General features: G+C 41.9%; 2 protein-coding genes and 2 long non-coding RNA genes across 8 annotated transcripts in view; 3 read left to right on the forward strand and 1 right to left on the reverse strand.

Moving 5' to 3' along the window:
• The first annotated feature begins 402 nt into the window (after window positions 1-402).
• LOC139808858 (uncharacterized) lies at window positions 403-146869 on the forward strand. The gene is made up of 3 exons (XR_011730963.1): window positions 403-674; window positions 1400-1443; window positions 146237-146869. It is a non-coding gene; the product is annotated as an uncharacterized lncRNA (long non-coding RNA).
• A 2441-nt stretch (window positions 146870-149310) lies between these two features.
• Window positions 149311-286487, forward strand: Eip93f (Ecdysone-induced protein 93F). Of its 4 annotated transcripts, none has more exons than XM_071769366.1 (10): window positions 149311-149583; window positions 218043-219218; window positions 239894-240681; window positions 241208-241519; window positions 242248-242487; window positions 242957-243036; window positions 250598-251033; window positions 256882-257116; window positions 257889-258765; window positions 258997-286487. In XM_071769366.1, exons 2-10 carry the CDS (start codon window positions 219125-219127, stop codon window positions 260288-260290), a joined length of 4356 nt encoding a protein of 1451 aa, XP_071625467.1. In that variant the 5' UTR covers window positions 149311-149583; window positions 218043-219124; the 3' UTR covers window positions 260291-286487. The 4 variants fall into 4 exon arrangements, with proteins under 4 accessions (XP_071625467.1, XP_071625468.1, XP_071625466.1 ...); XM_071769367.1 differs by lacking the exon at window positions 149311-149583 and adding an exon at window positions 177071-178265 and having other exon boundaries at window positions 239877-240681; XM_071769365.1 differs by lacking the exon at window positions 149311-149583 and adding an exon at window positions 177072-178265.
• LOC139807918 (uncharacterized) lies at window positions 160181-176924 on the reverse strand. The gene is made up of 3 exons (XR_011730732.1): window positions 166347-176924; window positions 164050-165705; window positions 160181-163253 (listed from the first exon to the last, which is right to left on the reverse strand). It is a non-coding gene; the product is annotated as an uncharacterized lncRNA (long non-coding RNA).
• The window catches only part of LOC139807908 (uncharacterized), a 29679-nt gene continuing 1490 nt past the window's right edge, over window positions 260170-288358 (forward strand). Inside the window, exons 1-4 of one of the 2 annotated variants that reach the window (XM_071769410.1) lie at window positions 260170-260296; window positions 287537-287640; window positions 287737-287903; window positions 288182-288358. The exon at window positions 288182-288358 is cut by the window's right edge and continues 121 nt beyond it. In XM_071769410.1, coding sequence (XP_071625511.1) covers window positions 287537-287640; window positions 287737-287903; window positions 288182-288358 — 448 coding nt within the window. In that variant the 5' untranslated portion in view covers window positions 260170-260296. Of the gene's footprint in view, window positions 260297-260628; window positions 261601-287536; window positions 287641-287736; window positions 287904-288181 lie in introns of those variants that run through there. The other variant, XM_071769409.1, reaches the window with a different exon arrangement.

Consider the following 288358-nt stretch of genomic DNA (forward strand, 5'->3'; position numbering starts at 1 on the left):
AGCCTCGCATTGCCACATTTATCAACCGCGCAGTATCAACTTGGCGCTCATACATTGGCGATTTCTTAAAACACGTACGACGTGACGCTTATTCGATCGAAATAAAGTTACTCGAGCAGTCGGCAAAGCGAGGATCATATTCGGGTATTGCGCTTTAAACATGTGCATTTTCAGTCTTAATTAGCATATTTATTTGCGTGTTCATGTAGTACTAATGTAATAATCTCTTTAAAACGCTTGTTATAGGAAGATCCGGAATATACATATCTCAGTCGGAAGTGCGGAAGTGCGTATAAAGTGCAGTCTGTGCAGCTAAGGGTAGTAGCGTCGTTGTGACGCGGCGCGTCGCGGGGCGCGGCGGCTATAACGCCTGAAGTTGGCCGCGCAATTTTCGGATTTCCTTCCTAACCGTTTCAGCGTTGCGGCCGTTGTGCCAATTCGGTGCGTCGCGAGTCTTGAGCGGATCGTAACGTTTCTCGCGCTGTTTGTTCGCCGTACTAAAGTGCGCGTCGCGTACAGGTAATATCGGGAGTGCCGTGTAAAGTATCGCGCGATCGTGATCAATCGTCTTTACCGCGAGTGAGTGTCGGGGAAGCGCCAGCGAGGCAGCGGCGAAAGAGCTGAGAGAAGGACGAGGCCTGGGTGGCGTCGGGCAACGACGAAGCAATCGTGGGGTAAGTAAATTATTTATTACTTATAAATTATCTTTTTCTTGTAAAACTGATTATCTATTCCCGTCTATTTATTAATCCGTTGAGTCCTGAGGAAGTCCTTACGCGCTTTTCTATTTAAAATCCTTGTAACTTGGATTTTAATCAAAATTTTTAGACTGCAATAGATATTTAGAGGTAAAAAGAATTGCTTTTTTCGAAAATCTAGTCGGTAATGAGATGAGATATCCGAAAAAAAGATATAAAAGTTGAAAAAATTAATGACTTGCATTTTTACTGGCAAATATTCAACTATACCTAATAAATAATCTCGTCAATTTTTTTGAGTAGGATAAATCCAAATAATTATTATTTGAGTGATCTATTTAAAAAGATAGATGAAGTCATTTATTAGCCGAATATCAGTAAAAAAATGCAAGGGTCATTAATTTTTTTTACTCTACTTTCAACTTTTATATCTTTCTTTTCAGATATCTCTTCCCAACGCCGACTAGATTTTCGGAAAGGGTAACTCTTTTTACTCATAAATGTGTTAATATAATTCAAAAAATATATTTCATAATTTCCACGTTAATTCAAGATCACATATTCATTTATATATCATTCTTAATCAGCTTATTTCGATCATTTTTAAACTTTTAAAATCATGAAATTTTGATTTTTGTATAAAAGACAATTTAAGTTCGTTCAATTTAAATCTAATTGGCGATGTTATATTTTTATCGCAGATCCAGATTCGAGATGCAGCTGGTTCTGGATAGACGGAGCATCGGTGAGTAGAATTTAGGGTACGGGTAATGGTTTTTTTTTAGAGATCTGAAATCAGTGCGATTCATTTCGCGGGTAGATTTTTGCATGCAGGTATGATTGTTTGCATACGAAGCGCCGAGCGGAAAAGAAATATAAGTCATATTTTTCTCGCTTTAAAAAAAATATTTACCAAAATAAATCGCTTAAAATAGGAATACTTTGTTATAACATGTATTTCCGACCTGATGTATAAATTATATAAATTATAATTTTACAATACAAAATATACAATCGTGATTTAATTTTATATCTGTTATCGGCGCTTCAATTTTCAGCAGGGATGTTTTTTGTAATTAGCGTTGAAATCGACGCTTGAATATGATTTCAAAACTGTCATATCTTATAGATCGCGATTATTTTACGCTCTTTGATACGGCAATTTTTTGTTTTTTATTTTTTTTGTTCGTTTTCTGCAATTTTTAGTCATTTATATAATAATATTCGTACCACGTAAAAACAAACTGAGTTAAGTTCGCGGAAGATAGAAAACTTTATAAAATTATAATTATTCTGGCCGCATTATATTTTGCAATTCGGCCTTTAAAAAATGTTCTATTTTTTATTTACTTTGCGAGTATTTCGCTTCTAATAGGAATATAAATCTTATTTAACGATATTATTAAAAATTTTTAAAATGTTTAAATTTGTATTTTTTATACACGTTTCAATCAATTTCTGTTAAATAATATTCGTAAAAAGATTGTGCTTTGCGACACATTGCGAGGCGGAGCGATCTTCACAGGAATATTGCAGGCAGAGGCATTGCGAAGCGAAGTAATCTTCTAATCTTCGCAAAAATATTGCAAAACAACGTTTTTATATTAAACGGATTCGTAAGTTTCGTTTCGCTATAACAAAGTGCGCGCGTCGCATGTTAATATTGCCGCGCAAGATCGTGATTAATCGTATTTCAAACTTAATTCGTAAATACTTTGTGATAGATTATCGTTAAAAAATTTTTGTAAATTTCGTGTCTTGTCATAAATATTTCTTGAATAAATTTGCAAATAAAATCGTAGATTTTTCGTCGCGAGTGCATTGTACATGAAATGAAGTGATGTAAAGTGAAGTATGGACATATAGAACTCCTTAACCAAATACTTGTTAGAGTTATTAATTAAATTCGTGAATTATTAAATTTGTTAAAATTGCAATTTTGTGAATTTTCGTGTGTCGCGAATTTCGCGTATTAAGTGAAACGAAATGAAGTGCAATCGATATGGGACGACGCAGAAAGACTCCTGCATCATTTCCGAATAGTATTGCAAATACATATAATTGCAGCGGAAGATGCATCGATGGACGTCGAGGGACGTCGCGAAATGGCGAGTTTCAATCAATTTTCCAATTAATCTGTTTTTTAGCTGTACTTATTTTTGCGCTTTGTTACAGTTATGTAATCAAATGTTATTATTAGGAAATTAATATTAGTTAATATTTCACGCAGTAAAATAATTTAATTATTTTATTTTCATAATAATTAAAATATAATATCGTATATAAAATTTATATATTAATGTGTAGGTTTATATATATGAAATAAACTCTACAATTTTCTACAAAAATATTAAAATTATATTTGTGTTATAATAACTAGCTAATATAAATTTATATGTAAACAGATGAAACTTTTAGTACAGCTAAAAAACAAATCAATCGTATTACATGTATAGTAATTGTAATGTTCGCAATACAATCGCACTGATTTCCAACGACAAAAAGACAATTATGCACTGTTAGGTTGATATTTCATATGCTGTACGCGACAAATTTTTTAAGCATGTTAATTGGTTACAAAATAGAGAAGTTCTCGAATTTCTAGAAATCTTCTATCTTGTAGCCAATCAATACGTTTAAAAAATTTGTCGCACAACAAATGAAATATTACCGTTAGACTTGTATCTTGCATGTTACAAATTTCTATTTCTTATTCAACTAAAAACATAGATATTCATGGAATTTCACGAGTCTTTCGTAAAAGGGTTAAAGTTCCAAGCACTTGGCAAATGATCGATAATGGCGAACAAATAGGCATAACGCGCTATACGTATATAGGCGAATGGCGGAGATGCGAAAACAAATCGATGGCGTGATAGAAAATATACGAATGCTGTTGTCGGTTATTATGTAGATTCATTGCACGATTATGTGCGTGCGTCTATACGTGTACGCGGAGTAACGGCATCCCGTAATTTGACAGGTTTTCTATAAAATTACGAGAGACGTAAAAAAGTTCCACGCAATCCGTCACAGAAATGCAAGTCATGCGTTTCTATTCGTTCGGGCTCGTTGGCTTAGTGGTCTCTCATGGACCATCCAGACTTTTGATAGTGGTTCTTTGAATGACAATGGGCAGAAGAGAGAGAAACGAAGTAGGATTTGTGCATTGTCGGGGACCGAGTTGCGATAAAATTCGCATCGCGCGACGCACATTGTGCTTACTCTCTCGGTCGTGGATCGGTTTCCGATGTTGATAGATGCTTTTTCCGGCTACGGTTTAGATTAATCAAAACAACAGTGCTTTCAATGTCGAAATAATCGGCCCGAGCGGTAGATATTAATTTCGCAGGGAATAATGGGCTATAAACCGCGCCGCCGAATTATTGAATTTTCAAAGTACTCATGTACTACGTTCAGTGACAAATAATTAATCAGGATTTATAAACCGGCCACGCGGAAATTACGCATCGTTCGATTCGGCACAACGATGCCGGTTCGCCAGCGTTCATTAAATCATCGTCGATCGATCAATCGGCGAATTACGTGCGTTACAATAATACGCCGACGACATCTCGTCGCTGTCATATCATGACCATTCGCGGCAAATTGAATTATAATTTATAATAAACGACAAAGTCTCCTACGAAGCGCGACGTAGACTAGTAGTTTCCATTTAGGAACAAAGTTTCTAGGATCTAATGTAATGAATGATCATGCAGTTACCTAATACTCCATATATACAGTCTCATAGATACTTCGCAATTAATGTCACAGATCTGTCTTTAAAATCTATAATTAAAATTCCATACTTTTTATCTTTCATTTACGAGTTCTCTCAATAAATAAAATTGCTTGCTATGGCAAATTATAAATTATTTATAATAATATAATATAATCATATTTCCTTGATTACCTATTATATATCGGGAAAAAAAAATGTCGCGAGACATTTCTATCCAGATTGAGCGTACAGAAGCTAATAATGGGAGAACGAGATTGCCGCCTGTCGCAAAGAAATTCTGCGAATCTCTTTGCGGCCCCATCATTATTCTATTCTCAGTTTGGAATCGTCCCCGCTCGAGGGAGGTTCTTCTTTCACGGCGGGCTCTCTTGCAGGCGCAGCCTGCTGTGAAATTGAAAAATTTTCGCGCGTTCTGCGTGGCTTCTGCAGACGAGTCACCCGGCGTGTGTGTGCGTGCGTGTGCGTGTGCGCAGACTGCCGGGTTACCGGTTAGGCTTTGAGACCCACCAAACAGACCGGAAAATATGCAGGCTGCATAATTCAGCATAGGCGCGCGTATACGTGTGCGCGCGTGTGCCTGTGCCTGTGCTTGTGCACCGTGCACATATGTGCGCGCACGAGACGTTCACGGTTATCAGCCCCCGCGAAGTGATACCTCCACGTTCGTCTCTTCCTTCCGTTTCGCCGTATGCGTTCGAGACGCGCCGCGCACTTCTTTTGTCACCGTCATCGCGTGGACATTGCCAAATTATAAGTTTTCCATGCGGCGAACGGACGCGGGACATCGAGGTCGACTGCCTTCTTGCTGGCTGTATAATAATCGTATCGATCGGGATCGGGATCGGGATCGGGATCGTACGACGTACGTCGAGGTCGAAATAGCAGCTGCGCCGCGCCGTCTTTTAGCCGCGGTGTACTCGATTAACTCTTCGCGATGCACACGCGATGTATCCGGCGCATCGCAACACAGCGAAACTTTATTGCGTTCTCTCACTGGAAGAATTGGCAAATTAATACAATTGATAGGAATTTGTTCGGCGAATTTTTTTTCGTAATTTCCCGTTTGTTCGTGATTTTCGAAATTTTCAACGTGCGAGCGCTATTTTTGCCTCTTTCACACATGCAAAAAAGTATCATTGCTATTATGAAATGTTTAAAATGTTTTTCATATTGCATATAACATTTTAACGTAATTCGATTATAGTTTGATAATGGAAATGTTTGACCTACATTAATTATAGCTACGCGCGTTATAATTTTGAATGAAAACTTTTGTGAAGATTGAAATAAAGTATATATTGAGAAAAATTTACTTACACAATGCTTTTTACGAGATACTTTTGCAATCAGGTAACCTATATAATACCGACTACTGAGTGAAACTGAACGCCGAAGGCCGTCGTTTCTCCGCATGAAACTATTATAGTATCTTAAATTTAGCGACATTTGTATATCATATTACATATATGTTATACTCTCGTCTATTTTTCTCTCACAAAAGTAAATTTTAGACTCGTGATAGGAGATTCCATGGACCATATTTAAATTTCTCTTCGCAAATTTTAAACTGAAATTTCTTTAACAAAATTGGGAGGATTATTGGCCATTGCTTTTTTATTTTTAATACTTAATTATTTTTTTATAATAAAACCTTATTTAGAAACTTTATAAAACTGATATTAAATTAAACTGAATCGAATTTTTAAATTATTTGTATATAATTTAAATTTGCGTCAAATTTTAAAACAATGTAATTAATAAATCCGTGCAATTTTTACTAAAACGAAATCTATGATTTATACACGTGCGTCATTGTGAAGAATCATTCTTATGCAATATATGTATATAAGTTGTGAGCGCGTGACAGTTAATAAAAATTTAACGTAAAAGCGTGACGCAGATATCGAACATCGTCGTTGAGGAGGGTCAGAGTCCTTGTGTGCACTTCGGGTACGATATTTTCAGGCCGGACAGTAAGCATATAAATGTTTGGTGTTGCTGGTTGTTGATTCGAGACAAGCGATTGCGGGTCACTCACCGAATATGAGTGAGCGTCGATCGTCGATCCTCGAGAGCGAGTATCGAGATTGGTCAACTTATTTTGTTCCGATAGCATCTCGATCATCGCTATGTGATCAATACAAAAACGAACAAGCAGTAGCAAGCATCAGACGATTTATTTAACGAATTATCAGAAATGAGCTATGCTTAATTAATTTTGCTCTTACGTATAATAAATTTTGCCTTCTGTTTTGGAATTCGGTTTTTCAAGTTGCAAATTTTTTATTTAAATCCAAGGATTTTGTTAATTAATTGCGTTTTCATTGCTTTGTCTACAGAAGGGGTTCCGCTTCAAGTACATTTAGTTTTTATGAGTCTTTTTAATAAATTTGATTATTTTTCTCGGCTACGTTGATTATGATAGAAATTTGTTTGATCCTAACAGTATAATCATCTTATAGTTTAAAGAAGTTATAATTAGGTACTAGAAGATACATCATAGTTATGAGCATCGAATATTAATAGATAAAAATGTGATTAATCTTTGTAAAATTGCTCACATCTAAGATACTTAAGAAAACTCTTTATATACAACTATACAGTAATTACGTCCATAATTAATTATAGTAATTATTCACATGTCTCATTACGTTAGCGTCTCGAAGTCTGAAGAACTCGTTTCAACATGCAACGAGTTGCGCGGAGTTATTCTGGTTACAGTTCGTTTCGGTCGTTTCAATTCCGACACAGGATATACGTGCGAAACGGAGGAATGGAAAAAAAAAACACAACGAGATTCAACCGCGTGTAAACCACTCATCGTCGACCATACTTAACGATAAAAGTGTACCGCGTCAATGACCTTGTATACATACGTACGGGTTAAAAGCCAAGCTTACACTGCGAATAAAACGTGTCGAAAAGCGTCGGATTTCGGAAATTGGTCCATCGCTGGACGCGACACCAGCAATACCGATTATTTGTCGATATCAAATGGTTTATCAACCTTCCATATGCATTTCGTGTATTAAAACTCAGTGTGTGTGCTTTGATAGTAAAAATTTTATGAGAAATGACAGGATAGTTTAATAGATTTTTTAAATAGCACCAAGACAATTTGTAAGTTGTAGATGTGATAAATTTTGATAGAGATGCAATTCTGATAAAATCGTGAGATACCTACTCACTTTATTTTACAAAATAATTTAGAACTAATTGTAAAAATCAAATAAGAAATTTTAAAACGTTTTCTCGTTAAGTGTGAAAAGATAATAAATTCGTATTGATGTATACAGATTAAAGTTTTACGTATGTGTAATAAAACTTTCTCTCTCTCTCTCTCCCCCTTCTCTCTATCTCTTTCCTTTTCTTTCAAAAACGCGCATCGCGAGTGCGAGCATTACGCAAAATAACGTTAACGATAATTATCGGTAGCGCGAGCGTGATACCGTAACGCGTTACTGTATCGCGTCGTAAAAATGTTGCGATAGCATCGGCGTGAAATAGCCGCGTATTATCCGGCGATCCCACGCACGAACGCACTGCGTCTCGATTCTCGATTACTCGCAAGCTCCTCCGCACGCGATGATTCTCCTCGAAATTGCAAACTGAAACATTCACGGCTATTCATCAGCAAACAGCGACGGATTTACCGATAAAGACACTATTCTCACTGGCGTTGGTTAACGTTAACGGTGGTTTAATTGATTCCCGGAGAATCACTTAAGTCTCAATTAACTTTAACTAATGCTTATGGCAATAGACAGTAATCTCTAGGCGATGCTTTTCAGATTTCGACTGTTTCAAATTTGTAGCATAAATTTATAATCATCAGTTTCCTGAAAGCTTGCAGTTATTTTAGTAAATAATTGGTATTAGTAATTTAGTAAATTTTGGGACCCTCACACACAGTAAAAAAGAACCTCGCCTAAAATGGATCATTAACATACAATATCGTGGCCTAAAACGCCTTAATAAAAGCGAGATTCTTTATAATTAAAATCTTCAGCTAATTAGATACTGACATACATGACTATTGTTTCTAAGCTGCTTTGAGAGAAGAAAATTTTTTTTTTATATTATGTTATTAAAGATATTTGAATAAATAAATTCTCCACTAAAATTTCCAGATATATTTTCCCACGAACCGTCGGTTTTTCGCAATTAGTCGTGATAACAGTGATCTCGATTTCATCTCGCTGCGAATTAGTAAGCGCAGATCTCCATATCGCATGAAACTTGCGAGGATTTAAATAAATATTAACCTCAAGTACATTTAAAATATTTCTCATGTCCGTCGGTTTAATGAAAAGCTTACGCGCGATTCTTCCGTCAATTCTGTTCGACATTTTTTCACGGCAAAGCGATAAAGTCAACGCGCAGTATGGTAAATACATATGGAAGAAAAGCAAATACCAACTGTTACGCGGCGTCTAGGTTTTGCATTAAGCCAAATTATGTCAATATTAACTTACAAGAAGTTGTGCCAACATCAGTTGAATCGGGCTATCTTTGTATGTCAATATATCGAAATGTAGACTTATATTTACGTTACATCATTCTATAATTAAAAGTATCGATGTGCAAAATATCCAAATTTCAATAGAAAAACGATATCTGTATTACATATTTTTTCCCGTATTATTAATATGTTTCAATTTGAACCTATTGAACGTAATGTATTTAAATTTTTTCACATTTTACATTTTATTAAAATAATTTTGTATCTGTATTATTATAAAATATGAAACTCGTGAAAAATAAATAAAAAGACATAAATTTAAAATTTTTTAAGTACGCTCTTTTATCGGTTTGGCAAATAAAATGATAGAAAACATGAAAAATAATATTTTATAATAGAATTTGATGTAATATTGTTAGCCTGTTTATGTAAATACTTTTCATTTAGCATATTCTATATTATAATTTTTCCTTTTTTATGTTTTTTTAAATGATAAAAACATACTAATATACATTTTTTGCAATTTGATAATTCTTTATTCTTGCAATTATCACATTGAGCCGAATACAATTAAGATCAATTTTCGTGGTATTGCGTTTAATTAGGAACATATAAGATACTTTATACAAAAAATTTATCGTTGAGCATGTATGTATATTGAGTATATACTTGATTGTCTCATTTAATACTTTGTATTTTACATTTAATATTTGAGTTTCTCTCGCGCATACTTTGACAGATTTTCAATGAGAGTTAACAAAATTCATTTTAATTGATTTAAACAGAAATTGCATAAACCAAATATGCACGCTGTAAAATTTTAGTCATTTGAAATTTAATACTTTCTCGCGAGTCAATTTCCGTCGTGCACAAGGAGGCCTGGCACTCGGTGCCACCACTGCCGGGACTGTACCGTATATTACGCGTCAGACAATTATTATGCCAGAAGTGGCCACGCAACCTCGTACCTCGTAAGGAAGGTTCGGGCCGGATGCGGTACGGCGAAAGTTTCGTCCGTGAACAAAATTGCGCGCGTGGCGCGTCGGGCCGCCCCTGTGAGAAGGCCTAACGGACGATTTTGGGGTAGGTCGCGTTGGGCCGAACGTCCATACCGGCCTCTCTCGAAGGGGGAACCGCAATGATGTCGAGTGAGCGAGAGAAAGAGAGAGAAATGCGAGAATTTGCGGCGAAAGTTTTGTCGAAGCATGCGGCTATGGGTGTGCGTGCGGGATGATGATGTTATGCGAGTCGTTTCGCATGCCGCACTCCCCGTTTTGCTCCCGAGTTAATATCGCTAAATCAGTTGGTTATTGTTCTAGTACCTCGCAGAAAAAAATGATTACTTTCTAGCTGCGATTTCATTTCGGCATGAAATTTTGTCGTTGTGAGTTTATTTTTGATTTTGGCGTGGCTGTTGGCGAGGCATTAAAATAATTTGCATATGTATTTTTAGTGTGTTGTGCATTAATAAGATATTTGAATAAATATAAAAAGTAATAAAAATGTAAAAAAGATAAATGAGAGAAAAGAGAATAGAATCGAGATGTATATACAAGAGAATATAGTACAGTGCTCGAAAAATTGAATGTAAGTTTACAAACTATTACAGCAAACACACACTTAATTTCAATTGTTATTAAAGCTTCACGTATGACCACATTTTTGTTGATTACAAAAAGTTATCGTTAAATTTATCAGAAATTAAATGCTTCTGACAGTTGATACTCTTCTTATAAAATATCTCGTGTAAAGTTCGAAATACAAACCATAAGGAAACAATCAAACAACAGCAAATACTGTTATGCACACTCTTTTATTGTCGTTTATTCGCTAAATATTTTTCCTATTCCAATACTTAGTGAATTATTTTAAATGTGCCGCGTGTACATTGTAGTGTAACACGGACATGTGGGTATTTGGTCGCGCTTGTGACTGGCCATTGAAACGTTGCATAAAAAATTGACGAGTGAGGTCCGGCGCGGTCGATTGCAATGAGAAGAGAATAATCAAACCGAACAACGCGCGGTGCGAAGCCTCGTTCGCTCGCAGCCTAAAATAGGACGCATTGCAACAGCCTTTTTTCCGCCGCGGATCGATAATCCGCCGTGCAACAGCTTAACCTTCCACGCCGCGAGTGACACAACGAACGAGAAGAGAATTTCTTAGTATGAAACTAGGAATTAACTTATAGCGCGTATAGTTAGTCGCTACCTTACTTATGCTGTTTCGTAGTTACCTCGAAATCGATTATCGTACGTATGCGACATTGTATCGCCGACAAAGAAAATGCGAATTGATAGTTGAGGATTAAATGTTAAAAGATACACGAAAGTTTAAAATGAAAAACAATGTTTCAATTAGTATTTGATTTAATCAATAGAGATTATAGATTAATCACTTCTCCAATATATGTACTGATATTTTCCTCTTAGAATAAAAATTTCATATATAAAATTAACTAATTCAATAAATTAAGATTAAATAGAAATTTAATGTAGTCAGCGCGATTTAAGCAGCGTCCATCGACACGTCAATTACATTCTAGATGACTAAACGCGAGATAATGTTCGAGCGATCAAAGTGAGAGACGCCTAATTTGCATAGCGGCTTTGCGGCAGGATCGTCGAAGGACTCGTCGTACTTTTTTGGCACACGTCGCGCAACATTATATAAGTCAGCCGGAAAATTCAGCGGACGCTAGCTCTTCGAGTTTCAATGTATTTTCCTTTCCCTCATTTACTTGGGTAACGTTTCTACCGCGAATCCGTCTTCTTTCGCTCCTCCTGCTCCTACGCCTTCTCCTTTCCGCCGTTGGTTGAGATATTTCCAACGCGTAATGTAATCCGCTTTACCTCGGCTGTGTGCCGCGCGGTTGACATATTTTTTCCTCCCTTCGTCGTCTAAAGTACGTATGCTGCCATACAATGTTCTAAGGAGTCTTTCCCGCTTTTTCTTTCCGCCCGGTAATACCGTGCCGGCGAATGTAACGCAATATTTTCATTGCGCTCTTTGCTCGCGGCTACGGAAATGAATATCGTCTCTTTGCCGATATTAAAGTCAAATCAGCGGGAAAACGTCGGGCTAATATTACCATTCCCAACGAGTCGTTTGATGCGGGGAAAAAAGGCCGTTCTGGCGGTGCGATGAGCTTTACCTTCTCCGGATGTTCCCGCGGACGCGCTGATTCGTCGTCCTAGCTCTCGTTCTATCTCGCGCGCTGTGATATCGGAGAGAAATTAGAACGGTTTTGTACGAATAACGAACATTACCGTATCTCACATTGGAGCCTCGATCGGACATTTCTTTATAATTTTGTTACCAAAGAATTGAATATTATTAAAGCATCTGCAATATGGTTTAGAGTAACTTATCTCTGATCTAGAATAACGTTTCTCTGTGTCTGTGGCCCGTTTATCATTCGGCTTCAACGCGGTATGTGTATCGCTCAATTCCGTCCGTACAAGAGCGGCTTTACGCGCAACGGAAAGGCGAAACTCTTCGGCGATTCTCCTCTTCTCGGTGCGCCAGAGCCTCGCCGCGCGTAATTGTGTACCTTGCGCTCTTCGATCAACGTCCGGTAACGAGTTGACATACCGCGCAAAAACGCGGATCGATAGCGTGTGCATTGCGGCCGTGTGTCCATCCGTTACGATCGCGTGTATACGTGCGTGTATGTAAGTACGTGTGAACGTGAGCACGCGCGCGCGCGCGTCTCTGCTACGCGTATACGTGTGGTGCAGTCGCAGACGGGCACCACCCGCTGCAGGCGGTCGCTAACGCGGGTACATGAGTGCGAGCACGCGACTGAATTTCGCGGAGCGATAAGCTTTCGGCGAAGAGGACATTTTAGCCGATGGCAAGCGGGCGAGTTCCTGGAACGGACTCTCAGAAATTAATTTCGCTTTTAGGCTTCCCAATACACCGCTATATGCGATTTCCGTCGTGGAGAATAGAATCTTGATATCTCGCAATCTAAAGTAAAAGTATAGAGACTTCTTTCCCAAGAAAGAAAAATATGGTTTTCGCTCTCCGACAACACCTTCTTGACATATCACGAATTTCACATCTACGAGTAAAAACGCATTCAAGAAATTAGTCGAATAAAATCTATTTTATCTCCACGCTTTATTCTTCTATCCAAAAATTTTGCAAGAAAAAACAACTTTTTCTTGTTTAAAGAAAGAACACCCTTAAACATGGCTTCCTATTTTAGTGTTATAACCCGACATAATGGGGCATCATCGTCGACGCGCCGGAAACGCTGTTGTGCCGCGTGTTTACATCGGAACTAATTCGCATTATACGGAAATCTGTCGTCGAACCTTATGATACTATTTTTTATCTTGCCAGCACTTTGCATCACGCCGCCGGCCGTTGTTTACGTAATAAACATTCTTCTTCGTGATAAAGAGCGCGCTTAGGCGGGCGGAAGAGGTTTCTTTCAGGGCGTTTCTTCGGAGAACACGAGGTTTCGAGGTGGGAAGGTACTTTGTCTTTGCACCATCGCGCGTGCAGTGTTGGATGCTATGGCGTGAAGATCTTTTTTTTTATAAATCGCTTTTATAGCCTGCTATCAGGTCGCTGTATAAATAATATCCATTTATCCCCCGCAACGCTAATATTTACAGCGAGTTTATTTACACCTTTTTTCGCTTAAGCACCTATAATGCTACTAATACCCAGATAGAGTATAACCTACTAATTATCCAATATTTTTTAATAATACTTGTCGCATTAATTAAACATATGTATTATCAATGAGACGACTCGTCCAATTAAATTTGTTACATCCTTGGAGTTGTTATATCCTTGAATATAATTTTTATAGACTATATACAATTTCTACTCGTATTACACATAACAAATTTAACTTGGTGCGTCAAATCATTTTATAGGATTGCAATCTTCGGTGCCAGCGAGAGAGTCTCGTATGAAAAAACAAATAATGTGGTTAATAAAACGTAAACGTAAGCAAGGGGAGCAAGGTTGTATCAAATACTTTCTTCCTCGTATGACCAAAAGATGATGCATAATTTGTGCTCACGTAACTTTTGTTTCTTTCTCTAATTATCTTATAGTCACGCTCACCGAGATGGGGAAAAGCAGAAACTTTTCCAAGAAAGAAAAAGACAGTTTTTGCTCCCCGACAGCACCTTCTCTCGACATATCACGAATTTCACGTCTATGAACAAACGCGTTCAACAAAATCGTCGAATGAAATCTATTTCAATTAGAAAACAAATCTACATATTTCGGGAAGTATTGCATGTGCCCTCATATTCGACACTCGCTACTAAATTCTTAAATTATTCTTCGTTATTATCAATGTGATATGAAAAAAGTTAACGGAGATTTTCAGTTGCATAATTGATACAGCTTAAGTCTATGTCATGCTATTTGCATAAGAACAACTTTAATTAATGCGGTGTCTATGTTCCACAAATTTAAAATGTTACAGAATCTATAAGCATCTAAAATATCTACCTTAAAAGTGTTAAAACATTACCTGAAACTACTTTTGATATTAAAATAAACGGATTACTACGCGTCTGAGATTTTGTTTAATTTTGTTTAGGGTTTAAAATACGTGCGGAGAATCTTCGAATATCTAGTTAATCTCGAAGTAATTTTCGAACAGAAGCTGCCGAGCTATAATAAAGCAAGGCAATTGTTATCGTTACGTTGGAATTAGATAATCGGAGACAATACTTTTACAAAATTCGTTCAAATTGCATGTCTTAGAGGGGTATTTGAAAAATTTCGATTGTTTACGAGATAGAAGCAAAGCGGATGTCGCGTTACTGGGTCGCTTACGCGTAGCACGCGCGCTATCGATTTGGTTTCCTTGCAGCAGGATGACAACCTAGGGTAACCTAGCACGTTAATCGTGTGTATGTATATGTACGTATAGAGGCAGGTTCGCAGGCTAGGTTACGGTGAATCGGCATGCAGGATTAGTCACGAGCAAGCTTGCCTCTGGGTAATGACAGCTGCTACCAGTATGCGCTATTCTAGTCATCAACCGCAACTATCAACGCCTTCAACCACCACCGTCGGGTAACAGTTGTTGTCGAGACCTAACTTCGTGGATAATGAATCCGCTGAACAATGTCGAAAATTTGTTTCTAATGTCGTTTGTTCGTGTCTGAAAGATATAGAGATACCGGCCTAATTTTTACATGCACCTCGCGTGTGATCGTTCATATTTTATATATAATATACATTTTTTTTTACATATTTTGGTCTGTAGAAAAAAATATAAATTAATATAAAAAACGGCACATTACAATAAGTAACATTATTACAATAAGTAACTAATTTGATTTTACTTTATTTATACTTAAATGTCCTCAATTTTTATCTAAAAGTTTTCTCACTGCTGCCAAAATGGTTCTTTGTTTCATTTTCTCAACGCACTTTGCCAGAGAGTAGTCTAATTTTCAACTAGTCTCTAACTGATCACATGTTCGACGTTGCTTGCGTTAACTTCAGGACCTAGAGCACTTACGGCAGTTGTGCCAATGGCGCGAAGGAACTCTTTAAATCTTTCCTTTTTCCCTCGCTTGCACCTCGATTATTCACTCGATGGCACGGCTCTTCGGTTTTGAAGCTGTAATTTAGCGCAGTTTCGACATCGTGTAATGGAGGAGAGATTCACCTACCGCACTTGGCGAGCAAGCGTCCACTGAGAGGACGATAGATGCGCCACCAAATTGAGCTTAGCAAGTTGCTAAAGAGCCAAATCGAGAGAAGAAAGCTAATATCGCGTCACGCCGCAAGCTCGAAAACTAATAGGGAAAGATAGCTACTAGTTGCAACCAAAGTAAATTATGTGCGTGCGTGCGATTAACGAGACTTCCTGGCATAACTAGATAAGTCCATTTTCCTCTTCTATATATTTCTTCTTATATATATATAAATTTCGCTTAAATTATAAAATTAGAACTAACTTCTTCAGAATATTGCGCACAAAGTACATTGGTATAATTTTATGTTAAATTTTACTATGCTGCCGCACCAACTGCGGACCATCAAGACGCCCAAGTTTAAATGCTATAGTCTTATAGTAAAATTGAATTACTATGTCCATAGCATTTAGTGATACGATCATAGCATTATTATAGCATTGAATGCTATGATCGTAGCATTAAATGCTATGGACATAGTAATTTTACTATAAGACTATAGCATTTAAACTTGGGCGTCTTGATGGTCCGCAGTTGGTGCGGCAGCATAGTAAAATTTAACATAAAATTTTTTCCGTGTATGCTTGTATTAACATGTATTTATTACGTAGTATTGCATTTTGTGAAAAATGCAACATTTATGACCGTTGCAATCTATTCTAAGTTCGAACAGTCTTATTAATCTGTAAATTCAAGACGGTTTATCACCCTTTTTGTGTGATGTGAGTTTCAATATTTAAATGTCATACAATGCTCGAAAAGGAGCTGACACATATTAAAACCAAGAGATTTTAGGACGTCATACAAATTGCAATTCCGTTTCTTCTGACTACAAATCGTATTATGCAGAACGAAAATATTATTGCATACAGATTTGTTATTCGTTAACTTCATTCTCACTTAATTTACTTGCTTCGAATATAGTCGTTATTTTATGTTACATTTCGATGATTGATGCACTCTTGGAACTTTGAGAGCAATTTTATGATTTATTTGTGAAAAACAAGCTTGAACACTGATATAAATTAATTCCGCTTTTTCCATTGTTATTAGGAAATAGATTAATATTTCTATCTTTTTAATTTCATATTTCGATTAACCACAGAGATGCAAATTTCTACATGAAGGATAGCCTTCATTGGAAACTGGAACGGTTTGCGATGCCCGCATATTTTATCTAAATGACCTCGCGGAAAACGTACTTACGACTTACGAAAAGATACTCGTAAGGCGAAATTGCATTTGACATATAATCAATAATTCACTGTTCTTGTAGTGAAATATCTTATTTTAAGCAGAAACTACTAGTCAACGGTTGCAGAAAGAAATTTCGTATATAAAGAGAGCGATAATATTCTTATTTGTTGTACGTTACATTCCAAAATCCCGTTGTATTAACATGGATTAACATCGCCGTTTATCTCACGGCGCTCATATATGTTTAATCGCTCGGACTTTTCTAGAATAGTTCTCTAGAACGTAATCCTCACAAAACGGCTTTGCTTTTGCGTGGTCAGCGAGAAAGCGATCGCATAACCAAATGTAAATTCTAGGCACGTATAATCCCCAAATCTGCGAAATCCCCGAAGGTACAATACCCTTCCGTGCTGCTCCAGGAATAGAGCTGGCTATTATAAAAATGTATATCGCGTTTTTACCTATTTAAGTATTATTTGCGCGATATCTATACCATGACAGATTTTTTAAAAATAATTGATACATATTTATAAAAATATTGTCGAATCTTATATCGGCATTAAAACCGAACAACCATCACCGTACACATTTGAGTTACAGAAATAAAACAGTTTTACTAGAAACAAAAGTTAAAATAGTGTTTAAGCGATGTTTGAAAGATTAGATCGTCTTTTACACGCCATGTGATTTCTCAAGAAATTTATATAACTTTCTAGTATCGACATATCAATGGCCAAATCCTTTATCGCGAAGCGTCGCGCTGGTTGGCAAAATTTCAAGTGACGTTGAGAAAGAGAGAGATATCGAAAGCACGTTTGGACGGTACGCAGCTTATCTCGGCGTTATTCGCGTTATCCCCCGGCTCTCCGGCGAATTACTCGAACCCAATCGGGCGTACGATCGGCGGTGCGCGACACAGGATGGCGAGAAGGGCGCGACGTAGGAGGAAGGGACACGGGGACGAAGAGAGGATGCCTTGTCGTTCCTCTCGCTCCTCGAGAGACACTCCGAACAAGAGAGGGCGCCAGATGGGTGATCCTCTGAGGATGGTCCGGCTCCTGTAGAGATGACTGAGCCGCATAGTCATTTCGGCTTAGCAAACCCATGGATTCGAGCGCAACACAGAAATACTGTGAATACTCACATACACATTGATATATTATATATATATCTATATATATAGACATTTTTCTAACTGATAGTGGATATACACATTTGTGGTTAAGTGGGAAATACAATCTAATTTAGGAATAAAAAAATAAGAATAAAGACAAGACTCACATACATATTTGATATAAATGGAACAGGATAGCGAAAACTAAAGCTTTTATTTATGCTCTTTAATTACAAAAGAAAATAGGACGGTAAAAGCTGGAATAGGTTGGAAATAGATCGGAGACAGGATAGTCACGGCGAGGTAGACGGAGATGAATTTGACGAAGAGCGGCTAGAGTGGTATGAGAGAGATAGACGATAGACAGAAGGGCTAGTTGGCCCAAAAAGTCGTGCAAGAGTTAGAGAACTCTTCGGAACGAACCAAGGACCAACTGGCGGTTTTCTTATCCCTTCTTAAACCGCTCGTTAGAGTTATCTCTCTCTCTCTCTCTCTCTCTCTCTCTTTCTGTCTTTCCTTTTCTCTCCCTTCTTCGTATATTCCCTCTGCCTTAGCCCTTTTGCTCTACCTACCTACCTACCTACCTATCCTCCTTCCTTCGTTTCTTCTCGTCGGAGAAACGGAGCAACATAGTTGGATTCGAGAAGGAAGAAAGAGGGAGGGCGGTGGCAGCGGAGAGACGGCACTGACCTAAAGCAACACGGTCGGTAGTAGGATCCCAAAGCGGAGGAGAGGAGCAGAGAAAGAATGCTGGGGCTGAAAAGAGAACATCCGAGTGGCCAGCGCGACGCACGGAACGGCAGGGAAAATTAATGGCGACGTGCGCTCGACATTTTTGCGGGCGAACATTGAGAGTTTTCATCTTCCGCGCGCCGGAAGAGATCGTCTTCGGGGACGGGATTGTCGCGCGTAGAGCCAACCCCGCATAAAATTTTCGCTTGTTAAGTGGGGACATTTGTTTTACCTATAGCGGAGCTGAGTGAAACATGGCCGCGATAATTCCCGGTTAGATATCACCGATATTCCGACATTTCTATTAGCAAAGGGTTGACCCGAGATCTGTTAATGCGATTTGTAAATGAACAGGAAAGATTAATTAACGGCTTATACAAAGAGAAATTAATTAATATTAATTTACGCTTTGTACAAAGAGAAATATTACATGATCGAAATAATACGTAATTTAATACGAAATAAGGTAATTTTCCTTTCTTCTGAGATATTTACACGTTTATTAGAGCTGTTGCAAGTATAGTGTAATAACACATTTAACTCTTTTTTTCATAAGAACTGACGTACACACCACTTTACCGTCCAACTCTTTATATAACCCATAAGTGGAAATAAGTCGCAGAAGATCGATGTCGATCATAACGTCGCGCGGTAACGCAACGATCGTCCTGAGAGCTCGGCAGTTCTCGATTCGTTACCGTGATATTTACGACGAGGCGTTCCTTCTTTACTTTGCTCTTCTGTCCGGCGCGATCGCGTATATTACCGTGATAAGACTCTACGAGAGAGCCATACCGTTGGGATTCCAATTTCATCGACCAGATCGTGAACCTGTTTCTGTGAGACCTTAATATCCGCTCCTGGTTGCTTCCACTCGCAAGCGATCAGGAGGCCTTCGATCTTCCTACCCTCGTGACACTTCATCCTCTCCGTCGGCGTCGTTCTGATATCGTTCCTCGCTGTCATCCCTTTTCGTCTGAAACGAGATAGAAGTAGATCGGGAAACGCTTCTGCTCTTGCTTTCACGGAATATGCATTACAAACGTGCAATTGTTCGTAATTGCGGCAAATTATTACCGGAAAAGACAGTAGGGAGGAATTCCCAATAAAAAAAGTTATCTTTTTATGATGGAAAAAAGTTTAATTAACACGAGAATATATTTGATTTTCAATTTTCCACGTTTATACAAAGATTTATCAAAAATACATCGGATAAATGCAATCTTGGTTTAAGTCCGGTAAAATCAAATACTTTTACGAAAACTCGTGCTTGTTTTAAACATATTATCGACCTACTTGCTCATTTAGCCAGATGCATAAATGAATGATACTCTGATTTTATGAAATTTAATATTGGTCCTACAACAATTTTTATCGCAAAAGTTTCTGCTTGATTAAAGTTTGATTAAATTACTGGATACTGAACAGGAAAATGGGAACAAAATTAATTTATGAACGTTACAGCGCTAAAATCAATTCTCTTTTATTTTTCTCTCCGCTTATTTTTCTCTCGATGCTTATACAATATGAATATCACTACAATTTATTCTTTTCGATTACTCCAATTACTCTAAAGGAACTTTGAGTAAAAACGCATAATATCTATCGATATATATGCTTTAAAATGTATATGCTACATATCTTTCGAAATTCTGACAAATATGTCCATGAAATATGTACATTGACAGAGAAAAGTTACATATGTATAGTTGTCTGTGAAAAACATATTTAGCACGTATAAAATAATAAAAAATATATGTAACAAATTTTAAGAATACTTTATCAAAATTTAACTGAAAATTATTTTTCAGTAGAGATGTAAAAAAATTTGTCTGTCTGCATATGTAATTTTTCGAAAAGAAACAAGGATATTTAACGAAAAAACAACATTTCGTATTTGTCAATATCAGTAATTTGACGGTCTGGCAGTTCTGGCATTAATCTAATATAATAACTCGATAAATATATATATGCTCGTGTCGACGATTTATATATATTTTATATTAGTATATTGCTACATTTTTGTGTATGTACATATTTGTTGTGTAGCTCGGCGCCAACTGTAGTTGACTGAAAACGAGTCAATTTGAATCAATTAGCGAATGCATGTGTAAAACATAGTGACGATGCGTTACTGATAAAATCGCGCGCGAAAAGCGCATGGCATAGGTGCAAAAAGTCTATCGGGTGCGTTCCGACGAGCGTGTCTATATACGCACACCATTTCGCATGTTGTGCCCATTATTCGTATATTTCACGGTAAATTTTTCCATCTCGCTGTCCACGTGGCGTACATTTTTCACCATTTTTTGGTAATTCAATACGTCGCACATACATAATACAGTTAGCGGCGCGAAAGAGCTGACGATAATTGATTACGTCGCAGAAACAACGTTTGACCGCGCTGTAATAATTTTTATCGTTGTTATATACTTTTTATCGACCGAAATGGCACACACGGTTTGCGACAGCGGAATTATTTGGCACCTTTAAAAAAAAATCTCTCGTAAAAATACACCGCGGAAATGTATCGCGACTTGTTTTGCAGCGGATATTTATTCGCCAATGTACCCCGCGGGAGAAGATGCACTCTTCATTACACCCGTCCCGCTAAACTGCGCAATTTCGAAATATCCCTTCGGGAATCCTTAATCTCTCAAGTTACATAAAACGAACTCCATTCAGTCTAATTAACATTAAAACGCGATACGACGTAATCGGAGAGAGTTTCGAATTTCATTAGAATTCGGTGAAGAATTTTACGAATTCTATTGGCTACTCTTGTGATTTGTCATTAAATCTTACTTGCAAATATATCTTGTCAGAATTTCGATTGTATGTGATTCGAAATATTCAAGACTTGTTTTAAGACTTTAAGTGCTAAACAAGATATTAATCAATGTCTTATAATTAAATTTTATAAAGAAATGTAATAGACCCTTATATATCAAAAACTTTAAAACTTTAAACAGAATCACAGAGAACTGTATCTGGTAATTATATCAAAATTCTGAAAACGGGACGCTCCAATTTCACAGCGACTTTAATGCATATCCTTGACATAGAGATAACTATCGCGGAAAAGATGCCACAAATAACAGCTGATATTTGGAGAATCTTTTATTTAAAAACAAACCTATTATTTTTAAGGGAAAGAGGAATGAAAAAGTGCAAAGGAAGATGAGCGAGACGTCATCGCTAAGATGTTTCGGCACGCTAAACTGCCATACCTGCACGAAAACTTTCTACGCAAAAGCCAATGCAGAGATGGCATCGCCGGTGCAAATAGAATTTCAAGAGTCGCGCATTAAACGCTTTATATCGCCGGTGCGCAACTTTTTACGATCTTACGACTCGTCTCTATGGTGACATCGCGAGGACCTTTTGTACGACCGGGTGGATGCTCTCGGTCCGACGAAACTTCTGCACGAGATAAACAGCGAAGCTTCGGTCGCTTCATTTATTTATTCAGCATAGTTTTCAGTAGAGAGCGAAGGTGTGGCAAGCAAAGACAAACTTTCTTTATCATTCATTTCGAATATTATATTTCTAGGATGATGTTAACAACTTCTTTGAAAATTTTAGTTTCAATTAATAACATGAACACTAATTACGGAACAAAAATGATATTTTTATTTAATAAGAAATCGAGTCGTCAAACAATATTTTAAGTAACTCTCCAAGTGTATTATTCAAATTATTTACTTTAATTAATTTACTTTAAGACAAAACCTATTTTTTAAATAAATCGTTTGAAGGTGCATCTATTTTAGATTTGGCAAACTAGATGAGCAATTACAAGTGTCTAAGTCGGCAATAATTTAAATTAGCATGTGCGTGCACAATTGCATTTCTCACATTCGTAAATGCGTGCAATTCACGAAACGAACTCGTAGCGGGGTGCCGCTCGCTGATTTTCTCTAACGAGACGCATCGAATCTGTGCGACCCGATTCGTGGGTAAAAATGAGCGCGCGTGTCTGTCGGGTGTTAGATTCATAGATCACTTTGTCTCCGATTAAGGCCTCGGTCAACGAGCTCACGGTTCCCAAGCTACGCACAAATGATCCTACTTCGTGACCTACTTCGCGAGATCGTCGCTTAAAGTGTAAAAGCCGGAGACGCCGCATCGCGATTTCCTGGACTATAAACGAGACTGTCAATGACCGTCTAAAAATATCACCGGCGACGTCGGTAATTGCCGCACCGAGTGTTACGGAGCGACGCGTAAGCGTGGAAATGTGCACGCAGTGCGTCAGGTGGCCGCGTCGCGTCGTTTTGATTGTGAGCGAGCCGTTAAGTTACTTTCGGACAAGCGTAAGACTCTCCTTCGGTGACAGTGAGATCGATGTTGAAAGCAGCATAAGCGTTTTTTTTAGAAAACGGTGTCTGTTATCTATTCCATAAGTAACTTCAGTAATTATAGAATATAAAAAATATAAATATAAAAATGTATACAATTATGTATCTAAGACATTTTTTGAAATTGAAATAATTTTCTGTTTTGACAGTCTATCTATAATGTCTGTAACGAGTTCAACAGATATGATTTTTTATTGTACAAAAAATATCCGAGAAAAAGATATATTCATAAAATCGAAAATATTTAATGAAACAATCCTCCTTCATTCTACTTTTCATGTTTCAGCTTGGTATTCAAAGAATAGTTCAAAGAATAGTTTTTCTCTCTGAATGGTCCATATGATATATACCCATATACGATATTCATAATCATTTTTTCAAGAAACGCTATGTTTTGAACTTGGAATCAGTCTTCCTCAAAATTATCGTTTTAGGACAAACTTCTGAATTCCGTATTTCTAATGCATAACGTACTAAACGATAATATTCGATGATAAGGGAATAGCTAATAGCTTAAAGACGGAGACGCGCATCTGCCGTGAATAGCTAATCGTCGCCGATCAATATATCCTACGCGCACATACGCAATATAATTGCACGTAATTAACACCCATTACTAACCACTCAATGCGCGGCCACGCGCGTTTATGGCTTCTCAGGAGGAGCTTAGCTCTCGAAATTAGCTCGCAATCGAAGAAACAATCGAGACGGGATCGCGCGAGTGACAATCCGATATATTAGGCGTGCGTAGTATAATTCTGTTCGTAAGTCTCAACTTGATGGCACATTCCCCGTGGAGAAACGTCGAAGGAGGCTGGAGGCAACGTAACGACGATAAAAGAGGAAGAAGGAATAGGACGGGGAAGAAGGGGAATAAGAATAATAAGAATGGAAGGAACGAACGGACGAACGAGAAGAATCGCGGTGCGTGTATGAACGGCGAACTACTTTTTGCCGGACTTCTCTCTTGGCCTGTCGGCCCATCCTTCGTGTATTCCGTGCGCCTCCTTCGACTCCTCGTCCCTTCGGTAGCCGCCGCTCTTCCTCCTCGTCTTCCCCGGTCTCCCCTAAACGTGCTCGCCCAGCTTTGGCCTCGGCTCTTTTATTTCTCTAGATTTCAAAGCGCTCAAACAGGTTTCAAAATCCCGCCTACGGAAAAATTGGAGTGCCTCCTCTCCCCTTTTGCTCCTACCCTGACTTCCCTTCTCATCTTCCTCCTTTTCCTTCTTCTTCTTCTTCTTCTTTTTCTTCTTTCGTCAGGCATACCGTTGAACGCTGTAAGTCCTTGCATCGACCAACTTTTCATTGCGATTCATCATTTGTTCTCACTACACCTTTGCTTCTTTTGCAAACATTCAGAATTACTTTTGATACGTGAGGTATCAAAAGTAATACTGAACGTTTGATATCAAAGGGTAGACGAGAAATAGTATTATTTTGTTCCTGTGAATTTGTTAGAATTTTGCGAAAAACTGAAAAACTTCTTTTTCGAATATTTAAACAACATCAGTCATGCAGAAGACATTACTTTCTTCATTTCTCTCTTTCATTTCTCCTTAATGTTGCATAACTCATTACGTCTGTAACAACTCTATCGATGTTTACTGTTGTCCATGTTTATTTTATACGTACCAACTTGTTTTAAAAGGACCTAGTTTACGATGTGATAAGCATTTCTTTTAACTTTCTCGTCTTACATTTTTCTTTACAACATAAATATTTTTCTTTATACTTAATAAATATGTTTCCCTTTGCCCTCTGTCTCTTCTTCAGCTTTGTGAACTCTGAAAACTTATAGTGATTCCGGCGTGCAATCCGTCCGTCTTGGAAGCCCAGTTCTTCCGCATTGTATTCCAAGTATTACATTGGCATTGCCGAAGCGTGAGGTTGCAATATGTTCGATGAGCCGAGGAGGTCTTATACTGTTTGCCTGGCGTCAGAATAGATTTCGATTAGACGGTGTACCCGTGGATGACGCCATACGTGTGTGCCGTACGAAACTTTTTCTTGCCGTTTCTAAACCGCTTGCGGTCGCCGAGACGATAAATCAAAAGCGTTCTCACAAAAGCCACTTTTTGTTGAAGGTTGTTTCCAACGTATCTTGTAACTCATCTTTTCGTGTCATTATTGCGCCCCATATGCAGTTCGAATGGCACATTCCTCGCGACGAAATCATAAATTCTCGCCCTATTAATCATTACACATTCCAAACTTGATAATAATGGAACGCGATACATCAATCTCTGTATTATTTACTGCGCGTTTTAATGCATTTTATACAGTGACTAGTGTACTATGTGACATGTGAATTATTCAATTGTATTCAACATGAATTTCTACGTTCTATTAAATATCTTCTGAGAGTTTCATTCGTCAGAATTTTAGAAATTATTATAAAAAATCGTTAGCAATCGTGGAATTAATTTATAATAATTTGTATCGCTCTGAGTAATTATTGAGTAGGATATTTAGTAATGACACGCGGTTGAACCGCACGAGGTAAAAGAAAAAATAATATTTGACGCGCTCTCGCCTTGGATAAGCAGTATGGCATCAAAACGAAACGCGCGCACACGGGTGCGATTTTTTCATGTGGTAAAAGCTGCCTTCAAGCAGCGTATCTCTCACGGCGAGCGCGAATTCGGTTATTTTGTTCGCTACTCTTTCATTTAGCTCCCTTTTTCGTCCGTTTTTTAGACCATCGCGTAAAGTAATTAGCCGCACATGGTTGGTCGTATATAATCTGCGCGCGCGCATCCGCCATCGAGAAATCTCGTGTTGTTCCGCAAACTCTGAGAAACACGTGTGTGCATACGTGTGTCTGTTTTCATGAAAAGATATGCGAGTGTGCGAATACACAAAATGCGATAATGGATGATCGATGAATGAAGAAGTACGAGAAGTAAAAGGGAAAAAGAGTGGTTATTAGTATATTGAGATGGATATTCCGGAATATACAAAAACTACGCGCGTATTCAAAACTACAAACAAAATTTAATAATATTGATGGTACACAATTGCGGATTAAAGTTCAATATCATATATTCACATATTATATACCGATACTATGGCAATATCCATTTTGTTAGATTTAATCTTATCAATATTATATCAGTGATCAATATAAATATCTTGAAACAAAAGATTTTTCACTAGTTTTACATTTTATGTGAAATATAATTTATATTAATAAACAATGCGCACACACATTTGACTTTACGTCTAGAAATTGTGTGCGTATGATATAATAACGGCTAAGAATGTTTCGTTTTGTGATATATTAGCGAATAAAGCATTGCACATGAGATCTGGGGGTAATATACGACTGTATATATCCGCCTATCCGAAACGACTTAATACTACCGGCAAAGACTCTCCGTTTCCTTTCCGTTTCATCCGAAAGAAAATCGCTACAAAAAAACGTACAGTGCCGGTAGCTGATATTTCATTAAGAAACAAACGTTCGAAAAAAATATTCACATCTTTCTATCAAACGTATAATAATATGAGATAAGAGCGGAAAAAATCCATGGCAGGAAGAAGGTGGCCGCAGCGAGAAAGCTTAAGGAGAGGAAGAAACAACATCAATTTAAGCCACATGCATCGCTCTGGCTTCGTATTTAGGTGGATAATCGGCTTATACCGTGGCGGCCTGCCGGGCAGCCCACTTGCAGCGAATGCATCTGTACAGACTTGCGTGCACGCTATGCCGCACCGCTGCCTCTGCCACTGGCAGCGCGCATGCACGCTGACTGTCATTAGCGAGGAGTGTTAATGCCGAAGGTTCGCGCGTTAATGACGAGGTGATGTCCCCGGTACAAGACTCTAAAAACGAAAAACATTCCGCGGAAACGCTGCATTTCTTGGCTCCTTCATGCGTCACTTTTTACCTAGCAAATTGCACGTCTTAAGTTTACGGGTTGCGTACGAAGAGAATTGTCGGCGGTTTATGAGGTTTGAACCGGCGAAGAGAATAATATAAATCGGTAATAACGAGCCGTCGGTTTTAAGATAATGCGTAATTATGTACCTATATACTTTGACATAACGTCAAGTTTAGAGTATTTCTCTTTACCGTTATTAGAGAAAAATATTGTAATGACATAACCTGGAATTTATTACTTGTTGTCCACGTTAGATACTTTTAGGCATTTTATTATTTTTACATAGAAAAAAAAAATGATTTACCTTGCTGTTTTGTTTGCTATTTGTCAATCAACTTTGTATCGATACTACATCTGTGTGAATTTTCGGGAACGCAAGATTGAAACGTGTCAACGTAATAATGAAGAGGTGCATCGCTATACATAAGGTATCCTCGCATTCGCATTAATTAAATTCGTTATCGTTAAAATCATTATCGCCGTAACTATTATTAGTACCGTTACTGTTACCGCTACTAGGACTACCACTATTACGCGGATAATTAAGCGGCTTATGATTACGCGGTAATAGCAACGATAAATAGGTCACATGCACCGACCCGCTTGTATATCTATTAAATTATTTTATACCTGTGATTCTGAATTATTATATCCGTTTATGATCGCTATGTTGTGAAAATGAGCTTGTGCATATACGTATATGCGTACGTGTATATGCACGTGTGTCATATAACTTTTTTCAAGTTGACTACAATTATAGAGGATCATAGGAAGGATGTTAAAATGTGACTGTGTGCTTTCAACGCGTATTTTTTACAATTAATGAAATTAGCTTTGTTTGAGAAGGGACGGCAGAGCAGCAAAATGTAAAAAATATTTTCATGTACGGCACATTTCGTGATAATAACCGTTTCAAACATAAAGAAGGTCCTCAAAAATATTAAGCTTGTTGCTGGAAAAATTCCTCGTTTCTACGATAAATAAACTAAATCCCGTTGATCTAATTATCAGTGTAATTAAACGCAATCTTTTTTCGTAAAATGTTTGTATAGATTTCTATTCTCTTTTCATTTATATTCTTAATATCTAGTGCTGATGATAATTCTAAAACACTCGGTACTTATATGCAGTATATGCACATACGTATAAAACAATATACGTATTATTTACTCGTAAGCATGACATACGGAATAAAAGGAAGAAAGCTCGGAGAAGGCAAACGCGCGGCGGATTCTATTTTTTTTATGTAACACACAGTAGAAAGAGACAAAGAGACTAACACGCGAAACCGTGTAGCTGTGTTTCGCAGCTGCATTTGCATTCCTTCGTTTCTTCGTGGATTCCGCGTGCTACTCTTCGTGATATTCTCGGGTAAAGGCGGATGCCGGCGACGTCGATGTTCAGCCACTGTTCCGCGTAAGTAAAACTGGTTGGCCCACCGGGTGTCGTAAGCTGTCCCAGGTATTACGGTCCCCGATTTACATATGTGTGGAAACACGGTGAAATTTCGCGAAGCGCGAATTACGAATCACCGTGGATTATTCGGAGGAGAAACGACCCTCGGTGGATGAAACTGAGTACAAGCGCAATTAACTCTCTACACTCCAATTTTACTTGAGCATACATTTCAAATTGCTCTTTAGTCGTGAACATTTTATAGAAATTTCGATAATAAAAATGTCAAATATATATTTCGCCGATGTTAAAAGATATTAAGTATTCTAAAATCTAGATTAAAATAATTTGATAGATGCCCTATCTTTCCGTGTAAAAATAAAAATGATTGAATGTCGAATTCATAATTGCGGTTTGTAGAAATATATGTATAAATGCAATTTTAATCCACTCATTTGATAAGTTTTCCATTATAACATCAATTAACTCATAAACACTTATATAAAATGCCACATAGCCACAATGCCACGGAAAACTATACAAGTTACAGCATTCTCTTCTAATTGTAGATTCATGACTTATCGTCACCGGCGAAACTTAATGACGTTATCAAAGTCGAAAAAGATGAACTTGCGATTTAAAAATGTTTATAAGCATTTTGCGAAAATTTAATACAAATTATCTTGAGCAAAAATTCCAAGACGAGATATCATGTTACGTTTAAAAATAACGATTAGTTATTGGGGGGAAAAACGGAAAACATGTGGGAGAGGGGAGGTATCGAGAACGATTCTTAAATGCAAAATATTCGTGTGCATTTTTATGCACCTCGCCGAGGCGTTGAGCGTCGTAAGCCTTTGAGCACACTTTTGACTTGCAGATGGCGAGCGAAATTTAGAATGGTAAAGTGACCGTTTTATGCGGGGCTTACTTATATCCACACAAATATTTGATGGTACGCGAGCAGGCGAATTATGGTAATATCGAAATATCGTGAATAATTTTACGAAAGAGCAAACGGTGTGTGACCAATCTTGACTACGTTTAGAAAGCGTCTAGACAGTCTTGTATGTGTGTGCGTCAGAATGCGTTGTATGTTATATTAACTCTGCAGATGAACGCGCTGGAATCTAACGGGATTCAGTCTTTTGACACGTTGTTACTTCTCTTTTCTCCCCTTTTGATTTAAATTGAAGTCTGTCTATACATACGGAGCAAAATTTTTACTAGTATAGAATTACTTTGTCATTTGATTTTCTTCATTGTATGTATATATACAATATTTTAATTGAAATTGAATAAAAAACATTTTAGAATGTCTGAGAAAAATAAATATACCGTACATTGGTTCTCACGAAATAACATTGTCAAATTACACATGACACACTTAGGATTTATGAAATTTTAGTCTCATTCAGTTCCAGATCTAATTAGATATACGTTTTATAATAAATATCGTCGTTTATATAAGAAATTTATCTCTCGGTGCATCGCGTCAGAATAAATCTATTATAGCTCCCCGGATCGTAGGCGCAATGGTGTTTTAACGTGACACGCCGTGAAATTATTTTGCGTACGCGATACGTGATAATCGCCGATCGGCGGCCGATCGCTCCAATTAACGCGAGAATATTTGCGCTAAAATTACGGCTGCCTTCCCCCCCCGTCGCCGGGACGAAACCTCGCCCAACCGATGGGTAATCGATACAAAAGTCCACAAGGGTTGGGCCGCCTTAGTGGCCCCGGCATTACGCACACACAAACAGCTGCAGCCGGCCGGCAGGAGAGTGCAAATTGCACCACGGGTACTCATGAAATTGACTCGCGAGCTCTTCGGGATTGATGAGAAAGGATCGAAACGGAGCGAGAAGAAATCTTCGATCTTCGAATACCCTATTTGTTATTCCACGTGCAAGGGCTCGAATCCTTTCCTCAGTTCTCTCAGACGATAGTTATATTCCTTCATATCTATATCACGCAAAGGTCAGAAGTGAAACTCCTACTTCATTACTCGCGCGCGTACTGCTGCTTACAAAATCATTTAATTGCAACGTACAAAGTGTTATAAATTATATCGTTACACGTGCATGCTACAATGTAAACGAATAGTCACTAATTATAGTTAGTTTTGTGTTACTGAATCCCGTTTTTTAAAGGATTATCGATCCGCGTAGAATTAGATCAAAGTGAAACGTATCAGTGGTAAATCATTGTGAATTACATAATACATCCGACGTCGCGTCGCGCTTGTTGTCGAGTTATGCGACATGATCAGTCGCGATTCGCTGCCTTTTCGCGTTCACAAAGGAGAGGATTTGACAACCGGTTTAGAGGGGTTAATACCCTTCTCTACCCGGCAGCAGCGAGCGTTTCCGCTCGGGAATTCTCTCGAGGCGGCAATTGGGTGTCCGAGCGATAATACGAACGTCCCCTCAGTGACGTAGTGAGTGCCCGCGAGTGCCCTACGTTGGGCGACGCGCGCGTGCCCGCGCTTTCGGCGCGAGTATATACCGAGTGTCTCTCGTCCCGTACCCCACATATACGCTTGGCGGACAATATACGCGATATTTGGAACGACAATTCCGTATTGGCGCGTGGAGAATTGCGGCGTCGCTCGGGAGCACCGCTAATAGGGATATATAATTAACGCATTGTGCGGGCAGTTACGGTAACGCCGGCATTCAGGGGACGACCAAGAGCAGTCCGGAAAGCGGTATAATGCAATATAAGGGTCATAGGATTCATAAAAGTAAACGTTGCACCGTTAAAAAGTCAACTTTACATTTTGTTAATTAGTGCGATATGATAAGCGTCGCAAAAATTAATGGATAACTATACATGCGATAGAAAGATATACGACAGTTCCTGGAAGATGTTAGCAACTTTTGAAACTAAAACGCTTTAATGCATCCTTGACATTGTGAAAGAAAGTGATTATCTTCTTTTCTTGACAGTAATTGTTTTATACTATATTTCTTTTTATAATACAGTCATTAATGAGAAGGGAAAAACATATAATTGTTTAGAGTCGGTGTCGACCTATACAAAAAGTCTATATATGGAGGGGCAAAAACCATAGTGGCGTAAATCAAACTTTTTAAGTAATCCTATAACATGTCATTCGCATCTCGTATGATATGGCTTATATTTATATGTAGGATTAGCGTGAGATGTAGTAATAATGTAATATTCGTTTCTCTTGTGTAATAGATATGAGTTTAGGAGTACGAGTGGGACATTTACAGAGCGATATCGCCGGGCACTCGTTATACTCGCGCGGTCGCGAGGGGCTGTCCATTCCAGGGAATGGAAGAGTGGCGAAATAAAGGCGTCCTTTAATGGGCAATACTAATCAATGAAATACGAAGCCACGGGGGCGCACGGTGGATATGCGTGCGGAGGCCAGGCACGAACGCGCCGTACAAACAAAAAGGGTCCGCGTGCGCGTATCTCTCTCGCTCTCGCTTTTCATCTCTCGTCCGCCTTCTACTTTCTCCCTTCCTCCGTCGTTCGACAACCCCGCGGCCCTCCCTCACCGTTCGCACTCTCGTTCCCTCCTTCTTTTTCTCGCTCGTTTTTTCCTTTCGCATGTATATGTACACGCGTCCACATACGCACGTACACGCAATATGCGCGGCGCCGTCGTCGTCGTCGTCGTCGTCGTCTTCTTCCTCTGCTCCTCTCGGACGCACGCACAAAAGCAAGGGAAAGGAGAGAGGGCACGGTATTTTTCAGGATGGGATATTTAACGCATTGGCCAGGTCAGTAACCCCGGGCGAGCCGGGGCCCCGCGATTGGCCGGCCTCGCCACGAATTCCCGGCCCCTTATTGGCCGAGCCGGGCCCTAGACCTACACCAATGCCCTCCGTATTGCCACACACGCACCGGTCCTACGTGCTCGCGGACGCTGCCACCGTCGAGCCGAGCCGAGCCGAGCCGCGGCACGCAATGCTGTCCGTGCGTGTGCCATGCGTGAGCACGTGTGCGTGCTCCGTAGGGCACGCGATACGTCATAGCGTGGTGCGGCGGGCCGAAGTTGCAGCGCGGTGTAACGAAGAACCGTCGTCGTCGAGAGGGGCGCGCTAAATGCAAGCTCTCGATGAACCGGCGAGCCGCGCACTCTTACCAGCCGGGAACCCAGCCGGAGATTGCTGTAATTGAACAGCCTGGGTGCGATAAGAAGATAAGTCCAAAATCGTTGGAAGTAAGCTTCTTTCTTACATGTAGAGAAAAAGAAAGAAATACGTGACTGGAGAATCGATATGAGTGTAATATTTAATGACAATTCTTTTCATTACTATATGTGCAAATAGTGTCCCCCTTTTCTCCTTGCCAAAAGTTACTTTAATCTTGAAGTCCTCAATTCTTTAAGACGTTTAAAGCAAATGTGTCTTCCAATCCTAGTATTGATTTCCAATTTCTTAGTATTACATGAATCGCTTATTTTGCAAATTATATATACAATTTTGAAACGTAATATAAACAGTTTATCGATAGTGTGTATTAGTAACATCTTCAATGATGGAACACTTTTGGCACGAATATATACTGAACATTTATAGTTAAAGGATACTGAAATAATTCTAAAACAACTAAGATTATGTATAAAAAAATCGCACTAGATTTGCTAGCACTAGACATGCTAATCGAACGTGAGCTGTTTCCGCGTTCTCACGCTACGAAATGGATTTTTCTATCTATTTCGATCGCGAAAATAGTCACGGTAAAAGAATTTCATTGATGTCGCAGCTAATGAAGGAAAAATAGGTCATAGATAGAACATATATATGCACGTGTTTACATGCAACGTTATGTATCGATCGTAAATGTCAAAAAAATATTTTTATAATTTATTAGCAAAATCCAATTGTCGAATGGTAACGAACAGTTTTCAACAAGTCGGAGAAATATTAAAGTATATTAGTCTCCGCTTTTTGTACTGTGAATTAAAAAATTTACAAACTTTGCTTGCACAAGCCATAGTATTACACATTATCGCGGATAATGCGATCGCGCGCGGTACTTTCCAGTCGCGCGGCGGATTTTTGTTTACTCTACCAATAAATCTCATATTCGCGATATGAAACCAAAACCGACGGCGCACATACGCATTTTCATTTACATGCCGTGTGTATCATTATATAAGCGATCGCAAGCGCGTACGAATTAAAACATAATAAGATAACAGATTTAATTAAAAATGTTTGCGAGCGGCAAAAACCCATTCGATAACTTCGATAATTCGATACCGGCCGATTTTTCGACGATTCATCTCGCAACGTGGCCGCCCGATTAAAAGTTAACCCGGCGTATTTCCATCGCTGTTAATGTCGAACTCGCATTGGATAATATTCCAATAAACGCGTCGTTACTGATAACTGTTGCTGCACGACCGATAATTGGATGATGTTGCGCTTGCACGATCCGCGCTTCTCCACTTATTGCCGATATAGAAAAAAAAGGTTCCAGTTAATTTTCTTCCTGTCAAAGTTATTAATATTTGCAAAAATCATTAGTAATACCAACATCTATTATGAATTTATCAAAAATGAAATGATAAAAAGACAGAGAGAGAGAGAGAGAGAGAGAGAGAGAGAGAGAAATATTTTGCTATTTAAAAAGCATTTCTTCGTACATAAACCACACATATAATTTATGTTTAGTTACATATATATATATATATATATATATATATATGTGTTATTTTTTTTTGCATAATCACTTAAGGTTTAACGAGGTTCATTAAAGAATATCTGACATTTAATGAAGCTAAATAAAAAAATTTATTTTACTCAATTTCAGAAATTTTTTAAAGAATTTCAAAGTCGATTACAGGATCAAGAGCCATTCACATTGCAATTTGTACAGGCACAATAATTTTTTCTTCTTTCTGTGAAAATAACGCAGTATTTGCAACAGTCAGTTGTGTAGATCGGTATTAACACATAAGAGAAAAATCATGTCAACGACTTTCTATTCGCGGTGACATATTTCGCTCTTTCGGCGATTTTCTCGATGTTAGAAACATAAAGGTTAAGGGAACGTGGCGTATGGTTAAGAGCCGTTAAACGTCTCGACATAACCGAGCGGAGTGTCTGTGTGTGCAGCAATAAGGCGTAAAGATAGAAACTTATACGAGAGAGAAAGAGGGAAAGAGGAAAAGAGAAAAAGAGAAAGAGAGAAAGAGAAAGAGAGAGAAAGAGATAACTGCGTTCGGATGTAGGCTACCAGAGTCACGACTCTCTTCCTCTTCCTCGCTCACTACAGTTTCGCCTTCTTCTTCATCTGCCTCTTCTTGTTCTCCCTCCCTGCGACCATCGCCTCCTCGGAGGTCAAATGCTGGTCGAAGGCGATCTGGTCGATGTAAGGCGCTTAAACATAACTTGTAAACGTTTATATCCGACTTAATCAGAGACGGAATCGTGCATACCGGGTGACCAGCGGGCGACGATATGTTTATATACGATATCGCGTGCCTCGTAACGGACCGCGGAGAAAATAGCCGACTTGGTAGTTGCACATCTTACGGCCACAAATCCACAAGGAAATAATAGCGTGAGAGATACTTGATATTAATTAGAATATTACGTGCACGTGATTTTTACACTTCACTTTGCATTTGCGATTACGTACATTTGAATAAAACGCGAAACATTAAAATGAATTTAAAATAAATAGCTGGCTGTTGGTTATTTAACAAGCGATTAATTAAATCGCTTTACTATACTCCATTTGCCATCGAATGATTATTTTAAAAGGTCAATAATAACCATAACGCGATAATTCTTTGGCGAATGAATATATTCATCGTAATCGTGTAATCTCGTAATATGACGTATAATGTGTTTCAGGATTGCGTGAGTATCCGAAATCTCCGGTACTCGATAACCGGATCGAGATGGGTTTTATCGATTTCGGTTTGCTCCGGAAACCCGCGCGTCTCTAGTACTATAGATATATCTCGGAAATTCGCGATATTCGATGGTCTGATTACGACTCAGATCTTAGATCATTAGAAATTTCTAGTCACACACATTTCCTCATATGCACGTGGCATAGTCAAGCATTTAATTAAAAGTGATTTTAACAAATCTGGAATAAGTTTCGCTTATTGAAAAATTCTTGTGAAATATTAGACTCAGATTTAATTCTTAATATTTAGTACTTTAGCAATTACATTTTAATTAAAATCTTATCTTTTTTCTGTATACATTTGTTTAAAAATATTATTTATTCATTTATTCGTTCTCTCAATTTATTTAATTCACACAATTTGAAGAGTGTAATAATTATAATTGCCATCAAATTTTCCGTAAAAGAAGCTAATTTCTTCGAAGAATCTGTAGTCGTGAGAAAGCGCGTTGATATTCGATATATCCTCACATGCATATATATGTATACAGCGAAATCTTAACTTTCGTTCCCTCTTTTTATTGCTTCGCCATAAGCTATCTGCAAGACTTTATGCACACAGTCCTTGCGCTCCGTGTAATCCCTCGCAAGATCATTGCCCCCCCGTTATCTTCGGGCAACGAGCAAACGGGCAAGTTTAACAACAAATTGCGGCGGATTTTGACGACGGCTGAACGCTCGCTTGCCGCGAAACGAGCATCGTCGGATACTGGTTCTTTCTTCGGGCCTATGGAATTTGATTTCGAAATCCTCCTTCCTTCTCTTCCATTTCTTCTTACTTATAACACAGTTAATATCTATCCTTTAATCTTTACATGTTTGCATTTTATTAAATTTTTTTTAATAAGCAGACGTTTGTTTGTTTTATATTGACATTTGCATAAGGAATTGTGTGCCAACGCGAAACAGTTGTCGTTTAAAGAACTTTACTTTTTAATTATTATACATTTTTATATTTTGACGTTTATTTATTTATTCTTAAAAGATTCTTTATAGTTTCTTTCTTGATCTATTCTATTTAATCGGCGATCGTTGACTCTCAGCCCAATATCAGTGAACTCGCTCGCTCAGCACACAAGGCGACGGTCACGCGCGCGCGCACACACAGCCGTGAAACTTTAAGTAGGCCATCACACGCTTGACATTACGCCTCGCTTTCGCGAACATGCGGACGTATACGAAAACGGGTTATGACGCGTTTTCCATCGGCCGTGATAACTCATATCGACGAGGTTTGGACAATCCGCTGTCTCGACAATCGAGAGTAAAAGGCGCTCGTCGTCGTCGTGTACGAGGCTTGCATGTCATAATGGCGCAGCTAGCAAACTACAAGGCTAAGGTACCGCCTTCAACCGGTAATAGATTAGCCGGTAGGTACGTTACGCAGAGAGAGCGGTATAGCGATTGTTGCACTTGGACTTGCACTATGAAGTTCGTGTTCGGTAGTGGGATCGACGGGGATGAGGAGAGGAGGGAGAGATCGAGAGAGAGGTAGAAGAAGAGAGAGGCAAGGGGATAGATAGCGATTGCGGTAATAGAAGGAAAGAGAAAGAGAAAGAGAAGGAATAATAGCTATCAAGCTAGTCGCGAAACGAAATGATTAAGGCCTGTGTGGAAATTGGTCGGATTTGAAAATTGTACAGAACGTGAAATTAGAGGCGAGCAATTGAGGTTTTTGCATTTTTCTGACTTGCGAATAAGATAATAGTAGTGTTGATCACGTAAACATTGTGAAACGTATAACAGCGAAAATTTTCTCCGAAATAAATGACTCTTCGGGTGGGAAACAGCGATATAAATAAAGTTAAAAATTTGACAGGAAAGATAAATAATTATTTTTCTCGACTTTTAAAATTTCTTCTTTTATAAAATTATTCTCTTTGTAAACTGTTGCACGTACACGTCTTGAGAATCGCTCAGAGCGAGTGCTCAAACAGCGGTTATAAAAATTTCTCACGCGATTAGTCGATAATATTCCTCTTTATATTGATAGCGATTATTTCTTACGTTAACACTTAGCGCGAACGTAGCGTGATAGCAGCCGTTTCTATTACAGATAAACGCTATCCCGTAATGCCTAACTACGAATGTTACGATCGTAACAGTTTCTTCGTAGCAGTTTCAATAATAATATATTGAAAAGTGTGATTCATGACGCTTAATGGTAATTGCTCGAATGAAGTATGCATTTAAGCGCTCGAAGACCTTTTTTCGCTTGCCTTCTCGATGGCGTTTAAACACGGCCTTTTGAAGTCTTAAAAGTTCTTCGCTGGCAACATCCGTTCACACATTTCGTCCACTTCTTCTCGTTTATTTCCTTTCTGCGAGTGAAAAACTACTCTAGCCGAAATTCGGTATATTTGACTACACCGTTTTAAACACTGCCGACCTTAATTGGATCCGCGCGGATTTGCATGAATTTTCTCTCTTTTTGTCGTTAATTTTAGAGTTGAAATTTCAAAATTTATATTAACTTGGTAATTATTCGTATATAGCGCTTAAGCAGATTTTTTTGGGTTTCTGCGACTGCAATTATAGACATTGTAATTAGATCGTAAAATTATTCTGCTATTATGTTTATTTCTATTTCTTGTTTTGATTATTTGGGCTACCTTTACGTATACATATGCTTAATGAATGTTATTATGAAGATATGCGGAAGTTGATATTTTAATCTTGTATACGATTTTTAAGATGTATATGATTTTTTGAGATTTATGACGTTTATATTTTTTCTATATTATTAAATAGCATTAATTTATTTGTTAACTAACTCGTGTTTATTTAATCATGTCCTGTTTTAATATATCTTCTTACAACTTTTATAGTCTGTTATTAACGTAAGATTTCTTAAATTAAATTAAAATTTAATTTGTAAAGTACTGGGATTCTCACTTATTATTTACATGAGAACATTGTCTTGAAAATATTTTTGATTTTACTTTGTTTTCTTGTATTTTATCAATATAAAATTGCGTGGAAAACTGTGATACCGCGATTTTAAAACACTGATGTGTGTGTGAACAAGCACAAGATAACGAAACTTTCTATCTCACCTATAAAACTTGCTTGAAGTTGCCAAATTTTTCTAAGGTTCCGGGTAGAACGAAAACCTCAAGATAAGCTCTTCTGTGGTAACTTGGAACGTTCAACTGCGGATTGCCGCAAGTTGTGGAGTGAAGATAAGTGATGTGAAAAAGAGGGTGTGTGAAATCGCATCTTCTTTTGACGGAGAAGAAAAACGGCTGAAAGTCTAGAACGCGAGAGATCAAGAGAGATCATACAGCGACCCGCTGCACAGATGTGCTTTCGACAGTCAATAAGATAGTTTATACACGATTTTATATGTATTGTAAACAGATTGGCATATTTTGTGCATAATAACATTAATAATGATAATGTTGCACAAATATTTATTATACATATGTATAAATTGATAAAATATCTTAAATTTATCCAAGATTATAATTTTTATGACGTATTTTCTACAAAAAAATTACTTCACGTAAAAATACTCTGTAAAAATAAAAGAAAACAGAAGGGTAAAATTCAGATTATTTGAACATCAGTCTATATTGATAAAATATTGAATTGTATTAAATTGTATCATTCGGGCAAAAACTGTTGCATTTATGTTCGTATTATCATATTAACATATCATATTATCAATGCGACAGCTGTTTTAGAGTAATGTGTCGATGATTACGCCGGTATTAATCAGCAACACAAGTTAACGCATTTTTATAGATATATATAATTGTCAGAAAATATACGCAGAAGAAACATTAAAATAAGCTAATTTTCGTAATGCTATTGACGGATGAAGTACATTGTATACTGACGAAGAGTGATTTATCGGAAGAAAGAAATCTCGCGTCGCCGGAAAAGCTGGCTTTGTCGGTGACATCGCGTTACATGGCAACGCTTTTAATAAGCTCAATTCCTCTAATCGTTTAAGCGTAATTCCGGCTACTTAGTCGCATCAGCAAACGATAGAGTATAAGTGCAAGTGCTTTTTACGCTTAAGGTCAAATCTGCCCACGCGCATTATCTTTATAGTATAATAGCGTTAAGAATGAATACGTGCATGAAAGTAGCCTAAATAATCCAAATAAAAAGTGAAAACGGATATAAGCGGAATAATTTTTTAATAACCTAATTACAGCGTTTATAATTGTTATCACATTATCGTAACGTATGCAGAAATAAGGAAGAGAATCTACTTAAGCGTTTTGGTCTCTAATTAACAATGTTAAGTGTTATTGAGAAACCGCCTGTTCTGCTTTTCAATACGTCTACTCGGAAGACGCAACCGTATCCAAATCATCGCGATGATGGACGGAAGGTTAATCGCGGCGATGTTTCCACAGCATGTGACCAGCGGAGGCGTCGACCGGTAGCTTTTAATTCCCTTGAGGGTTGTAGTCGAGCACCTCATAACTTTTGTAATTAAATTTAGCGCTTTGCTCGAAATGCGCGCGCGGCGAAATGGTCGTCGTCGTTCTCATGTATTCTTCCGCTTTGGCTCAGTCTCTCGCTCTCTCATTCTTTCTCCTCGCGTCTATCTTCCGCCTTCCGCATTTTTTTTTCTTCCGTCGTGCGGAGAGATCCTGTGGTACGTAAGGTCGGCTCGACTCTCTGTTCGCGCGACCATTATGACGGAAAATCGTTGTTGACAGACTCGAGTGCACGTGGAGTACATTGAGCATGCGGCGCGTTGTTGAGAACCTAGAAGAAGCTCGTTAGAGACAATATATGAGTTAAGTCTGTCTCCATCGAATTTACGATTAAACTTTTAGGACTTGTTATGAATATGCACTCTTACTCTTTTCTTTTTATTTTATAAAAAAAATTAACAAATTATTTTCTCACAAAATATTAAAAATAATAGTGAAAATTGTTTTTGATATATTAAAGATTGTTAAAACCTGTTACAGAGCTCATGGAATATCGTTAACGGGAACCTCTTTATAAAATTCTCTTATATTTTTTAATCTGTTAAGTTTATAATATTTAACTGTAGAATTAAATATTAATAATGTTTTTATATCTAATATACGTAAGAGAAAACAAAGAGAAAAGAAGAGTTATTAGGTAGTGTGATTTCATGAATGCTCAGTTAGAGACGTGTTGAGACAAATTTCAAATATTAATTTTTGGACTGATTTCATAAAACAGTTGTAAAATATTTTTTACACGTTATTTTCTCACACATTACATTTTCTAAAGCAGTATTACACCTGATAATTTCATAATTTTCATGTTATATAAACGAGATAAAAATGTGATGTTTATCTGTTCATATATTGTCACATTTATCGAACAGCAAATTTTTCGCGGCATTAATGTGTCGCACGTATTACGATCGATAGCTCAATTATCGATAAGAATCAGCGCTGGAATTCTTCTCATCTAAATCTCGCAATCGCGATCCAACTTACAGTCGCCGCTGGCCGTTCCCATGACTCGCCGATTCGAAAACAATCAGTAGGACGAGGAGCGAAGGAAAGCTCGTACAAAGATCGAATAGAAGGTGGACGGTAAAGGAAGAAGTGCGGGAGGAGAGCGGAATAATAAGAACGAACGAAGAAACCGAGAGCGAGAGAGACATTCAATGCGCGCCCGGTCTGGTTTTACTACGCGAAACCTGAAGCCCCTGCCGCCGTCTCTCTCGGAATTGAAAGGCATGGGCATGCCGGTCGACTACGATAACTTGGCATAACTCGATTTTTTGCGATCGGATGCAGTGCGTGTTCGTGACTCTAAACAAATATCTCAAAACGTATCCCGATATCGGCGCTCATTCCGCCAAGATCATTAAGCGGAAATCAACGTCGGCCGATTTAACTCTTCCACGAATTTGATAGAATTCTTGAATCACTTATTTGTAAATGTTTCTATATTTAAAATCACGGTTTGATAAATTTTAATTGACACTATCATTAAGTTCAAGTTAGTTAAGAGTCTATGAGAGAAAGTGCGATAAATTACAACGCATTATAATTAAGACAAGAATACATATGTGTGTAAATAGTATATAGGTATACAAGACCTCGATTTTCTCTAGGGAATAAAATATTATATATTTCATATTATATAAAATAGGAACTGTGTAGAAGACTTTGAGATACTGTAATTTTTTATCTATTAATATTTCTCAAGTACAAATTGGAAATTTTACACGAGTTTGAATTTCGTATCGCATCCGTATGCAGAGTGTAGCCCGCAACGATACGTAATTATGTGTGGAACGGTATTACCATATCTGTATCATGCGCCTAATTACATTCCTACATGTGAATCAACCGAACGACGTGATCAGCTATGCGCTCTCCGGATCTGCTACGGGCTTCGCGACTCGTAAACGCCGGTCGCGTTCGTTCCGTCCTCTCGTTGTCGTTTGTCGAGACGCGCACGCACCCGCGACGCCCGACGGCATACGGAATCGATCCTGAGAATCGAACTTCCGGCGGTAACTTCTTCCGGTACAACGCATTATTCGAGGGTAATCAGACGTCTAAGAAATACTAGGATATCATTTGGTCGTGCCTTATGAAATTATCCTATATAAAAAATTTTGTAAAAAAAAATCTACAGTGTTTTTTCTTTGCCGAATTATCGTAACTTTCATGCACAATCAACTTACTCTTATTTTATAAAACTGAAATATACGAGTTATGTGCGCGAGGAGGACCGTGTAAAAATAAAAGAAACAGAGAAGGGAGACATTATTAAAATCAAGGACACGCGAGTTTTGTAGAATCTCATATATTATCATCTAATTTGTTTTACAAATTGTATTAATTATTTATTTCTTTATTAACATATACGCTATCCTAACGTTTTTACATATGCAACAATATGTTTCTCTTTTTGAATGCGATTATATGCATCTATATATGCGAGCTGTTCCTATCGTGATGTATACGGTACGAAACACGTGAGTGACACGGGAAGAGAACGGGTTTAATGACGACAAACGGATGGAATATGTAATCTTCGAACGCAATCATCGAGTAGTTGTCGTGCGAGCGCTCTTCGCTTCGCCTTCTCTTTATCTTTGTCCCTTCTTCTGCCGAGCGTATGCTTCCTCGAGTACCCTTTATCGCGGCTAATTTTCTTCCCCATTCTGTTCCCGCTCCTTCGCCGAAATAACAGCCGAGGGTATCAATGGCTGCTAATTTATCGTCACCGTTCGCTTGATGGCGACATCCGGCTTCACACCGCATGTCGACCAGCCAAAGTTGTCCGCGTACGCGTTTCATGCGGTTAAAAAAATTCTCTACTATAAAACTATTATTATTATTACTTTTGTGTGGAGAAATTTGTCGAGACAAATACCAAATTTATTTTAAACGTACTTTACTGGACGAACAAGATTTAATAAAATCTTACATTAATAAATGTTTTGTACAATAGTAATTTAAAAGTATTACTCTTTTTCTCTTTTTTTATGCATCAGTTATTATAACAAGTACTGAAAAGAAGAGTATAGTGAAGGTTAGCATTTTGTAATTAGATATATGTAGAGTATTATATAGTAGTTCTTGCAATTTCATAAATTTTTAAAATTAAAATAACTTCACTTTACGAAATATTATGTCTAAATTTATTACACTCTTTGTAGATTATTCTATTCGTGTAATGTCACTGGCAGGCTTTTCCTTTCACGAAAGTAAACTTTTGTTTTCTTCTACACTTCATTAACGGTCATTCAATTACTATTTATCTTCGAACAACTTATATTTAAGATTCAGTTCTCTACCTGAATGTTTCAAAATTTATATCGATACAATTCGTCGTTCCGAATGCTGTCGCGGTAACGTATATATGAGACGTAGCGAAAGGAAGAAAAGCGGGGTGAGTCGAGAATCGCGTCATCTAGTCCAGTCCGAGAGATTGGAGACGAGATGGAAGAAAGTGGAACAGAGAGAAAAGAGAAAGAGGTGAAACGGAAGGTAAAGGAAGAGAATGAAAGAGTTGAAGGAACGAGAAGGAAAGGATGGAGGATAGAAGAACTTCGTGAGTCCGAAGCGAGGAAGAACGGTGGATCGCGGTCGAGGAGGGCCGAGATGGGGGAGGGGGGAAAGGGAATCTCCCCGCGTCTTTGGTCCGTGCCTTTCTTCATCCTTCGTGCCCAAGCTTCGGCTGTTTTCATGGCCGTCATTTAGTAGGTTCGTTCACCCCTGGGCGCAGAGTCGTGCGCGAGTGAAAAAGGGAGAGAGAAAGAAAGAGAAAGAGAGTGATTCTGAGGAGAGCGAGGGAAAGAGGACGAAGCACGCGGAGGAAGAGGAGGAAGGTTAGTAGAAACGTGGTAGAGAGAAGGAAGAAGAGGAGGAGAGAGAGAGTGAGAGAGTGGAGAAGTAGAAGGAGGAGGAAGAGTGCGGACGGTGAAGAGGGGCTAGACGGAACGTACGGCTCACCGTGCAACCGACGACTGAGGCGACGAGTGCGGGCGAGGGGATTCCGGAGATCCCTGTGCCTGTGCGTGAGTGGGATGCCGGAGGGGGCCTCCGAGAACGAAGGGTCGGGAAGGTGGATGAGGAGTGAGAGAAAGGTGGTGGTGTGTGCCGATGGTGGCTGGCTGGTGATGGTGGTGGTGGAAGCGAACGAACAAGCAGGCGGGCAAGCCGGCTGGATGACGCGAGAGAGGGCCGAGGGGGGAGAGTTAGGTGGTGGAAAGGGGCCGGGAAGGAGGGTCGGGAAGGGACTAAGGGAAAAAGAGTTCAGGCAGGTCTGGGATCGGACGAGGGTGAATGCGTGACGGTGTGTATCGTAGGCACTCTCTTCAGCACTGGGGAAGACTGCCTTCTACCTGCCCGGCTTTGCCTTACCTTTGCCTTCCTTGTAAACCTGCCAGCCGGCCGGACGGCCGGCCGCATGTAGGTACACTCTTCATTGCCCTCCCCCCTCCTTTCCCCTTCTTTTCCTCCCTTTCTTGCACGTACGTATCATGCGGGAAGAGTGAGGAGGGGAGAGAGAGAAAGAAGGCGAGAAAGAGGGAGAGAGAAAGAGAAAGGGAACGAGTATGAGTGAGGTGAGTGAGTGAGAACGTCGGTTTAGTTTGCCTGACTGCTGCCTGTACGAGGCTGAGTATCTAACGTAGGGCGCTGCGCGAGGCCTAAATTTAGGCGTCCGCCGGAAGTACGCGTACTGGAGAAGGTTCCGTGCACCGGGCTCGATCGCGCGGCGAGATAAGGTGCGCACGAGGAGAATATCGGGGCGAGCTATAGGAACGACGAGGGTCATTGGCGACACATACGGCGATGATGTTATTCGGCGCAGCCGCGCTCAATTACGCTTGACAGGCGTTTCGTGATCGGCGCGATCTCATGATCTCTCGTTCGTAATTCAAGAGAATTTTTTTGTCAACTTTCTGTGGATAATTGCGATAAATATATCTGTCGGTTTTAATCACTTTTCTCTGTATAAATTATGCTGGTCGAATCTCTAAGGGCATTTATTTTTTGTTAAACTGAAATTAAAGGTCGATGAACTATATATTTTTTCGTAAAACTCTTCATTTCTTTTATTTGTCACATTTTGGATCATTGTTATTTTTGTCCATTTTTAACAATACTGTATTTAACAGAGTTAGTTATTTTACGAGACATGGCATGTGAAAAATTAGCATTTGTTATGAAAACATTTGGTCGTAAATTGTAAAGGTTTCAATCAATGAAATCGATATCATCAGTATAGAATATTTCAGTTTCGAAGACTGTACACAGCTTGGATCCTTTTTGCTACGGTCGTCGGCGCGGAGCCGTTTGCGGTTGACGGATTTAATACGCATCATAAATTTTCAGGACTGTTTCGGAGCTCGCGGGTTGTTATTAGCGCAGAAACTTCTTCCTTCGCAGGTGTTAAATCCATCGTAGCCACAAACTTCTGTCGGGATTTGTTCACAAGCCCGAATTCGCATCCACCAATCGCCGGTTTGTTTTGTTAATGAAAACCAAGTTACGAAGAACTTCGAACTTGGCGTGCAAATGTGACAAAGAGATCTTCTTGGAAGTTTGCGTCTCATTGAATATAGATACAATGAACTATCCTTGATAATTATACCCCTATTCCCTTTAAGAGAAAATATAAAAAATACTACTATTAGAAATTCCATCTTATCTTATACTCGTTATATTTTATGTCTTATCTTATTACTTGTTACATATTACGTAAGCAATATAAAAACATTTTGTTACTGTTTAAGTATTCTAAATAGTATGGATAAATAGTATAGATAATTATAGATGCGAGATAAAAATATTGGGTCAAATGTGATTAAAGAGTTAGTCGTGAAATTTCCCAATTAGATCTCTGAAAAAGATTTTCGAGTCGCGCACCGGATAAATTCACGTGATTTAATTAACCGCGAAACTTCTAAAGCCGTCGGAAAATGCTTCTCGGGTTCTTTTAAACATTCCATAAAAACTATTTTAATTCCACGGAACCCCTTCTCGCCTGGGAGGACCGTTGCCCGTTGCGAAATATTACGCGACTCGCGTATAACGAGGCGAACGCTCGCTCGCGCGTTTGCCTTTTGCTTGCGCGCATCCACGGGCGGAAAGACGGTAACAAAAGTTTCCCCTTTTAAGAGCGGAGCGCGTAATAAGATATTTAATATCCCCCGGGTATAATTTGCCATAAAACAACGTACGCCTTATCTCTCTCGTTGCTATTTTTATTCGCGACTGGGCCCGACGATTCGTGTAACTATAAAAACGCCGTGCTTTCTCCATGGCGAGGAGACGTCGACGATGGTGCGTTCGCAGGGCGCGCGAATACGTACGTGCGATGCAACGGTGTTACGAGGAAGATCCGGGGGTACACGGAGGACGCGAGACAGGACCGTGTCTGTCTCGAAGCAGAATTTACTACTGTTACGGCTACAAGCGCGCTCCTTGTTACGGGGAACTTTTGTAAGAGCCCGTGGAAGATGCGGTGTCGCGTTTCGAGAGTTACATCGATGCGAAACGGCGATGAGACGCGACGCCGAAAGGCGGCGCGGCGACGCGGCGGCCCCTCGCTCGCTTTATTAGTTTCTCGTCGCTCGTTGTTCTCCATAGAAGTCGGGGATTTATATATACGAACTAATAAAACTTAATGCTTAACCGCAAAAGTTTTCGAAATATATTTAACTTCTATAATACCGATCGTTCTCAATGTAAAGGATCTCGCATATAGGTACCTGCTCACAGGTTATAATAACACCGATGTTTCATAGTTATTTATTGTATACGGGGCTTTATTGGAAAATTAGATTTTAGGTCCCGAAGTGCCATTTCTGATTTCATTCGCTCGTTCGTTCGATTCGGCCGCTACATGGAAGTGTATACGGGTAACACACAAAGTTTTCACAGTATTACACCATCGTTTCGTTAGTTTGGAACATCCGATAATAATGTTGCCCTAATTCGTGTTCGCTGTCAAACAGCGGCGGTTACAGGACCAGTTGCAACAAGGTGGGTTAGCACTCTAACCCTGGTTAACTAAATTTACCTTCTCTGCTATACATAATATAGGTACAGCCACAATCCAGAAAGGGACAACGAATTGCTAACCCAGAGTTGGTTAACCCCGCCTGTCGGTGTGTTCTGACCATAGACATACCTACCACATGCGTTTACAAGGGTTTATACGTTACCATGGTTCTATATATTAACATACATCAGACAACACGTACACAAAACAAATAATTTTGATCTACGAATCAATTTTAAGCTTCCGCGAGACAAGTTATGTTGAGTTCAAAATTTGCATATTTCCGGATAAGTATTTTTTTTAATTTTAATTATGCTTTTATATATTTTTACATATAAAGATAAGACAATTTTTTTGTAAAATTTACGTGTGATTGTGATGTTTGCGGTTTTATGCCAACTGATTGGAAGGAAGGAATCTATCAGTAAACATTTAAATTAATTACAACACAGAGTCTCATTTAAAAATCATTCCGTCATCGTTAGATCTAATTAGTTTCATTGGCATAATTAAAATTTAAGATGCGCGTCGCAAATTTGGTCTTACAGTATTCTGATACGGCAAATCTCATACTAGTCGCATTATTGTATAATAGTTCCGATTTAATTTCCTGCCACCGCGAAACGAGCGGCTTCTTCCCCTCTTCTTGGCGCGCATATCGTTACATTGCAATGCGAATGCAGTCGCGTGTTGCAGCATGCCTTTGTTCGTTCAACAGTAGATTAGAGGGCAGTGTAACTCGGCAATAAACTTAGATGCGGCGCTATTATTATTATGATTATTATTACGAGTAACATTGTGTGGACAATGTCAGATTACGCTATAAATGACTAGAACTACAATAAAGTCAAACTTTTTATAAGTCGTTCAACAAACTATAATGCAACACTAATAAATTGCATCAAATCAATTTTGGGCAATGTTAAAATTATTATAGTCAGAATGTAAGAAATGTTATTTTATACTTTTTATACTTTTTAAACTAATGCACTGTCAAACTAATCATCACTTTGTGATATAACAAATAGTGAATAGTCACCTCAAGTTAATATTTAAACTATAATTTTTTGGTAACGTAATAGTTCTTTTATTAAGCTTATTCTGATCAATAATCATTGAAAGAAATAATAACTTTTTGCTTGCAATTGTATAATTTGTTTTTGCAAGCTCTCTAATGCATTCAGTATGTCTAATGGTGATGAGTTTTATTAAAAAATATGAATTAGACTAAAAGAATAACATGTACGAGATTTATCAATATAAGCTGCTTAAATTACTATATTACTTAAATTATTTTTCTTCTACTTGGACAAATCCTTATTAAGAAAATCCTCATTAATTCATTCTCAGAATGGTAGATGGTAGATGAGTACAACAAATCTTCGCATGAAAAAAATTTTATATATAATTTCGTAACGTAGACACGTAACGTATCGCGTTGAAAGTATTAATGAGGAACGACGCTGATTATCTCTCATCTTAATTGACACGAGATCTCAGCGTCCGCCACCGTGTCCGTACACAGTCCGAGATTCGCACGTACGGGATCTACATTCGTGTGCATTCGTTCTCGGTGTGCGTGACACGTGGCGCATACTAGTCGCATGTTGTCGCCGTTACTGCGAGCTTTCTACCGCTTAAACGAAATACTTGCGGTTTAATGTACATGTAATCCGAGTACGCGGCACAATTGCCATTTTATGCAGCGTATGTCGAAGTGAAAGTAAGAAATTCGTACGTGAAGTACTTTATGTGTATATGAAAAACAATGTTTCGATACACCGCATATTTTCAATTTTTTCTATAAATGATAATCCAGTTTACTCTCGTGAAAACATTTTATTTAAAAAATATTGAAAATGTCGTTTTATTCGCGATATTAATGTTCTTTTAAAATAACTGACCCAATTCTAAAAATCATGTTTAATTTTTTTCTTATGGTAAATTATAATTTATACTATAAGTCATAATATGTTAATAATAATAAAGTATTTAAGAATAATTACATGCTACAATTAATTGTTGATTGATATTTCTGAACACATGACGAAAAATCGTTGAACAACGATATTTTTCCGTCTTTCTGGCACTCATAAGAGTATTAAAAGAGTATTAAAAATAATGTCTATGTTACTAGCGCGATAAATTACAGATTATCTGTCAAAGAAGCTTATTGTGTTACAAAATATAAGTTTCCGAGGAAAGCTCTTCACATGCCCAGTGCATTGGTGTTTTCTTCAGGACGCTTTTATGTCGCTAAAGACGGCGCCATAAGTGATGTAAAACTGCTCGTGCAGGAATTCAATTTTACGTTCAACTTTAAGAAACGGGCTCGAGCGTCGTCGCTTGAGAAACATCTCGTAAAACGTTAATGTCATTGCCAATTATGCGTAGCGGTTGAATCGCTGGGCTCGATATTAAAAAATAATTATAGTCGTATCCGTGAAACTGTTAGTGCCCGAACACCAGACATTAGTATCGATTATCGATTTATGACAAACGGACGCGATTTGCGTGTTGCATCGCCCAGCACAAAGCGCATCGCCGATAAATGCGTGTGTGACTATGCATCCTATATAAGGGGCAACACGGAAACATCACGACGCGACATGCATCGAGTATAAAATCGAATACTGTTTTTGCATGGCAGAGCTAGACACCAAAATGCATTTCTTTGGATGCGCAAACGTGCTGTACATATCTCGAAGGGAGTCAAAGCATACACCTATCTAAATATTTAAATGCCGGTGAATTTTTCGATTATTAATATTCGATATTTCGCAAATTGAGATAATTAATTAGATTAACTGAAAAATTTGCATTATATCTGTTGCGTATAAAGTATTTTTACTCTAGTTTCGAATTTATATATTTTATACTTACAGAGACAAAAGTAAAACTAAAATTTCTGTCTTTAATTTATTACGATCTAATGGAGGTAATCAACGATCTCTTTTATTTGAGGGTAAAAATTGAAAATTTGATCTGGATTATGATAGGAATGTGGGTTCTTCGATAGGGCTACATTGGCTTGAACTTGAATTCTTAAAACGATGATAAAGCGTTTACAAGTCACTCGGAGATGAAGAGCAAAATCGTGCAACGTTGTTAGTAGCAGTGGTTGAACGTGAGGAGAGTCGAGAAAAAGGGAAGGTGACGATAGGATCGGAGATTCGTAAAACGGCGTATTCGAGCACCGGAACGCCATAATGCCCGGCGAACGCATAATCTTAAAAACGAGGGAGAAGATACGAGGGTTGGAAGAAGGGAATTGGGTGAAGGAGGAGGAGAAGGGCGAAGAAACCGAAGGAGCTACCTCGCGTTTACTCGGTCGGTTTGCAACGCCTCGCGAGAAGTACCAAGGGAAAATCACCCTCTTCTCTTCCTCCGCCTCCTCCGCCTCCTCCACCCCCTTCTTTCCCTCTCTGTTTCGCGGGGTGTTCGAGGGACAGAGGGTGCGCCGCCGGCCGGCCGGCCGGCCGGTTTGGGCGAGGGAAGGTGAATGCGCCTCGGCGCACCGTTTCGCGATGCGAAGCGGAGCAATGCCGCCGCCGTCGTCGCCACCGCTACCATCGACGACGACATTTGGAACAGATAATGGCGCGAATACGCCGCGGGGGTGAACGAACCGCGGGTCGTACTGGGTTCAGTTGGGTCGGCTTGGGTTGGGTTGGTATCACATCAGCTATCGATCTTATAACGCCGTGCGGCCCCCGTTGTCTCCTCGTTTCAGTCCCGCTCTCCCTCTCTATCTCTCTTCTCGTTCTCACTCTACCGCTCTTGCCCTCACCCTCCGGCAACCCTCGTGTCCCTCCCGTGTCCGTCGTCACCCTCGCATTCTTTCTCTTTCTCCCTCGCATACTGTCCTCTCTTGCACGCGTGCCCGCTCCGCGTGTCACCTCTCGCTCTTCTTCTCCCGCCGCTTCCTCCACCTGTGTCTCTGCCGCCTCTTCGCGCGCTTCCTGTCTCCATTTCGCTCTTACTTTCTCGCCCCCGCGTCTTCTTCTCCCGCGATATTCTCCCGCGCTGCCTCCCTTTCTTCCCCCCCCCCTCCCCTCGTTACATCGCCACGGACGCCACGCTGCACTGCACCCTGGAAAACGTTTCCTTTTTCTCTTCTTGCAGCCGCGCGCCGATCCACCGCTCGCCCTTCCTATTTATCAAGCGCGACGCATACGTTACGCGTTGCGTTACGGCCGCGTGCTTGTGGATGTTAATTTTCCGGAGAATTATTTCGCCAAGGGAGGAAAACTTGAAGCATCGCGCGGTTCCTACGACGCACCCTCATAGGATAGCGAAGATTACGATGAAAAAGAGGACGAGCCATGAGATTGCTGCGAAGGGTCCGTGACCCACATACACGAGATATTGTCACGCTCGCGGTCTTGAATTTTCCTTGCTCTTCCCGTGAGGCTCGTGCCTGCACGCTTCAGTATCGTTGAAGCCTTGCGCTTTTATTATAAACGAATTCATATAAAATTTACTCACTTGTTGGGATTATGAGATAGACAAGTTGCTTCCTAAGTTAATTAAAGTCACTTTTAGAAGGACATGCGTAAAACATAGAGTGTCAATTTATATGAGAGATCTCTTGAAACAATTTCATCGATATATTAATTATTGTCTGTTTTTTCTTTTTAGTCACTAGAAATCTATAAATTACATTATTATTCGTTATTTGATTAAACAAATATATGTGTGGATACACCAACTAATAAGCCTCCTTGTTAAATTTTCTGAAAACTCATTAACCACACTCTAGGAAATTGTATCGATTATATCAATATGTATACATATATACATATTTTGGCTGCACAACAATGTCCGGAAGATCGATACGAAAAGGCGTAATGTTAGCGAGGCTAACTTGTAACGGTAAATAATAAATTACCGGTAGCAAATTGTCATTAAATATTAATTATTGGAAATATGTTATTACAATTTAGGATGCAGAATCTATATATCGAATGATTACAAACTCATTGGGTAATTAACTACCTACCTAATTTTGCTCGTAAACGAAATATCATTTTATCTTGAAATATTTGTTTTTCGAAATTGTCTCAGCCATTCGTCTCGCTAATCTCTCGAACTATATCGAATGTCGGAAAATTCGTCGCTTTTTAAGAAGCTACGCTTACGGCTCCGTTCGTTTGAGTGGGTCATCTGAAATCGAAATCGAGATTCGAGAGGACTTCCATTTCACGCTCGACGCATTTCTTTCTCGTGATCCTTGCGCCGCCGTTGCGATACGCAGCTATCGTCAATCGGCTGAGATATCGCCAATCGTTATCTGCGACTGTGACAAAGGTCTCTCGAGCTCGAGTTATTTCTGGAAGAGACGGACGATTCTCGAGATCGAAATATCGGGATGATATATGTCGCCCATTCTCGCTCGCAAAGAGCTATACATTTTGTGCTTCTCATCGCTACGTTTTCCGGTTATCTTTGCAGATACAAAGAATTCTGGATCGCGAATCAAATATAAGTCGCGAAGATGCAGTCTTCTTGCGGTTGATACCGTACGATTAGGTAATTAATACTATATTAATGTTTTATATGTATAGAGAGAGATGGTGCTCTGAACAAAAATTTCATCTTGAGAGAGATTACCACAAGTTTATCAAGAATTGTTGAAATTGTTGATCGCGTTCGTGGCTAACACGTAGATTCTCCTCTCCACGAGCTTTGCACTTCACGTGTATTCTGGTATTCTGAGCGCCACTTGAAAATTAATTTGCGTCGCACACGAAAGTCCAAGCGGCACCCTCGCAATTTCATGGCGTGCTCCGAAGCGTGGACCAGAACTTAAATGTGGACGTTAGAATTTTTAAATATGATTAATACACACCGTATTTAATGTGCGCAGTCGTATACTACTGCAACTAGCACCGCACTAATGTAAAAGTAATGCGTTTTTGGCAAACTATGTTTTTCTTATTAAAGAAGAAAGTTAAGAGAAAGATGGACAAAGTGAAAAATTTTCTAGTAAAGAGACATTTTAAATCTTTAACATATTTTTAAGAAAGACAAAAAAACGAGGAGGCTTTTACATTATTATTATGAATCTTCTTGCTCAATACTTAAATATCTAATTTATATTCATTCTAAACGCATTAATTGATATATTAGTGATATTTAATCAGCAAAAGATTAAATTAATTACATTTTATCAGGTTATATTTCAATTCATTTGTAAAAATCAATGAGCGAACAAAAGAATTAAAATCAAAATTTCGAACAAAATTATATAAAATAATCAAATTCTTTTAAAGCTTATCTTTATGATCAGAACGAACCGTAATGTCCACGGACGTACATAAATGTGTTAAACGGCGAATAACTTATACGTCGGTGTATTATTTGTTGCGAAAACGATATAGTCGATAAAAGCATATTCTTTATACGGTCATGAAAACCGAGGTCAGTTTTACCATCAGTCTGCAGCGAATTCGCGATGTTCGTTCTCAAAGGGTTAATTGGTTCGTTTCCTCCGTCAAAAGGTTCGCGCTCGTTCAAAATCGCTGACCTGGTTCGTGGTCGTCCGTAGAACAAAACCGGTCGACAAACGTACGACAAAACGCGCGCGGCATTGAGCGACACGCTCGAAACTAAACTAAACGTTTTGCTCGACACTCGGCCATCTCTCTTTCACTCCCTTTCTCTCTCTCTCTTTCTCGCCCCGATCTCTTAATCCGGCCGTGAGAGTCGATGGCGGTCGGAGGCCGGAAGTCAGTTTCTCGGTAGAGACAGCGGCAGCCTCCGCTCTTCTGTTATAGCAGCGGAGAGCGGTTGCCGCGCAGTGTGCATGTGCACGAGGCCTGAGAGAAGCTGGAGACGTGCCGATCAGACCTGTCAGGTTATTGTCTCGGGTTTTAATGGAACATCACGACGCGAGTCGCCATCGCCGCCACCGCTACCGCGCGAAATACCGCGGTGCTGAACTGAACAGAATTAAATGTCGGTGAGCGTTTTGCATTGAGGTTCCTCTCGTCGTCATCGTCGTCGTCGTCGTCGTCGTCGAGGCCGATGCATAATGGAGGTAGGCCGTCGTGGGTGTAGGTGGTACACTTCAATTCCGGGCGAATGAGGGAAATAAACGATGAGGAGGAGGGGGAGGAGGAGATGGAGGATGGGGGAAGCTGCCGAGCCTGAGCGAGTGGTGATTGAGGGTGGAGGGGGAAGGATGCTGACGGAAACGGTGTCGGTGGTGTGAAAAGTGTCGAGGGCGAGCGAGCGCGGTCCAGGAGACCGGTTGGTGAGGGGGATGAGAAACGGCGATGAATAATTGAGAAGTGAGCAATTTAGGCGAGTCGGTGGAGCCGCCGGTTGCCGACACCTCGTGTTCCGGTATGACACACACACTCTCTCTCTCTCTCTCTCTCTCCCTCTCTCTCTCTTTCAACAAAGAGAAAGGGTCAATTTCGCCGCCGAAAACATGCGGAATTTCCAGCGTCCAGAGTCGAGACACGGCATGCGAATAATTAAAAGTCGTTACACCGGTAATTGCATTAAGATGAGCCCGCACTTAATTAACTCACCGACAGTGGCGGCTCGTTTTCTGCGACGTGTCGGCGTGTCGAGAGACATGCGGCCTTGTTGCAGTGTCAATGCCGCGCCTCGGGACACTCCAACAAACCGTAGTAAGACGGTTCTTTAGAAACTTGGTAAATGACGTAAGAGAGAATGAAGTGTCGAAAGTGGATATTTCGAGAGAATAGGTGCTTTTCTAGATAGTATATATCTGGTTTTATACCGAGGTGAGATATTTAAATGGGAATAGGGCGAATAGAAAAAAATTCCAGGGCGTGGGGAATAAATGACATTTATGTGTTTGTTTTTCTGTTATAAATGTATCAACAGGGAGTAAATCAATCGTATAAACACAACATACAATTTTTATTTTAGTTTTTTTTTTGCCATTTACAAACTTCGTGGCCTGTGTTTAACGCGTCGATGCAGTTTTAATCCGGCGGAAAGCTGGCCCGTTTTTTACGCATCCGGTTCATTGGCAGTATCGAAATCCGCGCGCTACACGTGCGGGATTAATTTGCCATTTCCGATATGTATATACATTTCCATTTTGGCAGCGATGGGGTTTCATCGATCGTCGGACGCGTAACGCAAAATAAACGCTTGTCAATCAATGGTCGAGGAGAGAGAGAGAGAGAGAGAGAGAGAGAGAGAGAGAGAAAGAGCTAGAGAGCGGAAAGATGAGCTACCGGGTGGGTGTGGGAGGCACACTGTGCGATGTAACGGTGAGAGTGAAAGAGAGAGAAAAGAGAGATGCACCGAGAGGAAGAGTGAGACTGGAATTGCCAGAGAGAACAACCGCGGACACGTGCCACGTACGATTCAACTCTCGTGGATTGCGCACGCCGTGGCGCGGAACGTTTTGATAAAACGCAGTTCTCGCTGCGGGAACGGAGGTCTCATGGTCTCATTAATATCTCTGTACGCATCGGGAGATTCGTAATAAGATTTGTATTTATGGCTGTTTGGAAGACTAATAGCTATTAATTATTTGCCACCGTCTAAGATAGGAGGCTCGAACAGAGAAATTTCATCTCAAGCGAAAGGTGTGGCTTGAAAAGATGTACGCTGTCAAAAGTGTGATAAAATATAGCTGTAATTAATTTAATAAGGTATATATGTATAGACAGATCCGGTATTGTTCTAATATCTTGCATCATTATGTGAAATTCTATGTATTAAAGAATTTATTGATAAATTGCAGAGAAGAGTACTAAAAGTATGTAAAGTTGACACCCCAAAATGTAAATTTTTACAAAATTGTGAACAATTAAATGCCATATCAATTTTGTAAAAATTTGCATTTTGGGATGCTACTTTCACAAACCAGAGTATTAAATCCTATTAACAATTCATAGCAATTAAATTTTCTTTCTCATTGCAGCTAGCACTGGTCAACTTACTTTAGAGAAATAAAAAGTAAAGACTACACATTTATGTAGCTATATTTTTCAAATCTTGTAATTCTCAAGCTTTTTAATATTTTATCTGTAAAGAATACGATATATAGAATAGATAAATCTATTTCGTTTCTCTCTTGTATGTGTTCTGGAAATATTTTTCGACTTTGTATCATTTATCGAAAAAAGAGCTTGTTTTTAAGTCATCTCTAACTGTACAATTAGATGAAAAACGTTGTTATCATATTATAATCGTTCATCCTCGTTAAGAACATTCCTCGAGATGGTCGAAAGCATCCCCCAAACCGATTCACGTCAGCTCATCGCGGTGCAAGGCAAGCCCATCCAGGCAGCCAGCAGCGCGGTGATTCGAATTTACCCACGCCCTGCTTATCGCGCGGAGTTCATCTAACCACTCGCTCATTGCCTATAAAAAGACTGCAAAAAGCCGCGGAAAAAAAGCAACGAGCCCTCCCTATGTGCGCGTGCGTGCGAGCGCACCGCAAAAAGGAGGTGGTGCGCGCAGCGATCGGCGACGTGAGAGCGAGAGAGCGAGAGAAAAAAAAGAGGCGGCCCGCGGTTCATACTGTGTTCACACATGTGTATAAGTGTGTATGCGCACGCGCGCGCGCGCGTGTATGTTTACGTATCGTAATGTGTGCATGTGTCGAGGCCTGCCACGAGAGGGATATTTTTTCGAGAAGCCACTCGACGAGAGAGAGACGCATCTCGATCGTGGAAGCGTGCTGCCCGGCCACCGGAAGTTGTCGCGCGCTGCCCATCCCGCGAGAGAACGAGAGAGAGAGAGAGAGAGAGAGGGGGATAGAGTGTGAGGAAGGGGGAAAGAGTTAAAGAGTGGAAGCGAAGGGCCGGAGCGGAGGTAGGCGGCCGGTGAGAGAGAGGATGCTGGACGCGGGGGTGCGGCAGAGGGAGAACGAGAAGGGCAGCAGCGGGTGCTCTCTCGGGCGCTTTTAAATATAGTTGCGCACACCGAGCTACCGGACCGGCGTGTACACACGCGGCCGCGCGTATGTGGCGCGCGTTATGCACGCCCGTGTGTGCGCTCGCGCGCGCGGGCGCACGCAAACAGCGTGTTATCAAAGGATTGGAAGCCAGGCGAAGCGCCTCTGCATGAAATTTTGCGTGCATTATAAATGCGCGCGGAGCCCTCGCAGGCGGAAAGGAGAGGAATGTGCAGCGTGCTTTGAAAAGAGAGAGACGGAAAGAGAGAGAGAGGATGAGAGAAAGAGAAAGAGGTGACGAAGGGACGACGGAACGACGGGGGGAGAGAAAAAGAGAGGGACGACGTTGAAGGGAGGAGAGACAGATAGAGCCCCGACTAACCCGGGTTAGGTTGGGCATGGTACGTTGGTTGGTCGGCGGCTCTAACCTACCGTAACGCTATAAAAATAACGGCTCACTCCGTCCTCGTCGCGCAAGTCCGCGTGCACGCCACTCGCATCCTTCTCTGTCGACCGGTGCATCGCTCTGCGTCCTCGTGTACGCGCGATTGTCACACCGACGACGTTTCTTTCGCGCGTCCACAGAGAAGGGTGAGGAGCGCTATGGGCGAGAAAAAGATAAGACGGAGCAAGAGGATGTAGGATGGACGCGCGAAGAAGGAAGAGTCGAGAGATCCGCGGAGAAAGGGTGGTACGTGTGCGTGCGGAGCATGTGTTACGTGAGAGGCCCGTTTACGCTGCGCGAAAATTGCACCGTGCCAACCTTCCTCCATGGGCTACTCGAGGAACCGTCATCATCGCGATGGGCAACGCAGGTATATGCGCTCGAAACATTCCGCACGCTGCACTTGGGGAGTTCCTGAAAATTTCTCTTACAGAATTCTTAAATTCTTTAATCTTTTTGCGTCATAATCCGATATAGACGGCGAAAGAATTTCTGAATTATTTCGACATATTAAATTATTATTCTGTATTAGTAACTTATTACAGAATAATACTAATTAAATTTTTAATTTTATAGTAAGTAGTGAGAATATTAACACTAATTATTTCATATTTAATTAATAATAAACGACAGAGTAAAACGTGCCTGTAACTTCTATGTCACACCGCGGTCGGTTTAAATTTCCTGCATTTTTCATGAATTTATTCTTTCGTTTCTTTACTTTAGATCAGAGGTGTCTACAGTCTCGAAAGCGTGATGTGACACGTCTTATAAATATTTTAACGTAGGCGTATATCAATGTCGTCCGCCTTCGTGACAGGTAAAGGATAAACCTATATTGCCCTTTTGTGCGAGTCCATTTTCAGATGACTGAATTTCTTTTGCGCATACAACATATTTTAAATTAAATTTCATCGATAGAATGAGAATTATTTGAAAACTTACAGCTTACTTAAATCTTAATGATTTTCACATCGATTAGTTGTTGTAAATTCACGTTATAAATGTATAATGATGATTATAATGGGAAACAACAGGGTCGCGAAATTTAATTGGGAAAAAAAAAAACACGTTTTGGTATAGGAAATTGTTAAAACTAATATATGAGCGCGTTGTAACGTTTAATATAAATTGCGTTTCCTCATGCTTGTTAATTGGTATTTCACATTAATGGCAATGTAATTGTTTAGAACTTTTAGCGTGCTCGATTAATTTCAAGCTTATTATTGCTCGGAATTATTTAAGGTGGAATATGGTTACCGTGACGATTGACGATTACACGATTTCGATGACTTGGTTGGGTATCATTGTGACGAATAATTATTGTCTGACGATCGATATCGCCGGTCTGCCGAGTATCAGGTGCAAATGCATCATTTGGCAAGTAATTAGTTTTTAATTCAATTACGGGCGCCAATTGATACACAATTTTGATTTTCGTTCGTCTGGGGGCGCCAAGTTTTCACGGGCAATCATTTTTGGATGATACCAATCATCGTGGGACCGCTGTATACGTGCCGCGTATATGCGTGTACAAATATACGCGAGAGCCGAGAACGGACGCATAACAAATGTAAATCGAATTATGGAGAATTCCGCTTGTATGGTTTTGATATTTGATCGTTATTTACAAATATGCTCAATACTTAACGAAGCTCATTACCGATGACGATAAAACGTTATGCGAACATTATCGTGTAAGTAAGCATTTTCACGTTAATTACGGAGCTTGAGCGTAAATAAATAAACAAGGATACATCGTTCGTTTTCAGTCACTGCTCGTTAAATGGCAAAACTTCACTTGTTTTAATAATAATGTAAGAATTTACAATACCATCGTTTATAAGGATTACGGATAGTGATAATAGTTATAGCTAGATTTCATATTTACAACTAATAAATAATCGATTATATAAATAAAGAAACGGTATCCATCTGCTTCACTCTTAATGGTGGCGAAAACTTGTATGCGTCACTGTGAAACCAGTTGATTAAGAGATGTAGCATAATTTTATTTAGCGTTTCCCTGAAATTGTACGGCGCGTCGCAAGATTCCGTCTTGAGTACAGGATCAACGATGCACCGGTCGGTCCACCTGTCTCGCAGGAAGAAGGGTGAGCGTGCTTATTGGCAGGGCGAAGCTTTCTCGAACCGGTTGGCACCTGTTCCACGCGCACTGCATCCACTCGGCTACGCTCTTTCGTTCATAATGGAGAAAAACAAGACGAGTCGAGAGCGAGTGCACAATGTATGGATGGCCATTTAAAAAAAAGTGTCGTTAATTTTATCCCTCTAACATAAGTATTATATGTGTCAACATAAGTATCGTTAAAAAGTAAAGATATTAAAAGGTAGTGATGAGCATCGTTAGCGTTTAAAATAATAGAACGAATATAGTGCTCATTTTAGCTTATAAATTAATTCTAAACTTTCTTCAAGTTAATTTCGGACGTATCAGAAGCATTTCCGTTCTTTCGATAAATCATGACGGAAAACGTGATAAAGGAAAACACCCGGTGTAGCTTCATAGTGCCAAGTATATGCGATATTCCGTAAAGGTCGATCTTTGGTAGCGAAAGAGACGCTAAGAGCGCGCGATCGCGTCGTATGCACGAGCGTTAGGACGGCGCGCGCTGGACGTTTATTAATATTTATACGTAAATAGAGATATCGAATCTCCCGAGCGGGGATTGAGATATCAGGCGAGCGAGAGCGCGGCACGCTGCGGCACGCGGCGAGCGCCCGTGCGATCGACGATCGCGATCCAGCATCGGCTCTCTCCGAGCGAGGCCGTTGCCACGATCGGAAGATAAAACGGTATCAGGTGCAAAAGACTAATCGGAGTTTGCTCTCGTTTGCCGCTTATGAGAAGCGCGCGCATAATTCATCGCGGTGAAGGACCCCGAGAACACAGCGCGGGTGAGTTATTAATGTCGCCCGATATCGTTATACGCGTTGTGATTAACGTTTGACGATGTTAAATATTCCATCTCCGTGCTCTCGTAGATCCAAATCTTGTCAAAACAAATGGATTCGCGTCTGATCGTTGCCATTTTTCCCACTCGATGTCTTAACGCGACTCGTGAAATTATCGTCAAGAAGAGAACAATCATTTCTTGCTTTACGGTCTGTTATTTTCAGAAATTGCGGCGGCAGCGGCGGCGATACCGGCTGGCGTTTTTGTCCGATAGCGTCCAGTACTCAGTAAAATGTAACCGCATCACTTAAAACTGAACTTTATCCGTGCACGCGTAATATCTTGCAAGATTATAGGTATTGGCAACGTCCTTAGAGAGTTAAACCACAAGCTTTTTCATAAGCTTTTATTTTTCGTACTAAGACTTCGCATGTGCAATAACAGAGAAAGAGGCACCTAATACCTACAACATTCTTTTCTCGATTCGAAGAGGAAATCCGGATCGTTCATAAAATGTCGGTGACCAGCACTTGACTCTCTTGATACATTGGGTATACATAAGAAATAAAATTTATATTTGATATAACTTTGTACTGAGAATCGAGATTTAAATAAAGCCTGGACATCTGTTCCATTGCAATAGCGATATTACAATAAACATTGGAATCTATATGAGAATTTCTATTTGCAAAAAAATTCACAAGACGTACCACAAAATCTCAGAGTTATTTCAAATAAAATAGGGCAGAGCTTGCGAGATTGTAATCAAATATCCATTAACATTTTTTAATTTCTACACGATTGATTAACTGTCGATGATCAGTCTCGACAATTCAATCGAAATGTTTTATCAGACTAACATTTCGTTTTAACTTTAATTACTTGCATTCTTCTTTTGTTTTACATGCTGAGGAGGTATCTTGGTGTCCTTACGCGATTACAATACCCGGAAGAAAAGATCCCAACATCCTTCGTTACTCGATATGTCTCGGCACGTGCCCACTTGTCGCAAATAAACATGGCAGCCACTTCTCGAATCCCGGTGATTTGGAGCATACCGAAAAGCGCAAGCGTTTCCGTTAAGCATGGTATTTTTAATCCGCGGTCCAGCGGAATCTATTTTTTTCTTGTCGATGAATCTTATCGTCCACCCTCATTCATCGCTGAAGCGGACGATTTTCCGCCCTTAACTTCGAAATGCGCGTCATCTTCCGTCCCGTTCCTCGCCCCTCTCTATTTCTGTTAAAACGTGCACGTGCAACCTGCCAGGCCGTCAGAACTGGCAGACCTGGTCACAGTCAGGTCGTCGCACGCAGGGGGCACGTACACGCCCCCTATACGTCGCCTGGATCGGGGGTGGCTGTCGGCCTAAAGGGTAGATATACGCACCGCGAGTTACGTTGGGGTAGGCCTACCGGCTCGGCCTGCGTGGGCGTGGGTGACTCCACCCCGCTGGAGGCTCATCCTTCTGGGGGGATAAAAAAAATAGAGACAGAGGGAGACCCGCTGTAGTCGAAGGGCAGCGGGGAAAGGTGAGAAGGGGGGAGGTCACGCCGTGAGGGCCAGAGAAGTAAACCTAGTCGCGCGCTTGTAATGGTTTACGGCACCCTAGCGCACAACAACCCTCCTCTCTTGTCCTTTCATCCGGCTTCCGGATTTTCCTTCGGAACAAATCGTCCACAACCCTCGTTGCTTGGTCATCCACCTGGGTGCCCGTTCGAAACTCGAAAACATGCAGTCGATCTCATTGCTCTTAATGATCTTCACAGTATTGCTGTGGCACTGCTGATCCGTCATATAGGGAACTAGCAACACGCGACATCGTGTCACTATTAAAAATATAGCGTTCAAAAAAGTAGATTTTCAATTTTTACCCGTTATGGACAAAAAATATCAACAGTATCGCTTTAAACAATTTGCGTAAATAGGGGAGAGCGTTGTGGTATAAAATTATAACTCCTTCTTTATTTTTTCGTTAATTTCAAAAACCTTTGTAAAGGTTACCTATATCTTGCACACAGAAAAAGGTGATAAGCAAAAAATAGCCTATCAAGTGCACGTAACTAATAGGTTGTTGAAGCTATTTACAATCCACCCTATATGAGTGCCTTTCGATACACCTAAGAAAATATTTCGCTCGTGTTAATATAATGGATAAGGTCTATTAATTTTTGAGTAATATATCACATTTTTTAAGGTGAGAAGGGGGGGAGGTCACGTTATAATACATATTAATATCAATTAATTTTTTCACTACTTATATTCTTAATTATTATTGGAGCTTTCTCTCTACCAAGCTCATAATTTTATGAATCTATCTTAAAAAAAGAGGATTTTTCCAGATTTCACTATAAAGATATTTCTAAATACACCAAGATACCAAAATTTTATTCTATACAAGCTTTTTATATAATTATGCATATAATTAATACATATAATTAAATATATATATATATATATATATATATATATATATAAAATCGCGAATTTTTTATCAAAATCTTTGATAAATTTATTGATGCTCTTTGCAATATACACACATATATTAATTTATTATTTCAACATGCACATTGCATTTCGTATGTGTCCTTGAGTTTCGGTAGGTTTGCTCTTGGCGTTCTTAGGACGCGCAACCGACCAACAGTTCTTATTTTACTCACGCCCCTGAATAATCACGCCGCCATGGAGAAAGAGAAGAGTCAAGCGAATTCGTGATGGCGTAGGCCGGGCCCTCCTTGGCCTTGGCGGTACCCTTGGATTTCGGTCGGTGTCCTTGGCACTGATGGCGGCCACTTGGGCCGGTTACCACTTTATTTCCCTCCACCTCCTCTATTGCGGCACATTCTCCTCTTCTTCTTTCAATCTGCTCCCTTCCCTTCGTCTCCTCCTTCGCAGAGCGTTCTGCCTCTCGCTTTTTCTTTCTCCCTTCTCTCCCTTTCTCTTTCTTTCTGTTTTATTTATTTATTCTTTTGGGCCGGCGGCCGCTCTTTGTCCCTTGGCGCGCCGGCCGGTTGGCTGCCCGCTCGTCATTGGACGTTGCCCCTTCGAATACTTCTGCTCTCGAAACAGCAACGTTCGACGACGTCCTGGCCGTCCTGCCCAAGCGAGTATATAGTGACCTACCACGGCTACCACGGCTAGCAGGAGAGAGAAAGAAAGAGAGAGTATACCTACCTGGCAGGTAGGTAGGTAGATATACACCTCACTTCGGCGGGCCCGCAAACTTCGGGTACAGTCCCTGCCAGCATGGACGGTATTTCTCATGGCGGTATTGGTTCCTCGCGACATTTGCCGATCCGTCTTCCATTTTAGTCTCGATCCTGGTTAGGACTAATATATTTTTAAAAATATACGGAATATCTTTTTAACCTGGTCTCAAAGCATTCAGACTTCTTATTGAAAATTCGATTGCACGTTATTTATTGCAAGTTTTCGATTTTTAACGTTAGTTGATTTTTAATTGACTAAATCAACTTTTGTCTTTCAATTTTAAAATTAGTGAATGATATTAGATAATTTTTGAATATCTTCCTATGATACCAAAAGACGTTTAAAAGATATTCAAGGTATATCTGGAAGAGAAATGTTAATCTTTCAGATGATCTCTTAAGTGTATCTTCTAGAGATATATTTTTCTTTTTTATTAATTCGGAATGTAGTTTCAAGATATCGATACTAGCAGTAACGAAGTATCATAGGCATTTCAGTGGCCGATAAAGCTTAGGAGACGGGACAAGCAGATAGATCAAGCAAAAGGAACGGAGAAAAGAAGAAGAAAACCGCACTCAACAGCCGCAGCAACAGAGGCAGTGAGCGGCAGCAGGCGGCAGCTGCACTCGCAGAGCCAATAACCTTGTTTCGAATCATCTTACTCACGTAACGTCGTTGCTATAGTGAGTCCAACTATATCCGCTCCTTCTTAGATCTGACGCCCGCTGGTGTGCACCGCTCGCGGACTTCATAGATGGTACACGTCACACATACATATGCGTATGCGTATGCGTATAAAGGGTGTTCCCTTACGATGAATTCTTCGATAAGTTTATACTCAAACTTTCACGATGGAAAATTTAATGGAGGGGATAATTGAGGAGTTTTTTCCTGAACACTTCGTATGTTAAAAATTTCGCCATTCATTTAATTACGTCGTTCCATTTAAAAGACACAAAGCTTCCTCTATGAGGAAGCAAAAATTTTTTATATTGCTTTTATATATATATGGAGGGGTAAAAGTCATAGTGGTGTAAGTCAAATTTTTTTTTTAATACTGACTCGTGTGCATAGATGCAATTTATATATTGTATGGATTGCATCTATGCATACGAGTCAATATTTTAAAAAATTTGACTTACACCCTACACTTATACACTACACTATTGCTTTTACCCCTCCATATATTTTTTTAGATATATAGTTTGAATATAATTTATAAAACACATGTCAGCGCTTTAAGACTTTTACGTCAGAAAATGTTTAAGGAATAATACAATGTTATAGACAAATTAAAGATTGCGTTCCGCTCAATTCTCAATTAAAGAAAGATCCAATTCCATTCGAGAATCTATCAGCAGAGAGAAGACCGATGGCGAGACGGGACACCCCGTATATACGCTCGCGTCACGGAATCCACGTAACGCGATACTAATGCTATCTCCGCAAATCCGCGGTCGCGACGTTGACGCGCCGAAATATATGTGATATACAAGTATATGTATATGTGTGTATGCGCGGACGCACGCTCGTGCTGGATGTAGTAGTTGCCGAAGCCGCCGGTCGGTGTGTGTTAATTTCACCGCCGGTTTGCCGGTAGCCACGGTAACGATTACTTACCACGTGTGCACGTATACACATACGGGCCTGTATGCATCGGATACGCGAATAGTGCGTGCGCGTCGATCGATCGGGCCTCCTCTCGATTTGTATAACGCGCAACATATGCGACTCCACCGATGATGCACCTCGCGCGATAGTGCCCCGATATGCGGCATTAACGCGGGCTTGGCCGAATTTGTTTTACGAGAGGAGTTGCAGCGGGTGCAACTTAATCCTTTGCGGTCCAGCGACGTGATAGACAGGACATGCGGTTTACATATGCGAACATTCCATAGATATTTTCCCACATATTTGGCACGTGTAATTGATTGCGTACACGATTTACGAACTAGAAGTACGAATGTAGGAAAAAATATGTATCTTGCATTTAATTTTCCTATTTGCTATATATATGTTAAACAAATAACGAGTGAGCTTCGCAGAAAATTTATGAAAATTATGAAAATTTATTCCAGCAAATTGAGATATCGTCTACTGTTCTATCATCAGCATTTGAGCGCTGATGTTCTGATTAGCGAGATATAATTTAGATATACAATAGGAGATAGGGAAGAACAAGGAATTAATTGGACAGTCGTATGAAATAAGGAGCAATCCACCTTTGTGATCCGCGAATGCCGTCTTCGCCGAACGAGATAATGAATACTCGCATCTCCCTTTTTTCAATTTGCCGAGGGTTATGTACTTGCAAATATTAACGAGCGGCGCAACAATCGGCGGATCCATCGGTGAATTTAACGACACACGTATACACGTATTCGCATGTATATCTTTTCATACGCGTTCCAACCGGGCGCTCTTAATTCGAACTCACGCTTCGGCTATTCCGCGTAATGGCGAGCACGTATTTTCGCACAACAACGGAAATTCGCGATAAACGTGCCGGTTTTTCTGAGAAGCCGGCCCACGGCCATTGTCAAGAATGTCTGCGTGCAGCGTCGGTCAAAATGTTATTAAGGCGCTGCAGATAACAGTCCAGGCGCGGATACGAGCCCGTGGAAGTAACAACCAAAACACACGCGAAATCCCTCGCGCATGACGGGACATCGCTCGGGCTCGCGCTTGTCGGTGTCGAAGTTGCGCTGGATGGAGAGGCGGAATGACTGAATTCAAGGTGAGGCATTCATTATTCCGGCGCATGCCGTACGGTACGGTGCGAACACAATTCAGATATTTATTTCTGGATGTTATTCATTTATTTGAAAGAGGGATCCGTCTGTCGCGGCGAGATTTTCAATTGACAGGCATAAGTGGAGCGATACGAAACAAATTGGTATTTTGTTGGATTTTAGTTGGTTGAAGTTGTTATCGGGGAAACATTCTACATTTCCGCGCAATTTCGAAATAATTTTCAACAGATTTTGATTAACGCCATTTGATTCTACATTGTGGAGGTATCACATAATTATTTCTAACTTAAAAAACTTGAATACTTTATTAATTTCGATCTACTCCGGAATGAGTATTAATTTTCCCATCTTTTGTTGATGAGAAACAATTGTGTATGATAATTATTTCACTGCTTTATATGTATATATGTATATTAATATATACACATATATCATCACTAGAGTTATGTGATCTCCATTTAAGTTATTTCACTTGACTTTATTTCTCGCATGCATAACACTTTATGGCTTGGAAATACAAGGAAAGAAATTATGTAGCAGGTATTCGAAGTTTACAAAGAGAAAGACAGGACATTAGCCTTTATCGTGAGACATTTATCTCTGACGTACATATTACAACATTGTAAATAGTTTTTGTTTGAAGATAATAGCGTTAGATTACTAAAATTCGTTTTAAAAAAGACTTGTCTAATCTATCTTTTTACTAATCCTCTAATCGTAAATAAACTATCAAATCGGTCAATGTGATTTTGTGATAATATAGCGTACATTTTCGCAATAGTGTACGTCTGAGAACCGAAACTCCTCTCATCGCCGCCATTCACTCGAACTCCGATTCTCCCACGACGACGACGACACGAAATAGCGGCTTGAAAAAGGGGAACGTCATGCAGGAATACTTTTCCTCGTGCCGTTTTCTAAGAAGGTTATTTTTAAACCTACGAACGTTTCGCTATTCCCTCGACGTGCCTCGCGGGCCCTTCATCCTTCAGCGTGGCCCGCGTGGACCCTCGTGAATCGCGGAACACGTGATGGGGGAGGGAAGGGAGACGCAGGGAAAAGAGAGAATCAGGGTGTTCAAGCTGAGCGGTCGCTCGGTTAGGAAGGTTAGGGGAGCAGGAGAAAGAAGAAGAAGAAGAAGAAGGAAGGGCAGGAGGATCGCGACGTGGAAGCATATGGAGGAAACGAGGGAGACGGGGGGGCCAAGGGAAACGGGAGGGGCAACGCAAAACCGCGTTGCCGCAGGTTCGGGTTCGGCAAGTCGGCTTTCGTTGGCAATCGCGCTCGTTCGGCGCGTGAAGGTCGGGATCAATGGCCGTAGGACCCTCCTGGGATACGGGAGGGGCGATGAGGATGGCGGGCGCGGGAAGGGCCCATCGCGCTCCGTCGCCGGGGCCCCGACATGGTGGGGCGATCCGCCGCCGTCGGAGTCTCAAGTTGGGTACCAAAAGAGGAGAAATTGAGTTGGCGCACCGGTGCCCCCCGCGCCACGCTTTTCCCCTTTCTCTCTCTCTCCTTCTCTTTCTCTTCTTCTCGTCTTCTGCATTTCTTGCCGAAGGAAGAACGAAGAATTCTTTCGACGCGCGAGCGAAGAGGACGGAGAGCGACTCGAGAGAGTTCGTTCCTCTGGAAGGTTCCTCGTCTCGTTCGCGTTTATCGTTTCGTTGGAGAAAACTCTAGGAGCGCGGCAAATATTTATGGAATGAGTATCTTGATATTTTATGTGTAATTCGATATGCGAAAATCTAATAGTATCTGCTTTATATATATATCCTCTTGTCTAAATTTATTAGTTTTTAATCTAAAATATTTTCTTGTGCTTTGGCTATGTGGTTCTTGTGATTTGTGATTGAAATCTTTTTAACTCTACTCGACATTATAATTTCTACGAATTCTGGAAATTTATCTGCGATTATATCGCGATTAAAATCGCTCAATGTTTGTATTTCAAAAACTAGTACCATCTCAAAGCATTGACTCGAGAACTAGCACTCAGTATTGAACAGAATATTATTTAACGTTTAAGTGCTCTGATTTTACTGATTACTTTCCGTATTATTATACTGTCTTCGAATATTTTATTCAGTGATATCGATACATATATTTCCCTCTTCTCGGTTCCTTTCCCTTTCGTTTATTACGGTCCTGTAGGATAAACGGCGGTTTCCTCTATTGGACGCCAACGCGTATTGACTATCTTTTTCCTTTCATCTTCACCTCCTACTCGCGCCTTCCTGGTACCAAGAAGCAGACGGCGGACCACCGGAAGAGGGGCCACCGTGAGAAAACTGAAGGAAAGGGAATCGGCTGATCGGTCGCCGTCCGCCGTTGTTGATTCTGCGCTCAAGAGGAAATATCACTGATAACGGTTTCGATTTTGGACGACGGAACGAAACGAGATGTCACAAGAAGAGGCAGGCGAACGACGGTTACAGACGATCATGATCGACAGCTCGGTCCGATTGAATGACCGATTAATCGAAAGAATGTGGAATGTGGGACACGAGATAACTAACATGTCATTGGATTAAGAATTTACTCTCTCCCTCCTCTTTTTTCTCTCTTTTTTCTTCTATGTATTATTTAATTGTATTGGATAGTGATTCTATTTCACGTCGACTACTTATTGCATAAACAAAGATTAGAAATGTTCTTATTTTTTTTACAATAAAAATTCATAACATATAAACATATACTAAATAATAATAAATCTATAAATTATAATAAATAATAATAAATTTATACAATAATAACAATAACATTATAAATTTATAACATATAATTAATGTTACAATTAACGTTATTAATTTTATAATAATATTCTTAATTATTAGTCTAATTATTAGTCAAGATTAATTTAAAGAGATATGACTAATTAACTATGGCATTACGAAATATAATTAAAATATACTTTTTAGGATTTTAATTTTAGTATATAATATCTATTAAAGAACTTGTGTGAAAGAGACGCGAATTATCCGGCGCATTTCATAACTCTCATCGCGATTTCAATGCTAGAATTCTAGGAAAACCAGGAAAGAAGCTGCAAGTCGAAGTCAAAAAGAAAAGACATAACGAACGGATATGTCGGGAGCCATAATAAATAATGGTGGCCATCCCAAAATGCCTCAGGCCGTTATGCCTCCTTCTCTTCCTTCTCCTCCTCTTCATCCTCTCCCTCCTTCGTCGCTGCTCAAAGAACTAGGCACTCCTCTTTCTACCTGGCTCCCACTCTGCCCGACCTCTATCCACTATTCCACTATGACTACCTGAGACCTTCTGCATCCTATACCGTCCTAGTAACGTTTCTATTTCTACCTCCATTACTGTCATTCTCCTTCTTATGTCGAGCGCGTCTATATCTCACAACTGGTCGCGTTTTACAGCATCTCGCTTCTTAGGCTGTATATAGATATAGATATAGAACATATACACATTGTAGCTATCGCATTGTCGTCTATGATATTTCGTTTCTTACGTAAGTGAGAATTCGACTCGAGATTCTCGAGACTCCGAATGTCGAATAGTAATGGCTTCTGGGATCACTGACATTGACCAATGCGTTTTTGCTAGACTCGTTTTAGAATTCGGGAGGAGGAGCCAGGCTCAATGATGGCGTTTAGGAAGAAGGCGTAGTTATGGCGATAGTGGTCGAAATCAGAGATAGACGAAGTAGTAATAGATACATATATATTACATTTTTTGCAAATTCTAGAATTTGCAAATTAATAGTATAAATTATGAAAAATTTAACTGTGTATACGATATATCAAAAATTTGAGAATCATGACGCACATTCAAAAGAATGTTGCGCGAGCTGTTCGCAAAAACAAATTTCGCCAATTAGGCCGCGTAATCGATCTAATACTGCTATTTTCCGGTCCACTTTCGTCCACGTATGGCTTGCACTGATCCACTCACCGACTTGGGCAAGCATTCCCGGTCGGCCCGGTTCTCGTACCCATGAGACGGGCACGCACGAAGCAAGACTCCTCTCGGTTCAGGGCCGAGCGAATTTGGGGACGAGTTGCGCGCGAGAGAGAACGAGTGTGCGTGTGGGTCTGATCGGCGCGGGAGCTGCAGGGTGGAGGGAGGGACAGAGGAGACCGCGGAGAGGATGGAAACGGCAAGAGAGCCCGCGAGCGTAGGTCGTGGTCTCGGCGGATTCGGTGGCGGCGCGAAGGACGGAGGGGCGGCTCTTTGCCGACCTACCCTAAATTCCAGCCGGTCCCCCCCGTATCGCCCCGCTACCGCTTCCTGTTTCGCCGCGCGGGTCCCCCCGCTCGCCGGGTTCCCTTGCCGTTGACGTGGCGGGTCTGCCTGCCGTCAGCTGCGGTAGGCCTGCTTCTCTCCTTCTGCAGCGAGAGAGCTCGTTTATTCCATGGAGCACGGAGCACGCATTGTATACGGGTCCTTGCCTTCTCCTGCTCCTCCTGCTCTTTCGTACGCGAAATCGGCGTCCTACTCACTCCCTTCTCTTTCACTTGGTCTTTTTCTCCCTCGATCCTCCCCCCCCTCTCTCTCTCTCTCCGTCTTTTCTGTATGCGGGAACAACTACTATCTAGGAGTCATTCTTCGTTCGTATACGTGTGAATCAAAAGATCTCAGCTCTTCCGAACGTCAGCTTTTCGATCATATATTGAACAGTCTGTCATACTTCCGTAATATGTTTTAACTATTGTATCTACTTTTCGACGTATGAGGTATCCAAGAACTATTGATTTTAATCTTAATGACATATTCTTTTCTTTGATGACAATTTCTTGTGGCAAAAATTTCGAAAATTACTTATTACAAGAGTTTTTGCAATACAGTAAACGTGTCTGAATTAGATATATATCGTCTAAATTCACATTATCGGTCGAAAGAAGAAATACGCATGCATATCGTTCACCATAACGCTATTCAGACAACATCCGACGTTATCTGATTTTTGAGAGAATAAGGTTCACATGATTACCGTTGACGTTATGATTACTGTAACGAAATCTAATGTGAATTTAGACGGTGACCGTATCTATACAATTCAGATACGTTTACCGTATCTGAAAGACGGTATTGTAAAAGCTCCCTATTATAACTTTTGATAAATACTGTAATTGAAAAAATTGGACTTTTATATACGTAATTAAAAGTTCTGTTTTTTTAAATCAAAATTTTCTCCACTCATTATCATTCTCGGCGGTTACGTACCCGTACGTGCGTGTGTGTGTGTGCGCGCGCGAACGTGCGTATGTGCGTTCACTCATCGTTTCAGAGCAGCAAGACGTGTCGGATGGGCGATTTCGCGTGCCGAGAATGCGAGCAGTTTTAACCCATTTTTGCGCGGCTCATGGAGCCGCCGCGCCGGGAGCGGTTTTTATTCGAAACGATGGACAGCAAATAATTGCGCGAAATAATTGCTCGGATTACAATAATGGGTTACTCCGAACGACAGCGCGTGATGATAGCTTTCGAACCGCTACATGGCGAGCATATGCCTTCTGAGCTGTTTCGTTTGAGAATACTCATTATTTCGAGCGATGTTATCAAATGGGGAATAACGCGTCGCGGAAGTATATTCGTATTTTTCGTGATATCATCAAATAGCGAATAATGAGTCACGATTTGGCAGAGTACGCTGAATTAAAGGAGATGAGGCTACTGGTAGATAAATTTAAAAAAAATGCAGAGGTGATTTCGAGCCTTGGGCTGATGAAAAATAATGTTTCTCCGGGAAGAAAAATATTCTTTCTCCTCCGCACTTTTAGATCAGGGTTAATAACTCGTTTGCCCGCCCCCTCCACCCCCGTTACGAGAAGATTAACTTCGCTGCAAAGGCGATACTTCAAAATATACTTTATAGTCGACAGTAAACTTTGTGGCATCTTCCGCGGGCGTTCGCGCACCAACGCAAAAGTAACAGGTTCGTTAATTATATTCCATGAATTCCCCTTCGGGTCGTATCTCGTTCCTCGTTCGCCCCGAACGTCTCCGAACTCTCCGAGTGAGCGTTTTCGTCGTGGGTGAGTTATAAAAAGTTATATATAAAAATTCGCATGTGCAGCATGTCGTTTCAATGATCGATGCCATTTCAATAACTACATTTCCTTTATCGGACTTTACGCGCGCAACAGTTTTTGCAACCGGTCGCGTATCCCCGCGTACGCGCGTCCACAAGCCATTACAATCGAGCGACTGGGGCGAGAAGCTCCCGGTCGAAAAATCCATTTCTCCGTATTACGCGCGGACGTGTGCAGTTGGCAGTGCCGCGGCGGAAAATCACGAAAAAAGGGGCGAATTGATCGCCACAACCGGCACGTCCATTACGCTTTATTATACGGTCGAGCCCTCCTCTCTGTGCGATCTTCCTCGTGGTTTCCTGTCGATTGGGGATCCTTTCCCGTCTTTCTCTCTCGATGAATGTACAAGTGGACGAAGGACTGCGAGCCGCGTGTGCAGGTAGAGGAAGAGAGCGACGGAAGGTAGACAGAGATGAGGAGACAAAGCGAGATGGAGAAGGAAGAAAGAGGACGTAACGAGAGAGGCAGATGCATAGAGAGACGCGGAAGAGAGAAAGGCTTGAAATGGTAATCACGGAAAAAGGCAACGAATTATTTCCATCGACCCTACGGTCGAATGCACGCAGGCACGTACGTACGCACGCACGCACGCACGCACGCGGAATGCGCTCTCGCGTACGCGTAGCATGTGCCTGTGTGCGCGTTACGTTTCATCGCGGCACCCCTAACGGGTGGCTTACGGCCGTCAAAGGGATGCGCGTGTAGCTATGTGCATAATACCGTGCATCAACGTATGCACGTCGGCCCGTAGATGCGTCGAAGAGCGCGTTGGCTGCGGGAGCGTGAAACCTCGTGCGCGCGCCCGCGCGCTCATGTGTGTGCAATGTGCATATGTGTGCACGCGTCACCTTCGACGTGGCGTGAACGACGGCGGCGGTACAACGACCCGCGTCGCGGGTCGAAATTGCGAGATTGTTGCCGACGATCACCTCGATCCACCTTGGCATTTACATGCGAACGCGTCAAAATTGGCGATGTCAACGAGGACGGGCAATGGTGTATGGAGAAGATCACCCCGATATAGGAGAAAAATCGCGAGAACTGAATTACAGAATTTGTCTTTGTTCCTGTATTATATGTTTTAATCAGATTTTATCATTTTACATCAAATCGTGCAGATTTTAAATAATTTCGTCGTAGTTATGAAAGCAAAGTGAATTAACTTACACAAGTTTTTTTTTATCTATGCGAGGTCGTAGAAATTTAAAATTGAATAAATTTGGAAATTTCAGATGTTTTAAATTTCGAAATTTCTTGTTGGAACTGTTCTACCGTTTAGATAGTCAACGCTCGCTTTCATGTTCATCTAACAAATGGCCAATTTAAATGACAAATAAAAATTTCTGTCACATACCACATTTTATCTGCAATGTAACAAAAGTGTGTTCACTTAGATTATATTTTTATGTCTATCGCTGTTCTTCTAAAATCGTCTAAGAGATTTGACTTTTAAGGTAATCAAGATACTAAGCGAAAAGTTTTATCAATCGTCACTGTTATTTAAGATTCGTCGACCCAATTTCTTCTCGCGTATTTAATCGGATAATCTTTCAGCCGTTAATTCCCCTTTTTTATCTAGACATCCACGAGTTCATCGTCACAATTCTGAGAGCGAAATTTCTGGGTAGATCGTCGGGCGGGAATTATCGCCGTTGTATTGGAGTTACATCTGCCGCGTTAACAAAATGTTTAACACCGGGGCGCAATATAATTCTCGTTGAGATACCGTTAATATTATTCAACGATTATGGAAATTTTAAGGTTTATGTACGTATGTGTATCTGCGATATCCACTCGCGGCGATATATAACCGCGAACTCCTGTACGTGCTGTTTAGAAGTCATTTTGATAACGACGTAATGAAATTAATAATTTAAACCGCGACACCGATTACTATTAAACAAATGTTTCGATGATATAAATTATAATGTGGACTTTGAAGCTTTTGCACACATATTATCGCGAATATAGTGCATGACGGTCGGAATCAATGAATAATTACGTTCTACGTAAAAGCTATGTAATAATCGTTTTAGTTTTTATAGTTTGTAGAATTGACAATCTCTACAGAATTTTATATTACGTAGATAAAAAGCTTTCAACATTTAATACTAAATAACTCAGTGATTATTTATTATTAATCAAGTTCATTAACCGACCAGTTCATTAACTGAAAGGTAAGAAATATTTAATAAAAATTAAATAAATAAGTTAATAAACTGACAATTAAATTACAGCATTGAAAAAAGACTCTTTGTAATTTATATGAAATATGGATTTCTGCCAAGTGAGTTTCTATTCTTTAGCATATTTCTTGATAATACTTAGCACTATAAATAACTTTTCAAATATCAGTAAACTAAATGAACTGACAATCAATGGAGGCTATTGAAAATATGAAATACATCTACTACGGTATGAATCGAATTTTCCATTCTGCGGTATCTCGAGCTTTCGATAGCATCTTAAATGCGAACAAGCTGGCTCCAGCTAACAGCTAATTTCGAACAGCCTCTGTTTGCGCTCTCGTTTATTCATTCATACCGGTACCACGGACCGGGGACTGCACGGATTGCCCCTTTTCGTGCCGCTTTTTCACTCTCGTTCCGTTCCCCCCGCCGTAATTTCCACGGCTTCTCCCCTTTTTCGAAGGGCTCCCTAGGTCTACTCTTCGTGATCGCAAATAAGGGCGCATACACAACAGGCCACTTGACAGCTCCCACATCTGCGTATAAGTGACAAGAAGCAGTCAATACGAACGAATAGGTCGATAAATTAGAAATTTCGAATTGTTCGTTAGAGTGGTTAAATGCTCGACTGCTGCCGACTCGACGTGAAAAGTTTCTTCAATTAAAATCAGTAAAGAGAGAAGAATTTAATTACTATTTACACAACTAAAGATTGATACTATGGTACGATGGTTGCAAACTGAGATATCCGTAGGAGAAAGCGTATTAAATTCTGAAACTCTATCAACGAATTCACCGATCAAATTTAACACGTTGACTGCCATGGTGGTCATCTGTGACTGGCACCTACCTTCTCAATGATGGCCATGACGATGACTGGCGCTACCAAATTTTTTAAAACATTGTAAAAAATAAATATCATCTAATACAGAATTTTAGATGACACAGATAACTAGATAAAGTAAAAGTACGCCATGATATTAACATAATATTCATGAAGATACAGTTATTTAGTCATATTACTCAATATTTTATTATTTTACGATCATGATAATAAAAATTCTCCTGTGGCCCTCAGGATAAAATGTACTTAATTTGCGTGGCAGTTAACGTGTTGAAGATAAACAGATAAATACGATGTTAAATTTATTCTCTTTAAATATACGCTTGGGTACGCGCTTGTTTTATTGTAAATACGAAAAGTATGAGAAGAAGTACAACTCAAAGGCACAGAATTGTTTTGCTTCCTAATATCATGTCCAATATCTCTTTCAACACTCTATACACGATATAAAACCAACATTACGTAAAATTCACGCATCCCAGGCGCAGGTAACGACCTGTCCTTAATCGTAACATGCGGCCCATAATAGGACACGCGGATCCGCCCCAGTTCGCGGATCCCGCGACGCGGGGGATGACGTCTTCGTCGTTATCGCGGTAGTAGTCGCGGTATCCTTAAGTATCCGTAACCCCGATAATCGAGTCGTAACTGGCTGACGGACAAGCCCGATAGCGAATCGCGCGGAGCAATGCGGCGCCGCGCCGAGCCGCGCGTCATGCATCTCGTACTTGCGGGCTCGTAAAGTCACGATCGTTGCGCAACGTGGTTACGAGCGCTAGCGCGTACAAGTGCAGGCGCGCGTTAAGCGTGCGTGCACATTCCGCACGCAGTGGCGGGGGCGGCACTCGGCCGCGGATTCAGTTATAATCTCGGAGGACTCGCGGAGGAGTCGCCGAATAAAACTCGAGGCCGCGTCGTCGCCGCGGTGTAACGGTGCCTTCCTCTCTCGGTCTGCCAACGTCGCTGGTATATACTGCGCGATCTCCCGCCACGCGCGCGTACACGGGAGTTACATTAGCCTCGGGCCCGGGATAGCGATACCGTATACCGTGTATAACGCCGTGGCGCGGCGAAGCCGCTCCGAGAGAGAGAGAGAGAGAGAGAGAGAGAGAGAGAGAGAGAGAGAGAGAGAGAGAGAGAGAGAGCAGCGCGGCGCGGCGCGTTCGAGGTCCAGCTTTACTTTCCGGATGCCGCGACGCGGTATCGGAGCGCATGTCGAAGGTCTTCCAGCTAATGCGGTAATCGGCTTACTGTTTACTCGGGCTATCCGCCGCCGATCGGTCGAAGTGCACTGCTCATCGGGGGATTTCACGGACGTTTCCGATCTCCGTTCCGAGGAACCTCATTCTGAATATCCTTTTTCTTTATTCTCTCGTTAGGCTAGTACATCATAACCGATTGTAAATTGAAAACGCAGCTGCAGCGTTTCACGTGCTCGTTAAAAGTATTAAAAATATAATGACATAACGACTCTGTAATTGAAGTGTTTATGCGAAATAATATAAGGCTGCAATGTACGCGGTTACCGCGGGTAACCAAAGATCTTTAACTCGAGAAGAGTCTAAATGCCGAGGCTATTGACATTTTCAAGCCATTGACATTTAAAGTTCCTATTAAAAACTCTGGCAAAAAGACCCTTCAAGAAAATCTTATTCGATTCTACTGCGGGATTCTTAGTGATCGCGCAGCAAGAAGTGTGCTGCCAAGAAAAAGTTGGCTCCAAATTTTCGTGAAAGAGAGAGAATTTGCAGTATTTTTCAAAGTCATTCAATCGCGGTGCTCTTGAAATACATATTGCGTTACTTTGTCCGCCTACATTACTCGGCACGAGACGTCGCAAACAAGCGCAAGCGTACAGAAAAACGCGTTGTCGAACGTGGTTTCTCTCGACGTCCGGAATTTTTGCCTCAGTTCGTCACTACCAACGAGTACTCGCGCGTATCATCCGTCAGAGCGCTTGTGCGGAACGAGACAATTCGCATGGAAGCGACTTCGCGACGGACACGGTCGAGCATTATGAGGAATGCGACGTCTTACCGATGTGCTGCAGACAGACGGAACACGATCGAAATCTTGGCGTATCATCGACAGCCCGTCGCAATGATACTCAGCTCGATTTTCTAGTGCTCCTCTTTGTGTGTGGTCTCAAATTTTTACTCCGTCCTGGTGCAATCAATCGCGAACCAATGATCAGCCGATCAATATCAATGATATCGATACCGTTCGGAACGTATGATTCGATATGGATATACTTTTAGATGTTTTTAGAATATTATTTTTAAATATAATACACATTTTTATTGGTTTTGGGTAAATCTGTATACGATCCCGATCGCGAATCAATATGATATCTCAAATATCAGTCATGAATCAATATTTTATTATGTTTACACTAATTATAGTTTATTACTACTATTGTTAATAATGTAAAAATTATTATTTTAAATTTCTTACGCTACACAGCAAAAAAAAGTGTCAAATCAAAACTCATATGCTCAAATTAACTATTCTTTCATATATACGCAATAATCTATAATCTTTTTATAAGAATTTCAACTTTTTTTTTCTTGGTTGAACATATAAAATGACTTCATTCAAGCAAATTCTTCGATTAACGCGATATAATCTCATTTCAAGATTTCCAAGTTAAAACTAAAAAATATTTTCAAAAAATATTCTTTTTCCCGTGTAGTTATCATTTTTTAATGTCAACAATGCATAATTAATAATCTGCAAATAAGCTGCAGCGTGTCGTGCACAATCTGTTACATCTATTTGCTAACAGCAACAGTTAAATGCGTGAAACAACGTAATTTATAGTCGCGACTGTACCGCACGACTTACTATTATATTCATTCATCCATAGCGCTCGCGGTCCATCGCAATAATGCTTCTTTGGAATGCCTATTTTACTTGATGATCACGCGCAGCAAGCGCCGAAACGTCAAATTATCTATCATAGTTGCATGCGATTATTCAATTAATCGCATTACCATTTAGCTGAATTATGGTATGCGTCGATGAATCCGCAATCATTTACAAATTTACCTGCGAATTACCGTCGAAATGCAATTAATTGTTAGAATATCGCGATAAAATTAAATGAACATTTGCTTTTTGTCTCAGACAAAAGGTTTTATAGCGAGATTACCAACTTATCGCTTTTCTATCTCAAAACAGTGGTTTTTTTTAAACAAATATCTGTATATTAGAAAAAAATGAAGAAATTCACAGAAGAATGGCGAATACCTCGATCACGATACATATAACGCACGTATTTTGTGGTCGACACTATGAAATTTTCTCTTGAAAAGAGATGAAAACATAAGAGCTCTCTCTTAGAAAAAGTTACAAAGGCACCGATCTTTATTTCAAGCCAGATGAAAACGTGTAGCGCCAGATGAAAGTCTTTGATTTTGTGTATTATTTACGTATATTCTACAGTTTGAGAAGCCTATATCCTATGTAGCTTATGAAATGTAGGTATACAATATTATCTTGGAGGCCAAGAGCCATGTTTGGCGTTAAATACAGGGGGGGAATACATAATTACATTTTACGTGCAAAAGTGTTTCGCTAAATACGGGGCCAACCGCTCTCCTCCGTCCGGCGGATTTTTGAACGGCCGAGACGCGCGCATGATCGTCGGTACGTAAGGGTCGACGTACGATTAATAAGAATCTCGATTCGCGCTCGTATACATGTATACGCGTACATTTGTACGTACGCTCCGATCCAGCTCTCGGTTCGAGCGCGATCGTGGGCACACCGAGGGCTTAATAATAAGACGCGCGTATACACACGGGCAACGATCGGCGGCGGCGTCGAGGGGCACCGCGAGGGAGGGGAAGGCCCTGCGGAGCCCATAAAGCAAGTCCCCGACTTATAGTCCCTCTCTTCCTCTCATCCTGCCCGTTCTCCTCGCCACGCCATGCCGATGCCATGCCGCGGCATTCCCGCGGGCCGAAAACGCGAGGCCAGTACCAGGGATCCAGTCCGAGAGGCAGCATCGTCCCTCCCTCCCGCGACCCCCGCCCGTTCCCTCTTCATCCTGCCGTCATTTCGTCGAGCCGTTCGCCAGGTTTGTGCCAGACCAGGCTCGGCTCGTGGCCGTGTACCACCGCCCGTTCGTCTGTCCGTCCCCTCGCCCGACCGGCGTGGCGGCCGGTGCATTGCACCACGGCGCGGCGGCGTCGGTGCAGTGTGGTAGGGCACGAAAAAGTTTTGCGGGGTTTCAGGTATCTCTCGATAGTCGAGAATAAATGTGAGATTATACCCGCGGACCGTGCCCGAGCTGTGGCACAATGTGGAAATGCATCTACTAATGGCGAGGCTCGCCTCGGGGCGGGAATTAATAAACGCGATGACGATCGCGTTCGGAATGGTGCTGCTGCGTAAGAATTGTCATTAATATTTATACGATGGAAACGGTCGTTTGGGAAAGGGGAAAATTCTCTCTGAGCCAGTTGGATAACTAATGAACGGCGATTTATGAGCCGTGTCACTGATAATTGGCAAACGTAACATTTTTCAAATTGTTTGTGGCAATATTGGATTAAATGCTGGCGCGATTTAAAAAGCTTGGTATCAAGATCAGTCTTACATCAGTAATTTCAAGTTATAGTTAATTAATAAGGAATTAATACGATTATTATTCAATTATTTATTATTCATATACATTTAAATTGTTCTTATGTACTTGCATTTTAATATAAATTTTAGATTATGTAACACAAAATAACACGTACGAGGAATACGCAATTAACAAAGATAATGTTCGTTTAATTAAGCGATATTTGAAAATATTGAGACGAAAAAGTCAAGTACGAAAAAATATAGTTAATTTTTCTTAATAAGATAATTATGCGCGATTCGGGTACATAACGATACGCAAAAGGCCTTCGAAAACTGACCTACGCCAACAAAGCGGCCATCAGGCAGAGATTTCGGCCATCAGCGAGACCAGCACCTGCGTTCTCCATCGTCGAAGCTTACGCGCGCGGACTGTAGGCACGGCGAATTCTTCCGCGACTTTTGGCAGGCAGTGTACGGTGAGAGGAAAGGGGTCCGAGGGGGCAGACGGGTGCGGAGGGATGAGGGGAACGACGGTGTGCACCGCTGCCGGTCGTTGGGTGAGGTCAGTGTCGACCGTTCGCGAGTTGGACCGGGCCTCCGGTCCCCTCGTTGGGCCGGTGCCGACACGCCTGTGCACATACACACAGGCAGACACAGGCGCGTACGCGAGCGCGCAGCTGCATCGTGCATCCGTGCCCACAAACACATCTCCGCGAATGCACTTTATGCGAGCGCGCGCGCGCGCAACCGGGCCCGTGTAATGTGTATGTGTGTGTAGTATGCGCGCACTCGCGCGTGCCCTGCGTGAGTGTGCGTGCGCGAGCGACACGCTCCCGGTTTCGCAGTGTGTTCGCCAGGAGAGGTGCATCGCCCTCCGTCGCTGCGTCAAGGCCAGCGAAAATACTCGCTCGCTCGGTTTGTTCGCTCGCCTCGTTCCCTCTTTCTCTCGCCACCGCGCCGCGCTCTTCGGGGCCCCTCTCTTCTCGCCCGTCGAGCCCCTTCGCCACGGCTCGCGTTCCCTTTTCTCCATTTCAGTCACTCCGCCGAAAGGTCCCCTCCCTCGTGCCTCCGTACCCCCGTTCCTCCCGCGGGCGATCCTGCACTTCGACTGGCTTCGTCGTCGCTACCGCGAGAGAGAAGACTTCGGTGAAGAACGAATGTAGAGAGTCTCTAACGAGAGTCGTGATGTAACTAAATCTATGTTAAATTGTGCTTGATGCTACATTTCAGCATAAAAAGTCAGAAAATAGGATATTCTTCAATTTTTGTTTTTTCGTGTATTATTGATATAAAATGATGTATGTATCATTATTTAGACATATATATTATTTTATTCTAAAGATATAGCGCAAGAAATATGAAATGTACAAATGTCAATGAATATATTTATCGGTTTTACATTCTATATATATTTTCGTTCCATATCTTTTTTCCGATTTCTCTTGAATAATCTCGTCGAAAAATTTTCCATAACAAAATTTCTTCTTTGCAGAATTGCTACAAATATGCCAGAACGGATTTTTGTGAGAAATATGACGAGAACAAGCAGAATTGGGCAAATTATTGACTCTTATTCGAGACTCTCTACTCTCTAAATTTCTCGGAGTGAAAATTCGGCCGATAGAGTGAGATTTCACTCTTTTGGAGTGAGATCTCACTCCAAAAAGAGTGAAATCTCACTCTATCGGCCGAATTTTCACTCTGAGAATTTAGAGAGTAAAAAAAAAAAAAAAAAACGCGACAACATTGGTTTTAAGGACGTTGGCGAACATATTCGTTCATATACGAAATGTAAGTGAAACGAGCATCGTCGATAGTTCGGCACGTTGCTTCGTTTGTTGCGACGCACGACGAAGATGGAATTAATTCGAAGCCCCCGAGCGCGGATTTTCGCGAACTGCATGAAGTACGAAGCTTTGTAGCGTCACGGCAGCGGTACGCATCGGCTCTCGGAGAAGTAGCGTGATAAACGGGAAAACGAGAGATTTTATTTGTGTAATGGTCTCCGCGGTTATATTGGACGCCACGAAAAAAAAATTAGGACCTTTCAGCGTATTTCCACGTAGATGCAATTTCGTGTGAAACATTTTTATATACATATACGTAAAAAATATAATCGCTTATAACTACAGGTATGTAATAAATTTATTATTCGCCTGATAGTTCGTGCTCGCGTTCGTTATCTGCTTTCTGCCGCTACAGGCTACCTACTTCGAGCAAAATTAAATTCGTATCATTTTCACGGAATGCGCGCGTGAAGCTGCTTTCCCGCGCGATGCAGCAAAATTAATACGAAAATCGTGTACCTGTTCCATCTCCGCGCGGGCGTGACGCGGCGTGTACATTAGCCGTATCATTGTTGCACGTGCCTGCTGATCAAACACGCGTTTTCGGAGTTGATATGATTAAAAGAATTTATAGTAGCGATTGTGAACGCGCGATTGGTTATTCAGTAGTCGCGATGTCGAAGCAAATGTTCGGCAGACGCAAAAACACGTGCGCGGACGTTGACGTCACGCGTTGAACACCTTCTATTTGTCCTTTTGATAAGAGCGAATGACAGAAACGGGAGCAACGACACACGCGAGTTTCAGGTGTTGTCGTTACTTGCAATATCCTCCCACCGTCTGAGAGGACAATGTCTCATTTAAATTACGACCCATAAATTCCTTTCGCCTAATTCTTAATTATATTTCTTCAGTTTAAGAGTAACTTAAATGTCAAAATGAGAGAGAGAGAGAGAGAGAGAGAGAGAGAGAGGAAAATCAAACGAATATGCGTATCGTGTGGAAGATCTTTATTTTTCATTTTCTTGATGCAACATGAAAAGAAGAATGTGTTGTTTTTCACAACTTACAAATTCGATCGCTCGTCGTTACAAATTGCACGTAGCGCATTAAAAATAATTAGCGATAAGACCACATATGGACATCGAGGTGCACTCGAGCCGCTCTTTTGCGTTTCCTTCGCACTCGCGAAAAAGAAATGCCGTATAAGCACGCGCTCCTCCCGGAAAAGTGTGATTTCGCGATGCACGATGTAACGAGAAGCACATAAATATTGCATGGTCGCGCTGGAAAAGCCTCCAGTGCATCGGATTCAGGGCTTAATACATATTTCATAGACGACGCGCAACAAGTATATTCACCGCGCGAGCGCAAACGTATCAAATGATTATACACGGTCGCCGTTGTTCACGGCTCGCGAAGCCGCGCACGGCCTCTTCTGCGCGAAAATACAAGGCCCAGGACGTAACGAAGTTACAGGACTAAGGTACAAAAAACGCGAGGTAGCTGTGGCAATTTCGCAGGGATGGATTTTTACATTTATGCAGGTCCGGCATATTCATTTCATATTCTGACGCGCGCACGAATACGAGCGTAAAAAAATACCGACGAACTAAATAAACACGCACCTCAAATGCTTTCGAGATAAAAAAACAATAAAAAAGATCGCTTTACAGCGATCAGTTTCGGGAATTTTCAACATTCTCGTGTATTCCGATCTCTCCCAGCTGATCAATCGTGAAATTTATCATCGCGTCGGAAATGAATGAAACGATCACGAGATTCGCTGTAAAACTCAGCGGTTCTGGTGGCTGACGTGCTCGTTACGCCAGAGCTATCGTCCATCTAACGCAGCTACCGTGGAACAGGTGCTCCCCAGAATAGCTCGAATTATTGTGGAACATCAGGGATAACGAGTTGAAGCGATATCGTAGCCCTGCCGCACCGGTTAATAAGTGCGAAGTGTTTATGAGCGATAAGCCCCGCAAACTTAAAAGCTCGCTCGGCTGCGCGTTAGATATCGTAAAATATTAACTCCCAACAAATTAATTAGTCATGCGTGAGGTATTGATGAACAACAAACTAATTAATTTTGAGCGCCCTGTATGAGGACGAATTAACTTGTGAATTTTCCGTTACTTCGATCTTTTAACAATGCTCGTTGTATCGTAACGATGAGTATTTGGAGCGTGAGACGAGCGTGATTCCTTTTTCGCGATCGCCGATCGAAAAATTGGTAAGAGGAATAAGGTAATGATTTTGCAGAAAGGTAGCAATTTCGGTTTACATACTCACGAAAGGAGAGTAACTTGTCTTGAGAAAATTCTATTGTATAAAGTGCCGTGCAGTTTGTGTAGGTGAATAGAGTAATATGCAAAAATGAAATTTCTATATTTAGAATTTAATTACAATATAATACGATTGTAAGATTGTATCGCTAACCTAAACTTTGATTATATTTTCCTTTTCTAAAATATTAAATATAACAGTCGGGATTATCAAGAAATTTTCGCATAAGGAAAATAGAGATATTGCAGATACGAGATGTTTTAACGGTATCATTTTGATTGATGGAATTAGCGTCATTAAAGGCCAGTTGTTCCAATCTGTTGGCAAAGTAACTAATAGTTAAATCATAGGTGTGTTTTTGTTTTTCTTTTAAATTAAACACAGATAGACATATGATTTGACTATTATTTAGTTTACCAACAGGTTGGAACAACTTGACCCTAAATTCTGTCTCTTATAAGACGTTTAACATTGAATACTAAAAAGTTGTTAACTTAGTTATCTTTCTTCAAGGTTTTCTTCAAAAGATGGCAAGAGAAGATCGATATAACATTCATCACGAGCCTGTTAAAATTGAAGCAAAAAATTCCAAGGCTTCGTGAATGCATACAATATGCGTGACTTAAATAATTTCCAGCGTTGCGTAGTCGATCCCGTCCGCTGGTGCGGGGAGCGAAATCGACCGAAGCCCACGTTCGCGAAATTAAATAAACAGCGATGTTTATTGCGCTTTTACGAGACGGGCGAGACAAAAAGGATCCTCGGAGCGTAGGTTCGCGCTCGTGTTCGCACCGCGCTGTGCCGCTGGAATGGCGTTATGCAACGGCGGGTTTTTAGTGGGCCGTATAGTTGCGCCATTCGCATAGTCGTTCGCTTATAGTCGCCTCCGATCGCGCCACGCGCCGCCCGAGCCGGCAAGCGTAGGTCTAAACGTTTACATCGCGTCGCGTCGCAGCGCCGGATTCCACGTTGCCGGTCCGCGTACAGGCGGTCGCCGCTATTGCGGCCGGACATCCGGAATTGGTTCGGATTATTACCAGAACTCTAGGTCTACTATTGCGCGGTGCCTGTTGCAATTTTCTCGAGAGAACGCTCGTAAATGACTGGTTGCATTTCCTATTTAGGTATCGTTATGGGCGTTTATAGAGAACATCCCACGTGTTGGTCCATTTTGAATTGATCACCTTTTTCTTCTTTGCGTTACACGAAGACTCAATCAAATACTTTCGAAAGATCAGAAGATTCGAATGTCGCCACTGTTACAATAATAATATAGGATATCTCTTTTAGTTATTTCATTAAATCCTCTGTCGAATGTATATACATATGAACATAAAACTAGAAATTTTTAAATGCAAATTATTTTATACACTAAAAAATTTGGGTACTTCTTTGTCTGATTGAACCAATTTTCCCACGTTTAATTAAACTCGGAATCAAATCGATATTAAATCGGGAACCTAATTATATTATTACAAAAATCGCAATACAAATGCGCAATATTATCGCAATTGGGTATCAATAAAAGGATCGCATGCCGGATAGCGCATACATCAGGCGTACCAGGCGTACCTACGACGGATGCGACGCGCACCGCGCGCCAAATTTAAGGCGTCGGCCTTGAGGAATGAGTTACCGCGGCCCACGGACGACAAAGTCCTCTCTTTGTCCTAAGTGCACGGTGCGATGCGATGGAACAGAGGGAACATTCTCGGTGCGGCCTCACGGTCGCAGCTGGTGCCAATTTGCCTGACCTTGTGCCGAGTTGGCGAGCAGCAACTTTTGACACGCGGGCAACGGAGCAGCGCGCCGCTACTCTCGGCGAGGAGCGCACCACATATATACACACGCTGATGATAACCACGGGAAAACGGAATGTCAACGAACCCGCGTGCTCCGAAATAGCGCGCGCGAGGACGTAAACGGCGAAACGGGGCGTAATACGCGATGCAAACCTAAAATTACGGAGTCGTCGTGCGTGGCGATGGTGGTGGTGGCGGCGGCGGCGAATGTTTGCGCGATTCACGAGCGACATTGTTGCGCGAGAACGGTTTGAAAACGGAGATCGATCGATCTGATGGCACCTTGTGATTTACGCGCCACTGCAGAGTACATCGGTTATTCGATAACTCGCGACACGGCGAAATTGGTCGTCGTCATCGAGAAATCGGGAATCCGTCTCGTACGATATCCCTTCACGATACACGTGGGTGGATGGCGGTCCGAGGAATGCCGGCCGTAACTAGCGCAGTAGGTAGGCAGCGATAAATAAATAATTCCAATCGAACTTGTGATCCGGCGATAGGTGTGTACCTGACCAGCACAACTGCCCACGTATATCCATATATTCTCACTGCACAGGTATTCCGCGTACAGTGACGCGTAGGCTGGTTCCAAAAGACACAATTCGCTTCTCTAAAGTGTTGCTGATTGTTAGATAATGCTGAAATTTTCATACTTAATATTTTTTAACACAATTTTGAATCTTTTATAGTTGTATGTATGGAAAACATACATATGGATGTATATTTCTCATGAAAATTGTGACGTTTCATTTTCGAGACGACGCGGCGAAGAGCATTGTTGCGATCTCTGAAGCGTATAACGCGCGACGGATTCATTTTCTAAACGACGCGTCTTCATTAAAGGTGTGCGAAATTATCTCACGTCATTCGCGGTGAACTGTTAATGTGAAACGCTTTTTCAATTGCGTAAAACTTGGTAGAGAAATACCGAAGTACTTTGCATAGGTATCTATAAACAAGTTTTAAGCCGAAAGCTCGATGTTGTTTCTTTCAATCAGAATATCTTTTCATCTATAACGATAAGCAGGGATAACTATCCATATGTTCTCGCAATTTCCGAGGTCACTCGCGCAATATTGTAGCGAAGGCATGAATTATTAAGAGAACTCGGACGATCTTATCTGGCCGTACACGTAAACGTGCTCGAGTCGCGTGAATCGCGCGAAAATGCGCACTTTAGTTTCTATCGAGGTGACATGGGCTGTCGAGTCTGACGAAAACGTGTTCATATTTCCTTCTTTTTTTCACGTTATTACAATTCGGCAATTCTTTTGGTTGTTGAAGAAATGTTAAGCGCACCGGTACATACACGACAAGGCTTCGCATTTCGTTATCTAATTACTAGACTGAAAATACAAAATCTCGCATTGAAATAAACTGAATGCTGAACAAGAAATCAATAAGAAATTTTAATTTATGTTTTAATTATTAAAATATTTCTATTTTATGGGAACTTAAAATTTAACCGATACATTTGTATATGTGAAAAAGGAAACTCACAAATGGATGAGAAATATTCCTATGTAATAATGTCGCTATATAATAACTGTAGCTGTAAAACGAGATCGTGGAGAATTATTCGAAGATAATCTCCCCGATAGCGCTGATAATAACCATCAATCATGGTCTGTTAGACACGAAATGTATCATTCCGTTCGCCCGATAAATGCGTATTCAAACAGGTCTATCGCACATTCGCCGTTGCGGCACTTGATGCGGCGCGCGATTTCACGACACGACACTCTCAAGAGTTAAGGATAAAAGTCGTAAACGCGCGTATTGCCGCATAGATAATTTCACGTAGATGTAGAGAAGGTGAAACTACATTCGCCTAATGCCGTTGCGCCTCGTATTGTCCGCGCCGCGACGCCCACCCGGGTCCGCTTATAAATCCCCGCAACGGGCGCGTGCTTAATCCGCGTCCGTGCGTGCGTATGCGTCCGTATATGCGACACGTTCTCGCGACAATGCGCCTCGCCGCGAATGCGCGGATTTATCGGCGATGCTGAGACAATGCGCGCCGAGATAGGGCAGCTCTATTAGGATCGCACCGAATTCCCGTGAAAGGCACTTAGCTTTCGGCATTGTTGCCGGGTTAACGATTCACGCCGCGGCGATATCAGCTTATACACGACTAAGCGGAAGAATGAATACCGATCGAGAGCGCCCGCAATTTTAACGAGGAACTAACGATAAATATCCGCACATAAAGATAGGAGATAGTGGACGTCGTACAGAAATGTAGCAATAGAGAAGAATCTTCACAGCATTAATTAACTCTTAACTAGCCGCGTATATTAAATGTACGTAAGTCCTCGCGTGACACTCGAGGTATTAAACTGATATCTTTCATTACATTAGGACGATCCTTTAGGAGCTTAATACATAATTTAGGCATTTTTAATTGTATCACGGAAAAAAAAGTGAAGTTGCTTTAATTAAACGTCAACGTCACGGGCTGCCACAAGCATAAATAGTTAATTTAATTGGATATTATTGGACCAAATATTTAAATTATTAAAACAATTATCTGATGTTTTTTGTTCATTAATATTGATGTTGCATCAATAAATTTTATCTCGATAACATTGATGCTGTTAACACAAAAAATGATGCTGTTGATACAACATTATTTTTTTCCGTGTAGGTACAATTATCCTCTTTTTGTATTCGATCTCGAAAAAAAACATATCTTTTCAGATTAGATTGCTTTCCCAAGGGTATTGCGTCAAGTGCAATATTAGTAGTTTAGATATAAGTACTTCAAGTGACCGGACATGAGTCAGCAATACATTAAAACACGGTCGAGAAGGCACACGGGCTAATAATCTGGCTGACGTATATCGAGCAATAGTTGCTGCCGGCGTATCGTGCGGGCGTCGGTTTCGCAAACGCATGTATCACGTTGCCCGATAATTCTTGGGTGGCGGCGAAGAATCTCCCAGGGCCCACGGGAAGGGATGAGGGGATCACGGCGCTGTGGGCAAAGAACGAAAGGAAAAAGAAGACACCGGAGAGACCGTAAGAGACGAAAACGTACGGCGAAGGATCTCGATTCACAGCGGAGTTCGAGGTCGGGCCCTGTTTACCTACCTACCTACCTACCCTGCCGAATGCTCCGCCGGCTTTTGGGTCCGCCCACGACCTTCGCGGCGGGCTGAGTTAAGGACGGTCTCGATTTCGTTTTATTAACATTTAGCTCCGACAAACATTCGGTAAGGAGGGATCGACCTCCCCCGAGGTCGAGCTGGCGGGACAGCACAGGTCCGAATACTCCGAAAGACCACGACGCGCGCTTCCATCGAGAATCTGGGAGGATTGAGATGCTCCTCACGATTAAACGTAAAGAGCGATTTGCAAGATTGGCGATTCTTTCACTTCCACTAACACGCTAAATTAATGAAATAAAGAACGATTCTATCTTAATTTTTATATTTTATACATCGTGACTTTTGACCGCGTTTGTCTTATGATTAAAATAATCATAAGGCAAACTTCAGAGCTCTGTTAAGCTCTCTTAATTCTCTAACATTAAAAACATTTGAAATATTGATGACAAGAAAAATTATTCATAGATAAGGTGTCAGAAATTGCATCCGATAATAAATTCCGTAAAACGAGTTTCTTTGAAGATATTGCATCATTATCAGGCACTGATTAAATAATGACGTAAACGTATTTTTACATCTTGTCAGATGTTATATAAGTAGGTTACTTCGAACTATTAAATCGCACCAAGTAGCAACATGTTTAATTTTCCGCTAATATATAATTGGTAAATTCTAGCCGTATCTGAAAATTCATACCTATTGTGAATATAATAGGACATATTATTTTATTGTATTATTTCTTGAAATTATAATTAATTTTTTGAACTTAAACAGCTTTAAATGTACTATTAATTGGCCAAAATCTTTATCATCTGATACGATGATAATAACAACTAACAAATCTGATATGATAATAATAACGACTAACAAACCATTTATCTATTTGATGTCCTATTTGATCTTTATACTCGACATTTTATTTTACAATTTATTTAAATGGATGTCATAAAACTTATAGAAAAACACTTTGCCATATTTATAGCTTACAATTTTAAAACAGAGTCTTGGGACTTTTCGAGCCACAATGCATCAGGCCTCAGGGATCGATGCTTCTCTCCATAGCTATTTGAGTATGCTAACGAGAAAGCTACGCCGGTAATAATAGTAATATTCATTACTTGGCGTCGGTGTGGAGGAGCGAGGAGTACGGAGGACATGAAAACCGGGGCGCGGTTGTAACATCTGCTTTAAACGCGTAACTCGCCACGCGATTATCAGTAATGTTGATGCGACCGGTGCCGTAATGGCACGCGGTTTGTGCTTTCGTGGAAACGGTTAGTCCTGCAAGTTTAATACGGCATCGTCGAACGTCGGTTTTCAATATTTCTCTTCTCGAGTCACAACAAAATATATAAAACAAAGTAGATAAAATATACATATCTGGTTTACTGTAAACGATGTCATCATACACAATGCAAACATTATTAATTTTGATAAGCGCTTTAATTAAAAATTAATACTATCTTTATTTAAGAATGGTAGTGTTGCTATTTACATATATGAGAGAGAAAAAATAATTACGTTACTTTATAGATGTATACATATATATAGATGAAAATATTCCTTGAAAATAGAGAGAATAAAAGAATAATAATAACTTTAATACTGTTATATAGAAATGAACACAAATGAAAACTAATGACTTATTGGTATTACCAAAATTAGTGATTTACTAATGTTCTTACTCTATATTTCATGTTCCTCTTATTCTATGTAATTTGCCATTATGCCTCACATTACACGTTTCATTCTGCCTCGATTATGATGAGGAGTATATGATAAGCATCGAGAACGGAAAGCGGCTTCGCGTATCGATTGCACACGTTGTATTCTGGCCTTATCTCGGAGTGCGAAATTAAAGTCAAGGCCCGGCGCCGGCGTTTTCGTTTCCATGCACCGAAAAATGGGTCGCCGGCATAATGTATGCGCTGACTGAAATTTTCAGACCGCGCGACATCGCGGAGCGGGTCATGGAGCTATTCACGGAATTGTTCGCCATTGAATAAGCGCTACTCCCCTAAATATTCATTACGACAGTTTACGTTAAAATTAGCTCGGCGTGAAATTAATTCAGTTTCATTCTCCCGAAGTGATTTATACAGACTGTCGGCAAGGCGAAATTTGGAATCGTCTGCAATTGTCTTGTCACTTGTTAACAAACACGTTAAATATATATATATATATATATATATATATATATATATATATATAACGGGCTATTAAATTACAATATTTAGAATGTTTAAAATGTTTAATATTTAGAATGTTTAATATATATAACAATATACAATATATGCAATAAAAACTGACGTTCACGCAATCTATTTGGTTGATTGTTTACGTAAGTTACTCGCGACGGAATTGAATTCTGTCGTGCAGGACGACGTTTAATCTCGAAAGAAGTCGCGAATTTCATGATCGACATCACTCTCCACGACGCGGAGGAAAGTTCCGAAGCGAATTGATGGATCGAGGTAAAAAGCGCTTTATGCTCAACATCGACCGGCTCCGCGGGACTCATTTCGAGCTCGTTCGTGACACTTTTCTAGCTGTTGTGAAGTCCGCGAGCGAGCTTATTCGCGAATTAACCGCGAATCGATAAAGTGAAACGTGTCTGGCGTCCACTGTTACGCCCGCGCCCGTATCGTCGTTCGTATTTTTCGTCATAGCGCGGGTTGTTTTTCGCCGCGTGCTCGCCTCCGCGCATTTATGAGCATCTCATGTGTACCATGGAAAAACATGATGACGCCTATATTGTCGGCATTTCGGATTGGTGTAACGCGAAGCAACGTGCGTCTGGCAAAACATCGAATATGTGTTTCTTCGTTTGAATTTATTTCGCGTTGTGAATTATTCAGGACAACAAGCTGTAATCCTGATGTTGACTTCCGAATATTTTTTTCAAAATATTTTACGTCAATATTTTGCGAGCCTCGTAATCCTTGAACTTCATAAAACGTGTATGCGTTACCTATTTTACCATTAATCTGTAAAATCAAGCATTTATAATATAATTAAGCGTCATGATTATATCCTTTGGAAAGCACATTTTGAAGTTCGGAAAGAAAAAAAAAACGTACTTGTTATACGAACAAGCTGCCGTGGTTTATTGGATGACACCGCGCGATAACGTGAAAGTATTTTATTCGCGCCGGTGACGCCAGTATAGCGGCGACATGCGGGCTGTACACTTTTTTTTCCTCTTTCGTCGACATGGTAATAACGAAATTAGTTTCTGGCAATATATTATCGAAAATCCGGTAATGCGTTTCGAAAGCGAGCGAGGTTCGACGAAAATGCTTTTTCAATTATTTTCGCGTGGCGTGGAGTGCGTTCCACGTCATCGGTGAAATAAAATTTTGTCATCTAACTGGGTAGTGTGTCATCGGTCGAGGCTCGAATCACCGAGCGGTCATTGCACTGTCGGTGGCTCTGTCAATGAAGCGGTCCGAGTGTGCTCTAATTTCGATCAATTAATAAGAGACCGTGGCTGCCCGCCCAGGAAGAAGGGACTACGTTCCTTCTTCTAAGATTGAGTGAAATATGCGACGTGCAAAGATCGTTCAAGAAAATGGATGTTTAATATTAAAAGATAATTCATTATTAGAGAAAAATCGCGAGTTTAAAAAAATGTCTTCCATTGTTAATCCAATACAGAATATTAAATTAGTCATATTATATTATATTCGTATTAGTTTTTAAATTATATAATTGCATAATGTTTTAATTAGTCTACATTACTATATCATCTCATTTATTTTTCACGTGCAAAGTTTTCTAAAATTTAATGTAGTCTACAAAATATAACATTAATTAATTAGTATGAATATAATATCAAGCCGGTAATATATCTATATCACGTTTTATTAAATTTTTAAATGTCAATTTTTGGCACGTGCCGTATAATTTGTATAACGACTGCAGCATTCACACAATTTGTCGCTTATTGAGCCGTACAATTTATTTGACCTACAAACACGATACGATGCGGATAAAAGTTCACGCGGACGACTGGAATCCACAGCCAGATATTCCCAATGTGATTTACGCCAAAGTCAATATATACGAATGTGTCGCGGTGCTGCATTTAAATTCCATTATCTTAATGATATCGTGCAACTTTATTTTAAGATCTAAAAGAAACAATAATATAGAGAATATAACAACAGTCAATAATGTTCACTCAAAATAATCATATTAATTTTTGTTGCGGGTGTTAAATAGTTATTTAACAATAATGATATTGCTGATTCGAGTTTATATTTAAAGAATATATACTGAATCTAGAATAACTTATAAAGAATCATTATTAGAATCATTATTAGAATCATTATTTCACTAATAAATTTAAAAAAGGCATATTTTTCTTGTTAAAGATCCGTCAATCGATCTCGAAAAGATTTGCAGTTTTTATTAATGCCGAACGGAAGTAAAGAGAGAGCTTAAGGCAGAAGAAGGACCGCCGAATTTTTATCCGCGTCGCGTCGTGTTTGTACGAAACGTCGATAACTCTCGCTATCGATCGTCCCACCGGATGTAGTCTTATAAGCCTTTTAGATTACGTGGTTCCCCTCGTTGCGTTGCACCGAATGCACCAGCCTTCCTCCCCTGTTCCCCATTCCCCCCCACCCACCCTATTTTGCCCTAACGATTTATCAACCTCATCTCTCTCTCTCTCTTTGCCTCTCGTCTGCCTCCCCCTCCCTGGCTCTACCCCGCGTGGGTTTTAACGCCGTTTTGCAATTTCAACCTCATTTTTGCGCATCGCTATCGCCCCAAGCAAACAGCGATAATACGAGCCGACCTTATCAGACCGCGGTGCTTATCGGCGTGTGCATATTTTTTCAGGCCATTCAGTCATTTTCGCAAGAACCCGCGCGTTGCATCGCGCCTTTGTACGATCACGCGCAAAAGTGTGAGAACTGTCGCAACGCCATTTCGACGCGATGATCCGCATCTTTATTTTTTCTGTCTTTCTCCCCCCCCCCCCTCTCTCTCTCTCTCTCTCTCGTAATGAGTTCAATGATTTTTTCCGGTGTCATTCCGCGTTACGTGTTGCTTGTAAATTCATTCAAGGTCGAATTCAACCACATCGACCGATAAGAAGATGCCTTGAAACTCTCGCTTTTTTCAAATCAAATATAAGTTTTTCGATTGTTTTCAATATCGAGTGGTTTTTCTTTTCGGACGGTAGAAGTTAAAAGCACTTTTAGATATTTTTGTGACGATGTTAATTGGAAGCTAATTAGAAAAAATACAAATAATATACCGTACATTTATAAGCCACATTGATCAAAACTGCAAGAACATTCGTAAAGTTAAACTGGGATTATTACTATTACTGTAGTGCGAACACGACGTTCGCCAACAGGTGGTCCCCCATAATATGCACAAATCGATTTTACTGAAACGTGACATAACAAATTTATACGATCCTGTTTGCGTCGAGGCTGATTAGTCGATGAATTCAAATTTTGCATTAGTAATTATGTGCTTCGTCTTAATCATGCTAATGTAGCCGGTAAATGACACACAAATATTTGCAAATGCATACAAATATAAATATTTGTATTTACAAGATTGCAAACACGACAAATACGTATAATTTCGGCTATTAATATCATCATCGGAAAATTGTTGCGTTTATCTTATTGGATTTCAATTATTTCGTTTGACGTACCTCGCGGGAGACGGAATCGGTGAATCACCCGTAGGGATTTTCACATCGGATAAAGAAGTCTTACACGCGATTTTAACTGGCAATTTCGGGAACCAAAAAGCATGACATTCCGCGCGCCTGCGTTTGGCACAAAGAGATCATATATGCTCGTTGGTGGCGATGGCGGGCAAAGGCAACATGTTGCACACATAGCGGTAGTATCGTTTTCACTTTGAGCGTGGTCCGCTGAAAACCGTCGAATTATACGCGACCGTTTCTCCCAGCGACTTGGCGACGAGCTTGGCGATTAGATTTCTACTAGAAAATGTTACATTATGCCAATTTGTCGCGCTTCCTTTCTTAACGAGAATTTTTTTTCTCGCAGGCGCCGAGAGATTTTCTCGGTTACGCGCGCGCACGACCGTCTTTAGCATCCACCGGCGTTTCTTCCATTTTAATGGTACTTATAAAACGTAGCGTGTAGAAAGAAAGAAAGAGAGAGAGATAAAGATGGAGACGCATTTCTCAGCCTGCCGCCACCGACTTATTGCACCGGCAGCAACCTGTTCCGGTAATGCTAGTCGTTTGTACTTCGTATAAAGACGCAAACGAGCATTTACGAGTGAAAGTAACTTACGAATCTCCGTGCTTTTGAGGCTTCCTACACCGCTAACCTGAAATTTCGTGCGCTCGCGAAATCGTTCACCTGCTTACCGGCCTCGCTCGCGGATCTCCTCCTTTCCCCTTAAATTTCCTGTAATGATACGCGCAGTTTGCGTCGCAAGCCGTTAAAAGTTACGCACCGCTTCGTTATACGCGCACTTCTCGCGCGCTCTCTGCTTTTTCTATTTCTCATTGCACGGTCAGCGCGGTGATAATTCGAGCTTCTCCTTTCTCCCTTTCTCGCGTATTAACATTAAGACGAGATTATTGTCGGGTTCGAACGTAACGCGCTGATGAGCGCGAAAGCGCTCAGGACGATTATGAAAAATGCGTATTGCCTTTGTATACGTCGTAGTTAACAGTTACATCGACAGTTACGCGATGTTATCTACGCTCTGACACATAATTCAATCAATTCGTTCTTGCGTAGGAGCTATAATCCGGCGAGTGAGCAATATAACATACGTAAACGAGTGTAAAAAAATCAGCAGGTTTTATTGTATCTTATGTGTGTATTGAGAATATCCAATTTTTTCCTAGCAAAGGTTCAGAGTATCTGTGAAGTCTTTCAGCTTACTTGAGTTCATCATCGATTATCACAGATAGGTTCTAATTAACGAATGGTTTAACTCTCCTGAGATGTAAAAGGTCTAAAACTTGCGGATTAATTCTTTTGTAGGCATTATATAATAAAATTGTTTTTTTTTTGTTATATTTACATTTATGTTTATATAATATTTTTATATTTTAATTATTTTTAATGTAGAACGTACAGGGGTTAAATTTCAGATTTTTTAGGAAATAAAATTTCCGCTTTTACTTATCTGTATATTACCTAAATTATTTAATATATTGTAATACGTATTACAGCATAAAGGTTTTATTTAAGTTTAGAGACAAATGCACTCTCGAAAGATTGATATCAATTTGACAAACCTTTAGCTGCATTATCAGTTTTCTTTATTAAGACAGATAAGCTCTTTATCTGTTGTAAGAATTGATATCGTTAAATCCACGTGTTATCAATGCAATCTCGTGTCGCTGTTGCGTTTGCGAATAAGAAAATTCGCGAAGCGAAGGACAAGTTAATATTACGATTGACGCACGTATACAAAATCATATCATACATCACGCATCACCTTGGAAACTGTTTTCGATTGAGCAACCGTTGATTCGATCTTACTTTTTCACACATATGAACAATAAATTGTAATGCTAATTAAAAATAAAGTCATCACTTATATTCACAATTCCCAGGGAAATACACGCGTCGTCCGTGAAGAATGAGGTAGCAGCTGAAGTTGTTAATCGAGCATCCCTCGCGGCCGCGTCTCTCCATCGCGATACACATATTTTTTTCTCGCGGTTTGTTTCACCCGTCATCGTCGTTCTTCTCCTCCGTCGGAGCAAATCGCTACGTCCCTGCGGACACCGCTGATCTCATGAAAACTTAGGTTTTACGTAATAAGATGGACGCGCCAGTTTCCGTGTGCCTTTCACGCGGCAAGGCCGCAGAAGCACGCCGAGTCGCCGTGGGATCGTAAGGGCGCGTTTACGCGCGCCCGATTCCGCGTGTAAGTGCCCCTACGTGGCCGCTAGACGTAGAGCGTGTATACCTACGTGTGTGTGCGTGTACATGCGTATGCACGTACACACAGACGTGGCCGATGCAAAATGCCGCACGTAGGTAGATGTCTCAGTGTCTCCCAACTCAACTTCGATCGAGCCTGGTGTTTCTGGCAACAGCGTAAATACGAAATTTTCAGACGTTGATAGAAGCTATACGCGGGACATGAGAATGTAGAGTTGCAGCGTGAGTAAAAACAATGTACGACTCCGAGATCGATAGAATAAATCAGAATTGCGCAAATCGCGACGCGGCGCGGGGATAATGATACCGGCGATCGTGACGATCGTATTATATATCTGGTAATAATCGTTGCCGCGCTGATCCCGCAAGAATAATAACTCGTTCCGTAAGAATGGCGGACACAGGCGCGCGCGATGCAATAACAACACTGCAAGCTCGATACCGTTACGCGAAAGTGATTCTTCGCCGCTATTGCCATCGATTACGTCGCAGAAGTGTTACAGATCGCGAATCAGTATTCACGTTGCGTGTGTATAACGCTAAATGCCATTGTCCGATTCCTATCTCGTATTGACATTGTATGTATTTAGCGATGCTAATACAAATATAGCGCTAATAAACTATAATGCTAGGAACTATAATGCTAATGGTAGGAACGAGTCTTCGAAGCAATTACATGATCGATGATCGACGAGAGAATGCAAATAAAATTTTGGAGTACAATAAATCAATAAATCAAAATACAGCAAGATCTAATTGCATCATTTTGCTTGGCTATCTATACAAATCTGTGATCATGAAACAGTTAAAGTTAAACAGTTGGACGATCGCCGAAAATTCTAGCGCGTTGCCGCGAAAAGAAAACGAGGAAAAAAAGTGTTGGGAAACTCTGGCCGCAACGATCCCGATCTGTGTTGGTTCCACGAGCAGAGACCATGAACCGATCGTGGGAGCCTGCACAGCTGAACGTTAGACATATACCGAAGCTAAGAAATGCCTAAGAGCACCGGCTCGTTTCTTCTATCTTTCTCTCTCTCTCTCCTTCTCTCTTTCTCTCCCCTTCCCCCTTCTTTGCTTCATCCTCTTTTTCTCTCTCACTATCTTTTACTCTGTTTTTCGTTTATTCCGTCTCCGTCTGACTTTACAGTTTTACTCGTTCCTGTCCTTAGACTTCTCCCGTCGACATCGACAGTCGCGTTTTCAGATCAAAACCTCTTACTTTCATACCGATGCACCCTATTTGCTCGTGTCTGGAACCTGGCGAACCGCGATTACGCAGATCGGATTGTACGGCTATACGATGGAAGCGGTTTCGGTGCACGTGCTCGGAAATCCGACCGGGGAATCGAAATATTGCCGTCTTTCGCTGTTCAAACTGTGTTGCATATCTCTTAACGATACTGACGCGCTACACTTTTGCAAGAGGTTATAGATTATTGGTTGATTAACATTATTATAAGGGTTCATATATAAATACTTTGAGTTTTGATCGATAGGCTGGTGTTCAAGGATGAAAATAAACTTTGGAAAATTAAAATTTATTAAAAATTCGAATTATTATAAATAAAAAACTAAAGCAAGTACCTGTACGTCTGTTGGAACACTATTTTTATAGCTTGTCCCCCCGTTCCATAATCGATGTCCCCTTTTTGGAACGATCAAATATTTCTCGTTAAGTACTCATTAAGTTTCAACTATTTTTATACATTTAATGGTTTTGAATATCCCGAAATAGCTTAACTTGTAGCTCTTGGTTCATAGAACAGTTTTTTATAAAATAAACTACTGTTCCATACAGGGTACATGAAATTGGTTATAGTCGTACCTAACCTCTAAGGCATGTACCGTTTTATGAAACGCAGCGACGCTCTATCTGTATAAGTAAATATTTTTTGTTAATACTAATTATTACAAAACAATATTGTTGCACATTTTTTTAAAGCAATAATACTTGTAAATATTGATAAAATTTTTATATTCATCAAAGCTCATCATAATTATTTTTTATTTTAATTTATTTAATACTGTTCCATGTGAGGGACACGATTACCCAGGTGTTCCATAAAGGGGACTTTTACCTTATGTCTTGATTCGATCTGCAGCATTGCATCGATATCTTTTTGGATTTTGTTGTCCGGCAAAAATTACGGGATTATTAGGAAAGACCATGTAGGATGCGCTATCAATGCGAGAAACTTTAAACATCTAATCAATTCTTGGAAATTATAATTATTTATTACAATACATTATTACCACAGAGAGAGAGAGAGAGAGAGAGAGAGAAAGAAAGAGAAGGAGAATAAAGAGATAGAGATATACGGCGTCTTTCTGCTGTCTTCGAAAGATTATAGAGATTTCCCAATGAATTTTAATTTCCTGGTTAGCTAAGACTAATTTTGTTTATAAGATATGCTATGACATTTGCCGCACACATATGTGATTCACGATATTTAATAATTTTATACGGCCGTGACATCCTCTCTCCAATTATATTATCGCCTTGCACGAATACATGGGAAAATCTTTAATATCGCGTGCGTGATTCTTTATCCTTTAGTGCCACGATGTCATTCTACCGAGACGAATGTCCTCTCTCTTTCTCTCTCTTCTTGTATACGATGATTTACCACCGTAGATAAATATTTATATATAAGTTCCCTATAAATTACCGTCTTGCGGCATTTACACATTATATACATACTCGTATTTCTCTGAATTTATGTCTAATATAAGTTCGACACACTCGTGAAAATGATACTGACCTAGCGAGCCGGAATCATGAAAATACTCCAGAGTGCAAAGGTCCAACAGCTTTCGCTTTCGTGGAAGGACGTATGCGTATCATGGTATTACATTAAAGTCGTAAATGTAAGGCAGAAATTTATTGCAGTCGTCGTTGCGTTGCTAATGGCGCGGTGCAAGGTATAAACGATTTCGCGATCGAGACTTTGTCCCGTCGATCTTTCGTATCATTAATTTACAACACGCTGCGCTTAATGCGCGCGAGTTGTAGAAATCACGCGACGTCTCTCAAACTTACCACACGCGGACACATGCAGGAGATATAAAGCGCATATCGCGCGCACTCGCGCGCGCGCCCGCGACAGTGAGATTTATTCATAGCGGAAAGGTTAATCGCGAGCGCGCAGGATCGTGCGTTGGGTTGACCCCTGACACCGTGTTTCGTCGCAGTAGTTCTTACAGCGTTATAAATGACTCGAAAGTTTTCGATTAACGTTACAACAGAACTATACTGTCACGCCGCGCCGGCCACACGCTTGGCGTAGCGTCAAGTTGGAGTGGTGTAAAATGGAAGATTGCGGTGTCAACTACGACGTTGTGCTATCAGCTATTCCGAGAAATCATATAAATAAAGAGAAAAATGATGTTGCTAAAAGCAACAAGGGATCGATTTCCCGCGGTACGCGCGCGGAGATTCGTAATAGCTTCTAACGCGATTTACGCGGTTTAAACCGCCGATCAAGGCGAAGCGAATAAACGTTAGGAACGGTGGATGCAGATTCCCCGGGCATTCTCAGGCTACCTTGAAGGATCTCTATGCCGAGGAAACGGTCCCTTGACTTTTCGTCGAGTCGCTGATTCCTTCGTGAACGAACGATCGAACGAACGCCTCTTACTTTCGTGCCGATCGTACGGCACGGCGATATCCATTCACGTTTCCATTCACCGGCTGTCAGGAGTTACGATGTTAACTCTTTCATCGACGATTACGTTATTAACACTTGCCAGCGAGGCTTGCATCGCGGCGTTCAAGTGCAATAAGAACTTTGCTACGTTTGCCGCTGTTTTCTTTCGAAATATTTTTCGTTGAGTTTCAGAAAAAGACTGTACAAAGAGTACCAGTTGAAAAGAACTCTTATCTGGAGATGTCAATGGAAAATTTGCGGTAAATGAATGCAATGAATTGTAGATCCTCCTAAAATATTGTGATATTTTATAAAAGTTTTAAAACAAATTACAATTTACGTAAAAAGTAGGAAATTAGAAGACGATTAGAAAATGTTCCTTGATTATAAATATGCATAATAGTCTATCGTTTATTCATTACAGAGTCTTTTATAAACTGTTATCTTCTTAATCTCATATTCCGATCCGCACATTGTCACCTGTTTCAATTTACTCCAGTGGCCAGAAAGCGATCACTCTTCTTCCCAATCACGTTTTCGAGAACGTCAATTTTTAGATCTAATTCGATTCGTCCCTCAGAGCTCTGTTCGCCATTACTATTCGCAATTATCTACTCTTCAAACGTGCCATTGTTCACCGGTCGCCATTGAGCTTCGGTATCCCACGAGATGGGCAGAGATAGGCATAGATGGGCAGGAGCCACAGGCCAGGCGTCGTCGTCCCGCCCGCGTTTCGGATTATCCCGACAGAGACCTTTCTCTCTCGAGCGCGAGCAGCGCGGACACGACGAGCCGCGCCGCGCCGATCGAACGCCAGCCTTCAGCAGTGATTTTTACGATCGATCGCGAGGAATGCCGGCCGTAAATCGAACGTCGCGCGTACTCTACGAGCCTCCGATCAAACGATAGGCCGCGTGACGTGGACGAAGCCTTCCGCGGAAAATCTGCACATTGCGCCGGAAAAAAGCGGAACGATGGTATAACAGCGGGCTACCCGGTTGCACCCACCAATCCGTTTGCGAATCGCTTAATGAACTATTGGCAAGACGAAATGTCGGACGCGCGTGTTAACGAAAATATCGTTATTCGATTTTGTGGACTTCGCGCCGCATCCGCGATAAGTCGTTCACGCAAAATAGTCATAGAAATGATAAAAAAAAATTCGTTAAATTATTTATTAAATCGGAAAAAGATATTTCTGTTATTGTGTAAATAGCAAAAATTAGTGAGAATATCCCGGCTAGTACGCGACTATTTATACGACATAATAACAGTTTCACAAGATACACTTTTATTCTTTTATATTTTTAAAATCACGCTTTTTATGGTTTTTATATAGCGTGTTTAAGTATATAATAAAGATAAGGATATATATGTTTCAGTATGACATAGATTTTATATTTTTTAATTTTAAGGTCAACGAAACGCGTGTAAACTCGACTGACCGATTCCGTATTACGCGTACAAATCACTTAATAAACTGTCGGTAGCGACGGTAGCGTGCGGATAGTAATGATACCGGTCGGGGAGCGGATCATGTGTACTCGAGTATCATAACGTCAACGGAATTTACGCATGTAACCGTTTTGTGGTGTGTGCGAACGTTACCTATTCCGCACCTGCGCCGCGTGTCCGATGCGATGGATCGATCGCCAGGACAGAGGGAACCGATATTTCCTACGATATTACGATCGAGATATGCCTCGGTGGCGCGCGTTAATGGATTGACGACGGGCTAATTCAGTCATGTCTCCGTGTGATTAGTCCGATTTTGCCGAAACCGATTCACCCGCGCTGCGCTGTGCGCTGTGATGCATGGACGCCCAAACTGGACATACATATTCGTCGCTTTATGATCTGAGATAACGATCTTTCGAAATCCTATGTGGGATAGCAGGTATTAAGTTATTAGTATTTACTAGGAATGAAATAGGTATCCAGGAGTATCTACGGATCAAACTGTAAGTACTCCTATGTATAAATGTTGGCGGGATTAAATTCGGACCAAGTATATTTGAAACTCATGCTAACACATCGAGAAATAATATTATTGCGTTCCTCTATCTCTCGTTCGGATCGTAACAAATCTCTGCGGCTAGTACATCCTCGAATAAATATCATTCTCGCATAAACAACATCATTCCTCTCTATAAAATCGTTGCGCAAGCGATGATGTCTTGGATGTCATCGGTATTTTTCGTTATCTAAATGCCGTGAATGGAAAATCATATTTCACGTGCACGCAGAATAGGGAAACGTCGGCATCAAGGCGAGAGACGTGCGTGCCATCGATGCCATCTGACGTTCCATATTGTGCTCTTCGCTCGTGCGAAGCTCGCGGATCGGCGCCGCAGTGGAGCGCCAGGGTCCACCACGTCGACGTATACATATAATTTCGTTATGTTTTTTCTGTTTCCATCACGAAACCGCTGATCGGCGCCGACATAAGGGAAACTCGCACGTGGGAAACGGATGCGACCTCGGCACTTTCGACCGGCCGGACAATGCCGGTTACGAAAGGCCGCAAACGTAATTCGCATTGTCGACGGCGCGGCGAACGAAAATTCACGATCGCGTGCGTGCCGATACTCGCGCGTCCATCACCCTGGGTGTCGCTCGAGTTCGCGAGCGTCGTCAACCTGCGGCTGAAAGTATTCGGGCCGACGCGCGAGCGAAATCCGAATAAATTACGCAATAGAGAAAGATAAGCGGAATAAGCGTTATTGATCGCGCGAATAGCCAGTTCTTACGAGCAAATCTAGCAAAGGAAAGCGTTCCCATTACTTAACATTTAATTCATAACGACACATTTATCGCAGCGAGTGGCCATAAATATCTTTCTGTATAATCACGTTCCGAATATATAAACATGATATACGGCGCCGTATACCACGCTCTGCTAAAAACTGAAGGAACGGTCGCTGCTACGCGAAAACTGCACGCAGATAGCCGCCTTCGTCGCCTCGCGATTTTCTTGCTCGTCGCTCGTTGATAACGCGCTTCGCACGCGACAACGGAGGTCACCGGCCTCCGCGCGAGGTGGTGCACTCGTTATTTACCGGCCAGAAATCTCCCTATTTCGTTGTCCCGTCTGCGAGAGAACAATGGGAGAAAACTTGAATTTATCATCGATGTGACTGCTACAATGAGTTGCGTATTTGTCGGATAAAACAATTCAACATGGACGTGTCCTTGTTTCGAACATAGCCTTGTAAGAAAATGTAATAAAATATGGGATATATGAATTAGATATAATTAAGAAATAAATGTAAAAAGAGAGGGAAAGGAGAAGGCAGTGGAGAGAGAGAAGGGAAGAGAGATTAAATATATGAAAAATCCGTATTTATGTAATAAATTATATCTTCACTGTTATTTAATTGTGATTTAAAAAATACGATAATGTATAGTAGCGATGACTAGTGATAACATAGTGATTACTAAACGTGTACTGAATATAATATTAATGTATGGAGACTCAAGTTACCATTTTAATCATCATTAGTATTATTACTATTACTTATGACTTATAAAACAAAGAATGTTTCGATTATTCCCGGTATCAATCCCTCGAACGCATATATACCAAAGCAGCATAAACATAATTGTAAATTAAGCTTTAATATTTATTAGTGTCGTAGAGTACGCGATCAAGTTGTACGTAATAAAGTTAATGGAAAATACTTATCGGGAAAGATCCGATTTTTTGATTAAGAAAGCGTTTTCATTTCTTGGATAGAGAATAGAGGAATAGAAGATGCGAATAGGAATTTATCTCTAGCAACGAAACGGTATCGCCATCGGGCATTTTGCACGTCCTGTATCGAATACAAGGGAACCCTTGTACCAGGCGAACGATGGAGAAACATGGATGGGAGAGGAAAGCGAGTAAGAGGAGAGGAACTATCATAAACGGTGCGTTGTACTATAATAGTAACCCGCCATTGAGGAAGTTAGGTTTTGGCTAGAAATTTATAAGAGGCTGCTTCTGTTCATCACGCGCGCGCGTTCGAAGTTATTACCTAATTTTACTTCTATGATATGAGATACACAAAGGCAGAAAATTCACATTTTCCATTTTCACGGTATGCGCGCTAAAGTCAAAGAAATATCTCTCTCATGCAAACAGATAAAAGAAAATTTTAAAACTAAATTAAAATTAAAATTACAATTTTTAAATTATGATAATTTTTATTTATTTTTATTTATATGTTTTTATTTTATAAAATTGAAGTTAAATCATTTTGCCAGGCGTTTTTTCCTAAAAATAATGCACTATATATTTAAAATACAGATTGAGATTATGTTTCCTAATTCAATGTCGAAGAAACAATTGGAGAATGCGAGTTTTGCTTTACACTCGGAATTTTCTCTCTCTATCGATAGACGAGGTCGAGAAAAATGTGACTTGCTCGCATCCGAAACACGATAATACGTTTGCACGCTAATTAATGTCCGAGATAAGAGAAAATTGCGGCGGAATTGGTTACATCGTTGCCCGATTTCACATGTTTTTCCACGTCAGCGATACTTCTAAACGATACAGATTATTTTCTTTTTTCTCGTTTATATAACTCGCGGTTATATAAACATTATAAACGTACAATTATTGATTACTTAATAATTATTGAATTATATTAAATAACTAATTAATAACATTATTTAAAAATAAAAATTCTGATTTTCTAATATTTTCTTACTAAAATTAATTATTTTGACGTATTTTTATGTCTGTTTTGTAAAATGCTAATTATTTTTATTGTTATAAATCGCATCGACAATTCTATTTTTATACATTACCTCACTTAAGTTTTGTTCAAATCAAAAGATAGTATAGTTTATTTTTATAATAATTATCTAGAGTATTAGAAGCGAGATGTCATGCAATATCGGTATAGAATTTCGTATCTATGGAGAATTATGACCAATCGACAATGCCTGTCATCGTCACTATCGCTCCCATCGTGCTAGATTATGAGTAGCTTAGTGTGCGTTTTGAATTTTTAAACGGTGCTTTTTGCAGCGATAATGACAGTTGGTACGCAAGACGAACGTCACCTTCCACAAAAATAAGCTGCACGCGCAGCGCGGCAGCTCGAGCCTTCTCAATGATAAAACGGCCCTCGCAAACAAACTCGTTCAAGGCCTGTGTTCGAGTGTGCTTCAAATATTTTTCGCGGCACGCGTAACCCTGAGAATCACGTACGTTGGATGACCGACTACGTAGAAGAGCGTCTGAGCCGATAAAAACGGCGGTCTCGAACGAGTTTGACGATCACTATACCGGCGAATGCGCGATTCTTATACGCTCACGTTGTCGGACAAGTTTTGCTGAGCATGAAATCGGTTTTCTTTATGCGAAACGGAGTGATAAGAGTTTAAAAGTAACACGCGAAGATTAAATTTCACTCTTCGATGATGTAAAACTTACATTCTTAATATCTTCAGCGTAACGCTGCTTTGAATTCGATTTAAAAGGTTTCGCAAAAATTTCGTTTCTCCGAACAAATAAAAGTATAAATTTTTTTTAACTAGATGAATGCAATATCGCCGACTCGTCGAGAATATTGTAAATGGTCGATTATTTTTCAAAGTACGTCGGCATGTACGTGATATACCGGCGACTCGGTATCTAGAAGTCTCGCCCGTGTCGTTTTGTCGAGCTGAAAACAGGTTTCTGCCGCGCTGTATCTGGACTGATCGGCGATCCGGAGTGCCGGCGAGCAAATTACTTCAATTATTATTAACGAAATTACTCGATCGCTCTTACAGAGGCGAGACTCGCGCGCGAAACAGTTCGACGGCTAAAAAGAATATCCGTCAGTAATAATGAACGGCGAACGGCGGACGTTCGATTCGCATCGACGATTTACATGTTCCCGTTTTTTTTTTCCCGCGTATATGTACGCGAATACGTATTTATAGCGGGGAATTTTCGCAAATGTGCATCGCATTAGATATTTTTAGATAGCGTAATTATTGCGATAAGGCTTATCTCTCGCGCACGAATGCTACCCTCCCGCGTCGCCCAATAGCGCGGCCAGATAAAACTTGTTTTCAACAAATTAATCTTTTTCTTTCACGCTGCTTGCGGCGCGAGAAAAATTCCTATCTTGACTCTCTGCGTCTTCTTTGTCGATTTCAGAGCTTTCGATAGTATCGTAGTTGCGTTGCGACTTCGTCAATCAATTTTGCTTTCAGTCACGCTTAAAACGAATTCGAGAACGCGGTTTGGCTGAAAATTAAAGACATGTACTATATAAATGTCAAACACGAGTCCTTTATATTGTAAGAAATAGAAACTTAATTCAAGTAAATCACGATAAGCCACAATAGGAATTCTACACCGAGTAATTATGCACAAAAAGACGTAATTAGCATGGTTATTTATTTAAAAATCTTAGTTTTTAAAGTTTTAACGTAGAAAAAAATGTATGAAGAATAAGCAGAATAGGTGCAACAGTGAATAATCTGTTAAGAAATATTGTTAGCTAAATTTTATGATCATCTTAAGACTATTAAATGAACATTCGCTATACTTTTTAAATATTTATGATAATTGTTACTTTCAGTATGATTATTATATTATATTAGCTCGCGTTTATATAATTTTTTACTTTTGACACCGTGCAACGAATGCAACGAAATATGATAGGGGAGACGATCGAATAAATCTACATTTAACGCAGATCTCCTCGTTGCTCGTTGGTGGGTTTCTCGGCAATTCCTAGGGAAGCTTATTGTCGTATATCGCATTAAACCAAGTGCGTGTTGAATTTATTACAGATGTTTATTAAAATTATACCGTACTGCATCACTCTCATTAAGAGTAAACAATCAATGCGAACCCCAAGCGTTGTAAAAGGAGAGGTAGTAACTCTGGGATTCTTCGTTACGTGAAAAGCTCTTAGAATATATTAAGAAGTTTTCCTAAGTCATTGCTCCCTCTCGGCGTTATCTTTACTATTTCTTTACTGGAAATAGTCATGATACGCAAATGCCTAGACGCGATGTACTTCTTTATGCAAAAATGCCTTTAGAATATCCATGCGATAAACGTTAGAGCGCGTTTATTGTATTACGTCTAATGGCGCACAAACTTGCAAGCGGCTACGATCCGCCCTCGTAACCGAGCGTGCCTGTCTTATTTGTTTCCCGGAAGAAATAAAACGGGGAGGGAAAGGCTATCACGCCCGATGAAGACTTATTTCCCAGAACCATTCGGCAACAGAAGGTCGCAAATTGCACGTCGACTGGCAATCCGCGAGCGTTGCTCTTCCGCTCCTTCGACGATCCCCTTCGACGTCGCGATCCCTCCGATGCGGAAGTTTCGCCGCGCATTATTCGAAAGAATTATCGCGATAATTCTTTCTCACAAAACCGCCGCGGATGACCCCGCAACGCATTTTAGATTAGCATTTCGCTTCGGGGACGCGCGAGAGGCGAACCGTTTCCACAATCGCTCATACGCACCCGCCGTGCGTTTCCGGCGTAATCTCGCGCCCGTTTCCATAAATTACTTCGATTACAATATAATCCTCGTCGGGGGAGGGAGGGAAGGGAGCATTAACGGAATCGCACTGGTAGCGGTAAATGAGAAATCGCGCACGCGGAATTACACACGCACGCGGAAAATCGCATAAACGCCCGGGTAACGTCCCGTTCGCGATTAATGTGGCGCGCAGTTCAAGACTTTCTCATTGCGGGGTGCTTTTATTAGCGGCTCTCCCTTGATCCCGGACCCGTTCTCTTGGTCGAAGTGCATGCGCATGCATCGCCGATGGTAAAACGTTGTCTGCGATCTAAGTCAACAGGGGCGGATGATGACTTATCTTGACTTGAAGTCGATAATTTTTAGGAATCTGTGGTTCAGAGCACAGATAAGTAAAAACAGTTTATTTTTCGTCAATATACAATATCTCCAATTCTAAAAATTAAACATTCTTTAATACAATTATTCTACAATTAGAGAGTGTAAATTTTACAACCTTTAAAAGTTCTCAATAAAAATATAACATGTATGATATAACATTACTGAATGGAACATATATCCTTTTCTACATATATGTTCTTTGCAATACATAATTTAAAATAATTATAGATAGATCTACTTATAAATAATTATTTTAATGAAGTCCTTGAAAAACAGCTTTGAGCTCTATCAATTTCTATATAAATCCGTTCCTGTGAGCGAAACGAGCGAGCGGGCAAACGGTCGAGGGGCGACGGCGATTTTTCGCCCGCTCGGTGCCCTCTCACTTCGATCCAGCTGCTGTGCCCCCTTTCCTTGCTCTCTCTCGTTCTACGATGAACGTAATTTTTTTCCTAGAACCTTGATTCGTACGAAGGCGCGACCTTAATTACCGCACGCCCCGCTGAGAGGAACACGGCCGTCTCGCGATGGCTCTATTCCCCTTGTGCTTAACACGTGGAAAATTCCGCGCGTGTGAGAAAGAAAATAAGGTATAGCTGTGCGTAAACGTCGTAAATATCGCGAGGAAAGCGCTCTCGATCGCAGTTCGCTTAGCATGTTTAGCATTATTTTTCCTATTTTGCTCGAAGAATTTATGCTGATATATTTCGCTACAGGCTTTTCTCGAACAAAACAGCGCATGCAGAATGTAAGTCATTTCGAAAGAAAACAATACGGCAACTATAGTTCTTCGATCTTGATAGGAAAGCTTGAAACAATGGTACAATAATACTTAAGTAGATACAATGTTTCTTGAGCGGAATATAATCTCCCCACTTAAAAAAAAAGGGATAATTAAAGGATCCCACGTTTATAATTATTTTTAATTGACTGGCGAATGCTAATTCAAAGATTTAAAATTTACGTAAGTGATAAACTTGAAAATTGTTTGCTGACTTCAAAATCTAGACCCATAGTACATATTAGAGTACTGTGGCGGGCCTGCTGCGCGTTCTCGAGCGAAGTGTGCCGAGGGATGACAAGGATCCTCGATAATATTTCGTCCACTACGGCTGGCAAACACCATGGAATGCCGGAGGATTAGGAAGAGTGAAAAGGGAGCTTGCGCCATTATTAAATCGCGAAAGATGATCTCGGTATCGTTGAAAACAAAGAGTTTCTGGATCCGAGGAGAAAAAGGGGTGCGGAGGGAACTAGCGAGAGAAGGAAAAAATAGAGAGGAACGAGAGAGAGGGTGGCCTCCTGACTGTCATGACAACGGAAGCGTGCCCATAGCGGAGTGTCTTCAGAGCGGCTAGTTCAATTTATCGGCGTTGTCCTTCTCCCTTTCTCTCTGTCTCTCTGTCTCGTTTATGTTTTCTCTCTATCCTGCCGACACATTTCCATCCTCCTTTCCGTCGCGCCGCGGTGGTTTCAGAGAAGCGATGGGGGAGGGGTACCCAGGAGGGTTCTGTCCATCCTTTGTATCGTCGAGCAATTACGACCTACCCCACGAATACGAGCCATATGTGAATATACGCGCTTCCCCTCCGCTACCTTCCCTTCCCCTATTCGACCTGTTCTATCGTTTGGCCTTCTCTTTCTCCCTCCCTCCCTCTCTCTCTCTCTCTCTCTCTCTCTCTCTTCCCTATCTCTTCGTTTCTTTCTTTCCCCGTTACCGCGGCGCGGACGTCATTTCGTGCTCCGTGGGGTTGCAAATGCATCCGCGATGACGGCCGCGTACTCCCAGAATGACTGATGAACTGCAACAGCGTTCCTTCTGCCTTATAGGCGTGTACAGGACGTTTCAATTACGCGGCGAGCGACGGGGTCTCTCTTATATATCAGTTTTCTCTCTTTCTTTCTCTCGCGTTCGCGATCTCTCGTCTTCTTTTCCGACATTCAAATATCTCCATTTCCTTCTCACTTCTTTCCTTGACTGCACTTGCGGCCAAGTACGGGACGGAGGAGAGGCGTGCATTCGATGACACGTGTAAAGGAAAGCGGAATGAGAGTGGGGAGCGGCGGAAGGAAGAAATAGAAAGAGAGAGAAAGAGAGAGAAAGAGGGAGAGAGAGAGAGGGAGAGGAAAAGGGAGAAAGAGAGGAATTTATTATTATGTCCCAGGGCGCGCGCGATGCCCCCTCAGAACAATATGCTGTAGCCGCGAGAAATGAAAAAGTAGACGCGAGCGCGGTTGGGTAATTGGATAAAACTCATCGTGCATGCGAGCGCGGCGCGACGCGGCGCGCCACAACGGAAAAGCCCTCGAATCCGGAAGAAACGTCGTCGTCGTCGCGTTTTTCGCAGCGCGGCTGGGTTATTTCGCCGGGGCTAATTCTATATATTTTTTTTCGCGGACGAGTGCATTCTGCGTGATCAAGGGACGCAATTATGCGTCCGAATGTAAAGCAAAGTTATTAAGAGCCTCGGATTCGTGATGCATTCATTTCGACGTTCCGCGTTCATTTCGACGGTTTTAAGCGAATAGCAAAATATTCGCGATGTTTATCAGAGCCGCTCGTCGCCGTCGAATTTCATTCGTCGCCGATGAGGAAGAATCGGTGGTCGATGGAAAGCGGCATTGTAGTAGCTATTGAACATTGATGGGAACTACCACACAGACTATCGTTGAAATGGCACTGTAACAAGTACAAAGCTACTCCGATTTAGTTTATACAGTGTCAAATAATTCTCTGTTTCCACGGATTACTTACATTAATTAAATGCTTTATGATGGAGATTTAGTCGGGTTCGGGAAACACTAGCTAAACGTAGAGCACGTGCATGCTCGAATAACCATTTGAATGTGATGTATTCTCGTACTTCGATAACGAATCGGAATGTTGTTTTTGGACACGAACATTCGTAGCTCGCCAAAAACGTATTTTCAATCTAGTGGACATTGCGACGATCGAAATGAACATTTGAAACGTCATAGAAGCGTTGTCGATCGGATTAAAAATGTTCGTGAAATTGGACCGACTTGATTTGGAATTTGGGGCACGCGCGCTACAGTCGACCCAACAATCTGCCAGAGCGGGCGCGTTCACTAACAGAAAATCTGGGCAAACTGTCAAACGATACTGATCTCCGACGAGCTATGTCCGTAATGCGATCAAACAAAACAATTTTATCCGCTTTCATTTCTTTTAATTGATTTAATTAAACTCAAGTTACCAATTGTATATTAGTTTATGCGCTTAAGGCCCAGTTTCACCAACGTCGATTAACTGCAACCTTCGATTAAACTCACTCTTCGTCTCTTTTTAAGGAGGACAATTAGAAAAAGACGAAGTTTAATCAAAGGTTACAGTTAATCAACGTTGGTAAAGCTGGGCCTAAGAAATTCTTTAAGAATATGAATTATCATTTAAAACTATTAATTAGATTGATGGATAGATCGTCATCATAGCGATGTTTAGCGGGACAAATTTTAAAAATTCCTTTTTAATCTAGTATAGTAGTTTTAAAAAATGGCTACGAAGAAAGATATCGACAAAAATATTTTGAATAGCAATAGCTAAAAACTCAAAAATTATCAAAAAGTAAAATGTTTGTCAGAATTCTGAAGTAATTAACAATTAGATATTAATAATATATGACCTGTTCGATCTTAACTATTCATTATAAAATAATTGAATGTGACAATTCTTTTGGTTAAATTACCGACAATTCAGTTATAAAATTATCGCATTACTTAGCTTTAAACAATTTTAAAAACATTAACATACTCTAAGCTTGATAAAGTCATTTATATTAATTAAAAAACGAATATTTTTCAACAAAACGCTGATTCGAGCGTCTTGCAATCGCCATCATGAAACTTAGGCATATTCGTTGAAATTCATCACCCTACACTGACGGCCGTTGCACCTGCCGTCATTAAGCGTGCATGCGCATGGGGAAAAAAGAATTATTATTACATCGGTTTAGAGGCGGCGGTGAGCATTAATATACTATGGCGCAGGGGAAGCACGTCGGCCCGACGCAACGCATTCATGTTCCTCGACTCGGTTTGCAATACCCAATAGCCAATGGTAATGCGATAAATAACGCGGCGCGCGCGCAAATGTAAGTCTCAACGGCACATTTTGGTCATTCCCCCTTTTCTCGAGTACGGCATAATGCGCAAAATGAAATAGAAAACTGGCAAAGTTTATATTTCCTTTGACGCGTACTACGCGGCCTATTGGGAAAATTAAGCGAGCGAACGTGCGTGTTTCTTCATGATACATTTACGACTGTTTTTCTTGGCAGTTAAGAATATAAATAGTACAGAACAAACATGTTGTTATATATCATTGCAAATTATATACCGCAAAGAGACTAACGCCATCACTTATTTCAGAAGATATAGTACCTTGTTTATGTATATTATGACGGGACATGAGTTTATATATTCGTATCATTTACAATACGAACGCGACTGTAATACCGTCAAGTTACATGTATTGTGCATTTTTCTGCACAATGTTTTTTATTAGCAAAAAGATGTTAATTCGTTACCATCCACACTTCGTGTGCTTCGTGTCAACCAACCCGTTCTCGTAGAGCAACTCGTGGATGCCACGTAGTAGCCAGGACATAGGTATGTGCGTGATCCAGGTCCGCACGCATGCATCCTCGCTGCCATTGTGCCGGCGGCAGATTATCGGCGATCGGGACAAGGCAGAAATCTATCAAATTCTCGGCGCGACATCGGAAAACGATGCGAAAACCAGTTTGGTCGGTACGAATGACCGGGTTGGTTCGAGCGAACCTGAACCACCGGCGGGACTGGCCGCAGGAAAGAGGGGAAAGGAATGAAGGGGGGATCCAGATAGGCAGAAGGTACTGACCTACCGCCAGGTTGATGCGCGTGTGCACTCGAATACGTCGGTGCACGATTTATGGCGGCGCACGCACGAGCGTGTAAATTCCGGTTTTTATTTCGTTTTAATTACGCGCTTGCCGGTGCCGTTTCTTAAATTCTATCGAAGAATCATTACCGTATTTTTAACCGTAGTGTATGTAGAAAATTTTAGAAAAAAACACGGCAATTTTTGAAACCTTTTTACTAATTTATTTTCACTAAACTAGGAGAAAAACTTGTTGACTCGTCAAAAATAGTACTTTTCACAACGATTTAACACATTCGAAAGCTCGATTTGATTATTGTAAGCGAAGAAAACCAATTAGAGATTTATTAATTAATTTACTTTTAAAAACGCCGTTTATAATCAACTTTGAGACAATAAGCAATGTTTAGATATCGTTTATCAAGCCGTAATAAAACAACGAATGTTATTCTTCAGTATCCATAAATATCAATGTCAAAATATAAAAACAATATCCAAAGAGGATATCAACACTTCTTCAGCATCTGAGTGCTAAGTGCATCGAGATGACCATTCCTAATTTCCAGTTTCTTGCGAGCTGAAATTCCGTTAAGCGCGGCCAACCATCAGTGGACTTTGTTTCAGCGCGGTCGGTCGGTTCAGGACGATTGCGCGCGTACGCGCGTCGAAACGGGTTTGAGATCATTGAGAACCCGGCGGCCTGGGCCGGTCGTCGGCCGACAAAAAGTAGGAGCTCACGCACGGCTGTTCGTCGACCGTGATGAGAAGAGGAGAGCGCTCGCCGATGGTAATAAAGGGGGAGGGAGGAGGACGGGGACGAGACCGGGGCCCAGAGAACCGGGGGGACCGTGTGCCGCGAGAGGCAGAATAATCCGGGGCCTGGCGTGTCTCTCACTCTCGTATACGGTCGTTGGTACGTGGAAAGTTTCGTCGGCATCGGCCATTCTGTGTCGAATACGACACGGCCGTTCTATCCTGCGGGTCGTGAGATGTCCCCGCGTTCCGACTTTTCGTCGAGCGACACGGATCTCTCGCGAGAGTCGGAGCTGCGAGTTTCGATCGAACGACGACGTTGGTTTAGCGTCAGCCCCTCTCTATATAGCCCCTTTTATCGCGGTCGACTGCATCATCAGCGCGAATTAATCGTTTTCACGAGGTCTTGCTGTAGCTTTTTCTGGAATACCTTGCGCAATATAGCCAGATGTACGACGAGGCTCTCGAAAGTCACATATTTTTGCCGAGGTTAGAAATTAATTCGAAAGGAAATGACGGTCGTGCGCGGTAACAACAGACCCTGAGTACTAAATGAGAATTAAAGAGAATTCTCCTTTCTAAGAATTCTCCGTTTGATTTCAGGGATACGCATATGGATACGCATCGAGATATTTCGTATAATCTTACTTTAGCAGGTGTCTTCTTATAATTCATTGCTTTCGCATAATTCTAATGATTTATCTGATTGTTTCGATATTTAACATCAAACATCTCGAAATCGTAGGAAGAAAGCCCGATAAAATTATGAAAGAGAGAGAAGAAGAGAACGATTGATAGATCGGTACGCCGGTACGACGACATCCGTTCACGACGGCATTTATAAACCGTTCATCGCGTGCATCGTTGCACCACGGTGAGTGGAGGGACGAGAGGAAGCCAGAACCCAGAGACGATGGAACGGCGGGGACAGAGGGGGGGAGGCGCCCGATCAGCGGAGATGCATGCGAAAAAAGGCGAAATTACGTAAACATCTTGCAAACGGCGATTACCACACACTTGGACTAGCAGCTCGGCGTTCACCTCTATTCGTGCCGTCTGAAAGAGGCTGCTGCTGCTGCAGCTGCAGCTGCATCACGGCCTCCGCGCGCGTAATCGCTAAGGTGACCACGCGTCCCTCTTTTTAACGCGATAGTCCCACTTTTAGACAATAAATCCGACACCGTACTCAAGAATTTTCGCGACGACTTCGCGATAAGTCCGCATCTCATTCTTTCAGTCGGGAAATTTAACGGGAAATTTAAATGCGAGGTCAAATCGTTAAGAATTAACGAGAAAGAAGTAAATTGTAAGCGCTGTTGTGAATATAAAATTTTTTCACTGGCGATTCTAATCTTATCGATTGTATTTATATGTATATACATATATTTGTGACAATGTGACTTTTTTCGCAATTATCGTATTTACTCTTTTGTTTTCGAATGATGGGGAAATCACGAAGATGATAAACGCGCGAGCGCAACCGCTGAAATTGGACCGATTGTTGCGAAAGCACCGCGTGGCTACAGCGAGGTCGTCGCATCGCGTCGTCGCGACGCTTAGCATGCGATAAATATTAATGTGAGCCTCGCTCGCACGCGCAAATATTTGCGATCAACGAGCGCATTAGGACAATGATAATTATTGGTCTACTCGATCGCGCGACGAGCCCGAGAGATTCCGGGCTGCCTCGCGTTACTTCGAATTCTTCTAGCGATCGATCGTGATCGTGGTTGCATTAACCTTCGCCATCTCCCGCGATCCATCGAACACGATGAAAGGAAATGTTCGTTTCAAGTAGATTCATCGCGAGCGGCGTGATTGTTCAGTGAAAGTGTTCCACTAAAGAACATTGTAATCGCGAAGATTTGTGCCAAGGCCCTTTTATTATTAATAGATACATAAGCCATCAATTTTGTTGATTATAAAAATATACGCGATTGAATTACGCGAATTAATTAATATAATTGTACAATATATTAAAAAATCATGTAGAAGTACAAACACCTTACAAACTGAGAACATAGATATCATTCTAGAGAGAGGGTAAATTAACAGAATATTAGTTAAATATACGACTAAAATTAGAATAAATAAATGAAATGATAGAATTTCCAGAGAGAAAGAGGGAGAGAGAGAGAATATATGAAATTTATATATATATAGTATATATATTTCATGTACGACAGCACACTTTGACGAACGCGAATCGTTAATTATGTCTAATTATAGATTCATAATGAGGTGTTCGAGAGGGATGAGACCCCCTTTTCCCTCCTTCCCTTCGGTGTTATTGAAAGTAGCCATTTTATACCGCCTACGCCATCCAAAAGCATTAATATATTCCCACGATGAGCGGCAGAGCCGCTTAGAAAGGGGATCCTTGTTGGCGTACCACGATTGGCCACCTAAATCCACGGCCATGTTTAGCCGCCCGGGCCCCTCCTGTTTAGAAGGGTATGACGTCAGCTGCAACGCGAAGGCCAAGCGTCGTGAAGCGCCGTAAGAGAGATAGAGAAATCCACTTACACGCGAATCACTTTTTTAGGAATTTTAAAAACGATATAGTCTCATGAGTAATATCGGTATAATTTTATATATATTATACATACGCGTGTTTAAAAAATTATTAATATACATTACATGTATATTAAAAATACATATAGAGTAGGGAGGGACTTTTTTGAGTTATGGGGCTTTTCGTGTTGTCATATAATTAATTTAAAAATAAAAACTGTGAATAGTTCTGTTGTATGATAATTAGCAGGTGTTTAAACAAGCATATAAGAAGTATATAAAAATTGTTTCTAAGATTTTTAGATATCTTGAAAATTCTTATCGGATTTTTTTTTAACTGACTCAAATAGCCCGTCCTTACTCTATAATATATTTTTCATAATATTAAAAATATTATAATGTATACAGTTAATCACTTTGGACAATTTGAGAGGATTATCTAGAATTGTTTGTATATTACAATAAGTCCGTAAGTAATTCACATAAATTGCGAATTATTAAAATTTGCATTACGAGAATGGAATCTGCACAACTGAATAACGATCGGAAAATGCAAGAGCGTATTTAATTTTATTTCTACCATATAAATCAATAATATAAATTATATTATTTAACTTTAATTTAAATTATACCCTTCCGGATACGCAATTATTTTATGGGGAATTATAATGGAAATATAAATCGTAAGATTAATTTGTTCATATATAAAAAAAGAGACGCTTCTGAATGGGAACATCCGAAGTTGGTAAGCTGCATAATGCAAGAAAATTCTGTTTTTTTCATCCATTTTTCTTCTACTTACATTTCTTGTATTCTAGGCGCGGCGCGTCACCATTTTTTCGGCGATGCCGAAAGAGGAACCACGTGCCGTCAACACAACGCGATTGGTCGTCTAAATCTACGGCCAATGCTCGGCCGTTTAGGCCCCCCTCCTGTTTAGAAGGGACTCACGCTATAAAGCATCATAAGATGGTAGAGCATGGTAGAGCATTAGATGACTCGCGTCCGCGCGCTTGAGAATTAGTACTTGATACGAATCGCAAATAAATAAAAATTACAACAATGGGAGCTTGTGTATAAATTATAGAAGTAACAATAAAATTCCCAAGTATACAAAATATAAGTTTTTTCATACAACGTGAAGTAAATCGTTCCAGTATAACGAGGTATAAGAATAGCGGTATGATTTTACCATATTGCGCTATTATTCGTGCTTGAAAATTTTATTGAAATTGCTAGATCGATCCCGAGCTCTCCCCTATGCATTCCGTAATGTATTCTGCGACGTTCCTTTATCGTCGCGCCCGCAGCAAATTTGCTTCGTGAACGGCAATTTCGGCGGATGTAATGACGATGTAGCGTCGTTCCTCGCTCGAGCGAAACTCTAGCGCAACGTAGCGAGCAACCCTGAATTAATTTTGTTCCGCGAGCTTCTTTTTGCCGGCTGTCTCGGGAGTGGCAGTATTCTACGAGCGCACCTTAAGGTCGTGTCATGCGTTGTTGGTCGAAGTCGAATTCCGATCTCACGTATCTACGCTCGCGAGAGGCTTATCTATATTCACGCTATCTCGCCTATCGGATCTAGGCGATTAAATAGCGCTTAATTACACGGTTAAACGTACCGGTTGGCTATCTCATTATATCAGAATCAGAGCAAGGTATTTTGGCGCTCCTGCCGCGATATTGAATTTCGTATCAAGTAAGCGAGTGCTCTGAAAATTATTTCGAAAATGTCGAGAACAAAACCGTAAGTTATTAATCGCTGTTATTTTAATCCATTTTAATTAATCGCTATTAATCAATGTTACTAATATCTTCAACAGGGTAATAATTTATTTTCGAGAAATAAAAAAAAACACAAATTCTGGTTGCCATTATATAAATTGTGTCCGTACCTATTTTAAAAAAATTTTTATTTAATTACAGTTAACGTATGTCAGTATTGCGAAATGTTTTGTTATAAAAAAAAGTCTGTGAAGAGGATATTATATTTATTTAAGATCTCGTTGAAATAGATATTGATAAATACATATCCAGTTTACACTGGAAATATTCTTTCAGTCAACCGGTAATCGCTCATCTAATCGTATCGAGATATAATCGAAAGTATCTTTACTGCAATTTTTTTATAATCATTTTTTACAACTGTAAAAAAGCTCAAGTAGAATACACGTAAGGAGAATTGCAAACATCTTCAAATAAAATTCTTTTACGTTCTATAAGGCTAGCTATGATGCAAGAAACGAACAGATAGATAGCTTATTCGAGGAATTGTAGAATTTTTATGTGAGAGTGTGAAAGAGAGAGAGAGAGAGAGAGAGAGAGAGAGAGAGAAAGAAAGAGAGAAAGAGAGAAGAGATAACATCAAATCAATATCGTCGTGAAAAATATTTGTTCATGAAAAAGATTCTAAAAAAGACAAACCTAGTCTTTCCGATTCTGAATGTGCCTTGTCTATTTTCGCAATATTAACGCAACAATTGCGTTACCTGCGTTACCTGCGCCGATGTAAATTACGATCGGCAATAATGAACGGTGGGCAGATTTCACACACATTGCGGTGTAGCACACGCGAGCGATTATCCTAAGTGGTGACACGCCGGTGGGTAAGAAATTGTGTAGCTTACTTTCAAACGTGGTCGGGTGGCTTCAAGGTTCTTAAAACCATTGGTAATGCATTCCAATCGGCTGCTCGAAAGATAGAGAGAGGTTCAGAGAGACGGATTTAGAATTAGAATCTACAAGGACAGGCGCACGCGGATACTCGGCCGTCGCGCGGCTGCATGGATCCAGCGAAACGACGTAAGACGAAGAAATTCCTCTCGGCAAGAGTGGCAAGTATGCCTCTATTGCATTTACGGCCGATCAACAGCTTCTCTCTCTCTTTTTCTCGCATATAAAGAGACAAGCGAATACTCGCTTTGTAGCGTTCACCTTACCATTACGGGCACGCATCGCGACCGTACGATTCCGCTATTTTAATTGCATCCTTTTCATATATCTCCATGCGTTTGCTCCGCTTTATCCGCGTTTCACACGCGGCTTTCATCGATCGGCGCGCTTAATTATTTGCACCTTGAAATTATTCGATATCCCGATATCGAGAGGCAGACAAGTTTTCTTCGATATACAAGCAGAACTTGTCCTGATTAACGATGATGATAATGAATACTTTTACGCGTTATAGTAGCAATGAGATCAGATAGCTAAGTAAGTTAGCACACCGCTAAAAATATCACTTAGCAGGCTAAAAAAATCTCTTACAGAGCTTATTACGTTCACTCTCGATTAATCGCTTTTGTCGTTGTATGACCGATATAACCGATATTTTTTTAAATAATCTTATTTTGAGGAATCTTCGATCGTAAACAGATTGAAGAATATCATTCTTGAGTCATTAATCAACGATTTTTCTCTTCGATTGAGAAGTGAATTGATTTCATCAGGTTTAATCACGGAAATATTTAACATCAACTTTTATAAAAGTTCGAGAGAAACAATAACGGTTCATTAAATTTTCATTACATTTTCAGAAAATTTTGGTTCCAGATTCTATCGGGGAATCTGTCCTCAACGGGTGACGCGTTGGACACAGCCCGCCGTAGTGTTTAGCAGCACACAGAGCGTTGTTCTTCGCACAATGCTGACGATCCGCGTTCAGAAACGCAGTTACTAAATGAAGTGACTCGTCTCGGCAGGTGCGAGCACACGATGCATACACAGAGAAAGAGAGAGAAAGAGAGAGAGAGAGAGAGAGAGAGAGAGAGAGAGAGAGCCACTCTCCGCGCAACATTGCAACGGCGACGCGGCTCACATTTATTCGCCGTTTATTCGCGACGCGCGATCGTATTCTAAGCCCGCGTTAAACGAGCTCGCATAATCCGCGGTGGGAAAGGGACAGTAATAATTGCGACTCATTGTCCGCGAGAAGTATTGTTTAAAACGACGTAATAAGAGAGACCTTTGTCGCCGTTATTTATTACGACGCTATAACGGCGCCACGGTGATAGCCGCAAAGTAGAATCGCCGTATAAGATAAGGGCGAATAATCCCACGGACAAACTTTCCCCCGCGTCGCGTTTCGCGTTTTCCTCGTGCCGGTGGTTGCATACAAGATTTATGTAACTGTCCGTCTCATTCATTCTTTGCCGTATAGAAGTTCATGTTATCCGTTATGTAAATGTGTAAACTCTGTATATTTCTTCCATTATCTAACGGGATAAATAACGATTAACTCGTTAAATTGTAATCAATTTTCTACGAGTTATGTTATGAATATGGATTAAATATCAATTATTAGGCGAGGAAGAAATTCAAAGCTAATTTCTACATTAATGAAGCCTATTGTGATGAAATAATAACACACTTTGAATTTTCAAAAACTTACATTTTTATATGCAAGAGAGAAGAGAGTTTATCTGATAGATTATATATCTACGGAAATTCCATAGGTAAACGTGACTCGAGCGGATCTACGCGGTTTAATCGGGAAGCAACTTTGATAGTCGCGTAGCATCGTGTTGGTTACCCGCGATAGAGGTCCCGGCTCCAACAACGTTGATATTTTCAGCCGTCGCCGATTGGTCGTTCCCCGACCGAACGATCGGCGATCGCGATTGGGCACGGCCGCAGGTAGCAAAACTGCAGGACGCGAGAGGAGCCGCAACGGGAAGCGCGGCGGCTACCGAGCAAGAGCGACTTCTAAACCGGTCGTCGTAAAAAGCCGACCTGGCCTTCGGGGCGGCCATTTTAGAACGTTCTAACATTTGACGGTCGCGCAGGCCTCGGCGGACCGCCTAATAAGCGACCGTTGATCTATTATTCATCACGGGTGTAGGAGCGATACCCTGAGCGACATGGAAATCGTACTCGGCGCGTACGTGTCAACTACGAATCGCGCACACCGAGCACACAAAGTACTTGGCTCTTAGCTTCTTCGAGAAACTATTGACGCTCTGAGCGAGATTTATTACGCCAATAAATTTTCCAATTAAAAACGTCGTTTTGAATTGGAGGTCCACTACCTTCTCACTATAAACTTTTTTGTTTAGTTTGGGTTTGATAAGACGACTAATGTAGCTTTAATAGCGGACGGTAGACTCGAAGATTTTGCGTGAGATTAAGGTCGTAACCTGTTTTGCGATATCACATGTGATTTAACATAAATGAAGTATAAAGATATACCAAAGGTGTACCGGTGGAGCAATCAATACAACGGCAGTTTGGGCGCGCCTCTTCCGGGTCGCGCGATCCGTTCACCGTAGGACCACACGTAGACGCGGCTGACAGTCCGAGTATTCGGAGGTGGAGGTCGGCATTCAGGTGTACTTACTGCGGGCTTAATGACTTCGGCGAATAGCCTCGCCTGCTACGTTGCCTCGGCTAAATGAAGGGAACGGCTCTTAGCAGCGCAGACGGCATACAGTTTCCCTATAATGTTGCTTAGTTGAGGTGGAACACCCCGCGTATATAGTTAAACCCACTATTATCTCATCTTAAAGTAGTCGGCATTCTTAACCCTTAGCCTAAGTTGTCCGTGACATTATTTATTTATTTTTTTCTTTATTTATTCTCGTTGCTGTAAAATATTATTTATGAGCATTTTATTAATTTCAAGAGACATCGCTCTTCGATCGATAAAATTACAATATCATCCTCATTTCCGTGTAAAAAAGATACAAAGATAACAGTCGTATTAATGAAAGTGTTATTGTATTACCTGCATTATAAAAATTAACGTATAAAGACCACAAACTGCAACATGCAAAATTTGTTACAAGTTAACGCTTTTATATGACAGCTTTGTATTTTTGGTTTGGCTGCCACAACATTTTTGATCGTTAATGTTCGCATCAAGATTCCGCAAAAATCTTGACGCTCAAGCGATGGACGAGTTACGAAATCTAAGCGGGCGCATAAAGACGCGATTGTTACTGATTCGTAAGCGAACAGCGTCATTCTCCCTAATGAGTAATGAACGTACACAAGCGATCATTTCGTCGTTCGTGCGATTTACACTAGCTGTTATGTATAATAATGCGCGTCGAAACCGGTTCCGTTTTCGATTACGTGTATCGCGAAGATACCGTAAAAACGATTTAAATTGTCTGCAACTGCATATTAACAAACAAGAGACGCAAAAAATAAATAAGAAAAACAATTTAAGCTTTTATCTTTCATCTAGTCTTTCGAAGATTATAATACCTAAATTAAAAATGTGAGAACAATTTTATTTTTAAATTAAGATTCAATTATTTATTAAATTATTAATTTACTTTTAGAATATCGAGGTTTTAGATTTAAAACAATTTTCACTTTTATGAAATAAAATTAGTTAGAATTGCTTTGCTTATTTAGCTCGAAATATATTTCAAATATATATAATATATACGTATAAATTAAGTAATTAAAAATATTTTTGGACTGTAAAATTTAAATTTATCGAAATCAATTTCCTTTGCCAAATAAAACCATTGAAACTGTTAGCTACGGTACAATTTTCTAATTTATATCATTTTTTGTCTCTCGTAAAAATAGATTCATTATAAGTATATCCTTATCTCGATATCTTCTCGCGTCGCTGATCAAGACCAGGCTAAAGAGGAGATGCAGACAGTGGGGAATTCAAGGCGGTCGATCTTGAAAAACTATCGGCGGGTGGAGACCAGGCTTAGGGCCCGGTTTTTATCAGGGCTACCGGTCGCCGCGACTGCACTTTTCGCGGAATCGCGATAAACAGCGCCGCTTGAAATATCTGATTTAATTGCGCCGGGATCGCGAGGGAGACAAAGATCGGCAGCGTGCACACTCACGCCGATCGCACTTAATTGCCTCGGCTGTATTCTTCTGCCGCAAACGGATCCTCTCTTCGCAGCAGCCTCGCTATACTCTGCGACGACGACGGGAGCCATGAAAACTGCAAACGCATTCGCGACTGGTGCGAGAGACACGTCTGTAAACGGTGCGTTGCTCCCTCGTGCCGGTTGCGTAAATACTTGCGCTCCTTTTGTGCTCTGGGATTCAATGCCCCGTCGCGCGCGAATACATATTTACATATTTTACAATGCGCGGCGCGAGGAACACGTAACACGCGCGTGAAAATGTCCGAAATAAAAATGACGTTCACGATTTGCGAGAGAGAAGCGCGGAGTATCTCGCAGTTTCTAAAATAAAACATCTCAAAAAATAATATTTTCTCGCCTTGAGCGATACGCTATAAATTGCCGATTGCGGATACATTAATTGTTAATTAAACAATAAGGATTATTTTCAATACCCTTGTGATATTTTTATTACGTTCTTAGAGCACGTTAGTCAGATCAATGCAATGACTCGTATTATTAATTGCTTGAGAATCGTTTTGTGTTAACGATGTCGGGAAGGAAATCTTCGCAATGTTTCGACGGAACGAACGGGGTTCGATGCTGTTCGTCGAGACCGCGACTAATAAAAAATTATTCGACGACCCGTCGAATTCACAAGAGTATCGGGCGAAGGAGAGAGGAAAAGAAAGCGATTTCACCCGCCACGCCGTCGTCGTATCTCTTTCCCGGCGTAAAACAATCTCGATGAAGAGGGAAACGTCGGTCGGCGCGGCCGCGAATCGTGCTGCATCTCTCGCTACAAGGATCCATAATAAACGGACGTGATCTCCCACTTCGCGGATCCTCTGGGGAGTGGAATCCGCGCAGGACGTCGTTGTCGGCGAAGCGAGCAAGCCCGTTAAAATTTCACGACTAACTCGCGCCCGACGTCGGTCGTAAAAAAAAATTGAATCCATCGATCCGGGCACCGCTCTTTCCTCGCCGCCGTCATGTTTTATCCGTTACGACTTACGTTTGTTCGGCACTTCGTCGAAGAACGGTAGCGTCGCTGAATGCGCTCGGTGTCGCCCTCGCGCCTCGATAGGTCCTCACGAGAGGCGCCGCTCCAGGAAACGATGAATTTAATAAAAAGCATCGCGGGTTTTTACGCGATGCGAGCGCGAAACGCTGCTGTAACGTTGACGCAATCCTTTTGAACTCGATAAATTTTCATGTAGTATACGCGACAACGGGGTCGCAATGAAATTAGCATCGCAAGAACTCGTGACGCGAGGAAGCGTTACTAAAAAACCAGCAACAGAAGATGTCGCGCATTAGAGCTTATTAAAGATAACCATTCGATTGAAAAATTCATTGTCAAATTAATTCCTCTAACTGGAATCTTTAATTTTCTCCAATGTGTGCTATGTGCGATATACTTTCTAACGTGAATTAACGATTAATTTTCAAATAGAAATAAAATGCAAAATATTATTTACAATGCACGAAAAGTGAGATATATTTGATATTTATTTGCATCATCGTAATATTATTGCTATCGGAAAAATTTTATATTTTGCTTCAATATCTACATCTTTTGACAACATTAACGTATTTAAAAAGAGCAATAATTTATTTCCAGAAAAACATTTTCATTTTTGTAAAGAATACATTATTGTAGCGTTTCGTTCCCGACAGGATGTACTTTACACAAAAAGTATACTTGGCGCGAGATGCTAATGCATTTCTTGATCAAGGAAATGAGAATCAAGAAAGAAGGGAAGCGAGCGATTCTTTATTTCGTCTGTGCAAAAAAGAATTAAACACTAATGCGAAGTGGTATATTTCGCTCTTATACATTTATATACACAACCCTTATGAGTATTAGACGAAACGATATTTTTGTTAAGTCGAATAACGAAAAAAAAATCAATATAGAATTATAATCTCATAACGTTCGAGATAGCTATATATAATACCGAAGAATAGTATTTTGCATCGGATTCCTTTGTACTTCACGTCCATTCAAGAACCGAATCTCGCACACGTGAATTTATGCAACTCCGACCAGTTTCTACCTTTCCGTGCGCGACAGGAAGCGCGATGGTGGACCGAGACAAAGAGCCAGAGGTTCACCGATATACACGCGAGAATCGCGCTGCGCAGAGCTGAAACTACAAACACCGCCATGCCGTCACCGGTGGTCGGCCAGGTACACCAGAGTTCGAGTCAGTCAGTCACAGTATTTGGGACAAGGTCAGAAGGTTCTGCGCTCCCCGGTTCGCCGAGACACTGGAGAGCCCGTTGCACTTTCACTTCGCCCGTTCTGCCGTGTGCATTCGCAAATTGTAACTCCGACACCGCACCGACGAACGGTGGTGCGGCGCTCTTCTCCATCAGGAGGCGAGACACATAACGCGTATTCTATAGAATCGCGATTTCGCGTATGTAAATTCGCGGCATCGCGATATGGCTATGCAATTTCGAGTCTCGTGATATGCTGCGAGCAAATTTCGGAATTGGAGAGCCCGCGGTCATTTTGCTACGTTCCGACGCGTTGCAAATTCGCATCGTGTATGCATTAGATTCCTTTTATTTCGGACGAAGCGCTAACATAATTAGCATGATCCGAACATTCTGATAATTAACTAATTAGCAATTAGTGCTACTCCGATGTAGCGATCGTATAAAAAAGATCTAGACAGTGGATAAAGAGGTATAACATGTATCATAAATTAAAACATTGTGAAAAAATTGCATCTAAAGTTTCTATTTCGTTTTACACAATATATCTCGTAGAATTTATGAATTTTGACGCGTATACAAAATGCGAGATATACAAAAAGGGAAGAATCAGAAGCGATGTCCTCTGATCTAAATCTCTTATACACAGAAAAAAAAGAAGTATCAAATCAACACTGATATACTTGTATATACGTAAGAATATTTGACACTTTGTTTGTGTACAATGCTCTAAACCATTTTTACCGGGCTTACAAATAAAACGATCATGAGCTTGCACGTAATTTGTAAACCACGTCATTTTAAATGTTATTTGGAAATGATAACCATTTAACGTAAACAGAGTACGTATTCGCATGCAAATCGCATACGATATACCTTAAAAGTCGGACAATGCTGCTCAAGCGAGACATTAGCGAATATTTTCGGAACGCGAAAATGTATTATTATTACGCAAATGTATAGCTATTATTACGTTACGCTTATTTCATAATGCGTATTCTCTCATTCTGTTATAAAAAGTAAAATAATGCCAATTTTTTATTACATTAAATAAAAATAATTATTCTAAATTTCTTTTATAAAATTTATGAAAATAATGGCTTACATCAAACTGATTTAAAAAAAAAAAATTTTCGAAGAAAATATTTTTTATGATTTAAAAATATAATATATAATTAATAATTTTGAAGAAAATAATTAATCAATTGTTTAAATTTTCGTTTTATTTTATACATATTATTAATAATAACTGTTACCTGCAAATTAGTTAATCTCATTTTATAACAAAAATTTAAACGACTGATGTTTTATTCAAACAAAATTATATTTTTAAATCACGATTTTTTCAAAAATTTTTATTTAAAATAAGGTTTTTAGACGTATAAAAGATATATTATAATTATTATCGTAGTAAGATTTAAATAACACAATATCTCTATTATATTTTTTTATAGAAAAGAATTGATCAATACAAGTAACATTAACGAGATCACAGAGCGAGGCACAAGATGTTCGATAATCCATTCGTTCATTTTTATTCATCAAAGCTAATTATCAAAATAATACAAAACGTAAAAAAGAAAAATATATTCGATATTAATTTACAATACGTTAAATATTTTCGTGGATACGGTATAATCGGCGCTTGTTTTACATAATACGCATAATACGTTATTGTAAATACGCACGGCCGTGGGCCGCCTTGTTGTCATTCGCGCGGCAGGACTTGGACGCTCTGCGTATCATCGTGCCATTATCTCTCGAAACGCGATCGCAACAAGTAGAGAACGCCATCATTCTCTATGAGTTAGCGATTACCAGATACGAGTAATGACTCGTAAACGTATCGAGGCTAGTTGTCGAAGTTGGACATTTCACGCGATCTATTCACTCGAGATCGAAGCGATCTTGCAATTAATTTTATGTTTTCGGACATTCCGTTGGGTTTTAATTAGCTCTCTATTCCACTTCATTAATCGCTTTGTATTTCACGCGGTATCAGGATGAAAATGCTAAAGCCGCTCTTGAATTTTTCGATCGTTAACAGAACGTACAAAAAGGATCGATTCCGAGTGACATTACTGTGTAATAAAGCGCGCGTCGTATGCGATATTATCGAGAATACCACGCGCGATCGTAATTAGCTTAGTTTTCACAAATGAGTATTGTGTAAGTGTCGGAAAGAAACGAATGGAGCAACCGGAAAAATCGAATAAGTCCGGGGAGACATCGGAGCAATCATGGGGTAAGTAATTTATTATTTTATTTATTATTTATTCGTTATTAATTATATTCACTTTGTATTTACGAAAAATCGGGACGGATGGTCTGATGTATGTAACTGTTCCTCGATCCAGAGTGTACAATGCACATAGCTCATAAAATAAAGCTTATTATTACCGATGCGTCGTTGGTCGGTTTGATAATTTATTGATACACTTTAGCGTTTAATTATGCAATAATATAGCAGTTGCAAGATTACACTTGAAATGTATAGAAAATTGAAACCTTTATAGCCATAAATGAAAGAAACAAAGAATATTTCATAAGTAGAAAAGCATTTGGTTAAAAGTGCAATAATAGAGTAATTTTTACTAGATAGAAATTGTCTTGAAATCTGATAAAAGCATTATTTTTTCTTATACTTTTCGCCAAATTCTTTGTTTTTAAGATAAGATTTTCAGGAAAAGCAAGCATATAACTATGTACATCGTATTGATGTTTGTGATATATATTTTATATAAATTTTATGATTAATATACATTGCGATAAAGTTAAAAAGAATCGCCGAATATTGGGAATAAAATTCACGAACTCTCTACCCGCGTTCTCCACGATGGCGGACGATGTCTTTACGTCGACTATAGCGATCCGATCGATGCTCCAAATGACTGGTTTCGCGATGAATCTTTTACGATCGTTCGTCATTGTCCCTTGACAAAGTGTGTATGACATGAACGAGAGCATTTGCTTCGGGTGCTTTTACGAGTTATCGCGCTCTTCTCGGACACAACAATTAAAACTTCTACGCGCATTAAGCTATTATCATTTGCGTGTAAGCACTGTCTTAAACCCATGGAAAATATGATATTAGCGATGCAATTAGAAATTTTCGTTCTTTATCTTGTAATTCACATAACTACTGCTTTTAATTTTTACTAACATTATGTGAAAAAAAAGATCTTATGCTTATTTAATAATTTAATATAGATATGTTATATAGATTTTCTACAGAGCGTATTTCAATCAAAATAAGTTGAGAATGTTGAGATGTAAAAAACAGAGAAAGATTTAGAACAAAATTTTGTAGATAGAAAGTTTATAGAAGAATCGCATTTTATTATATCGCATGTTGATATTGAAATAATTTTTGAGAAAATTTTTTTTATATTATGTACTATACAGTTATTAAATTATTCACAAAGATAGCATTATCCATAGTTTTTGAAATCAATGGTTAGGCGAGATAAAACTTTTTACGTAAAAAGTTGAGCTTAAGTAAAATATCTATCTACTGATAGCTTGAAGTTTACCTGTGTAAGGTACATATATTCCTCATGTATGAATAATACTATGTTTACAATAAAGAATATAATAAATCTCTATCTTTAAATCTCTATCAAAGAGATTAAAAAGATTATTGCGCGTTAGATGAATTATTTTGCGCAACAGAGAGGAAGAGCGAGACTCGTTCGCTCGCTACGAAAACGCGAATCGGAAGTGAATAGCAGAAAGATATTTTTGTATGTGGCGTCGTCAAATTACCCCATCGCTTTCGCAATATATCGGGATCCGCGCGGCACTCGCGTCCGTGCTCCATACGCGACGTAACGACGCATTACTACGCCTATCGTTTTCATTTCTCACAATCAGCGATTTTACGCGAATCACGTCAGTCGCGCGGAAGAATAAAATCGCGAATCGCAAACGTGCCGCCTGTCATTAATTGCAACATTGAGAACGGGTTCCGTGGCGAATAATGTATGCGCGTCGTAACGAGGCGGACGTTTATTCGACGAGGCGATGCACGAAGGTGAACATTACGAGAATTATTAAGGAACGCACGTTATACGTCTGCCCGGAGAAACCGAGTGCTCGGAGCATCGTGCAATTCTCCTTCAAATTCATTTTGAAAAAGTCTTGTATTCGCCAGTCCAGTATATAGCGCGGATAGTCAGAAATACGTATTTCAATCAGCTCTGCTTAAATATTTCTAAACTATTTTTATATACTTGCCATCTTTCCTTTATTTAAAAAATTTTAGGTAGTAACTTACTCTCGACTAACAATGTCGAGATCGCGAGACCGATATATCTTCCTTTCCTTTCGTTCCAATTGTTGTTGAATATTATGTATGAGTGTTAATGCGCTAAAGAGAACGCGCGCGAAGACGGGCGCAAAAATGTGGGACGCACGGGACGACGGGGGCTCGCGGGGGTGGACAGAAGACGCTCAGTTACTGTCCGCGACTGCGGCTGGCACAATGGCCATTGAAAACAGAAAATAAGCGCCATTGTTCGGCGCTTTTCAGAATCGATATTTGCGAGTACAACATCGACGCGCGCGTCGTGGGTACGCGGCGCGGCGTGATTTGAAGCGCAGATTAAAAATAAAGGGGACACACGTCGATGCGCGGGCCTCCGCTCGATCTAACTGCGCGCACGTGAACATATCGACGCTGTTTCATGACAAAGATAAACCATGTGACGGTGCACTACGACGACAGGGAACAAAGGCAACGAGCGCACTGTACTGCTTTTGTCCTTTTTTTTTCGCCGGTAATTGGTAGCGTTCTGTCTTCATGTTCGGCGAGCGACCCACAAAAGTATCGCTGATAACGATTGTTAAATATGCGAATGCGAGAACAACGGCGAGCAATTGAGCGGTTAGGTTCATGTATTGTTTCTTTTTAAACGCATCATACTCGGAAATATTCATACGGTGGTATTTTTTATTTTGTTAAATATCTGAATTTGGACGTGGATTAGCGTGTTAATTTAACCTTCTCCCCGTCGTGTTTTATATCGGGCTTTTTATTATAAAAGCAAAGTTGAAATTTGACTATGAAATATCTCCTCTTTCTGCTAAAGGCAATAATCGTCTGATCAGTATTGGCGTTTTCCATTTTCCCGATAAATGGCTAGGAATTTATTTTCGTAGAAAATTACGTTTTTAATCTTGTCTCTCGAATGTCGGACATAAATCGATATCAGATCATAATTTCGTTCGTTCTTGGCTGTTACGTTATGAAAATCGTAAATTTTGAAAGGCATTTGGTAGTTCCTTATTTATGTTTTCTAAAACGATATGTCCCGACAAACGGTAACGGTATCAAGTTAGTGCCTGCGGCATGAAAGACGATTAGAACGATGCATCTTTCACGGTAATATGTCACGCGTTCCGTCTTTGTCCGAGGAGCATATTTATGTGTGTTGTCAGGTTACCTTTGTGCGAGGCCGATGCTGGTGGTACAGTTCGAGAAGTAGCCAGCCCGTGTATTTTCCGATGTAAAGCCAGCCACGTGGACGAGAAACAATCGTCGCTGTCAATCGTCCTGCTACGTTTAGCCGACGACAGCATACGCATTCGACGTTCATTATGTCATATAGAAGCGCATTTTCCACTTTGATTGATCCCAAGGTCGATCGATGGCATAGTTTGCTAATAAATGTAATTTGATTTGACGAGTACTTCTGAAAATTCGGCGGAAAATTCCAGTTGTGCGGCAATAGATTAAGGTATATTAACTCCCTCTGCAAATTAATGTTAATATCTTTATTTAAAATATTATACTTTAGGAGAATAGATAAATATAGTAAACTCCAAGACAGTTTTGTAGTAACGTGAAATATATCATTAAATATATTGTTTCTAATAATCACATGTTTTATAAAAATACAAGAAGTAATCTTTGTTTTGTTGTTAGCTCACGAATAACATGAAAAAGTTGAGCTTTTCGTGTACGAACCGATTAAAAAGTGCATTAATTACGACCTAGTTAATATTCTCGAATTTTTTTCTCGTGTGCTCCGTGATTTGAATTTAAGTAAGTGACACAGTCATAAATTCATGCCGATGAATCACCGAATCAGCGCCTTTGAGTCGTCTTATCGGAGGAGAACTGGATTTAATACGGAAGGGTTACTGAATTAGATGCAGCGGCAGCCGCGCACGCGAACGATGCATTATTATTGCCGTGGACACTATTATGTAGGCTGATGGTGGAATTCGAAAGAAATGAATCGCATGTACGCAGCGCGCGATGGCGCGCCGACAATCATGCGAACGATCTCGGAACGATAGCGCCCCAAGTATCGTTTTTAATTGTACGATGCCATTTTCAGCGCGACGTGCGATTCCCGCATCGCCGCGGGACGGGAATGAAACCGGCAAGCACGCGAAACATCGCTCTGTGTCACTGTCGCTCATCAGGGCAGAAAAACGTGCAGTTTGCAGATACGCGTGTATAGTTTAAGGCGCACTCGCGCGCGGGTGCTTGAACGTTTGTCGTAAGTCGACAGTGATGAATGTCGGATTTTGGATATCTTGGAAAATTCTTGACGAATGCTCGAGATGAACTTTAACGAAATTCATTTTAATTTGTCACTCTCTGTGTGTTGAAATTCTCCACACAAATAGAGAGAAAGAATACTTTAAATAAAATAATTCTTATATATATATAATTCGAAGATACAATATATACTACAACATATTTTTCGTACGATTCACGTTTAAGTAATTCATATAAATTATGCGTGATTAAATGTTATAAAATTGTAAGTCATATACACTTTGCATTAGATATTTATTTATGGATAAATTTTGTGTTGAAAGTATAAATTTACGATTGAGAGAAAAAAAAATCTAAATGCTACGAACCATGAGAATCTGGTTAGTTTAACGCTCATTGGGTTATTTATTGATAGAAACATAAAAACGTAAACATGTAAATCGCATAATTATGAAATAGGTTAATAAGTAGCAGTCGCCACTGCTCCGTTTAACAGTAGTTATGCTTATTGGACAATTACCGACTATTCCAACTTGCTGACTGATATATATTTATGTGATTTAATGTTTCTGCAAAAAATTCACAATGTAACTGAATTCCCATCGTATTTCGATATGATTGATTCTATCGCGATGTAGATGTAAAATACTCGCCGATTACAGCAGGAAATTCATGATAACGAATTATTAGAAAAATGCATTGATTTTTATTTCATTTTCTGTATCTTTGGATTATTTGATTCTGTAACATTAGTGGATATATATGTATATGTATAGAAACAAGAAGATAAGCGAGAAAAATAGTTTAGATAGTTATATATATTATACTTTGGAGACTTAATGACTTTCGGTTCGAATAGTAGGATATTTTGCAACATAAATGTTAATTGTTCCTCTCGAGCCGATTATAATTTTACTACCTTCGATTTCGCTCGGAATCACCGTCGCGCCGCTGGAAGCGCAACGTTGCAGAGCCGTACGTTCACTTAAGCACGCTCATTTATATTACCGTCGCGCGAACGCATTGCCCCCTCGTATAATTTCCGATTCGTTACGCCGAGTTCTACGTTCTATACAAAAAGGCGGACGATATCGTTTCGCGATATCGATCGATCGTTCTGGAAATCGTTGCGCGGTATACTCCCTCTGGTCGCACTCTCCGTCGACGGATCGCCGTCTCACGACGACGCGGACGGCGGCTGCTGCACCGCTTGATACCGGAAGCGGCGATGATCGCGTTATTAATTAACGCGTAGTCTCATCACGGGTTACACGGCCGGCTACAGAGACGTTGTATACCGCGCCCTGTGGTATACTCGGCAATTCCTGTACAAGTTGCGCGGTACACGCACAGAGCTACGTGTTCGTCGGCTCTATCCCCCGATATTTATGGCTCGTCGTCGGTATGATAATTGCCTGTATATATCGCAAACGAATTTTTGCGACTATATTATAATTTATCATCCGTTTTAATTAATTTCCTGAGATATTATCCGCTCGGTAGCGCGTGAGTAATCCTCGCGCGATGCATCAAACAGGTATCATCCGCGTTATCGTTTGTTACCGGCAAATGGGGAAATCGGGAGATAATAAACAGAGTTTAGCCGACACGTCGCATAAATACGTTATGCAAGTAATGCACGCGACATCCCGCAGATTTAAACGCGCCGATCGCGTCCTTCGGGCATTCGCTTCCTCGCGCGAGCGGTTCTCTTCTCTCTTAAATTAGAGCAGCTGGCGGAGGCGAGAATCGCGACAAGTCCAACATGGAGCCTCGATCTCGCGGCAGCGGCGCGCCGCCTACGGGATTAATTTATTCACGGCGGGGCATTAAAGCCACGGACGAAAAACCCGTTCGGGCCCGTTCCGTCCACCGGCCACGACGTGCCTTCCATCGTGACGCGAGGAGCAGTATCCCTGAATTTCCGTGACGGATCGTTTCCTTGGAGCATCGTGAACGATTCGACCGGCTTGATCGATCGGCGCGAGCGCCGTCCTTGAAGTGGTCGTCCTGTCTCTCTCTCTTTCTCTCTTTTTTTCTCTTTCTCTCGTGTGCGTGCGCGAGAGAGTGCTCTGAACGGTACGAGCGGCGAACGAGCGAGAGGCCGGTAGGCTCGTCTGCTTGGAAGGGACGGGCGAGCCATGACAACGAGACTTAGAAGTTTCTTTGTCGCGCGTTAGAATCATGCGCCTGTATGTGTGGCGGCATTCGGCAGCGCATATGCCGCGGCCTAGGCAAGATGGCGCATTCTCTCCTCTCTGTCCCCCCCGTGAAAGAGAGTGGGGCTGGGTACAGGGTTTACGGGAAGGGGGCCCGCGGGCTGGGCTGGACCGCGGGGGCCACGGGGGAACGATTTCAGGCCGTTGGAGGCCGCCCGGTTCCCCAAGTCGCATTAGAGAACGCTCGAGGATTATTACTTGCGCCAGCGGCGGCCGCGTGATCCTCCGGTATCCGCATAATAAATTTGCGCGTCTCGCAGGACGATTTCTAATGCGTTGTCCCTCCCTTTCTTCCCTCCTCCCCTCCTCCTCACCCCCCCCGTATCGGCATTCGCAGATTTATCGCGCCGCTCGACATTTTTGCGATGTCGATCGAGTATCGAGGTGACCGCGAAATGTGTGTTCAGTCTCTCGATATGGAGACTGAAATGGAACTGGAAGTATCGTTCCTGGATTCTTGCTCAAGAACAATCGCTTGTGATCGTTCGAAATTATAGCGCTTTTTCTCACGAAAACAATTCGTATTGCGATATCGATTATCGTTTGACGTAAAACATTTTGTAAATAAAAAATAGAAAAATCTCCATCAAATTGTTCTGAGATGTTGATTTTTTTACAGGACATCGTTTTGAATGACCTTTCGTCTTTTTTTAATAAACTCGGTTCGTACATATCTATAAATAATAATTCGAATTTTGCTTCTAAAACGCAATTTTTGCTAAAAAAAATCAATTCTGCACTTGTTGAAAAAATGTTTTAATTAAAACGTAAAAATGTTTGCATTTTAATATAATCTATATACGTAACATTTTATAATTGGATTTACTTTAAACGATCTACTTAACATTCATATTTCTTATAAACGTATGAATAAATACAGATTTTTTTGCAAAATCTGCATGTAATTTTAAGATGATTAAAAACCTTTTTTATTCTTAATCTGAGAAAATGATTACAAATGTGTGCATTACCAGCCTCTAACAGCAGACGTTTAAAGTTCATAGGTTCTTGCAACTAATTATAAAATAGCTCCCTTCTAACAGCGTAGTCCGGCCAACACGTTAAACACGTTATACCTCGAAGGTCGATTACTAGGAATCACTTGAAGAAATTTAACGGATCGGATCAGGCAAATGTATCGAGCTGCAATGTATCTAATTCAATGACGGTAGGCTTCCTCTCTACAAGGATACAGTATTATTTCCGCATTAAATGCGTCTTTTTTACCGTGATTGATTTTTAATTCAAAGCCGAAATTTACATATTTCCGCCGCAAATCTCGTCACCTATAAGTTCACGATCTTTTAAAAGTGCAACGTATTAATTAACACAAATTTGCAAGAACAACGTTTTTCCAGCTAACCAAGCTGTTGCAGTCTCGGTATCTAGTTTAGTTATTGCGATTTTTCCCAACGAAACAGGTTACGTAAAAAGATTTCGAAGTGCGTCACGAGAGTATTCTTAAAATTATGAATTATGCAATCAGAATTGCGTTCGCGATTGAAACATTGTGCATTGAAAAAATCTTGAACGCGAAAATATATGTACATGAGATGGATTAATGCTTTGTGGAAAATCCCGCAATAACAAATACTTGATAACATGATTACCCTACCGATACTGTTAGCTTTGGCTAGACATGCTAATGAGAAGTGTGATTTACGTTGAAGATATTGAAGATAATTTAGCTACTTCCACGATGTGCATTTTGTTCGCGATCTAAAATTTGATATTAAAAATAATATGTAACTAATCGTCGCACTCTCTCTTTGGGGGAGCTCGATCGATTAATTATACATGTATAAGTTTTGAAATATTTAGCACTCTAAAATATTTAATGACGTTTATTAAAACTTAGCATGAAATTAATAATAAGTAGGTACTATAAATTAATAAGTAATGAAATAAATAAAATAAATTGCTAATCATAATACATTATTTAAAATCCCACCGGATGACTCACGATTTTTCGATTACGAAGAGCTCTTAGGAGACGGTTTCGCGGCCACGGAATGCCAATCGGCAAATCTGTTCCGATCTGTTCGATGAAATGGAGACTAGGTCGAGTGGCGAGTCATGATGTTACGAAGCGTCTCGAGAAATTGGACGCGCGGCCCCTCGAAGGGCATTTCGCAATGCGATTGCCGGGAAGATTGGCACGGGATATTAGAAGCCGATGGAAAACCAGTCACTCAAAGGTTATTTTCTACGATTTTATCGCAACCGGCGGGCGCCTACTTTCAAGTTGCGAGAGCAAAGAAAAATGTAGTGTTAGCCTCTCCGATCCCCGAGCTACGTAGCCGCGCTTAAGCCGTTACGGCGTTATATCGCGAGGATGCACGACTGTGTTACGTTATAATTATATTATACAGTATCAATAAGACCGCCCGTGGTTAATTGATCGCGACGCGCTTTACGACCGAAGTGATTTGTCAAGTTAAAATCGTCATTAAGACGATCATAAAATGATAGTGACAAATTTATTCGCGGTGCGCTGTTACGCCGTGAATCTTCGTATGAAAGTCAACGTTCCCGCGATGGGAAAGCTGATGATTGGGACGACGATAAGGCGATCAAAATAAATCGTAGATAGGTGCTATTACTCAACGGCAAAGATAAACACCAGTATAACAGACTAAATCATTCATCGTTTGAATATTACAGCTGCTCGCGATAGGTAGATATACGAACATTCCGGCGTGATCGTATCGCTCCGTTAACGATCAGTAAAAAAGGTAAGAAGTACACTCGCGTAACGCGTAACCGTACGAGATTGATCCGCGACACTTGATCCCCCGCGATCGGTGTTCTAGAAAACCGACTTCGGTGTACATTTTGAGCCCCCCCCCCCTCCTCTCGTTGCGCTCGGCGACGCCGATAATGCGTCTCAATGATCGCACGCGTATGCGTGTGCACGTCAAGAGTGGTTTGTGCCACTGACAGGTTGGTCTGTTTCTAGGACAGCCAGTTTTTCACGTGATTTTCGCACCGTGCTTAACGTGCGCCGCGCCGCGGCCCGGTCTAACCTTCTTTCTTGCACGATCGGCGATTGCGATCGTCGGTATGCAGCATGATCGATCACGAGACGAGGACGATAAAGACGATCGGGCGATTTTTTCCCCCTCGCGCTCGAGCGTTTTCATCGGCGCACGGCGTAGCGCGGCGCGACTTTTGCCCGTCCGTCTTAGCGAGTGTCCTCGGTTACCCTTCGAATCTCCGCCGTTTGCGTAATTCAAGGTTTTTGCCAGAATGACGAAATCGCGGAAATATGCGCGCTGTTATATGCATCCGGCCGCGCTCTCCGCCAGCCTCAAGAGATATATGCTCCAATTTAATCAAGCGGATTCGATCGATGCGAATCTATGCATGATGCTAAATTCTTCAGGAAAGATTGGGAATTGATTTTAAAATAATATGCGTCTATGGTGTATTTGTACAGAGTCTGAGAAGCGGTATTCATTAAATCTGCACGATTACAACAATATATTGCTATAAACGGCAGTAATCCATGTTCAATATTTAGATTGTATTTTTTTTATTCGAGTAGCTGCGTTGTAAAATATAATACATGCCAACAAAACTATTGGTTATTATTAATTTATCTAAACTGAGAAAATCAAGTAATGGTTCAGACTACCTCAGACATTTTATTTGTAAACTGGACTTGAGATGTTCTAAACGGTGATCTAAATTATTATTCGATACGAGATCTATAAATGAGCTAATATTGAACGGTAGTGATTACTTTTTATGGCGCATTTATTTAAATTACATATAAACTGGTAGTTATATGCTTTGAATTACTTCAGGCCTTCATATCTCAGATTATTCCAATCTTAGATGTTCTAAACTATTACTTGCACTTTATTCTCAGCCTCCAGTTAATTTTATATTTGTGTCGCATTAGAATATTACGTTTTTCACAATAATTTTCCTTGTAGAGATGCAACATTAAGATAAAGTTTATTCTGTTTATTCACACCTTTTAATTTTTGTTAGATTTTGATTCAATTTTTGTTTCTCGGGCGATTCTCCAGACAATGCGAGTACTAAAGAGAATGTGATCAAAGTACGATTAAAATTATACATGCGCTTGAGATGGCAGCGCGCGCCGATTGCTATTACGGACAACAAAAACAAGTCTTTTTTTCATGAGTTTTTTACGAGTAAAAAGGAATGGCGTGTGCTAGACTCTGTAAAGTATTCTTTAAGTGGAATTTTTTACGTTTTAAAATTAACATAATGATAATCTTCTGAATATGCTCGTTTTAAAAAGCCGCATTTTATTTATATGCTACTCTCGACGACACATTCGCTTCGAAATAATCGTATTCATTGATTACCGCTGCGCGAGATGTATGTAGTTCAAAAAATTGATTTCTTGCAACATTTAATGGTCTCGGATCGATTACCAATATCGACCATTAAAATGCACATGCATGATGCATGATAAATTACATTACGGAGTATTCATTCCTAGGAGTTCAAAAGCACGCTGTTCAAATGTACAGCTGTTTAATGCTTCTAGTTTAATTGTTTTAAGTTAATATATTTGTATTGAAAATTTTTTGAGTAATTTTTTTTGTTCTGTAACATGACACACTATACGACTGGCAAAATTATAAATGCAATTCACAATACATTCCATTTGATGCGCGCGCTGATGTAAAATAAATTAAACTTTGTGCATTTTTAATATTATTTATAAACGTTAATCTGAAAAATGTATACGCGATGTTTCTAAAAGGCATTCTGCGATCTGTTTTCCCATGTGTTGCATAAAATTCCTTTGACGTTAATAAAAATAACGAGGCGTACCGTAAAATTCGCGAGCAAGGATAAGCGTATCGGCTTACGAGCGCAAAGATTATTCCAATTAGAGCCTCGTAAACTCGAGCGAGCGACAGATGACCGATAACTGCACGATACTTCTCGCCTTATCAGCGTCGCGCAAGGCGGGGGAGACGACTTTGTAGCACCGATGCAGTTTCGGCGCGCTCCGCCGCACCGCGTCGCGCGCCGTGCCGATCGACGCATAGTCGATCGCGTGTATACGCGTCGACACGTGCATACGCGCCGCTCGCTTATGTGCGCGTGTATGCACACGCGCGTGCACACGGGCACCAGGAGCACGGGTATTTGGCACAAGGCCGACATTAGCATCTCTACCGGTATACCCCCTACCATTCCGCCGCGCCGCGTCGTCGTCACGGCACAACTCTATCCGCAGAAACCTGTATTCCGGTTATCTCACTCTCGCGGGAACCGAGAGAGAGACTGCCGGCGTCCGTCGCCATCGTGAGAAGGCGAAGGACCTCCTACTACCGCCCGAGGAGCATAGAAACCGTTTGGAAATAGGCACGGCCACGGCGATTTGACGTCTCTTTTTTTCTCCTCTTTTTTCTCTCCTCTTTTTTTCTCTCCGTTCTCACCGGATAATTCATTTCCTTCATTTTGCGGTAGGTTGCAACCTGGGCAACTCACAGGCCAGTCGTTTGGCCAACAGACGTCTGCTCTCGAATCCTTAAAATGCTCCGCGCTTCAATCGGACCTTTGCCGAAGGATTCGTACGTCCGTTCGATCAACGGGAATTCGTATGCGTGTGGCAAGTTTCCCCAAAAACCGAAATAATTCCGTCGCGTCCAGTTTTCGTTGTTATCGACACCGAAAAACATACATATCTTCCCTCGAACGAAGGAATCAGAAAAGCCGACAATTGTTCTCTCGAGTAAACATCTCAAAACGATACTCTTTTCTGATAAGAAGAAAAGCTTTTTATCTTGATGTATTAATCGCTCGATAATTAAAAAGTTATCAAGCACCGCGGTTATATTGCGCTGTCAAATTATGTTCACGCGCAACATACTCACTCCGTATTATTTCTTCGAAGCTACGATAAGATATTTCTTAAAAAATTGTTGACATTCTTCGTCATTAACTCTCATACGATGAAAGCCGGCCAATCGGGGAAGTGCATCTGATAAAAAACATTTGCAATTTCATCTCACGACATTTCTTACTAGGACACACACGCACACATACGCGCGTACAAGTAATCAAGAACATACTTGTAGCTAAATTGTCATGTACAATTTTTCCTCTAAAATTAGTTGAAACCACAAATTCGCCGACTTCGCTTGGTTTCGCGTAATTGAAAAATCTCTAACAATCTCGCGTTTTCGAAGAATTCGCTTTTGAAACGCAGAAAAGTTATGCCATTGTGGCGAGAAATTTCGAAATATTTCTATATTGGGGTTTTACGCTTCAAAAAATTATAAAAAATCTTTATCGCGGAACCGGGCACATAGATCTCGGGATGTGTGTACCATTCCCATATGCGGTGCAACACGGCGGGGGAAAAAAAAAGAAAAAAAAAGGATTAATTATGCAATTATCCGCATGACACTGTAAAGTAGGTCTATACCAACGAGTTTCGCCATCGGAGCGCGCTAATACGCGCGCGATGGAATTTCGAAACGACTGTTTCACAGTGTGAGAATGCTTCCAGTCTAGGCTGCGCGATCGGCGAGCAGTCGATAGATCGAGAAATTTAAGTATCCGCTGTTTATAGCGGATCGTTCGCTGGCTTGGTATTGGACTATCACCGAATCGCGGAAATGCGACCACCACGTGCTGGCGATCAGCAACAGTTGCGTGTAGTTGAAGTAGTTGACGTTTCGCTCGAGGATTTCCAGGTCGTCGCGGAATCGATACTTCGGCGCGATCGGATCGAGATTTCTCTCTATCTCTTTTTCTCTCTTTTCCTCTGTCTCTATCTGTCGCCATCTCTATCTTTTCCTCTCTCTCTCTCCCGCTCGTACCTCGTCCGTACATCGAGGATTCCGCACGTCCGATAAGTAATGAGGCATCGAATGACACCTTAACCTGGATGACCGGTATATACGCGCTGAAAGGATATAAGCGCGCGGTGACTCGCTCGCCGGATTAGCTGGTAGATGCGAATTGGTGAGATTCTAGTTCGCGTTTCACCCTCGGTGAAATAGCGACGACCGGATGTCTAATGAGCAAAGCTCAGTTGCCTCTTCTCTTCCCTTCCTTTTTTTCTTTCTCTCTCTCTTTCTGTCTTTCTTAAGCAAGTTGTTCTCAAAGAAGTTGATTTAAAGTACAATTCGTATATGTTAAGAAACGGAAAAAACTGTCAAGTACGGCATACACTTGTAGTATAAAAGTATAACATAGGATAGTATAATATTTATATAATAGGTGTAAATATATAGAGAAAGAAAGAGAAAGTGATATTTAAAAATAAGATAAAATATTTAATAAATCTGTAATCTTTTATTATGTTTTATTATTCATTATATGATATAATAACTTGTTATATTTGGCAATATTTATTTGTGTACGAAAGATTGATAGAACGTGCAAAGTTAGTTTGTTTCGAATCTGGTTATGTTGGTCTCTAATTCTTGCGAGAGAAATATCTGCATTAATAGGATCGCTTTATGTAACTGCAGGTTGCTGGATTTTTGGTTGATAGTAAAAGAATATCGTATTTTTCGCGATTTAAATAAAATTATCTCCCTCTCATGTAACGCGCAATTTTCACTTTATATCCAAAAATGGGGTATATAACGTAATTTAGAATAATAATTGAATTTTCATATAATGCTAGCACAGAATAATCCGATGAGTGTAAAATGGAATAAAAATCTCGATAAATCAATATGTCTAAAGCTATATCCCGCGCTTTGCGAGGTAGATAAAAAAAACCATATTGTGAGAATTATTTTATTTTGAAATCGAGGCGTTAAACATCGCGGAATTTGATCGCGCGTAAAAATGTTACCGATAATAAGAAGCAAACAATGCGACCATAATAATGTATGGTATTACGCAATATATTTATTTACGTCGTTAAATATGTTTTTCATTAAAATTCGAGGGAATGGGTGATTTTTAGCCAATTAGAGCCGCGCAAAATGTCCCATGTTTCGCGTGTAAAACATATTATATTCCATAAATTTTAATATCATATAATATCAATGAATATTGTCTGGCCGTAAATTTTAACGGGCAACTCATACAACGCTCCGCGTTTCTCGTTACGCTCTCGGAGTGAATTGATTGTAATTATTACGCGAGGCAGCGAATGCAAAACATCGCTTTGTTTCGTATCCTCTACCTACTTACTTTCCTGACTCCCACTATTCATATTTTCCTCTATTATATTAGGCAACGCCCGAGATCGGATTTGGTTTATTAGTATTACTGCTAAACAATGCAAAGTTTACCAAATAAAGTTCACAGGTATTTACCAGAAAGCTCTACATAATGCCGGAGTTTTCAAGCGTGCTGTTATTTTACATTATTTTACATATAGTATTATACCCTTGCTCGTTAAAACGAGCTCTTTAAGAATAGTAGACATAAATTATTATTATGTCGAATGTTGGGAATTTTTAGTTTCGGCGACAGAAAGAATTTGTTAAATTATTAAAATATCTGTTGAGCTATAAATATCGGTATCATCAATTTTTTAAATTAAAAACAAACTCTTTTTTAACATCGATTATAAGTAATTGGATAAAAATATGTGAATTTTTTGTGATACATTTTTTAACACAGGATGTACAAGGCAGGAGTCGCATTACTAATATGAACGAGATTGCGGCTGTTAAAAATATATACGAAATATTAAAAGATAAATATGGGATATATAACGAGAGAAAAAAATATACGTGAGAATACAAAGAATATTCCGCGTTGAGGACTACGTTCATATTAATAATAAAACGTGCGATATCTCACCGATCGGGCGCGGCAAGGTAAATCTGGAAAATTTTTAACAACCGCGCAAGCGACTGCGAGAAACGCGCGACACGTAACGAAACGGATACGTCGCTGCGAAACGAGCATAATATCGGTCTCCGTTATCGTCGGATGCACTTTGGGCTCGCAATTCGGTGCCCCCCTCCGTGCTCGCTACAAAGAGTTCGTTTACCCCGTTTATACGTGCGCGCGAGGCCGGCCGCTATCGGTCGATTCAAGCACGACATTCGACGAATGTCGAGAAACGAGAGCGACGAGATAAGCTGAATTTAAGGCGCGATCCGGAACCCCCTCGAATAAACACAACTGCGTTCAGGCGTTTGTCGCAAATGTATGCACGCAGCGGTCTTACGCCGTCAGTAAAGGAAGAAAAAGTACGTTGATGATGAATACACAGAGAAAAAGAATATTCTTCATTTGAAAATATATCTTTCAACGTGGAAAATCTTGAAATGAGATTATATTGCGTTAAACGAAGAACACTTGCTTGAATGAGTCATTTATATAGTTCAAGCAAGAAAAAAATTTTGAAATAAAAAGTTGAAATTCTTGTAAGAAGATTATAGTGATCTTGCTTATATACGAAACAATCTATAATTTTCTTATAAGAATTTCAACTTTTTATTTCAACTTTTTTTTCTTAGTGGAACTGTATAAATTACTTCATTCAAGCAAGTTTTGTTTGTTTAACGCAATATAATCTCATTTCAAGATTTCCACGTTGAAACTAAAGATATTTTGAAATCAAGAATATTCTTTTCTTTCTGTGTTTCCGCTTTTTGCGTTAATTATCAATTAGGTATTAAATATTCTCGTAGATGCAAAGAGTACTTTTAATCCTTGCACATACATAATTTTCTCCAGAATAATTCGATATAGTATAAGAAAATCCAGTAAAGATCTATTTTTAAAGACAGGATTTCTATTAGAAAATATGCGCACATGTAATATGAACATAGTTGGTGTATTTTGTTCGCATGCAATTGTGTATAATGTATATAATTTCGGAAGAGCGGATGTTTCACCCGCACTTGCGTCACACGTATGGCAATTAACTCCAAGAAGAAGAATATATGATTCATGCCGAAAATGTTATCGCGATTTTACGATCGCGCGTCGAACGGGCACCGTGTCGGCGCGATAATCCTCGATCATTGCAACGGATTTCGTAACGTCTGTCTATCGCAATCCGTCGGCTTTCGGGCATCGCGATATTTTTCTCGAGTCGCTTCCAGTTTTCGTATTGGTATCTTGCGTCACGACTCGTACGTTATCACCGCGAATATTCGCCATTGAATATGTACCGGAAAGGGTTCCGCTTAAAGATCTATTTTCGGTATGGGACTGACGCAATATAGATGAGACTGAAACGCTCGCGATCGTGAAATGACAAAGTAGAGGAGGAAGAGACTAATGCGTGGGATGCAGCTGACGCGGAGCTTCACGTTGAAACCAGTTCCTCGTTTTCAGCTATTTATGCACTTAGCGCGGAGAAGGAGGTACGCCGAGATAAGTGCAGGTACACACCGCAATCGGATCCCTCGGCAATGAATTATTGCCAGTAATATTAATTTGAGAAACGAACACAGATCTCTCTTTGAAGCGCTAAAAATATGTATGTATTTAGATAATGGGGAAAACGCCATAAACGCCGCAGCGTTACGTTAATTGCTTTTTCTTTACCGTTACATTCTCGTATAATCGTCGCTCCATCATTTAGGGGTCGTAGTTCGTTCCTGAAATCTTGAAGTGCTATTTTCGAGATCCGCTCTTAATGTTGCTTCCTCCGTTGATCACCCTTTCGCGTGACGGCGAGCAACGGCAACATTCTTGAACTTTCTTTTTGTGCCTTGCTAAATAACGAGCTCGTGTGACATAATAGTAAACTATGCTCATATAACGTACTCGTGGAATATGAGCGAAACACACAAGTTCCTAAAATGTAAATCCAGTCAGGAATAGGTAAATTGCAAATAAGTTTCACGCTCGATGTAAAGAGATGCAAACAGATTCAAACTGGATGTTTGACGTTTGACGTAAGCCTGTTGATCAGAATCATTTTAATATCAATATGCACTTTTCTTACCGCGGCTAATATTAAATTCAAATCTCAGCGCTCAACTCGAACTCTCGAGGACCAAAAAATATGTACTTGGTGATAATGCGCGCTGCGTGAGTTTCGCAATCAATTTTCTAATAATAGGCGAACGAATTAATATTCTATTCAGCTACTCCTTCCTTCGTCAACACACGTGACAGGTTAACGCTGCAAAATTGGACGGAAGTCGCGATTTTTGATCGAAAAGCAGCTGCGATTAAAAATTTTAATTCTATGATGAATTCAAAAAACAACTGTCGTATAATTTATCCATTTTAAAATGCATATAACCTAATGTCTATTTTATATCGTTGCATAAAAGGTGTCAGCAAATTCCTTAATCACGTAATCGTGAAATGACACGCCACGCGTGTTCGTTCGTTTCGATCGCGAGACGCAAAAAGATGCGAATGGTGGTAGATTATAAGCGATCGCAGATTTTCCTTCGGCTCGTTTTTCAGGCCGCCTGTGCCCCTCAAAGATTATAATATAGGGTTTGCGATGATCACACGCGCGGCGGACTTAACTCAGCTCCCGTCTCTCCGCGGCGTTTCCGTCGATGGGGACTGCGAAAGAGCATTATTTCATCACGCCGATTTTATCGCACGAACGAGCGGCGGCGGAATTCAGGATCTGCACCTGGCAGCCCTGGCAGCCCTGGCAGCGGCGGCCGGATCGACGATCGACGTCGTCGACGGCGCGCGTTCCGAGTGACATTATCATCGCCACCGAAATAGCGCGCTGATAAGGTCGTCTCCCGGACGCGCGGCCAACGACGCCGCGTCTGCTCCCAATAGAATTCCATTAATCTGGCTTACGACGATCAGTATGCGACGGCGTCGCGCCGCGCCGTATCGATAATTTAACCCAAGGATGGATAGCGCGTTCTCCTTGTTTAATGAGCGGTGCGGCGAGGGGGGCACAAGGGGGAGGGACAGAGGGCGGAGGACAACGGCGGAGGAGCGGGCATCTTTTTGCGCGCCGCACGTCGTTGTTATATAGCCGCTGAGGCAAACGCCGCTTGTATTATTTGCGAAAAGTATTAGAGCAAAAAAGAGCGCTTTTAATCGCCGCGGACTCGCATACGCTGCGCGAGCGCGAGCGCGCGCGCACACCTTCTTTTTAGACACACATATGCGCTGCACGCGTTAAAACACTTGTGTATATATAATAGCGCGCGATGCTACACGGTGCCTCAGAAAATGCACGCGACTCGGGTGCGAGTTCAGTTAAAGCCGTACGGGACATCTCAATTATTTTGCAATTAAGCGAAATGTAAATTTCATGTCCCGAATAAATTATTGTAATTTTCGACGCATCCCTGGGAGAGAAGTTCCCGTTTATTCTTGCAGGCGTTGATGTTAAATATTTTATTATCTATCATCGAATTTTGATAAATAATTCGCAATTGTATAACTGACCTCATCATCTTGCTCTGTGTCAGGAATTCCCGAATTAATTTCATGAATGTGCGATGAAGCAACGCGCAATTTTATCGAAACGTAGTTCCCGTCTTTTTCGTCACTGATGATTTTCGCGTGTAGCGATTAAATTGCTGGTGCGTTCGTTAATTGACGAGGAGGGAGGGGGGAGGAGAAGAAGCAGGGAAAACACGAAGACGCCGTCGTTCATCGTTGCAATCGCAATCCATCGACTATAGCACATCGGGCGCAGATAATTAAGTTTACCGGGAAAGGCATAGTCATCGATGTGCGCAATCGTTCTTGCAACGACGACGCGACAACGGTAGCGTCTCGGTAAACTGCCAAAAGAAGAGGAAACGTGAAGCGAGGATGTGAGGAGTACGACGATCCCCTTGCGCTATTTGAATTTTCCGAAAAGAAAGGAACGTCAATAAGAGAGAAGAGAAACACCGTTTCCCGAATAAATAATTTATGCAAAGAGTATAGAGCAATTTGTTAATATTTAGATGCGTGTATCAAAACCTTTACTTTCTGTTTTCCATGTTTATTTTAAGAAAACTCTATGTATTTGTTTATGTTATTTAAGAATATTAAGATTTTCTTCCGCGAAAAAGATCCGTTGGCGCCAACGAAATTCCGATGCGTGTTTAATTTCGCGGGAAGAAAAATGTTGCGTCGAATGAAGTAATGGCGCGACTACGCAAAAAAGACACACAAACTGCGTCTCAAACGACGATTTTCTTACCGGGAATAAACAGCGCGCGGATAAAGAGCATGAAGACATTAGCGAGGCTAATTCGTGGCGATAATTATATACTAGTTTCGTAGCAGGTTTTGCGATGTTGAAATTGCAACGCGTCTCGCGTCGCCGCCACGTCGTTCGTGATCGATATTGTGACGCAGACATGTCTTTCGCATCGTGCGAGATCACGAGATTTCGTGCTGCCATTTAATTATGCCGCTTGTTACTGGGAGACGCGCGTTACTGCGCGCATCGCGCGGTTCCGCGAAATCGATGTCACGACGAATGAAATCGACGATGAGAAACTTAAGTTAGGAAATGTTACATGAACGGGGCTAACGATGATTTATGATTGATTAGAAATTCGAATAATTAATGATAAAATTCACGACTCTATGATCTTTCTACTTCGTACTTTGTGAGCTAAGAAAAGAACACTCAATCGTAAAAAAAATTTTTCATTGCTAATCGCGTGGATGCTTGAATTGACTTTAAGAATGATTGAAAAATATATTTCGCAGAATAAAGATATGTCTAATTATCTAGCGGATGTGATAAAGAATATTTGATTGTTTAATTAAGTGATAAAAAACCGTCCTAAAAAGAATAAATGACAGTTTGAGTTATAAAACAATTATATAATGTTACGATGAAAAATAACTGTAAGATTGTAAAATACAGCATTATTAATATTTTTACCCTATCTTTTATATTTTAAAACGCGTCTTAAATTTATTTTATTTTACTTTTTGGAATTTGCTCGGTGCATCTGATGTTTTCTTCGCATATAAGTTATAACGCGAATTAAAATCAAAGAATCAAATATAAAAATATTTTTCTTGTATTATATTTTTATCTTTGATTTTAATTCGCGTTATACTTATTTAAAAACTACAATGATAGAGGTGTTCAGACAAGGTCTTAATAAGTGTCCCGGCATTGGTACATTTACTTACATGTGCATCTATCATGTTTCGGGTCGCATTAGTTTCCGCAAATACAGTGCGATACTTACCACGAAATCGCGCTATCGAAGACATACCGAGTGCAGAAGTGGTCTAGGAGTTATCCACCGCGTGGTACCGTGGTAGCATCGTTCCGACCCTCGAAATAAGTACATCGGAAAGTCAAGTGCGACCGGTCGACCGAGCAAGCCGGCGCGGCGCGCGGCGTTCGCGGACGAGCGGCCGGCATACTCGAGCGCGCTCGGCGGAGCGTGGCGCGCATAATTTGGACCACCCTATAGCGGAGGAGTGAGGTAGGTTAGTGAATCGACGGGTGTTATCTGGATGCACGGAACGTGCAGACGGCCAGTACGGAACAACATGTCGTCCGAGTCAGCGAAACAGAGACACTTTAAGCAAAGTTGGCGAATCGGTTTCGCGAACGGCACTTAAAGTGCACTTTCCACACGGTATATACGCGCGCGCGCGCGCTCACGCACACGGGGACCGCGGTGCTCTCCGGTGCTCCGGTGTGCAGTGCCGGCTGCCGGCGTGCCGTCGTCGATGCGCGGTTAGCTTAAGGACGCAAGTAAGCGTCCATTTTCGTGGAAAGTAAGACGCGTCGTTATCGTAAAGCGAACGTTTTCCCCACCGAAAGTGTGCGCGCCGTTTACGTGTGTATGTGTGCGTCGGTGACGCGTATGCAGATCGCGGCAATAGCAATAGCGGGCGACGCGAACGGCGCGACGTAAACGCTAATAATAATCGACGCAACTCGAGATCGTTGTTTCTACGAGGATTACCGGCGCCGAGAGGAGAGCAGAGAGAGAGAGAGAGAGGTGCGGTTTCCGCGGATCCCGCGGACCCATCCGGTGCGCATTGCGGAGTCGCGCCGAGGACCGAGGATACTGCGAACGGTGAGAATTATCGTGCGATTGTCATTTTTCTCCCCGGTAATTGCCGCTTATCGTAATCTCGAACGATACCGCGCGGCGTGATTTCCGTCGCGCGGTGCAGTGTGCAGTCTGTTGCATGTTGCATCGCGGCCGGTGCTAGGGTGCGCTCTCACTCTCTTTCTCTTTCACCGTCTCGCTCTCCGTCTCTCCCGTGTTGATATCGTGTTTCGCGATACCAACAGGCCGGAGGATTCGGTTCACGAGTGATTAGTGCAATTAGGCAACGTCGTGTTCGCCGAGTGTTGCACCGCGCCGCGCCGCGACGAATCGCGCGCACCAAGTATCACTCGCCAGTCTCTCCCGAACGCGAGCCTGATAAAAAGCGTATCTCCAACACACGCGCGCGAATCGGCCGACACGCGTTTATGCCGCGTTCTGTGAATTGGAACAACGGGAAGGAGTCGGCGGTGTTCGGCGCCGATAGCTTCCGCAAATTCGAACGATCCGACTCCTCGAAACCGCATACGAACTGCTCGCGCGATTTACGTTAACGGGAGTTCTGTGTTGGCAAGAAGAGACATTAATCTTCAAGAGTTTTGAAATCGCATGGAAGAAGGATCGGAAAAGCTCGTCCTTGACGACTGCCTGAAGGTGCAGAGAGGTGATAGTTTGCGGGGACCGATCGCGTAAGGAGCTACGATATATCTCTTCCTTCGACGAGCGAGGCTGGCAGCTGCGCGTGTGTAAATTCACACGTTGCAGGACGTAGAAGGAGGTATAACGAGGTACGTACTTTGTGGCAAATTGTATACTATTAAAGCGAGAGATTTTCGGTTCGCCAGCCAGTGTAACGGGCCTACGATTTTCTTAGCAGCGGGATACTGATAATTTTAGCGAAGCTGTCGCTTCGCGCCGACTGCTCGAACCACATATTTTCGTTTAGCAAGTTTTCAGGACGGATAAAGTGAGAATTTTTTTTTTGAAGGGATTAGAATCCTTATTGCGAATTTGAACGACGTTGATTCGTACGTCGGATGGTCGGTCGTGTTTGCGCAAAGTGAATTGGCAATTTATGTGGTGGTAAATGTGCAACTTCCTCCCCGCCGCATCGATGAATACGTTAACGTTTTTTTGCGCATGCCTCGCACTTCGGTTGCGATTAATAATAATGTTATACAGGATCGGGTTCTCTTCGTTCGCGCCGTTATTTTTTATCGCATTAACGTAAACGCAACGAAAGAAAAATAAAATAGCGATATATTTATATAAATGAAATATGATTAGTGTTACGTAAGAAGCCGCAATTACGTAATTGACATGCAAATGAAATACTTATTAGGTGAGATATAAAATGTAAAGTTAGATCCGGATCCATTTTTGCTTTATGACCTTCGGTAACACGAGCAAACATGTTTTTCCGTCGTCGGTGGCTGGACGTACTTAATGCAAAAAAGAACCTGCTATATCAGTCTCCTGCAATTTTTACAACGACTGTGCTAAATTAAACACGGTACAATATCTAAGATTGTATAGCCTAAGATAAAAATTTCGTGATCGCTCTTCCGTAAGCGTTTATCGGGCGTAATAAAAAACGGATAGTCTCGCTAAAAGAGCCGTATAAATAACTAACGTTTTACGTAAAAAAAGAATATTCAAAAAGATTGCCTAAAAATAGGCCAAAGTCCATATTTCGAACACAAAAAATTATCGCAATTAGACACGCGCGAGAAATATATCCTAAAAGCATTGTTCTTTAACAATCAATTTTTAATTTTTACAATCGATGGAAAGCTGCATAATTTTCGTAATATCGCCGTGTGACGAAGAACCAATTTTCGTACGCCGGTTTTCGGGTAAACTCTTCAATTAAGCGGATGGACCAGACGATCCTTAAAGGGGATCAGCTCGTTCGTTGTTTTCGCAGATAGCGACCTTTCGACTTGGACGAGTATACGCCATTGTTGACGGAAAGTCGTCGTCAAAGGGAGTCGCTTTGATTCGATGTTCAGCGACACTCAATGGAGCACCGTCGCGTCGCGTCGCCCCGATGCTGCTGCTGTCGCCGTCGCGCGCGCGCGCGCATACGCGCTGATAAAGCCAAATGATAACGAGATGCAGCCTGGCGCGCTGCGTTACCTCACCGCCGCGTACCCAAGTGCAATGCTACAAACTATCACTTTTCTCGCGCAATAAGACCACGCGGCATGGATACGTGCCGTAACAATTGTGAAACCTATTGTGGAGCGCGGTGTATGAAACCGCAGTCATTACAACGCCTACGCGCTTAAGCGCGCGGATACGTTACACGGTGAGGGGGGTCCTTACGGAGAGCGACCGCGCCGCGATTCACTGTTAGGCTGTAGTATATGTTGTTGGAAATTATGTTACGGGGCGTTATTCGATGTTGACTGCTAAACACGCGAGTTTATCTATCTGCTGCATGATTTAAATTTTTACGGAGGGTATCTTGACTCGCTCCGATCTTTGCTTTACCGGTTATAATATATTTTTAACTGAAACGTATACGTACGTTTTGATTGTAGAACATTATATAAGATTACTCTTGAAACACGAAGCAAAACTGACGATAAGATCGATCTGCCTTTAGTCTTCGGACAATTTATAGTAGGTCTGTAAAAATCTTGAATTCGTCCATGTTGATTTTAACACGGATGCGTGTTGAAGCAAGTGGTGACGATTAATTTGTCGAAGAGCATCAAAAGCAAAGATATCTTACAATTAGCTCGAGATGTTCAATTCCTGTTTAAATACCCGACGCGCGTAAACAATGGAGATCAACGGCCCTGGTGGAACCGTCCGCCTGTTTCTTAATGAAGTGCCTGGCTCTTTCATCATCCCTGCTGCGGTTGTAGATAATGCACGACGAACGGAACGCAAATACACAACTCGACTCGCGAGCGATCGAGACGACGAGCGTCCTTGTATAGAGATTCCACCGAGGAGGTTTTGCCGAGAGAATCGCGAGCTCTCTGATAAGATTAATACATCTTCTCTGATGATGTGCCGCGGGCCGGGGAAAACCGTAATACCTGCAGATTTCGAAAAGTTCTTTTAGCAAACGTTATCATATTATGTGATGCGAGTTCAAGCGCTGAATGCTTTAATTGACGTTCGAAACAGTGGTTGCTTCGTTATTCTGTCATTTCAGTTCCGGAACACATTTACGAGAAATCAGGAGTATTTTCAGTATTTTGGGATAGATCGGTTATTTGACTATTTCTTATTGACAATTGGTTATAGTTTTGTCTCGTCTCATTAAGAAGGAATTCTTTATATCGGATGTTGCAATTTAGGTAGCAACATATTTTGGAACATCTTTCTTTTTTTTCTCACTCTATACAACAATAAATAAAATTGGATAAATTAATTTGATTTTGCGCATTGATATCGGGCTCTCTTTCTTCGCGATTATCATACGCGTCGCGTCACGGGTTATTGACTGACATACTCGCGCGAATGTCGCGAGTGGAGTGAGTCAGACCGTCCGTATCTGGTTTCAGATTGTTTAGAGCGTCGCAATCGATGTCGGGATAGAACGTGGATCGATCGTGGAGCCGATATTTAAAAAAGGCGTAATCGACTCATTGTTACCGCTCGCGCGCTAACTGTGTGTGCGGGCAACACAATTCCGCTAATTGCGCTTTATCGATACCGATATATACACCGCGCGCTTTGACAGTTCATTCGTGCGGCGCGATCCGAAAGACGAATTCGAGCTGCGGCTCGACCGCATCGCGGTCGAATTTTAACTCCCGCGAGTTCATTTAGAACGAGCGTTTAACTTGCGTTTCGTGGTATCACGCTAGTTACGATAGTTCGACGCGCATTGGGAATTCGAGTTCAACAGCGGTTGATTTCTCGCTTTATGATACGTGAATCGAAATCTCCGAATAACGATTAACATGTGCCACGCGAACTCGTCAAGATAACAGTGCACGATTAATCATGTCTCTAGAAAAAGAAATTATTCGTTATCCACGGTATTCATTTGAAATGACATTGAATTAGATATCTGGATATCAAGGCTATCATATAATATTGTCTCAGGATATATTGTTTTTTAATATTTTATATTTACAAATAAAATATATTTTTTTCTTTTTTTCTCTCTCTCTCTCTATTTTTTTATCTAATAAAATTATTAACGCTAATAATTAACATTGCGATAAAGCCAGAAAATTCTGCACATAAAATAAATAGTCCAAAATTCATTTTGGCATTTTGAGCTGCTTTTATTCATCGAGTTATTCTTTCCCTACTTGATATGTATGCTCGCGATGCTCGTGAACTCGGTACAAACGAACAGCTTGACAAACCTTTCGCTTATACACAGCGTGCATACGCACGCTGGCACGCATTCGGATAGGTCGTGGTTGTCGGTAGGACAGCGGACGCTTTGTTTCAGGAGTGCTCTAACCATAATCGTCGTATCGGACCACTTTTCTGTGTCGTGCGTTCCATACAGATTTGCTTGTAATAGACGATAAACCCACGCAATCAAAATTTTTCTAGGAACTATAGGCAACGTTCTACGGACTATAATAGACAAAGTTTTCTTTATCATTAAAGATTAAAGCTTCTTTTGCGATGATTATTATACTAAATAACTTCAAGCTACTTTACACGTTCATTATCTTCTAAAAGATATTATAAGAAAAAAAATTTTTCTTTTTTTTTCTATTTTTATGGTCCAATATATTCTTTTGTATTCTGTTCGAATGGTGTGTGGATTTAGTGATGAATTGAATAAAATCTGGATTGTCGAATAATAAATGTAGTAGGCGTAGGTAGTAAAAGCGCTTAAAACGAAAAAAATATTAAGTCAATTAGGATACGTGGCTTTTAGACATAAAGTGTTTGCTCAGACGCGGTAAAGAAAACCGCAAGTGTGTAATGTCATTAGAAACGTGTGGATGGACATAATGTTGGATGTCTCGAGTATTAATTGCCAAAGAAATATAAATATTGTGTCCCATTAATTTCTACTTTTTTAAATACAGAATTTATTAACTCTTGTTAACATTTAATTCCATATTAAATACTTAATTATCTCGTCCATACAATACAACGGGGAATATCTTATTTTTTTTTAATCTAAAATTTATATAAAGAGACACTGTTTAACTCCATAAGTGCACATGTAACTTTCTTTTCATAGACAAAGAGGAAAATATGGGAAGTTTCTACGCGGATATTGCAAAGATAAAAATAGAAGTAGACAAAATTACATGCAATCAAATATTTATTCTCGTAACACATACATATATATTTTAGGGTCGCGTTTCGTGAATCAGCCTGTAGCGATGCATACGTAGCCATTGAAACTTGCGAACAGCGACGAAAAAGAAAGGAAATTCGTGAGAGCGAGGGAAAAGTATAGCAGACGTGAAAGATAGAGAGAAAGGCGAGGAGAACGAGGCACGGCCGTATTTTCGGGTGACCGTGGCCCTGCCCTCGGTTTCGAGGCATCGTTTATGTGCCACTCGGTGCATTCTACCACTATTGCTGTGTGTGTGTGTGTGTGTGTGTGTGTGTGTGTGCACACGATGCATTCAGCGCATTTATATTTGGCCGGAGGGCGAAGCGGGTTCGACATTGGTGTTAGCGCATGCATTCGTCCGTACGTGTGCGCGCGCGCGTGTTTATACGCACACACACACCCACACACACACACACGCATATGCGTATGCATTTGTGTATGCGCACAGAGGGTCAGTGGTTCCGGCGGTTTTATTATTCGGCACTGCGCGCCGAGTTAACCCAGGTCAGTGTGTGGTAAAAAAGCCATACGTTCGGCGAGACTGCCACACGAGCGTCCGCGCGACGAAGCGGGAAGAAACGCGAAGAGAAAGGAGGGAAGAGAGCGAGAGGAATGGCGTGCGGGAAGGAAGGAGGAAAGAGGGCGACGCAAATGTGCACGGTGTGTTACACGCACGCATGCATGCACGCACGCACGCACGCATGCACGCACGCACACACGTTGGAAGTGCATTCGCGATGCGGACGACCGTCGAACGCGCTGTGTCCGTTGCCAAACCAGGCTGCGCCTGCTCGTCGCGGTTCGCTCGCTCGCTCTCGAACGCGAGCGAGTTTTGCGCGCGATGTGAATTTTCAATATTCTTTCCGCTCTTTTCGTGACGACGAAGAATAGGCTGTAAATGCGGACTATACCGTGCGAGAAATCGATTAATTTTATCCGCTTACAATAAAAAGAGTTTCATCATGAAGCGTGACGTAGGGAGAGAGAGAGAGAGAAAGAGAGAAAATAAAAATATATTTCGAGTTTTATTTCATTACGTAGAATGCGAATACACACGTTTTAAGATGAAATAAAAAAGATAACGTATATGTTGTATTCTCTGACACAAGTCAATAGATAGCAACCAATATCATTCACGTATATCCATGAATGCAATTTTGTCGGAGTCCTCTATTAATAGAGAAGATGCAGATAGTCACAATGCCTCTATATCTATACGTACGCGACGTTGAGGCAGAAATGGACCTTAAATGTATATCGTGATATCGCTAGAATTATCGTGTGATAAATAACTTGTGAGATAATGCCTTAATCCGAGATCTGACGAATCCATTTGGCTAATTAGAGTGCAACGAAATCCTTTATCCGTCGTATTTCATTTTTCATTATTATTACTATACTGTTCTCTTTTATATTTGCGTGCTTCCATATTTAGGATCTTTTCTCTCTCGCGCCCCGCGCTCGCGCGCGCGAGCGTGTATGCGTTCGTCGAAAGAGCCGCGCGAGACTGGTGGCATTGTTAGTACTCAAAATTAGAGCAACTGATATCTGTCCTGGAAACACTGAAGCCTGTGTGCCAGCACGTCGCTTCATACAAAAAAGCCACGGACATAAACTCGATAGTTGAAAATGCCGAACGAATATTCCGGTAAGCGACAAGCGTTGTATTTTCGCTCCTCGACGATAAATGTATATAGTGAATAACATAATTAAAAGCGCATACCTCGGAGATATATTTTTGCTGCTTATCTGACTATATGCGATAATAATTCCTTTTTTTCTAATTTCATGCAAATAGAGCTTGTTACGACGCAATACACTTATCATCGTAGAAATTTTTTAAATCGTCTACTACGTTTGTCGATCTCGTTCGACTAATTATATTTGCGCGCGCATAGAACGAAAAAAACGTACAGCTTGGCACTGATAACGATTCACGAATATCGGATACGTAAGAAATGCGCATACGATTAAAATAATATCAAAAGTGCAGAGTCCAAAGTAACTCGTCTAATGAAAGATGATAAAATCGTATCAAAATTTCGTAAATTGCTTATAGCTTAATTCTAAAACTGATTTTTAGTTTAATTCAAGCAGTTATAAAAGCTTGTGAGGTAATGCCTTAATCCGAGATCAAAAGTTGCTTGTGTGTTGAATAAACTTCCATTTCTCAATATAAATTTGAAAAAAAACGCGCTTAGATAATACGTCTCTTTTTACCAAAATTCTTCATGTAATGTATTGTAACAGTGCTCATCGTTTATGTGTTTTATTCTGGTGTGTAATGGCTATACGTAACGTAATTAGAATTAAGCCGCGACGCGGCGAGACGTGCACACAGGTGTGCGATGTTCTCGTCGGTTCCCATCAAATTACTGTCCGGTGTCCTTGAGACAAAGGCGGGTGCGTGAATTTTAGAGCGGCTCGACCGCGAGCCGCGCGGTGAAATCACCATTGCAAAAATCGATTTCGTATCCGTAAATACTACTGCGTCGCGTGATGCACCGTTCGGGTGACGGGGAGTGACAAAGAGGGCCCGTCGAAGGCGCGTCGGAAGGAAGGAGGAAAGTAAAATATAGGGAGGGATACGGGGGCAAGAGCTACCTACGAAGAGATAGGAGGGTGAAGCGGGCAGAGGTGGCTCGGTGGTAGAGTTTCACCAGTTAGCCGGGTTTAAAACAGCTGCCGAATTTCCCTCTCGGTCGAGAGAGTGAGAGTGACCCATCGAGAGCGAGTGTGTTCCACATCGCGTTTCGCCGTTCCTCCTCCTCCTCCTCCACTCCCCCTCTCTCTCTCTCTCTCTCTCTCTCTCTCTCCCCTTCGTCCCTCCCCGGACACAAGTCAGCGCAGCCGGTAGCACATGCACGTGCACGTGCACATGCACAAGCAGCGTTGCAGACTGCCGGGCCATTTGCGCGCATCCATGCGCGCCTCCTACGTGTACGTCTATATAGATATCAGCGGGTCAACACGGAGAGAGCACCCATACCCGCGCACCCTCGCGCGCACACATGCACATGCGCGCGCGTATACCGCAAACACGTACACATTCGATATATATATGCGCTATACGTGACCGAACACGCGACTGTGCAAATCTGTGAGCACTCGTACAAACCTCCTAACGCAACACACACATGCAACGCATCGATCAGCACGTGGCGAGTTTCGAGGATGAAGCGTACGTACGGAGTGCACGCGTGTGTGCCCGTGTGTCAATTGCACGTTGCACGCGTGTGCGCGGGCGTTAGTGCAGCGAGAACGCCGAGAACGACTCTCCGCCACGCGTACGTGTCTGATGCACACGGAGGATTCGGGATATCGTGCGCACCCGTACGGTAACCGGGACGCTGCCGCGTCCCGCCAAGTTCCGAGTTTTCCCCTCGTGCTTTACTCCACCGAAAGCTTTTCCCTCGGTGTACATATACCTCGAATCGCTTTAGAAAGCCGTGCGCCTGCTCTCCCCGGTCGTCGCGTCGCATCGGCACGTTGCTCGAAACGTGAGGACGTTTTCACAGGCGCATGGGAAGAGCGGGAAAAAGGATGCTCGGGGACTTTAAAGTCGGATGCCGTACCGCTTTTCTCTCGTTCCCCGCGCTCGAGCCGTTCTAATATCGGTAATCAGTGCCGTCGAGTGAACCGGATGAAGGTAAGCTCGCGTTAAAGAGCTTTACATTTCTTTGCGAATGCGCCACTGCGAGCAAATCTGTGGCGAACGAGACGATGTGTAATTGACCACTCTCTAAAATAGGCTGAATTTACTTGGCGAGAATGGCGAGTTGCAGCAGCGTAATAGGCACCGATGTGACGCATCATCGTCGCGTTAAATTTATAAGACTCGAAATATTATACTTAGGGATGCTTATACGCGTCCTTATAGATATCTATAAAAAAAATTATTTTCTCTTTTTACGTTACACGGGGAAAAAACACTTGAATTTTCGCACAATGGATTAATTTCTGAGCTCGAGCTCCTCGATTTCAATTCGAAGAATACGTATGGGCCGAATGAGCTTTGCATAATCGACTGTTATTGAAGCTATTGAAGACGGTTCACGGCCGTCAGTTCGCGATTGAATTGGAGCCGAAAGACGCGGGGCCGTTTTATGATCGAGATCCCTTTTTGCAGGCCCCCAAGGCTAACGCGTCTGCGAAAGTTAAGATCGAATTTATTTGGTGGAAGGCCGGTCGCGTCTCTCTCGATACGGGCGATACCTTAGGATGATCCGCGTATTTATATGACGCCGTGTGCGAAACTTACCTTCCCACGCCGGGATATTACGTTTGTTACCCTGGGCGGTTACACGACCGCGTGCGGTTACATTATCTACGACATTGCCGGAAACCGTCGACATTTTTGTCTACGTGGGCGTAGCCCACGCCACGCCCAGGCGATGTAACAATGTACTCGATTTCCGAAAAAAAGGCAAAACGAAGTGCACCAGCTGTAGTTTCGACGAATCGAGGTTAGTAGTCTGCCTGTAACTGCCATTTGGCGCTATTGGATTATAACAACAATGCTGGGTCTTCTATTCGCGTGCGAAACATGTGGGTGCCGGTAACGCGGTCGCATTTGATCGATATTACCGAGTTGTCAGCTTGCACGTATATTATGACGCTTTTCTGTGCGTCATTTCAGCATGTCATTCTCTTGTGCGTTTTAATGTTCTTTACCCTTCTACGCTACGCATTTTTCAGTTCGTTCCGCTGAACGGATTTTTGTATCTATAATTAAAAGCAAGCTTGTGCTTATTGATAAACATAGTAATGCGTCGTTGTTAAATACTGTTACATATATAGTAATAGTATTTTTTAATATTTTTCTCCTCTTCTTAAGTTAAATGCGATAGATAACTGTTTTCGAGATTTGGTATGCAGAACGATAATTCTCTATGCGTGAACTATATGTTACTTAGCGCACGAAGAAATATCAGACGCTCTCCCGTGTGATTTTTTCGTTATAATCGATTAATTTGAAATACTTGCGTGGCGTGAGAAATCAAACCGTCGCTATTATCAACTTGTACATATTTCCATAAATCCATATTCACATTTCTATAAACTACGTGCCGCGGGTTAAACAGATCTATTAATTGCGCGGTTTTACGAGTGTCGTGAAACACGCGTTTTCCGCGTCAAGTATGCGAGCCGCGCAATAATTAATTCTCCTAACCGTACAATAATTACGATATTAAACATGGCGCTTTAACCCTCCGCGATCCTACGGGGCGCCAAGGAATATTAGGTCAAATTTGCCGATCGATATTTCGAAGAACGACGAGTGGAGTGTGTTGCTCCACGGGGGGTCTGCCGAATCGCGAGTTACTCCCAGTTTCTGGGAGTGGTGCAACAAGTAGTAACGGTGTTTATATCGCCGCCGTTGGCTACGGCGGTGCGGTGTCTGGGTGCATACACGTGCACGCGCCGCATGTATGTGAGCGAGTATATAGGTCAGCGGCAGCCGCAGCAGCCGGGTTATAAAGCGGCCACCCCCGAAATTTTCCAAGCTGGATGAAACGGGAGGGCGACCCGTCGACTATCCCGCACACTATTCCGCACAGTCGAAATACACACGGTGGTCGTGTACGAGCGAAACTCATACCGGATACATAACCGGGGCGCGATATACGTACATACACCCTGTATGTGCACTCGCTTCCGCGTGCCGATGCATACATACGTACGTATATGTACATACGTATGTGTACGTACAGTCGATCGTCCAATGTCGCGGCAACAGTTTTGCGAAGGTAGGATAGGGGGCGGACGAAAAAAAAGGTAATATGACGGTTTTTTTTGTGTACGTCCACGGTCAGCCAGCTTGTAATTGACCAACCGCAAAAGTTCGTTAACGTCGATGAGAGAAAGAACCGCGCCAAAATATCCGTTTCGGTCGCCGCAGTCAACAGATGACGATATGTATTTATCGGGTATCGCGTTTACGTAAGTTAGGCTCGCATACATTGTGGGAGGACGGTAGGGTACGATAACGATTAACCCTTTCAGAGGGCTGCTCTTTTATAAACTCTTTTTATGCGACAGAAATTTTAAATATAAAATCTATTTTAAACGTATTTTGATGTAAAGAAATAGTGCAGGAATTGAAAACACATAATATTTTTTGATATTAGGATGACTGATTTAGCATTTATTAAAATAAAAATTGGGTAGATGCTCATTGGCTAGTAATTTTTTGATAGAAATATACATATCGTGTTATTTTTCAGCTTATTTTTTAGCTTAAATATATTAAATATTATTTTATTGATAAAAGTTTGTCCGTAATATAGGAAAAAATTGACTGCTGAAAACGTATGTTTTCATGGAATTTTTTCCATTAAGCGATATCTCATTATCGTTTCGCGCGACTCCGCATTTTGTTAATCTGAAATAAAAACGACATTTGCGCACACGCCGTTTTTGCAATGTTGACGGATATAACTTTACGATAACCGATTCCGAATAAATCGCGTGTAAAATTTTATTTCTATGCGTTACTTTTCTGCACATCATTGCATAATTTTTGCGCATCATTGATTTGCATTACATCGAGTTTATTTGCTCGCAAAAACGCTCGTGAGCATCAGGTGCTACCAGTTTCCACTTGATCGCGCAAGGCTATCCCGATGAACAATTAAATAGCTGTTCTTTCTAGTCTGGGACGATATTTGCGAAATTGATTGCCAAAATGGCGATTGCGTTTACAGCGGGATTACCCAGAGGTAATGGTTAAATTTGCAAGGACGCGTGAAATAATTTCTCAATAAGCGATCAAAGAGACGTGAAACAAAGTTTACATTGTACCGAATTTTCGCTACGCTGAACGCGTTATATGCAGCTTTCGTCTGGTGATGATTTTCGGAAAATTGGCCGTTAATAACCATAAAATCCAGTTAGCCGAATCTTTTCGTGCGTGCGAGCACGACAATTGAGCGGTGCGACGCGTTAAATATCTATTAACTTCCGGTTTAGTCATGAATTCATAATACGCGTTCGGCTCTCAAACGATTATGTTCCGCTGAGTTAGATTTATCGTGTGTATTTTATTAATATTTCTGTTGAACGTGCACCGGCTACGCGCGTGTTTTTAGACAATTTTATACGCATCGTACCACTTTTTTCTTTTTTAGTGCGCGCGCGCAATTTGCGTATTTCATATACCCACCGCCGTAGACACGTATGCTCTTTTAAAGAGAAAAATGCATTATGTATTAAAACAATATCACGCCGCACGCACAATTTTTTCCACGTATTACGCTGGCTCGTACTTTGATCCGCGATCCTTTTTCAAACTCGTCATGCGAAAATTTAACCCTTAATTGGTGTGGTAGGGTATACGACTGGTGTAACAGGGTCATACGATTGCTGCAGTAGGGTCATACGACTTTATCAGCTCCGTCATGCGATTATTATTTTAGTCGTTTGCGATATTTCGCGAAGTTTTAAATGACAAAGACGACACGAAAGGACTATAAATATCAATCTGTGAAATTGTTTTTTCGTTGAAACGCCTCTATATGTGTCAACAAACTATAATATTATCGATGCAGTATTTAATGGCACTTTATTAGCACTAAATTATCATAATGCATTTTACAATCTAATCAACATGATTTTTGAAAATTATTTCACCAATTATGGTATATATTTCGTCCGTCGTAATTTACGCAGCCGTAATGAATACTTTCGAGAATCTGCAAAATTTTATCGCGACGTCAAGTCTTGAACGTCTTGGTGTAGAAAGGACCACGCTCGCACCAAAATCATTCTTGCAGTCGAGCGACGCACAAGTGGCGAAATGCACCGATAAAAGCGCGTAAGTCAACGGGGCTGGAGCGTCGATATGGAGCGAATCGCTGTGTCGGTCGATCCGAAGGAAGCAGCGAAATTATTTCGAGTCGCGGTCGTTCACTTTGTTTGCGCTCGTGCCAAGCAGCCGGCGCGCGCTCTGATGCCGACTGTACCTACGCCAGCGGTATGTAGATGACGGCGTACATATGTGCACATAGGTCGGTCCGCGCAACAAGTAGGTATCGCCAAAATATGACCGTGCGCGACCGGCACATAGAGAACGAGAGAAAGAAGGAAAGATAGAGAGGAAAAGAGAGGAAAGGAGAAAGGAAGAGAAAGAGAGAGAAAGCGAAAACGGGGCAAGATGCACGCCGCGGCATGCTTGCGCCCGAAAGCGCGCGCCGCGCGTAACACCGGAGGAATCCGCCGCGACTCCTCAAGGTTGCCGTCGCGGAAAAGCCGGAGCGCGCGCGCTTCACGCCCTCGCGACGCGACGCGCCTCCGACGAAAATAGATCCCGTCGACCGGAGCGGAGATTGCCGACAGAGTGGAAAATTGGCTTAATTCCGCGACGTGTAAACGAGCGCTTAAGTGTGTCGAGAAAGTTTTATGGGTTATCGCGGCGCGGAAACATTGGCGTCGCGCCAGCCGACCCTGCCGGGCCCTGATCTCCGCGGTCGCTGGATTATTAATTGTTTGACGATCCGTTAAGTCGTACTTCCATGAGTTATTAACGGTACGCTTGACGGGAGGGGGGGTGTCTGACGGAGCAGCGAAAATTCGCGGCTGTGAATGGGATCGTCTGTATACCATGTACGTCTTTCACGTTCTTCATTAGAGTACATCTCTTTCATGAAATAATTCGAGTAACTTAATAACTGTATGGGTGAGGTATACATGGTGGTATACACATGCGATTCGGAAAAGTTCCGAGTTCTCCGCATTTAAAATTCGCACGACGTTTGGCTTGAACAATTGCACAAGAGACTATTATTATTCGCAATTACTTTTCTTATTATAAGCAATTCTTTTTTTTTTATACTAAACACATTGCTGGACGCGCGCAAAGAAAGCTATGCCGTCTGTTAGAATCGGCAATTCTCTATTTTACTGCAAGAACGTTCCCTTCCGGTTTTGTTTGATGTGTTTCATCGTGCTGCTCTTCGTGCCCGCCCTTTTGGACGCTACGAACTCGGGACTGACATTCCTTGCAAATCGCTGCTCGGTTTCGACGGTTCCCGTGCGCCGCCCGCGGTCCCACGATCCCTGGGACGATTTGAATGCGGGATGCGAGTACGGTCGATCCCAATGCGAGTTCCGCGATGCAGGCGGCGTACGAACTAGTAGAATCGTTCCTGGATCGCCTCGATCTTCAACGCTCCCCTAAGTGCAAGTAACTGCATTGAACTACGGTCTTTTATTTATTTGTTTTCGATCATTTTTTCGTGGCTTTTTATTCTGCTTTAACACCTCCGGATATAATTTGGAATGCGTTTTACGTTATAATATCAACAATGAAAGAGAAATAATATTATTTTAGATTCAATAAAACAAAGAAATGTTTATTATGTAGATCTCAGAGTACATTCAATATTATAAAATTTAAAATTTTTATGTGTTTAACATTACATGTAAATATATTTCTTGAGATAAATGCAACAATTTATGATTTACATTAAAATCACAGAAAGTAGCAAATTTTATTATTTCATTATAACTAACATTGTATGGAAAGTATGCTGAAACAATCAAAAGTGTATAGATATTTTTATAAACATTGCTTTCGATGCACGAAAATACGGAAATAATCCGATCGAGAATAACGACGGCCTGACGTATTTGTTCTTAATTAACAACTGGAATGTGACGCAACCTGCGGCAAAAGTATTGCACTTCTAATGAAGCCGCCGTCGGATAGATTAATATCACGGGGGGAAAAACTATTTTTGGCTCAAGGGCGATCGCGCGAATCGTGTGACGAGTGTCCCGTTCGTTGATTGCGACTCGATACTCGGCGGAGAAAGGTGGCGGCGAGCTACTGCTGCCGCTGCCGTTGCTACCGCTGCGACTCGTAGGGACGAGTACTTACGTAATGCCAATTACGATGCCTACGATACTTACGAGTAAACATCGCTTCGTTACGGTGCGTTTATGCACGCGTTATTCTGTGTCAGCATACCTTGCACTTACTGTTAGCGCAACAACGACGGCGTGAAGACACCCTTTTGCCGTCCCGCCGGCTGTCCCAGATAGAACGAGTGAACGTATCCGCGCGGTACCACACGCGGCGCGGCGTGTCGACGGTCGTTTGTATACTTGACGTCAGAATAAAATAATAATATTCGTGCACGCGAGACACATGTGCCGCCGTGTCGCGCCGATGCCCCGTCGACTTTATTTTACGGGCGATCCCGCGTAGATCCCGATCGGCACGGATCTCGATCTCGCGCGCGAGCTAATGACATAACGTCGTGATCGATAACAATTTTAACGTCTTCCTGGAAATATTTACCGGCTTTTTTTTCCTATCGATGAATTGCGGTTTTTTTTTACACGATTGTCCCGCCATATTTCTCACGTTTGCGTCGCGTCCGCGAAAGTCCGCGTGTGTGCATATACACATGTACACAAGTGCGCGAACGGATTCACCTAGGGAATTTTCCGAGGCGCGCGGAAGCGGTGTACGCTTAATTACCGAAATATCGCGCTACATTTCGTAATTTGTTATTATCGAACGACAAGCTAGACGATTAATAAAACAAAGTACACTAATTAATAATAATTTGATTTGCGTAATGAGCGCACCAGCGCATTTGCATTTATTGACAAAGTCAATAATGATTTATCGATTCGCAACCGGCAAATAATTGTGGGGCAAATTAAATTGGAATTAGCGTAAAAGCGGCGCCCTTTCTCATTTTAATTAATTACCTTCGCGACAACGTGACGCGCGCGCGCGCGTGTGCATTGCCGGCGGCACGAGATGCCCTTTCGTAATCAAGGAGGTGCTATTTCTCTTAGTATAAATAATGTATCCACACGACGTAACGAGACGACAGGCGTTTAATAATTATTTAACCCCGTGATTGAATAACGTCAAATAAACGGTGAATTCGCCATGCCATGGTATAACGTTTCTTAAAATATAAACCGGTTTCGCGCGAAGAATTTAATCTTTATCCGCGGTGCGCGTGGTGAACCGCAGATGCGGTTTATCGATGCTGTCGGATTTTTTAGCGTAACACTTACATAAACATTTTTTATGCTCCAAAATTAAATATTGAAATTAATAAGATCAGAATCCGCATAAATAGGTAACACGTTTAAAATACTTTTTATCTTTATATAAACAATTCTAATAGATTTCTAATAAATTTTCTGGATAATAAATATTCTCGTTAGATATTCGTGAATTTAATATACGATTGTTTCATTTAATTCGTCGGGAATAGTATCTTTTGATCTTTTGATCTTTTGCATCCTCTGCATACCTTATCGCAAACGCACATGCACCCGCGCTGTGAAGAAGCGCGTCGCTCCAGCGTTAACGATCGCCAGAAAAGTATTCTTCCAGTCGGTTGTGCATGTGCGCGCTCGAGAACATCTCGGCGTCATCATCGCTCCCGTCGCCGTCGCCATCGTTGTCGTTGTCGTTGCCGCTGTCGTCGTCGTCGTCGTCGTCGTCGTCGTCGTCGTCGTCGGATGACTTAACCAACGTGACGTGTGACGTCGGGCGTGCAGCGCGAGCGACGCGATAAGCGGAGATACGGTCAAGGCCTCCTCGGATGCCGGCCTATCCGTTCCCTTTCCGACATGCTGCTGCATGTACACGCGACTGTGTGCGCGTGAGACAGAGAAAGAGATAGATAGATGAAGAGAGAGAGAGAGAGAGAGAGAGAGAGAGAGAGAGAGAGAGAAAGAGAAAGAGAGAGGGGGGGGAGAAGAGATTTTTTCTCTCGAAGTTTGCTCGAATAAAATAATGGACGAAATGTGGCGGAATAAATACAATGAGATTAGAAGAAAGTATTAATGTCGTCTTGAAACTTATTATACATCTCTTGTATATATATGAATCATGATGCATATTCGCGTGTATGATACTTTTAAAAATGATTTAAAAATGATTACTCTTTTCCTAATTAAATCTCAAAATATTATTTTCAATTTTTATCATATTTTAAAGCTATAAAAATAACATTCTCCGCTTTGAAAACTCTACGCGTACATAAATTTGAATCACCTGGATATTGTTGTCTTAAGATTTCTGTTATATTATTAGGACATTAGTATGTGTAGACTCCTAGCTCAATATTTAAAAAGATTGCAGAGACTTTTGCAAAATAAGAGTAAAAGATAATTGCACGATAAAACTAATAATCCGTACATTTTGTGTTATTAAATTTAACAAATAATAAGGGAAATGTATTAACTTATATTTTGTGAAAAAGAAGTTAATACGTGGAAGGCAAAACTCACGAAATACGCCGTAATTTAGATGTCGGAATAAGACAAGCGAGGCGGACCGAGCGTCCATTTTACGTCGCAGTGCAAATTCGGCGAAGACCTTCGGCGGTGCCGTGGCGCGATTGGTCCAACTGACCCACTGGCACTGACCTTGGGCCCACCCGACATGCAGAACCGACCGGCTGCCCGACTGCAGGCAGGGTCACATGTCCCTCGTACAGATTCGACAGCCGGTCGGTCTCGGGCCCGGCCCGAATATCCTCGAGGAAGCGAGCGAGACGGGAGATACGAACTGCGACGTAACCGCAGTCGAGTCTCATGGCCGAGCATGCATCGCCGACTCTTTGTAATGCCGGAGCGGAGCGTGAGTTCGTCCCGTGAAAAAAGTAGGGTAATTCGTTGTCGTGCGCGCGCGAGAAAAAGAGAGGAAGAGATTAATGCCGCATCGCGCATGAGGGAAGAGAGAGAGATTTCGTTTGGTATTATTAATTTTTTTACAGATAACGCCCGCTGTAATAATATAACAAATCACGAACAGTCGGGTTAGCGCGCTGTTACGTTTCTTCACCGAGAATTTATATTCGCTTTCGCGGACTGTTAATTTTTTACGTTATACACCACATATTTGAAGTACGCTAAATTTATTTTTCGGCCACATTCGTTATGCATGCGCGTTGAAAATCTTTTGTCCGACTCTTCATTCGCTTTCATTTTACCGTTATATAAAAAAATAAAATAAATAGCTTTCGAAATATTCGTCGAAATAATATAAGAACTGTAATACATATAAAAACAGTTTGGAGTAAAAACGTTGATCTTTCACGCGCGTAAGAAGTACTTTATTCTCTTTAAATTTATGCACGGTTTGGGTATATAAATCAGATTATTTCTTGCCTCTGTTGTTTCAACAGGAAATTGTTAAATGAGAGAGAGAGAGAGAGAGAGAGATCGCTCGATTTAACAGATTTTATTTTTTGGAATTTTATCGCGTTACCGCTTTTCTTCTTCCGCGATAAGACATTCTGTTTTTACTTTCGACTTGCGACGAGCAGCATAATCATTTCCTATTGAAGCCTATGTCTACGAGCGCCGCCATCGCATACGATCGTTCTCCTTTCTCCTTTTTTTACTCGCGCCAAATAAATAATTCATGCTTCTTTTCGCGCAATAACGTTTACCTCGTGGCCTTGTCGCGCTCCTTGATCCCGCGGTGACGAGACAACGCTGCCGCGATCTCTTACCGGTTATTGTTCGAGGGCGCGAAATTCGCTACGAAGGTACACCGAGGGTCGAGAGAATCGTCAACGAAAAGAAAAAAAAAGTAATGGTGGAGAAAGAAGGACGAGGTGTCCAATTTCGGATTTCGGACGGGCGAGGCCATGGCGGCCGATTACGTTTTATCCTCGCGCGCTTATGCGCCGCTTTATGTTTGCGAATAAAAGAGAAACGTTCTACTTTTTATTCATTGCAACATGAATCTGATTTAAATAATCTCCGTACTCTTAATCCTTAACAAAAGACACACATACACGCGTAACAAGTAAATCTCCTGTACAAATGCAAAGAAACCTGCGGTGTTTAGTCAATAAATTTATTATTCATATACATACGTGATATTTACAAATAGAAGAGTGTAATAATTGGTAACGGAAGACGTAAGGATAATTTTTAAAGATTCGAGACTTTCGCCGAAAGAGTTGCACGGAATTGCGAGCCCTTTTGGCTCGGCGCAGCCGAACAAAGAAGACCCAATTCCGTTCCCGAGGCAGAAATAATGGCGCAACAAAGGAAAAAGAGCGGCACGTCGTTGCGTTGACGCGCCGCAGCTGTCCGAAGAAACGCCGAATCCGGCCGTCGGTGAATCGGCGCCGAAAAGCGCGACGAAGGAGGGCCCGTGCCCCGTGCCGCGCCGCGCCGGTTCGTTTTCTCGTCTCGGCGCTCCGCTCGGACCGGACGCGTCGCGCACGAAGGCTAAAACGCTTACAAAGATTTCGTATGCGTGACTCCGCCTCCTACTCCTATCCGATCCATTCTAAACAAATGAATCATGCTCCAAAATGGCCGACTGAATTTAGACGTCACGTGGCCATCGGCGCACGCAAACCAACGCGTGCACGGGACCGGCGTTACACACGCTCGCGCGGCCACACGCACGTCGCCGGGCCGGGCCGGGCCGGGCCACGCGGAGCAAAGAGCACAGGCTGCACGTTGTACCGAAGAATTTCGCTCGCACGAAACGACGGCGACTGCAGCTGCAGTCGCTAGTTGGAAGCGTCAACTTCCTTCTGCAAAGGAAATGCAATTACATTTTATATATTTTTTTTTACTTTGATTAAACAATTTTCGTGTGTGGAGACGTAATGCATGGGACTACGCAGTGAGAATCATTTATTTCCGACCGATTAAGTATTCTTTCGAAAAGCTTTCAATCCACTTTACTGATCGTTCGGTCAACCAACTTCCGTCGCTATATAGAAATAAACGGATACTCAGGGAGATATCTCCGGAACGAAGTAATGACCGTAATAGTCAATATTGCATAAATCGCGCGCTTTTTGTATAATATATTTAATAAATATTTTTGAATGATTGCGTGAGAATTATTTAACAAGTTGCAGGAATTAATGAAAAATATAGGAAGTAAAAAAATCGCGATGTGATAAGTTTAAGTCACGCAAGCATCAACGCTGATAACGGAATTATTTGTTCTAATCACTGTGAGATAGATGTATTACATAATATTCTCGCGTTAATGAAGCAACGCGCTGCGCGTCCAAATTATTCATTCGCTACGTAATTACTCGTGAAATTGTTCAACTGCGGGCTAATAAGACGAAAGGGACAGGGAGCAACGTGTGCTCGCGTTCGAATTCGAAATGGCAGAAGATCCACGCCGGCGCAGCCTATCGTCTAATCGCATTCTTGTTGCATTATGCACGCGGGAGGCGCGAGAAACGAGGCAGACGCGCGAGGCACGTTCGTCGTGATTCCTTCTCTCCTCGAACACAGTCGAACGGTGCAATGTAACTACGCCGGCAGCGATTCTCTGCGTCGCGTCGTCGGCCACGGCGATCAGCGAGTGAATTGACGAGACGCGACGGTAGGCGGATATTTTTCGGTACGTGGCACAGGCATTGGCTCACAAAGAGAAAGGCTTTAGAGCGGGTTGACTGGCTGCACATAACGGCTAAGCGCTGCTTAGAAGGCCGGCGGAAAATTTAATGTCAAGTATACATGGAATCGGATTTACGGCATAATACGGCGACGTCGATCGACTCTCCCTCTCTACTCCCAAGCCTCTCGCGTCTCGTCTCTCCCACTCTGATGGTCTCTCTTGTCTTGTGCACTCACGCTTACAACACGTGCAACGCGCGCACATGCTTCGCGAGAAATAAAACAGTTGCTTTGAAATTTAATGAAAAAGAAGAAGCTTTTAGGAACAAGCGGACGTCTTCGCGATTAACTAATTTTTTATCGCGTTACGGAATACCCTGGAATAGGAGTCTCCATTGCAGTCTACGGCTCCCGTGACGTTTTATCCAAAATTTAGACGTTATAATATAAAAGAATTTTTAAATTAAAATATTTTGTTTTTATATAATTTTCAAAAATAAAACTTATCCGGTCCCTTGGTTATTATAAAAATTTCAATGTGACCCTCTTGATAAAAAAAATTGGGAACCCTAGAATATTTGTTGGCTATCTTTTAGGATATTTCAGATTCGTAATCGATTTTTCTTTAAGTGTTGAGGAAGAACTTTAACTGTTGCAATTTTTGAAGTTTTAGCATGAATGATTAGATAACGATTTGAACTATTAAGTGGGAAAAAAAACGTTTGAGGAAAGTGATATTTATATTTTCATTGCATACGTTTAACCAGTCTTTAAATCTTATTTAATTAATTAATTTAATTTTGTTATTTTACTAGCAATTCTCTCAATTTATTTATTTTGTTATCTATTCGGAATTTTATTTGTTCAAACATTTGAATCTTCAACATTGAATAACTTTGCAATTATTGCCTACGTGGAATTGAACTATAGTGACCATCTTAGACACTTCTTAAAACTAAAAAAGAAATGCTCGATAACAATAAAAATAATAATGTTACGTAAATCAATGATGCTCTATATTATACGCTCGCTGGCTCGAATCATAGCGCGAGCTTGAAAACTGCGCGATGAATTACGCGAAACCAGAATTCTAGACTAATATGGCCATTTGATTAATCCGGTTTTTATCGCGCTTTATCTACATGTGGAATCAACCGCGAGATTGCGGGCGAAAAACGCGGCGCGATTATCTGAAAATTCCCCGAAGCGTTACACGCCGCGCGGCAAGCCTCGTACGCGTACGCGCGGTACATGCGAAAAAGTAGAATATTATTGGAGAGCAGAGCTCTCGATTCGTCATAGATGACCGTGAGTGATAGGCGGGCTTGCGCGCACGGAACTTGCCATACTTCTCCACGGACGAAACTCTCTTTCGCGCTACACGCGCTCCATTAACTCGCGAAAATATCGTACACATTTTTACGTGGGATATCGACGAATCTTCCGTAATGGACAATTTGGAGTCGACGTGTCGGGTTTCCATCCTTCTCCTCGGGGGCAAATAATATATTTTTCTAGGAGCTTCGAGATAATTATCGAATCCGTCATTATATAGGGAAGTCACGCGCCGATATTCTCGTTGGACATATCGAGCAAATTAATTATTTATTGTTAAAGGAATATTATTTATTCGTAAAAAAATAGCACTGCTCGTGAAAATACCGTAGACAAGAAGGGAAAATAATTCGGATTATTTTTTATTCGTACTGATCCTAAAACAAAGGATTTAATGATAAAATTTTGCACGATTATTTTATCACATCCGAAAAATCGTCTCAGCACATTCATTTGTCGAAATCTCGCTTCGCTTCCGAAATGGCGGAGTATGGCGATGGCCGATTTCACGAGCGTTGCGTAACGACAAAAGAGGCGTCGTTGCCTAGGCGCCCTATCTAATCTCGCACTTTCGGCTGCCATCTTGAGACCCGAGCAACACGCAGTGTCCACGGATTATCTAACGAATTTTCTAAACCGCCGGTCTGCCTCAAGGTTCTTCTCGGCTTCCTCCTCTCCCACAACCGCCTCTCTTTCTCTCTCTTTCTCTCCTTCGACTGTCCCTCTCGTTTTGCGCGCGGGAGACGAGCGGGAGTCTTGCGCAAAGTTTGAAACCGTATGCGAAAAAAGATAGCCCGCGCGCACCGATAAGATAGGCCGATTAATAATAGGACGTCGCTGCGCTGCGCGGTTTATCTCGACATGCGAGATGCAGACTTTAAGGACGGACGTTTGCCGACGTGTGTAATAGCGATCGTGTAAAAACGCCACGTCGGACAAATGCTGAAAAATCGATGGTACGATTTAAAAAAAATCGTCCGTTGTAGAAAGTAAAAGGGAAATATAATTTTCGATTATAAGCGACAATTTCGCGCGACGATATATGTGACGGTATATGGGGTCCTAAATTACATTGTTGAATATCGCTATTATTATTTAACCCCTTTACTGCCAACGATACTGCCTCACGTCATACCATCACGGAAATGTTTGTAATACCATTATGCTCTTAGACTTTCTAAGATTATATGAAATTTATCTGATATGTGACGTGTATTTTTCCATAAATGCACCTTAATCGGGGTTAATCGCGAGCTGCGACGAGTAGGTATAACGGCATCGATATTGCATGCGGCTACGTATCCGAGCATTCGATAGCGTCACGACGGAATCATATATTGCCCGACTGATCGTTCCGTTTCGCCATCTGGGTTCATGACTCTCACGTGACAATAACGTCGTTGTCGTGACTGCGATTTAGCCAGAAAGTACGATCGTCGAACGTGCCTCGGACGTCTTTCTAGTGCGCGACGCGACGCGACGCGAGGTGAGCGAGCTTACGAGGAGCCAGGCTCGAGTCGTCTCACCCTCCGCCTCCCTATAACGGGTCGATGGCGCCCGTCCTCTATAAATTAAATTCGATGCATCGAATCTTCCTCTCCGACTCGAGAGCGCCTCCGTTGATGCGATTCGCTCCTCGTTCCTCGTGATTTTTCGCCGCGACGAAATAGCCGTCCCCAACGGAGCGTCGGACGATGCTTAAATTTTGCAATGCGGCGACGAGCTGCATATTAGATTGTCTCTTATTCAAAGTGTCACGGCCGCGATGCGCCGCACTTAAGGAGCGAGACCCAGAGCGGAGCGGAGCGACTGGTCCCCGCGCGTGAGTGGTTCCAGCAAAACAAATTGGAGAGAGAATTTATGCATTGCGTTATAAGAGAGAATTTTTCTCGAAGTAAGCTGACTGGCGTGCTGGTAATGCATATACGTAGATCGTCAAGTATACTTATCAGTTAAATAGTAATGAAAGGAAAAGCGTGCATACAGAATATTCATCGAGACAGTTTGCAGTTGATTTTTTAGACGACACGCGATTGAAATGGATACAGTTTTGTATGTAAAAACTTTTTATTGATTCGTCGCGGATGCTTTAAAAAATCGGACAAACTGTTACGACGAACATTCTGATGTATACATAAGAATCAATAAACGCTAACGATATTTGAGATGCTTTTTAGAAATGTTATTGTAGCTTCAAAATTGCTCGGTTAACAAATTTCAAAAATAATAAGATTTTATCCTACGTACTTGTAATGCTTATGAAGTTAATATTTCATGCAAGGAAACAGTCAATCTTGTTTCACATTTCCTCGCTGAAATATTGAATGAGGAGACGTATTTATACTTTTCCAATGTGTACCTAATAGGTCAGAGTTTAAAATTATGCAAACTCTGAAAAATTTTTCTTCGATTTTAGCAGATCACCGGTTACTAAGATTTTATATTAATGGAATATGAAATACAATATACTTCTTTAAAACTTTGACTAACGGTTTAAAAGTAGTTTTTATTCCTTCGTATAATTCAAATCTTTTTGCATAACTCTGTCCAGTTAAAAGACCAGTGTTTTTAAAGATTTAACGTTTTTAAATTATGTCTGGAGAGTATTCGCTGCAATGGTTTACAATTCTGCAATGCGTTATCAATACGCGTAGTGGCTCTCTCGATCCTTCTGTCTTCATCGCGAATGTCGCGCGAATCTGCATTTTTCATGAAGCCACTTGGTAGATCGCGAATTCTAAGAGTCACGAGCGCGACGCGGAAAACATCGTAGGCGACATACAAATTGCGGAGCCAGCCGGTGTTGCCGTCCGTGACTGGACGGCATAATTCGTAGACAGTACGTGTTACCGATCAAGATAATTTTGATTGGAGCGACGCCGTCGCACGCGGGGCGAGTTTCTTTCCGTTTTTGCGTCGCGATTGGCCGTCTTTCACGAGTGCCGCCGTATATCGCGCGTGTGTTACGCGATGATCCTCAAAAAGTGAATCCGCGAGCGCGATGACGAGGCCGCGCGCATGCCACGCGCGTGAATAACATCGGCGCGATCGTTACGCAATGCCGGTCGCGACATTTCGCGAGGGTCGAGAATTCGCGGAGTTCTGCGAAGCGTCGCCAAGTTTTTTGCAGGATGCTAATTAGGAGCCTCGCTTAATTGCTTCGCAGTTTTAATTGCAAGAAAAATACAAGTTTCTTGGGTTTGCGATACGTCAGATTTAACAATCGGGCATAACAAAATTCGTTTCTTTGGTTTCTTATTACGAACGCACATGTTATAAATTTCTTTCGAACAACAGAAACATATGTGACAGTCAGAAATTGGATTAACAATTGAAATTGAGTACATTCTTGTTTCGTTCTCGTGACGAATATAAAGCGGAACGGTACGCAAGACGTTTCGTAGGATTAGCATTAAAGCCCAAGAGTTTGCGAATTCAGCTGAAATGGAAATGACTTAGAAATGAGTTTTCGTCAGCGAGAATTTGATCCGCTGACATAACCTGCCGCAACTTAAAAAATTTTAAGGTCTCGCTAAGTAAGTCTAGAATTAAGATACTTCGAAAATAAACTGTCAACAAAAAAAAATAGGACACTACTGTTTATCCGCAGTTAAAAAATTTAATTTATGGAAAGTAATCTACTTTTTATTTTAATATTAAAAGAAAATGTCAATGTTTAAATTTGTCATGGAATAAGCTATACAAAAATTTTACGTCTTATATCATTCTCTATTTTGTGCGATAAAAAATGAGTAAACTTATTATATTTTCTACTAATATCTTTTAATGCATAAACATAATTTATATCTCAGTAATTATCAATTGCTCAGAAAGATTTTCGGTTTAATCAAAAGCGCAAACTTTAAGAGTCAATTTCTCAAAAGCTATATTTTCGATTATGATTTTTTTACGTCGCGAAATTTGAAAAATGTAAGGCGGTAAAGTATTTCTCTCGCAGGAGATACTTCTATTCAAGATGAGTTCTCGAAGGCACAAGCGCGCGTCAGAAGAGTTGGCAAGCGCTCGCGGCGGAGGACAATCAATAGAGGCTCGCATGTAAGAATGCATTAAACCGATCTACGAGCGTAAGACAAAGCCGGCCATGTGACTGGAACAGGTTCCAGAGAGCCGAATGCGCGCGTGTGCGCGCGTCCGTGTCTCCGAGCTCTACGAAATGAGCCGAGAGCGCGTTCGCTCTAAAGATAGAAGTTGATGTTGGTGTCTTCGGCTAACGCAACATGTAGCCTTTAAATCAGAGTGCGAGCGCGAAACAAAGACGAATAGCGCTGCGAAACGAGCGCGAGAGAACTCGCAAGACCGTTTGATAAGCGCCACATCACGCGAATGCCGCTATTATCGCGCAACGCCGCGATCCGCGTCCGCCGCGGGAATGCCGAAGTTCCTGAAACGTACTGGTTCACATTTCGGCGGACTTGCAAATTGAGTTTCGTATCGGTCAGATTATAATTAGCTGAAAACGCTTTCGCTTTATTTCTGTGTGCAACGACGTCTCAAGAATATCTCTGAACTGACAAGTTATGAACGATAGAATGATGCACGCACCACGCTACACACACATACACACACACACGGAGCGATATTGAGAGAAAAAAAATTGCCAGACGCGTCTGCTGGTTCATGCAAACCGTTTATAGATTAATAGTAAAGCAACGATACTTTTCATCGAAGTAACGTGAGTAAAGCGCCTAAGCGTTACGAAGGAGGCATCCCCCAATTTAGCTTAATAATGCAATGGGACTTCTGGATTCGCAACGGCGCTCAAATCTCAACGAGTCTCGCCGAGAAGGCACGCGCGAACCGCTCTCGCGATTAACTATGATAAGTCACACGTCAGAAGCGGACTGTGCTTGCGTTACTCCCGGGGTACTTTACGATGTATACGAGCCAAGTTGCCGCCGCTCTCGCCGTTAAGGCGTCGCCTCGTATCTCGAATATCAATGTTAATCGTAATGGGCGATTTAACCTCGTCAGTATGCGCGTTCCATTTTCCTAGTCCGACACGCGTTGCCGTGGTACACGGACTCCGTGGCGGACGTATGAATGACGCGGGGAGGGAAAAATGATTGTGTTTGCGCCAAGAAAGTGGCACCGTTCCGAGCTCGCGACCGCCGCGGAGCTGAAAAGCCGAGGAGACTGAAAGTACTGACGATCAAAATTACTATTTTGTCGTGTTTAAAAAGTTTTTTCTCTATAAGAATACATACGGTTATTCTTGCTTTTCGTTTCGTCGACAGGGCACATAAAAATGAGGAAATAAAAATCGCGTTTAAAGCAAGACCATAATTAGATCATATTTTTTTTAATGCAACTGTCAGATTTCTTATATTTCTTGGTCGATTAATAAGAATTAAAAATTAAAAAATATCTACTCCAAAATTGCCAATAGATGCTCACCTTACCGTATTTGATTATCCTTATTTTTTACATCTTGCGAGAGAGAGAGAGAGAGAGAGAGAGGCGCTCTAGAAAAGCCGAAAAATGAGAGCTGGTTAGTGGCCTTTATCTTCCCTCGGTCTTTCCGAAACATCGAATCCGCGAAGGAAGTCGCAACTTTTGCGGTGCTCTGTACCCGGTGTACACTGTCGCAGGTACAGAGGAGGAGGGAACGGGATAGAGCGGAGAGAAGGCAGAAAGAGACAGAATCAGGCGCACACGTAAAATGTGCAATTGGACCAACGGCGATGCTCGCGACGACGCGACGGCGACGTTGATGACGTTGGGAACGATATATACACAACGCGGCTTGGACTTTCGTGGCTCTCGGCGTCCGCGTGCACACGTGCGCACACACACGTATATACACGCACGAGCGTATGCACTTTGGAGAACGGTGATACATCGGAGCACTTGTGTGCGCCGGTGTCGCGTCGTGCTGCTTCATCGTCGTCGTCGTCGTCGTCGGCGTCGTTCAACGTCGTCGACGACGTCCGGATGATAGTGATGGTAACCGGTCGCGATGGTGTGACGGGCGAGCTTGGAGGAAGGCCATGGTGTTGGTTAGCGTGGCGATGGCCGCTGGTAGTGGTGCGCCTAGTTGCATCGTCAACAGTAGTAGTAGTAGAGTAGTAGATAGTAGTGGTGCCGACGACGACGACGACGACGATGACGAGACGGTGGTGGTAGCTGGTAGCGGTGGTGGCGATGGTGGTGGCGCGGTGGTGATGGTGGTGGTAGTGCCGGGTGGTGGTGGTGGATACCGAAGATGATGGTGGGGTGGTCGGATGGCGGCGCTCCCAGCGCGCAAGCCGTGCCGTCCGACGCGGATGCAGTTACGGGAGCGCAGCGCGACCCAACGCAACTCGACTTAACGTCGCATATCCGGAGCCGGATCAAACGTCGAGGCCTGGGCAAGTGGAGTGCGTGTGCGTGTGTCCGTCGTCTCGTCTCCCTCTCGCCCGTGTTTAACGCGCGAGTACCGGGAGCAGGGGGAGAGTGACGCGAGGGGTGGACTGAGAGAGTGCAGGGAGTGAAGGAAAGAGGGAGAGACGCGGTGCGGAAGGAAGGAAAGAAGGAAAGAAATCCGGAAGGAGAAACGGAGGCTCTTGGTCCGCCTTGGTAGATAGAGCGAGAGAGACAGAGAGAGAGAGACGGAGAATGATCGTGAAGGGTTGAGAGGGCCGCGAAGTGAAAAAAAAAGAGAAAGAGAGAGAGATATCCCATCCCGCCGATCGAGACGCGAGTCGTTGTCGCCGCTGCCGCCGCCGTCGTTGTTGTTATTGTTGTTGTTGTTGTTGTGCACGCGCGCCGGATTCGATTCGGATCGCCGATCGTAATGAAATAGTCGTCGATCGCGAGTTCGTCGTCGATCTTCATCGGCCGCCTCGTCGATCGCTACCGGCCCCGTTCGCGATAAGGTGGACGAGGTTGAAAAGCCACGAGCGACGAGAGATCGACCGGGTGGAATCGGCGAGCGAGAGGAAAGATTCGCCGCTGTTGTCTCGTTGTTTTAATCGTGGTGGTATATCCGCGATAACGACGTTATCGCGTCACGATCGCGAGGGGTTCGAGACAGAGGGAGGAGAACGCCGGTGATCCGCGAGAACCGTGTAGACACGTCGCAGCGAAACGGAACTGGAGCAACAGGCTCCTTCCAGAGAGCGGGTGAGAGAAAGAGAGAGAGAGGGGTTTGCGAGGAGGGGGTAGACGGGGGTGCATCGGTGCATCCGTCGATCGGTGCGCCCGCGCGCCCGCGTGTCATCAGCCCGTACGACGTGGCTCTCGTTTCGCGGTCGCCTGTGCTCCGTTTTCGCGAGTGTCATATCCGGAGAAGGAGTCGGCACGGAGTTAGGAAGACCTCGGAACTAGGATTCTTGCTAGGACGGAGGAAGGATGTCGTCGGTGAAGCGCGCCGATCGCGGAGACCGGCTGCTCGACGTGTCGGCGAGCCGCCGCGAGAAGCTCTGAAGAAGCGGTACACGCGTGAAGAGAAAGAAGACGAAGAAGATTCTTCCTACCGCGAGAGTGAGTAGTCGTCGTTTCATTCGCGAATCGGAGGAGGAAAAGCGAGCGAGAGGAGAGAAAGAGAGAGAAAGAGGGAGAAAGAGAGAGGAGAAATGAAAACGAGAAAACGCGCTCCGAAATACGACGATTTCCTACGAGCACGCGGCAATTAGAGATACGCGAAACCGGAGTGACGGAGTACCGGTGGAAGAACGATAGAGCGATGTGCATGTGCATGTGCATGTATGTAGATCGTGTGCGAGTGAGAAGGAGTGTCCTCCGATGCGCGCGCGCGAGCGCGCGAGTGCGCGAGTGCGCCTTCGCGTTCGCGCGTGTGCGTCAAAGGAGAATGTGCACGTGTCATCGTGTGTGCCTCTAGGTGCGCGAGGAAAGGAAACGATAGAGAAAGAGAGAGAAAGAGACAGAGAGGGAGAGAGATAGGAGATGAGACGACGAGAGGAGAGAAGAGTTATAAAAGAGGGGCCGATCGACGGTCCTCCCGCGCGAGGCCGTACTACCGTCGGTTCTCTTAGACACCAAAATGGCCGAAAAGATAGTATACGCTCGCAAGCGCGAGCGTATCCTCGTTTCAAGCGCATTTGAGTCGCGCGGACGACGATGATCGTGAAACAGACGTATCGTCGTCAGATAGGGAGAGATTCAGACTCGGCACGGCAATTGCTCTGAGACGCCTCTACCGTCATTTTTGTTATCGCTGTTTTGTCTACGATCATCTACCCTGCGACTTCTTTTTCTCTCTCTCTCTCTCTCTCTTTCTCTCTCCATCTCGCTCGCTCTCTTTCTTTCTCTCCCTAGCGACGAATTGACCCCGTTACGACCGCCACAGGCGAGTTATTTCGCACGCCGTTTCTGTCTCTCGATGTCACTCGAGTTTTCTCATTGCCGATGTGGGGGCGATGTCGGCCGATGCGTTTCTGAGAAATTAGCCGGTTGAAGTGCTCAAAACGCTTATTTTCCTGAATGTACTCTTTTAGCCCTTACTGATTCGAGATAATTACGAAGGCTGAACTATTTTTCTACTTCTATTTTAATCTTATCTGAACAATTCAGTAGCGCAATAAGCGGTTTCCGTTTTAGCTGTGAAATTTAACCTGTTGATAAAACTTTCTGTATATCTTCACTCAATTATCATCTATTTATAGAACAAGTCAAATAATTTACTTTTTGCAGTTGCTTGTCAGGGTTGCGTGATCAAATAAAGGAAGCTTGAAATTCAGTGAAAGAAAGCTAATTAAAAAGGGAAAGAGAGAAGAGAAATGTATAAGGATTTACAAGACAACTTAGAAAGATATATAAATTCCGAAAAATTATGAGAATGACTCGTGAAAAGATCGGAACGAAAGTAAAATAAGCAGATTCAAATCAGAATGCAAGGCAATAAAACGAGTGGACTGTCCGTGTGACATAACTGAAAACTGCCCTGTTTGTTTATATTGTGTTATATAAATTTTATATTTTACAAACTTGTAATCAACTTGTTATCGATATACAAAGAAATCTTCCTATATTTCTTGATTTTCTCTGTTTTTCAAATATTAATTATGACAGTTATGACAATTATGACAATTATTATGTTCTCATAGTAATCGCGATAAATCGTTGTGTGAAGCAGTGGTTAAACGAGTGACGTAGAAGTGAGCCGCGTTATCATCAAGAGAGAAGCGTAAAATAATTTTTCTTTTCGTCGGAATAATTACCGCTACATCTTTCTCGCGTACTACACACATACGTACTAATTTCTCGACAATTACATATAAACATGACAGCTAAAATTTCCGCCGGTACACACTGTCTGCGTAATATCGAATCATAATTTCGCCTCGATAGAAAAGCATCGTTGTAATTATTAATCCGCGAGTTGTTTCACGCGAGCGAATTTGATCCAGATCGATTCCAATCGCGCCATTGTGTCGGATAACGTTTACCAAGGTTCTTTTGTGCTGGTGAGTTGAAAAACACACGTTGCTCTGGTGGCGGGGCGCCGTTCTCCCTTAAAATCAATGCGAATCTGTAATGATTTACGCTTTGAGGAATGGAAACATCAAACATTTCTGATTTTATTTGTCATTCGCTTCAGATAGGCATACGATTACTCAAAGTGCAGCGAGATCGAAGACAATTCAATGCGAGAAATAAATCGTTGACGAACATTTAGACAAAATAATAATTGAAGCTAGCGAGCATAACGCATTATTCTTTAAAAATTTCATCAAAAATTGTCAAGTGATATTAACAAGTGTATTAGTATATGCCAAATTAGTCCAAAAAGGTTTGCACGAAAAATGTTTGCGCATGAAATTTTCCCCGATTCAAAAATTGTCGTATTTGTAGTGCGATATGGTATTATTCATGTCTAATAGACGATATTATTGTGGAAGAAAGATGCGTGACAAATTCGACGGATAGCTGATCCGCGATCGAGTAAAAATTGTACGGCTTAAACGGGCGTCGAAGGATGCGAGCGAAGCCTATATGCAACGCGTCGCGTCGCGCGCGTCTGTCAGTTTTATCGAGCGAAGCCGGTCGTCACGTGTTCCGCACGGAAACCTGTCGCTCCGACAAGTCGGAGAGACCGGAACCTTGTTGTCTCCGACGTTGTTACCGACGTGCATGGACGACGGCATGGACGTCCGAAAGCTGAAAACGCCCGAGATTCGAATGCGCGTACAGCCGAGGCGCAAATCGAAATTCTTTCGTCCCATGTCGGATCCCGGCTCCGGCGCGCGACGTCGTTCCGTTCGAAAATTCTGCCAATAAATTTCGACCACTACTTTTTGATATTTCCTGACATATCCAAACGCGGTCGGTTGGGATGATCCGCGAAATTCCAGGGACGATGTTACGTGCAAATATTTCCTCTTCGTCAAACGATTTTAATTCTCTTCCGATTTAGGTTTGACATTTTTCGTCCTCAATCTTTTCGTAGCTCTTCTTAAATGTCAATCTATGATCATCTGGATTCTCAAGTGCAATAATCATTTACATTTATTATATATTTTGTTTGCGATTTAAGAGCTGGCTCTCTTGAATAACGTCAAACGACTTTAAATTTGCACGTTGGGAGAGCCGGTGTGTGCAATTTTCGTCCGCCTTGCAATACGAAAGCGGCAAAGGACGCTCACAGGCCTGCCGGAAGGGCGGGAACGCAGCCGGCGTGCGGCGCGGCGGCGGATACTCCTCAGAATGCAATTTTCTTCCGATAACAGAGGCGCGATCTATCGAGTAAACAGATTCCTGGATGTTTACGTTCTACGAACCAATTACACTATGCCCAGTCGAGCGATGCTTAGCGCTTGGTTCGCGGGGTAATTAGAACGTGCATGTCGCAAAAAGAACGCACAGGCTGTGTGCGAGGCTAATTCGATGGAAATGCGTGTAAACTGGCGTAAACTAGCCTCGCCTGACGCTCCTTTTTGTTTTCTCGATCGAACCCAATATTTTTCAAGCGAAAACCTCGCCGCGCCGGCGAGATCTCGTTCCCGATTCCTGATCGCCGGCACCGCCGCGTTTCCGGTTTATACCCCGGCGAAAGCGCGACACATATCAGAATCGCGCGAGTTGCACAATTGTTGTATTACACGAGGTTATATATTGTTATTATATAATATCCTTTGTTATACAATTATGAAATAATTGTAATAACTGTCTATACATGTGTCGTGAGAGATCACCTCGCTATTTCCGTCCGTTCCGCGATATAATTTTAGGAAAGAAAAAATAGTCGATTATTACATGCACAAAAATTATAGATCATTTAGATCTTATGAATAGGCTGTTTGGTGTCGCGAGCAAAAGTCCGTTAAAACAACATAATTGCATCACTTGAGCGACACAACGGCGAACTGCAATGTGTCGGAAAAAGAAGATGTAAGCGTAAGACAGAAACTTTATTAACGACGCAGTAGACGGTGCAGTAGAGACACGTGCATCATGATTTATCGACAAAGAGATGCAAAACAATTGCTCCTCACGTCATGTCGATTTTTAAAACGAGCGAGCCACTCGTTCGAGTGGCTGCCTCCCAAAGTCCGGCGCAAAGTTTAGGCGGCATCTCGTCACCGCGATTTCTTTGTCATTATCCTCGGGAAGTTCGACTCATCGAAGTGACTCACAGCCATGCGCGCACGCGTGCGAACGTGGCCTCGCGAATTTTCTCGGCCGTAGCGATAAATCGCGTATCGTTGCCTCGGAAGTGCCCCGGCCGAGCGTTTAACGGCGCGTTAAGCACGGACGTTTATTGACGTAATAATTTAGCGAAATTAATCTATGCGCGCGGCGAAAGATCGGTCGTATATCGGCTTAAATTGCGACAACACGCTCCGGATCCGTGCGATATCGGCAAACAGCCGCGGTGGACATCGCCATTTTCGTACGTGGCCGCGCGTGCTTCCATCAGTCCGAGGAATTATCACGAATGCGGTGGTGCCCGCTGCCTCGTCCTCTCCCTTTTTGTATAAGCCGCACGGGAATTATCGCTGTTTCCCTTATCTGTGAATTTTGTCATTGTAATTAATTGAAAATTGATACTTCCGGAAAATTTAATTCAGTGCCATTCTCTACGACTTTTTAATCGCATGCCGTTCGATATTTTGCTCAGTTTTGTAATTAGTTGCGTTACTTGAAGCCGAACTCGGACTTTAACAAGATGTTATAAAATATTTCGTAAGTAAACATGAATTTTTAAGAAGAAATTAATTTTAAACCTGTTCCTCTCGCCTTTTTTTCTATTTTGTATACAGAAAATAGCGTTTCGTCTTAGAATATACAATGTAGAAAGCTACTATCATTAGTTATCTTGGGAAGGGGGGAGGGGGCTTTGTTCTCACGAAAATCACGCGTGATCCCGCTGCTATTAGAAAATTTTCAAGACTATCGCGGTAGGCGTCGCCCGCGCCTCTCAGGATACTTTATAACGCGCAGATAGCGATCAAGGCGGTATTAAAACGTAATCAGCCCGACCTAGCGCAATTCTCGCGCGATTATCTCAACGCGCGATCGGGAAAAAGCGCGATTACCTTCGACGTTTTCGAATCGCCTCGGCTCTCCGTTCGGTTACCACATCTATTCTCGCGGTCGCCGCGGTCTGAAATTGATCGCGCCTCTCTTTCTCCCTCGCCGCGAAATGTCAAGGCGAGGACTCGCGCGGCTCGAGCGCGTGCGCGCGCGCGAGCGCGAGCCGTGCCCGATTTCCCGAAATCAAGCGGCGATTTTCGCGCCGCGTCGTCGTCACGTAATGTCGAGTTGTGACGTGAAACAATTCACATCGTCCTGCTCGTTAAATTATCGTCATCTATCTCTGCCCTTCTCTGCTCTCGACTTTGAACCCTCTCTCGCGGCGATCATCCGTCGCGTAACGCTTGACAGGCTAATATTATGCAAGAATTTGAAAGCCTGCTTTAAAAGTATTTAAGTGATAACATGTACGTGCACAATGTGTATTATGGATTTATAGTATTATTTCACATTTCTCTCATAAGAGATACATATACTTACCTGTATTTGCTTATATTCGTCTATTTAGTTTGATAAAAGCGATTTTTTTAATGCACTCGAGGGAATTTATTTAATATTTTATTTTCAAAATAAAGGTAGAAAGATATAGTAATATTAGTAATATATTCTGATTTTGTATTTTTTGTCTTAAAATCTTTTTTTTTTTAAATAACAGCACGATTTTCAATCTGCACGCGTGTCTACCTAATTTTAATTTATATGTTATAGTGCAATATTTCTAATATTTAGTCCTAAAATATGCATAATATTTACATTTCTCTTTTTTCCGACGCGATGACACTTTTAATCGGACATGGACCGGAAATGCAGTTTATAAAGTCCGGGCACGTTTTATCGACAGGCGTTTTCAATCGCGAATCGGTTCAAATGCAAACTATCGGTAAACTCTGTTTCCGGTAGTTTTCGAAAATTTCGTGCACGCCGAAAGCATTTTTACAAATCGCTTTCGATGCGGGGCGCGCCAACTAGGAAGGGAGTTGGGCCCCCTTTTTCGATTGCGACGAATTATATGCGCTGTTATCCAGATATTTTTGTATATCACGATCGAAATGCAGTCGCGAGAGAGCGCAATTACGCCCGAAGGTGAATAATAATCGTCGCGTGCGAAAATCGCCGACAGTACAAAGGATCGAAAATGACATCGTGTTGCGCGATGATGACACAGCGAAACGATCCCCGGCGATTATTATACCTGTCGAGTAGCAGCGGATTTATACGGGGCGCTTATTTTGAAAATGACGTAGGTCAGGTATCAGCAAAATGGCCGAGCAGCAGCAAGACGGCGGATACAAATCGGCGTCCGGTGTACCTGTTTCAGCATGATTTTCGAGCACCGTTTTATGTCGCGCGCGCAAGCGACGATTATTCATATGATCCGTTGTCATCTTGGCGCGGCCATACTCATATGTTAATGAGCGATGCGAAATTCTCGACGTGCGTTACCACTGGCCGATGCGGCGTGCCGCGCGTCCGTGCGCAGCATCCTTAAATCTCTGGGCGAGCAAAAGCTTGCGGCGCAATTGAAAACCTTGCCCTGACCGCGTTGTAGCTCTATAAATAGTAGACACCGAATGCGATTCGCAAATGCTAAACTGCGAAACTATACCCTATAAGGCGAATTTAAAACAAGTCATTTTTTTTACATAGGAAAATATTCTTCTTTTCTAATACATTAAAAACTTGCAATATATATAATTGATCTTTTAACATCTCTTTTTCTCTCTTTGTCTGTTTGAGAACTTTTTTACTTTAGGGTTTTATTCGATTTAATGATGGATAAGCTGGGCTATGATTTTGGAAACAGTGATATTGAATTACTTAATTCGCGCCAAGAGGCGATATGTTGGCACGTGTCACACTCGGTGCACGTGTTCACAGTTAGATCATTCAGAAATCCCTAAAGTCATCGAGATTAATTTTGAGACTCACACTTTTTCGTAGCAAAGATCGTCTATCGCGGCTTTCCGCTTTAGAAAGCTGAAATTTGCCGTATTCAGTAGGTTAAAATAGAAAATTCGGTGTGACCTCGATTTAAAACTTCGCGTGCAACAGCGACGTACTGGAGTACTTAGACATTAACCAAGTCCGAGAAAAGTGTTCTTTTTTCTTATTATGTGTATTAGAATAAAAAAGAATTTAAAATACTAAAAATTGTCCGACTAAAGGGTCTCTTCATTATCTCTCTGTACGATTTTGTCGTCTACGATATTGCAATTTGTGTAATAGTTTTCTACACATACAAATATTGAATTACGAAGAGAAAATTAAATCAATTCAAATTAGCATTTATGAGGAGATGAGTAAATCTCATGGCCGGCAAGCCCCGCGGATTGATTTGAACGCCCGTGCGCGAGCAGCAGCGGTGCGAAAAAGCCAACAGAATTTCCCGACCGCGCGTTAATGAACTTTATGAGCGATACATTTTGCCGATTTTGAAAAAGTGATGGAAAAGCTGGGCGTCGGTAATCGAAACGAAAAACCGGGGGAATGGCTCGTTCTCATGAAATGAAAAAAAATGGCCGCTAGCCCGCGGTCGTAATGGACCTCGATGAAGTTTGCTATGACGCGGGCACATGCGGGCGCAGTTATCGCGAAAACGGCACGCGATGCCGGTGAAAAAAAGATCATCGAAAATGAAGTTACGGGATATGTGGTGAATTACCACGAAAGAGAGACGGAAAAGTCAATTTGTTGCGTTGTTTCGTCGCCGTTATTAAACGTTACGTTACAAACTTTTCGAATAGCTTGGCACTAATGTGACCGTGGAATTATACTTTTCAAGTCGTTTGCTTCTTTGCAGCTTTTGTTTCTTTCAACTATCCGCCGCGCTTAGTCTTTGACCACGCTTCACCGCGAAGAACGTAAGCTGTTTACGTCAATTTCTCTCGCAGTAAGATTACGTAATCTTTTTTGCTCGAAAAGTTCAGGTTTTCCTGGTTTTGCGTTCTTCGTGCAGCGAAATATTTTATTCCGTATGTAATTATGACACAGCGTGATAACGCTGAATAGTTCTATATGCGATCATTTAGCGTCTCGAATACTAATATATTTTAACGTGTGATGTGATAAACGCATCATTATCAAAAGCAATGTCGACGCGATATCGAAAGCGAGAGTTTTTATTGCGTTTGTCCGCGTTGCAGAAGGAAAAAAAAACAACCGACAGAGAGAAGTCCCGAGAATAATTGCTGTCGTTAACAGGCAGCACACAGCAGCAGGCGCTAAACACCGTAATACGAAATAATAACAGACTTTTAAAAAGACATTTAGAACGTCGTTAAGTTCCGGCGTCGATAGAGTAACGGCATTAGGTAAGCGACCGTTGCGCGCATTAATTCGCGAGTGTTGCGGCGTGTAATCGATATCGTCGCGTTTTTGAAATAATAATAATCGAGTCGTTACCGGCGCGCGTAATGGAGCTTTTTCGTATTAATGTTTCGCGACAACAGAACCCCGGGCCCGGGCCGGGCCGGGTGAGGAGCGGGTCGCCCTTTTCGGATTATTTGCGCGCCGCCGTGAAATTTCATGGAATAATACGCGGCGCGGCCGCGAAAATGCACGTGAAAAATTAACACGGTCAATTTGCCGCGGGCGGGCGTCCGATAGCAGCGGTGGCGGCGAATTCTGTTACGCTTCGTCACATAAATTCGGCCGCGGTACTATAGTCAATATTTAATTCCAGCAATGAAATGCCGAGATGCACTGTGCGCAAAAAAAAAGCGTTTCCGCGTCGCGTCGCGGCCGGGCAAACGTGACGCGTAACCGCCGTTAATGCCGCGCGCAGCCCCAGCATTGCATCGGTGGGATTATATCCATAGTTTTCCGTAATGCAACGAGCCGGTGCGCGGCACTTAAACGCCGATTCTAAAACGCGACGCGATAAAAATGGAGCGTGCGCGCGCGCGTGGTGGAGCAAACGCGCGGTGTGTGCATAGATTTTTCGCACTTTGCGACAAACAACGTGCGACAAAACGGCGTACGGTTGCCTGGCGCGGTGGAAAAGAGAAAAACCACGAGGGTACGTCTGTTACCGTTTAAGCTCGAACCTTTAGTTTCTAAGCCCGGCGAGCAACAGGTTGCGCCATTGTGGCGACTTGAAAACTCCGCTTACGCGGATACTTTCAAAATCCTTCTCTTTTCGCGCGCGCGCGCGCACGAGCATATTCTTTCTCTCGTCTCTCTCTTCCTGCGCGTTCTGTGTGTACAATTATTCTTTATTGTTCCGCTCTGCAGCGCCGCCGTTGCCGTCGTCGTCGCAGCTTTGAAACTTTCCGTTGCACTTGAGACGCCGGCCGAAGAATTTCTATTGCGTAAAGGCTTCTCAATCGGAATGAACGCTTGGCGTAACTCTCGCGCCCATCTTTCTCCGGAGAACGTAATCTAGACCTTTAACAATCGCGTTCCCGCTCATGCGAGCGGAATCTCGTCGCCGGGAGCGCGAGTTTTCTTTGCCGCGGTCGCGAAAGATTTTACGAGCTTTATTTTCGAATGATCTTGTATTTTTCTTCGACGCGTACTTTTAAAACGTACATAAGACTTTTTTCCGAATTTTAATTCTGTTTATGTAGGAACAGCTGTAGCTGCGGTAGAGCTGCGTGTTATTTGCGTCTTACAATTAGATCTATAAATCATGCGGTTATCATCCAAGTGTTATGCAAAACAGTAGTCTTAAAATTTTATTGTATTGTATGAAACAATTTATAGCATAGGTATTGTGTGTAAATATGCTATAAATTATGTTTTTCTACTTGCCTGTCATGATATCTACTACTCTCTCGTTTGAAAAACTCACACCATTATTAAAAAAAAACCGAGACGCGACAGAAAGCTGATTCAAGATCACGTATATATTTTATCGGTTGCAAAGTATAGGGAAAATGCGAGAAATTCCCGCAAATAGAAAAGAAATAAAGTTTCCCTTCTAGTTGATAGCATACAGCGATATATAGCAAATGGCAAAGTGGAAGTGAAATGGGGGATAGAAATGATTCGCGTGAAACTGTTCCGGGAGTAGCCTGTTTAGGAAAGAAATAAGAAATAATCGAGCGTGAAAAATAAATTGCTAGAAGGGCGTTGTAGAATTTATTTAGAAAGGAAGAGAATTTGCGGACGGAAACGTGAGTAAATCAACGAGAGGAGCATCGCGCGTGCGCTCAGCGTCGCGTCCGTGAGACGCGCGGCGTCTGTCGCGGCTTTCGCGCACGTGGACGCAACGCGGTTTACAAACGCGGTGATATTCGAAATAACAAAGGCAATAAAGACGGCCGCGGCGAGGAAGGACCGCGTGTGAACCATAGGCGAGGCGAGGAAAGAGAGGAGAGCCTTGTCCTCGAGCGGGCATGCCGGTAACGCGCGATGTTAGCAAAATGGCCGTCGAATTTAGACTTACGTAACAATTCCTCGCGTGCGTTCCGCGTCCCGAACACGAGCCGGTTTCTTTCTTTTTTTTTCACCCAGCTGTCGAATGTCATGGAGGGGCTTCCGCACGGAACGTGTATAAAGAGACGCGTATGATGAACGCTTCTAGAGGCTCTCACTGATTGTCCAGTATGGACGCCGTAAACGCTTAAAAGTTTCGTTAGAACTTCACGCGAGAACGAAATCCTTTTACCGGGGTTTCGGACTAAACACTGCGTTTTTGCCAAAATTTTTCACGATTTTGTTTCTTTCGTTAATTGTTTGCAAATGGATAAAAACGAAAGAGGATCATTGTCCGGTTGAATGCATGGAGGTTAAAACATGCGTAATGTATACGCATAATATTGTTATACATAATATATTGGATGGTTAAATATATGTATTATATGTCACATTTTATTTAAAACAATTCTCGTCTTTCGTGCATAGTATTTGCGGAAAAAAATTCAATAATATGTATATAATATGCATAGAAAGGTGTATAAGGACGTACGTAATTGTTAGGGCTAAAAATATTTGAAAGATGAAAGCTTACAATTGTCTCTCGCGAATTACGTCATGCATACCTTCATTAAAAAAAGATTATTGCTAATTTTGCGCCGGTCACGTTCAAATTTCGTTTTGTAATGGCTCACTGATAAAGCAATCATTTTCATTGTTAATGCAATCGCACCGTCAAACGTGAAGCGATACTGTGTTATCGCGTTAATTATTATTCTCACAAAGTATTTTCATTTTGTCGATATAATTATTGGCCCTGAAATGTTTTTAACCAAACCATCAACAGCAAATAAAAACCAATGCTCCGATAGGCTTTGTCTGTGTTTTAAAAAAATGCGGGCTTTACATTTCGTAAATTATGTTAACAACATTACATATTGCCTAATTTTTATTTTTATGTTTTTCAGATTTCTGATATAATAATCTGGTGATAATCTGATTAAAAAATATAATTTCGATTATATTTTATAAATACTTTATCTTGACAAAATAATGCACGCAAGTCGAGTTTTAAAACTCATTAAAAGAGACGCGATACAATACTACTATATGTTCAAATTCATGTTGAAAAATCGGATCTATATCGCTTTTGAGACAAGTAGCTCGTGCAAGTTGCATGTAATAGATGTCATTTCAAACGAGACGGCACTTTGCCTTTCACTTGAATTTACTATGTTTGAAAATTTGATTTGTACCGCCCTCAAAATAAGCATCTCCCGTGTAAGTTGCACAACGGATGTTACTTACATTGACAGTTTCCTGTCGTGAAAGCTGGCGGTTCGCAAAGTATAACGATTGTTTAAATGACTTGTAGGAAACCTCAAATCAACGTCCATCTAAGTCAACCGTGATACAATATCAATGCCTCTTAAGAGATCTAAAGAGATCCAATCTCGGCCGACATTGTTCGGCCAAGTCAGTTACCGTCTTAATTAATTACGTTAAAGTATTGACGACTTATACTTGAGTGAGTTAAGAATTCTCCGAAATCTTTCAATCGATACTGAGGAGAAACGATTATCCGTATAACGTTTTTGTTCTTATTTTGGTCTCTTCGCTCTTCCTTGTTTTCACGAGCTAGCTTGTCTAGCGTTATTTCGTATGTGTTATCGCACCGTGATATCGATCCATCGCTTGCGTCAAGACGATCGATTAAATACCGGACCGGTGAAATATCATACGTCTACGGGTAACGCTCGATAAGTCCGATGGTTATTTGACATCTTCTGTTACGGGATCATCGTGTAATTTTATTCGCGAAATACGAGGGCAAGCTGTGGAGTCGCATACTGTACATGAGTGATACATCGTACAATTAGGCGATACGGAATAGCGGTCAGGTCGATATTGATAGCAAATTGACCGATAGATTTAGACTTACGTAACTAAACACATGCCTATACGTCGTGTCCTCGATTGAAAGTCTTCTTGGGAATATTTTCAACCTCTTCCATACATATGACGATAGATATAGCTTAGTGAGTATTTAATAAGGACAAGAAGGAAATTAGAGGTATCCCACTTTTATTAAGTTCTCGAGTAGATATAAATTCTGTTTAGCAGTTTCATCTTTTTAGACTTATGAATCACAAATACTTTTAAACATTTGATACGAATAATAATCACTATTATTATTTAATATAATCTCTTTTTTTTGCAAAAGACAGTCGGAATAACAGTATGCAAACGTGGTTAACAAGTTAATCAAATATCTCTTTTAATACTGGACAGCGCATAATGCTCGACGTAATCGTAATATACAATAATCGGGCGTAGAAAGAAACAGAATGTAATGAGCCCGTAGAGTAATATAAGAACCGCTATCGAACGGATGTCGATCTTGATCTCGGCGCGAAGGTGAAGAGGGACAGAAGCGCGGTCATTATACCGGACTGAATAAAGATTCGCCATGCCTAGTACCGAGATACGTTACTCGAGCCGCGCGGTCGAGGTCGACGGAGATCCAAAGAAAGCCCGTGTAATAATCGCCCGCGGCAAAAAAGCGCAACGTTTCCAAGGGAGGATATTATGTCTAATGACGGGGGAAAAAAGACGATGCGACCGGTAGGAATAGAAGATAGGCGCGCCATTAGATGCGGCAGGACACGCATCTTACGACTGCATTTCTCTCTCTCTCTTTTTCTCTCTCTCTCTCTCTCTCTCTCTCTCTCCCCCTCGCCCTCTCTCTCTCCCTTTCTCCCTCCCTCCCCCCTTTTTCTTTCTTGTTTTCGTTTTCTTCGCCGCTTTCATTCGCGTGGCCGACGAACGCGGCCGGAAAAGGAAGGAGGTGCAAAAATCGCGACTCGCGCACCTTGCGCGCATTCCGCGGAGGAGCGGCGCTCGATCGGATCAACGACAACGACGCGGCCGGCGCTTCGCGAGAAATGGACCGCTGTTAAAAAGCGCGACCGGCCGGTTTACGTGACAGAATTCAATGCATCTCGTTACTCCCGCTCGTGTGCATGTATATACGTCGCCCTTTCACCGCGAAACCTATACCGGGTTGACCAAGTCCGACGTATCCGCGCAGTAATCCGAACCATCGATGGAATTTACATTCGGCCTATCGAGTGAATTACGAAGCGGGCGTAACGACACAATTGCATTACGATTATTGCACGATATTGACATTAAATTCACGTTAGTGTCGATCGCCATTTCTGCGGATGCGAACGATTAGACGTGATGTTTTTGAGAAGTATCGTTCCTAAGAAGTATTTCTTAGGAACTATATTTTCTCTTAAAAAAAATGTCTTTTAATATGTATACAAATTTTTTTTATTTAGTTTTATTCTTTTATCTATGTAATATTGACGATCTAATATTTATGTCGTGTATCTATGCGCATATAAGTTTATATTCCTATAAATCATAAATTTTATAGTGAATCCAGAATCGATAATACGGTAATATATGTATGATTAACGTTTACTGAAATGCTTCTACGAGATGTCATAATCAAACGCTTTTCGGAAACTTTCTAAAATTTACTTGTGCGCGTTATGCGTGTCACTTTGTAGACTTATTAAACGCACTTTTAGGCTCTACTTTAAACGAAACCCGCAAACAAGCGAGATTTCCCCGCGGGCGACCGTGAAGAAAAAAGGTCGAAGCGGAATCGATCTGCGGTGACATCGTAGATCGTTCTCGGAGCCGCTCTCTAGAACAGCTAATGGACCAAGACTCTATTAATATTGATAATGGCGAAAATCAGGCCAATAAGCGCTCGTGGTATACTACTCGCTCGAGGCTATAGCATCCGCGTTTGCCTGACATTACGATGTAGATTTAGTAGTTCGCGCGATTGACCGATGACTTCTCAGATTTCTTGTATCGCGCTGGCAAAAGTCCGATACGCTGTAAAGTCGCTGTAAAGTCTCGTATTTTTATGACTTTGGATATAAAATAAACATATTAAATTAGCTTAGAAACGCAATTTTGGTCTAAACATAGGTATAAAACTGTTCTAAAAATTTTTATTATCGTCATTGTTTATTAATTAATACGTTCTGAAACATGTCGTGGAGCAATGACTATAAGTACATGTAAAATATAGTCAATTTTCGAGAAATGTGATTTTTTTTAGTATGTAACTACCTACGTTTTGGGCTTTTTCCTGCATGTCACTGGTGTCTGCATAAATACATTCTACATGCATATATACCTTCTACACATATTTTACTTTGCGTAACCAGATTAGATATAGACCTTCTACGGAATTGTCGAAGCGGCTAGTTTGCACATTATTTAAAACATTTGTCGTCAAACTGAATATTTATGTCGATCTTATGTATTAAAACAAACTGTGAACGGTTTTATGGAGACGAGATAGAGAATTTAAATATGCTTATGATATTCAGAAATTGCCCCATGAAAAATAAAATCTTTATTATGCACATTTTTATTAAAAAAAAAAAAAGAAAAGAAAAAGAAAGTGAGAGAAGTGAAAGAAGAAATTCTTCTTATAAAGATATCGAAAGATTTCGTCATCCGTTCGAAAATCTGCGTTTAATCCTTGAACACACTATGTAGAGGAAAAATTTGTCATGATTGGTCAATTAAAATTTTATGATTGTGCTAATATGTCTGCAATGTGTTCTATAAAAAAATTTAATATATAGGTCGGAAATTAGTATCGGTGAAAATCAGCCGTAAAATTGAAAGAAATTAGCAGTGAAACGATCAGGAGCGCCGATAAAAAAATACACAGTGCGAATTTCAACATATATATTTTTCGCGTATGCCGGCTGCGCCGGACAATTTTCTGCATATTTCTCTCTCCCCATGACCGCTATATGTTTCTTGCCACACACTATTTGCTGCTGGCTGTCATTAAGATCTTATCACATCGGTGATGTAAGCGCCAGCCTGAAAAGCGACACTGTGGGGACTCGGTATTCCACCAATTTCGCTATTTCTTGCCCATTTGATTCGCTTTCATTGCCGCGCGATCGTACGGGCGAGCCGCGCGCGGGAATCCGACATTGTTGCGACACGCGTATATCCACGCGCGACCTCCGTCGCCGGCACGTTTTGCGTAGAATTAGTTTCGCAACTGCCTGTAATGCCTTCGTAATTCGTCGGTTATACACGACTAGCGGATAGCGCCAAATTGCCTTTGAAAATTTGACTTGCTTATCTCCCGTGGCCGCGCGGCGGTAATTGACTTCTCCCCTCCATATGCGAAAAAAATTGGCCAATTTTATCCATTCTTTCAAGTCTTCTTCGATTGCAAAAATTTTTTGTTTGCAATACAAAAACTCGTATTGTATTGCAATTAAATGCTTTATTATTATTTTTATTTCATCTGTTATTTCTTAGGATTTCTTTCATCGTTATAATTTTTCGACAAAAGGACGCGTGTTAACATTTTCGCTTAAAAATCCGAGACACGCAGAGCTATTTTGAAATCGTTGAAAGAATAAGTTTTTCTTACCAAGTCTTTCCGAGCGTGGACTAGAAAAAGAAAGAGACGATGTATTTTTGAAATTAATCTCTTCGTGTGGAGCTTCGCCCTCGAATGCTCGACGCTTCCTCGAGATTCCTACAAAATCTTCGCATTGTCGCGGCATCCGTTACTTTTACTGCGTATCGCAAGCCCGTCGCTCTAAACTTCGGACGTGTTCTTGTGCCGGTCTAAGGTCGGCAATAAGCGTTTATGTAAAGCAGGCTGTATTTCGCGGTCGTCGTCGAGATGGAAACGAAGAAAAGGCTAAAGCGGTCTCTAAATTGGTCCTGACGGAAACTATGGTCATTTACTCAATGGTGTTTCATGCGCGCGCGTATAGTCTACACGTACAGCGCGGCGGTATTGCTGGACATGTTAAAAATCACGCTGGAACTGAACAATCGTCACGATAGATGTCACAGAACAAAATTTACACGACGAGAAAAACTGACGTCAAACAGCGTGCAATCTTCAGTTATCACCCTTGCTGAAGTAGTAAAGTTACTGTTATTGGTACTCTCAAATTAGATACGATAAAATCGAAAAATTTTTGAAACGTTCAAAATGCGGAAAATGCAGAATCGCGTAAAGTGTAATTAAAGTGACTTCTAAATACTTTCTGGATGTAGAGAATTCGCGGTTGCGATATAGATGTTATTTAATAGCGGCTAACCGTTGCGGGCACAGTAGCCACAACGCAAATTTGACTATTGTACAGACTGGAGTGTACAGACTGGAGTATTGCGAATAACACGAATGCTTTAATTACTGTTGGTACGTCGAACTCTTAGAATTAAATCATACTCTATCGGTATATATAACAATTCAATAGTAAAATTTCATAAAAACAAAGTGGTATAGGTAGCAATAAAAAAGTAAAAGTAAAGATAAAAATCATAAAAACAAAGCGTTACATTTAACATAAATTAAAGAATGGATGATATCATTATTAGTGATTTCGTAATAAAAGAGAAAAATTTACAAAACGTTGAAAAAGAAAAGTTTACAATGATTTCGGTATGAAAAGAATTTTTTCGTTGCGCTTTTCAACAAGATATAAAATAATTTATTATTTGCACAATTGTTGATCTTAAATCAAAGCAGTGCTTCGCCGATTCATTCGAGCTTGCGCTATTATTTTCACAAATCATTCTCTTTTTCACAAGTATATTCCGCGCCTCCACGTGACGCGTTATGAAAATATCGGAAAATAACGATTTGAAAGCCGTTTCATTAAATCCGGATTCATTTTACATTCCCTGATTTTGTAATTCGGAAATATATCCATATCATTATTCCAAACGCAGTGTTTTACTCTTTGTGCGGACATATAACGACCGTGATCACTCAATCATTAACCTTACTGAGGTCATGGTAAACTATTCTTTAGAAACTAGCAAAAAATGTCGGTATTCTCTCTGTTTTCTTTTTCTGCGAATGTTTAAATGAGAATATTTCCCATATCTTTATCTCAATACATCATAGTATGACAGGACACGACAGATATATTGCACACCACGTTACAAGAATGACAATTAAAATATTAATATAGTCTTAAGATACGTTTTTCCGTTAGGAGAAGCATATAGATAAAATAAAATAAATCGAACGAGAAGGTAAATACATGAAATGAAAGAGATTCGGGACTCTTTTCATCGGCCTTCGGTAAGACGGCTAAGTTTGGAAATTGCGGAAGCGAGTACATTTGGAAACGCGAGGAGCCCGCGAAGGCGAGCGATTTCCTAGGTAAAGGCATTGTCTATCGACCGCCAACTCGACCATAAGCGACTTGACGAACTTCGTCGTGACTAATTCCAAATGCAGCCGTCGCATATCCAATCTCGTTCCACACGACGCGACGCGACGCGAAACCGCGTCGCTCTTGTATTTTCCATCATTCCATCTCGCGATTCTCGAGACGTTTCGCACACCAAGACGCGGCGTTGTGCCCCGGCGTCGTGTCGTGTGTCGCCGTCACATCGTGACGTAAGTGGCCGCGTGTGTGCGCGTGTGACACGCGGTGCAACGGCGAGGACCCGGCATGGCGCGGCGCGCGGCGTACACGCCGCTCCTCGTGTGCGCGCTCGCGCGCGCGTGACCGTGCGTACGCGAAGGAAAACGGTCGGCGAGGGAAAGAGAGGAATGGAGAGGAACGCGGGAAAGGAGAAGAGGACCGCATGTTTTCGCGTCGAGCAGTACTTGCACGCAAGTGCATTTCGACGGACAGACGGACGGAGGAGTCGCGCCGACAGGAGCGTCCCCATTCTAGTTCGGCTATCTACATCGCTAAGTTTACGTAACCGCACGAAACCTGTCAGCCGACATTTCGGTGCTAACCAATGGCGAATCGGCACGACTGTCCTCCTCTCTCTCTCTCTCTCTCTCTCTCTCTCTCTCTCTCTCTCCCTTCCTCCCCCCTCCCCCTCTCTCTCTGTCCCTCGACGACGGTCTTATCACGGTCTTTCCCCCTGCGTCGGATTAGGTAAACGCGACCAGAAGCCACAGGGCGGACTGGCTGCCTTCCTCAAGCAGCCTCGCGAAAATCGACGTCCCTCGCGATCGATCGTCGCCGGACGCGCCACTGAACCAGATGCGAGCGCGCGATCGATCACGATTCGGGGAATTGTACGCGGGAAACGTCAACGATGCCACTCGCCTCGATAGATCGCGCTATTTTCACGCAAAACTAATGATACCTGGTGGCGTCCGACGTTTTTCATTAATTTTTCGCGCTATAACTAGTTCGCCCCGAAACGCATTTCAGATATTAAATTTCTTTCGCATAGGACGATGCTAGATCCATTTTCAGTATTAAGCGGTCTCATCAATTCTTGAAGGAACGTTCCAGTTGGAGCGTATTAAATGGAAATTACATATACTTTAAAGGAACTTCGTACGGCTACACATAATTTTCCGAATACTAGGCTGCACGTCAGAAATATACTGAAACTTGCTTACCGTTTTTTTTTTTACTGTGAAAGCACACACGCACACATTCTCTTTATACTTTATATAAAGCTACTGATTATCTTATGTATATGCGGTATTCAATGTATAGAATATACGCAGGCAGAACCAACGGAATTTAATGATCGAATTCTGCAGTCGCGGTATGAATTTGATTCATGCGGCTTATGTAACCAAAATATTTGTACCAGCAGTGTGATCTAATTAATTCTGGATTCTGTAATTTACGTCTTTTTCTAAATTAAATATTAACATTCTATTAACTGGCAAGAGCAAGAGCGCTAATAATTTAAATTGGCCTTGTTTATGTAGCGCGACGAATCTTTGTGTACAAGCGAATGATTAATTAATCCACAATCAATTTATAATGACATCAATTTATAATCCAAATTAGATTCCAAATTAAAGCAATATTCTAAATATCTAAAAGAAAACTTTAGATTTTCGAGATCGCGTCGAGATTAGATAAACGGAGTTTAGAACGTGTTTGTTTAAAGTGCATGTACTAAGCTTTTGGGAGCGAATTTTCTGCAACGTCAAAAGCTTTCTCCGTAGCCAAAAGTAGAGTCTGCTACGCGTATTCTTCGTAGATTTCTCTTCGCCACTGACTTTTCTTCTTATCCGTCTTTTAGCTCTTATTCTTTTTCATCATTTTTTTCTCATCTTACGGCCAATTTTTATTTATTTTTATATGCTGGATGGTTCTATTTTTGATGTCAATACATAAATTTGTATAGTATATAACCTGATGACAACTCGGCCATATTCGAAGAAGTGTCACTAATTAGTTTGGTCCGTTTAAAACTGAGAATTTAGAATTATTGTAAAAAAGACGATAGATTTGCTAAACAAATTCTCGATCGTGGATTGATTTCGTCACTTCCTGATACAATGTTTATAAAACCGATGGATGATTTTGCGGAGTTATTATATTTCGTTAAGAGTGTTGGTCTCGCGACGCGACGCGACGCAAAATTCAACGATAAGCGTCTTATCGTCGCGTTGTTCAACGAAAATGGCTTCTGTTTTTTGGAGTTTTTGGATTTCTTACTCCTCTCGTAAAGAGGTATGTTTTGGAAACGCGCTAATATATAAATAAGTGCAAACATTTGATCAGAATATTTTTATTAAAATTTTTTGGAGGGCAATTAAGCCTGCAATAATAAAAACGTGCATTATTTTCTCATCAAATGCTTCACTTTATCAATAACTGAGTCACAGTAGTGACTCATTGGCATTATTTAAAGCGCAGCATTTTCCATTAATTAAAAACGAGAGGATTTGGCTGCGCTTTATTCGTACGATTCGATGTTGTTTTTTTTTCGCCGCCAGCCACACGAATTTTCGCGTTGCTTCCGGGCCACTTTGCAAATTTGGTGTTTCATCCATGAAACTGTTTGCCTCCTTCCCTCTCCGTCCTGGCCGTCGATGTGCATATATACCGTGGCTGCGAGTCGGAGTCAACAAGTTGTTCAGGCGGACCACCCCTTCCCCCAACTAAATTTCACTTCCTATAATTATTAGACGTCATGTATCGCGCTGCTGCCGACCAATTTATACCGGAGCTGACGCGATGCATCGGAACCTCTCGCCGCGCCGGCCGGAGTGTTGATTTTCGTGGCGCGTTTCAATTTTGCATTCCTGCCTTTCCACGTGATTCCGCCTATCCGGTGAATCGCGTGTATACTATTCGTTCGCCTAGCGCGCCGCGCGGTTCTATTGTTTCGTGTTCGAATTTTCGTACACGCAGTATATATCGCGGGCCGCGCTCGTTACGCGCTCCGACTCAAAGTTTTCCCCGTAATTTACGCGGCCAACGTAAATCTCGCCAATATTCGACAACTCCTTTTTTTTACGGTGATTGGAGAATGGACGATTGAGATCTTAACTGCCGATTGAAATCTCATTCTCTGGCGTATTTCGTTATTACTGTTGAAATAAAAAATCTGTACTAGGGAGGAAAACAATGAACCGTCGACGTTCGACTGAGCTGATCGAATTTTTCAGCGTCTCTTTTTGAATTTTTAAGTGATTGCAAATTATCGTCTTGAATTACAAACGCACACTTTTCTGAGATATACGGTTAATTTAAAATAAAGCTTCATTAAATTAACTACACGAGGATTATAGACGAACAATTCCTATTTCCCAGTTTCGCTGGAAGCTATAAAAAGATTTGTAGCTCGGTTGTTACGGAAGCACGTTTTTCGAATGTGTGTAAGAAATCGCAGAGCGCGGAACGTACCGTCGATACGTTTCTTTATACACCTATACGCGCGGCCAGGTCAACGCCCTTTCACCTCCCGACGAGGCGGCGGAGGAAATATTAATTTCAAGATTTTTTGTCGAGCTTTTCCTCGCTTCACCCTGGGCTCCCTTCTTCCTTCCTCTCGCCGGCCCCTCTCCACATCCCAATACCGACAAAAGCGGAAGCGAGGAAGAGCTCGCGGCCGGCCGGCCGGGGCATTAATTTGCAAAGTCGTAAACAAGACGGCGCGCTGTCGATACTTTTAATAAAATGCCAGCAATTAAATTGTGCGGGGACCGGTAATGGTCGGACGGCTATGACGGGCGGGGGAACAGGAGCGGGAAAACGAGGAAACGGAAGAGGACGTTCGCGGGGGTGGTCGAGCGAGAGCGGTCGGGTGAAAGGTAATATCGAACTCGTATTTTAGGTGGACGGTGGGTACGAAGAGGAAGAGGAGGAGAAGGAAGAGGAGGAGGAGGAGGTGGAGGAGGAGGAGGATGAGAGGGCGAGCGGAGGAATCGAAGCTCTCTGATAGTGGGTGGGGTGAGTAGGGTCGGGCAACGGGGAAAGAAACAAAAAGGAACTCGCGGGAACAAAAAGAAAGCCGCGTCTTTGGGGGGTAGTGGTAGTTAACCCCCACCCTCGCGTACGGTCCGCGACAACCCTCCCATCTGTGCCCTCTCTTTCTACACCCCTCCGCCTTCTCAACCTCTCGTCCTCTTTCCCTCTTCCTCCGGTTCTCGTCTTCTCTGGCGTCTCCCCTCTTTCTCCGTCTATATCTCCTCGTTTCTGAAATTTTTGAATATCCGATCAATAGGTAGCCGCTCGCTGGGAAAAAACTGGGGTGGGGAGGCATGAGATGAGTGCCGTCGGAACCGCCGTCTCTCCTTCCTTCTCCCCCCGGCCTCCACACCCCCGCTCCTCTTTCCGCCCGCAAGACCCATCGGCGTTGTTTCAGACAAGATTTATCCATATTTCATCGCAAACGTGGCGACTGATGCCCCTCCACGCGTCTTCGAATTAATTATTCGATTTCCGTTCGTCTCTCTGCACCCCCTGTTTTTGCATGTTCCAATGCGATCGCGAGAATAACTTTGCTGTAATGGTCATTACGTAATTACTCGTTACTTAACCCGAGCAGGGATACGCTCGATTTCATTTTATTAGTCTACGGAAAATACAAGGGACACATGGATGCAAAAGTGTTAATCTTCTTTAACATACGAAGATTATACGGAATAATCAAGATGTCAAGAGAAAGAAAGACCGAGTTTTATTAGACAAACGTTATAAAGTATCAATTCTTTGTCGTTAGAACTCTTTTTATCGCTGCCGAAAACATGAGCTGAAATTATGCACTTAGCTCTTGATTCGCGCGTTAAACGAAACAAATTCTGCCCATGTTTATTTTCACGACACCTGTGGAACTTCGAGTATCGATCCGACAATCAGCTATCATACGCGCGCACACAGATGCGGCTCTACTCTCCGCCGCACACTTGCCCATTCGGTACTTTGTACCGTGCGACTTCTTCGGCGGGTTTGCACGCGAGAGCATTATTCATGAGCGAAGGTGAGTCTCTTAGTAAGTTCGGGGTATATGCGCTTCGGAGAGAGAGAGAGAGAGAGAGAAAGAGAGAGTGTGCGCGCGCGAGGACGAGTGTCTCGCAAGACCTGCGAATCCGATCGCGCGGTTAATGCGCCTGCATGTTTCGCTACCGCGTCTCGTGTCCCCTTTCCCTCTCGCTCACCGAACTAAAATTTCCTATTCGCCGGCGAATATTATTCATAAGAATGTGAAGTTCCGTGTGCCTCGGGAACGTCGGGGGCGCGCGAATATCGAAGTAACCACCTGTCACACTTCCGACCGAGCTCTAGCTATTCGATCCTCTGTGGCATTCACGACGACAATAATTCCACCGCGCGGTTGGTCGATCAATTCGCGGCTATAATCAAAATGTGCTGGGTCTAAAAAGTATTGCGGACTGGCTTGGCTAGCTTTTCGTGGGACATCAGTGGATGTTACAGGCCGGGAAATCCCAGTGTATATCCCCGTGACTGAACCCGCGGACCGTTTCCGCGAATATAAATGCGTATATATGCTTTTCACCGTTGCATAATTTAGTACACACAGTTTAGTGATACGCAATTTTTATAAAGTTATTGTTTCCTTGCTGGAAATCGATAGTTGCGCTCTACGATAAATAGTTTTCAATCAGCCTTATTTCTTCAAGACTTCTCACAACTAAAAAAGAGCTTTTATTACGCACGATTAATGTATTTAACTTTTGTTTGATTGTCAAGTCGAATATATTTAATTAACACTATAATTATATTTTTTATTTACAAGGTTTAGGTAAATTAATGATTGCGGTTATTGTCCTTTTTCGCGCAATGCTCTTGAATAATCTAAAATATAAATTTTGTAAGAAAGATATATGGAATGAAGAAGATGGTAATATTATTCGCAGAAGAAAATCGCAGATATAGTCGAGCTATCGTGAGGTCTTCAGGAATACACAAGGCTTTCAAGACTACGCCCGCGCCGCCGAACATGCCTGTGCTATCGTGGCACAAAAGTTTCTTTGCGATATATCACGGTGTCGCGACGACGTAAGAACCGGCGCACAAAGAAGAGCCTCTCTGGCTTGCCGACAACATTCGCAAGTTCGTCAGCACGGAAATGCGCATTTTCATTTGCCAAAAACACTACGGGTTGTGCGGGTTGTGTCGACGGCGGTACCAAAGCTGGGACCAAGTCCCCGCGGAGAGCGTATACCGTGAAGCAAACGGAGCGAGATGCAGCGGCGCGAATATGCATCGAGGGCTGGTGCAACGACGCGTCAGGTCTGGGGTGGAGGGTGAGCGACGCTTTTCATTCGGTCCGTCACCCAGTCGTCTTCACGATGGGATCTGCGTCAGCGGAGGAGAGAGAGAGGGACGGAGGGATACTCCTATTTCGGAGCGTTTCATAATTGAGACCGCGCGTGGAGGCAGCGGGAGCGAGGGATCGATAGCATTTTTTTTTTCGGGGTAGGAACCCAGACGCGTACGTGTTCAAGGTAGGGGCTGCGGGGCAAAGGGTCGGGATGGGACAGGGGTGGCCGAGGGGGTGACGAGGAGGGGGGGCGAAGGGTTCGCCCGCTCGTGCGACACATCAACGCGCGGTATGACTAGTACAGCAGCAACGACATGCGAGAAGGGTGTGCACGCAGATGGGGTAGAGACGGCGCGGAGTTTCGGGACAGGGGTCGCCTATGGTGGGCTTGCTTTTCGACAAAGAGGCGACGACGTTTTTTTATAATTGCGTTTTTAATTTGATGGATTCTTTGATGCGTTTCATCGTCCTTCACCCCGCGGCGAGGGAGTTAGCGGGCGAAGGAGAGAGCGAAAGAGTGACGAGGGTGGAAGAGGGACAAAGGGATCTCGCGCGCGCGGTTGTGTGCACGCGCGTGCGAATGAGTGTAAAAGAGGGTGGTGGATATGGGCGAGGGAGGCGGGGGATGGCAGCCGAGACACACGACGAGAGAAGCTACGAGAGCTTTTCCCATGCCGGGCACGACATCCCTTTCCCTCCTTCCCCCTTTTCTCTCTCTCTCTCTCTCTCTCTCTCTCTTTTTCTCTCTCCTTCATGCTGACCTTCTCCGTCGTTCTTTTGCAATCTGTGCGACGCGCACATCTTCACTTCTCCGTAGTACCGTCGTCGGCCGAGAAACAGTTTTCCCTGCATATGAGTCCGACGCGAGTCCGACGTCAGTTATTGTCCGTTTTCCCCCTTCCTCCTGTCTTCGCCGTTTCTCATAAAAAGCGAAATCGGAAATTTTTTGACAGTATTAGGCTCTTTCGTTCCTTTGACTTTCCTCTTATTTTTATATCAGTCAGATATGGGTTATAAAAGTTATTTCAGGGTTGTAACATGTTATAACCATGTTATAACCCTGAAAGGCATGTTAGACAAAAATACTTTGCCGAATTTTCTCACGCAAGTTTTTATTTATTAATTTCTGCTGTGTGAAGTTCTTACTTTTAAATAAGAGTAATTTTCACACAATAAAATCTTGAAACCTTAATTTATCTAAAAGCTTCTTATTGGTAGAATAATTTAATCATTGTTTTATTGAGAGATATTCATAGTTGGATTTTTCCGATAATTTGAAGGGAGAGTCTTTCTAACGATGAAAAAAGCTTGATTTTTTCTCGAATACAATATATTTCTCTCTTTCTTTCCTTTTCGTACTCTCACTTGTAACGGCCCCGTTTTTTTACATCACTTTAAATTGCGTTTTTCGGTATCATATTCGTCAGGGCTGATCCCGCACCCGCACTTTGGTGGTTTTTCACCTCACACATTAAGAGACTTTACTATAAATCTCTGAAAGCGTGGTACTGTGTTCCACATAGAGAGATGCAGAGTCAATAGGAAAAAAAAGATGAACTTCCAGATTATCGCTCGTGTCAATGATTTGAAATCTCACAGTGAGATTAAGTGATCTTTTCAAACGCGAAGTCTTTGTGCAAAATGCCTCATAATTGCAATACACCCACGAAAAGCTAATCACGGATTTGCTAAATGCGGATCGTAAATGCGGCAATGTCTTTTGTAATCTGATTGATAGTATGATTAAACGATGATACATGCCATATGGCATGTCTCTTATCTCCCTTTTTCTCTCTTTTATTTTTTTAAATTATTACTATGGTAGAATCAAATTTAATTATATCGCGAATATTCTGTAAAATATAAATCACAAATTTTATCAACAATTAGCAATATGAGAAGACATTATAAAACAGATAATGTGATATTGCGAAGGAAATGAGAAAAAAGTTTGATTTTCACATACTTTATTATCATTTTTTTTATAATGAAAAATAATCATAGCAAAGGAATTATATGATTCAAGCGTGTGTCTAAAGTGAATATTACAGTTATTATTATAACGTATATATCGTAATATAATATCATGAATCTAACGATATATCGTAAACGATCTATAAAATTGTATAACAGCCCCATATTACATCATAAAAGCGAACGTGACATGTTTTAATATTGAATGGGAATAATTATTAAATCCTTCGAAATCAACGGTACGAAAAAGTACTAAACCGCGCAAATAGCGCAATGTGATAGCTTAATAAAAATCCCGCGTTGATACGAGTCCGAGTGGCGGTGCTATTCTCTCGTCAAATCATAATTAATTTCATCCGATGTGCATTATCCCGCGGCGGCGCGTGCGCGCGTATATTTAGCCGAACGACGTGCAGTCTCTCGCTCGTTTTCAAATTCTCTCGGATAGCGGCGGCGAGTATACGCGGGTGAAACGAAGCGATTTTTATTGCATTTCGCAACTCAGTACCGCAGCTGGAAATTGCGCCCAACGAAACATTTTGTTTTACAGTGTTTTCACCGTCCCTCTTCCATCGCTCTCTCTTCTTTTCTATCTCATTTTTGCTCTCACTCACCCACTTACTCACTCACTCTCTCCCCCCTTTTTCTTTCTCTCTCTTTCTCTCTCTCTCTCTCTCTCTCATGCACACACTCTGTCTATCGTGAGACTACCGCATGTGTTCACATCACATTGTCGTACAGCTTCTACGATACTTTTCGCAATGCTTTTATTTCGCGCTTCGACAAATAATTTTCTCTCCCTCTCGCGACCGTCAGCTCCCATTTTCGCGGCTCGCGTCATCGCGGTCATTTGCGCTCTGCAATTTGACTCGAAAATTGAAACAATTATATCGCGGCGGCGAGAACTTTTAATCCATTAGCGACTCGATCAGCGTATCGTACATTTTTACGCGGGAATTAATTAAAATCGCGGCCGTTGTATATCGGTATTTGTTTATCATTAGCCGCCATCCAGCTTGAAGTGCCCATCCTGCGAATGTGGCGATTCATCAATGATGAAAAGTATCGACGTTGTGTTTTATTTGCCTTCACAAAAATAAATGTTGTCGCGCCGACCGATTCGGCAGCATGATTTCTTTCTGAACCATGATTTCGATTTTATTGCAATCGATATAGAATAATTATCAATAATTACAAGAATACCCGTTTCCGACCGTTCCTGGGCGGTTAATGCCATAATGCGTATCGCTTAAAAGATGCACGAGCACCGATACTTAATTTGTATTGTAAGACCCTCGTCGAACAAAAATTTACCAATATCCACGTGTTTGAAACGTATTGGCAAATATGCAATTTTCCATTCGCAATAACGTACTGTCGACGTTCCGGGGGGATATCGCGTTAAAATCGGTGCACATTAATTTATACGCTGATTTCGTTTTTACTCTGAAAACAAGCCCGGGCATAGATCGTCATTAAATTGTCATAAAAGTATCGATTGAATTTTAACGATGTGCCCGCTGCGTTTTTATATCATCGCGAACGTTATCTTCCACGTCCTTTCCAAGCTTGTTTACGATGTATCAATAATAATGCCAATATATCGCTGCAGCAACAATTTTCTTTTAAATCTATTTAGAAAGCAAGCCCCCATAGAAAAACTAATAAACTTGGATAAATCTACAGAGCTGACAGAGCAGCTTACTTCTGTAACAGTTTGTTAAATCATTTTGCTCCTATAACTCCCGAGTTTATTTGCAGGACAAAGAATACTACACAACTTTATCATGAATTAAATTTGCATATATATTACGAATATTAATGTCCAAAAAATTTCAGGCTTTTTTAAAAATAAAATTATAAAGAGAAATAATACATGTGTCTCTTTATATATATATTTATAATTAAATCACACAAGAAAAGTAGCTTCCTTTCTGTATCTGTGATATTTTTAAATAGCATACTAAAATTTATGAACGTATTAAAAATTTACAGCGGAAAGATAAAGTTTTTTTTTTAATATTTATTTGAGTATTATCAAAAGCAAGGGATTTATAATGATGATGCGAATTTTATACATTTCGTATAATACAATGGGTGTCAAATTGTCTCCAGCAGAATTTATATGCATGCACGGTGCTTTCGCACGAAACTAAATCACGCGCCGCGCGTCATGCAGGGAAGAAAGTGGCGTCTGAAGTGTTAGGGACGTATTTCCCTTTCATCAGGAGACGGGAGTATATCTGTAAGAGTCAACTTGAGAAGGTGGTAGTGTGCGAGGAACACGAAAGAAAGAAAGAGCCCGTCTGAAGGTATAGCGGATCTACTTTCGCCAAGAAAGGAAGTAGAAGCCTAAATTTAGTAGATAACCAAAGTATAGTCATGCAAGCGTTTATAGAGAAAAAGGAAGAATGAGTAAGTAAGAGAGGGAGAGAGAAAGAAAGAAAAGGTGAGGAAGACAGAGAATGATAGTGGGAGAGAGAAAGAGGGCACGTCAGAACTCGGGAATGGGTCGGAGGAAACTCTGTGCATTGGTGGTGCGGTGGTTTAGGGTGGCAAAAGGAGGACAGAGAGTAGGAAGTAGTAGCGGCGGGTGAAAGGAGAAGGGGGTAAAGAACGAACTGTTGCTTCCCCGAGAACCGTGTGCCGCGTTTGGGTTGCATCCAGCGGCAAGGATTCTCGAGAGCCTCCAAACAGGATTTAAGCCTCTTCGCCATCCGGGAAGGCTATCGCTTCCCGGTATTCCGTGGCAATTTTCCACAAGACGTTATTTAGCCGCGCCCATCACCCTTGGCTTTAATTCTTTCTTTAACTCGAGGGAAATTGAAGTATGAACGCCACCGGTAATTCTGGACGATATTTCCCGTCCAATCGGATTACTTCGTGATTTAATTGAGGTGATCGTTGTTGACTGCGGTGCGTTATTATTGGATTACGTGAAATTACACGAGATTGACGTTATGCCGATTGTATCTTCTTAGAATTTACGTGTCTAAAATGTGTCTTGCGTTACGTCAGACTGTGAAAAAGAGGTTCAAAACATCGGCTCACAGTATCCTTAGTAGTTCTCAATCACTCACAGAGAAGAGTTTATGGATAAGCATAGACTGTTTACTTTCGATCTAATAAATAAAAATTCGTAGTATAACCGATACAAACTGGCACTCGAGTACGCGCAAGAGGGAAAGCTGTGAAATAAAACAGACGTGGAGGCAGAAGAACGTGTAGCACTGACATCAACCGGCAGTCGGTGAGCTACTATGAACTATCCGGACGATTCTCTGTTACTCAACAGTGCAAGAAAAGAGAGACAAATGCGACAAGTGCGGCGAGTACACTCGTCTGCTTGTCTGCTCTCTGCCATTGATGCCAGGGTTACCTTCCTCCGTATCTGCGAATGTACGCCACGCATTGTGTCGAGAAGCTTTGAAGATATCGCGTCACATTGTCTTAAAGAAGATAGTCGGACATAGATATAAGATATACAAACGTATCTATTAATTTATAAATATAAATTTTATATGCATTTACATATAATATTCATTTTTTTTTGTCGCAGTACGTACGAGGCAATTTATTCGATATACATTATATACTTTGGATATCTATTGATCTGCTTATTTATCTTTTTTAACATAAAACGTTATTATCTTCTTTATGGGGAAAGAGGATTGAATTTTAGTAATTGATAACGCTATTCCGCCATTAATCGGATTTTGAACGGCGAAAATGTCTGATCGAGACAGTTTGTGAAACGGCAATTGCTCGTGAGAAGACCTTATCACGCGGCTGTCTCGAGCGCGATCGCCGCGCGGACCGGAGTGTATCTCTCCATCGTGGAAAATCGATTCGAGACTTTCGGGATCTTTGTTCATTTGGTCTCCTACTTTCGATATCGTTCCGAAGAATGCGATTCTTATCGGCCTGCCCCCGTTGGTTCTGCCTTTGGCAACAAGTTGCACCAGTGACCCGTCCCAGCTATAGAATGCCTTTGTAAATACTCGCTACTCGTGCCTCTTAGAAATCCTTTGAGATTTTCTCCGTGCTGTACGTCGCAGTAATATTGCAAGTGTACCGTGCGCGCAACTTTAGCCTCGATATTTATTCCTGTGGTGCAACAGCGTCCTCGTTATATTTGCAATATTAACGACCGACGGTCGCACCAACGTGCTTAACCCTAGCTAAATAAGTTTTGCTTCTCGGTCTGTGTTACAGTTAGCACTGAAATCTATAGAGAGAGAGAGAGAGAGAGAGAGAGAGAGACTCGTTATTGACTCAGACTTTCGGTATAACGTAGCTTGAAATTAGTTATAGGATTGATTAATTAAAAAGGAACATTGAGTGACACAAAGTTTCGTAATTTCCATCTGGTCAGGGAGAATGGTTAGACAATAGGTTGTTTAACGCGAATGAAATCGATCCGAAAGATCTTAATGCGATAATAGTGTAACTTTGCGCTGAAAATATCTATAAGAAAACCACTGTAGCAATGCAAGAATAGTTATCATTTGTAAGAAGAATTTTTATCTTACGAAAGAAAGTGAGAAATGATTGTTGATTAAAATAAAAGTTTAATTTTTTTTCTTGTAATTTACGTAATTATAATATGTGTAATAAGAGAGATTTATAAAAATATAATCTTCGTAGAACTAATTAAAAAGTGTCGTGTTCAAAATGATCGACTCCGTTAAATAAAGCGATTACATTATACGTTTTCATACGCATAAATATAATGGCATTATGAACATCAAAATAAGCATAAACAAAATGGTACATGGATTGCATGTTATCGATCGATGAACATAAGAGTATAACGCTTTGTACTTAACTTACATAGTCTTACTTAGGGGCGGCGTGCCGTGAGTGCAAATAAATAGCAACGAAAGGGTAGTAAAACACCTCGTCGGCCATTGAGAAGCGAACTAATCCGCATAATATCGCTCGTTTCGCGAGGCTCTCCGCGCTTCCTCGTGCAACAAAGGCTAAAAGGGGTAAGTGGGCTTCGCTAATGGCGCGAGGGTTCCCCAAAGCCGACCGACCTCACCCTCTCGTTCAACATTTCGCTTGATAACCGTAATCTTTTCCTTCTCGCGAGCTTTCGTCGCGACGTATTATATCAAATACACATGAGGTGGATTTACAGGTGTGAAATGCGAGGGGAAAGTCGGGAGGTAACGGAATACAGAGGCTTACGTTGCACACTACTCTAAACCAAATCTTAGTTCATATTACTCATTTCGGAGATTGTATGTATAGATATACCAGAATACTTGGTTGCTCATAATGAAAGAGTGTTGAATAATATTTGGAGAGGGATCAGTTTTAAATACAGAAAAGTTTATACATACGCCATAGATTTTTTTATCATGGAAAATTTAGAAATTTTTTATCACTATCAATAAAATGTCATGGTCAACAAAATGAATATACGATCAATTTTTAACGACTAGGCAAGATTTATTCTAGAGTGACATTTTCGAATGCAATCCAGAATAAAGGATATCAAAACAGGGTACGCGGGATAGAAGCGGACATGAAAGTATGTATGTTGAGCTTGGACCAGAGGGTAGCGTCGGGAATATGAGGAGGTGCAGATGGAGGAAGAGAAAAAGCGCGAGACGATGAAGGGAGAGAGCGAGAGGGAGAAAGAGAGAAAGAGAGAAAAATATATAGGAGGACCATACCAAAGGGGTGGCGCCGCTAAGGGAGATGAAGGTGGAGGAGTACGGTGGGAGACGCAGACGGAGAAGGAGAGAAAGGACGTAAAACAAAGTAACGACGAAATGCACTTCCCCCCGGGTCCATCCCCCTCAGCCACCCTCGCGCCCACTCGGCGTTCACCCGGAGGGAAACGTCGAACGAAACGTTAAAAACCGGGGGAAGAGGAATGAGTGGATGGGCGAGGGTGAAGGGGGATGGCGGCAGAGGGGGACGAGAGCGAGCGTGCTAGGTGGTGGCTCGTCGGTTCGTGGGCCCCGTAGAGGCGCGAGGCGGAGGTTGGATGAGAGGGTGGGTTTGCTGTGGCAGGCGGGCCACCCTGGGAGGTTGGCGGGAGGTTATGACAGCCGAGGTATTGAGCGGATCCTTCGTTAAAAAAACGAGAAGCACCGCACTGAGGCGTGCGGCAGGGAAAAAGAGACGGCGGAAAGGGAGAGTGAGCGAGAGAGGTTGAGCAAAGGGAGAACGGCGGCGAGGCGGCGGCGGCGGGAGAAAGACGGAGGGAAGAGAAAGAGGTTGCTGCCGGGCCGGAGGGGAGGGGAGATGGAGTGCACGGCTGCTGCCGCCACTGCCGTTGCCGCCGCCGACGCCGACGCCGCCGACGCCGCCGTTGCTAGAGGCGGCAGTAGTGGTGGTCCAAGGGGTGAGACCAAGTAACCGAATCCAACGCACCCTTGCCTCGCGCCCACCGCCACCCTCAGCGGGGAAAAAAACGGAGCGCACGGATCTCTCCCCTACTTCCCTTCGCTCTCTCGCTCCTCGACCGCCCCCGACTGCTCTTCCTGGAACAGTTCTGCTATCGTCTTCCTCTCTCTCTCTTTCTCCTACCTAGCCGTATTCTGGACCGCTCTATCTTGTTTGCTCATCGGCGGGTTCCTTCCGCCTCTGAAAAATATTTTGACGCGGGTGGGTAGAGCGCGCACTGGTGATGATGGCGATGATGCAACGTGGCTACGAATCAAACTGTACAAAAGGTGGAGACCTCCCGGCGCGACTCTTGATTACTATTTTAATTCCGTCGACGTGCCGCGGAGAAATGTGCCCGACGCTAATTAATTCTCTCCCGCGGGTCCGCGAAATTTGCAACCGCCGAGAGCGAGAGAGAGAGAGAGAGAGAGAGAGAGAGAGAGAGAGAGAGAGAGAGAGAGAGAGAGAGAGCCCGCGATTACCGCGAACGCCGCGCGGAAACTTGCTGACCGTGGATATTAAACTTCAACATCGGGCCCGTCGTCTTCGATGCCCGCGAGCCGTATCGCGCCTCGATCAAAGGGCTCTTAATTGAAAGAAACGCAGAAAGCAATTTCGCTAGTCAATAAAGCCATGGAAGAACGCAAGGGTAGTACGTTGCCGACGTTATTCCCATCCCCTTTTTAAATCCCAATCTTTTGCAAAATCCAATATCATCGTGAATGCGAAATAGGAATGCCAATTACGACGCTTTGATATCTCGGGATATTTTGAATTACGTTAATAGAGTGTTACAATTTTGCTTGAAATTAGAAAGGCCGATTCTAAGGGCGGGAGAAAAAAAACTGGTTATCGCTGAATGCCTCTGTTAGATATTTTTTTTTACACACACATAAATTGTACATTATCTTTTATTTATAACCGCATGCTAAATTTTTCAAGATAGATTTTCTATTTTAATTTGCTATGTTTCTGGTTTAATTGCGTAATTACCTTAAATTCGGACCGGCTAATTTGTAAACAATGAGACATAGAGTGAATGCAACAAATAATCATTAAAAATCTATATATATTCTTACGACTGCATAAAATTACATCTTTTAATTTGAAATTATTTTTAAGAATTAATTGCGTACTTAAATAAGCACACTATGAAAATATTTTCAAGGAAAAAAAGGATGAATGTTATCTAAGCAGTAATCTCAATTGATTAATTCTTAATCGATTATCGACCGATGTGTATACCCCATAATTCTGATAGATGAGACTGATAGAACGAGATTATCAAGATCTAAAATATATCCTGATTGTGATTACGTTATCTTGAAACCAGCAATCCGCCGCGGCACCGCGGTGGTCGGGTAAGCAAGGGGGTAAAAGACGAGGAAAAGGGCAGACTGGATCGGTGGGACTGAGTGTGGAGTGAGTATGGGGGGGGGGGAGATGGTGGCGAGTCGGGGCGAGGTCGATGAGAATCGAGAGTTCGTTTGTTCACCGCGCAACGGAAATGCACGCTGGACACGGAACGACGGAAGGGAGAGCGTGTACGCGAGGCGCTCTCCGGATCCGCGTAATGGGAAAATCGATTAGGGGCCGAGCAAGCGGTAAGGTGGCCGGCCAAGGTGTCGCAGATACGTAGCGCGAGCTACCCCTTGCCCTTCTTCAGCCAGATTTACGCATTTGGAAGCTGAGCCGAGGTATCACTCGAGTGGCGGTGATCTCGAATTTCTTCTTCCGATCTTCTTCTAATCATCCAGACTTTTCTTTAGGTACTGTTAGATCGAGCAAAAAATGTATTCGTTTTTTTCGTACATGACATTCTAATAATAAATTAGAAAAAATAAACTTTTTTAATCGATCCACTGTATATACATGTAAACGCGTCCGTAAACCGCCTCTGTCTTGATACGTCCCCGTTTCGCAAGGACGTGTCACACGTGTCATCGGAATCTCATATTCGAGACACCGTCGCATTTCTCGTTGGCATTCGCGCGAATCCTAGAAATAATATTTACATATTCACATAGTAGCGCGTGTGTATACGTGTGCGCGGCACGGGCGTTTGTGGATTTTACTCTAGCGAGTTGCGCGAGATTACCCGCGCGTTGCATTTCTTATCGGTGACTCTCGATGACTCGGTGCAATTTCTTAGGAGAAGAACAGTACTTCGCGATAACAGCTGAACCATGACTTTATTTACGCGTCTGTAGAATCGATACGCAAAGAGAAAAGTTTAAAGTTTGTAATCGTAAAAATAGAGAGAAAAATGCAACATTATATGTTTCATATATTATAACGTTCTTGATATCGGTATACGTTTTAATATACCTATGTATATGTTTCTCTGATCGATAAAACTAGATGTTTAAATATAATAAGCTGTTTCATATTCATTTATTTCTGTTTTACATTTATCTTTTAAGTTATATAATGTATATTACAATGGTAAATATAGATGCAAATTATATAGAACGTCACGCATTTAATTTATACATAATATGTATATATTTTTTAAAGTCAGAATTGCAGAATCCTAATGTCTCAAATTTCCATCCTATCGCACATATTTCTACCTCTTTCTTTACTAGAATGTTTAGATAAAAGATGTAAAACCGTGAATATACACATGTGCAAAATTAATATATCTTGTGTAGCTCAATTATTTTGCGGAAATTTGATCTTTCGTCATCTCAAAGGATCTCGTTTAGTCAGTTTGCCGAGTGTATGAGTATTATCGAGTAGTTAGGTGGAAGTTCTCCGGTGTTCTTTGCAACCGGCATTCCACAATGACTCACGTCGTTACTTAGTGACATTCTACGCTAAATCGATTCGCGAAACAGCACGAACGCTGTAGAACAGGCTTCCATATACTAGGGGACTCTCGATAATTAAACGGCTGCGTTTAATTTCCACCTACTCGAGCTTTAAGTAAACCGTGCATATATTTTAGCAGTGTTTAAAATGAAATACCAATATATAACTAATTTAAATGAGATGTGTGATTGTGTATTATTTTAGTTTTAATGTATTTTACTTATTCATTTTAATTTATCTTATTTTAATTATTACTCGTACTTTTAATATAACATATTTTATAACGAAACGTGATATCATGTATATTCAGAAGTTAATATAACATGCGTAAACTTAGGATTACAATTTACATGAATTTTCAACGCAAATTCATCTTTTAGATTGAAAATATATATTTGATGCGGTCGGCGGGAATACATATATTTGTGAGTCAACTCTGAAAGGGGTACTTGATCGATCAATGTTAGATTCCGTTTTCGGGTGATCGATATAACCGTTAGCGATACTAAGGCGCGCACACCACGACGGATGCGCATACATTGTGCACCCGCGACGTTCTTTTCTCGCTACCTCGAAAGGCATTATCGACAAACAGCTTGCATCGCGATGACGTCGATCGCGCCTCGAACACGTGTGCACGTGCATAGCGACGAAGCGTGCAATGTGCATAAAGATATCGAACGTTTGTCGTTACGTTCTGGGCATGATCGATGCGCTTCTCGAATTCGAATATTCACCGCGAGACACCTCTAGTCGACATTATATAAAGCGCTTTTTGGGGACTGCCGAGTGCCGGTAGCGAGTATCTTCGATGAACACTCTCGATAAGTATGGGATTCAATAAGTGAAGTTTAATAATGATGTTACATACTTGGAGATTTAACGTTTGCGAGATTAGATACGTCTAGTTTCGGCGCGGAAATTCATAAGTTAATTCTTCATTAATTAATCGACTAAATACCGATTTCACATGTAATTTATTCCTCTTAATTTTTGATAAGGTTTTGACATGAATCTTTATTTGGAATACAGTATCAGAATCAGTTTTGCATACTAGTCTTTGCCGAGCAGACTAGACTAGTTGGCGTAAAATTTGATATAACGAACGGGGGGAGAGATGCGAGTCTATTCGAACAAATTATATGAGATGATTCCAAGTGTATTTGCTTTCTACTTTTTCACTCAGCTAATTAAGGCTCGATCATGTTATCATGTGAGCTGAAGGATTTATAAATTTATAGCGATCGAAATATTACAACATACTCAAAGATACTGGACGAAATATGTATGACGGAACGAAGCGTACTTTCGATAATAATTTTTTATATTCCCAATGCTATCTAATTATTGTTCATTTTAAACTAGACAAATTTTATTATTATATATGTACACAGAAAGGTCTAAACATGCGATTGTGCATGTGTGTGTTGGATATATCTTTTTACCTGCGCCAATTCTCAAATATTATCGTCTCGTAGCTACACTATAATTACCTAAAAAATTACCTATTAATTTTCTATTTCTTTAGAACAATCTGCCTTATCATATGATATATACATATATATATAAGTCATTAAAATCTCCCTTCAAATTATCCTCCAACCTATCGTGGAAAAGGTAATGATATCTAATTCCGAGGTTAAAATAATTCCGGCCGTTCCGGCGCCCGCTGGAAGAGTTCAATGACGTCGTCGAGAACTCGAGTATACACACATTTGTGTATACGCTGTGGTTGAAGTGTAACGTACGCGCGGAGAGGCGATAGCGACGCGACGCAACGTTTGCCGTGGGGTGCGGGGCCCGACACGGCGCGGCGCAATTGACGAAAGTTGAGGTCGTATGTTCGCGCGGTCGTAAGTAATGGTACCCGACTAATTGCCAAGGTAGCGGAGCCTCTTCCCTTCATCAGGCGACAAGTGCCCGGGGGTTCAATGACGCCGCTCGGGCGGGGAGCGTGCTCTTGAGAGCACACCCGGTATGCATGCACATCGCAGCGAATGCGGGGAGCGTGTGTGTTACGAGCCTCGAAAGCCCCGACGCGTTTCATCGATATCGTTCGCATAGGCTTACCTAGGACGGGCATCGAATCGATCTTACCGCCGTCAGCGATATCGCCAAGTTAACCTGGACTGCGAACCACGAAGAGACGCGGGCACATGCGAGCGGAATATCAATCGCGGGGATCAAATGCTTTTAAGGAATACCGCGACTTCTTCGATCCGCTATCGCGTATGTCCGAACGATCGTCGTCGATCTGTTGCATCTTGCGGTGGAAATCGATAGAGTACGCGAGACGTGCATAGAATTCTTTACTTTCTGTCCTAAACGCACATACAATCGATATAAATGTCTTGTCGTTTTTAGTTGGAAAATTCAAAGAGAGATATACATATAGTCACACATTTTTTATATAAAAGTAATATATTATATATTCGATATATTTAAGTTGGAAGACATTACTAACATGAAGGTAAAAATTAAATACAGAATTTCGAAGGATTCTGAAGAAATTGAAAGTAAATATCAACGTCTTATTTTTACGTTAATACTACGCAACGTAATGTCTAACTTTTTTATTTTTAACATTTTATACATGATTGAAAAATATATAAATCATAATTATTTCAGACTGAGGAAAAAATATTTACATCATTTTCGTGGACTTTATAGTATCAAAATCTTATGTCGAAATTAAAAATAGAACAAGGGCCGAATCTCTTAGTATGACGCAATTGTATTGTAAAATTCCTCGTGAAATTATGCGAACTTCTCGGAAACGCGATCGAATCAAAGTCAGGTACGAGCAGTTCGTAAATTTATGGCGACGGGCGCGAGGAAGGGTTCGGCGCACGACCTAATATAAAATATGCAATATTCTCCTTCCGGACAGCCGTGCGCGCCGGTGAAGTCGGTGGAGCAATGTATATACCGGTGGACGCTCTTTCTGCGATCCGGTATAAGTAAATTGCACCTGTGCGAAAGAAAGATCAGAGGTGTTCGGCACACGCTCGTATCTCGTCACGTGACCGCCGCCGGGGGCGAGAGTGTCCTCGTACTTGTTTCTCATTATTGTGCGCGACGTAGAGTATAATTTCGCTTTGGGTCAACTGACCGTTGGAAACGCAGGTAAACCGACCCAAGGGAATAAATGTTGTTCCACGGAGGCGGTATCTCCTCTCGTTTTATCGTTAACCTTCCGAAATGGGATGCGTCTTCGCCTTATTCTTAATTGACAAAAACAAGTGCAACTGCGAAGTGGGATGCATCTTCGCGATAAACTTTTAAATACTCGGCTACAAATCGCATCTATTTACGCACATATATGTTTATGGCTTTTACAAATATTCCATTTTCGTAAACATTAGTTAAAATTATTTCGTATTTGAACCTTCTTTACGAAAATGGTCGAATATATAAGTAGATATTTTATTACGTTTTCATATCGCGAAGTACAATTCTTTCTCGGAGCGCCTGATGCGAAGGCAGCGGCAGTTTAATGAAATCAACGGGGGTGTCGGAACAGAAGGAAAGAAATAACCAGCTAATTAGGTGATGTTTGGTCTTCGAGAACCGAGACAAACTTAGGCGTGCGCTAGGGCGGATGTCTCGACAACGAAGGCGATGGAGTGGCGGAGTTTCGCGATGAACTCAAGAGAGAATCGGGAAGGTGGAACGGGGGGGGAAGGGGGTGAAGGTGGCCGGCAAGCGACGGAGGGTGGGTTAAGAGGGGCGATGGCGCAAGGATGGAGACCGCCGAGACGGAAGGAGGTGAGAGTGCGAGAGGAGGTGGGCCGAGAGAGAGAGGAGGACAGGGCGAGTGGAAAAGGACGAGGTGTCCGCGGGGGCGGATGAAAGGACGCTTACCAGCTACTACCTATTGATCGCCAATTCTTTTTCTCTTGTTGCATATTAGGCGCACTCTTCCTTCTTTCTCCTTCTCTGTCTATCTGTTTCTCTCGCTCCCGCACGCTTTCTCTCTCTCCCTTCGCTTGGTTCGCTTTTCCCCGCGTCTCTCGCGTCTCGCAGCCAACCTGCCCCCTCGCGGACGTAGAACGCGCGAATCCGCCCCTATAGCTACCCTTCCGCGTCCTCCCCTTCCTCATCTCCCTCCCCCTCTTCCTCCTGCACCTCCTCCACGTCCTCTGTGCTCGTGTCGCCTCACCACGCGAGAGAGTGCAAGCCACCCCTACCACCCACCTACTACCTACACCGCCGACTCTGACGCTCTTCTTACCGGCAATGTTTCATTTCGAGCAGCAGCAGTACCCTTCCTGTTTCGGGATGGGGCCGGCGGCCGCCCACTCCGCTTTTTGCACGCAGGTGCGACGGAATCGGCGGTGTGGGAGGATCTCGTCGCCGCGACGCGACGCGACGTAGTCGTAGATAGGATAGACGCGTCGAAGGTATCGATGCGCGACTAAATAGGACGTAAGAAGTCCAATTTCTTGAATCTTCTAAGAGTGCGATTATATGATTTCCTTCTCTAAGTGAATTATCTTAGGAAGGAACAAGGGCGAGAAAGAGATCGCTTTTCTAAGACGCTAACAATATATAAGTTGCCTCGTGTATCCGCAGACGTTTTGACCGAACGCGGTCTTGTTCCTGTTTCAGATAACAACCGGCGATCTGCGAGCGTCTTTGAGGGAGAGAACGACGGAAAGGAGGACGACGCGCGGATCTGATCGTCGTAGGAGAATTCGGCGGAAGAAAAGGGAGAGGATCTCTGTGTCGAGAAGTGCGGGCATACAGCGGGCCGGAAGAAGGAGGGAGGGAGGGCGGTAGGGTGGCAGAGGGATAGAGAGAGAAAGAAAGATAAAAAGAAAGAGAGGAGAGAGAGGAGAGGGTGAGTCAGGACGTGCCGCCGGCGACAGACTGCACTCTCGTGGCGCTCAGGGCGCAAGCGTGCACGTGTGTTGTGCGTTTCTGTGCCCTAACCCTGTCCCGCTACCTGGGAGGAGTAGCGTGGTCGTCATCCCTCCGCGGCTACATCCCCACCGTGACGCCGTTGCCGCCGTTGCCGCCACCGCCACCGCCAACGACACCGACGCCGACGCCGCCGTCGGCTTGCCATCCCTCCGACGCGCGTGGAGGAGCGTCGCGTCACACCACGGCCGACGAAACGACGGCGACGACGACGACGACGACGACAACGACGACAGGACCCCCACTGCCGCTACCACTACAACCGCTGCTACCACCACATCGGCGGTCCACGACAACGACGACGGTGACTTGGCTCGCTCCTGTCGGCGCGCTACATCACGCGTGACGTCGCACCTGGCAGCGCGCACGTTAGCGCGCGCGGCGACGTGTACACACGCGCTACCCTTCTCCTTTACGCACGTCTCACGCTCACCGTGCACGCTGAAAGACAAGAGGAACGTCGGTGGAAAAGGAGCCGGTGGTAGAAGGAGAGGGAGATTCAACGAGGGTGGGAGCGACAAGGGGTGGAAGAAGGAAATCGGAAAGAGACACGGAAGGGAAACTAGGGTGGAAGGGGTAGGAGGGTGAGAGCAAGAAAGAGGAGGAGGGGGAGGGTACGGGAGGACGACGACGAGGGCGACAACGGCGACGACGACGACGAGGAGGACGGAGGAGCGCCGGCGGTGGAGGGGGTGGACATCCACGCGGGAACACGAGGCAGGCGCACCCGGCCGGCACGCGCACACACATCCTAAGATGTGATTTCAAAAATGGCGGATTGCCCCTATGCCCGCTGCATACAGGAACGCAGACACATCCGACGGGAGCTGCTGCGATGGACAAAGAATATGGTCTTCGTAGTCGGTGAGTAAAGAGTCGAATCGTTCCTTTCGGCAACGCGAGTCGTGTACTTATATAAGTGCGGTATATATTCAAATGTATGCATGCATGCGTACGTACGACATATGATGAGGAAGACTTCTTCGCGCGGAGATACGTGCGTACTCCGGGATGCACGACGACCAACTGCTCGCGCGCGCACTGATCTCGCGTACAACGAGAGGCGTGTTACCAGCGTGCTTGCTGCGTGGGTGTATGTGTACCACGGCAGGAGTATCCCGTATGTATATATACATTTGTCGAAGCGGGTGTGCGCGTGTGCACGTACGTGCATACGTTCGCTTACATTCCGCGTGGCGTGTTTCTATGTGTGTGTGTATGTGTCGTGAGTATATAGTGTAGAAACGGATTCTCTATCAGTGTGCGAATGTGAAGAACGAGTGAGAGAGACCGAGAGAGAAAGAGAGATGCGGTGGGAAAGAGAGAATAGGGAGGAAAAGAGAGAGCAAGAGAGAGTGTGAGAGAGAAAGAGAGAGGGAGAGAGAGGGAGAGAGAGAGAGAGAGAACACGCTGGTGGTTGAGACCTGTTGCGAACCGAAACGCCGAATCCTGGCTGACTATGTGCCAGGCGTGACTCCTACTCGCGCCTGCACGTTCAACAGGGTGGTACCACGCTGCCGGAAAATCCGATAATATTCTGTGAGTAGTTTCCCGTGCGGTTTCAAGTTTTCGTGCGTGCGTCTAGTGAGAAACCGTCTTCCTCCTGATGATCCATTTATGGAAAAGATAATTGCGGTTTCTTTCGCCGAAACTCACATCTCCAATATGATGATCGCGCGATAAGCGATTAATTAACTGTGCTGATATTAAAATGAGCACTTTTGTTATAATATATAAGTTGAGTCATTGGATATGGTTTTCCTATATTAAGTTAACTATATATATAATTATATATACGCTATGTAATACAATTTAGTACTCGATGGTTAATAGCTTTCTATAAACGTTTCTTCGTGGATAAATTCTTGCGAATATGTAATTATTCTCTTTTCTAAGAATGATAATCGATAACCGGTTTATATAAAGATCAAATCTCACGTTCGGACGGCAATCAATATGACTGATTCATCAATATCGAGGACAAACTTAGGAATAAAAGACTGAACAAGAGATGAGAATGTTCAGTGTCAAAGACCGCGCATTAATATTTTTATTTAAAAAATACATAAAAATACATGAACATCGCGTTTGCGAGCGAGAGTTAGATCATCCCTCCGAAATTCGAAATTGGTAGAGAGGAGATTGGCGCCGGCGTCCCTGTTATCGGTACAAGCTACGAGAAGAATTAGGCGCCGCGCGTGCAATTTCCCGTACAGGGAAGGGTGGCGAAATCAGACTCGCGAGACAGGCTCTACGACCTCCTCCTCAGCCCACCCTTCCACGTCGGCGACGTTTACCCCTCGTTCGGCGTCGCTGAGGGGTAGCAGGCGAGCATCGTCAGACGCGCAGAGAATACTGCACAAGCTGCGTGCCTTGACCACAGACAACCGAGTGATCCCGGCCGCCGCCCGAAACCTTCTTTTCTTCTTCTTACAACCATTCGTCCTCCTTTCCTACTCCCCTTATCCACCCTCTCTCTCCGTCGCCCCCTCACCGTCCCACCCACCAGCCTTCTTCCACCCCGACTTCCCCTTCTTCGTCTTTCGGTTAGTCCGTCAAGGGGCGAGCTCCGGTACTCGCGGAAGGCACGTTTCCGCACGCGTCGGTGTTGCGTGCACTCGCCGTTACGCTTCTTCCTCCACTTTTGTGACCTCTCCCGCTTCGCGCCTTCCCTCTTCCCCCTGGCCCCGATCGCCCCTCTGTCCGCCGCGCGCCCTCCGTCCTCTCCCTTCCTCCGTCACCGTCGTCGTCCGCCACCACCACCTCTCGTTCGCGTCGCTCCTCATTTCGGAACGCAGCTGCCGCTGGTGGTCGAGAAATTTTCGCGAATCCTTCCTTGAGACACCCTCCCTTCCGCTTTCGCCATTTTTCTTCTCCCCTTCAACCCACCTTCTACTTCTCTTCCTTTTTTCTCTCTCGTATCTCATCTTTATCCCCCGTAGCGAAGAGGTCCTAAAAAAGGGAAGACCGACAGTGGAAGTTCGACGGAGAGTGGAGGAGAGGCGAGAGGGCGGATGAGGAAGCAGAGGCGACACGAGTTGCATGTGTGCGCCGTGTTTCTCTGCCTCTCGTCTCGAGACTTCCACGATCTTAGAGGATCGACCAGTGCGCGTTTGGAAAAGGGTGACGGAGGGTGGAACCGGACTTTCAAAATTTCGGTGGTGCTTCGAGTAGTAACGCGCGCGAGTGCACGCATCGTATCATCGGTTAACGGCTGCCGCTGTGACGTCGCGACACGTCACAGCCGAAAGTGAGACGAAAATGTTCGGCGAGGAGGGTGAGGAGGGTGACGAGTGAAACGGGCGTTGAGGTAGACAAGCGATACGCCGGTAGGCACGGCAAAAGGTGTCGGTTCAGTGAGTGAGTTCTAAAGGCGGTGGCTTCAGAGAGAGAGAGAAGAAGGGGTCGTCGTCCTTTCGCGCGGACAGCTTCCGAAGTTACGGAACTGTTGCTCCGCCGAAGCGGCAAGGACTCCTCGTCGCCCTTCGGAGGAGTTAGTTGTACACCTGTTACGCGCGCCTCGCCTCGTCGTCGGCCGGTGACCGGTGCCCCGGAGTTTTCGGTAGCGCGAGTACCGCGAGTGGCGCGAAGCGCGCGGCGAGAGACGCGCGATAATCGTCACGCACCGCGTAATCCCCGTCGTCGGCTCGCACGCACGTAATCGCGCGATACCCATCGCCGCGCCGGCCGTTCGGCGAGAGGACATGGAATTGGACGTAATGAAGCCTCTTCCCCCGCGTCGTCCCGTAGCGTTTCGTGGCACCGAGGAGCCGAGGGCCGACGGGGTGTCGCGATCTCGCGAGGGCACAGCGCGCCGCGAGTGTCGGCAGTAACGATGTCTGGATTGCGTTATTGCGCCGTCACGACGTGGACACTCTGTACAACCGCACGACCGAGGTGGATTCGGCGAACGTGAAAACGCGGAAGTGGATCGACATAGTGTAGGTAAAGAGATCCTCCCCCCCCCCCGCGTTGTGGAACGCAGTTGCGAGGCAACGGCGTGACGCGCGTTGCACGTGCGCGATTAGAAGAGACGGAGTTTGTTGCTTAGAGGAAGCGCTCTTACGATCTTTTGAATCTTTCTCAGTGATAGGAATTGAAGTTAAACGCTCTCTATTTAGAAAAAAATATCACAGGTCCTGCTGTTTCCGATTACGCTTTATTAAATTATTCTAACGACTTTACAAAGAGACAGAGAAGAAGAATAAAGAGTGAAACAATTGATATGGAATATGGCTAGAAAGAGAATTTCCGCATTTAGTGATTTTATCGCAAGATAAGAGTCATCAGAATATGTGATTGCAATGGAAAATGAACGTACAAAGACTTCTATCAAGATCGAGATCGAATGTTACTTCCGAGTTGTCAAAACGATCGCGTTAATCTCTTTGATGTTAAGAAAAGTGAAGGCTAATCTATCTAACACACTTGCCTCTCATTCATGCAAAGCACGGATTATGCGAGCATGCGCTCCGCTGTTACACACATATCCGGTAATATTTCATTGTCTAATGGAAGATTTATAGGAGATATATAGCTTTATGAAAGATGTAATATTAATAGTTCTTAAGAAAGCTGAGTGTGTAAAGGCCGCTAAAACGCGATATCCATCTCGCGAGATCTGAAACCCGAATCGCTCGAGCAGTTAAGGTTGTATGCAGCGTCACTTCCGATTAGCCCGATTACTTCCCGTATCGTGCCACGGAAGCATTACAAACGTAAACCGAACGCAAACTCGGGGAGCAATATATCTCGACGTACACGTATCATCCCTTTTCCCATTGTTCTGCCGCATCCGTTCCCTTTTCCGAAAAGGCTCGGCACGAGCAGGGCAAGGCAAGGCAAGGGAACGCAAGGCAACGCAAGGCAAGGCAAGCGCGAGCAAGGGGGCGGCGGATGGGTGCAGTTACTGCTGATCGTTAAAAGGCGCATAAAAAAGGGAGAGGAGAAGGCGCTGGGATGAGGGGGGAAGTGGGTGGGTGGCGGGAGGTCAGAGGAAGCGGCGCGAGAAGTAACAATAAAAATTCGTCGGCGTTCGTGTTTCGTCGCCGTGGTAGGAGCGGAGGGACGTAAGGAGGGTGAAGTGAGGAGTACGACGGGGGTTAAACCGAGACGGGAGAGAAAGAAAGAGTGAGAGAGAGAGTGAGCGAGAGGGAAAGGGAGACGGGTGAGGAAGAGAAGGGTGGTTGGGTAGTCGGTGGAGCAGGGTGCGTAATGAAACGATATTGAGTAGCCGTGGTAGGGAGGGTCGCTGCGAGAGGGTGGGGATCGTCTTCAGCCCTCTCCGTCGATTGACCTCGCTTCGACGAGACGAGGGTGGGAGCGAGCCAGGGGCGGAAGTTGGTAGGGCACTATCACCGAGTGGGGAACGAGCGCCTCGAGCTGCTTGGGGGGTCGTAGGAGGAAGGGGGTCCGTTAAATTGACGAAAATGACACATCTTCTCTCCGTCCGTTTCCCCTCTCATTTCTCGCTTACTCCTTTACTTCGCTTTTTTCCCCCTATTTTGGCGACCGATGCGCGACAGCGACGAAACGCTCTACTCCTCCGAGGAACTTCAAAGCGACATAAGCGCTAGAAGGAGAAGCAGATAGAAATAAATCGCAATACGCAGTAAAACGAATTGATGTGTGCGTAATCCGGAAAGTCTTACGTTCCTATCGATTGAAAAAAGAACTAGAGATCACGATAAAATTTAATTAAACTTTTAATGTCGTACGCTTCCGTTATGTAGCTAGGACTCTAAGTTAATTGTTAAACGATATATTTTTCCGAAACTAAATTAAATGATATATGTTGCGATGTCATTACTGGGATGTACTGATAGAGAATCTGAAGCTACTTTTAAGAAATTTAAGATTAAATTAAAATACTATTGAGCAAAATATTACTGTAAAACGATAATTCAGTAAAAATAAAAAAATTAACATTTTGTTACTAGTTCCTATATTGAAAATAGTCAAATTATATCAATGTTTTGTCTTGTAATGTTTCTATTATGACTAGTTTATTTTGTTATTAGTAAAAACTAATACGTAAAAACTAACTTTCTGTATCAAAATCTTTGCAAAATTTGTAATACATTGCGTGACATTGTGTACTTGTTTAAAATCGCTGTTTTGTAGTTTTGTTTCAAGCACTTTTCAAATAAATCTCGTATATTAATCTTGCCGGACTCGTCGTCGCGGCAATTAAATCGTTCCGCTTTGGAACTTCGCGCTTGCATAACCGATTGCCTCACGCGCGACGAAAGAAAAGTTTCTCAATGGTCGACTATGCATCGATGTGCGAAAGGCCATTTTAAATAATAATCGCTCGGACACACGAGTGGCGAATGTTTCGAAACTGCAAAATAGGTCAACGTCCGATACAATCGGATAACAAGGTATTAAGTGATTACGTAGACCCTGGGGATAATTAGTGCGGCCGGCTTGCTCGTTAACGAACAACGTTAGCGTTTAGTAGTCGCGGAATAGCAAAGCTGGTGCGAATAAAGTATAGATAAACCGGCTATCTCCTAACGGGAGAGAACGTACGAAGGATCCTGGCCCGAGTGTCCTGGCTGATTAAAACGACACGTCGGCCGGCGATAAGCCGCGCACCGATGAATCCATGTCGTGCGTTTATTTGACATTCATAGGCACGCAACCGATCTCCCATCGTGTTAGATGACGTCTCGTAACTCCAGTTCATAAATCAGTTACTTCGTTTCCCCGTGCCTCGTTCGCCGTTCATCCGAATGCGCCGCCGAGAAGCCCGCAATACGATAAAGCAATTTACAACTACTCCTGTGTTCTTCGCCTCCTCCTCCCTCTCCCTTCCTTCTCTCTCCGTCCTACGCGAGAAGTTTCTCTTGTCGTGTTGGAAGTTAGATGCTAATTTCGCGTAATTAACGCCCCTGGCTTTTAAATTATTTACGAGATAAATAATTTCGAGGGACTAAATTCGCTATCGTCGGATTATCAGCTGCCGGTTGGAGGTCGGAACGCTCGCACCATTTTCATCGATGAGTGAAAATTGCAACGTTGAATGTCGAAACGCGATCTGCATTGAAATTAAAATTATATTATCAAAGTTTATATTTTTCGATAAATTCTTTAAAGAATCGAGGATTTTTTACATGTACGGTATAGATTCTAATTAATCTTCAGACAACTATATTAAAAAATTGTATCTCTTTATTTGATTCTATTATTAATTAGGTTGATTTTACTGTCGACATTCAATAAATTTATCATATTAATTGAGAGATGTAGGTTTATTATCTGTACAAAGATTGTCAAAGCCTAGAGAATAGTAAAGAGAAAGAACCGGCAAGAAGTGGATAAATATAATCTAATAAGAGATAAAAAATATCCATTTTTACAAGAGCACACGGTACCGTAAATCCTCCCCGTGCCCTCCCACTTTTTTCCCTTCATTTCATTTCACATCTGCCGGATAATAATAATAGGATAAAATGATTACAGTTCTTCGGACGTTAATTCATTTCGAATGACGAGATGCTTTCCATACGCTCTCCGTCACGATCCGCGAGCGGGCCGTTAGAATATCATTCGCACACGCGGCGGTGAAGCGAAGCGGAGTTGAAAACACGGGGGCTAATCCGGTGACGGATGGCGGCGGTGATCTGTTGCGTTTTAATCGTCCCTCGTGCGTACGCCGCAAAATTTCATCCGGCGCGAGGCTTCGCTTCGCTTTATCACGCCGACCGAAACGCCGATATTCAACCGCCGCAGAGCTCCGCTCGTCTTCCTTCGTTCGTATGCGCGTCCACGTGCATGCAGGGAACGTTGCACGTGTATGCGAGTACGTTTGTATGCGTGTACGCGCGTACGTTGAAAAAGCGACATTGTGAGACCGGCACAGTCTCTCCTCTCTACCTCTCCGTCTCTTTCTCTCATCGCGTTTCACTTTGGCTCACGTGCACACGTCAGCAATAGCATCTCTCTTCGCACCGTGCGCTAACTGTTGCATTCTGCATGCATACAGGCTCGCTCTTTCTCTCTTTCTCCTTCTCTCTCTCTCTCTCTCTCTTCCTTTCTTTCTTTCTTTCTCGCTTTTATCTTTGTTCTTGACTTGTCCGCTCCTCTCAGCTTATCGTCTCGCCTTTCTTACATCTCGCCTCTTTTGGCTGACCGTTTCAAGATTTTTGTTAGCTATTAGTAGCGTACAGGATGCGTAATTTAATACACAATGATGCTGGAATCCGTCTCTGGAATCCGAGGGAATTTCTCTATGCATATGTATTCAACTTAGCATTTATAAGTTATATACTATTAGAATAATGTTTGTGATGTATTATTGGATTGCTGTTTGTGTCCAGTCACTAATTTAAAACTTTGTTTTAAACTTAAACAAGATTAATTTAGTATCCACGTTCATAAATAAATAAGATACTTTTTACCTCAATCTTAGAATAAATTGTTCGTTCTGAGGTACCATTTCACTTTGCGTGTCATTCAAATTCAAAGCGACGGATGGATATTTGAATCTTCCTGCCTATCTTATCGGGCATAGTTACGGATATTGCGATTACGACTGCGAAAGAAAATCGACGAATTTTGATGGAAACCGAATGATCTCGCTATCTTTTCGCCGGTGCTCGCCATGGCACACGGTCTGGTCCATCACTGTCACTTCTTTGTCACTGACGAATCTACCGTGGCCCGTACGATAATATTTCGCGACGCGACTCTTCTCGCGGTTGTAACACTAGACAGCGTAGAGCGATAAATGGGTCACCAGACAACGACTCCGCTGCTTCGTTTGGTGTCCGATTACCGCTTAGGCAGACGCAACTACGACGAAAGTCTTGTTAGGCGTGCACGACGTGGACGAAAAAATTGGATAGCTTATCTTGTGGTGCCCCACGATATAAAAAAAGTCGTCGATTAATCAAATTTATTTTGCTGATTGAATGTTTTAGTTTCGTGTTAATATTAATATCATCACCGCGTATTTCCGTACGTCGCGACATTAACTTGAGCTAAACTGATTCGGGAATGCGCCGCGATTATCGGATTGCGGGTCTGATTCTGATACTGTCAGGTACGTCAGGTACGAGTCTCTCCCCGACCGGCTTCTAAAGAAGTTGCGATCGTCCGTGAATGTCGCGCTGGAGATATCTCTCCCTTACAGTTTTCATATGCTTGTTATTGTAAAGAATGGGAGCGGCCATTGTTGCAAAATGATTGCTTAGTTACGAGCTGTGGAATAGCGAACGGTCGTAATTCCGAGCAGTAATGACACTAAAACTGAGATATTCCGTATAAAATATATTGACTCGGTCTAAATCATGATTAAATCGCGATTATTCTAACCGAAATTCCTTCTTTTTTAAGAAGGGAGATTGAAAAGAAATTTGATCAATGTAGAAGTTTAAAGAACATCTTTTACATATCCAAAAAAAATTTGAAAGATTAGAACGTCTTTAAGATTCAAAAAAGCTTATTAAACATGTTATAGCACGTTATTAATTTATTTCAAGTTATTCTAATGGTACTATTAATACCATTAGAAATTTTAAAAAGCAAACAAGAAAAATTATTCACGAAATTAGCTCGCTTTCCTACGTATTTTCGCGTCTATATATGTTGCGTGCAGAGTCAAAGTATCTGGGAATTTAATTTCAGTTTCAGACTTTAACGGTCAATGAGAGTCACAGAATTAATTTAGCTTAGAAATACTTATTAAAGTCACGTGTTGTGCAAAGTAAAGAATCGATAGTTTTTTTTTATATCTTTCCTTGATTACTGCTGTGCCTCGATGATTGTCAAAAAAGGATCAGGCTTCAGGCCCACCAAACTCTATTTGCGTTGTATGTGCATGGACGTGTGCACACATCCTCACATGCGCCGTTGAAGAAAAGGAAGCAACCCTTCGGTGGTGCATTGGCCGTTAGTAAGCCAGGACTCTGAATGAGAGAGGGAGAAGAGGGAGGGGGACAAAGAGAATGGCTGTAAAAGATTTGGCAGCTGGTACCTCGCCCGCCGGTGTCTGAAAACCCTTTCGGGTAATCATTTCGAGGGCACGTCGAGGGCCTCGCAACCGGGAGTCACTCCAAAAATTCGTCGCGAATGTTGCTGTCGTCCGAGGCATTAGCGTCGCGCGATCGCGACCGTCGGCGAAATGTCGTGACGTACGGGTGTCACGCGAATACGGGAAACGGGTCTTGCGAGCTGCGAGGGAATTCCGAAGGGGAATATGTCACGGTTTGGGAATTACCATTTTATTTCATAGAGCGCTAATTATACGGCCGGCGATTGCGATCTTATGCGGGAACGTAGGTGGCGTGCGCTCAAAACTGTGGCTCGTGACTGTCTGTTAGTACTTTCATGCTCAAGGAGACGCGATCAAGGGATCAGACAACGACGGGCAACAATAGGTCTCCATGGGAACTCTCGTTTCGCGCAACTTACTATTCATCGCCGCTTATTTTTATCCTGGACGCCCTGTAAGATCGGGAATTTTGATACGCGACGATTTCGCGCGCGATCGTCGTCCTCGACGGGCATCATTTCAAGTCATTAATGAGACACGGCAGGCAGACAAGGCAGGCAGGCAAGGCAGGCATACCGCATTGTGCCTTCGCGAGAGACAGGCAACGCTCTCCTGTCGGAGAGCCTTTCGACATCCATCGTGTACACCGTCGTCCTTCGCTCGGCTCGGAAACCGCTAAGCGGTCCCGCCAGGTGAATGGGATTCTCGCGATCATGCAACAAAGCGACGCAGATAACTTGCGTCTAGGCGTGGACGCCTGTTTTTCTCCTTTTTCCGTCAAATCGCAACCGTCACGTTTATCCGGCCGACGTGAAAACGAGGTCTGAAAGTAACAGCGATCTAGTTTTCCACGTTGGCGTTACGCAAACGGAAATACTATTAACGAGGTTTGTTTACACGACAATTTTTGTATACACTCTTGTGAATTAGCGAAAGCAGGACATTCTCGTATATTATTATTATAACTAGACATCGGATTTTTTTATGCAGATTAGCGGAAAAGGGCAATCAATAACTAAGATTTACGTTATTTATAATATCCAACATATTTATACTGCAACATATGTTACAGTACTAATTATAACTGAATATATTATAATGACAATTGATTTCTTTATATCATTAGACGTACATAACATAGATTTTATAGCGTTTTATATAATTTTTATTATATATATATGTACATGTTTGTCAATTCTTATGTATAATCAAGACATTAAGAGCTATATTAGTTATAAAACAAATCGCGAGTATTCCCGACTGTGTCTGCACAAGTTACGGCTTAATGTGTCGTCAAGACCTGACGTGTACCGCACCGACTTAAGCGCGAAGACAAGTACGGCTTACGGAATGACGAAGAAAATATTCTGAATTTATCTACGTGAAACATGGGCCTGCGTGCCGAACCGTCGTCGGCGACGGGCCGCTCGTTATCGCAATTACGGCACGATTATAGCGGAGTCGGGAGAGACGTTTTCAATGCGGCCGGAGTGCCAAGCGAGTTTCGGACAAAGGATAGCCTTGTGTCTCGTGAGAGTCGGTCGCGGCCCTACTATGGCTGGAGGGGGGGAGAGGGTACCGAGAGAGGAAAAAGAGAGTGAGAAGGAGATAGAAACTAGCCATTTCCTAAGCTTCTACTCCCGTCTAAACTGGATTGCCATTGGTCGAAACGGGCCACCGATTAGAGAAGGCACCGCGGCGATATAGCGACTTAGGAACCGTGGCGAGTGGAGGGCCGTCGGGCTAAAAATCGCGGCTCCGTCATTGGCCGAGCCGGGCCCCTCGAGGCCATTCGGTTTAGAATTGAGGAATGGTGCCGCTATATCCTCGCCGCTATATCCGCGGAGGACGATCGTAGAAAGTGGCACCGTTCTCGAATCTTCGCCGTTTTGATCTGCGTGCCGTGAGGCGAAAGAAGCGCGTTCGAGTTTCCTCAGCAAATTTTTCGCTCCGGAGCATCGAATGTTTCTTTTCCTCGGGTTTTTTCTTTTTACCTCACATCGAGAATCGCAACTATCGCGTGGATTTTAGGGACATTAGTACGTGGACCGAATTGTGGAATTTGATTTATCGATTCGCGTACCTTTCTTTGGATTATATTCATGACGTTTAATATTGGAAGGACTATGAATTATTATCGCTCATGAATTATTCAATCCAAGTGCATTATGTAATGACGATAATAGCGATAGTAACAGCTTACCACAATGTACCTCGATCAAGGTCTCCGATCCCTAAATAATTAATCTTTTAGCATTAACGCGGCGTGCAATACAAATCAAAGTGACAAATATTAATATAAAAAGAGAAATCAAGAATTGAAAAACTACGCAAGAGCATTTTTTTAATAACATACAAAATTCATTAGAATGCACTAATACCGCGTATAGACAGTTGCATATTTTAATACTGTTTTAATAGCGGTGGAAATAAATATTGTGGATTTTTATACAAAATATCCCAGCTTTGGATTTACGGATTCTTTTGTATAAATTTGGAATAAAAATTTCATCTTTTTCTTCCTCATTTTTAAATAACGTGTCGATGTGCGAAATTCTTTTCCTTTTAATGCATCCTACGTAAATAAATTAATTACATTCGTAATTGTTTTAGCAAGACGAAACGTGGAGGAAATGTCTGTTTCTTGTTATTTTACAATTTCAATGAACGGACTCGACAGCCTCGAAAACGCGACGCGAAATCATCGTCGTATTCAGCTCGTAAACGGCCAATCTACACGTAGAGATAGATAATGATTTTATTCGACGAACTGTTTCCCGGTACAGCGTCATTGGTTTAATCCCGGGCGTGGTCACCCGCCCTACTTCTTCGTCTTCTTAAATAGCACGAGAGATAAGATTGGTTCGGCACCTCCTGCCTGGAATTTCATCCGAGAGCCGCGCCTGCAGTCTAATTACTTCTGGATAGAATCGATCAAGGACTCCGGGCTTCGCTTGTCGTGAATATATAACGAACTGGCGTGGATGAAACAATCGCGGAAAACACGTAGAGACCGACTGCGTTGTTTTCTCGCACGCCATGCAGTTTCGTCGAGGAAAAGTCTTATTGACTCACTTGTTAGAAAATGCACGCGCTTAGTAAACGGAGTAATGCTAATAAGATGATAATTCTAACAGAATGCCATTTTCACATATTATTAAAGAGCGTAGAAATTTATTTATTTACTTATACTATCATTTAGCGTGTTAACTACAAGATGATAAGACGTAGAAATGCGTGCAAATGTATGTTGGTAAGTTTCAATTATACGTTCATACGAATATTCCATAAAAATATGGAATTCGACAAAAAATAATTATTTCGCACTTTCTAATCTTTCGGTAAAATATCTTGAGTCGTTTTAGAGAGCTGAGAATTTGATTTATGACGGCTACACATATCTCTTTCTGCTATACTATCTATATAGCAGAAAGAGATTATATTTCATTCATACGCGGAGCGAAGATGTCAGCGATTATCAATGCACACGCGGTACAAGTTCATACTTCACCTCTGTTGATTGCTCGGGTCTTAAATTAAAGTCAACACACGCGCGACGAAGGATATAGCATCATCGGTCGAAGGAAAGGAACATCAACGCTTTAGATCGATGATTAATCTTGCGATAATCCGATCGTATAGTCATCGCGCAAATCATTGCGAGATAAGCGGCTTGCATGCATTGTCACACGCATGATTCCGCGGAAAATGCTGAATCGCACTGACTTCCGCGTAGCGTAGTGGACTACCGCGATTTTACGGTGCATTTATAAATCCGGCTTGTAGAAATTATCGAGAAAATGTAAAACGCTGATCTCATTTCTCTCAGCAATTTGAGTCTTCGTATTAGCGTAAATCTTTTTTTCGGGGAAAAATCGAGACGCCGACGCGAATTTTTGCAAGGAGAGGAAAAATATTTGTCGGACGGTCGACGAGTATGTACGGCCAGATTTTCATGACTCATTACGTAACCTTGAAGTTTGCACGCTCTGGCGCGACGATGACTTGGCCGATTCCTGCGGTCGCGATCGAGGCGTACTTACGCGTCGCGCGATTCCAAAGAAATTGAAGATTTTCTTGACACCTCCTCGTTAATACGCAACAATGATTTTTTTGTGTGATTCACACGATCGTTCTTAGCGCCCACTCGTTGCCTACGCGTTGCGACATTAAGACATTATTAATTGGGCATTCGCGCAAATACTATAGGAACGGAGAAAAAAATATTGAAAATTTGATAGAAATATTGGACCATTGAAGTCCGAGTTTTGAAATGACTAATAGCAATAAATCACGAATATTAAATACTTTAATTGTATTAGTAATATATTTGAAAGTTCTGTACAGAGAGATCAACACAATTGATTACTCGACTTATCACCAATACCACTTCATGGTATTATTTAATCATTCATCTCATTGTACATAGTTTGCATCTAACCGTCATCATTTATCAACCTTTACAACGTTGCGCATAGTTTGCATCTGCATTTAAACGTCCGATTATCGCGCTATTGACGAAAAATTAATGTTTATTGCGAGGGTATGCCGTTGTAACACTTCCTCTCCACCGCTCTGTCTCGTATATCTTGAGCCTTAATTAACGCATCGCTCCTTTCGTGCGCGTTCATCGTCAATGCGTTATCGTAAATTTACAGTGCGATAAGAAACGCGTCGATAAGCAATTAACACCTCGCTGCGAAAGCGCGTCGCATGTCGCGCAATCACTTGTTACACAAGAAATTTGGTTAATTGATCGCGGGCTCTCATAATAGGAAAGGCTGAATAAATTAATGATATTTTCCTTTCGCGAAATGCGATCGACTGACCATGAGATTCGGTACGATCGCGGGGTCAAAAGGTCGACAGAGAATTATCTTAGGACACGTGCAAATGGTATTAACAATTATTGACCGCGATATTTTTACTGCATTAATGACCGCTCCCGTGCAGGTCCACTCGTTCTATTTTTTTGTACTAAAAAATAAACATTTTTTGTTGTATATGTTCGCCGAAATGCGACGAATGACGTTATCAGATATTTCGCGATCGACAGTGAGTCATTGTATGCGCGCGAACGCAAAAGCTCGTTCGCAAGTTGCGAACGGAGTAAGGTGAAGTGAGGTATGTCGCGAGGTTTATCGAGTTGCGCGCATAAGAATCACGGTGCGTCTTATCGCAACTTAAAACTTTACTACTGAGGATGCGTTGGGCGAAATGCAGGCGCGCATCTTCGTCGATGACGATCAACCGGCACCCGTCGTGCGAAATGGCCATTACATCGAGCGCGGCAAACTGCCACTGTTGATCTATACAAGACTAATCCTTTGGAATTTCGCAAATATTTTTCCGTGTGTTTTCGTAATTCACATTGAATCGGATTTTCCGGATTGCGCCATGCAATGTTTTTCTTTAACACATATATTTTTTTTTATCAAGATGCGCATGAAAACTACGTTCTAAATTTGTCTGAACGTATCGAATTATGCAGATCTTTTCTCTTGGTAGATTGTTTTGCAATAAATTTATTGAGATTTATGCGTATTTGTATGTCGAAGAATGATGCTGAATAAATTTTAAATATAATTTTAAACATAATATAAATTTTAATACATTTCTATTATGTTATACTATTCATTACACATTGTGAAATTGTACTGTTTCTTATCAGCAAGAATATTAATTTTATGACTCGTAAAAATGATGAGCAATCATAGAAAATTTATAACAATGCCAAATATCGAACAGAAGTGTTAAAAAGTTTATCTTAATATTTGTAAAAAATAATTTTTTTTTTTTCAAACAAACAATTCTGATCCAATTATGCGACGGAAAGTACCACAAAAGAATCAGATCAGCTTATTCGTATGTAATCGATTTCATTGTAAATCCAATTAAAAGTGAACCTCTTGTTATTGTTGCAAATTATTTCATCCATGAAGGAGATTAAAACGCAAACCGCCGCGGCAGTAATTTTTTCGGAAATGATGATAAGGGTGTAAGCTTTTAAAACTGCGGCATTAAATTCGTCCCTGACCGTAATATCAGTCGTGCATTTTTCTGACAGGCATGCGCAAACGCATATACATACGCATACACACATCTTGCGGCGTGGCCGACGTGGATCCAGTTCGTGTTTCCGCAAAGCGCATTATACCTGTATTTGATAAGCTGCGTGGAAGTAGAGCGTTTAAATAATGGCCGCACACGTCGGCGATGGGATAGCACGATGGGCGTCGCCATTCGTTCGAAACGTTCGACAAACAATAATAATTTATTCAGATGTTTTTCATATGCGCTTCCAAGCGACTGCGTTAATTCGAACAGGTTTTTCTCGGTTTATTTTCTTCTACGCTCCCTTATAAAGACGACGAACTTAAAGAAGGCAAATGCAGCAAGCAATTCCATCTTTTGCATCTTTAGGCTTTGAAAATATTACTCTTAAAGAAATTACTTTCCTGAATTGTACTCTTATATTTTGCTACGTAATCTTTTATAGGTATGCGATACATTCCCTTTCTAAATTTAGTTATTTTGAACGATTTAATAATTAAAAAGTTTAATTGGCTAAAAAAACATTTTGTGATTAATTATTCCACGACTTATAACATTTGCCTGAAGAACACATTATGAAGCTGCATATATAATTGCTATTATTTCTGTAGGAATATTTTTAAATCTTATTTACCTGTGTCTAATCTTTGCAATAGTTTAGAGATATAATTATCATAGCTAAAATAGATTTGGGAAATGATACCGCCAATTGAGAATTAAGGATTAACATTTCGTTCGTTTCAACATGTACGCCGCCGGTATAATTGCGAGCTATCCAAAGTGATCAATGGCGTTCTTGTTCTTCACGAGGTAATTCGCGCTTATTCATGAACTCAGGCGAAACCCGCGATATATCTTCCGCGATCTACTATACTCTACAGTAATCCCCGAAATTTGTATGCGTTTCACACGGCAGACCGTCCATCCCTTCGCGCTGAAAATCAACTTCGCTACTTGCTCCAACCTTTCTATCAACTTCGCTGGAAAACCGGTTAACATGCTAATGCCGTTACATATTAATTAATGTCGACGAGTACTCGGTATCCTGGAAACAAATTGGTAACCAATTGATAATAAATTTAAGCAACAAGACTGTAGGCAGTCGTACTCACGAACTTGCAACTGAAATCATGACTGTACGAGGGCAACAAGTTTTGAGCACATGAGCAGAATTCGAATTAACTCTTTACCCGATTATGATATCATACTATCAAATATATATATTTAATAATTTCATTCAGTATCAAATGTTGTTATACAGTTGATATCTCTGATATATTTATTATTCCCACTGGACTTCAAATGCAATATCAAACCTGCGTTTCTCTGAAAGTCGCTTTCTTGCGAAATGAAAAATAGAAACGAGAATTGTTTGAAAATGGAAGCTTGAAATTTGTGCTGGTTGGCACATTAAATTATATTCTACAAGACAATCAGAACGATATCCACATACCTCATAATATGCAATTGTATAGTTATCAATTTCTTCTGTCGTGCATTGGTCGCTAATATTGGTGTAAATCAATAACACAGTAATTATCGAGCGAAACGCATAATTAACGACTGAACTAATTAACGGCTAAAACGCATAAGACTCATTACGCTCGCGAAATTCCAAACGGCGATATATATGATGGAGCAACTTCGATTTCCGACTCGTGCATCCCCCGAAGTTCGCTCGGGAGATACGCGACGACAGATTATTTCGGACTGTGCGGAGTTCTGTGCGAATGTTTCGAAGAAAATAACACGATTAAACTAACTCCCGATACGCGCCGTTGAGTCAGGCGATAATAATTGCGGCCGTGGAATAATTAGCCGTGCGCGAATGTCCATTTGCGTGAGATAAACCGACCTTAGCAGACTTTAATTTAGAGAAAGAGCCTAATGTACTTTCGAAATGGTTTTCACGTTTGTATTACTATATATGAATCGCGCGCGCGAAGCCTCGTACTTTGTTTCTCGCTGCATAAATTCGCCACCATTTGATGAATCTTTTATAAAACGCTGTAAATCAAAAAGATATTTGCCTTTCAACGATTTTTCCATCAACACGTAGCATCGCTGCATCGCTTTAATTGGTAAAATTACATTTAATCCACATTCACGAGGCTCAGTTTTTTCGAATACAATTGTATGCAAATATGTAATATACGTAAGAGATCTTGGAGGTTGCGTTATAATCTAATTACTTATTCATTTAATGCAGGTGATATCACTCTTTGTAAATTTACAAAGGCAAAATGTAATAAGCGTTGATTTAAGCGTGTCGAAATTTTTCCCTCTGAATTTTTCAATGGCTCTGATGATTTACCGCAAAAAGCCGGTTGGTTCATTACAAATTGATCCTAAATTAAGCGGTGCGGTAACACGTTACATTGCATTCCAGCACTTTCTCGTTATAATGAGGTTTATATTTTTAGAACAATATTTTTCAAAGCGTTACACGCGGGGAAAATGTGATACGATCCGCGATCTCTTTTACGTTGGCACAATTTTTCATCGTGTTCCTTTTTCCGCGCTCGCGTGAATTTTGTGCCGAGCCGACTTAATTAAGTATTTTCATGCATTCTTCATCTCGCTATTATGGATAGAATTATAATCTTGAAATGATTCAAATCTGAATTAAATTTGTAAATTAAATTGTTAGCGCGTACCGGTCTGCGTGCGCGCAAAAGCTTCGAAACACGGCGCGGCAAAAGCTTCGAGATTCCAAGACGTATATACCGAATCGTGCATCAATGAGCGGTCGGATCGATTCCGAGTGCAATTTAATTTGCGAATTCCCCGTCGTTCCGCAGAAATAACGCGTTTCGCAGAAACGACTGTGCCGTGGTTGACCCGCGACCGGCTCTTTGCGGACTTTAATGACTATCCCGCCGCGCGGCAAACGACAAAATCAATTCAGCACTATGAAGGCAGGCGCCATGAAAAATCGCCGCCGGACCTCGATTCGCACGCGATATTTTCACATACGCGTTGTACATGCACCACGTACGTAGAAACGCCGCCGCACGTCTGCGCCCGCACATCGTGCGAAAACGTATGCACACGTGGTGCATCGTATACAACTATACAGTTACCGAGTACCGATTGCCGTGACGGTACGTTGCATCCGCGGCACGCGCGCCGCGATACCAGGTGTCTGTCGAGAAGCGCGGTTGATTGGCATGTCCAAGCTGTAATTGGCCTGGTTGTAATCGGTTTGCGTTTGATCACGGGATAGGAAAATGCTCTTTGAGAGTTAAAGGCTGGCAATTCGACGAGTGAATTCTATTTTTCTCGCGTTACAAATCAATGGAACTGCAACGGGATACGTTTGGTATATCCCGAGAGATCGAATGGATAAAAATAAGCGATAAAACTGTGTGATAATTTTGACTGGACAGTCGAAGTTATTTGAGGAATGATATTTGTGTTAGATTATTCGTCGTTACAACGTGTATTATTCAAGTTCAGCGAAGCTTGCAAGCTTGAATAGAATTGATAAGTTTTTCGAAATCCCCCAAATACAATTTTTGCGCAGAGACGTAAAAATATAGTTGGAGCGAGGAAACGTCTGACGCAAAATTAAATTTGAGCATTGCAAATTAAATCGTTTTCACGGTTCTTCGATGACGAAATGTACGACGGGATCACGGAGCTTTTGCTCAAATGAATATCGAATACTGTTTGCTAAATTAATGAACGAGCGAAAAACACAAGCTCGCGCTGGCGGGCATATTTCCGCGATGTTAAATATTTATTCAGGAAATTAACATCCGTCACAAATGCACATGTATCGCAACGTACTATGGCGTGGCTCTGATAATTGTTTCGACTAGCATAAATATCATAATTTGTAAAATCCCACTGATGATTAAACAGCATCCGCCGGCGCAGAACTGACGCTCGGAAATCTTTTCGACCGAGCCGGTTATGCGGCAGCGGCACGTCATGCTGGGGTGATAACAGTCAACTATTCGGCCTTTGGATAAGGAAGTGAAAAAAATCCCGTTATCGCTGTCTAGTATCGCGAATCGTTCTGGGGAGTGGAGCGGAATTGTAACTGGCATAAGCGAATTGTAGCTGCCCGTGGGATACAAAAACCGACGTTATTGAAATATTAAGCGCATTGAATGAATTTCAAGAAATTGTATAAAAGTGTTATTTTTTATTAATATTATTATGTCTTCTTCGATACTTCGATACTTCGATACTTCGATACTTCGATCTACTTAAGACCAATATCGAACGGAAAAGTTTCTTCCTTATTATCTTATAGACAGCAACAAAACTTTCGCGATAGCCCAATAATTGCTCATAATTAATACGTAAAGATTAGCAGCGGCCTAAAGAAATTACATTTCCATATGTTTTAATTCACGCAGAGCGTTCACATGTTTGTTCAGAGTAATGAAAAGGATGATTAATTATATTAACACGTTATCTTTCTACGCACGTGTAATTAGTCGTCGGGCATTCTCGAATGCTGTGATAAAATTTTAATAATTGTAAAAATTTACTCCTCGAATTCCGGATAAAAAAACGAAAAGATAAGTCGTTCTTTCTTGCAAATCCGGTTTTTCTCTCTCGCCTTGCCACATGCACAGCCGTGTCCTTGAAAAACCACCATGTCCGGTTACTCAATAGCGCGCGATCTGCATAATTTCGCGTACGATTCTCGCTGGGAGAACTGCATCCGCATCTCCCGCAGCTATATACGAATATCCGCGTGCTTTTCTCTGGAACCTTAATCATCGTCCATCATTTCCTATGACAAACAAGTCGGCTGCGCGCATTATAGTCGATGCGCGTGCGTGAATTTGTGCAGCGGGCTAGATATCGTCATCCGCGGAGCGGGTACGTTCCTCGTAACTCACCGATTATGCAACCGCGATTATAAAACCGCGTGCTACTTACTTTAGTGCATACGACTACGATAGCCATAGTTAACATTCGGGAAAATATACTTTGATAGACACTTATCGCTTGGCTTTTGGCACGTGTGGTACCACGCAGTTAATCTCAACAAACTGTTTCAAGACTGATAGATCAGAAACGAAACAGTCCACTAATTGTAAGTTTAAATTATATCATCCGGATGAATTCGGATACGTTCATTAAAATTCAACAATGGACTCATACAGTTGTCTGAAAAAAAAAGATTAAAGCTGAGATTTGAAGCTAAAATATTTTAGCTTCAGAAAGTTTCTTATTATTATCAGTTAATGAGTACATTCGACAATAATTTATGACAAGCTATATAAAACATTAGATTAAAATTGATATTATTTTACTTTTAATGTTGATAATAACGAGTTGATCGATACCGAGCTTATTCATACGATCATCGAAATTTTCATTGATCCCAAATCTGTTCCTTTAAGCGCCATACTAGTTCCGAATGTCCGTTTTCTTACCGAAAACGGGGTCACTCCTTTGTACACGGGTCCTGGGTAACCAGTACACGTCATTGTTTGAAGTAGTTGCGGTGGTGTCGCAGGTCTGGAACGGGTAGCGGAGGAGTTGATGGGCCGTAGGAGATGGAAGCAATACCAGGACACCCTGTACAGCGGCACCCGCAGCAGCGAATCACAGCCCCACCATCGGCTTTACCCGGCGTTGTCGTCGTCCTGCAACCCGATACCCGGGAGCTTGGACCAGATTGGGCCGCAGCTGCATCACCCGGCACCCACGTCGTTGCCGTCGACGGTGCTGACGACGGCGACGACCACGACGACGACGACGACGACAACGACCGGCGTGGTAAAACAGGAGAGCCTACAGAGGCATCATCTGCAGAACCATCACCACCTACCCGCGCCAGTTCAGGACCATCTACAGCTGCAGCAGCAGCAGGAGGATTCGCGCCGTCTGAGGCCGGGCGAAGTCAAGATCGAGGCCGCCGACGAGGAGCCCACAGACGGTACCGCGCGGGAAGATACCTCGACGAGGACGACGGACACGGCGACGGCGGAAGTAGCGACGACAACGGTGACAGCGACGACCACCGGCACCGCGACGACCACGTCGACAACGACAACGGCGACCGGCACGACGACGATAGTGACGAGACGGCGACGCGGACGCCGGCAAAACGACGGGGAGGGCGCCGACGGGGAGGAGGAGGGCGACGAGAACGACGAGGAGACGGGACGGGAACAGAACGAGGCGGAGAAACGGCTCAAGCTCGACGAGGACGCCGACAGGTCAGCGGTCAACCCTCTCAGAACAGAGAACGCGACTCGGGATCATCCGACTGCCAACGCTACCGACACGGAAGGGACCAAGGTTGGTATAAATCTTACTATATGTAATGAGACACACATATTAAAGACATGTTGCATTAAAAATAACGAAATAATAGTCTATCTCTACAGGAACTGAATTAAATGTCACAAGGATAAAATTCATTTAAATTATTAAAGAGGGTGACAATGTGGTCTAGAAACTTGGTTTAAGTCCACCTGATCACACGAATTTTAATATTTAAAACTACACCCTCCCCCCTCCTTCTTGTACGAGAAATTAAACAAGGAGGACTCTTGTGCGGAGAAACTGGACTCCGTCTTTCGAAAGAGACGTTAAGCCGTTGGTCCACGTATAGCTGGCAACTGCTAGGTGTACTCCCTTTTGCCACTATGCTGTGGGTTAATCACCCGCACATCTGAATTTAAAGCGATTACTGAAACCTCCTAGGAAGCCCTATATGTCTTTGAAATTAAAAGACTCAATTATCATGAAATCGCTAGAGTCTATAGCAACTTGAAAGTTGTTTCGCATTCTTTGGTGTGACTTTTTTATTTCCTCATTGTAGGAACGAACGGAGGAAATCGCGTTGGAGCGGGCACCGGTAACACAGGGCTTACTGAGGGTAAAGAAAGAGGAGGAGCTACAGGAGATACCGGGTTCTGGCGGCGGCACCACGATACTAACGACGCCGACGACGGATTCGGAAGGGACCAGGTCGGGGCTGTTATGCCGCGACGGGAACGCAACCGCGACGAGCGTCGCGACGCCGTTTCTCCTTGGAAGACGCACGAGCCCGCCGCCGGAGGACTGGAAACCACTCGACAAGTGTTACTTCTGTCTCGACGGCAAGCTACCCCACGACGACCAGCCGCCCCTTGTAAGTACCCTCCGGCGAGTCTGCCGAGTGTGAGGTTGCGCATGGCTGAGCATCGACCTCGTCCTTTATTGCTAATTTTGTGTAGAGATTATCCGCGAAGGGGACGGTACAGACATACAGGAATAAGCAAACGGATGCATAAGTAATCCTTTCCTCGCGCCGAATTCGGATACCCCGAGATTCTGCGACGAACGCTTTCGGGTGACTCGAAATATATATCGATGGTCTTATCGATGTTGATGATTTACCGAGACGCGGTAGACAGATCGATGCACATTAATGCTGCTCGTCTCGCCTGCAAATGCACTTACGCAATCGTGTCATCGGAATCTCGTTTCATCCTCGTTCCATGCACCTGTTGTGCCGTCGCGAGCGCGACTCTCGAGTCTTGACCTGGCCTTTGCCACTTTTGATTAAGTCGAGCGTACTTCGTACTTGGGCGCCGGCCGCATCGCCGCACTTCCCCCGCTAGTTTCTCAGCTTTGATCACTGTCAAAGGCGTCAAGCCCCCCATAAAAGATTCACGAGGACTCGCGAAGGCGGCGGCGCGCCTTACGAGAAAATGAATTCGATCAGAATTCGATCCCGCCGCATCGCGTCTTCTCGCGGATTTTCACCCTGTGTGCTCTTTCTGCCGTCCGACCAATCCACCGGCTATTCAGTCCGGGCAAGTCCTTTTCGTATCGCGCGAGCCGGGATGACACGTTTCTCCGTGTTATGCCCCGCAGAGCCCGCAGAGCGACAGTAGCAGCAGCTCGCGATCGGCGGAGTCACCGATGTCGGTCCAGGTGGATCCGATGGCGGCGTCCGTGGTCGCCGCCGCCCTCAGCGGCACTTACCCCACCTTGCTGCCCCAATGGTGCTTACCGCCGAGGGAGGCGCCCCTCGTTGGGGTGCAGACCCATCAGGACAGCGGCGCGGCGGCCGATCAACCGCTCGATCTCTCGGCCAAACCCAGAAATTCTCAGGTAAGTTCGAGACCATTCATTCTACCGCGTGGAGACGCGCGGTCTTTCGCAGCTTCGTCTCATTATTTCTTGCAAACGCTCGTTCGAGCTTATTCGGACATTGAATTTGGTGGCAAGAAACGATCGTATACAATGCGCGGTGTTCGCCAAGTGTTCGATGAAGAATCACATAATGAGCGAAGACGATTATAAACAATGTGCAAATTATCCGCAACAATTATATTCATCATTTTTAGTGGGCTGTCACGATACGATTATTATTTATGCGACGATCGCTACTTTATATATTGCTGAACAATAATTCCTGTCACATAGTGTTTTATTAGTGCTTCTTAGTCCGTATTATTGAGTGACTAACGCTGACATCTAAATAACTAGGCTATACGCTTGCGTAATATTAGTTATTTGTTTATTTAAATCACTCTCGACGATTTTTTATTTTAATACCATCACCCATTTGTTTGTTCAGGACAACAACATATCTCTACTGGAGCAACAGAAAATACCTCTGAGAATGCCGACAGGCATCGATCCCAAGACTATCCTCAAGTAAGTAATCTTTTAACACTCTCCAACTAAAAGAGACAATATAGGAAATTTTTTACTAAGTAACAACTTTATTTTATACTTTAGTCAGAATAAATAAATCAACGCGATACGTCTCACGTGATATTTTTAATTAAAGTTATACATCTACGCTATGTGTTATTCGCAAAAACACACGCTCATATTTAATCTGTAAATAGAATTAAAATTCAAGTGAAGAAAATTATTCATAAAGCAGTCTTAATCGAACAGCTAGGCACAAAGATAAAAGCTGGTATATACAAGTTGAAAAGATTTGAATCACAGAAATTTGGTATCTTTAATTCAATTATTTTATTTTATTTTGTAATTTTATTTCTTTTGTTGGCAAACTTAATATCACAATAGTGAAGTGTTAAAGCGATAAACGTATAATAACTATTCCAACTCCACATTTAAAGTGATAAGAGCTAAAGGTGATAAGGTTCTCTCTAAAAGTGCGCGTTAGAATAAAAAACGAAAAAAGTCAGATGAAAATGACAAGCCTAAACTCGAACGAATATTCGGTTTCGATGAGAGAGAGAGAGCGTTCTTTCCCACACGTTGGAAAATCGTCGTTTGTCAACGACAATGAGGCATCGTTTCGGCGTTATCGCGCAACTCGCTTTGCACCTCGAGCCTCGAGGCGAGTCACCGATACGAATATGCATTCCGTACGCGAGTGTGGAGGGGAAAAAAAAGAATACGATCCGTATGATCGCATTCCGTAGCGAACGTTCTTCGTGATCGAGTGGCCGTTTAAGCCGGGCCGGGCGGGCGTTTCGATAAGGCGTCGATTAAAACACCGCCGGCGAACGACTTTCGAAAATCGCGAAACTGACAGCCAGTCGATCCGGAATGCCGTCGCAATTAGGTGCCAATCACGCGGCCGGGCATAACCGTGATTTATCTCCCTCGTAAAGACGTCATGCGCGGCGACAACGGCAGAGGGGAATCGTATCGTTCGCTCGACACTGGTGCGGGCTGATCGAGTTCGCGGTCGTGTGCTGCATTTTCAGATTTATCTGGATATGCGGAATAAAATCAGCAATTGGTGCAATGTAACTAAAATCTTAGAGACCTTTCTCTTTCTCTTGCTCTCTCTCTCTCTCTCTCTCTCTCTCTCTCTCTCTCCTTTGTCTCTTAATCGGTTTGTAATAATATATTTTTTATTTATTTATAATTATCAAAGTTATCATTTTTAATCATTTTAAAACAAACTCGCCGGGCGTACCGTTGATTGTTAAATAGTTTTTACGTTTGTGTTACATTGCGTGTATATGTAATTTATAAGTCTCTGTGCTATAATTATAGTAAAAGACAAACAGAGTTGTATACATAAAGAGCTGCGGTTATCAGAACCTAGGATCGCGCAGCGAAGCTCAAGTTCGCTAGATGAACTTGGAGGTTCTATTGAGTCGGTCGTAATAATAATACCATTGCGAGTATTCGATTATGTTAGATATGTATGTTGTATTCTCTCTGGAGGGAAGATAACAATATTGTAAAATTAATACAGATATAAACACGTAAAAACATTATTCCGTTATAAAATTCACAAATTTACTAATAATATAAAATTAATAAAACGCTTTTTTTTATTGATTTGCGTAACAAATTAATAACTGCATAAAACAGGATATTTTATTATGATTGCTTAACTAAATTATTCAGTGTCGCGAACGATTCTTCATTTTCTGCACGGGCGCGATATTTTTCTCGCGATTCTTGGCTATCATCTTGGTTGCTACTGTGGAACGATAATAATTACAATGGCTTTGTGAAAAATTTATGCGTCGGGGTAAATAAAGTCGTATTATAGTTTCGACAAGCTGTCAGTTCACATTGCATTACACTCGAAAAGATGATTACTAATCTCGCGATTGATCTATTCGCATAATTTTATATTTTCTGCACTATATTAGAACGAGAGTCATTTTTATTCATACATGTCATTATTCCTGCGCTCTTAAACAATTGATAATCAATTATATTTGATATCACAACAGATTATCTTAAAATATGACGTCGTATTTAATAATCTTTACCACATTTAATGTCTGTGATCATTTATCCTTTTATTTTTTGAAAATTTTATTGGAAGATAAATAATTTTATAATTTTCAAAATGTTTTTTTTTTTACTTTTTTAATTGAGTAAATAATTATAAAGAAATAAATGGTTCCATAGAATTTATGCCAATCTGTACCATACATATTATTACAAAGAAAAATTATTTGTTACAAATTGCAATTACCTTACGAAATATAAAGTTTAAGTTTGTAGAGATATTTTCTTCGTGAAGAAAATACTGTAATACATTTTTTCCTCTGTGACGTAAAGAGAATAATACGTTTTTGATTAAACTGTCACAACTAGGCAGGCTCGTTTATTACATGGTTCCCACACGTAAATGTTTAATGTATCGTGCTTCAGTGTTTTAAACTGTATACGAAAAAATTTCGTTGTAATACGTTTGTGCGATCGCGGTAAGCAGCCGGTATCCTCCAAACCGTAATAATACCGACGAGTTGCTTGAACTTTGCAACCCTTTGAGCTTTAAACTGCTATACGTTTGCGGTACGTACCTCGATAAATATTTAAGCAGTCCGTTTCACAGAATCGATGCAACTCGGTTGTGGTCTCAAATACGAAACATGACGGACAAATTTCGTAAACCTATCCACACGTTAAAATAAATGACAACAAAGGGAAAAGTTATATAATATATATTTTATTTCGCTTCTTTGTCGCGAAGATATTACGAAATGAATTGGTTATGAAAATATAGTATTTATATAATTCTCTTTTGCGTACTTTTACGACTTTCGTCAAAATTAAGAAAATCCTTGTAACATACAAATATCGAATTTAGTGAACTTTGAATTTTATCTTGAAAGATTGAAGTAATTCTAATTTGTTCAACCATTATTAGATTTATAGAATAGAACATGGTATATCAATTGACAAAAATATATCGAAATATTGACATTTCATTTTGGAAGTTTTTTCTTTCTCATCAATTATTATAGAATGTCAATTTTTATCTTTGCCGCACAGTTCGTGAAAAATGGAAAAGATCGGTAACTTGAGCGAATCGAGCGTGCCAGATTGTTAGAGAGGCGTACGTTGCCCTCATGTTTTCGCTGTTTTCCCTCGCGGATCATTTTACGCGTCAAATTTTTATCATCGTCTATTATTAGTCCACCGTAATCTGCACCTCCTGACATATCGAAGATGCAGAGTACCTCATGTATGTCGTGACGCGTAATGAAGAAGCGTAAAGGGGAGACATGGAATATGAGAAAGAGAAAGCGAAGAAGCAGGACGGAAGAACGAATGAGAGAAGAGGGAAGAAAGCACGAAGGGGGAAAGAAAAGAAAGAGGCGAGAGAGAAGTTTGCGCCGACGCGACGCATACGCGGCTGCGTAATTAGCGATAAGATAGGACCGCCGACGAAACGTTGAGTCGAAATTAAAGCCTAATTTAAACTAGAGCGTGGATGTTTTGGCTTGAAATCATGGATTTAAATCTTGGAACTTAATAGATCTAGGGATATAAACTTTTAGAGAACTGTATTATAAATATACAACAAATATGATAGTGCTCGCAAATGTGACGATTAAAATAATTAATTGTACTTGTCACTTTTCTCAAGAGACATTTAGGATCAAATATTTAAAAGTTGTGAGAGAAAAAAAAATGCGAGTTTATCTCAAATTTTTGATGGAAATAAATTCGTGTATTGCATGAAAAATTCGTAGACGAAGAAAAGTGCCGGTAACTTAAAGCGTTTTGTATTCTCGGTCCGCGAATTGTGGCGCTCAAGACACATTCCTTGCAATGTGAATTCATTAGATGAGTCTGAATAAAGGAAGATGTAAGGTGGCAATCTTGCTCTCACCTCCGTCATATTTGTCGACCTACATTATAAAACGATTCATAGTTTATTATTGGGAAAATCCACGTTATATATTTTAGAGATATTAATTATGGAGATTTTTGTCTTTTCTTACACTCGTCTGTTTGTTAACTTAGTCATTATTTCAAATATGATTACGTAAAAATTCCAAGTAAAGCGAAAATTACGTAAGTTGTTAGAGTGTTAGACCGTTAATACAGTCATAACGTATACCTATTAAATTCATGCGATCTAGGCACGCCAAGTTTTTCTACTTCACTTTGGTACTACAAAGTAGACAAGCCTCAAGGTACTTAGCGTCGTCTATAAACTGACATTACGTAGCTAGACTAGTTTGACTAATTTTATACTTTTCTTTGAGCACTGCCGTTTACATGTTACGGCGTGATCTTCAATTTTTTATGCAGGCATGTCTGTTTTATTTGTGTACGAGGAGGAGTGAAGCTAAAATTTCTTACGTCACATACCAGAGAAAGCTTAATTATTTTAAGTATATTACTATAAACCTTTTTTAATGGTATTTCATGTATTAATGCAATCTTAATGAATATTTTGTATTTTAAAGTAGTATCTATATTAATAATATGAATTGAATTTCTTGGGGATTTAGTATAAGAAATACGAATCGATTGATCAGATTTAAGAAGATCGAGACTTCTTACGGCGAGTAGTCACGAAGAAACGAAATTAGACGTACAGTTCGCACTTGCGCGTCCGCGATACTGAAAAATAGGCGAGCTGCAATAAAACCAGACACCGGGTACTGAAGTAAAACCGGTTCGTAGAAGGCTTTGGAGAAGGTTCGCTGGCCAAAGAGATATTGACGTCGTTGCGAAGGACAAGATTACGACTATCTGGTTCGCGATTGCGTGAGCCTTGTGATTTATGCGAGAATTTACTAAACCGAACCATCCAGTTTGATCATGGAACCTTGGGGGGTGTTTCCGGTATCTGTAAATATGTCGACATTGAAGACGTCTATTTTTCCGCTTGTTTGTTTTTAGCGATTTTACTAAAGATTTCTCATACGTTCGAGAAATTTTACATTGTTGCACAGAGATAAATCTGTTTCTTAAGTCTGAGGAATTCGTTCTTGACACAAATTGCTGTGTTACATTGAAAATATAACGCGCGATACGATCTTCCGTTGCGGAGGTGTGCGATAAGAAGTCCGGCACGTCGCGGCGCGACGGTAAATGTTTTTTTTTTTTACGGAAATGCGACATAGTCGATGATAAAGTCTAAATTCTTCTCGCGGTTAGATACGCGTACCGTCGTTTTATTTGGCGGACGCGAATACCGTTCTCTCTCTTCGAAATTGCGCGACGACATTACTCGAGGAACGTTGAACCTGAAACGCACATGGAAACGCGCGCCGACCGAGTTTCCGACGAATGTCGGCGTAAAACCGCAGACGAGTCGACAAACAAAAATCGCAGATAAATCAACGCCGGTCGATGGACTACTGACGTAGCGGGACCTATCCGGCAGGCCAACGTCGGACGAAATGCACTTTTATCAGCGGCACCAGGTCGACGAACTTGCAAAGGGAGCTCCACGGTGCGAGCGCGAGGGTGGGACGGCGAAAGGGGAGCGCGAAGCTCGCGCGATGATTTCTTACGCCTAATCTTATCGTTGCGCTCCGTGACAAATTACACCGACCCGATATCCATCGCCTTCGTGCCACGTCGCGTTCTTTTATGCGAACGCGAAATATCACCGGATGCTCTCGCACGAAAAATACTTTGCTCCTCGCGTATTTAGCATGTAAACAACATTTGGCCTCCTGAAACGATCGAGAAAATATATTGTTGCACCGGGGAAAAGTTTTTACTGGGGTTTTATAAATTTTTTTTATATTAAATTAAAGAAACTGCCATTTACGGTTCAAGTTTGGATCTTAGTAGCTTAATACTGTGTGTATATTATAGTATATTTTCCTAATTAAAATCCCCTCCCTCCTCCTTAATTAAATCATCATCGATTTTATTTTGATACTAAGCATCTATTTTTCTCATTATTAGTGTTATTTTTTGACATTATCTCTAGATTTTTATTAAGTTGAGTCATGTTTGCATTATTATACACTTTTTATTGTGTTAAATTAGTATTGTTTTTTTTTTATTTTTTTTATCGTTTATTTTCCTCTTTATATGTAGTCCGATAGGATAAGATCTATTTTTACACAAAGAACGAAGATCTCATAATAAATGTTTTCACAGACATTTTAGAATAAATTGTCGCAACAAGATTTGCCTTGCGGACATAATGCGGACAGGAAATGGCGATGTAGACGACACGAAAATTTATGATAGCGATAAAAAGAAAATTCTAGCGAACAAATATTAAAGTTATTAATGCACGACTTGTGCCTTCTGGCAATTTAACCGGTACATTATTTTAATTTTCATCTTTGCATAGATAAATCTCGTCCGTATGATATATGTACAAATCGCGCTGAGAAATGATATTTATGTAAATGTATTACGTATTTAAAAGGATCATAAGTGCTCGAATGTGTAACGCGTTTTTTTTCGGCCGGAAATCGATTACGTGCAATACGCGAAATTGCCGAGTTAACGCGTTTTTCAGTCTGTTCGTTTGAAAAACTTCATTTGCATGGCTCGAATGTCCCCCGGAGCCAGGATCAAAGCTATACAGGATTCGCGCAATTCGCCATTGGCACGACGTCAAACACGTGCAGGCGTCGGAACGGCCACGTGGCCATTTGATGCGGGTCGCCTCTCCGAGCTAGTTTAGGAAACGCGGATACACGTGAGCCTGCATCGCGAGAAATGGCGAATAATCTGACTTTGTTACGTATATACGAAGCTTGAGTGAGTATATCGAACGCGTCTATAATATTGGCCAATCGATTATCAAACCGCGCGCAGTCTCTTGGCCACTTGCTCGCTCGGCAATGTTTGCTGTTTGAATGTTTCATATTCAGCGCGCGGAGACTATGTCTCAGCTAGATCCGTGCTCTTTCATAACAATCCTTAACAAAAAAAAAAAGAAAAAAGCGCAAACGGAAACTCTCGGTGAAATATTTTATTATATTTTTAACCGATAAAAGGAAATCGGAAGAACAGCGAACTGTTTTATGTAATATTGATTTTTCCTCCTAGGGGAGACTATTTTTGAATATATTCTTCCTTCAGTTTACATACGCCGTTTTGGAATTAATTCTCCGACATAAGTATATGACAGGATAAACAAGATCTCTAATACGATGACTGACGGATAAGTTATAGAAGCTATCTTAGGAGTCGGGGGAGGGGGGGGGGGAGGAGGAAGCGAAATGGAAAACTCGAGGGGCACAAAAATAAGTTTTCCTATGACAAAGTGCAATTGACAAGCAACGAGAATTCCAACGAGTTGTTTCCGTTACATCGACATCTCTCAATACTTTATAGTTATATTCACAGTATTCGCACAGTGAGGGTTCGAGAGACGCGATATTGCAAACTCGGCTCAGCCAAGCATTTATTCGGAGCTCATTTCCATACACCCTGTATATACGCTATCCCGAAATTACGTTTCGAACGGCCTGCCGGTCAGCAGCGTTGCAGGCAAAAACACCATCAGCTGGCCTCGATATAACGTTGATTAATGCTGTTTCAGCTCGTGTTACCGCGCGAAACCGCGAATGACCGGACCGGTTGTGACCGCGGCAGCGGCGGCGGCGGCGGCGGCTGCGGCAGGCGTCGGTGGTGTTCCAGTGGTGGGTGCCGGGGGCGGCAGGAGGACTTACACCGAGGAAGAGCTGCAGGCCGCCCTCAGGGACATCCAGAGCGGCAAGCTCGGCACGCGGAGGGCGGCGGTGATCTACGGGATACCACGTAGCACGCTGCGCAACAAGGTCTACAAGCTCGCGATGGAGCGCGAAAGGGACGCGTCCCTGACTAGCACCCATTCACACCCTCACGAGCCCGGCGCCCCAGCCACCACCACCACCACCATCACCACCACCACCACCACCACTACTACTACTACTACAACACCACCAAATACGACCCAAAACGCCTCCGCGACCACTCCGCCCCCGCAAGTGGACGAGGTAGGTTTTGGGGACAGACGACGGAAGATAATAGCTAGAGATCTAGAAAGAGAGAAAGAAAGAGAGAGAGAAAGGGGAGGAAAGAAGGAAAGAAAGAGAGAGTGCGAGAGTGGGCGAGATGCAGAGAGCGGGGAGTGGAAACGTGCCACCGACACGTGCCGAAATCTCTCGCCGGTCTTTCACGCGTGTCGGGTAGAAAAGCCGAGGATGCAAATTGGCATAGACAGCAACTGGGGAATCTCGTGAGGGATTGATGTGACGAGCCGAGGCGGCGCGCGAAGACGCTCTATCGTGTATCTTCTTTTATCTCTGGAGTTTCCGTTACCGATGTCCGACGTTTCTCATCCGGAAACGAGTCGATGGCGCGACAAAGTGATCTCGGAGTTGCTTCGTTGACTCGTTTCAAATAACGCGGAATGCCGATGATCGATACCGCCGCGTACTACGTGCTCGCGATCCATCGCGAGTGCTTGATGATCTCTAATGTTGTTGTTTATGTATTATTTTGATTTGCAAATTATATAACGAATTCACATCGGCTAATAAATTACAAGACAAATATTATAAAAGTATCGAGAAAAAGTAATCAAACTTTTCATCCGATATATCATGAAACGTAGACGTATCATAATATCTGCACGTTGATGATTATATGATAACATTAAACACGAAAAGAGTTATAAGAAAATATATAGATAGATAATATCTGATTAGATTTTCGTTAAAAAAAATTGATATCAGATTAATGATTTTATAGATGAAACAATTATTTGTCTTTAGATACATTGCGATAATGATTATAAATATCTATGAGTCAAGTTTTGCGTAAGTTTGCAATGTATACCAAGAGTCAAAGAAAAATGTCCTTGAAAATATCAGTTAAGAAGAGAAACGATATGTACAAAAATATTACCTTAGATATAATTATCTCGGAAGTATAGAACTATAATTATGATAATTTTCAAAGTCATTTATCAATATTATGGAATATTGTCAGGCACTCGAGAGATCACGTACGATATTTTTCGACTTAAATCGTCCGCGTGCGAATAATAAGTCTTCATGATTTACGTGACAAACTAGGCCGATTACCATGCAGAGAAACGTGGAAGGGTGGGAAACCGAACGATGCACGAGGGAAATCTCGTCGGGAAAATTCGCGAATATATGCCGTTCATTTGTACCTAAGTGTGGTTTTGGTTAGGAAGAACGAATGAAGCTTCCCCAAAACATACCTCTGGCACGGCGATCGTGGATCTCGCGTGGACCGAATGTGTCTTGTATCGCTAAACGATACGCTATAGTCGCCTAATTCGGACTAGGTCGATCAGCAATTTCTGTGACCGTAATTTGATTTACAATTAATCCAGAAGTAAGCTTTATTTCTGGTTATATTTACATTAGTCCTAAATATTTACTAAACTCTGCGCTTGATATATAAAATAATATATATATTTTTATTTCGATAAAAATTATTAAATCAAGTTTCGATGTTAAATATAGATAATGTGAATTTTATACATTAATTATTTCATCTTTTTTTCTTTAACTTTTATTTCGAGGATATTCTCAGATTAGCAAATAATTCTTGAAAGAGAAAAAGAGAATATTCTTTTTTAATGTCCTACATTATTGGGCAATTAGGCAGATGAGAGAATATCGACCTAGTGCGAAGAACGTTGACGGCAACTGTGCGTTTGTTTCGGTGATCTCACGTTGAAGGAAAGAGACGATGGTCTACGCGGCTCCGTACCGGTCGCCGTGGTGCTCCGTAGTGTCCAGTGTTTTTTGCATGGGCTGTTTAACTTTTTTTATCTCACTATTTGTAGTTTAACACACGGCAACTTGGTGTCCGCGAGGTTGCAAGATTCGAGGTAAGTTTTTGGGAAGGTCGTGTCGAGAGACGAAAGGAGGATTTGTCCGGGCTCGATCTTTTTTTCGTTTTTACGAGCGCTCATAGTCCGCGCCACGGAATTCATGAATGTACGCTTCTGGACCTCGACACTCTGCATCCTCGATGTGTCGAGCATACAATCCTCCGCGTAGAGACGTCGTCAGTCAAACGATTGTTTTGAAATGGGCGGATCACAATTTCGGTATGAATGCGCCGCTATTCGTGAAACAGTCGCGCGATCGAAGATTACGGCAGATTAAACGCGGTGGTCCGATTTAATCCTCATCCACCTGATAGTGTCTTTCGCCTTGATTCTCGATTCTCGAATTGAAATAAAAAAATAACTCACCGGTCGATGCGCAACAGCGGAGTTGTAAAACTGCGTTGATCCTCAAGGTTGATCTGTAACACAGAAATATTTTTACATTAAAAAACATCGTCCAAGGTGATCCATACTTGAAGTAAATAATTATCGCTCTCGTTAAATTTTCAAGATGTTATTTTAACAGATATTTTGAAATGCTAATGTAAAAAATCGCGGCCGCATAAACTCGTTTTCGCATTAATTTGTTCGCATAATTAATCGCGAAAAATCGTGCAAATAATAACCGTGCGAAAGAGAGACGCGACGTTCGCGACGTAATACCATTTCTCGCATACACTGGAGATCGGACTCCGAAATTGCGAAATTCCGCCCGGAGTTAAACATAACGAATAACGAGTATCACGTATAAGGAGCGAATCGAGTCGCGCTTAAGAAAGTGGCGGAATATCCGCCACAGAAGAGCAAAATAATAAACGACGAATAACATCTACTCACCTCACGGTTGCCCCGCTGTCGCCCGATGCCTCCCAGGCCTCCTCCTCCTCTCCTCGGTTCGCCTCCGTTGTCGCATCTCCATCGGGGTGCACTCACTCACGACGCGACGTTCACGCGAAAATCGACGATATCGTCGCTTATGATCGCGCGACGCTTTCGGCACTCCCGGTATTAATCTCGCGACGCGGCGCGTACACGCGTTTATTACACGACGACGGAATAATTACGGAGCGGCTACGAAAGATACTGTACTACGATCCGCTCGACGTCCGCCGATGTCCCGCAGGTAGACGCGACGAGTGAGTTTAAAATGGCGGAGAAAATTTCGTGAATCGCACGGGGCTAACTTCACTCGCTTGGAGCAACCGTCGCGAGGACACTGCACTTGCTGCTTGTGAAGCACAATTTTGATTAACTGTAATTCAATCATTGATTTATGGAAACTGTCTATCCCCCACGATCGCCGGGTATCACAACACGATAAAATGCGAGATTAAACATGAGACGTTAATAGAGACTGTGATCTGTCGGCGTCGCTAATTAAACACGTCGCGTCGCGGCGTTACTTGATTTAGGATTCGCCCGTATCTTTCATCCGTGTTCCGAAAACGATGGCAAATTCACTCCGAAGCCGCGCGACACGACGCGAGAGGCGAGTCAAGTTGACCGGTTGAGAAAAGCGAAATTCGAAAGAATGTAATATAAAGTCAGTATCATCGAACGCGATATACCTCGGACCGAAATCGCGAAGCACTTGTATTAAATACACATTCGATGTCACACGTACCACGTATATCACAGTTTTCCGTAATCCGGAGTCTGACGATACATATGTTTACTCCGCGCAACGATCTACGGATCCGAGAGTTACTTAAATTTCAAGATAGGTTCGCGTGACGCGGACGCCGCGCCGCGACTTTTCGTAAACATGGCGGAGGGGGGGGGGTAGAGTGACTACTCACGGCGCGCGTTCGGTCGGTCTAGTTATTTTCACCCACTCTATGGCCGGTATTCATAGTCGGATCTTATTTCAAGACCGTCTTAAGTAACATCTTAAGATGTTAATACGGCTCTGTGATTGGTTAGTGACATCTTAAGATTGTACTTGAGACGGTCTTAAATATAAGAACCGACTATGAATACCGGAGTATATCTCCATTACGCATGTTGCCGCGGCGTCCGCGACCTCGTTGTTGTTCTCGGATCGCGTAGCGGAGTAAACGTACGAATACCAATCGCCGAGCCGGCGTTTCAAATTACAGACAACTGTGTTACATCGAATGATTAGCTAATACACATGTTTCGCGGAATTTATACGGACACGAAGTATATCGCGTTCAATAATACTGACTTTAGATAACATTCTTTCGGATAAGGCCGATTCTACAATCAGTATGATCGTTACGTCGGATGTCGGAACGCAGCCGCTGGTCCAATGAGAAAAATTCGTTATCAAAAAAGAAATTCTCTCATTGGGTCATCGCATCGATTGCGTTCCGACGACTGATTGCAGACCGGCCCTAATCGATCTCGCTTTTCTCAACCGCCAACTTGACTCGCCTTTCGCGCCTCGTGCCGTGTCGCGCGGCTTTTGGAACACGGATAGTCGGATAAAGAATACGAGCGGACCGGAGCGGACGAACATTGAAATAATGTAAGAATTTTTGATTTATTTCGGAAAAGTATCATTGTGTCATATATACAGCAAGGTTTTTATTTTATTTAGAATAATACTTTGTCGAACAAAAAAATTGAGCAAGGTTGAAAAACACTATCATAAAATTTTGCGAGATTAAATTCGAGGTGTCTGCTATGTAATACAAATCGTCTCCTTAATCGAGAAAATATTTGGCATTGTGTTACACCGTATCGTACTTTTCTAAAAGTTGTATCTGCATCGCACGGTCTGTTTGGTTGTAATAGTTGCTACTTAAAAATCGTCTGCCTACTGAACTTCGCCTCACAGCATGAACACTAAGAGGCGCTATTTTATTTTACAACTTGCCGAGCTCGCAAGCACGGTCTATGCACGAGAACGGTTAAAGTCTCATTTCTCGTGCCCTGCATTTCGTGCGATCGCGTACCGCGCGTTTATACGTATAGCAACCATCATAGAAGACTGTTGCTTCACTTTTAGTGGCAATGCATGCGCCGCCTTAAACGAGTCCCGAGTGGTATCTCTGCACTTGAATTCCGGCGTATCTCGTCGAAACGCACGCCGAAGATAAGCTTTTCTCTACGCGAATTCCCGCCCTCTTTTCCTTCTATTGAGGACTAGCAGGGGAAAGGTGGTCTAGCGATTATCGTGCCAGGCGACTGCCGAGAGCATCGAGAACGTTTTTTTTTCCTCGTAAAACACTTGCCGCTGCTTTGGAAAAAATACCATTTACCGATTAGCAGCTCTCCTGCATGGCGCTTATAGCTATTTTACATTTGATGGAAATATATGTACCGAGTGGTTTTTGTAAAGTGGCTTGATTGAATATTTTGCAAGTATTAGATAAAGAAATAAAAATAGAGGGTATACGTATCTTTAAATTAAGTTCTCTGTGTGCACGGGCGATTTACTTTTAAAATAAAATAAGTTAAAATATCAAAGTTTTGCAAAGAAGTTTTAAAGCGACATTCTCAAGATTCGTAAAATGTTATCTCAAAATGGTTAAAACTGACGCGTGATTCCTTTTACATAAAATCCGTCTGTGCGACGTTCTCAAAGCTAAAGTACCTTTTCCTGCATTACGTTCTTCTCCATTTTGAGATTTTTTAAAAAATATGCAATGCGGTCACTTTACGGGAACCACTTTGTATATATTTACATGGACAATTGACACCTACACATGATACAAATACACGTACACTCCAGACACTACACACACACACACACACACACACACACACACCTCTCGATGAAGCACTCTCGAACAAGAAGTTGTTATTTAGGAGCAGTAATGGTTGCTTAATGACTCTATCGATGATGAGAAAAGCAAGGCTTCTACTCATGTCTCCGGAGACGGAGTGAAAGCTTCTACTTTTACTTTCCTCGAGAGGACAACTTGACTGTAATCTGCAATTTAGATACTCTTTTATAATCGAGAAGTATATGCAGAAAACGCTAGAAGAGATGTTTTTAACAGGTGGACGAAAAAGAATTATCCGGTGCGGAAGAGGAGAAGGAAGTTGAGAAGGCCCTGCTGAAGCCTCTGCTCTCATTGGAGGATCTCGTAAGGTTTTCCACGCTCGAGGGGACCGGTGGCGATTCTCTCAGGAACCTGCTGCAGCGCGGACACGAGACAGGAGCCGAATGGGGACTGGAACACGCGAACATTGGTCCCTATATTCAAAAGATGTTGGCTGCCGCTGCACCATTAGGTAAAATTAATCGTCTAAATTTCTTGATATTACGAAATTATATCAAAAGTAGCTTGAAAGCTCTATCAGTTAAAGAGTTTATCCGTTATTTTGATTTAAGAATTACAATGCAGTTTTGATTGTCTATTGAAGTTCCGATTACAATTAATTTCTCAATAAGTTACATATTTCTAAAATTCGAAGTAATTAATTTTTTGTTTACATTTATTAATATAGTATGAGACTACACACACACACACACGTACAAAACTTGCTATAAAACAGTATAATACGTTGATAATCGGGATTTCGAGCATTCGTTTATTTTGTTCATTGACTGACCAACCAATCTGCGTCAAGAGAGGAAAGCCGAAAAGTGTATTACGCCACAATAGGACTTCTGGAATCGATAGAAGCCAGGCCCTAGTTAATCAGCTCGCCGATATTTTTTTTGCCTTTGAAGACTGCAATTTAATTTGAATAGCTTACATCTGTATTTGAAATTATGACAAATACTCGAGTAAAAATAAAATGCAGATAATCGCGTTTTTTGTTAAAGTCATCATTAAATCTGTAAAAATATTTCGTATAGGCATATGTCTTTAATTACTATATGTATAATATTTAAATATACCAAGTATAACAAATTTTCATTAAGCTTGTTTCTTATCCTTAACATAATCTTGTAAAACTATGCTCATTTATTAGCAAAGTTATATTATAATGCATTTATCAATATCACGTCAACAGATATTCATAAATCTCTACAATAAACACTATAATGATGACGTAGGGTTAGATGCGCGAGACTATCGCATACCCGAAGTGATGAGGAGGCTGATGTGCGAGGACAAGAGGCTGAACAAGAACGTGAACGGAGACCAGTCGCAGTCGCATCACCATCAGCACCATCCCCTTGCCGCGCATCAGCAAACGCAGTCGCAGCAGCAGCGCGCGCCCATGACGAATGACGACTTCAATCCTAACATCGAGGAAGAAGCCAGCGATAGCGCTCAAGGTAGAGCGATACTGAAGATTCCGTCCTACAAGCCCGCGAGCACGCCGGGCTGTTCCAGCAAGAACGGCGAGCCGACTTCCGCCGCGTTCGCCCAGAGCTTCGCGGCTGCCGCCTCGAGTCCGGGCCTCCTGGAGCGAGCTAGTCCAGCGTTCTCCACCGGCACCAGCAGCCCCACGAATTCGCTGGTGGGCAAAGCGGTGGCCGTTAATTTCCGCGACGTCATCGCCAAGAGCATCAGCGTCAAGTTCCAAGAGGGCCAGACGCCCAGCGCGGCCGGCATACCGGGTTGCCAATCGGCCGGCGGCGTGGTGCCACCGCAGCAGGCCATAATGACAGACCCGAGTCCGTTCAAGAGAGGTCGTTACACACCTCCGCAACCACCGCAACAGCAGCAACAGTCGTCGGCGCAGCAGCAGCAATCCAAGCAGCAGACGCAAGACGCGAATAAATCGAAACCGGGCACCGGCGGCAAGGGCACCAGACCTAAGCGCGGCAAATACAGGAATTACGACAGGGATAGCCTCGTCGAGGCGGTACGCGCAGTTCAGCGCGGCGAAATGAGCGTGCATCGTGCTGGCAGCTTTTACGGAGTTCCGCACTCCACCCTTGAGTACAAAGTCAAGGAGCGGCATCTCATGAGGCCGCGCAAAAGGTAAGTCGATTAGCTGTCTTGATAAGAGAGTTCTCCGTCTCTTACTTCTTCTTTTCGTTTTTTTTTGCCTGTTGAAGTTACAAATAATTGATGAACGATATAATGTCTATGTGACAAATAACGATGTTTCGGAACTATCGGGATATTTTTTAAATTACATATCGGAAATTATTATAAGAATTTGTTTAATAAAAATTAAGAGCTCTAATTGTAGCTTCTCTTCTTTTGCAGGGACCAGAAGCAACCGGACGACAAGTCGAAGGAGACCGCGACGACGGCGGCGGCGGCGGCAGCGGCTGCGGCGGCTGCGGCAATGCGGCCGGGCACCGCTGGCGTCGATAAGAAGCCGCAGCTGAAGCCGCAGAAACCGTTTACGCCGCCCGGCGGAATACCCGGTCCGAACGGACTGAAAATGCCTCCGTTCATGGAGGGCATGCCCCACCTGCCGTTCGGACCTTTCAACTTCTGGAACCCGACGCCCTTCATGCCCTCCCCCTTCATGGGTGGCGCGCCAAACGTGCCGATCCTTCCGGAACAATATTTCGCGTCGCAGAGAATGCGCGGATTGCAGGAGCAACAACGAAACGCCACGATGGTACAGCAGCAGCACCAGCAACGAGACCGTGAGGGGGTTGGCGTATCCGGAACGGCAGACGCGGCCGGAACTTCGAATTCTCGAAGCGCCTCGATATCGAAGGCGCCGCGCGACATGGTGGAGAGCATCTACGATGGGCCCGGGGCGAACGGCAGTTTCCTGGACAATCTGATCAGGTCGAGCCTTGAGACAGGCATTCCAAGGGACCAGCGGGCGATCGCGGAGGCGAGAAACCAGCAGCAGCAACAGCAGTCGTCGTCGCAACATCCGGAAACGATGAGCAGCAAGACCCTGATCGACCAGCTCTGCAGAAACTCGAGGAGGACCCCGCTGCCGCGAATGGCGCAGGACAGTAGCGAGGACGAGAGTTATCGAGGACCAACGAGCAGGATGGTGCCAGAGAGACCGGAGCGTGTGCCCACGGTCGATCTCAGTCCCTCACCGTCGGAAAGAGGTCGCACGGAGGACGGCAGCGATCGGCTAACGTCACCGCCAACGCCTCTGTCGATCTCCCGAGCGGGCAGCAGGGACGAGGACAGCACCCGCGACTCGAGGATCGATCGGAGCAGCAGAGAGCGCGAGGTTCACAATGGCGGCCAGGAGGATCGCGACCGGAAGCAGCCTCTGAGCTTGCAGCAGCAGCAGCAGCAAACACAGCTGAATCACTACCCGGACTTACACAACCTCTACGCCGCGTCAACTGACAAAAAAAGTGCCTGTGATAGTAAGCTTATAGTAGATCATTCGAGCCAGAAGACTCAGCCGCAGCAACAACAAAAGGAATACGCTGCCGTGAGCGGGCTGGTCGTGCAACTGCAGAGGGGCTACAACACCGCGAGCAGCAGATCCGGCGAGCCGACTAACAGCCAGCAGCCGGCGGCGGCGGAGCAGCGCGGCGCCGCGCTCAGCATGGAGGACTCCGTAGAGTAGACGAAAGTCAGTATCAGTTATCAGTAAAGTATACAGTTATGAGTACAGTAAAACAAATGAAAAGACCCATATACAGTAAGACCCACATTCCCGCCCAGATCTCTCACACGCACCGTATCCGTGCGCCTTCTCGTTGTTGCGCGCCGCGAACGGGGTTTCCCTTCGCGCTCGCTCAATTCTTTTTCCCAAATCTCGCCCGTGTCGGGCAAGAGAGAAAGAGACGATGTTTGTAAGAGAGTAGAAAACTCCTCGCGCTGAATGATCGACTCGAGCACAGGGACGAAGGGAATCCTCAATTACCGTCGCCGACGCGATTAATACCCTCGATTATCCCACGATCTCCCCCCTCCCCCCCCGCCCTCCACCTGCTCCCCTACGACCTTTCTATTCCGATCGGAAGAAAACCTCGAAGCGTTGCGAGGTTGCAAGTCCAGTGCAAGAAGGGGAGAACAAAAAGTGGCGATGCATAAATGCTAAGCACAACCAACCGTAAACCCACTGCGATTCCGCCAGTTAAGCGCATGAACCCGCCGTATGAACCCGCGTCCGGCTGGTCCACGGCCCACCGGCCAACCTGGTATTTAGGCGCGCGTGCAGGAAAACCCTTTCGACTTACGGCGAAAAGTACATTTCGCCCCGGAGTACATACCGAGAACGTAACGGATATAAAAGACACACGCGCGACATGTTCATCGTGCTGAGTATTCACACACGCGACACGCTTTAGCAAGGCGCAAGGACCCATTCTGACCGCGTTTCTACAAGCCCGACATTCCACGAGACTCTTCTCTCTCACACATAAGTATCGACACTCAGCGACACACGCAGCATTCATACACACACATACATCGTGTACACAAACGAGTACATATACGCGAGTATACAAAAATGGGGAACATAACGAGATACTTAGGCGTTGCGCGCGTGCATATGTGTCGTTACAGCGGCGTAGCCGACGAGATCTTCTCATCTTCTTCGCGTCGTAGCGTCAAGCTTCACCGCGAATCGCATCGGCGGATTTCGATATTTCGCGCCAATGTAAAATTTCCATTTCTACAATAGACGTGAAGATGATATACACGAGTCCATTATGTCCCGCGACGGCGTCGTGGACCTGGCCGTCGAAGGAGGAGGCTCGGACCGCAACGCCGTGTGACGCACGCATGGGCGCACGCACACGCGAAATGTTAGCCGTTCGATGATTATTATTACGATTATTAATTACTGCAACCACTATCAATCGGTGGACGACGACGAAAGGTCAAACGATGGAACAAAAATGCCGACGCCGACAGCATATTTTTTCCTCTGTGAGTGTAAAACTACCTAATGCAAAATGAAAAAAAAAACTTATTATCTACTATTTAAACACTACTTAACTAAGAAGCGATATAATTATATAAGGAATAATATATTATATATACATATATTTTTTGGTCATTACGAAACGTGTGCGAAGCGAGAACGAGCCAAGGCTTTTGTTGGCGCGCGTAGGTGACGTTTTTCTTTTTCACGACGCGACAATATTTCTATAATCTCGGTTGTTTCGAGGCCAGCGCTCGACGTGAACGCGTCCCACGTTTCGGGCGTCAGAACGCGGCAAAATGGGAAGAATGCAGAAAATACCGGAATACGATCTTCGTTGTTGAGAATTGCCTGCAAAGTCGCGAGTGATCTTTTTGTCCGAACGATCAATATAATAGCACGTTCGAGAGATATGTCCACGCTTAATCATCTATAAGAAATCTTTTTCTTACGAAGGGTTTTTGTATAATGAACAGCGCGTAAAAGATTCTGATATCTTTTAAACAAGCATGAAATATTTCAAGTTTTTTGACACACATAAAAAAAGTAAAAGAATTTTATTTTAGGAATTTGCAAGTATTAGAACTACCGTTAAAAAATAATATCAAGTTAGAAGTCTCTTAGTTGTTATATAACTTTAATCCTCTGTTTTGCATACAAAGTTTGAAGAGGAAGGGTAATTCCGATTTCCCACTCTTTTTTGTGAGCAATTTCGGCTACGAAGATCGCGATCTTTCGGCGTCGCGCTATGAGATTAAATTGCGATCCGAATCCAGTCAGAACTAGAAAGATGTGAAATTAGAACGTGGGATAAAAGAGGAAAAAGGATACTGTTGTAGGGCGCGCGCGCGCGCCGGCTCTCGATTCGGTTTTCTTCGATATACCGGAAGCGCAGATGTTTTTCTTAAGCGCGAGACGCCCACTTTTTGATACGAATACAAATTTTCTACTGCATAGAGGGAATGAGAGAAAAGAAAAAGAGAAAAAAATGAAGCTGCGGTCGCAGCAGCGCAAGCGGAGGCAGTGTTGTATCGTTTCTTCGCAAGGGAAAAGACTTACTAAACCTAGGAATGTGTTTTAATCTTTGTTTTCGTTTCTCACACATATCGCGGCTCTCCCGCGAGCGATATATGCATTAGGAACCAGCAGATTCATCGTGAAACGCGTCGGGACGGATTTTGGGCAGACATTTCGAGCGCGTTTCGATCGTCCGCCGCGCCGGTTTGAAGTAACGACGACACGTATATCGAACGAATGACGAACATCGACGTTTCGAGCGGCCACTACGTCTCTCTTATTCAATTTTCTGCGAATTCACGCGGTCATGCACGTCCAATTATGCTCGCGATTGTGATACATACACGAGAAAACGTACTAGAGAGTTTTGGATACGATAAATTTTCAAGCTCGGTGAAAACCCTTGTAATCTTGATGAAAGTCTAAAATTTTTATCAATTGATAATTATAAGTGAGAAATAAATAATTTCAAATGCAAATGTCGATACGCGATTCTCAGTCAAAATTTCGTCTGATGAATTAAAATGATAATTTAATTAAAATGTAGACGCGTTTGTAATCTAAATTTAAAAATATTTTCAATTTTAACTACGTACATGTTGAAGACAATTTTATTGAAATCTGTAGATAATTTTGTTTGGAACTAATATCTATATATTTTCTTAAGAAATATCAAAGTTGTACAATTAAAATTTCTGAGTACTCTAGTAATTTAACGACGTGCGCGACTGTCATCGCATTTCTTTTGGTTAAAATTGAGTTTCATGGAGAGATGATCTGTGCGATTAGTATTAAAATGGACGATTTCGTCATTTCGTTAATATAGCAGGCAGACCGTTGGACCAAGACGAAATCGACGGAGACGAAAGCCGGAGTAGAAAGGATCGGAGGCCAGACGAACGCGAGAAAACGGCGACAAAAAGAAAAAAAAATAAAATGGTGCTGTAGTGCGGGCCAGGATTTCCTATTTTTCTCGCATAGTCGAGCGTAGTCGAGCGGGAAAATGACGCGAATAAATACAGAAAAGTTGAGGATAGAGCAGCAGCAGCAGTAGGAAACGAAAAAGGATGATCCACACGCACTCATCTCATGACTCTCTTTAAAAGTAACGACTGAAAGACTCTAGGCTGTACATAAAGTATAAGGCATGTATGTTCGGTGTTTTAAAAATGCAAAAATTCCTTATTAATGAAAAAAAAATTATACCTACGAAAAAAGTAAACCATATAGGCAAGGCTACTCTCTCGGTGTTTTTTGGAACTAAACTTAAAATTTACCCTATTTAAAGCAAAAAAACCGTGAATAATGTAACTTTAAAGGAAGCGCGCGTAAACGCGGAAACAAGTTATTGAGTGTAAACGTTAAGGTCTCCTTAGGGTTAAAAAAAATTAACAAGCTGAACAGCAACAAAGCGAAATGCAAGCTAATTATGATTGTGTGTAAACGTAAATTTAAACCTTCCTTCGCCCTGTGTCCGCTAAGTCACTTTTTAACTATCCACCACCACCACCACCACCGCCTGTCTCTCTTCCCTTTATTCCTCACCTCTACTCCTACACACTCCCTCGCAGACACACCTTCGATGAAGTATATAAATCACTCGGTGTGATCTGACCTATACTTGATGCCTCAAAGTCTTTTTCTAAACGTTCACCAGGCATTATTATGCGAAAAGGAGGGAAATATGTTTATACACTTGTTCCGACCACTAATTCACTCACCCCCCTTTATCACCCCCCTGTACCAACCCAAAAGCCCATTCAAACCCCCCTATACCCGCGAATTCGCATCACCGACACACCTAGAAATTCAAGCCCGATACCTTTTATCGAAAGATTTATCGTTAGATGTGAAAAAAAAAATGATATTTATCGTGCGGATGATAGTAAACGTGCGTACACTATGATTGTCGTTAATTCAATTACGGTTAAAATGTTTCGTCGCGACGTTAAGTGCGGTCTATAATCGGCGGATCTCAAATCTCCACGATCCATCGGGTGCAAACGCGGTACGTCTTTCGGTATTTCTTTTTTTTTCACGTGAAAGAAAAGGTGATACACCAAAGGGGAGAATATAGAAAGCGCGCGAGCAAATGTAGGACGAACGAGACTATCCGGCGTCCAACGTCCGCGTCGCCGAAAATAATTCGCAGTTGCTACGGATACCTGTCCTCTTCATCGTATCGCTCGTAATTGGATCAAATTCTGCAAGCAGACAACGATCAAATTGTTGGTGGTTTTCTCTCTCTCTCACGTAGAATGCGTTATCCAATTGGTACCTGTAATTTTACATATATATTCGCTAACTAGACGAAGATTGGCCGTGATACGAGAGAATAATGTTAATACATTGATATTTGCAATTAAGAATGGTTAAGATTAGGTAATGAATGTAATGGAATTTTTTACGTTTTATGCTTTGGAAGTTGAAATTAATATTCGGTGAATAAAATAATTATTTAAGAAATAAATTTATTGTTTTTGAGTCGGAATGACTTCTTTAAAAACGGTTAACTATATTTTTTGTATATATAAAAGATCCGTTATTTCTGCGTGTTATATAAATTAAAAAGATAATAAAAACTATAATGTATTGATGAAATTGATCATTAATCGTGCAAGGCATGTGTTACACGTGCACGTTGCAACCAAGGTGGCGACGTTTTCGACGACGCGGACTGTGCAGAGCGACAACGCGCGAGGCTCGCCCGCGTAGGTTTAGAACGGGGACGATTAGGTCGCGACAATTAGTACGATCGACGCGCCGATGGCGTAATTAACGATACGTCCGCGTTAATAATCTCCCAGCGACACGTCGACGCATCTGCCATAACAGTTTAGACTACCTATAGACGCGCGTTACTTCTTTCTCTCGCGGCAACGCGCCGAAGATTCTCACAACACCGTGCGCTATAAACCGCGATCGCCGTCCGAACGAGCGATCGTCGATGCAGACGCGAGAGAAGGTCTCGTTCCTTCGCGCGAGAAGGGCGGGATTATTGACGTCGACCGAGGGAGATATTTGTCTATCTTTTTGGCGACTCTCTTCGAGTAAAATTCTACTATAGAGAAATTCCCGTTTTCTCTCTGGAAAATTTGCTACACGCGATCGTCGGGGAAAGGGATATGAGAGAACTCGAGGCTAGGCATGTACCGTTGTAGACGCGATTGTTGAAGCACTGTCGATCTTTTTTCGTTTGTTTTTTTTTCTTTCCGGGGGAGACGACGGGAGACGAAGACACGACGGAAGCTCCTCCAAGTCGAAATCGTATTCGTCGTTCTCCGTTATTGAGAAATCGAGCTTAAGGTTTCTCTTATGCGCATGTTTACATTCGTGCGCCGCACAATGACAATTCTCGTTCGATTCCGAAGACAATTGGTAGAAAAAAAAACTTGATGTTACATGTATCGCTGTCTCTAAAATGCATATATAGGTAGTTATATTTGAAGGGAATGCAAAAATCTAGAAAAAATGCGAAAAGCGTCTAAAAGATATCCGAACGATCAGAATGTCTTTCAGACACTCTTTTATTAGGTATTTTTTAGATATTTATGTTGCCTCAGAAGTCTATAATCTTTAAAAATCACAACAATTATCACCCTGCAAAAAAATGCATGCATAAAAGATACCTTAACGCACAACTTTGTTCTTCGCGATCGGAGAATTCAAAAAGAATCCTTCAGTTCTTCGGTCCGTTCGCGCTTGTCACATCCTGTCGTCCCTCCCTTCGTCGCGGGCGATACGCTAAACAATCCGGCGAGTGACGGATTGGTCGAATATACGGGGAGGAACAGAAATCTTTAAGAATTAAAAGATGATATATTATATTAAAATATCTGTGATGTAAAAAGTAACAAAATTTTGATGTATATTTTTCACAAATTATTGTAACCAGCTAGTGTATATGTAATAAGATTATGGATATATATATATTATATATATATATATATATATATATATAAAGAAAAAAGACTATTGTAATTACGGTGTGCGAAGACAAAGTAAGACGAATAAGGGAAGGCAAACCGAGAACTAAACGGGACAAAACGAGCAAGTGGAGGAAAGAGAGGGGAAGAAAGAGAGCGAGAGAAAAAAAGAGTGTAAGAGAGCGAAGAGAGAGACAGAGATAGGTAGATAGATAAATAGGGGGAAAAAAGGAATACGGTAGAAGCGTGATCGCGAAATTACATTGATCCACACCGGTGGTCAGACGGGACCAAGATGGCGGGCATCGCTCGGAAAATCGGGTCCAAAGATTCCCGTTTTTGCGTTTTCGTTTGCACACCTCTCTTTATGTTGTCGCGCGCGTGCTCTTTCCGCTTTCATCGAGCCCTCGATCGGCAGAACGAGAGGAAACGGAGGGGATTCTCACGTTCTCTTTCTCCGTTTCCGCCGACTTTGCGTGGGGGAAAGGAGAAAGAGTCGTAGTCTCCGTTCGGCGCCCTTTCAGTTCGCGCGAAGGTAGAATGGGACTCGGACGCGATTCTGGATAACTGAAAAACAGGAAGATTTGGTCCGATTGGCCCTGAAACGGCTCAATGTCAGCTACCTCACAATATTGTCACGTTTGGTATGGTTCCAGCGAGAGAGACGCTCGTGTGTCACGAACATGGATGTAAGAACGACATTCGCAATTTGCTTCCTCGAATTTTGAACGATTAAATTTTATTATTTTAATCACTGCGCTACTGTATGCTTGATTTTTATCAACTAATAATTACATACCGTCAATAACTTAAAAAAATATCTAATTTTCGTAAAATCTTATTTGACACGTTTATTGTGCAGTTCGATTAAATTTTCTTTTCGAGATAGTGAGTGATTTTTTTAAATTTGAATTTGAATAATAAAAATATTACATACAAATATTACATGTTTTACATAATATATACTATTTCAAATGCGAGTAAAAAAAAGTGTAAAAAACGTTTGAAAGTATTTCAGTTCTTTCTAAATTGCTAAATTTTTCAAGACATGTGATAACAATAGAAAAATCAAATAATAAGTTATTTATTCTGGGGAAGGGTATATTAAGATTTTGAGATACTTTTACTGAGATTTTAACAATCACTACTATTTTCATTTTAAGTAATTTGATCTATTACGCGTAATCTCTATCGTTGTCGGTACCGCAAATAGAATGTCTCGTTTCCACGATCGATGGACACACGAGCGTCGGACAGACGGGGTCGTGTGAAAATGGTCTAAACAGTTCCAAATTGTGCCTAAGTTATGAAGTTACGTTTTTACGACTTTCACAGTAGCACGAACGAAAATAGATGAGACTAATCGTAGCAGCAAACAGATTTAGTTCGAGCGCGCTTGACCGGGGCGACAACAGCGAGCGCGATAGAGACAAAAGCGGTATATAGAGTTTCTTATTAAAGTAAATTAAACAAGGGTGTATATTACCTACACAATACGTTCCAGGGCCGTCCGGCCGCCATCTTGCGTTCAACCTTATGTTCCGTTTTTTTCGAATAAGTGCAATTAGGTACACGAACACAGGCACGCATATTCACTCATTAAATACACACTTATATTTAGACACACACACGCGCACACACACACACACACACACACACGTACGCGAAACACGTCGAGAAAAAAAATGGAGCAAAATGAGCTGTTACGCGCTAAGTTACCGTTTTTTAAATTCTATTTTCAATTCACGCGCATTCTTGAATGTTGGGATTTTCGTGATCAACGAAGAGCTGGCCTGTCATTCATATAGGGATACACAGTTTTTTCACGCATACACGCAGGACACGCACGCATATACATGAATACACATACACGAGACATATATACACAATCAAGCGACCGACGTCGATGCGACGAAAAGAAAAGGTCTTCCCTCGCGTACGCGCGGATCTTCCCTTAAAATTGACGAGGCACTTGCTCGCTATTCAAGTAGCAATGTAATGAAAAATCATGCCATGCTTAAACTGCCGTTTATATACGCTGATGCTGTCGATATAACGAGGATTGCTCCGTCTGATTGATTTCACACGAGCTTCACTTCAAGGATATAGGTCGTTATTGCCATCATCATAATTGTTTATTATTGCAAATTAGTATTTTTACTGTATTTCTAAGAGTTGTGCTTTCTTCTTTAAAAAATATTAATTAACAAAATGAACCAGGTATTAACCAGGTAATAAAAATGTGATTCTCGTGAAATAATTACCAAGTCATTAATAAGAAAAATATCCACTCGATTGGAAATTAATATTTGCCTAATTGAAAAAAATATCTATCTGATTGAAGAAGTAACACCTGTTTGATTGAAATTGAACTTTCGTTAAAATGCGTTTTTAACATAAATAATAATATATTGAAATAGAAAAATTACATAAACATAGGACATTTTTTAATTTTAATACTTTCAATAATGACACGATTTATTTCATTGGCAAGAAACAATTTATTTATTATTATATTTTAAAATCTTAAAATATAAAATATTATGTGTAGATAAAAGTATACAGGAACATCGTGGACAGGTAAAAAATAATTAGATGAACTATTAGGAAATATAAATAATTTAAAATACGTGGAGGAAGATCCGCGCGTTCACGAGCCCGACAAGTCCACGCGAGTTCGCCTGAACCAATGTAGTAAATCGAAAAATGTCTCCTCCGTTGTCGGTCGAGGACTCGGTACCTTCCTGATCGGCTTTAATAAGCTTGTAATCCGTAGGCTTTTTTCAGTCATGAAGTGACTCTAAAGGCATAAAGAAGGCTCGACGAGCGAGCAGCATTGTATACGTTGATCGACCGCACGCGTGTTGGAGACCGTAAAATAAATTAAGAAGGGGGGGAAAAAAGAGAAACAGAATACCGACCGAATTGTGTTCAACTGGGCGAATCGCCGCCGTCGTCTCGACGTCGGACGACGGACACACGTATCGTAGATAGGGTAGATAGATATACGGCGAACAAGTCGGAAGATTTGAACGCGAGAATGGTAACATGGTTAAAACCGGTGCCGAGATCTCGTCTCCGAGGGGCCGCGAAGAAGGCGAAAGCTCTCCTCGCATCGCGCGACTGCCAAGGAGTAGATATCCCTGAGTGCGACTCTCGCGACAGCTGGAAATGAACGAGCTCTCCGCGAGATTGTATGTTTTCGCTCTTTTCCACTTCGTTTCTCCGTGCCATTTGGATAATCCCGAGAGACATGTCAAAGTCGAAACTCTCCTTGCATTTTTAATCGAGTAAAATGAATACGAACTAATTCTATTTCGCGAATTGCAGGAAGCAAAATCTCAGTGAAATAACAGATTGATAACTCTTTGTATAGTAATCGAATTATACAGTGACTTATGAAGCTGTGTGATAAAATTACTACAATTATCTATGACTAACTGATTCAAAAAAAGCGTTATCAACTTATAAACAAATAAATATCTATGATCTTGCTACTATATCTCTGTTCATGAATTTTCAAAAAATAAACTCGTAATAATGGCACTGCAGTTTGATCAGTTTCGTCAGTCACTGTATACAAGATTATCCGTTAATTTGTTGCACATAATCAATAACAGAAATCGAACAAATTACATATGGTATATCGATAAAATTTGGCTTTGCTGTTGCTTAAGTGTCATGCTAAATTAAATTCGATCCGTTGTTTCGCAAATTTTAATTCGCATAACAGTTTTTTATCTTCGATATTACGTGACTCTATAACTATCGGTTTAAAATTGTTACGAAAGAGTTGTCAGATTCATGAAAGTACCGAAATTGCGTTTTCGACAGTCGCAGCTCTCCATTCTCGCCGAGAGGCCGATCGGTGGCGATAGTCTCCGGCACCGGCTCAGCCTAGACTTTTCGACTAGTAGCGATTAGGTAAATGGCGCTGGTACTACGCAGCTAGCATCGATGGTACTCGTAGTTTGGCGCTTTGGTTGTTTATATATCGTGTTCTTTTCTATATGCTATCACTATCGCCAGACCCGGCCTGACTGCGCAAATCACCAAGATCGTAACAAGCCGAGTCACATCGCCGCGAGACGAGAACTTTTCGTCGACGACGAGTGCCGATACTGAAGAAGCAAAATTCATCCAATGTTTCTCTTACTATTTTTACCACACGATATGATCGAGAAAAAACGTAACGAAATTCGATAACAGACATTTAAGAAAGACAACGTGGAAATATCTGAAAAACTTTCTAATCTTTAGACCTCTTTTGATTTTCGCATTATTCGAAAAATATAGATAACTTGTGAGCGTGCAGGGGTAAAGCGCGTGTTTTTTTTTTATTAATAAAATCGAGTTACATATCGGAAAATCGATCGTCGGTACTCTAATCAAATGTTAGTACCAAAACGTCGCAGACCTGAATACGCCGGAGAGCTTCAAAGTACGACCAATTAGTTTACGGACCAAGTACGCTGAATCACCGGTAATAAATCGATCAAAAGACATACACACGCCAAGAGAAAAATGTATAAGTTCTTTCGTCTCGCGCGTGTTTTTCGCTGTTCGATCTCGATGAGGAGACGATATTCGGAAGGCAACCAGGTCGGGTCTCCTCTACGGGCAACAATGGTTTTAACGGTTAATTAAGAAAAGTGACTATAATCGAGGGAGAGGTGAATTAAGCAAATTAAGCATCCGATCCTCGGAAGGTCCCCGAGCCCTTCCTCCGCACCACACCAAGACAACCCTTACAACAGGATTAACCACCCTCCCGCCAATGGAAACCTCCGCGCAACTACCCTACGCTCTTATTACAGCTTTCACCCCGCAAGCTAATTCCCCCCGGCCGCATTCGCATACTCGGCGACACGCGAAACAGCATACCAGAAATAACAGTACACGCAGTCTGCTCTCTCTCTAACATTACAGCTACAACAACATTGCAATAGCCTCCCGATACCAGTCGTCTCCTTACAGTAACAGACGGGCCGCCGAGACGGGATCGACGTTGCCGCGATCGCGACAGGCGCGAATAGCGAAGACCGCTTAGATACGTGCGACGATTAGTACACGACCAATCGATAACGGAGCATATCACGAGGAACCGGTCGGTCGAACTGGGGGTCGCGGGTCGTCGGTGTTCTCGGCATCGAGTAATCCAACGGGAATTCAATGGAATTCGAGCTTGAACGATTAATTGCATTGTCCGTTGTAACAATTGATTAATCGTTTGTTCTACTTCGAGACACCCGGCTTGTGTCCCTCGAGACTGATACGGAACCTCGAATCGGGTCCAATCGGTAGATTAGAGATCAAAAACGCGACGCACGACGTTTGAGATCAATCGGAGCAATCGTCGATCCTGGATCAGACTTAGGCGAGCCCGTGCGCGCACCGGGCTGAATACTCGCCCGGTGCTCAGCGAGCAAAGTATTATTAACAAATAACCGGCAACAACATATACACACTACAGGCAACAATAGACATTTCTCTCAGCATCAGGGCACGCAGCGGCGATCGCGCAGCGGCGCCCGCCGCGTCCCGCAATGGTCGCCCTGCGGCAAAGCAAAACAAAATAGGAAAAAAGAAAAAAAATAACAAGTACAGATTACTAAAAGTCTCTACGTCATATACATATATCCAGCAGTGATTTACGCTAATGCAGAAGAGCATGCCACGAAGAGCAATGCAAAAACAAGGATCGCCTCGGCCTCGAGTCGCGATCGGTCGGCGCCCACGGGCGGATCGGCGGTTTGGATCCGGCGATCATCAACGCGATTCCGCGGCGAGATTTCGCGAACGCGTCGAGGAGACAGATCTCGACAGACGTTCGAACGTTCGCTCTCGGGGAACCCATCGCACGATCGCCGACGATAGGGATAGTGGCGAAGGGACGTCGGACTCTTTCTGTCGATCAATCGCGCGCGCGACACCCGGCATACGGATCTGTCGTCGATCGCGGCGTCGCGAGGCCGAGCGAAGTTTCCCACAAATCAAAACCCGCAGTCAGATGCAGAATATAAATAAGTGCAGAGGAAACAAACTACTATAGTATAAACACAGAAAGATATATTATATATAAAATATATTAATTATTATTATTATGATTCTTATGATTATTATTATTATTATTAAACGATACATAAAACAATATTATTAATAACACCGAAAAAAAGTACTATATTACTACTATTATTAATTATTATGATTCTTATTATAAATTTAATGAAGACAAAATAACATTCCAACCGTCAATGTGCCACACGACTTTTTATATGCTCTTAAGGAAAACTAAAAAAGATGCTAACGCGAAGTTTAGGGGTACGCGAGGTTAAACAGTACCAGGGTGATCGTCGTAAAGCAGCGTGGAGGAAGCTTGAAGCGAATGGCGTGAGGCCATTCGCGTAAGGGCTGATAGGGCCCTACGCCAGGAAAGGCTCGACGGGAAAAAGAGGGAATGCTAATTTTAACGAGAAACAGGCGTCCTTCGTGTGTGAGTGTTTTATATACAATATTTATATACACACTCACACAGAGAGCTATGCGTTTTGGTTATCTCGCAATTAGAAATCTTTACGCCGAAAGTTATATTTGTAGAATAACAGCTTACTTCAATTACTCGCCCATCGTCGGTTTTAAATAGAATCTTTGTCTAACATTTCGACGATGTTTCGCGTTCCAATTCCACACCGTTATTAGGTTTTCGTCTCACGTAAAAAGATTCTTCGATTTGATATTCATAGAATAGACCGCAAGAGTAATTGAGATTATCATTCATCAGACGTTTCTGAAAATTTGAAATTCTCGGTATATATATGTATATATTTCAGCACACATGCGCACGAAATATCGTGTCGTGTATTTCGGTATTAATATAAAATTTAGAATTTTTAGTTTAAATCGGCGCTCTGCGAAACAATTCGATAATTTCACTGACTGAAATACACTGCATATTAGGCGTCAGACAGCCGAATAAGCTAAATAAAAGCGACACAAAAACGTTGATTAAATTAAAATGAAAAAAGCTTTCGGGATGCTTCAGAAATATTCCCAAGTGAAAAAAAATTATTCTTGTCGAACGAATATTTTTGTCACGACTCGTTTATAATGTACGGTATTCGATTGGGTCATTCTTCGACGACAGCTTAATAGCGAATACTTTATCCAGAATATTATACTCCTTGCTCTCCTCATTCGTTCTACGTTGTCCGTTGTCATAACGATGCTCCTTGATCGCGCGCGCGCGATTTAGCACATCTCGAGAGGAGAATTTGAAGACAGCGGACGGAATCTATTGTCCCCGATCTGTTACAATCGATGATATGGAGGCAATGCCGCGCCGCGTTTCCCACTCGCGATCGTTAGGAAATATGCCGGCGCGTAAGGAAACATATTCGTCGATCGGCGATGATAGATCCGGAGCATGCATACGAGTAATCACGATAATTATCATTACGATTGTATAATTAAGTAGACGTAGGCGTAAGCATATTCATTAACTGGTTCATTGATTGCGCGCATTAATTGCCGTCACGATAGCGATTAGCGCCGGCGAGTGATTACCATCATTATTATCATTATCATTATTGTCACGTGATTATTATTGTGAAGGCGAGAATGAGGGATTGGTGCGCGCGTATGCGGACGATGTGCGTAAGTGCGTACGAGTATACGTCCCGGAAATGCGTGCCCGCGCGAGTATGGATGCGGTAACTGCATGCATGCGAGCGTGAGGCACACACGGATATACGCGAACACCACGCATCCTCACACATACACACACATATATATATATATATATATATATATATATATATATATATATGACCAACATAACGCGATACGTAGATTTAACGTAACGTAACGCTATTCAGATAAATATATAAATATGTTGAAAATTATTGCGTATATATACGCGTGTTTTCAAGATATAGAATACAAATTGAAACTGTATACATACACATGTGCGCGTATTGCTGAAATGATCACGTACGCGATTATATGCAAAACCGACGCGACAGGGATATCCATGCAGACGCATTTGTGTGTTGGGTGTTCGCGCAGGGATTCGTGGGCGGTTTGCCGGATCGCGTGCGTCAAATGCAAAACCAACAGATAACGTACATACGACTTACTTATTACGACATACATATGTATGTATAATGCATATGTACGCGCCGATCGAAATGTTTCGCTGACGACGACGACGGTTGACCGACATCACCATTATCACTCTCAACTTTATCATCCTCATCATCGTCATCATTATGTATTGTTACTGTCATTAAATATCCGTACAGAATCGTGTTGATCAATATCTGTTTGGCTCGTGCATTTCTGAGAGCATCCTTTTTTCGTAACCTTAATTAATCATTGTCCATGAAAAACCCCGACAGGTTATTTTTCGTTGAAACGATAAATAAAAAAACGTGCATCATAACATTTTACACCGGGTTTTGAATTAAAAGAAGCGCACTCTAAAAAGAAAATTTGATGCTGAAAATTGTAGCTTTTTTCCGTCATTTTTTTTCGGTGAATGATAGAATACATGAGTTTTCCGAATCTCCTGGCACGATATTGATTGTGCAATTTGCTGTTTCTTTCTTTTCTTTCATCGGTTTTATCGTCGAGTTCAGCTCTTGTCCCGAAGGCATTTCGAAAGTATCATCGTTCCACCGAAATGGATCCCTACGCAAGCGTTGGCGCGAAGCGGTGATCTCTTGCACTTTCAAAAATCTATTTTCGAACTTCATACTTATTGATCTATTCGAATTGAAGAAAAAAAAATAAATAAAAAAGAAAACTGTACGCGCTGTATGAATTGAACTAAACCGAAAGAACGGAAACGTATTCGAATATGTAACAACTTGCAAACATCTCTTTAGATACCAAATGCAATGAAAATTAATAAAGTAGGGATATATTAATATGTACACGTGTATATGTATTACAGACATTGAGAAGTTAAACATTCATTTTCTACAACTTAACTTCGTCAGAAATCCAAGAAATCGACAGTTTGCTAAGATTTCAATGTCTTTCTGGACATTGAAATTGCACGATGCGATATCTTGTCGGACGTTCGTAGCAACAATCAAAAGCACATGTGTTCATAAAAGCTTAGCGGCCACGTGGCCATAATCGAGAATCGAGAGACTAAATCACGCGAAACGGAAGATGCGAGTGGGAAAAGAGGACAAAAAAACGACGAGAAAGGTTATTATATTTCTGGATATCTCGATATAATTTCCATTCTATTTTCTAACGTTCTATTTTCTAACGAATCACGATCCACGTAAACAAACGTCCGATTCTTTTTCAAAAATTCTCGAAACTCGCTAAAGGATGAATTTTCGTTCGAACGGTATCGGTTATCGATCTCTCCCGTCGTCTTCCCGGGTCTTTTGTCATTCCACGATCATTCCACCGCGTTCCTTAACTCGTACTCTTCAGCGACTCGCCCTCGCGCGAGTCTATGTGATCACCGGAAAGGTCGACGGACACACAGATCGTACGCGCGGCTGTGTAGAAGATTACGTAAATTCATTCCAGCGGAGGTATAGACTGCGAATTTTCTCGAATCGCATCGACGTTCTTTTTTCCCCTTTTTTTTCTCGTCCCTTCTTCGTCCTTTCTCGTCGGCTCAATATACAAAAATCGCAGATTGCCATACCGTAATCCGACGTAGATCAACATTTTCCCGTATTTTTGTAACGTATCGGTGTGCAAAACAACCGCAATTAGAGCAACGTTCGCGTGTGCGCGGGATCCGCTTAGCCACCGCCGAGTGTATTGAACGACAAGTCTGCGGTCTCCGATTGCACCTCTCGCGAAAATACTTTTACTTACTCCCCGTTTACACACGGTTGCTCTTCTCTTCGCCCTCGCGCGAACAACAAATTTCCTGGCAGGTGCACGGAAGGCACACGTTGCGCCCACCTTGCGCGACAATGTGGCAAGGTAACCGTAAAAAGACGCGTGTCTCTTCCAAGATATTGGAACGTTGTGGAAGGAAATGGGAAGGGACGTGTGAGCGAGGTCTCACAGCTCTCTCTCGAGCCATAGCGAACGCGAATGGCGCCCGTTGCTTTTCGTTGAAAGAAACGTCAGGATCAGCGAAACAAGTTAATCCTATACAGGGAAGCATAAATTTCCGGGGCAGGCATATTTATGGCGGACTAAGTAACACTGATGCGGATGACATTAGTCAAAATCGCGGAATGCTTCGAAAAGACGTTGAAGAACCGTCTCGAAGGAAGATAAGACAGCTCTTTGACGTCTTTTAGGCATCTCTGTGTTGTCTAAATCAGTAGGGAATATATCGACGATAGATTCAGCGAGAGCCTACCAAGCTATACAGATCCACGCTGCTTTACCACGATGTGGCCCAACGTTAAATAAATCGTAATTCTAATTTGGTTGTATATAGATTGCGCGCGAATCATATTTGTACATACCGCGTAGACGTATATACGTTTTTCTGTAAATTGAGAACACGTTTTAATATTCTCCGGTCGATCGGACCGATTCTTCTTCATAGGCAAGGACACGCTTAGAAATCCGTTTTAATCAGCCACGATCCTACGTTAAATACTCATCGATGACGATCGTATGATTATCTATTCAGAAGTGTTAACGAACTTCTAACGCGGCTACTGGTACGACCGGCGTTTCGAAACTTGATCTCGATGTTCCAATTACTGCATTATTGTCGTCATTATTATCGACAGAAACACACGCCGGTGCGAAACGCTTCGATCAATTTAAGAAAAATATTAGATATTCAGTCAACAACGCACTCTTACAAAGGCAAATTGCTAATTTTCGTCACCGAATGTCAACATGCTCATTAAAATCGAAATGCCGATCGTACAATCAACAGCCGCCATGTACATTATCCATTGTTTTGCTCCTCAAACAGATCCATGTAACACGATAGATGTTTTGAAGGCACAACAATCGTCCGGATCTTCGAAATGTCGTCGATCGCGTTAGCGATAAAATCCCCAATGCGACTTATATATCGATATTGATCACAATGGTTAACGATCGGGAACATTAATTCTCTCTCTATTACGCTGATCAAATCGTATTTAGTGCTCTTCCCTTCGTTTTCAAACGCGCTTTTTGTCGCGGGCGGGCGGAAGAATAAAATCTTTAGGATTGATCGCGCGATAGTCGTCGCTAACGCGGTGGTCGTCGACCTTCCGACGATTCGGCCACCAGGGCACCCCCATTAAACAGGGCGTTAATTAATCCCCAGCTAATCAAGCAGCAGAGCCAGTCTTATCGCGTAAAAAGGAAAAAAAAACACCGCGAGCGCTATCGAGCGCGCGCCTTTCGGGCGCCGTCGTTTTTTATCGTTGTATCCAGCACGGCGGAAGCTTGTTTCTTAAGCGAAGCACTCCCTCACAGTCCCATTCAACCCCTCAACCCTCTCGATTCGATCCCTCATGGGAGAGGACCCGGGTTCTCTACAACGGTGGCAGTAGTGAGCGGGTCAGTTACAGCCCGCCGACGTATAACGTTTAACAACGCGTCTTTTTTTGTACCTTACTTCTTTGTTCTCGTGTCCCTTCGTGATCGTTCGTCAAGTACAACAACAACAACACAACGGGGCGCAGGCGGGATAATAAAGCGTATCCCGCAAGCGCTCAATCGCGTACCTTCGTACCTTCTCGATCGAGCGCCCGATGCTCGATTGACCTTTACGCTCTACCCTCGATTTCTCCGCCCTTTCCCACCCTCTTCCCCCCTCCTCACCCCCGCCTCCTCCCCCGGACACCCTCGTCCCGGATTTTCTCCCCCTTTTGATTTAAACGATGTATCTTCTAGTTATTAAGGTACCCGAGCTAAGTCCGAGGCGTATCGAGGATCGAACACTTCTCTCGACTCGAGATAAATTGTAATGTTACCGGCGTGCTTAAAAAGGAAGTTTTAATCGAGCGCAAAAAAAAAAGAATAGAGCGCGACTCGGTATCGTAAAAATATAACAAAAGTCAAGATTTAACCGTTGGCTTTTGACTGTCATTAAATTATCGCGTAAATGTCTATTTATTTATAGACGTTTTACTCCGAGGGCCATAATCTTATATTGATATAATTGGCGCCGCTGTGATAATTGTTGTTGACTGTAAATTAGCGCGAGATGTAACACGCGAAATCAGGTGCACCAATAATAGATCCGATCGAATGCCAAATGATCGTCAAAGGATTGCTTTTATGGCCAACGTAATACGAGGGCAATCGTGACGATACTAGCGCGTGCGAGTGAGTTTACCAAATTTAGGATAATATGGTCGCGCGCGAGAAATTGCAACGCTATCGCTAAATCAAAATTAAAAGGGTATTTAATGTTGTGCTAAGAGAACCGCGCGATAGAATTGATATCAAGATGAGAATTGGAATTGAGAGGATCTCGATCCGACGATGTGCCTCGATCCAACCCACCACCCTATCTAGACGTAAAAAATACACTTTCCCGTTAAGCTTGAAAAGGAAAAAAAAATCGTACGTAAAGCAACACGACCATGTACACAGCTCTCCTCGTAGGAGCACACACATACACATATGTTACACACATACGCAGACATTCACAAGCGCGAACACGCGGGTATACACACGCATATACGTTCGTAACGAAGTATACAGTCTTAGTGCAGCGTTTCATATAGTTAGATAGAGGCGGCGAGAGAATATTTTTTATATTCTACATGGATTTTACAGTTATATATTATCGTTTCGTACCGGAAGGGAGAAATTTAAGGCGCGTCTAACGCGGTATATAGATATGCATATTTACTATATATACGAAAGCCACACACGTACACACATATTCAGACACACCCACACACACATACACATATAACATACACGATCTCTAAAATACGTGTCGCCATTTATTGTTTAGATCGCGCGATTGTATATTGTTTATCAATCATTCTTACTGCGGTAGGCGCTGTCGTTTATCGTGTATACATATACACGTGTGTACATATATATACGTATATTATTACACACCGCGAACGTACCCATACGTACGCGACACGTAAGGCATTACGTGTCACATTCGTGATCTCGTCGACGATTATATTATCTCATCGCTCAACGACACAGTGCGACAGGTTTATCTAACAATAAGGGCACCCTCGAAGGGCCGGTCGATTATGCATGCAGTATCGACAGCAAGTTCGTGGGCACGTCACACAACGTGCATCCTTCGTACTTTCTCCTTCCGGCCCCGAAAAAGCTTTTCCTTACTCCCGTTCCGTGAAAGACAGTGCACGCCGGAGGAAAACACGGCGAGGATCGATCGCGAGACATCGCAGGGCATTCCGACACGCCTATACATATGATACACGTACACATGATACACAGACACGCGTACACGCATATACACGTATGAGACGTTGCTGAAGCAACGTATTTGCAAATTAATGTACTGATCGTTTTTCGACGGAACGAGGTAGTCACGAGCAGAGATCGAAACCGGCATTATCTCGATCAAATGTAGCCATTTTTCCATGTTGTTATAGATACGGAAAAATGCTTAATCTTACGCATCAATCGCGTCGCACGAACACAGCGATTACATTTTCTGTCGCGTCTATCGCATGAGAATCTGAACTTATGGGGAATTATGCCGGTATTCGATCGCTGATCGGTCGAGGAATAGGAAAAGAAGATACACACACGTTAAAATACGCGTACATGCGCCGGGCGAGAGCAATTTCGGAACCGAGTTGACGTACACAAACGTAATATGATGTAATTAGAATATATCGTTTTTAAAGTGTATAATTAGTAGTGTTATTTTCGTTACGACTTTGTTTGAACGTTCGACACGAGGGCGACGATTCATTCCGTCGTCGTTTCGCATCGTCGACGACGGTCTCGTTCACCGTTTGCCGAAAACAATGACGGGTTTGAAGTTCCAGAGACACCTATATAACTTTTTGAATTACAAAAACATTTTTTAAGGAATTAAAAATAGATATTCTACTATAAAAATATTGATAGCAAATACAATATTGTGATCAAAATTGATATCTTTAAGTGATATAATGTTTTTGAAACGTAATATATCTGGAGCGCTTTGGGACTCCAATCGAATAGATTAGTTTATTTATCGCTGAACCCGTCATTGTACCGAAAGAACATCTTTTCTTTGAAAATAGAGATTTATACGCGAGCCGACGATGTTAATTCGACGATGAATCGACGCCGGGCAAAGAAAACGGGTGCGCATTTCGTGCGACAAGATGCGATTGAAGAAGGACGTTCGCGGGGAGAATTAGGCGAGTAATAATTGACGAGGCGTGGCGAAGTGGAAATTCATCGGCGGTCGTCTGCTACTAATTGGACCGCGATCAATTTTAGAGAAGCGAGCCAATCTGGCGCCGCGCGATAAACCAATTGAAGACCAAGGATTGTTGATACTGTTAATTGTTAATGCGAAGTCGGGATCCGATTTAATCGCGAGGCATTGTGTTATCGGTTTCCGAAGAAAGAAAACGAAAAGAAAACGTTTCTATTAATACGCGCGATTTGCCTTCGGGAAATTAAACAAGCGATCGCGCGTGATATGGAAATCTATGAAATATGATTATCCTTCCGCCTGTAGTCATCGTGATTGATATTATTAGCCCGACGCGCGATCCTCGAGTCCTCGAGCCCTTTAAACGCACATGGAAATCGAACACCGCGTTTTTCCAATACGGCTATGGGCGAAAAAAAAATTTATTCTGAAATCCAGGTTTCAGCTATCGGAAGCTAAAACCCACGCACAGTCTCAATCTCCATATTATTATCGGAGAATATTAAAATGCTATCGAAAATACATTCCGACCGATTATTACCAAAAAGCGCGGGCTTTAATTAAATTCTTTTTTAATAACTATACATTCGGCATGGAAAAAGAGGGAAAATACAAAATTTCTTCTAATCGTACGAACGGGTGTTTGACTACTAAAACGAATGTCGCGTATTATCGACGATAATTTTCCACTTCGTTGCGAAGTTGCATTAGATACACGATTTTTGCCGGCTAAACGCTTTTTCACGTCGACGAGAATTCGGCGCAGAAAAAGGAGCAAACTGGCAATGTGCGAAATTATGATAAAATAAATTTCATGTAAGCCTTTCGAGCGTCTTTCGTGCGACGAATATGACGTTGTATGAAATGTATGAAATGCATTTGCGAGCGGAGTTTTGGAAACGGCGAACGTGAGAATGAGAGCGAAAGAGGGAAGAAAGTGAGAAAGCACGGATGAGAGAAAGAGAGAGAGAGCACGCGAAAGGCGAGAGCGAGATCGACGAAAAAAAAAAAAGAAATCAAAGGGCATTTTGTTGTGCGCTCTGTGAATGAATGCGAGAGTGACGAAACGATCGCGATGCGTACGTGGTTCGTAGTTTTCGAACATGTGATACGTCAGCCGGCAAGCTCGATTTCCGGCCATCGACGAGGGGGAGAATTTCGGCCGTCTTCCGGCCGGCAAATCAAAAGGGGGACGCGGAAGTGTCGCCGGAGGTCGACGCTGGCTGGGTGGCGCACCTTTTGAAGGTTCTTTGAGGTAGGAACGCTCTTTTGTTGACGGTTGATTGTTGTCAAAATGGTTGTGAGGTATATTACTATTTGAAGTATGTTAACGATACGAGAGGAAAGGCGGACGAGACGGGCCGAACGGGAGACGCGGCGCGACCTTGATGAACTTGGAAGGAAGGGAGAGGGGATTCTAACGTTCAGAAGTTCCCTCAGGAAGGGTTCCTTAACCTCCAGCAAAGGGAACTGGTACCGCTATGGGAGGTATGCAAAAAATCCTTCCTTACTTGAAGTTGCTTCGCGCCGCTTCGCTCGCGAGGGCTCGGCATGGGGGAGACGAAAGATGGAAAACGTGCGCTCCACCCGATCTCGGGATTCCGCCGAGAGAGGCGAAATTAGTGGTAAATGCGAGCGTATAATGTGTACGCGACGCCCGCGATGTAAATTTGCTTTGACGTTGTTGATCGTTGCGTGTGAGTTCGTTACTAGTCCGTGAACGGCACGATTGCTTTATAATTCCGCAGCTGTAATTGATACGGTTGCGTCGAAAACCGCCCCCGAGTCGATTTCATTCCCGACCAAGTGTGTTGAGTTCTCAAATTTTAATTGGAGAAATGAAAGAAGCCGTAATCATCATTGTTCGTGCGATGAAACGTGAATTAGACAATACAAAAACAAATCGTATCTTCTTGGAAAAGTTTTAACTAAAGCTAGTTGATTCGTCTTTCTTTATTTAACTCTTTTTAAATTGAGGCAACTCTTAATTAATCGTTTAATCACTTAATCGCCTCGAATAAGGCACTTTTAGAATCTGTAATCAAACTAAAGTCTTCTTATATCTTTATTTTAATAACAATGTATGCCCATGAATTGCATAGACGGAATTTAATATTTTAATAAAACGTATACGCCTCAGTATTTCTTAACATTGCTTAGATTTAGCGTATAATTTTTCTATATATAGAAAATTATATGTTAAATTATATTTATATATGAAAAATTTACCATTGCGGAAAGAGATAAAAAAAGAAAGTGCGAGCGACGAAGGTTAATGAAAGGGAAAGATGCGTTTTCGCGCAGCGCGCGATTTCCTATAAATTGTTACTGTTAATTATTATCAATTGTCGCGTGATTAAGACGAATTAGAACGCCAAAGGAGGCCGTGAGCGCCTGATCTAGCGAATTATTCCGTGAGCGCACGTTTTCCTTGCGTAAAGACGAACGCGATGTACCGTTTCGTCTCCGAAAAAGAAGCGTACAACTGGCATTACATTATACGCGGAGTCTGGTCCGAGTATGTCAGCGCCGACGACGAGAAATCGGTGATGGCAAGAGAGTCGCGGCGCAACGTCCCGCGTTCCCTCGGGGAAACTGTTCTGAGGGAGCGCAGACGCACCCGTCGGCTCGACCAGGCTCGGCGGAAAGAAACATGAGACTGATATAAACCAGTATTCGTGCGAGAAATTGCAAATTGCGAGAAATTGCGCGGCGTAGCCTTAATAAGAAAGATTAATTAGGTTTATTCGGCGACCGATGGCGTCGGTCCCGCGAAAAAAAATCATATTCAATTGGCTGTACAAGCGGAAAAGGGGATAAGTAGGAAAAGAAAAAAAAGAAATACCTCTCGTCGCGAGGGTTGACGCGCCGGGTGGATCAAAATATCGTGACCGTTGCAGACGTCGTCCGCCCTCGCACGGCGATGTATCTAGTGAGAGTATAATGTTATTAGGTAAACTTAAGCGTACTTTAAAAGCGAAGTGCGGAAGGAGAGAACGGAACGCAATGCCAGTTGTAAAATGGGATAGGTCGGGGATAGGGGAAAGAGGAGGGGGGTAATAACGCGAGAAGAACGTGTTCCGATTATGCGCGAGACTTGTCCCCAGTGATAACAAAAGGGATATTCGCGGGAGGGAAAGATAGGACGAAAGGAAAGACACGGGAAAAACGGCACCGAAATCGGGGGCGGGAGGGTAACAAAGCGAAATGCTAGGTAAATAACGGGACACGAGAAAAGTAAAAAGCGATATGTATACATATAATCGCGATATATATATATACATATATGTAAATATATCTATATAAAAAAAATATATATATTTATGTATGTGTGTATGTATATTTTATTAAATGGCGTAAACGCGTATTTAACTTTCGGTACGGGATTATCGTTCTTTCGTTTTTTCCCTTTTCACTGTTGTTTGTTTTTCGTTTGTCATTCTTCGCGGTACCGTTTTTTCGGGGGACACCCTGTCAACGCGTTCCGCGAGATACGATTCGAGTGTACACACTCGCACACACGCAATGCTGTTTCATGTGTATACGCGATAGAACTATTTCGGAATACGGTTGCGGGGGAGGGACAAAAGGGAAATAGAGAAACGACAGCTTTATACCGAGAGCGGGACAGTAGTTATTTGCAACACGTGCACACACGTATGACACACACGCATACACATGTAAAGCGATCCAAGCGATACACACAAAAAAAAATTGTATGAATATAACGTTTGCAGTTAGGTGGGACCAAAAACGACTTTATATCTCTATGTGCATATCCAAGCAACGTGTAATTTAATTAATGAATTAATTAATTATCCATTATTAATGACTAGGTAAAGTAAAAGATCCATTGATAGCAATCGAGAACGATGACGAATGATTAACGAGTAATTAGCCTATTAAGTTTGTTTATTGATACATTATTCTATGATATAATTATTATTATTATTAACTTTATTGCCTTTATTATTATTATTTTATTATTACATTAATTGAAATGACGATGATAATATTATTTAAACAATGTTTTAAGGCGATTATCTAGATATCGAGTAGAGAACACAGTACGTATCTATAATTATTAATTATTTTTAATTATTATTATATTCTTATTATTATTATATTATTATTATGAGACATTTTGTTGTATTATTTTCAATAAAATCGATTGAAAAATATTCAGTTTACCAATTGGTTAATTCTCGCTTCTCCGCATGTATCACGCAACTGCATGTTCCCAATTTCTTTCTCGCCTCAATATTTGCGACAATGCAATTACGTTTAAAGTCAAAAATAATTTGTAAGTGAGCAAGATAACGAAAGAAATTGAAACATCTCATTGTTCATACACGGGGAAGCGCGCCTTATCCCAATGTCCGTTGCGATCTCAAAAAGAGCATTGTTTGCGATTGCGAAAGTTTTCTAAAATTAATAGAGGTTTCTGAGTGCATTAACGAAAATAAAAAATTGCTAACTTTTTGGTCGATATAGATCTTTTTTTTTTTAATTAATGTGTTCTTCAGTTGTTCTCTATAGAGAGTATTTCATTACATAAAAGAATATAAATGACTGATAAAATATATTAATGTAATGTAATAACTAACAGCAAAACAGAAGAGATAAGAATTTGTCTGATGTAATAATTGATAAATCACTGACAAAGCAGTAAATTGTTGCAAATTAAGAGATACAAATTGTACGTTTTAATTAAGAATACTGTTTTTCAACAATAATTAGAATTTTTTTAATATCTTTAAAACCTGTATCTTTAGAATATATTGCCATTATTTGTCGAAATAAATTGGCAATATTCTGTAGGAATTGAAATTTCGCAAGAACTCTGATTCTCTTAGAAAACTTGATGCGCAGTGAACGAAGTCATGATATTTGCGATCGTAACTGTCACCATCTATGTATATGTACTTACATTCACTTATTTTACTTTAATTCAGCATTAATTAATTCCATTAACCGCGTCTGTATACGATTATCTCTCCGCTACCCTCTCCGACTACCCAATCCTTCAAATCTCTCCTCTTCGTACCTCTCTATCCTCTTACTCTCACGTGTCTCCGGATAATTTTCGTGACCCGGTAAGAGCGGGGGGGAAGATGGAATATAAACCAAAAGTGAAATGTGAAACGGGAAATGCGAGGTAAAACGGGGGTAGAATGAATTTAACAAAGAGAAAGTCAGAGAGCGTATTATTATGGGACAAAAAAAAGAGAAGTAGGAGAACCAAATGATGGAAGAGAAGAAGAAGCCACGGAACAATAGACAAATGAAGATAAAAAAAAATAGTTGTAAAAGCCACACACGTAAAAAAGCGCGTACACATACATACATACACGTACACACAAAAAAGGAAAACACAAATGTACTAAGTAAGTTCATACTGCGTATTGCCTTTCTGACTTCGGTGTGAAAATATATAAATAAAAAAAAGTCAGTCGCGCCGGGGCACGCGTATGTTCGCGCATACATATTATATATTATAGTTATTAGCGTTCGACGAGAGAGACGAGGACTAGCTGCTTCCGCTTCTTCCTGCCAGCCCACATTGTACCTTTCTCTTCCTCGATTCTTTTATTGAGAACTCTTCAACAAGTAAAAAAAAAAAAAAGAAAAACACTTTACAAGAGAAGATCGGCGACTTCCGGCTTTATGTCCGATCGAAGTTGCATCCCTTTCCTTCCTCTTATTTTTTACGAGTTCTCTTAAGATTCGTATTTAAAAAGAGACTCGCTATGTTTCCGATTGATTAATTCCCGCTTGTTCGCGTCCCCGAGGCAGGCGGACGCGGAAGCAGCGGACGGCAGTATCCGTCGCGAAAACTTTTTTCACGGTTCCGTAAGAAAAAGTCCCACGCCGAAGTCCGCGCGTCCCCGCCGACTGTGTCTGTTTCATGTTTTTCAATATTTGTAATTTATCGATAAAATTATAAAAGGTATCGATACATAACAGTCTAAAGTGTGCGCTACTCTACATAATAATATTATATATAAAAAGTATAAAAGTATACATTATATATATATTATATATATATACATATATATTATATATGAAAGGTATAATATATATATATTATACATACATTGGGATTGGTGAGAATATACGGTTTTTTCGCTTTGGAGTGTTATTTTCTGAAAATATTGAACAAAATATGGAAAAAAAATTAATAAAACCAATGAGTAAAAACAAAATGTAATATTTTTTTTTCGTTCTCACCCGATGTACGACACGTCGTCAGCGACAGGCAATTCTCTGTTGGATTTTGCGATTGCATTCATATCGCGTGAATGCACAAGTGTGAATATCTAATGCAAATAACTTTATATGACGTGTAACATTTCGCTTTTAATTCATAATATATGAAACCGTCCAATATATTAGATTCTGAAAAAGATTCAGTATTTTGAAGAAGAACATAATGAATTCATTAGCAAGGATAAAATAAGGTTGTTTAATATACATTTAATATTTAATATTAGTTCAAAATGTTTAATTTTCATGGATTTAGGTAGTATCTTGTTAAGTTTCTGAAATCAATATATTTTACTTTATACATATCAGACGTTTATTGATTATTATTAACGAAAATATTACTATATTGTAATAATAGTAATAATTTTATAAAAACTTTGTTTTTCCATATAACGTTTATCATTGAAAGTACAGATGTCCGAAAGAATTATGTACATGCTGACTCTTCCGAGCACTTTCAACAGTCTCGTTGAGAAGACAGTGAAGATCGAAACGGAGGAACCACGATATGTCATCGAGTTGGTGAAATTTTAGACATACTTAAAAGTTATTCGAACTTAACAAACTTGATAAAAATGGAATTATGAGATATTGAATATTTAATAAATGTACAGATTGCTAGGTGATCTTTTGGGAGTTAAAGACTACAAGACTAATAAAGCTGCTTTCTGGTTTTTGGACATCGTAGCTCTTCAAGTTCTGCGTTACAAAAATTGTCTAGATGATCATCATAGAAGTATATTAATTAGCTGGTTGGTTGGCGAAATGAAATTAATTCGAGGTGATTATTATCGAACTGATATATGTTAAATAAAATATTTTGGTGGTGCTACATAAGTGGTGCTAGGTAAAATATTTTTTACATGCAGAGAGACTATTTAAAAAGAAATATAATGTTCTTATATAAATAGATTTGCCAAAATAAAGATTTATATCTATTTATATACGTTTATCTGAATTTTTACATAGCATACATAATTAAGTAAAATAGGAAATTTTATACATGGTATAATGAATTAGTAAAAATATATTTTTTAGGGACATAGAATATTTTTATAGATAAGAAGTTACTTCGAGAAGACTTTTTTAAAGAAATGAGAATATTATTTCTCTATGTTGCTGAGAAATTATTCAATAACGATCGATTGCTGCATTGGGAGTTACTTATGGATGCATATTCTGAAATTATGTCACAAAATTTTACCACTGATGCATCTGCCAACAGTGAAGCGGGAA

The sequence above is a fragment of the Temnothorax longispinosus genome, chromosome 2, assembly GCF_030848805.1.
Source record: "Temnothorax longispinosus isolate EJ_2023e chromosome 2, Tlon_JGU_v1, whole genome shotgun sequence".
NCBI lineage: Eukaryota > Metazoa > Arthropoda > Insecta > Hymenoptera > Formicidae > Temnothorax > Temnothorax longispinosus.

Coding starts and splice junctions, on each gene's coding strand:
- Eip93f (XM_071769364.1), top strand. CDS start 219,299: ATGCATGCGTACGTACGACATATGATGAGGAAGACTTCTTCGCGCGGA. Junction 242,488..242,956: donor CCAAACCCAGAAATTCTCAG/GTAAGTTCGAGA, acceptor TTGTTTGTTCAG/GACAACAACATATCTCTACT. Junction 258,766..258,996: donor CTCATGAGGCCGCGCAAAAG/GTAAGTCGATTA, acceptor CTTCTTTTGCAG/GGACCAGAAGCAACCGGACG.